This window comes from Somniosus microcephalus, chromosome 2, assembly GCF_052327205.1.
Source record: "Somniosus microcephalus isolate GS21.2 chromosome 2, FLI_Smic_1.0, whole genome shotgun sequence".
Lineage (NCBI taxonomy): Eukaryota > Metazoa > Chordata > Chondrichthyes > Squaliformes > Somniosidae > Somniosus > Somniosus microcephalus.
The window spans coordinates 211,009,216-211,297,573 of record NC_140988.1 but is presented as its reverse complement, the minus strand read 5'-3'; the positions used below and the strand labels follow the sequence as shown (position 1 = coordinate 211,297,573).

Here is a 288,358-nt window from a genome sequence, read left to right as displayed (position 1 = left end):
GTGCATGCGCAGTACCATATCCAGGATTATTTAAAAAAAACAGAAACGGATGTGCTAGTCACTATTAAAAGATAAAAGTAAAATTTTCCACCTGGGATTGAGTCGCCAACACAACAGTAAATCCTATGGTGCTTTTTAAAAAATATTCGTTCATGTGATGTGGGTGTCGCTGGCAAGGCTAGCATTTATTGCCCATCCCTAGTTGCCCTTGAGAAGGTGGTGGTGGTGAGCCACCTTCTTGAACAACTGCAGTCCGTGTAGTGAAGGTACTCCCACAATTTAATTGGGTACCACTAGATTTGGAGCATTCTAACAGAAAAATGGTAACTCTATGATACATGTCTGCACAGTTAACTGAAAACTTAACCTACAAAAATGAATATATTCAAACTGCTACAGAATAAATGGGTTCACAGTGACAGTACAGGAAACTCTTTCATATCCGGCACCGATGGGACCGGGATGGTGCCGGTTGATTAAAAATTCCGGATAACGGAGAGGTATATCTACCGAGGCTATTTTTAAAAATAAAAAAAATGAAGAAATGTGCAGTATAATTGGCTATTCACCTACAGAATGTTGTGTTAAATGGATTGAAGAGACTACCGGCAACGCAGGAGAGTCAGATTCCTGTTATAGAGGTGTTCGGATCGGAAGAGACTACCGCAGTGCCAAGTAGCCGAATAGTGGCAGTTTGGAGAACTACCCCCACTGACGAACTCGGCCACCGCAGGAGACTTGGACTCGGACTCGGCAACATTTCTGGTTATTGAGGTGTTGTTTTCGGAGTATGAATTTTGCCGGTTATTAGAGAATTCTGGAAATTTAGGTGCCGTTTAAACGAGAGTTTCCTGTAATATATTTATTTAAATTATGGAACATCACTGGGATGTGCAAGAGCACTTTGGATGTTTGGCATTCTCAGACTATGAACTGTGATACGGTAGAATAAGTTGTAGTCTACTGTCACTTTTCAAGATGATACAGACAAAGGCCTAGAAATTGGGTGGTTTATCGCCACCCGTTACCGCCATAATCGGGTGACAAAAATGGTGGCCGCCACTCTTCCGCCAGCTGGCGGCGGGTCCCGTGGCAGCCACCATTTTCAAATGGCCTGCAACACTGTCTATAGCAGCGATCATGAAAATCATTGAAATGAAGCAGATTGTGGCATAAGTGAGTGTGCTGCACTCACTTGACACCCGATCTGCGAATTTGGACTTCGACTGTCAACTTACCAGCATGCCTTAAGTACACCAAGCTGAGCAAGTGTTCACAAGCAGGAAGGAGGTTCCAGCAGTGATATTTAAAGGGATCATCAGCAATCACCTGCACCTGACATGTTTGTTCAGTTTGACTGGTTCTGTGCAACTTTCTGCAACTCCAGCAGCTTTATAAACTTCTTGCAAGGTTCTAAGGTAACAGGGAGTGTTGTTGCAAGTGGAGAACGCCTTCATTCTTATTTAAAGGCTTCTGCTCACAACACTTACTCACAGTCATAAGGGCTCTACTGGCAGTCCCCCTCGCGCGAGAGGGAGCAGAGGCAGCGAAGACGAGAAGATGCGCGCAGAGGGAGGAGGAGGGGCAGGAGGCCTTACCCATCTGAGGCCTTCCGAGAGCACTTCTCTTATATCCATTTATTAAGCGAGGAGCAGTGTATTAGGAGGCTATGCTTCACCAAAGGTGGTGGTCACAGAACTTGGGAACATAAGAACAGGAGTAGGCCGTTGAGCCTGTTCTGCCATTCAATGAGATCATGGCTGATCTGTGACCTAACTCCATAACCTTTGGCCCATATCCCTTAATATCTTTGGTTAACAAAAAGCTATCGAGCTCCGATTTAAAATTAACAATTGATCCAGCATCAATTGCCGTTTGCGGAAGAGAGTTCCAAACTTCTAACACCTTTAATTTCACTCCTGGAAGGTCTGGCGCTAATTTTTCGACTATGCCCTTCTAGTCCTAGAATCCCCAACCAGCGGAAATAATTTCTCTCTCTCTACCCTATCTGTTCCCCTTAATGTCTTGAAAACTTCGATCAGCTCAGCCCTTAACCTTCTAAATTCTAGGGAGTACAACACTAATTTGTGTAATCTCTCCTCGTAACTTAACCCTTGAAGTCCGGGTATTATTCTGGTAAACCTACGCTGCTCTCCCTCCAAGGCCAATATACCCTTCCTACGGTGTGGTGCCCAGAACTGCTCACTGTACGCCAGGTGTGATCTAACCAGGGCTTTGTATAGCTGCAGCATAACTTCTACCCCCTTGTATTCTAGTCCTCTAGATATAAAGGCCAGCATTCCATTAGCCTTTTTGATTATTTTCTATACTTGTTCATGACATTTTAATGATTATGTACCTGGACCTCCCCAAGTCTCTTTGGACCTCCACTGTTTTTAGCTTTTCACCCTTTAGGAAGTACCCTGTTCTGTCCTTTTTAGGTCCAATGTGGATGACCTCACATTTGCCTACATTGAAATCCATTTGCCACAGTTTTGCCCATTCACTTAATCTGTCGATCTCCCTTTGTAATTTTATGCTTCCATCTACACTGCCGACAATTCCACCTATCTTTGTGTCATCGGCAAATTTGGATATATGACTTTTTATGCCATCATCGAAGTAGTTAATAAATACTGTGAATAGTTGAGGCCCCAACACAGATCGCTGTGGGACACCACTAGTCACATCCTGCCAATTTGAGTACCTACCCATTATGCCTACTCTGTCTCCTGCCGCTCAGCCAATTTCCTAACCAGGTCAATAATTTGCCCTCAATTCCATGAGTTTCTACCTTCGTTAACAGTCTCTTATGTGGGAGTTTATCAAATGCATTCTGGAAGTCCATATAAATAACATCCATAGACATTCCTCTGTCCACTACTTTAGTCACCTCCTCAAAAAATTCAATCAGGTTCGTCAGGCATGACCTACCTTTCACAAATCCATGCTGGCTCCCTCTGATCAACTGAAAATTTGAGGTGTGCAGTCACTCTATCCTTAATTATAGACTCTAGTAATTTCCTGACAACAGATGTTAGGTTAACTGGTCTACAATTCCCTGGTTTCCCTCTCTTGCCATTCTTAAAAAGCAGAGTGACATGCACAATTTACCAATCTGAAGGAACAGTTCCTGAAGCGAGAGAACTTTGTAAGATTATAGTTAGGGTATCTGCAATATGCTCACGTACTTCCTTTAACCCCTGGGATGGAAACCATCTGGTCCTGGAGATTTGTCACTCTTAAGTGCCATTATTTTATTCATTACTGTTACTTTACTTACGTTAATTTTACCTGTTTCAATATTAGTTTCCTTGGGATGTCTTCCTCTACTGTAAATACTGACACAGTAATTAACCAACATGTCCGACATGTCGCCATTTCCTTATTATCATTGACAATATTATTGCTTTCAGTTTTTAATGGGCTAACATTGCTCCTGACTAGCCTTTTTTTCCTAACATAATTGTAAAAATTCTTTGTGTTGGTTTTGATATCCCTTGCAAGTTTCTTCCATACTCCCTTTTTGTAGCTCTTAATATCTATTTTGTGACCCTTTGCTGTTCTTTGTATCTTTCCCATTTGTCAGAATCTGTGCTATTTTTTGCATTTTTATATGCTTTTTCTTTTAGTTTTATGCTGTCCCTTACCTCTTTAGTCACCCATGGCATTTCTTTTTAGCAAGTAGAGCTCTTGCCCCTCAGGGGTATAAACTGGTTCTGTATCACCGTAAATTCTTTTTTGAACACCTCCCACTGATCTTCTGCCGTTTTACCCATTAACAGATTTGTGCAGTTTACTGTGGGCAGTCTCTGTCTCTTCCCGTTGCAGTCGGCCTTACCCAAATCTAGAATCTTAGTAGCTGTTTTGCATTTCTCCCTTTCAAACACAACGTTGAACTTGATGATGTTATGATCGCTATTGGATAAATGTTCTTGCACAATTAGGTTGTTAACTAAATCTGGCTCATTACTAAATCTAATATGGCATGCCCCTATGTTACCTCTAGGACATATTGTTGTAGAAAACTATCCCGGACACACTCAAGGTGGTGGTCATAGAACTCTGTCACCTCTTGCAACCAGACCTGCAGCCTGAGAGCAGGGTGAACACAGCTTTCCCAGTGGCAGTCAAGGTACCGTGGCTCTCGATTTCTTCGCCAGTGGATCCTTCCAGTCTGCAGCTGGAGACATAGCTAACATCTCACAGTTCGCCATCCTTTGGTGCATCCGGGAGGTCACTGAGGCTCTCTACGCTAGGAGAAGGGACTACGATGTCTTCTCTCTGAGCAGAGACAAGCAGGATGAGCGCGCATGTGGCTTTGCCAGAATCCTGAGATCTTCCGTAACCGCAAAAGAAACCACTCACTGGGCTGCTGCGACATCCTGCAAGCCCATATCGACCATAGTAAACTTAGCCACGATGGCAGCAGTCTGAGCTTGGATGCCCCCAAGTAGAGACTGCATGGGAGCAGTCTGCAGTTCTGCTGCATCACTGAGACTTCGGGTCGCTTCTGCCTGTGCTGCAATGGCAGCCACGACATCGCCCATCACACGCACCATCACGTGTGGGTCGACACGGTCTCTTCGGGAGTCTTCCATCATTTCCAACATGGAAATCCTGGGCTCCATGCTCTGCGCAGAGCCCCGTGCAATGTTGGAGGCGGACTCCTCCACGCTCCTTGTAATTGCCAAGAGGCTCTCTGGCAGGCTTGCCATTGCACCTAGCAATTCGGTGTGCATGCCCTTCTTCTGAAGGCCACCCCATCGAGGTCCTTATTTGAGTCCTGTGCAGCAGGACTCGAGCACAAACCTGCCCTCCGGGGAGCTGGTCCCCGAACTACCCTTTTCCCCCTGGCCTTGCTCCAGCACACTCATGCCTGGTGCCTCACCCTGTGCAGATCCCGCTACTACACTAGTGTCTAAAGTACACATAGTGCCAGTTTCTGAGCTGGTGTCTGCGAGTGACAGATGCAGTGACACAGTGTCGCCTTCTCCACCCTTGTTCTCGTGCATTACCTCGGGTCAGGTTGCTCCAGTGCTTGTTGATTATCTGAAAGCAGAAACACAGGAGTTGCGTTATGGTGAGGGGAGGAGGTGGGGGAAGCAAGATATGCATGCATACAGCATTAGTAACTTGAAAGTGAGAAGAGATTGTGGGCCGAGGGGGAAGTGGGATGTGAGAAGAAGGATTAGGAATGACTATACCGTTGTTGTCCCCAAGAGGTTCAACCTTGCCAGTTGCCTCGGTCTCTACGATCTGCCGCCCAATTATGTTCAGAACACCGTCCACCAGCTGGCTGAAATCGTGGATGTTAGCCTGCCCCCCCATGGGGTTATGTGCGACCATGGGCTGCAAGAGGAAGAGAAATGTGTGTGAGTATGGGTTGATGTGCCTGCCATAGTTGAATAGCTGTCAGTGTGTGCAAGGTGTGAGATGTGGGTGTGAATGTTGCAGCAATGGTAAGGTTGTGAGAGTGAAGTGAAGCTTTGATTGTGAGGTGTGAATGGTGATAGGTAGAGATTGTTGGTAGGTGAATGCTGGGGTTGTGGTGCATTGAGCAGTGTGTGAGGCTTGTGGTGCAGATGGTGGGATATGGCATTTGATGAAGCCTTCACTCACCTTGACCACTCGTGAGGTCATTAAACTTCTTTTGGCACTGGATGGCCGACCTTGGCACCACAGTGCTCACCATCACATGGGCAGCTATCTTCTGCCACGGCCTTCGGGAGGTGTGTGGCGAGGGTTCCTTCCTGTGGGAAGCGGACAGCCCGCCTTCGCTCCATGGCCACAACCATTGTCTCTAGAGCTGCACTAGAAAATCTCCAGGTTCTCTCCCTTTGAGGACGCGCGACCATAGCTTTGCAGTTTCTTCTCCTTCTTCCAGTTCCAACTGGCTTGACAATGAGGTGTTGTAACAGCAATGCTCCTCCCCTTTAAGTGCTGAATAAAGCCTTGCCACACATGACTGAGAATTAGACTGGCCCCGATATTGGTCCACCTGTTCAGCAGTAAGCCAATGAACAGTTTTAGCACTGAAATCAAGACTATAATCATGTTAATGAGGAGTGAGCACGCATTTTGCATGCTACCTAGACCATTTTGAGGTGGTGCAGCTTAACATTGTTAAGCCTGAACACTGCCCATTTCGTGGCTATATCCAATTTCTAGGCCAAGATCTTCTGAGATATGTAATTTAAATTATGTAAAGATGTTACTTCTTGTAGTCAACTCTGGCCAATGGATAGTGCAATTCCAAGGAATTATAGGACATGGAACCGGGCCTGTGATTAAACCTCTCAAAGAGTTCCTGCTCTCAATCATTCACCTGAGGGGATTCTGTGCAGAATTCAAATATCTCCCATGTGGAAGAAGGAAAAACAGAAAAAGAGGGAAGATCCTCTTGGTCATTCTCATATAGTTCCCAGCAAAAAATTATATAGTAATAAAGGGAGGATTGGGAAGAGGACTTCAGCTCACTCTCTTGACTGAGGAAGCCATGAAGCACAGAAAGCGAAGGAATAGGAGAAATAATGTAAAATTAAAATGAACGTCTGCTTTATAGACAGTTGGAAGGTATCTTGATAATCAAAAAGCATGTATTATAAAAATAAGAATTCTATCAAATTTATAATGGGGAGGGGGGGAAAAGCAGAAGATTCAAATAGACTTGTAAAATGTGTGGATTAGAAAGTAAGGAAAAAAGTAATTGACAGTGTCAAAAGAAAGACTCACTGAACTGCAAGAAAACCAGACAAATCCTTGTAAATATTTTGAAAAGTAAAAATTGTAAATGTTTTGAAAAGGAATAAAATGCAGGGCTGCGGGGGTAGAGCAGGGGAGTGGGATTAATTGGATAGCCCTTTCAAAGAACCAGCACAGGCACGACGGGACGAATGGCTGTCTTCTGCGCTGTATGATTCTATGGGCTAGAAATTCATTATAGCCCAGGAATGGGCGTTGTCATTAGAAAAGTTGGAGAATTAGCGCCAGACGCTAATGCTTTAGACGGCGCGCAAAATTCGTGCTCACTGCTCAAAGAAATGATTGGAGTCCTTATTCAAGTCTTAAAGCCCAAGCTCATTGGCATTACACTCAAAGGGTGGGGTCGTTCGGCCCTACTGCCTGCCTCTCTTCCGCGGCCACGTTCGCGCCCGGGTGGCCCTGGAGATGGAGCACGCAGTGTTCGCCAGCACGCTCGAGGCCTTCTGCGACCGGTGGGCACCGCAGGGACTGGAGTGCATCATCACCTCCGGCAACCAAATTTTAATTTAATTTGTTTAGTTTCATTTAATGTATTTTGTTACGTTACAGTTTATTTGTTTATTGTGTGCATCAAAAGAGTACACTCAAAAGGTGGACCAATATCAGGTGCAGTCTAATCGCAAGTCATGATTGCCACAGGTTTTTCCAGTACTTAAAGGGGAGGTTCATTGATACTGCAGACCCTCATTCTCAGCATTGTTGGCTGTGGAGCTGCCTCTGCAAGCAGCAGCAGGACAAGCAGAAGGAGCCGGAGGACTGAAGCAGCTGTACTCATGGCAGATCCACGCCCCAGGGAGAGAGCCCACAGATTCTGCGATCAAGCTTTGGAGGCATTGGTGTTTGCTGTGGAGAGACGGAGGGTGGTGCTCTACCTGGCAAGTGGTAGGAGGCCCTCGCCGCAAGTCTTCCGCACCATTTGGAGGGAGGTAGCGCAGCATGTCTCAGGTAGCACTGTGGTCCCCAGGACCCCCACACAGCGCAGGAAGTAATTTAACAACCTCACTCGAGTGGTCAGGGTGAGTGAATGCTTCAACAAATGCTACATACCACCATCTGAACCACAGTCTTCACACACTGCCCAAGCAGCACACCCCCAGCACTCACCCACCAACAAGCTCTGCCTACCAACACTCACACCCACATCTCACACCTTGCACACAATGAAAGCTATTCAAGTATGGCAGGCACATCACCCAAACACATTGCTCCTCACACACCCTTTCCTTTCTCTTGCAGGCCAAGGTGGCTCACAACAGGAGGGAGCAGAAGCGCACAGGTGGGGGACAAGCCGACACTCAACCATTGTCCGCGCTGGAGAATAGAGTACTGGAGATTATTGGGCACCGTGGCCACCGGCGACGTTAATACATAAGAACATAAGAAATAGGAGCAGGAGTAGGCCAATCGGCCCCTCGAGCCTGCTCCGCCATTCAATAAGATCATGGCTGATCTGATCCTAACCGCCAATCTACTATCACAGAACCATCTCCTGAATCTAACAGAATTAGACACACGTAATAGGAGCAGGATCAGGCTACGCGGCCCCTGGGCCCGCTCCGCTACCCACAGGGCCATGTCCGATCCGAACCTAGACTCATGTCCAAATTCCTGCCCGCTCCCCGTAACCCTTAATTCCCTTTACTTCTAGGAAACTGTCTATTTCTGTTCTAAATTTATGTAATGATGTAGCTTCTACAGCTTTTTGGGGCAGCATATTCCATGGACCTACCACCCTCTGAGTGAAATAGTTCCTCCTCATCTCAGTTTTGAAAGAGCAGCCCCTTATTCTAAGACTATGCCCCCTAGTTCTAGTTTCACCCATCATCGGGAACATCCTCCCCGCATCCACCCGATCCAACACCTTCACAATCTTATATGTTTCAATAAGATCGCCTCTCATTCTTCTGAACTCCAATGAGTAGAGTCCCAATCTACTCAACCTCTCTTCATATGTCCATCCCCTCATCCCCGGGATTAACCGAGTGAACCTTCTTTGTACTGACTCGAGAGCAAGTATGTCTTTTCTTAAGTATGGACACCAAAACTGTATGCAGTATTCCAGGTGCGGTCTCACCAATACCTTGTACAACTGAAGCAATACCTCCCTATTTTTATATTCTATCCCCCTAGCAATGAAAGCCAACATTCCATTGGCCTTCTTAATCACTTGCTGCACCTGCATACTAACCTTTTGAGTTTCGTACACCAGGACCCCCAGATCCCTTTGTACTTCAGTACTTTCCAGTTTCTTGCCATTAAGATAATAGCTTGCTCTACGATTTTTCCTGCCAAAGTGCATAACCTCACACTTTCCAGTATTGTATTCCATCTGCCAAATCTCTGCCCACTTACTTAGCCTGTCTATGTCCCCTTGCAGGTTTTTTATGTCCTCCTCACTCACTACTTTCCCTCCCATCTTAGTATCATCTGCAAACTTTGATATGTTACACTCGGTTCCCTCCTCCAAATCGTTAATATAGATTGTAAAGAGTTGGGGACCCAGCACCGACCCCTGCGGAACACCACTAGTTACTGATTGCCATTCTGAGAATGAACCATTTATCCCAACTCTCTGCCTTCTGTTAGATAGCCAATCCTCTATCCATGCCAGAATATTACCCCCAATCCCGTGATTTTTTATCTTAAGCAATAATCTTTTGTGTGGCACCTTGTCAAATGCCTTTTGGAAGTCTAAATACACTATGTCCACTGGTTCCCCTTTATCCACCCTATATGTTACTTCCTCAAAGAACTCCAGCAAATTTGTCAAACATGACTTCCCCTTCATAAAACCATGCTGACTTGGTCCTATTAAATGATGATTATCCAAATGTCCTGTTACTGTCTCCTTAATAATGGACTCCAAAATTTTACCTACCACAGATGTTAGGCTAACCGGTCTATAGTTTCCAGCCTTCTGTCTACTGCCCTTTTTAAAAAAGGGTGTTACATTAGCAGTTTTCCAGTCTGCCGGGACCTTTGCTGAGTCCAGGGAGTTTTGGAAAATTATTACCAATGCATCCACAATCCCTACCGCCACTTCCCTCAAGACCCTAGGATGTAAGCCATCAGGTCCAGGTGATTTATCCGCCTTGAGTCCCATTATTTTACCGAGTACCACTTCCTTAGTGATTTTGATCGTGTTTAGCTCCTCCCCCCCATAGCCCCCTGTTTGTCCAGTGTTGGGATATTCTTAGTGTCTTCTACTGTAAAGACTGATACAAAATATTTATTCAGTGTTTTTGCCATCTCCATATTTCCCACCATTAATTTCCCGGTCTCATCCTCTAAGGGACCAACATTTACTTTAGCCACCCTTTTTCTTTTTATATAACTATAAAAACTCTTACTATCTGTTTTTATATTTTTTGCTAATTTACTTTCATAATCTATCTTCCCTTTCTTAATCAATCTTTTTGTTATATTTTGCTGTCTTTTAAAGTTTTCCCAATCCTCTATCCTCCCACTAGATTTGGCTACCTTATATGCCCTTGTTTTTAGTCAAATACTATCCTTAATTTCTTTACTTAGCCACGGATGGCTGTCTTTTCTTTACACCCTTTTCTTCTCAGTGGAATATATTTTTGGAAGTTGTAAAATAACTCCTTAAATGTACACCACTGATCATGTATCGTCTTACCCTTTAATCTATTTTCCCAATCCACTCTACTCAATTCCGCTCTCATACCTTCATAGTCTCCTTTATTCAAGCTTAGCACGCTTGTTTGAGATCCAACCTTCTCACCCTCTAATTGAATATGGAATTCAACCATGTTATGGTCACTCATTCCAAGGGGATCCTTTACCAGGACATTTTTTATTAATCCTGTCTCGTTACACAGGACCAGATCGAAGGTTGCTTGCCCCCTGGTCGGTTCAGTTACATACTGCTCAAGAAACCCATCCCTAATACACTCAATGAACTCATCCTCAAGGCAGCCCTGCCCAATTTGATTTGTCCAATTAATATGATAGTTAAAATCCCCCATAATTATAGATGTTCCCTTATTACAAGCCTCAACTATTTCCTGATTGATACTCCGTCCAACATAGTTGCAACTGTTCGGAGGCCTATAGACTACGCCCACTAGTGTTTTTTTCCCCTTATTATTCCTTACCTCCACCCAAACTGTTTCATTATCCTGATCTTTTGACCCAATATCATTTCTCTGTATTACAGTGATTCCTTCCTTTATTAACATAGCCACCCCACCTCCCCTTCCTTCCTGCCTGTCCTTCCTGATCGTTAAATAACCTGGTATGTTTAATTCCCAGGCATTGTCATCCTGCAGCCATGTTTCTGTAATGGCCACAAGATCATACCCATATGTAGTTATTTGTGCCATTAACTCGTCTATTTTGTTACGAATGCTACGTGCATTCAGATAGAGAACTTTCAAATATGTTTTGTGACACTTAGTTCCTGCTTTTGCCCTTTTTATTACTTTACCTTTTACTCCATACCTTCTGCCCCTTCCTGACACGCTCTGGTTTTTAATTTCCCCACTGCTACCTAAGTCTATGACCTTCTCTGTTGTCATTTTATTATTTGCTCTCTCGGAACCTCCCCCCCACTAGTTAGTTTAAAGCCCTCTCTACAGCCCTAGTTATATGATCCGCCAGGACTCTAGTCCCAGCACTGGCCAAGTGAAGCCCGTCCCAACGGAACAGCTCCCTCCTGCCCCAGTACTGGTGCCAGTGTCCCAGGAAGCAAAACCCATTTCTCCCACACCAGTCTTTGAGCCACGCATTTAACTCTCTAATTTTATTTGTCCTAGCCAAATTCGCTCGTGGCTCAGGTAATAATCCAGACGTTATTACCCTTGAGGTTCTGTTTTTTAATTTGACCCCTAGCTGCTCATATTCCTTTAACAGAACCGGCTTCCTAGTCCTATCTACGTCGTTTGTACCAACATGGACCACGACAACTGGATCCACCCCCTCCCACTGCAAGTTTCTTTCCAGCCCAGAGGAGATGTCCTTAACCCTGGCACCGGGTGGGCAACACAGCCTTCGGGACTCTCGCTCTCGGCTGCAAAGAACTTTATCTATCCCCCTAATAATACTATCCCCTACCACTACAACATTTCTAGTTACTCCACCCTCTTGAATGGCTCCCCGTTCCACGGTGCTGTGGCCAGGTTGCTCATCCTCCCTGCAGTCCCTGCTCCCGTCCCCACAGGGAGTAAGAACCTCAAACCTGCTGGACAAGAGCAAGGGCTGCGGCTCCTCCAGCTCTACCTCCTGGATCCCCGTACCTGCCTCACTCGTAGTCACACCGTCCTGTCCCTGACCATGGGCTACATCTGAATTACTTAACTTCATAGGTGTGACCACCTCCTGATACACAGAGTCCAGGTACTTCTCCCCCTCCCTGATGTGTCGCAGTGTCTGAAACTCAGACTCCAGCTCATCAACACGGAGCTGGAGCTCCTGTAGCAGCAGACACTCGTCACAGACGTAATCACCGTGAGCCTCAATGGCGTTCACCGGCCCCCACATCTCGCAACAGTAACACATCACCTGCTCCATTCTATGTAATTAATTAAATTTTTTATTGTTAGTTATGGACACCCTCTGCCCGATTATAGATGCTAGTATCCCCTTTAATTAATTGGATTTAATTTAAATCAATCCCTCTAGTTACACGAGTTAAATGGTTTACCAACAGTCACTCTGCACCAGAAAGGCCTTATTAACTACAACCCACAGAGTTAAAGTTTGAAAAGAGCACCTAACACCCCACGTACCCTAACTCACACTTACCCAAACTCACAGCACTCTTTGATGACTCGCACTAGGACTGGTCTTTTTATACTGTTTGTTTGTTTACAGCCAAATGAGTCACCCTTGCTGATTGGTTAGAAAACTGGTTTCCACTGCCTGCTGTGCGAATTTACTCCTACTGCAGTGTAACCTTGTTTTATTCTTCTTAAACCAACAGAATCCCAAATATTTAACTTTTCCCCTTTACTTAAACTGCTTAAGTAATCTTATCAAGAATGATTTAAAGAGAAATAACAATTAAAGAACTCTCACACTTACCCAAACTCTCAGCACTCTCTGCTGACTCGCTTGGGGACAACAGCGGTATGTTCATCCCTACTCCTTATTCTCACATCTCACTTCCCCCTCACCACACAAGCGTTTCGCACTTTCCAGCTAATCATGCTTTATGCATGCATTTCTCCCTTCCTGCTCCCCTCCCCTCACCTTAACCCGACTCTTGTGCTTTTATGCTTTCAGATAATGAGCAAGCACCTGAACAGCCTATCCCCGAGTGGGCTGCAGCAAGGCCAGGGGAAAGGGTAGCTCGGGGACCAGCTTTCCGGAAGGGGAGTTTGCGTGCGAGTTCTGCTGCACAGGACTCGGATGAGGACCTTGATGGGGAGGCGTTTAGAAGAAGGGTGATGGGCATGCACACGGAGATGATAGGTGCAATAGCAAGGGTGCCCGAGAGCCTCTTGGCAATGATGAGGAGTGTGGAGTCGTCCGCCCTCAACATTGCACAAGCCTCTGCACACACCATGGAGCCCATCATTTCCAGTCTGCAAAGGATGTCGACTCCCAAAGAGACCATGGCAACCCAGACCTGATGCCACGTGTGATGGGCGATCTGGCAGCTTCCATTGCAGCACAGGCGGAAGCAATACAACGTCTTAGTGCTGTAATGCAGTCTATGCTTGGTGGCATCCAATCTCAGACTGCTCTCATGCAGTCTCAGCTTGATGCCACGCAAGCTCTGACTGCTGCCATCGTGGCTGGGTCTACCACCATCGACCGGGACTTTCACGGTGTCGCAGCAGGCCAGCAATCTGTGCTCCAACAGATTGCTAGGGATGCTGAGGTGCTGCCCCGGGGGAGTGACAGTGGGTCAGGGGAGCAGGAAACTGCTGTCCTCTCTCAGGATGACAGCATTCCTGCTCCCACCACTGCCACTCCACCATTGCCCTTGTTGCTGCCTGTCATCCAGCCAGCCCAGACTCTGCTGCCTATGATGAGGTGGTGCAGTCTACAGCCGGGCCGTCCAGGCCTACATCTGGTCGAGGGCGTCCTGCAAGGCCATCTGAAGTCTCCTGCATGGACACTCAGCCTTCCACCAGCCCTGCTGCAGCCACTTGGCCAACACTTCATAGGAGCACTAGAGTAGGCAAGGGCACAGTAACGAGAGGCACTAAGGGATTGCACAAGGGTGAATAGTTAATATTTTTGTTGTAAATATGTGTTCATTGATTTTTTGATAAATTTATTAATTCAGTTTGGATTCTTTTGTGGTGTGTCTCATTTCAGCTTTGCGCTGTGATATGGCCAGCGACAGGGATGGAATGATGGGGATGTGGTGGGCAATGGGGATCTGGGGTTTAATTCATTCGAGCCTCAGTCTGATGAGGCGATCACGGACTCCTCCCTCGCTCCTGCTCCTCATCTTCCTCTTCTTCCTCCTGCTCTTCCTCGTCCTCCTGACATGGTCCCGCCTTCCCTGGTGGCAAGGGCTGGGCCCTCATGATGGCCAAGTTGTGGAGCATGCCGCAGACCACCATGAAATGGGATACCCACTCAGCCGGGTACCGGAGGGCTCCTCCCGAGCGGTCAGGTTAGCAGAGCCGTTGCTTCAGCAGGCCGATGGTCTGCTCAATGATGTTCCTGGTGGCAGCATGGCTCTCATTCCGAGTGCTGGGCAGGAATGTTGGGGTTGCGGAGGGGAGTCATGAGCCAGGTGGAGAGCGGTTACCCATTGTCTCCGACCAGTCAGCTGTGAGCTTGATGTGGTGGCTGGAAGAGTGCGGGCACAGGATGAAGGCATCGTGGCTGCTGCCAGGATAGCGGGCATTCACATTGAGGATTCACTGTTTGTGGTCGCACACCAACTGGACATTAAGTGAGTGGTAGTCTTTGCGGTTACGGAAGATCTTAGGATTGTTTTGCGGTGCCCGCAAAGCCATGTGGGTGCAGTCAGTGGTGCCCTGCACCATGGGGAATCCCGCTATCCTGGCAAAGCCACATGCACACTTGTCCTGTTTCTCTCTGGTGATGGGGAAGCAAATGTAGTCCCTTCTCCTACTGTAGAGAGCCTCTGACCTCCCGGATGCAGCGATGGATGGCGAACTGCGAGATGTTAGCGTAATCTCCTGTTGCAGACTGGGAGGATTCGCTGGCGAAGAAATTGAGGGCGATGGTGACCTTGACTGCCACTGAGAGCCGTGGTCGCCCTGATCTGAGGCTGGCGGTCTGATTGCAGGAGGTGGCAGAGTTCTGTGACCAACTCCTTGGTGAAGCGGAACCTTGTAATACACTGCTCCTCGCTTAATTGGAGGTAGGAGAAGTGCTATTGGAATATCCTCGGCGGGCAAGGCCACCTGTTGAGAGGCCCTCTGGGCATGTGTTCTGATCTTTCTCACTGTCTCCGCTCCCTCCGCCATAGATCCTGGAGGGCAAGGTCGACTGCCAGTACAGCCCTCATTAATGTAACCAAGTGTAGCAGTTTGATTTTTTTAATGAATAAATGTAGCTACTTTTTCATTCCCACAACACTCTTGATACAAAATAACCTTGAAATTACTGAATGAAATTGTTGGACTATGTGAAACTGACAAGAAAGCACTGAAACTTCACTAACCTGACAGCTGCGACTCATTACTGATGATCCCTTTAAATAACGTCCCTGGAGCCGGCTTCCTGCTGCTTCATGCCAGCTCTCCCTGTCGCTGTTTACTCGGGCACTAAGGAGGGTGGCGACAATCAATTTTGCAGATTGGGCTGTCAATGAGCGTTGCACACTCACTGATGTCACGATCCACCTAGCATTGAGACTCCTGGCGATAACTGTTAGCAGCAACGCTGCGGGAGGGGCAGGATTTGGCGTGTGACGCTGGATTCGCTTCGCCTCGCCCCGGTAATAATGCTCTAGCGCCCCGTTAGCGCCATCTGCTGCTGCTAATGGGACGCTCTAAGGTACCAAATTATTCCCCCATGATTCCAAATGATGATAAATTCTCCTCATTTCTGCTTTGGCGAGGGAAGTAACCTAAAAACATCAAATTGATGATGAATCCTGCAACAGTGCACTGGATACTCCAAAGAAATTCCTTAAGTGGTTAAGATCTAAATTGGAACAAAACCAATCTGCAGAGTATCCAAAAAACTGGAAAATCATCAAAACAGGAAAACAGTATATGGATTTAGGCATTTTTGGCAGGGTCTCCTGTGATTCCTTAGTTGAAACCTAGCAGGAGCTATGAACAGATGTAGCACTAGAATTTTTTTGCACAGATATGCGTTATTTGATTGTTCTGTCCCGATTTGAGCAGGGTCTCAGTTTAGTTCCCAAGAGGTGCTAGTTTTTATCCATACCCGTAGGTCAGGTCAACCATTAAGAATTCTAGCTGAAGAAAATGTTTGTGGGATTTGGGAATGTTATCAAAATACCTTCAAACTGTCAATTTAGAAAAATGCAGTGGGACTCGGAATATAAGGGTTTTAATTTTTAAAATATTTTTTCTCTTTACTCTTCTTGCGACTCCCTGTTGTGTCTCTTATCTGCCTCTGCCGAGATGAAGGGCTAAAGCCTTTCTTTCTAGCCTTTGCTTGTATGGTTCTATAGTCGTCTACTGATAACTATGTGAACTTGACCTGTGCGACTGCCCCAGTCTTTTTAAAATGTTTTTTTCTCCTCCATGTAACTGAGTCCTTTGTCTCTGCTTGGAGGCCTCCTTGCAACAGCATGATTGAGATCAGGAACTCATTGTGCAGTGAATCATGGGCTTGATCTTCTCTCCTACATGCCATGGGGTTACATATCATCCATTTCTCAAAAGTCATTTAAAAACTCAAGCAGAGTGGAAGCAGAGAACAAAACAGAATATACTATTTGATCAAAATAAGATGTTCTCCAAAAGAAATTGGAAAAGCATTTGCTGACTTATTACTGAGCTTAGTTATATTAGTTTGTAAGTTTGTGTACCAAAAAACTATTCTACTTGTGTATCATTTGGCCTATTTGTTTTTTACTGATAATTACAGATAGTGAAAGTGCAGTGATGTGGCTCTTTAAAGAGTTGTTGACCTGAGCAGCTCTGGTTGCTGTGGAAACTGACAGCTTAAGCCTATAGCAGATGAGTTATGTACCCCTACACTTAAAAGACTGTCATTGGTATTGAGATTTTGAAAAGGGCTTGCAATTGATTTTCTCTGTTTTTGGTAGACTTGGATTTTAGCAGTAATCAGCAGTGTCCTGCTTTGGAGAGATCTAAGGAAACTGTAATTGTGGCTTCACCACATTACAGAAAAGATGTGATTGCACTCGAGAAGCTACAGAGGAGATTTAGAAGGATGTTGCCAGGACTGGAGAATTTTAGCTATGAGGAAAGATTAGATAGGCTGGGATATTTTCTTTAAAACAGAGGAGGCTGAGCGGAGATTTAATTGAGGTGTATACAATTATCAGGGGCCTAGTTAGAGTGGATAGGAAGGACCTATTTCCCCTTAGCAGAGAGATCAATAACCGGGGCATAGATTTAAAGTAATTTGCAGGTGGATTAGAGGGGAGTTGAGGAGAACATTTTTCACCCAGAGGGTGGTGGAGGTCTGGAACTCACTGTCTGAAAGGGTGGTAGAGGCAGAAACACTCATCACCATTTAAAAAGTACTTGGATATGCACTTGAGGTGCCGTAACCTACAGGGCTACGGACCAAGTGCTGGAAAGTGGGATCAGGCTGGATAGCTCTTTTTTCGGCTGGCACAGCCACAATGGGCCGAATGGCCTCCTTCTGTGCCGTAAATTTCTATGATTCTTTTCCCCCATTTTTCACATTAGCAATCCTTGTGGCTTCTCTGACTCAGTTTACTAATTTTAATGCCTCATTGTGTTTTCAATGTAGATATATTGTTGCCCACGTGGCTACAGCTCCTTTCTACCTCAATCCATTAGTATACGTGGCTGTACAAACATCTTATAATAAGGAATTGATATACACTTAATCTATAAAATTATCATGTCACACATAGTATTTAATGTTCCAAAACAAAGAATTACTACTTTGAAAATCTGCCTGCGATAGGTCCTACTGTTCCATAAACTCTGATGTCCTTTGCTTGCGAACAGGCTAGGTGGTGCTTCTCTGCTTTTTCAAATAGAATAAATCTTGTGGTGAATGCAGTTAATTAGATGTTGACATGGGAAAGAATGAGGTCTGGCTGGTAATGTACAGGAACTGATAGACAAATGAGCTGTGACTATTGAAGGGACTGTTTTTTGAACTCTGTAGGAAATTCAATTTTTCCGTCAACTGAAGGAAGATTGAATTTGAAAAAGCAATAGTGTATAAGGACTGTTCTAAACTGACTTTTAGAATTTAAGAGACTTGAGTTTTGCAAATGACAGGAGACCAATTGGAAGGGTAATAATTCCTTGAAGTGCAATGGAGGCATTCTTAAACAATTTTTCATGTATACAGTGCACCACATATAATACACCCTTAGCATTCCAAAATTTACTGCATATATTGCACCCACCCCTTTTTCTTTCTCTATGGAACACAAAATACAGGATGACATTAAATCAATGAATATTTTAGAACAGTTTTTCAAACACGATTTACACCATCTGCAAGTTTCTGTAATTGTTACTATAATCTGTTAAATCTACTAACAACAGTGAAATATCAAAGCAGTAAGAAAAAGAATAGCAACACAACCAGCATCTGATGTATCATGACACAGTTAAAGCTAAAGAATTCTTCGTTATCACCCTCTGACTGGAAAAACTCAATCCAGTTATCACAAGAACATTTCTCTGAAAACTTTCTCTGCTCAAATGTTTTCTTCTTCATGTGAAGAATCATGTTGATTGGATTTAGTGACCAATACAGGTGGATGTGGTTCCAGTCTTTATTTCCTAAATGGTGAAAGATTGGGGAATGCAGATGCTCAAAGGGACCTGGGTGTCCTTGTACATGAGTCACTGAAAGTGAATGTGCAGGTGCAGCAAGCCATTAGGAAGGCACATGGTATGCTGGCCTTCATTACAAGAGGATTTGAGTACAGGAGTAAAGAAGTCTTACTCCAGTTATATAGGGCCTTGGTGAGACCACACCTGGAGTACTGTGTACAATTTTGGTCTTACCTAAGGAAGGATATACTTGCCATAGAGGGAGTGCATCGAAGGTTCACGAGATTAATTCCTGGGATGGCAGGACTGTCGTATGAGAAGAGATTGAGTAAACTAGGCCTGTATTCTCTTGAATTCAGAAGAATGAGGGGGGATCTCATTGAAGCATACAAAATTATTACAGGGCTTGATGGGGTGGATGCTGGGAGAATGTTTCCCTTGGCTGGGGAGTCTAGAACCAGGGGCCACAACCTCAGGATAAAGGGTAGGCCATTCAGGACTGAGATGAGAAGAAATTTCTTCACAGAGAGGGTGGCGAATCTTTGGAATTCTCTACCCCAGAGGGCTGTGGAGGCTCAGTCATTGGGTATATTCAAAACAGAAGTCGATAGATTTCGGACTAGTAAGGGCATCAAGGGATATGGCGATAGGGCCGGTGAATGGAGTTGAGGCAGAAGATCAGCCATGATCTCATTGAATGGCCTACTTCTGCTCCTATTTCTTATGTTCTTATTGATCACATCAGGCTCACAGTGACCCACTTGTATACTTACAGCTACAATGGCCTTCCACTTCCAGTGAGTGTATATAGGCCCTCAGACATCAGATTTTCCATAGTTTCTAGACAAGGACATTTAAATGGCATTTTATCTACAATGTGTACTGGTTCATGGAAGATTTTGTGTTTATGATTATGCAAATTAATTTTAGTGGAAACTTGAACTGTAACTTAACCAGTGCAATTTGTGCCCAATCTTCTGATTGTGCCCAAAGCAGAAACTTGCTCCCAATGTGTTTATGCCTCCAAGATTTATGTCTCTCTCTCTCTTGCAACTCTCTACTTTAACCCGTCCAGGTTTCCACCCCTCCCACAGCACACAAATGGCCAAACCAAGATCACGAACGAAATTATCTATGACAGTGGACTATGATGTATTATCCCTCCTCATCATTCTCAAGCTCTCTGCAGACTTCAACACGGCCAATCACTCCTACATCTTTCAATATCTCTTTTCTGTTGTCCAGCTCGATACGAGTGCCCTCACGTAATTCTACCCATACCTATTTAATCAGTTAGCGCATATCTAGCGATGACATCTCCTCTTACCCCTTCGCATCATTACTTTGGACACCTCCAAGGATCCATCCTTGATCCCCTCCTCTCGCCCATCTACATGCTGCCCCTTGACAATATCATCTGCAGATGTGGGGCCAGCTTGCACAAGTGGGCTGTTGACACTCAGCTCCACTTCTCCACTATCTCTCTTGACCCCTTCATTACCTCTGTGCTTTCAGACTCTTGTCTGACATCCAATCTTGAATGAGTTGCAATTTCCTCCAGCTGAACATTGGGAATACTGAAGTCATTGCCTTTGGCCTTGCCACTGACTCCGTCTCCCTTCCTGGCCTCTATCTTAGGCTGAACCAGACTGTTTGCAACCTCGGGATCTTATTCAACCCTGAACTAAGTTTCTAATCCCATACCCTCTGTCACAAAGACAGCTATTTCCACCTCCATAATATTGCCACCCCCTGCTCCTACCTCAGCCCAATTGACACTGAAAGCCTCATTCATGCTTTTGCCACCTCCAGACTCAATTTTGTCTCCCACCCTATAAATTCAACCCATCCTGTATCCTGTCCTATACCAGGTCCTGCTCGACTATCGCCCCCATCCTTGCTGAACCTGCATTGGCTCCTGATGTTTCAAATTTCAAATTCTCTTGTTTTAATTCCCTCCATGACCTTTCCCTTCCCTATCTCTAACTTCCTCCAGCCCTACTAGCCCCCACCTTAAACTCTCCGTTCCTCTGACTCTGGCCTCCAGTGCATCTCCCATCTCTTTGCTCCATCATTGGCAGTTGTACCTACAGTTGCCAGACCCCATACTCTGAAATAATCTCTTTTAAATCCTTCTGTTTCTCAACCTCCCTCTCCTCCTGTAAGACCATCCTTAAAGCACACCTGTTTGACCACGCTTTTGGGCACTCCTCCTAATCTTTCCTCCATTAGTTTGGCGTCTGTTTTTCATTACATTTCTGAACTGCTTTGGAATGTTTTTCCATGTAAAGGGATTATATAAATGCAAATTGCCACTGTTGTTGGAAATTGTGTGTTATTTTTAATGTCAGAGAAATGATAGCACATTTTGTTTGTTTATTGGAGCCATTGGAGTCGTCTCCGGATGAGAGGAGTTAACTCCGCAGGTGGAGATTGTATTTGGTATAACTGGCCCAGTGAAGTGCATTGTAATGCTTGTGGTAGAGGAGTTGAAGCCAAATTTATGACTTGTAATTTTTATTTTCTGAATTTTTGGTTATATTAAAAAAAAGATTATTTTACAGAACTATCATATGCTGACTGTGAACTAGCATGACTGCTGTATGCCATGGAAAGATTTTTTATGACAGTCTGGTTCAGTCACAAAAACTATGAATTAATCAGAAGTGAAATGACAGAGGTGGTCCTGGGATCTGATTGACCTTGGCTCCATAGTTCTGGGATCTGATTGGTTGACGAGACTTTGTAAAATTGCAGTACTATATTCACACAGACAAAAACTTTTAATAATATAGTTTGGTCCTACATCACTGGAAAACTTCAGAGACAATTTTTATGATGGTGATTGAAGTTTTCGGGGAATCTGGTGATTGGACTTAGGGTTGCAAAATTCCGGGAATTTTTAAAAGAGGAAACTTTCCATGGGAATTTTTGGGAATTTATGGGAATTTGGGGAATTTATGGGATTTTGAGTTTTTTTGCACACTGATGGTTTTTGTCTCTGACCCTTATATTATCTTTGTCATCAAAATAGACATACTGTTCCATACAAATAAAAACAGGTTTTCAAAACTTTATTTAGGTTACACTGTAATTTTGAACTTTATTGAACCCCCACAGAAAAGACCCATCTAAAATAAAATAAAAAGAGCGTCAGCTTATTTAGCCTGTAATTTGTCCTTATTTTGTCCCTTTGAGTCTTCTACTCATGAGTCTTCTGAGTCTTCTACTCATCATTGCTCCTCCTGATTCTCTGACTCTGGCTCTGACGTGTCCATTTCCTCCTCTGTGTCACTGTCTAGCTGTGTGGTGGGCACTTCTGTATCTGGCTCAATAAGTTGTAGGTTCGCCCGGATAACCACCAGTTTCTCCACTCTCTTGTTAGTCAGCCTGTTGCGCACCTTTGTATGCGTGTTCCCAAAAAGTGACCAGTTTCGTTCAGAGGCCGCTGATGAAGATGCGATTTGGAGTATCACCGATGCAATGGGTGACGGGGCCTCAGATGCACAAAGTCCCTTCCACCAGGTATGTGCACTGATATGCTTGCATGATTCCCATATCCCGTCCCCATTCCAAAGACCTTGCTTGGTAGAGAACTTTGCCAGACTTCCCAGAACTTTGCCCACGTCCAGATTGAGGTGGCGTGAGAGGGTAGAAATCACACTGTGAGCGCTGTTGATCTGTTCTCCAGAAAGTATTGGTCTCCCAACATGCTTTGGGTCCAGCATGTATGCTGCAGCATGAATCGGCTTGACACAAAATTCTTGACGCGTCTGTATGAATTGAACAATTGCCTTCTCCTCGCTTTGAGCAGCAGAGATGTGGGTAGGGCAATGCTGATTTGTTCTTTTAAATCAGCAAAAAGCCTGAGAACATCTGACAAGACAGCGTCATCTCCTTCAATCTGAGCAGTTGCAGATGCTACTGGTGAGAGTAGTTTAAGGCTCCCAAAACACATCATCCAGCAGTATTTTCTCGATGGTGGTTTCCATATCCCCAGACTGGGATATTGCCATTTCTTGCAGCGACTCCTTACCCTCCAGAAGGCCGTTGTACATTATGACAACGCCACCCATCTAGTGTTGCTGGGCAGCTTCAGTGTGGTGTTCTTGTTCTTTGTCGTTTGCTTGGAGTTGTAGGTTGCTGCAACTACCTGTTTTCCCCTGACATACTTAACAACTTGCTTGGCTCTCTTGTACAGTGTTTCCATGATTCTCAAACCCATGATGTCCTTGGGGAGCAGGTTGAGCCCATGAGCTGCGCACCCAATAGACATAATATGAGGGTAGGCCTCCTCCACTTGAGCCCAAGCAGTTTTCATATTCGCAGCGTTGTCAGTAACTACTGCAAAGACCTTTTGTGATCCAAGATCGTTGATGACCGCTTTCAGCTCATCAGCAATGTATGTGCCTGTGTGTCTGTCCTTCATGTCTGTGCTCTTGAAGAACACTGGGAGAGGAGTGGAGACAATGTAGTTTATGATGCCCTCCCCTCGTACATATGACCACCCATCTGAGATAACTGCAACACAGTCTTCCTTCTTTATCGTTTCTTTGAGCTTTCCTTGGATTCTGTTATACTCAGCCTCCAGCAAATAAGTAGACAAAGCATGTCTGGTGGGAGGACAGTATGCAGGACGAATAACATAAAAAAATCTCTTCCAGTACACATTGGCTGTGAGCATTAGGGGTGAGCCTGTCGCATATACAGGTCCAGCAAGGCACTCATCTGCATTCTTCTGGCTATGGTTATCCATTGTATCAAAGAACCTTCCAAGTGGGCCAGGAGTTGCTGATGATAAGGAGCCTGATGCTGAATGTGAACCATCATCTTCTTGAATGGAAGCAGAGGAACTCTGGGCTGACTGCTGTGAGCATTGAGTGAAGTTGTTGCATTTGGATAAATGCTGCTGCATCTTTGTGGCATTCTTTACATATGGCTTTGTACAGTGTTTGCACATGTACGCAGTCTTTCCATTTTTAATGCCTGGGGTAAAATGCTTCCACACATCCAACAGTAAACATGGCATTGTTCTATGCAGAGAAATAAAGGGCATTCGTCTCTGCGTCAAACTGCGGTCGATCAGCACGATTGCAACAGGGTGAGTAAATTTTTCCTGATCCTGATGTGATGGAAGCATGACCTGTGCATGCACGACGCTAATAGAGGGAGCTAATCGCTCATCCAACCAATCAGGACACATTTGTTCAGTCACACACAAAACTTGTAATTATTAAAACAAGACAAGTAAGAAGATAAACATATATTGATTAAGAAATTCCTTAATAATTAAGATTCCATCTCTGTTAGTAATTTTAAGAGAGGACCTGTGGGGGAAAAAAATGATCGAAATACAAAAAAAAACAATATTATGCTAGCATGTGCTTTTTTGGGCAAAATTCCCAAGCTAAACTTCCCGTGGAAAATTTCCAGAAATTTACCAGAAACTTTCCACCCCTTCGCAACCCTGATTGGACTTTAGGGGAATCAAGGGATATGGGGAACGGGAGGGAAAGTGAAGTTGGGGTCGAAGATCAGCCATGATCTTATTGAATGGTGGAGCAGGCTCGAGGGGCTGTATGGCCTAATCCTGCTCCTAATTCTTATGTTCTGTAGTACTGTTCCATAACTTCTTTGGGAGTCATAAAAAATTATATTAAAGGGAAGTGTGTGTTATATAGAGGATATTTAATGTAATTCCTGTTATGAGTGACTCGTAAAGAGAATCTTTTGCTGTATAGAGATTGTTTTATTTTTAATGCATTTGTACCAAAGAATCTCAGTAAATCAGTAAGTGTAAAAAAATGAATGCAAAATATTAGCCAGAAAAAGAATTTTGTGCAGAGGTTAGTTTGAATATAACATAGACATTCTTGGGAAAGAATGGTACGATTGATTGATTGCTTAAGGGATTAAAAAAAATAATGTCCTCATTTTGAGTCTGAAGAATAACTATCAACAGAAGGTCAGAATGCGAATTGGTGGTTTTATGCAGTGTCTGATGTTTGCCCGACTTTACGTGGGCTGAAAGTGACTGAAAATCATGACTTGCTGTTTGAATGATTTGAGCAAATGCAACTTATCGGGAGTGAATTTTTTGAAAGCTATGTGTATGCTGTGATAAGTAGAATAATGATTTATTCAGGAAAGACTAATTTTACAGTTCAACGTTCTCAACTTCCTATGTGACTAAGATTAATATAAGACTGCACTAGAAATGACCGAGTCTGGTTGGGCTCTGTATAAAATCTATAAATTAATTAACTAGTAATACTTGTATTGGTAGCAAATTAGATTGATTCATCCTAACAATGTTGCGACATGTGCAGTGGTAAACCTAGACTTCCATCGTGTGTGTGTGTGTGTGTGTGTGTGTGTGTGTGTGTGTGTGTCACTGAAATGCTCCCAGTACATTGAAATTAACGGGTAGCACTGTAACGATAATGATATCACCACTTACTTGTGTCCAAGGTGTTGCCGCTCAAACACTGCTGATTATAACCAGATTTAAAAACAATATTATAAAACAGACCCAAACAGATAATAAAACACATGTAATCACCGAAAAGGCATACCATATTTTCCAACTAACTGTAAGTAAAGCTGCAGGAAATTCACTAGTAATATATTAAGGCCTAGAAATTCAGTAGCGCCCCGTTTGGGGCGCCAGCCTCACCAGGGCGCTAAAAGTAGCACCCCGGAAGCATTCGCGGCCGCCCGCCAGACATTCAGTTGGAGCGCCCCAAAGGGAAGCGCGGCGCTACTGGAGGCACCCCGCATCCCTCTTGGGGCGCTGCAACTGAATATCGTGCCGCAGCGCCACATGCTGCGGCACGTCGCGCTGCGGTACTGCAGGCCTTCCTCCCCTACTTAAAGGGGAGGGGCCTTGTTCAGTGCGATCTGGGGCCCAGCTGGGCCCCCGAGGATCGTGAGTGCCGGCAAAAGAGCCCGGCACCGAGGAGAAGTGCCGGGCTCTTGGAACGCAGCTGGCACTCTGCGGGGTGGGGGGGGGGAGTTCAAGAGGCCGGGGACGGCAGCGCAGAGAGATGCTGGCAGGCGGCCAGCAACAAAAATGGCCGCCCCGCACCTCCTTTAATTTGCGCCTCCACCGCCGCAGGTAGGCCCCCCTGAACCAGTCGCACATAGCGTCCGGCGTTAAATCAGGGGGCGCTTCTAAATATCGTGGCCGGGGCGTCAGTGGGGCGCTGCGCACACCGATGACGTCATCGGTAGCGGTGCAGCGCTAACGGCTAGCGCCACCACTAGCGTCCCGCTGAATTTAGCGGGAGGCCTGGCCAGTGGCTTGCGACCCACTTAGCGCCCTCTTAAGGCGCTAACGGGTGGCGCAGCCAAATGAATTTCTAGGCCTAAAAGTCTTGCGTATGTACGTACCTCCTATAACACCTTTCCTGTCATGCATACCTCTGTCATGCTTTTTTTGTCATGACATTTCTGTCACGTTTCGCCACCCGAGTGTATTCCTATTGATTTTACTTCTGATTCAATCCAAGACACTTGAGCCTGGAATATTGGCCCACTTCCCAGCACGAGTTTTCGCCGTGATCCGGTCTAAAAATGGCGGCCGCCACTCTAGCATCCTTCTCTGGTGCGGGACTCAGCAGCTGCCATTTTGGTGATAGCTGTGCTGGCCCTGGACATGTAAATTGAGAGGTTGACATTGCACACCGACTTAACGCCTCAGCAGTCTTTGACCTTAGCGCTGAGTTCAGCGCTGGGTCCTAAGCTCGCCATGAAAACCCAGCGTTCAGCAGACTGACAGAGATGCTGTCAGCACCTCTTAAAGAGACACGCACATCTTTCAGGTAAGTTTGCGTTTAAGCTTATGCACTGGATTTTTTTGAAGTAGTGGCTTGGTGCAATACATGTTAAAAAAAATTTTATAAGTGTGCAGGGAGTGCTAATGGATGCTTACAAGGCCTCAGATGGTAAAGGAAGGCCTCCGAGAAGACCTCCCGTCCCCTCCCCTCTCCCCTCCTCATGTCTCATCCTTCTTGGTCAACCACTGGCTGGGCAGGCTGTATTTCTTGGGTGTGTGAAATGAGGAATGGAAGGAGTGCCTCGCGATTGGTACAGATTGTTGGTAGGTGAGTCATGGGGTGGGGAGAAGTCGTGCATTGAGAAGTGTGTAAGGCTAGTGATGCAGTTGGTAGGAGATGACTTTTGAGGATGCATTCACAGACCTTAGCCACTGGTCTGATGTCATGAAGCTTCTTTGCACAATGGAGCCAGGGGGTGTGGGCGACACTGCTGGCTGTAATGGCCTCGGTGATGTGGTCCCACATCGTTCTTTCTGGGGGGGGCTCCTGGCACATAACTGGAATGCTGCGTGTGAGACCCTGGGTACCCCTTCCCTGCCTTACTGAGCCATTTGTGTTAGTGCTGAAGCACTTTTCCCAATTTTGAGGTGTGGAAGGAAATTCAGCATTAAGAGCAAAAGACTCCCATTTGGGAATTCTTTTTACTTTTTTTTTCAGAAGGCAGTTGAGCTGTAAGGGCTAAAAACTGCATAAATTTACATCATTTTTATTTTTAGCATTTCAGAAGGCATTGCCCTTTTAAGAAAATGACACTGCATTGCCCTTTTAAGATTCCACAATACTTTGTGAAATCATAGCCTCTCTTTCAGAGGCTGTTGAAGCAGCAATGCTGCTTCTGGTGCCACATTGGGGCTTGCTGCCGGGATGAATGCCATGAGGACGGTGTTATACTCTGTGTTTAGCGCTGGGCTAATGATAATTAGTCCCCAGCACCAATTTTTCAGTCCTGCTAGCACCACCATTTTTGGTGGCCGTCAACCCCCAGCTGCAATGGCACGGGCCACTTTTATGGCAGCCATGAATTTCTAGGCCTAGGCCTCCAACTTAGGTGGTGTTGCAGTCACCCACCTAAGGCTTTTACATCCTCCAGAAAAAAAATTATACCTTCATTAAAATTACTTTAAACATAACTTTTGCTTTAATGGGGTCCCTCCCTGCCTGTTCCAAGTACATACAAACATACGAATTAGGAGCAGGAGTAGGCCACTCGGCCCTTCGAGCCTGCTCCGCCATTCAATAAGATCATGGCTGATCTAATTACTCCACATTCCCGCCTACCCCCCGATAACTTTTCACCCCCTTGCTTACCAAGAATCTATCTACCTTCACCTTAAAAATATTCAACGACTCTGCTTCCACCGCCCTCTGAGGAAGAGAGTTCCAAAGACTCACGACCCTCTGTGAGAAAAAAATTCTCCTCATCTCTGTCTTAAATGGGCGACCCCTTATTTTTAAAGTGTGACCCTTAGTTCTAGATTCTCCCACAAGAGGAAACATCCTCTCCACATCCACCCTGTCCAGACCCCTCAGGATCTTATATGTTTCAATCAAGTCACCTCTTATTCTTCTAAACTCCAGCAGATACAAGCCCAGCCTGTCCAACCTTTCCTCATAAGACAACCCGCCCATTCCAGGTATTAGTCTAGTAAACCTTCTCGGAACTGCTTCCAATGCATTTACATCCTTCCTTAAATAAGGAGACCAATACTGTACACAGTACTCCAGATGTGGTCTCAGCAATGCCCTGTATAACTGAAGCATAACCTCCCTACTTTTGTATTCAATTCCCCTTGCAATAAACAATAACATTCTATTAGCTTTCCTAATTACTTGCTGTACCTGCATAGTAACCTTTTGTGATTCATGCACTAGGACACCCAGATCCCTCTGCATCTCAGAGCTCGGCAATCTCTCACCATTTAGATAATATGCTTCTTTTTTTATTCTTCCTGCCAAAATGGACAACTTCACATTTTCCCACATTATACTCCATTTGCCAGATCTTTGCCCACTCACTTAACTTATCTATATCCCTTTGTAGCCTCCTTATGTCTTCACAATTTACTTTCCTACCTATCTTTGTGTCATCAGCAAATTTAGCAACCATACCTTCGGTCCCTTCATCCAAGTCATTTATATAAATTGTAAAACGTTGAGGCCCCAGCACTGATCCCTGTGACACGCCACTCGTTACATCTTGCCAATCAGAAAATGACCCATTTATGCCTACTCTCTGTTTCCTGTTAGCTAGCCAATCTTCTATCCATGCCAATATGTTGCCCCCTAAACCATGAGCTTTTATTTTCCGCAATAACCTTTGTACTGCTGGTGTCCCTGTTGCTAACTTTCACTGCACTCACTTCTTCCTACTACCGTCAGTTCCCCATGCCTCTTTCCAGTGCCTTTCTTCACTATTATTCCCCCTCTCATGTCCTCTGTACTCTTTGCCAGTTTCCCACCACTAAAATGTGAAACAGTTCTTTGCTTTTTAAAGCACTTCTTGCACTAATATTGTATTTGTTGACTATACAGCAAGTAACCAAAGGGTCAGTGGTCAGTGCTGGAAAACAGGCTTTGGGAGATAGTGGTAGGGAGAAGATGGGAAAGAGGGCTGAGGGAAAGGCGAGGAAGAGATGGGGATCGGACTAGAAGGGTGGGAGAAAGGCAGAGGGGAAGCAATGGGGCAAAGAAGGTAGGAAGAGAGGAAGAAGTAGGATGATCCAAGGAGTAGGGGTGTGGAGAGGGTGGGCTGATGGAAGGCTGATAGCTTCCAATGCCATCCATCCCTGTCCCTCAATATATTACTTTGCCCAAGACCTCCTCCTTCCCCAGTCTCTTGTACTCACCCATTCCTGTCTCCCCTTCAACCTCTCACTCCTGCTGTTGCCATTATCTACCTGCCGCAATCACCACTTCTCACTACCAGCTACCCAACACTTTGGTGAGTGTTCCAGGTGAAGCAATAAAATTAATGGTGGGATAATCTGGAGCCTGACAGCAGTTGGTGGGAACATGAGGCTGGGTGGCTTGAAGATGTAGTAATGCCTTACCTGGCTTTGTTAATGCTGCCAGGCCCCTGGATCCCTGTTCCCACATGCTGCTGGAGTAACTGATAGACCTACATAGGATATACAACATAGAAACAGGCCATTCGGCCCAACCAGTCCACGCCAGCATTTATGCTCCACTCGCGCCTCCTCCCGTCTTTCCTCATCTAACTATCAGCATAACCCTCTATTCCCTTCTCCTTCATATGCTTATCTAGCCTCCCCTTAAATGCATCTATACTATTCGCTTCAAACACTCCCTGTTGTAGCGAGTTCCACATCCTCACCACTCTCTGGGTAAAGAAGTTTCTTCTGAGTTCCCTATTTGATTTCTTGGTGGCCTCTAGTTTTGCTCTTCCCCACAAGTGGAAACACTCTCTGTATCTACTCTATCAAAACCTTTCATAATTTTAAAGACCTCTATTAGGTCACCCCTCAGCCTTCTCTTTTCAAGAGAAAAGAGACCCAGCCTGTTCATCCTTTCCTGATGGGTATAACCTCACATTTCTAGTATCATAGGAACAGGAGTAGACCATTTAGCCCCTCGAGCCTGTTCCGCCATTCAATGAGATCATGGCTGACCTGCGACCTAACTCCACATATCCGCCTTTGGCCCATATCACTTAATACCTTTGGTTAACAAAAATCTATCAATCTCAAGTTTAAAATTAACAACTGATCTAGCATCAATTGCCGTTTGTGGGTGAGAGTTCCAAACTTCTACCACTCTGTGTGTAGAAGTGTTTCCTAATTTCACTCCTGAAAGGTCTGGCTCTAATTTTCAGACTATGCCCCTAGTCCTAGAATCCCCAACCAGTGGAAATAGTTTCGCTCTATCTACCCTATCTGTTCCCCTTAATATCCTGAAAACTTCGATCAAATCACCCCTTAACCTTCTATATTCCAGGGAATACAATCCTAATTTGTGTAATTGCTCCTCGTAATTTAACCTCTGGAATCCTGGTATCATTCTGGTAAACCTACACTGCGCTCCCTCCAAGGCCAGTATATCCTTCCTAAGGTGTGGTGCCCCGAACTGCTCACAGTGCTCCAGGTGTGGTCTAACCGGGGCTTTGTATAGCTGCAGCATAACTTCAACCCCTTGTATTCTAGTCCTCGAGATATAAAGGCCAGTATTCCATTAGCTTTTTTGATTATTTTCTGTACCTGTTCATGGCATTTTAATGATCTATGTACCTGGACCTCCCAGTCTCTTTGGCCCTCCACTGTTTTTAGCTTTTCACCATTTAGAAAGTACCCTGTTCTATCCTTTTTAGGTCCAAAGTGGATGACCTCACATTTGTCTACATTGAAATCCATTTGCCACAGTTTTGCCCATTCACTTAATCTATCAATATCCCTTTGTAATTTTATGCTTTCATCTACGCTGCCTACAGTGTCTCCTATCTTTGTGTCATCGGCAAATTTGGATATGTGGCTTTCTATCACATCATCTGAGTCGTTAATAAATACAGTGAATAGTTGAGGCCCCAACACAGATTCCTGCGGGACACCACTAGTCACACCCTGCCAATTAGAGCACCTGCCCTCTCCAGTACCAGTAGACCAATGTGGAAAACTGCCCAAGTATGTCCTGTCCACAAAAAGCAGGACAAATCCAACCCGGCCAATTACCGCCTCATCAGTCTACTCTCAATCTTCAGCAAAGTGATGGAAGGTGTCGACAGTGCTATCAAGCGGCACTTACTCACCAAAAACTTGCTCACTGATGCCCAGTTTGGGTTCCGCCAAGACCACTCAGCTCCCAACCTCATTACAGCCTTGGTCCAAACATGGACAAAGGAGCTGAATTCCAGAGGTGAGGTGAGAGTGTCTGCCCTTGACATCAAGGCTGCACCTGACCAAGTGTGGCATCAAGGAGCCCTAGTAAAACTGAAGTCAATGGGAATCGGGGGGAAAATTCTCCACTGGCTGGAGTCATACCTAGCACAAAGGAAGATGGTTGTGGCGGTTGAAGGTCGATCATCACAGCCCCAGGACATCGCTGCAGGAGCTCCTCAGGGCAGTGTCCTAGGCCAAACCATCTTCAGCTGCTTCATCAATTACCTTCCCTCCAACATAAGGTCAGAAATGGGGATGTTCGCTGATGACTGCACAGTGTTCAGCGCCATTCACAACTCCTCAGATAATGAAGCAGTCCATGCCCGCATACAACAAGACCTGGACGACGTTCAGGCTTGGGCTGATAAGTGGCAGGTAACATTCGCGCCACAGAAGTGCCAGGCAATGACTATCTCCAACAAGCGAGAGTCTAACCACCTCCCCTTGACATTCAACGGTATTATCATCGCCGAATCCCCCAACATCAACATCCTGGGGGTCACCATTGACCAGAAACTTAACTGGACCAGCCAAATAAATACTGTGGCAACAAGAGCAGGTCAGAGGCTAGGTATTCTGCAGCGAATGTCTCACCTCCTGACTCCCCAACGCCTATCCACCATCTACAAGGCACAAGTAAGGAGTGTGATGGAATATTCTCCACTTTCCTGGATGAGTGCAGCTCAACAACACTCAAGAAGCTCGATACCATCCAGGACAAAGCAGCCCGCTTGATTGGCACCCCATCCACCATATTAAACATTCACTCCCTCTACCACCGGCGTACCGTGGCTGCAGTGTGTACCATCTACAAGATGCACTGCAGCAACTCGCCAAGGTTTCTTCGGCAGCACCTCCCAAACCCGCGACCTCTTCCACCTAGAAGGACAAGGGCAGCAGGTGCATGGGAACACCATCATCTCCAAATTCCCCTCCAAGTCACACACCCTCCTGACTTAGAAATTTATCGCCGATCCTTCATCGTTGCTGGGTCAAAATCCTGGAACTCCCTCCCTAACAGCACTGTGGGAGTACCTTCACCACACGGATTGCAGCGGTTCAAGAAGGCGGCTCACCATTACCTTCTCAGGGGCAATTAGGGATGGGCAATAAATGCTGGCCTTGCCAGTGACACCTACATCCCATAAACGAATAAAAAAAAATGTAACCATTCCCTGCCTCCACTTTCTTGAATCCCAGGGCCGCCTTCCTAATGCTGCCAAGATTCCTCTTCTCCATCTTTGCCACAGCCCAGGCACCCCTCCTGTTGCTGACCGACCCTGGGGCTCTGCTCCCAATGCAGCCACAACTCAAAATCCTATCCCAGTGCTGCCAAGCCCAGGAACTCATCAGTGAGCCAAATCCCATATTCCAACCCCCAGTTCTGCTAAAGCCCAGATTCCACCTCCCCCTTGCAGTACTGCCAAACTCTAAACCCACCCTGCCCCCACTTCTTTCCAAACTCCCAAGTGAAGGGAACTAGCTATCCTTCACCTCCATTCCACCCCACTCCCAGATGCTTGTAACTTTTTTCAACTCACCATTCCCTCCTACCAACTCTCACTGCCCACGCCCTCTGCCCCGAGCACCTGTACCAGCCTGAGGGGGGTGGTGGGAACTGCCTTTTGTCACTTCTGCTGCCTCCCTCATGCTGAGCACCCATTCTTTTCTCCCATTGCTGGCCTGCCATTGAGAAACTCCTAATCGCTTCACTTTGGTCAGCAGAACCCCGCAACCACTTCCAGGATTCTTTCCACGTACTTCCACACCCAGCAACCCTCTCCCAATGCTTCCATACCCCACCACTGCTATCCTAGTGTTGTCTGCCCTCCACCCCCTACCAATTGCTCTCACATCCCAGGACCCCTCTTCCGCACTCCAAGACTGCACCCAGCGCTCCAATACCCCACTCCTACCAGGCACAGATATTCTCTTTACCGTACTCCCAAAGACAAGGACTACCCTTCCTGGTGTGCCAACATCATGCAACCTTCTGCTTCCCTCCTGTTACTCGTCAGACCCCAGCACCACCTTCCCAATACTACTAATTCACATGGCCCTTCACTACCCAATATTCCTATACACAGTTCCTGCAACTTATCTCTTACCTACCTGTACCCTGAAACATATTTCCTACCATTTTACTCTGTATTGTGGGCTTTAAAACAAGCTGAGAGATAAATATCACTGATACTCTTAGTCTGTAATAAAAACACAGTTAATCTTGTAGATCAGTGGCCACGATAGTATATTTTACTTCACACTACAAATCATAAAATAGTGTATCCTCCAACTCACCCTGAGCAATACCACAGGAACCACTAGTGAGTGTTTGTGTTTTATTTATATATGTATGTCTGCATGTAAAAAAAGCATCATGTGCTGGTTCTCTTGTAAGAATCAAAATAATTTGTACTTTTGGTGCACGAGAGAGTGGCAGCTGTCAAAATTGGATGACAAAAAGCTTTTGGAGAACCTCCGAAGGCATTTCGACCCATTATCAACCTTTGTCAAGGCTGAAGAAGCAGGGGAACTAAAAAGAGACTGACAAGAGTGAGGAGAAAGGAAATCCAGGGTTACAGGCATGAGACTGCAGATAAATGATGGAGCACCCGACCCCCTTGTTTGGTCACTGAATTGGACGTGGCGTTTGCTACTCCCTATAGGTCAGCATTGCAACATGTCTACAGCAGGTGGAGGCAAGTTTCATGCCACTGGATGTGTCGGTTGTAATTTTTATGTAATTCTATGTGACTCCAAGCAACCTATTTAGTCCTAGCAGACTTTCAAGCTGTGGTGCAGAGCTGTTCATTAGACATACAACATCACAGTGGTCCATTGTATCAACAAGCAAGGTGCAACCATTCTGTGCCAGCAAGCATTGAAGTCATAGTATTGGTAAGAAAGAAAAAAATGTACAACAATATTACACCTTATGTTATCAAAGGTCTTTAAACACTTCACACAGTGAATTACTTTTTGAGTGCAGTTAGCAATGTGCATGGTACAGGGAGCATGAATTATCCTTTTCAATGCAACATATTAGCTGATTTTCCCAAACGCTCAACCTCATAAATAGGATAGTCACTGATAAATGATTCATAACGCAGGATTATCCATTGCTGAATTTGTCTGCTTCTGCAGAAAATCATCAGCTCCTTTACTGATGAATTAGCTTGGCAACTGGACAGCCTGGATAAGAGTTTCCACTAGGTTGTGCTTTTCCAGCGCAATTCACCTGAAATTGGCCAAACCAGCACAAAAGAGCGAGGAATTCCAAGCGCAAGTTACGTCCAGCGCACATCGGGCTTCCGCGATCTTTTGCACTGATTTCAAAAACACCACACTGGAAGCCGGCCCCGCCCACAAAACTGGCCACGCCCCCAGATCGAATTAATCACCATGATGAATTTCCACTAATTCCGCCTGTTTGCAAGCTTTCAAGGAGGCTCTTAAAATTAAGCTTTTTAGATGCAAGGGCACTAATAATAGGCAGCTTTTAAAAGCTTTTAGATATTAAACAATATTTAATTTACTAAGAAACTGACTACTGTACACCAGTGTAAGTAGTAAATGGTTCTGCATCATTTTTTAAAGTCATTTTCAGTTATTCACAGGTGGTGGACTAGACACTGATTAAAAATGCTTATTTTTTTATGGTAAACCCATTTCCTGCAGTACAGGTAGACTATCCTTTATCCGAAAACCTCGGGACCAGCCGTGTTTCGGTTTTAGGAAAATTTCGGATTTCGGAAGGTGCGCGAAAACACTTCGGTTTTCAGAGGTAATTCGGTTTTCGGGAGTGCGGATAAAGGATACACTATCCCTTATCCGAAAGGGTGGGATAAATAACGACTATAAATACTGTAGTTACAGGGATAAATACTGTAGTACAGTTTATTTGTAAGGAAAACATTCAGTAAAACTTCAAACATGTACAGGTACAAACTAAGCTAAATACCTGTACATAAACATGCAATAAAGGTACATTACATCTGGCTTGAGGATCTTGGAGAAGATGGTACATCAGTGTTGTCATCATTGTCATCAGGTTGGAGTTGGACATCTGAAGATGGGCCAGGAACAGGATTCTCAAGTGATGAAGCAGCATTACATCTGGCTTGAGGATCTTGGAGAAGAGGGTACATCAGTGTTGGCATCATTGTCATCAGGTTGGAGTTGGACATCTGAAGATGGGCCAGGAACAGGATTCTCAAGTGATGAAGCAGCATTACATCTGGCTTGAGGATCTTGGAGAAGAGGGTACATCAGTGTTGGCATCATTGTCATCAGGTTGGAGTTGGACATCTGAAGATGGGCCAGGAACAGGATTCTCAAGTGATGAAGCATATTCTTCAGTAAGATGTCGCACAGACATACCACGATCAAGCTTCTGCAATAACTCCACTTTCTGCGATATCGATAATGAGTGATGCTTCCTTCTCTGCTTCTCACTGTTACCCATTGGGGTATCTGCAGCTCTTTTTAGCATTTTCACAAATTGTTAAAAGCCAGCAAATATCTAAGAGAGCTGCAAATATCTAAGAGAGCTGCAAATAGCAGCAAATATCTAAGAGAGCAGCAAATATCACACAGAGCAGCATAACACCTGCGTGGGTCAAGCATCGGCAGCGTCGGGTCATGCTTTGCGCCACTTTCGGCTTTCAGAGGTTTTCTGGTTTCGGATGTGCGGATAAAGGCTGGTACACTATCTCTTATCCGAAATGGGGTGGGGGTCGGCGGGGGTGGGGTACGGCGGGGGGGTCGGTGGGGGTCGGGTTCGGCCGGGGGTTCGGGGGTGGGGGTCGGCGGGGGTCGTGGTCGTGCGCATTTCGGTTTTCAGAAGTCATGCTTTGCTCCACTTTCGGCTTTCAGAGGTTTTCTGGTTTCGGATGTGCGGATAAAGGCTGGTACACTTACGCTGAGCGATTTCGGTTTTCAGAAGTGCGGAAAAATGCTACACTATCCCTTATCCGGCTAGGCCTGTAAGTCGTGCGCCACTCTGGTCATGTCGTGCGCACGACTTACGCTGACCGAAAAAACCTTCGGTTTTTAGAGGGTTTCGGTTTTCGGAAGTCCGGATAAAGGGTAGTCTACCTGTATTAATAAAACTTCACCAGGTTACCACTCTTAAATACATCAAAGAATATTTTTTAATGCTGCCCGATTGCTCTGGTTCATGGAAGATTTTATGTTTATGATTATGCAAATTTTTTGTGCAGAAACTTGAACTATAAAATCAAAAAAACTCTAGCCCAGGGACCTTTTACATGGAGATGGATTCCTTTAATGGTTTTCATTCATTTCTCTTAGTTCCCAGTGTTCCAGAATATACAAGCGCATGGAGTTACAACCGGGCTTTCAATCATATCTTCTAAACCTTCCACTACCTTCAACATTTCTTCTTTGTTGAATATCATGGAATGTTTTCTACATTAAAGGCACTATATAACTGCAAATTGTTGCTGCTATTGTCATTCCGACTTCCACATGGGGATCTTGCTTGCTGATCTCAGCTCAGTTTAGGGAAGAATTCCTGTTTCATGTGCTGTGTCAAGCCCTCCATCCCCTGACCTGAAGGGTCTCCATTTGAAGGCCTTGCTATTGAAGGGGCAAAGGTTTCTGGGCTAGGGCAAAATTAATTCAGTTGTGGATGTTCTTTTCTGGCTTCAAAAGAGGGCCCTTGACTAATAAAGTCTATGCTTTTAAATAGAGGAAATATGAATTCTGGTGCAAGCAGAGTACTTTTGTCCGTAGTCTTATTCTATTCCTTCTAGTGTGGTCCCACACAGACATTTCATCACCAGGATGGAGGGGAAATTGGAAGGCAAATAATTGTCTTGCATTCCCTACTGACTGACACCACAATGACTTTGGCATGGCCTTGGAGTTGGGTCACCTGGTTGCCCTGTGGATGGAGAACCATACATGGGATGGTAGGAAGAAAGGACAAAATACATTTTTTTAAATAGCACCCATATATTATAAAACATCATTCAGCATTAAACTCATAGTTATAAAATATTTGTGGAAGTGCTTTCACTGATGTATATTCCCACCATGCTGTGTAAATAAAACTATAGACTTAATTTCGCTCTGTAAAAGGTATACATTATGTTGGTGGATTATGAGTGTAAGTAACCTCTAAATTGATATAGTGAGATCTTTTTATTAGGCATATTTTCTATATTTACATGCATAACCTGTTAATGTTGTTTCACTATCTTGAAATAATGTTTTGTTATGAAAATGGTTCCTTGGAAAAAAATTGTTCACTAAGGTGCAAAAATGCTTATTAAAGACTTAATTAAATGCGGCAGCAAATTTGTAACCTTTTATTTTCTCAATCTTGCTGTAGATCCAGAGTATAATTTTTAATAAACTCAGATTACTTCATGAGAGAACCATTGTACAGTATGATTGAATACTGCTGTGCTAGGTTATTGTATAATTTAAATGTTTTATTTAAAACATTTATAAGTTTCTTTTTTGTGACTCTGGAATATTGATTGAGTGTAGACTGGTCTTTCATGAGAATTATCCATTAACTGTGATCGTCCTAAGATATTTTGACCTTTTTTGTAAACCATTACGTAAATTCAATTCTTTTCTTAAAATAGATTCCAGAATCTCCCCCCCGCCCCCCCCCCCCCTTATTTTTCACACTTGCTACACTTTAGTAAAATGTCTAGTACTGTTTCATTCAGTAGGTTTCTCTGTGCTAGCAGGAAGGATTTGAACAAAGATGGTCCATGCCAGTTTGATCAGATTTGGTTTCCCCCTCCACCTCTCCTCCTCTTAAAAAATACATATTACCTCTGCACCACTTTCTGTTCAATGGCTTGTCTGACAACTCTAAGGCATTTGGGTTAGTGATGGGAAAGAAGCTGAGCTCCAGGAGAACTGCTCAAGCTACCTGTTCCAGGGCTGAATCAGTTTTGTCTATGTTTGTATGTGCAATATATATTTAAACATATGATTCATTTGGTATTAATTTGAATGTTAATAAAATAATGCAGTACAGACCAGATTTTACTATCTTGATTAGAAATGTTGTAACTGCACAGTGTGGAGTTTGTTGAAGCTTATTTTAATCTTTGAATTTAATTGTATTGTGGCGGAGCCACTAAGGGACTCCAATCAATTGTATATAATTCCCTTTAATAATATGTTAGCTACAGCCTGAGTCTGTATCTTTGTTTTCACTGTTTACATGTACAGAGCGCGATCACTTTAATAGCGCGGGTAAACGCGATGAATTCACGCCGTTCATCACGTGATCTCCCACCGGCGAGAAAAACGTGATGACGTCATGACGTCAGCCACGGGACCGCCCAAGCAGTCCTCGTGGAGCCCCTGGACTGACTAGACCTATATTCGATGCTCTCCTGTAGTTATCCGTTAAACTCTGTTAGTTTTCATTAAACCTCGTTTATTTGATCGCCTGAGTGGACCTCAGTCTTTTGATAGGAACTAGACATTCCTACATTGGTGACCCCGACTTTTGCGAACGGTTTTCGCAGAAGTTACTGAACATGGAAACGAACGGCGTTGCTTTGAAGCTACCACAGTTCTGGGAGCAACAGCCAGCCACGTGGTTCATCCAGGCTGAAGCCCAGTTCGCAATCAGGAACATCGTTGCGGATCAGACCCGTTACTATTACGTGGCCTCTGCCCTCGACAGCGCCACAGCCTGCTTGGTAATCCACCAGAAGATTGCAAGTATGAAACGATAAAGGCGCGGTTGTTACAGGTCTTCGGGCTCACGAAGTCGGAGCGCGCCCACCGGCTGCTCAATATGCCCAGCCTCGGGGACTCCAAGCCGTCCGAGCTCATGAGCCAAATGCTCACGCTCCTGGGCTCCGAACTGGAATGCTTCCTCTTCAGGGAGCTATTCCTCAGCCCAGCTACCAGAGCAAGTTCAGGCTGCCCTAGCCAGGTCGGAAGTCACAGACTGCGCAGAGCTGGCTGCCGAAGCGGATAAGATCTTCGCGGTGACACAGCAGTACTGCGCTGCCACAAGGCGCCCATCCCCCACAGACGCTGCACCAGCCCCATAACCTGCGGGGTTGTGCTTCTACCATGCCCGTTTTGGCGTGAAAGCAAGATGCTGCCGCCCTCCCTGCAGCTTTTCGCTCAAAAAAAACAAAAAAACAGCAGCCACCCTGTCGAAAGAGGACCAGTTATAACGTGCGCCCCGCGGCTGCGATGGCAGTCGGTAATTCGGGAAAACTCCTCTTCATCACCGACTCCCTATCTGGTCGATGTTTCCTCTGCGACACCAGGGCGCAGTGTAGCATCCTACCCGCGTCAAATCTTGACCTACAAGCCGGGGGGCACGGCTTCTCCCTCGAGGCGGCTAATGGCGGGGCCATTCGGATCTTCGGAAGACGGCGGGTCCAGGTGTGCTTCGGCGGCCAGCAGTTTTACTGGGATTTCATCATGGCCAAAGTGTGTCAAGCCATCCTCGGGGCGGATTTTTTGTGCGCCAACGGCCTCCTGGTGGATGTAAGGCACCGCCGGTTAATCAATGCGGCCACTTTTCACTCCATCCCGCGCCACCACGGTAACGCCGTGTCGCGCACTGTCTCCTGTGCATTCCCACCTCCGGATGACTTCACTCGCCTCCTTGGAGATTTCCCAGACCTGACCAGACCCACTTTCTCTTCCACGGCCACGAAACATGGGATCGAACATCACATCACCACTACTGGCTCCCCGGCCTACGCACGGGCCTGGCGCCTCGAACCTGGCAAGCTCGCGGCTGCGAAAGCGGAGTTCGACACGATGGAGCGGCTAGGGATTATTCGCCGGTCGAATAGTCCCTGGTCTTCGCCTCTCCACATTGTTCCGAAGCCTGATGGCGGCCTTGCGGCGACTAACGACGCCACTACTCCTGATCGGTACCCGATCCCTCATATTCAGGATTTCTCTGCCCATTTGGCGGGAAATACCATTTTTTCAAAAGTCGACCTTGTCCATGGCTGCCACCAGGTCCCCGTGCACCCGCAAGATGTCCCGAAAACTGCAGTCATCACCCCGTTTGGATTGAAGAACGCTGCACAGGCTTTCCAGCGCTTGATGGACTCCGTGCTTCGGGACCTCAAGTTTCTATTCGTCTACCTCGACGACATCCTCATCGCCAGCCCTAATAAAGAGGAGCACATCTGCCATTTATGCACCCTCTTTAGACGCCTCAGTCAACACGGCTTGATCATCAACCCGGCCAAGTGCCTGTTCGGCCTGCAGCAGATTGATTTCTTAGGCCATCGCATCACATCAGACGGCGCAATTCCCCTGCAAACGAAGGTGGAGGCAGTTACTTCTTTCCCGCGCCCGCAGACTGTCAAGGCCCTGCAGGAGTTCCTCGGGATGGTAAATTTTTATCACCGGTTCGTCCCTAATGCAGCTCTGCTCATGCAGCCCCTGTACGAGGCCCTCAAGGGCAAGTCCGGCAAGGATCCGATTAGCTGGATGGTCAACATGGACCGGACGTTTGTCGACACAAAAGGCGCCTTAGCCAACGCAACCATGCTGCCGCACCCGCTGCCAGCTGCCAGGTGCCACCATCGCCCTTACCACCGACGCGTCAGACTACGCCATCGGCGCAGTGCAGGAACAGCGGGTGAATGGGACGTGGCAACCGCTGGCGTTTTTCAGCCGTCAACTACGGCGAAACAAACGGAAGTACAGCACGTTCGACCGGGAGTTGCTGGCCCTTTTTCTGGCCATCCGCCATTTCCGGTTCTTGCTAGAGGGACGTCCGTTCACGGCTTTTGTGGACCATAAGTCACTAACGTTCGCTATGGCCAAGACCGCCGAACCATGGTCAGCTCGGCAACAACGTCAGTTGACGTTTATCTCCGAATTCACCACTGACATTCAGCATGTGTCCGGTAAAGACAACCTGGTGGCGGATTGCCTCTCCCGCGCGACCGTTCATGCAGTCCAGCTCGGTTTCGACTATGCCCTCATGACTGCGGATCAAGCCTCTGATCTGGAAGTCCAATCTTACAGAACCAACCCCTCTAGCCTCCAAGCGGCCGACATCAAATTCCATGCCGCGGGCACTACGCTACTCTGCAACGTCTCCATAGGAGATCCTCGCCCTATCGTGCCGGTCGCCTGGCGCCGAAAAGTTTTTGACGCCATACACGGGTTGTCGCACCCTGGCATGAAGGCCTCGCAACGGCTGATGTCGTCCAAATTCGTGTGGCGGGGCATGCACATGGATGTCCGCGACTGGGCCGACACCTGCGTGGTCTGCCAAAAGGCCAAGGTGCAACGTCACGTCAAGGCTCCATTGGCCACTTTTGCTGTTCCGGAACGTAGGTTTGATCATGTGCATGTAGACCTGGTGGGGCCACTTCTGCCTTCGCACGGGTTTACTCATCTTCTTACAATGGTGGACTGCACCACTAGATGGCCTGAGGTGGTTCCTTTGTCATCCACCACTTCCGCAGACGTCGCCAGGGCATTCATCTCCTCTTGGGTCGCCCGTTTCGGGGTACCGGCGGACATCTCGTCTGATCATGGGCCGCAGTTTTCTTTTGAGCTCTGGAACGCTGTGGCTCAGGGGCTCGGCGTCAAGCTACATCGCACCACTGCCTGCCATCCACAGGCGAACGGCCTGCGCGAGCGATTCCACTGGTCTCTCAAAGCCGCACTGCGAGCCAGCCTTCAAGGCGCGGGCTCGGTGGACAGGCTTCCATGGGTCCTTTTGGGTCTTCGTACGGCACCTAAAGAAGATCTTCGATCGTCCTCGGCGGAGCTCATATATGGCCAGCCGCTACACGTACCAGGGGATTTCCTTCCGACTCCCAGCAGCTCATCAGCCACCAGGAGGCAGCCAGAAGTTTCGCTCCAGTGCCTACGTCGCATCACGGCTTGCAGAGCTCCCACGTCCCAGCTGAGCTGAAGAACGCCGACTATGTGTTTATCCGCCACGACGCTCATCGGGATCCGCTCAAACCCCCTTACACTGGCCCTTTCCGCGTGCTAGAGCCGGGAGACAAAACTTTTTCGGTCGATATCGGAGGTAAACCGGACCACATTTCGGTTGACCGGTTGAAGCCAGCACACTTGGACCTTGACCGCCCAGTCGAGATCGCACAACTGCTGAAACGTGGCCGACCGCCCACAGTCGCCGTGCCAGATCAAACGCAACCGCCCGCCAGCTTGCCCGCTGTCCATCAGCTTCCACTTCAAGGCTACAGAAGTCGCTCTGACAGGCTTGTCAGGCCTCCTTGCCGTTTTACTTTTGCTGTTAAAGACAATTCTGGGGGGGCACATGTGGCGGAGCCACTAAGGGACTCCGATCAATTGTATATAATTCCCTTTTAATAATATGTTAGCTACAGCCTGAGTCTGTATCTTTGTTTTCACTGTTTACATGTACAGAGCGCGATGACATCACGCCGTTCATCACATGATCCCCCACCGGCGGGAAAAACGTGATGACGTCATGACGTCAGCCACGGGACCGCCCAAGCAGTCTTCGTGGAGCCCCTGAACTGACTAGACCTATATTCGATGTTTTCCTGTAGTTATCCGTTAAACTCTGTTAGTTTTCATTAAACCTCGTTTATTTGATCGCCTGAGTGGACCTCAGTCTTTTGATAGGAACTAGACATTCCTACAGTATCTCTTTTTTGAAGGAATTCACGTAGCAATTGTCTGTCACACAATCCAGCACTTTTCATCTGAAATGTTCTTTATTTTTTCTCAGAAATTTTAATTTGAGTCCAATATATGAAAATGCCAACAATATCGCCTCAAAGGAAATTAAATATTGATGGATTAAATTTCCTCTGGTAGTTCACTGGTTAATATATTTGAGTAAAATTCCTATTTAAACACAGTCCTTAACTCATTTAAATTAGTCAGTGTTAAACACTGTTACCAGAGGAAATGAAACCCGTAGAGGTTTTGTAGCTTATAAGTTATTTTTCTATTGCTGACTTTGTAAACTGATACCTAGCGCTTTTCTCATCCCATTCCTTTAGGTTCTCTTTGCAATCTTGTTTAAAAAAAAAAATCAATCTGTAAATTATGAAATTTAATGTTTATAATCACACTACATCAAGGTTACATCCTATTTAAATTTTATATTAATTGATCTTGTTAGCTTGATGCACTTTATTTATTTATATTTTTCTTTTCATCTAATCTCCTGATTTTTTTTTTTACCCCAATTTCAAATTCGAAGGACATTGAATATTGTTCTGTAATGTGCATTTCCTCTTTTTAGTAAGATTAAAGCCATGAAATTCCAGCTGTAATGGCCAGTTTGAAGCAAAAGTTTTCGCTCGCTTCAAATCTGCACAGAGTCAGTATATGAGCTGGTGCCTGCGAGTGTCAAATTGAGTGACGGTGTCTCTTCTTCAGCAATCTTCTCTTCCACCACTGGCTGGACAGCTTGGAAGTCTTGGGTATCTGAAAGGAGAAAGGCACAAGGGTAGGGTTGTGGTGAGGGGAGGAGAGGTGGGAAAAGCAAGATGTCCATACTTACATCTGTATTTTGCGAGTGAGAACATATTGTGGGATGAGGGGGAACTTGGATGTGAGAAGGAGGCTTAAGTATGAGCATACTGTCATCTTGAATGTTTTCAATGTTGCTGCTCACCAAATCCTCAGTGACGGCCCCTCCATATCTGCAGCACTGTCTCCTCCATGAGGGTGAGGACATGTAGCCTAGCCCATCTCCTGCCGGTTCGCTGTTGCTCTCTCCTGTTATGAGCCATCTTGGCCTTCAAGAGAAAGGGAAGTGTGTCAGTGAGTGTGATGCAATGTGTTTGGGTGATATGCCTGTCATGGTTGAATAGCTGAAAGTGTGTGCATTGTGAGAGATGTGGATGTAAGGCTTGCAGCAGTGATGAGTGTGTGAGGGCGAGGTGAATCTAGGAATGTGAGGTGTGCCTTGTGTTTGGTAGAGATTGTTGGGAGGTGAGTGATGAGGGTGTGGTGCATTGAGCAGTGTGTGAGGCTAGTGGTGTAGTTGGTAGGAGACGGCTTTTGAAGATGCATTCACTGACATTGACCACTTGTCTGAGGTCATTAAACTTCTTTCGGCACTGGAGCCACGTCCTGGGGGCGATACTGCTGGCAGTGACCGCTTCGGCGACCTGGTCCCACATCGTTCTTGCACTGTTTCTGGAGGGTCTCCTGGCCCCCTGTTTGGTAGAGGACCTCTCTTCGCATGTTCACCTCCTGCACAAAGGCCTCGAGTGCTGCGTCTGAGAACCTGGGTGCCCTTTCCCTGGCCTGTTAAGCCATTTTGGATTCTACTGCAGCAGTTTTACAATTTTTGATAATGACAAAGCAGCTCACCTTTCAGAGGTGCAGACTGGCTTAAGAGGCGCAGGCTAACTTTACATGAAGCTAGCCTCGCATGAACTTCAGCCCCCTGCTGAGCGCACAGCCAGTCATCAGCGCGCTCAGCGCTGGGCTGTGCTCTGCTGTCATTATAATTAGCTGGCAGCATGAAGTTTACCTGCTGCCTGCACTCCTTTCAACGATCCCCACGGCCATTTTTGGGCCTTTTTGAATTTTTCCAACCTAAGACTGCTTTTTCTGGCCACAAACTTCAAGTTTAAAATCACTTGGAGTTCAGGCTGAAAAATTAGCATTCCCAATCCATCAGTTTTAGCCTTGGGGGCAAAAAATTAATTTTCCAAAATCTTTAATGCGTTTCTATTGTTTTATAACTTCAAAAGCAAGTGAAATATGTTTTATTTTAGGAGAAAATCTGCTTCAGCTGTAGCACATACTTTAAAGTGTATCTCTAAAGCCACTTTTTCAGAAACATAACTTCCTTGGAATCCAATTTTCACCAGTCTTTTTATTCATTATAATAGGTAAATATTTTTGATTTTGTTTAGTTTTAATGTGTTGGGAGCCATCTATAGCTATGTTTTGAAAATTCTAGCCAAGATTTTGTGCCTCGGTGGTAACCTGGAATGAAGTTGGTGGGGCAGATATTGGGCCAAAAATTTGTCCCACAACTGATCTGGGCAAATTTTTCATTCAGACTAATTTGAGTAATTTTGGCAGGCTCCCGCTAGGATTCCCATGTATATTGGCAAACCTGTATCAGGGAGGGAGGGAAATTAATCTATAGAATTTCAGGACCACCCAGCTGAGTATCATCAGCAAACTTGGATATATTACATTTGGCCTCCTCATCCAAATCATTGATGTAGATTGTGATGGCGGGGGAGTCCAGAACCAGGGGTCACAGTCTAAGGATAAGGAGTAAGCCATTTAGGACTGAGATGAGGAGGAATTTCTTCACCCAGAGAGTGGTGAACCTGTGGAATTCTCTACCACAGAAGGCAGTTGAGGCCAATTCATTAAATATATTCAAGAAGAAGTTAGATATATTTCTTAAGGCTAAAGGGATCGAGGGATATGGGGAGAAAGCAGGGACAGGGTACTGAATTTGGATGATCCTCATGGCGGAACAGGCTCGAGGGGCCGAATGGTCTACTCCTGCTCCTATCTTCTATGTATCTATGTGAATAGCTGAGGCCCAGGCACTGATCCTTGCGGTACCCCACTAGTTACAGCCTACCAACCCGAAAATGACCTGTTTATTCCTACTCTCTGTTTTCTGTCTGTTAACCAATCTCCATCATGTTAACCCTCCCCTGTGACTTGCAGTATAGCTTTTCTTTTGGGATCTGGAGCAGCAGCAAATCTAGTGAGAATGCATACAAAAAATTAACTTGTAAAATTATATGTATATGCAACTGGTAAAAATATTGGCTGTCTTCATTTCTTCAGCCTTCACATGTTGCAGAAATTTTCATCACCCCTCGAGTTGTTTGCATGTGATCAAAGAAAGGAATGTGCTTAATAAACTTAATGGTTTTCTAATTCAGGCTTTCTTGTGTCATCTGCCACTAGCAGTTACTAGTACATTTACGTATAATAGTGTGGCAATAAATGACTAAACATACAAGTGCTAAAACCTGAACATTTTCATAGGCTCCATCCATTCAAAACCTGCACTTGTCACACTAAACTTTCTCAATTTGTGGACTTTACTTTGCAGATCTTAGATTATTTACAAATTATAACAGTTGGTAAATTATCAGTTATTTGACATAAGGAGACATACTGCCAAATTAATTAATGGAATCAACAAAAATCAATTGATTTAAAGATGGGTTTTTTAAATTGTGCATGTTGTCAGTGAATGGTTTCCTCTGTCCAATTTTCATCTTGCTGGAGCAAGGCCACAGCTGGAGTACTGTGTGCAGTTTTGGGCTTCACACTATACGCAGGATGTTAGGCAGTAGAGAGGGTACAGTATAGATTCATTAAAATGCTGCCTGGTATAAGGCAACACAAATACGAAGAAAGACTTGGAAAATTGGGGCAGTTTTCATTAGAACAGAGGAGATTATGGCGGCGGACCTGGGTGAAGCAGCGGCGGAGCTAATTTAAAACGAGGTGGCAGACCAGGTAGGCCCCACAGCGGCGGCGGACCTGGGTGAAGCGGCGGCGGAGCTAATTTAAACCAAGGCGGCAGACCAGGTAGGTTTACCAATCTCAGCGGGAGAGCGAGAAGTAAAAAGTAATCGAAGTGTGACGTCACCAGAAAGCAGGTAAGTGATTGGTTAGTGAGTATTTCTCTCTCCTTTTTTCCAAACTTAAACTCTGTGGTTTATAGTTTCTAAGCTCTCTGTGGTGTAGCGGGGACTGTTGGTAAAAAAGAGCCCTTGAATATATCACTTAATTATAGTGTAATTGGTGGTATTGATTTGAATTAATTTAAGTTGAATTAATTAAAGGGTAAGTCATGGCAGGAGAGCACGGCCCCGTGGTATGCTCCTCCTACGCTATGTGGGAAATCAGGGACACTTCCTGTGTCCCTGACGACCATGTGTGCAGGAAGTGTATCCAGCTGCAGCTACTGGCAGACCGCATTGCGGCGCTGGAGCTGCGAATGGTTACATACTGGAGCATTCGCGAGGCTGAGGACGTCGTGGATATCACGTTTAATCAGTTGGTCACACCGCAGGTAAAGGTTGCACAGGCAGAAAGGGAATGGGTGACCACCAGGCAGAGTAGTAGGTGCAGGCAGGTAGTGCAGGAGTCCCCTGTGGTCATCCCCCTCTCAAACAGATATACCACTTTGGATACTGTTGAGGGGGAGGGCTTATCAAGGGAAGGCAGCAGCAGCCAACTTCCTGGCACCAGGGGTGGTTCTGCTGCACAGGACGGGAGGAAAAAGAGGGGTAGAGCTATAGTAATAGGGGATTCTATTGTAAGGGGAATAGATAGGCGTTTCTGCGGCCGCAAACAAGACTCCAGGATGGTGTGTTGCCTCCCTGGTGCAAGGGTCAAGGATGTCTCAGAGCGGCTGCAGAACATTTTGGAAGGGGAGGGTGAACAGCCAGTTGTCGTGGTGCATATAGGTACCAACGATATAGGTAAAAAACGGGATGAGGTCCTAAAAGCTGAATATAGGGAGTTAGGAGGTAAATTTAAAAATAGGATCTCAAAGGTAGTAATCTCAGGATTGCTACCAGTGCCACGTGCTAGTCAGAGTAGAACTAGAAGGATATTTCAGATGAGTACGTGGCTAGAGGAATGGTGCAAGGGGGAGGGATTCAAATTCCTGGGACATTGGAACTGATTCTGGGGGAGGTGGGACCAGTACAAACCGGACGGTTTACACCTGGGCAGGACCGGGACCGATGTCCATGGGGGAGTGTTTGCTAGTGCTCTGGGGGAGGGTTTAAACTAAAATGGCAGGGGGTTGGGAACCTGAGCAGGGAGACAGAGGAAAGGGAAACAAGGATAAAAGCAAAAGACAGGAAGGAGAAAAACAAAGTGGCAGTCAGAGAAATCAACGGTTTAAATCAAACATGGCCACAGTAAATAATAATTCTAAAAGGTCTAAGAGCGTTAAAAAAACAAGCCTGAAGGCTTTGGCCTAGAAATTCAGTGGGCCTTGCGCCTAAAGAGGTCTTTTGCGCCGGCGGGGTGGTAGCGCGGAAATTGAGTGCAGCGGTATTGGCGGCGGTAGCCGTTAGCACTGCGCCGGGACCGATGACGTCATCGGTGTGCGCGGTGGCCCGTAACGCCCCGAAACCGCGCCGATCCCCATATTTATTTGCGCCCGCCTCCTCCGAAGCGGGCGCAAACAGCGAACAGAAAACGGGGCCGTCCTGCTGCCATAGTGGGGCGCTTTAAAGCTGAAGGTGCGGCCGGCCGCTTTTTCGGCGGCCGCCTGCCCGCACCTCCTTCCCCGGCCTCCTCCACCCCCCCCGCCCCCGCGGCAATGCCGGCTGGTTTCCGTGGAGTCCTGCACTTCTCCGTTGTGCCGGGCTCTTTTGCCGGCACTCGCGATCGGGGCTCCGGCCGTTGCAGGCACCTCCCCCTTAAGAGAAGGAGGAGGCCTGCAGTACCGCAGCCTGCCGCACCGCCTCGGGTGGCGCTGCGGCAACTAGCGCGCCGATATTCAGTTGCAGCGCCCCAAACGGAGGCGGGCACACCCTGGTATTGCGCCCGCTTCCGAATTGGGGCGCAGAAGACGAATATACGGCGTGCGCTAATGCCTCCCCGGCCAGCGCTAACTTTTGTGCGCGAGCGAGCTGCCCGCGCCCAAGTGAATTTCTAGGCCTTTGTGTCTTAATGCGAGGAGCATTCGTAATAAAGTGGATGAATTAGCTGCGCAAATAGAGGTAAATGAATATGATATAATTGGGATTACGGAAACATGGCTCCTGGGTGGCCAAGGCTGGGAACTCAACATCCAGGGGTATTCAATATTCAGGAAAGATAGGCAAAAAGGAAAGGGAGGTGGGGTAGCATTGCTGGTTAAAGAGGGGACTAACACAATTGTAAGGAAGGATATTAGCTCTGATGATGTGGAATCTGTATGGGTATAACAGAAATACCAAGGGGCAGAAACGTTAATGGGAGTGGTTTATAGACCTCCAAAGAGTAATGTGGAGGTTGGGGATGGCATTAAAAGGGAAATTAGAGACTCGTGCAATAAGGGCACAGCAGTTATCATGGGTGACTTTAATCTACATATAGATTGGACTAACCAAATTAGTAACAATACTGTGGAGGAGGAATTCCTGGAGTGTATACGGGATGGTTTCCTGGACCAATATGTCGAGGAACCAACTAGAGATCAGGCCATCTTAGAACTGGGTATTATGTATTGAGAAAGGATTAATTAGCAATCTTGTTGTGCGAGGCCCCTTGGGTCGGAGCGATCATAATATGATAGAATTCTTCATTAAGATGGAGAGTGAAGTAGTTGACTCAGAGACCAGGGTCCTGAATTTAAATAAAGGAAACTACGATGGTATGAGGCGCGAGTTGGCTAGGATAGATTGGGGAACGTTACTTAAAGGGCTGACGGTGGATAGGCAATGGCAAACATTTAAAGATCGTATAGATGAACTACAGAATTTGTTCATCCCAGTTTGGCATAAAAATAAAAAAGGTGACTCAACCGTGGCTAACGAGGGAAATTAGGGATAGCGTAAGATCCAAGGAGAGGACATATAAATTGGCCAGAAAAAGCAGTAAACCTGAGGATTGGGAGCAGTTTAGGATTCAACAAAGGAGGACAAAGGGATTAATTAAGAAAGGGAAAATAGAATATGAGAGTAAGCTTGCAGGGAACATAAAAACTGACTGTAAAAGCTTTTATAGGTATGTGAAGAGAAAAAGATTGGTGAAGTCAAGCGTAGGTCCCTTGCAGTCAGAATCAGGGGAATTTATAATGGGGAACAAAGAAATGGCAGACCAATTAAATACATACTTTGGTTCTGTCTTCACAAAGGAGGACACAAATAACCTCCCAGAGATGTCGGGAACATATGGTCTAATGAGAGGGAGGAACTGAAAGAAATCAGTATTTGTAGGAAAATGGTGTTGAGGAAATTGATGGGATTGAAGGCCGATAAATCCCCAGGGCCTGATAATCTACATCGTAGGGTACTTAAGGAAGTGGCCCTAGAAATAGTAGATGCATTGCTGATCATCTTCCAAAATTCTATAGACTCTGGAACAGTACCCATGGATTGGAGGGTAGCTAATGTTACCCCACTATTCAAGAAAGGCGGTAGAGAGAAAACGGGGAATTACAGACCGGTAAGCCTGACATCAGTAGTGGGGAAAATGCTAGAGTCCATTATAAAAGATGTAAAAGCAGAGCACTTGAAAAACAGTGACAGGATCGGACAAAGTCAACATGGATTTACAAAAGGTAAATCGTGCTTGACTAATCTACTGGAATTTTTTGAGGATGTAACTGGTAAAATAGATAAGGGAGAACCAGTGGATGTGGTGTATTTGGTCTTTCAGAAGGCCTTCGATAAGGTCCCGCATAAGAGATTAGCGTGTAAAGTTAAGGCACATGGGATTGGGGGCAAGGTATTGACTTGGATAGAGAACTGGTTGGCAGACAGAAAGCAAAGAGTTGGAATAAACGGGTCTTTTTCCGAGTGGCAGGCAGTGACTAGTGGGGTAATATCTCCAAGTTTGCAGACGCCACACAGCTGGGTGGGCGTGTGTGCTGTGAGGAGGAAGCAGAGAAACTCCAGTATGATTTGGACAGGCTTGGTGATTGGGCAGAAGCATGACAGATGCAATATAACGTGGATAAATGCGAGGTTATCCACTTTGGTGTCAAAAACAGGAAGGCAGATTATTATCTGAATGGCAATAGATTGGGAGAAGGGGAAGTGCAACGAGACCTGGGTGTCCTTGTGCACCAGTCGCTGAAGGTAAGCATGCAGGTGCAGCAGGTGGTTAAGAAGGCAAATGGTATGTTGGCCTTCGTAGCGAGAGGGTTTGAGTACAGGAACAAGGATGTCTTGCTGCAGTTGTACAGGGCCTTGGTGAGACCACACCTTGGGTATTGTGTGCAGTTTTGGTCACCTTATCTGAGGAAGGATGTTCTTGCCATAGAGGGAGTGCAGCGAAGATTCATGAGGCTGATGCCTGGGATGGCAGGAATGATGTATGAGGAGAGATTGGGTTGATTGGGCTTATTCTCACTGGAGTTTAGAAGAATGAGAGGGGATCTCATTGAAACGTATAAAATTCTAACAGGACTAGACAGACTAGATGCAGGAAGGATGTTACCGATGGCAGGGGAGTCCAGAACCAGTGGTCACAGTCTAAGGATAAGGGGTAAGCCATTTAGGACAGAGATGAGGAGGAATTTCTTCACCCAGAGAGTGGTGAACCTGTGGAATTCTCTACCACAGAAGGCAGTGGAGGCCAATTCATTAAATATATTCAAGAAGGAGTTGGATATATTTCTTAAGGCTAAAGGGATCAAGGGATATGGGGAGAAAGCAGGGACGGGGTACTGAATTTGAATGATCAGCCATGATCTCATTGAATGGCGGAGCAGGCTCGAGGGGCCGAATGGCCTACTCCTGCTCCTATCTTCTATGTTTCTATTTGATAGAGGTGTTTTAAAATAATGAAAAGATGGGACAAGATAGATTAAACCAACAACTTTGTATGTATATATAGCGCCTTTAACGTAGTAAAACGTCCCAAGGAGCTTCACAGGAGCGTTATAAAACAAAATTTGACACCGAACCACATAAGGAGAAATTAGGGCAGATGACCAAAAGCTTAGTCAAAAGGGTAGGTTTTAAGGAGCGTCTTAAAAGAGGAAAGAAGTGGAGAGGTTTAGGGAGGGAATTCTAGAGCTTAGGGCCTTGGCAGCTGAAGGCACGGCCACCAATGGCGGAGCGATTAAAATCGGGGGTGCTGACGAGAGCAGAATTGGAGGAGCGCAGAGATCGCTCAGGTTGTGGGACTGGAGGAGATTACAACGATAGGGTGCGGCGAGGCCATTTGAAAACAAGGATGAGAATTTTAAAATCGAGGTATTGCTTAACCAGGAGCCAATGTAGGTGAGTGAGCACAGGGGTGATGGGTGAACAGGACTTAGGACACAGGCAGCAGAGTTTTGGATGACCTCAAGTTTACAGAGGGTGGAACGTGGGAGGCCAGCTAGGAGCGCGTTGGAATAACCGACTGTTTCCAGCAGTTGGGGGACCTGGAACAAAGGGATATGGATATAAGATTAAATGTAAGGTTTTGGACCGAGAGGTTTTTTTTATACAGAGGATTGTGATATGTGCTACCAGAGTTAGTGATTGAAGCAGAGACCATGTCAACATTTAAGAATAGGTTAGTTAGGTCATTCAAGTAAAAGGGAATAAAAGGATTTGGGACAGGGCAGGCACTTGGGATTAGAGCTACTGCTTGTGTGGAAGATTGGTGGGGTTGAATGGCCTGTTTCTGTGTCATAATTTCTATGTAATAAGACCCTAAGATCCTTGCATGCAATGTTGTATTTAAATTTTTTTAAATTGCAGTCATAGACATTAAGGAATGTTTTTTTTTTAAACATTTCAACCTGAAGCATAATGATAAATATAATTAAATAGTAGCATTGTAAGATTCGAAATTTTCAGTAATTTAATCACGCAAGAAAACAGGGTTAATAAGACAGTTTTATTGACCAAAAGAAGCTTGTACAGAAAAACCTTTGATAAAAAGGGCATACAAAATGGCCGCCGGACCTCGTGATCAGTTTCTGGGACCATTTGATTTCTGTTACTGCAAGCCAGACAGGCTTGTGGATTGAGGACAGTAAGCCCGCGAAAGCCAGCATCGGGAAAACGAAACTCAGGGAACTGAGCATACATATTAATTGGATTCTAAGTACAGGACAGTTTCAGGTAACAGGATGGGGCCCATCAAGAAATGGGCAGACATTTGAATGAACACTTAAACCCATTTACTGTACAAAGGAAAAACCGTTTAACAGCCATCAAGGGCAATCTCCAGACCGATCAATATACGAACTGAGTTACGGTGACAAAGTAAAAGACATTATCGGCCAGGAAGGCCAGTTAAGCTATCACCGGCTCCCGTTGTAAGACAAAGCGCCCCTGCAGAGATTTCTGCCCGCCAAAAATATTACAAAGACAGGACTATGATTTGGCGGGAGATAAGACTGTCCCAAAAAGGTATAACTGTGGATTGAAAAGTCCATCAGTACGCTTCGCTTCAGATTCACGCTTCGGGAACATGCTTCTTCTACCTCGGTAGCTTCGAAATTCGATCAGGACGTTTTCTTCTTTCGAGGACGTTTCGGGACGGACTCTTCGGTTAAGGCAACGTGGTCGGTGTTCGGCCAGGCAAGGCTCGGCCACGACGGGAAGACGACGAGGGTGGCCCGGGTACTGTTGTCGGGAGATCATCGACGACCCAGGCCGAAGGAGAAGACACCCTCAGGAAAACCGACGATCCAGGCCGGAGATAAAAGGACACTCCGGGTCTAGCCCTCCAGGGCCTCAACATACCATTCGACCAGGAACTTCCCATGTGCAGTTCTACAACATCGCATCGGTGACTGAGTCTTCCATGGGCATCCAGTTCTTAAAGTCACGTCGGTTACGGATTCAGCCATGACGAGCGCTCATCGAGACTGTATCTGCTGCTCCATCGCCTGAGAGAAAACCAAACTGCGCCAGAAGTTTCCAAATCCACGTGACGACGGAAAGCTGTGCCAAAAGGCTGCGAACCCCCTTTTTGCGAATCTGAAAGTGGTGAGCATGATTCCGAGTTCCTCAAGTTGAAACTTAGTTTAGGTCTAGGGGAGGGGGTTAAGGGAAATCGTAATGTGTTTCCCCTTTTACGACGTGCCGTGTGTTCCCCATTTCCATAGAGTTACGTTTATAGATATGTGCATGATTGTAGTTATTTTAATCTGTGCTTATGACATGTATTTTATAATGTTGCAAACTGTTTTATAATAAAAGCCTCCATTTCGTGCTATTCAACCTGGTCTATTGAGTCTTTCTCTGCACTACAGTTCCCTGCACCTAAGTCCAAGGTCTAGAACCGTAGGGAAGAGTGGGTCGAACCACTCAAGGGTAATTATTGCACGAAGCCTGGTAGGTGACCAGAACGAGCAAGAGAAACCCCCTACAGCATTAAACTTGATTTACCTTATAACCAGCATGTGTTGTACTTTTTGTCTATTTATTGTGTACTGTGTGACCTGCGAAACTGTGTTGGACGAGGCTGATTATAATACTAACCAAAGAAGCATTCCTGCTAATGGGCAGTTTTGTTCAAAGGATCTGATTTGGGTTTCCCCTTATGAAAACTGGCCATTAGCTATAAGTTAGAGACTTTCAGATGCTATTGTGCATTATCTGCGCTTTTTCTTATAAAAGGGTGTAAATTGATTCAAAATTGGAAAACTAGGTACAGTCTCTAGCTGCACACATTCTGAGTGGAATGGCAAATTAAGGCCACTGTAGTGTATCAAAATCAAATCAAATCAACTTTTATTGTCATTGTTAGTGCACAAGTGCAGTACAACGAAATGTAGGCTTGCGGCTCCCAAGAGTGTACATTTATGCTTGTACAGCTCCTTACTACATTTAGGTATTGTTGCCTAGGCTTTCTGCCACACTTCTGATGATTGTCAGTAGATCTGGGATGGGCAGAGGCAGAAAGCTACGCTGGGATGCGCTTTGCTGCTTGCCCACCACCCCCATTTTCTGGGGGTGGATCATGTCGGGAAATGTGGTGGGCTGATGTTAATTTGGTGAAGATCAGCGAAACGCAGCCTCTGCCGAGTTTTGCCCACGTTTACCCAGTTTGACTGCTGGACATGTTTGCACCCGCCCCCGTACCCAGCATTCAAAGATCAGCAGAGGATACCTCGGGCCTTCAAAAGAAGAGGGTCTTGTATGAACATGCTTGGAGGAAAGTCGTGTACAGATCCCATTAGCAAATGCAAACATTTTGAGGAGAAGGTTATCTCTTTCAGGCAGCTCAGCAGCTGCCTCTTACTCCTGCTGCCGCAAGTCTCCTCTCTGCCACAGATGCACCCCAATTGGAAAACCTGAGCTTTTTCTTATTGCAGTTATTAAAATATCCTCTAATAGAAAATTTAAGATGACATCCTGAAGACCTAAATCTGTAGCATTTTCTTTGTCAGATTTGTGGTTTATTTTTCCCTTGAAGTAATCTTGTGTTTCAGACACTTTCTACTGCCAGAAGTTCAATTTCAGATCCATTTGGTTTTTGGTGCATAGATTATTGGAAATATAAGATGGCCTAGATTTGAATCAATGGTAATTTCAAAGAAACATCCTGAAAGAAGATCTATAATCAAGGTTTTTTGGCTACCATATCTTATGTCAAAGATGACAAGAAGCCTCCCAGAGCGTAGCATCATAGGATTTTACAGAACAGAAAGATGCCTTTCAACGTACCGTGTCTCCGCCAGTTCTCTGAAAAAACTATCCACTCAGTCCCAGTTCCCTGTTTTTTCCCCATATGCTTTAAAAAATATTCTTTTCAAATATCTATCCACTTCCCTGTTAAAGGTTATTCTGCTTCCATCAGTTTTTGTTAGGGCATTAACAACACTCGGCATACAAATATTTTCCTAACCTCTCCCCTTGTTCTTTCGGTAATGAACTTAAATTTATCCTACAACAACACAAAAGCAAAATACCGCGGATGCTGGAAATCTGAAATAAAAACAGAAAATGCTGGAAATACTCAGCAGGTCAGGTATCATCTGTGCCGAGAGAAACAGAGTTAATGTATCAAGTCGATGGTCATCGACCTGAAACGTTAACTTTAAATTTATTCCTTCTAAGTACCAACTGATCGACCAGTGAAAATGGTGCTTCCCTATTTACCTCATCAAAACTCCTCACAATTTTGCATAACTCCATCAGATGATCTCTTCACAATCTATTATTTTACCTTACACCAACTTCCTAAATATGCTGCCATATTCCCTTTAATACCATGGGGGAAATTTTATCAACTAGGCTCCTTATCCAATGCCTTTTAAATAGCCCCGATTCCCTGACACAACTTGGGGCTCGGTGGCTTTTCCACTTTCATTCCCACCAAAATCAGTCCGATATATTTCTCAGTGAGATTATTATTGAGCATCAAAATGTAACTCAGCATAAAAATAGTACATTACTTTTAATTTTATCATGAATGACATAGAGACAGGAGTTGGCCATTCATCCCCTCTAGCTTATTCATCCCTTCTATTAGATCATGGTTGATCTGTACCTCAACTCCAATGACCTGTCTTTGATACATATCCTTTGATATCCTTAACTAACAATTTATTATCTCAGTTTCAGAAAGTTGAATTGACCCAGAACCAAAGGTTTTTTTGGGGAGATATTTCCAGATTTCCACTAGCCTTTGTGTGAAAAAATGCTTCCTGATTTCACTCCTAACTGGCCCCATTGTTCTGGATTTCCCCCACCAGAGGAAATATCTCTGTATCTATCCTATCAAATCCGTTTATCACTTTAAATACCTGAATTAGATCACCCCTCAACTTTCTAAGCTCAAGGGAATACATGCTATGTTTATGCAACCTGTCCTCATAATTTAACCCTTTAAGTCCTGGTATTATTCTAGTGAATCTGCGCTGTATGTACTCCCTCCAAGGCCAATACATCCTTCCTGAAGTGCGGTGCCCAGAACTGTATGCAGTACTCCAGATGGGGTCTGACCAAGTCTCTACAAGTGAAGCATCACTTTCTCCCCTTTTTTATTCCAACCCCCTTGAGATAGAGGCCAACATTCCATTAGCCTTTTTGATTCCTTTTTGTACCTGTGCATGAGCTTTTAGCGATTTCATAGAATAGTACAGCACAGAAGGAGGCCTATCGAGTTTGCCGGCTTTTTTGAAGAGCAATCCAGTTAGTCCCACTCCCCCCGCTCTTTCCCCATATCCCTGCATTTTTTTCTCCTTCAAGTATGTATCCAATTATTTTTTGAAGGCTACTATTGAATCTAAATCCACCACCCGATCAGGCAGTGAATTCCAAATCCTAAGCATTCATTGCGTAAAGAAGTTTTTCCTCATGTCGCCTCTGGTTCTTTTGCCAATCACCTTAACTCTGTGCCCTCTCGTTATCGACCCTTCAGCCATTGGAAACAGTTTCTCTTTATTTACTCTATCTAAACCTTACATGATTTTAAACACCTCTATCAAATCTCCTCTTAGCCTTCACTGCTCCAAGGAGAACAACCCCACAGCCAGATAGCGTTCCGAATAGCAAGTGTACATGGACACCTAAATCCCTTTGCTCCTCCACAGCTCCTAGTCACTCATCATTAAGAAAATATTCCAATTTTATCCTTCTCGGATCCAGATTGGATGACCTCACATTGAACTCCATCTGCCATAGTTTTGCGCACTCACTTAGTCTGTCTATGACCCTTTGTAACTTCCGGCTCCCATCTACACAACTTGCTACTAACTTAGTGTCATCTGCAAACTTGGATATACCACCCCCAATTTCTTCATCCAAATCATTGATGTATACGACCCTAAGGCAGCAAAAGTAACGATGAAAGTGATGTGAAATATATTCATGGTAACTTATAAATTATATTGCTTATTGAATTTTCATGGGGTATACATTTCTAGTGTATAATGCTACAAGTGAAGAATGTGCTAAAATTTAACTTTGATTCATAAGATGAACATATTTATAGTGAAAATTGGGCTTAATCCGGCACGAGACACTCTTAACTCCTCCTGGCCCAAAAGGAGCGCTGTAAAAGGCACTTGCCTTCTTGAGCCGGGAGCTTCCGTCTCCCTATTGCTGCCGGGTTTCCTGAGCCCTGGGAAACCCAATGTGGCAACTATTAAATTTAAATCAGGCTCCCAATTGAACTGTCGGAGCCTGCTTTCGATATGTTAATGAAGTATCGCGCCTCTCGATGGCGGGACACTTCCACGCCACCAAACCCGTTTCTGTAAAAACAATGGGTGTGCACACGGCAGGTTGGGAATGTGTTCCCCACTTTTAATATGTAACCCTCCCCCCCCCCCCCCCCCCCCCGCCCCCAACATCCGTCGTGGGTGGGGTTAATATCGAGGTCAGAATAACTGATTATCTGTGTGTTTACTTAATCTCCAATCTTGCTAATTTTCTTCCCATTCCCCCCCCCCACCCCGAAGGCATTGACTCCTTAGAATATAGTTCTCCCAGTGCCCTCCAGTACCTCTCCTAAGTGACCATTATTTACGTGTAATCTTAAGAATAAGTGCCAACAGACTATTCAACCTTCAAAGAGCATCTGAGCAAGCCAGATCCACCCCCCTGAAGTTTATGTAGACACAGTTCTATAACCCTGGCCAACTTCTGCTCCCTAGCCTATGTAGACTGTGGTCAATTGTAATGGCTTTACCACTACCCCTGCTAATATCAGCTCACTCAGCACAAACAGGGATTGAAACTGGGACTTTCCTGATCTGTATGGTTTAGTTACTAACTGGATTAACTTGCTGAGCCATTCTGTTCCATTCAGCCCTAATATTAACCAAATACTTATCAAATTGACTTTTTCTCTACTAATTTTCCAGCATTTTACATACAGTCACATATTTTGTAAAGCCATTGGAAAATGTCTTTCTCCTTGCTTGTGGATGAATATATTGGCATACTGGGTTTGTTGGCATCGCTGCACATAGCTTTGGAGCAATGCACATTTGGGCAATGCAGGGTCAGGGCAGGTTGCTCAGGCATAATTCTGTGAGTTCAGCTCCTTCTTTAAGGAGTTGATAGACGAAGGATAAGTATATTTGATGGGAATCTGTTCCATATACCTGCTGCTGTTTTAAGGGGGTGGGGGAAGGAGTTTTCTAATTTTTTTGTTGCTTAAAAAAAAAATCTAAACAAAATGGTACAATTGTAAAGAGGATGTAGGAACAGAGAGACCCAGGGCTCACATACAAATCTTTGATGGTGGCAGGACAAGTTGATGAAACTTTTTTTTAAAAAAGCATATGGGATCCTTGATTTTGTGCTCAACCTTTATGAATCACTGGTTAGGCCTCAGCTAGAGTAGTGTGTCCAATTCTGGACACCACACTGCAAAAGGCCTTGCAGAGGGTGCAGAGGAAATTTACCAGGATGATACCAGGGATGGAGAGACCAGTTATGTGGAGAGACTAGAAAAGCTGGAATTGTTCTCCTTGGAGCAGAGAAGACTAATGGGAGATTTGATAGAGGTGTTCAAAATTATAAAGGGTTTTAATAGGATAAATAAAGAGAAACTGTTTCCAGTGGCAGAAGGGTTGGTAACCAGAGGACACGGACTTTAGATAATTGGCAAAAGAACCAGTGGGAGACGACGAGAATTTTTGTTGTGATCTGGAATGCATTGTCTGAAAGAGTGGTGGAAGCAGATTCATTAGTAACTGTTCAAAGGGAGTTGGATAAATACTTGAAATAGAAAAATTGGCAGAGCTATTTGGAGAGAGCAGGGAATGGGACTAATTGGATAGCTCTTTCAGAGAGCCAGCACAGGCACGAATGGTCTCCTTCTGTGCTAGAGGATTCTATGTTTCTGTGACTGAGACTTGCCAATTTTCTTCTTTTGTGCTCTGGTTCTGTAATCGATTTAAGTTAACAGCTACTTTATCCACGCTGTTCGGGTCTCCTAGCAATCTCTTGATTATTAATAAATAATCATCATAGAAGTCCTCTACTGTTACCAGTTGGCTTCCTGTTGTGTTAGATATTGGAAAAATCAGAATATCATTGAGAAATAAAGGTAAAGCAGATAGGTTTGGGCTGATTGCAAATGTTTAAAAGTTACTTAATCATACAAGTTTCTAAAAAGGCGAAAGACTAGCTTTGGAAGTAGCTAAGATAAATTGGTATATTTCTGTTGCATTTGATGCCTTTTGGTCACTTTAATTCTGGTAGTGGTATGAATTTATCTTGCCATTTTTCAGGTACTTGGTTACTGCAGGACCTTGGCAGTTAATAGCACCCAAGTTATCGTCACTTAAGGTTGTAAATCACTCTAAAGTAATCTTACAATTCTGTGAGATTTCATGTGAAACCTTCTGTTTTTCAGAATGACTGAAGTGATTGATTGCCTTGGTTCTGGATGCATTTTCACACATTCAGCCGTAGGAAATTAAATACTTCAATGTCGGTAAGTGATCTTAATTTTCTCTAATATTTTTGCACATTTAACAGTATTATTGCAAATTTTGTAAGGGGAATTGTTTATGATTGCATGTAGAAATGCAGTTTTATTGCAGTGGAAGTATCTGAAAATCAAGCTTGGCAAAATCTAAACATTTTTGAAGAGTAGAAATGAGTATCCAATTTGTCCTTTCTAAAATTATGAACAGTTTTGAAAGGATAAACAGTGAATCATAGAATCATGTTCTATCCACTGTTGGTGAATCGCTAAAACAGCAACAACAACTTGCATTTAACACAGTAAAATGTCTCACAGTGCTTCACGGGAGCGTTATCAAACAAACTTTGACACAGAGCCACATAAGGAGATATTAGGGCAGATGACCAAAAGCTTGGTCAAAGCGGTAGATTTTAAGGAGCGTCTTAAAGAAGGAAAGAGAGGCAGAGAGGTTTAGGGAGGGAATTCCAGAGCTTAGGGTCTCGGCAGCTGAAGGCACAGCCACCAATGGTGGAGCAATTAAAATCAGGGGTGTGCAAGAGGCCAGAATTAGAGGAGCGCAGAGATCTCAGAGGGTTATCGGGCTGGAGGAAGTTAGAGAGATAGGGATGGGCGAGGCCATGGAGGGATTTGAAAACAAGGATGAGAATTTTTTAATCGAGGCGTTGCTTAACCGGGAGCCAATGTAGGTCAGCGAGCACAGGGGCGATGGGTGAACAGGACTTGGTGCGAGTTAGAAGATGAGGAGATTTTGAAACAAAGAGCAAGGTGCATCAAATAATGGGCGGAAATTCTTAGACCCCGGACACCTGCCTCTACCATTGGCTTCCATCAACTACCAGAGATCCAGCCAACAGGAAATTCAAAATTCACCACCTTGGCATATGCCCCACGCCCCAGAGCTTCCCTCATTTGAGCTTACCGCTGACTCTGATATGGGCAGCAGAGTTTTGGATGAGCTTAAGTTTATGGAGGGTGGAAGATGGGAGGCCGGCGACAAGTGCATTGGAATAGTCAAGTCTAGAGGTAACAAAGGCATGGATGAGGGTTTCAGCAGCAGAGGAGCCGGGGCGGAGTCGGGCGATGTTACGGAGGCGGAAATAGGCAGTCTTAGTGATGGCGCAGATATGTGGTCGGAAGCTCATCTCGGGGTCAAATACGATACCAAGGTTGTGAACAGTCAGGCTCAGCCTCAGACAGTTACCATAAGGAGGCATAGACTTGTGATTATCACTAGAAGACTGAAATTAGAAGAATGTTTCCGCCAAGGGTTTTAAGAACATGGAATGCTTTACTACAAGTGGCTGTTAAAGCAGAGACTATAACATAATTTAACAAATTGGACAGTTATTTGAAAAGGAGGAGTATAAATGGATACGGGGAAAGGGCAGAGAAAATGAATTAAGTTGATGGCTTCAGTTGACGAGCTAGCATTGGCACAGGTGCAATGGACTGAATAGCCTCCAGCTGTGTTGGAATTTCTATGATTCTAGTATAAGTTGCCATAAAAGCTACACAATACCCCAGAAAAAAAAATTTAAGCTTCAGCCTGAATTATGAAGGACCAGAAGCACCGGTTCCAGTGGCAGTCAAAATATATCAAGTTACAGTGAAATAATGGATAGTTTTGGAACTGGGTTGAGATTGTCCAAATGTAGCCAACAGAATGGAGATTTTTATCCCATCAGTATGAGCTGATTTCAAACCCAAATAAAAAAGCATTGTGCTAATCTACTGCACACCTCAGTCCATTTGGTGTTCCAGTTCTTAACACCTTGACATGTTTATTCCAGGGTGATTTTTTCATTCTGATTAAGAGAACCACAGCAGATGTTCAGTTTATGCTCCCACTTAATGGTGCTGCTGAAGTATGCTCTCCACTATTTCATCATTTGTTGGTAGTGATCTGAGACCAGACACCCCACCATGAGAACACTATGATGTTTCTTCCCTTTGAAAATTTTCTAAACCATTACCATCACGCATACAATTGATCATTCTGTAATCGATTGCCTCTACTTTTTGGCCTTTTAAAATTTAAATACCCCTCTTCTCCGCACATAGCAACACTGGATGCCAGGAACAGACATCTCTTGCGCCCAGCATTGCTTTGGTGAAAATAATGTAAAATACGTTGGATGACATATTTCCATCATTTGTGTACTATTACAATACAGCTACCAATGTACTTGGTGAAAAAAGTGCAGCAACTTGACAGAATCCACCACTGGGGCCCATTTCTCACCCCTGTTACAACTAGTTAGCAATGCGAAAATGGTGCAAAATCTAGACTTTAATTCTAATATGTTCAATAGTTCTGCAGACTGGAGCCAATATTTCATAGATTTTTCTGTATTTTTCAGTCAGGTCAGTGGATCACCACCTGATAAAGAAAAATGTGAGTAGCTGCTTACTACAAAAGCCAATCAAAGATGCATGGTGTAGTACTTCAGACAACTGAAACGCTCCAAATTTAACAACAAACTCCTTTAATGCTTCATTTCTGGCCCTCTAATAGCTAAGGTAGGACATATATTTCAATGTATTCGAGAAAATAAAATAATGTTTTTTTACTTTATTACTAAACAATTTTATTATATAGTACTTTACTTTGAAATGCTTTGATTTGTTTAATTAAACACTTAAGCTTAAAAGAGGCACAAAAAGCTGAGATGTTAATTTTGCTGTGTATGTTGCAGTAAGCTGCCAAGGAGAATATTTAAAGGGTTAATGTAATAAAGAGAAGGGAATGCAAATGGAAAAGATTGTGATAGGCTGCTACGTGCAAGTTGCTCTTTCATTCATTTGTGGCTCAGAGGAAGGGGAGTGGTGGTGTTCAGCTTTCAAAAAGGGTTTAATGAATGCTGTCAGTGTGTTGGAAAGCAGCTGGTCAGGGTGTAGAGATGAGGGCAATGAAAAGTGCATTGATTGTCGTAGAGTAGGTTGATTAAGAGTTGCGCTTGATTGAAGACACGGGCTCGTCCCTGCCTCCTCTTCACATTATCTTCATCATCTTTGTCATTAGTTGACATTCTGATGAAGATTTAAGAGGATTTTATTTCAATGTGAAAGCAATCTTGTTTCAGTCAGCCAGAAGCAGGAATCTAGAAAGCATATCTATTTAGACTGGGCTGTGCTATATACTGCGCTGCCTTACGGTGCAGCACAGCCTGCTCTGTTGCCTTGACAATTGCTTAGGTGAACAGAGAATGTCTGTTTCTCGCAAAGAATTTGATGTGAAGCAGATTTTACGCATCCGGTGGCGGTGGTTTGGTCATCCTGCATCCCCTCCTGCCACATCCAACGACAGTCGACGGGGAGATTTTTGGAACAAAGAGCAAGCTGCATCAAATAATGGGAGGAAATTCTTAGACCCTGGGCACCTGCCTCTACCATTGGCTTCCATCAACTACCAGAGCTCCAGCCAACAGGAAATTCAAAATTCACCACCTTGGCATGTGCCCCACGCCCCAGATCTTCCCTCATTTGAGTTTACCGTTGAGAACTGTGAGGGTGCACGTTGGCATGACAAGCATGAAGCTGAGGATGAAGGGAGTGAAGAAGAAAATGAAACAGACAGCAGTTCCTGCAGGTTAGGAATCAGAGTTTGAAAAAAGGCAATGGCAATACTACTAATTTATTGTTTTATTGTTTTCACCCCATTATTCTGGCAACCTGTAAAATGCCTCTTTTGATATCTACGTTCTGTTTGCAATATATAACAGTTTAAAATTTGAGCTGATCCTGAAGAAATTCATAGACTATATGACATTTTTATGGTATTATATTAAACTGTTTGGAAAATATGAACTTTTTATAATGTGCAAATAAAACTCAGGGTTAAAGGTTTGATAAATTGTCTGGTAAATGAATGATAGTTGGCTGTAAATGATGTAAACTATGTGTATAGCACAGGGTAAGTAGTCTATTACTTGAAACTGAGAGATTCCAATGCAGCAAAAGATATGATGGTCCTTTTTACAATCTATAGAATATTAACAGCCCAATATGCGTGTCAGGTGAAACCTATTACTCAGAAAACTCTCCGCATAACCACAATACAGTACACACACAGTGCAGATCTGAAAAACATCATTGCACAATTTTTATATAAATGAAATAAAAAATTTTACCAAAATAAATTTAAATGAACCCAAATTTCATTTGCATTAACTTCTTAATGCTACATTTTCCCCCTTGTATTACAGCTACTGTCTCATTAAAGTTCTCTGGTTCTAATTTTATAAAAAAATTACATCTGATTTGAAAAGTTATCCTGCAAGTGCCTATAATACCCATGTGTGTTTTTTTTACATTAAATACAAATATTTGTAAAATTAAGAAAAAAAAGTCCTTTTTTAAATCTTGAGACGTATTAAAAAATTTGGTTTTATCCACCTTAATGCTTGTTGATGTATAGTGTGTATAATATTTTTGTATTGAATAAAAATGTAATGTGTTCTTTTGAAAGAAAATCTGATTTGTCAAATAAAAGCGGCTAAGTTACAGAGGAGGTTTAATATAGCAACCCAGTAACCACCGAGTGTAATATTTCAGGCTCTGTAATCAGGTTTGCATTGGTCATTCATTGTACAGTACTATAGATTTTTCATAGTATTAAAATGATGTTCTCTTGTTTTGGAGAGAAAAGGAGCTATAAATACACAGCATAATTATGATCAGTGCTCTGTACAAGCGTCACAATTATGTTGTTACTATGTTGCTGTTTTTGGAACACTTTTTTCAATATGATTAATGTCATTGCTGTGTTGATGAACAGCTTCATCAACAACTTTATCAGAGTTGCAATGTCCCTTTAGTAGTTAATGTATTTTAAAATTTAAAATTGTTCAGTATACATGGAGGCATTATTTACATGGGAAAGGCTTCAGATGTAAAACAAAGTTTTTCTGTATTTAGTACTTAACAGTGTACTAACTATTGAATAAATCTTGTACATAGTATTCCTTGATACTGGTTTATAGTAGATGAAGATGGTTGGAATAGTGTATTTGGTAAAATATTACAAACCAGGTACACCAGTACAGAACATGTCATGACAAGCTCAATCCTAATAGCACAGCACTGCATGTAAAACCTATTTGTCCTGTTTTTTTTAATTTTAGACTTTGTTTCTGTAAATCCTAAATATTTAGCAGTTGCATTACGATATACTTAGCACAAGATTTAAAGATAACAATATTCAGATATATTCGCCAAAAATATTGATAGTAGATGAATAATTGACCGTGCAAAATGTCATTGGTCCAAAGTAAGTCTTTGCCATGACTGCTGTGTTTCAGGCACTGATTTATGCCTATTTTCTGACCCATAAGGGTGTTTGGCACAGCAATTTATTAAAGTTGATGAATCCATAACTAAAACATATATGTATTGATTTGTTCTAAATGGAAATCAGATTTCCCCACCCTGCAGTTATTGTTTTTAGATCTTTTGTATAAAATATGTAAATGTACTTTTTTTTTGTAGCCAACTTGATCTTTAAGTCATGCTCTGAAGTCCTCTCGGGTGAAGTGCTGTCTGATGAGTGATGGTAGTTTGTGTGTTGTGTTTAGCAGTACAGTATTGTGGACAGTCAGAGAAACAGGTCAGGATCAGGTCTGCAGGGGAATGTTAGCATTTCCATACTAGTGCGAATCTAAGATTGTCCTTGTGAAATAGCATTTTTTAGGGAAAAGGTAATTTACCAGAATGCTTAGCTTGTGGTTATGCTCGACAGGCCAGTTTTTAAAAAAAACTACATTTTGCTATGCCTAGTAAAATATGCCACTTTGTGAAATAGACAAAATCAATTAACTTTCTTCGAACATATGTTCTTTGTTACAACTATGGGGAAGAGCAAATCTGGATTTTCTGAGTGCATCAGCTGTCCTTTTGGTTTCTGCTGCTAACCTCGTCCAAATTGAAAGATAGACTCTTGTCACGGATATTGGAGGCCACTGTGGGGCAATTATAGGATAGTATATAAGTGCACTGCATCAGTTATGGTCAAGGTTCAGGACTGTTGAATATTGACTGAGAATGCATTACTGTAACTTTATATTTTACATGTCATAATATCAATTTTAATTACAGGAGTTTTTTGATGGACTTAAATTTCTTTAAAACTTTTTATATATAATAAAAGAAAAGGGAATTGTGTGTCGGGTGAGGAAGTACTTTCAATGCAAATGACCTCTATCCTCCGTACAAATTAGAAGGAAAAGTTGATTTTAAATGTCTCCTTTTTATCCTTGAGAATTTTGATTTTTAGAAGTGAATTTTTCTACGGAGCGGTTTCGCTGTCAGCAGGATCGTGATGGAACTTCCACCTGCCACCCCACCCCCGCCGTGACCCAAACCCACCCTATTATCTATGTAGGTGGGCTCCTGGCAGTACCTCCGGTACCAAGAGGCAGCCCAGCACTGCCCGGAAGCAATGGGACACCTGCTACAGCACTAGAAGAGAAGGGAGCCATGATTAAAGGGGCAGAAATTCTAATACAGGCCCTCCATGAGCCAATTGGCCAGGAAGCGGTAGTGAGGGCCTTATGGGAGGGAGACGAGCCTATTACTGGGCCCTGTCCCTCCAAAAGGCTTTCTGACACTGCCCCGGGATATGCTGCCAACTCCCTCCTGGCAGCCCTTGGGAGTGGCAGTGGCAGTGGTAGTAGGGAGGGAAATTGGGCAGGGACTTGGGCCCTGCCATCACTTACATGTGATGGGGCGGTCTTGACTTGGTCAGTCTACTTCGCTGCAGAAGAGGAAAGGAGGTAAATCTAGGTCGGTGTTACGTCTCGCTGCCTGATTTTTCATCATTTTTATCGGCTTTACTGGCTGAAATCACTGGTAAGTCCAGCTCTTAATGTCCTTGCAGGTCCCAGAGACCCATGATTTTGTGCCTAACCTGTCGGAGCTGCTGCAAGCTATGGGACCTGGCTAGAGAAAGAGCGTCCAGCTAAAGAGGGTCTATCCATTCGCAACTCCTCAGATAATGAAGCCGTCCCTGTCCGCATGCAGCAAGACCTGGACAACATTCAGGCTTGGGCTGATAAGTGGCAAGTAACATTCGGGCCACACAAGTGCCACATAATGACTATCTCCAACAAGAGAGAGTCTGACCATCGCCGAATCCCCCAATATCAACACCCTGGGGGTCACCATTGACCAGAAACTTAATTAGGGATGGGCAATAAATGCTGGCCTTGCCAGTGACGCCCACATACCAGGAACGAATAAAAAAATCCTCGTCCTGGCTACCAATTAAAAGGTAGCCCATATCAAAACATTTATTTCTAATACTGACTGAGCATTACTATTGAGTACAATTTGACCAGTAGAAATGCTTATTATGAGCAGTATTTTCTTTTTTAATGTTTGTACCAAAACTGGGTTTTGTAAGTGTTTATTTAAAATACCAGTACGTACTTTACAAAATGCTTTTGGTAACACAAGTATTAGAAAGATTGCATCATACCTATTGATCAATCTAAGTCAAAATATAGTTGAACAAGCAAGCAATCTCTTTGAACGTTGCTTTTTCTCCCATAGAGCAAATAACTTAATTGTCCATACTTGCATTATTTCCAGATAATTGTCTCCTGTTGGTCAGTGAAGCAATTAACTTTCTTTGTGTTTGAGAGTTCATTGATCTATTCCACATCTATGGACCTGTGCACTTCAGAATTATTTTATTTTCACACCTTTAGAATTCGGCCTTGTCACTGGACTATGCATTAGTGCTCCATGATTCTTAGCCCTGACTATGAGCACAGACTATGAGATGGAAGGAAACTTCAAGTCACACTGGCCCGTTCTTGTGCACATCCTAGCAGCCAACTCGAATATTAGTGGGAGAGGTTAATTGATGGAGCCTGACAAAAGAAGATCTAAAGGTAGGGGAAGAGAGTTAGAATTATTAAATGAATGTATTGAGACATTTGGACAGACCTTGCCTCCTCGGAGAATGTTCTATAGTTTGACAACAGTACACCATAAACAGAATCTCACCACTTGTAACCCCTGTGACTGTATCAGTTGTATGTGCCTTTATGCCTCTTCTATTGTATCTTCTTGTGTATTCTAACGGGTGATACAGAAACAGGCTACCTCCTTTCTTCTTTTCCCACCACTGATGGACATGGTTTTCCAATTTTTGTAGGCTAACTTTCAGTCCTCCATGGATGATGATAATGGATCTGATCTCCTAGCCAAGGAATGCGCTCAATTAGATCCAAAGGCCTGGGCTTTCCATTTGGCACCATGCAAAGTGAGGTAGACGGGGACTTCTGTGTGCCCCTGAGATGCCCCTGATGCCAGCCAGCTGCCAATCATAAGAATTTTTAGGAAAAGACCATTAGGTCACACAAACCCATCCCTTTTTTAGGAATAAATCCCACCTAATGGCCTTATCATTGTATATGCCTTGTCTGCAGAAATTCACTAATTATCTCGTAAATTCATTTATGTTGTCCGTTTCATGTCATAATAGAAGCGAATGTTATAGTTCAGAAACAAACCATTCGGCCCATCCAGTCTGTGCCAGTGTTTTATCCACATGAGCCACTTAGTCTAATCTCACTCTCATTGGTTCCCATATAATTTCATATTTTTTCAAGCAATTATCTAATTCACTTTTATAAGAATTTATGGACTCTGCTTCAACAACGGTTGATGACGGAGAATCTAAAGGATTTTTTTTCTAACTTACCCTTTAATTTTTTTTATTTTAGTCATCCTGCAGTCTTTCACAATCTTTGTCATAATTTGCAATGCCCTCAATTTGGTAAATTTCAATATTGTACCCTCAATTCCTGAATCAAGATCATTTATAAGAACATAAGAAATAGGAGCAGGAATAGGCCACTTGGCCCCTTGAGCCTGCTCCGCCATTCAGTAAGATCATGGCTGATCTAGGGCTCAAAGCCACTTCCCTGCCAGCTCCACCTTAAATGTATTTAATGACCCAGCCTCCACGGCTCTCTGGGGCAGAGAATTCCACAGATTTACAATCCTCTGAGAGAAGAAATTCCTCCTCATCTCAGTTCTAAAAGGACGACCCTTTATTCTGAGACTGTGCCCCCGAGTTCTAGATTTCCCCACGAGGGGAAACACCCTCTCTGCATATACCTTGTCAAGCCCCCTCAGTATCTTATCTGTTTCAATAAGATCACCTCTCATTCTTCTAAATTCCAATGAGTATAGGCCCAACCTGCTCAACCTTTCTTCATAAGTCAACCCCCTTATCTCAGGAATCAACCTAGTGAATCGTCTCTGAACTGCCTCCAATGCAAGTATATCCTTCCTTAAATAAAGAGACCAAAACTGTACGCAGTACTCAAGGTGTGGTCTCACCCATACCCTGTACAGTTGTAGCAGGACTTCCCTGCTTTTATATTCCAACCCCCTTGCAATAAAGCCCAACATTGCATTTGCCTTTTTGATTAATTGCTGCACCAACTTTTTGTGTTTCATGCACAAGGACCCTCAGGTCCCTCTGAACTGTAGCATTTTGTAATCTCCATTTAAATAATAATTTGCTTTTTTATTTTTCCTGTCAAAGTGGATAACCTCGCACTTTCCCACATTATACTCCATCTGCCAAATGTTTGCCCACTCACTTAGCCTGTCTATATCCCTTTGCAGATTCTTTAGCCTCGATTTTCATTGGGCAGTGAGGCGGGCGGGGGTTTAATATCGCAAAACCTGGGGGTCGGGACCCCCCCCCCCGCCGCCTGGTTTCCGCCTCCACGCCATTTTAACCTAGGTGTGTCTGATTGACCCGAATCAGTCCCGCCTGCAACAGGCGGGACTGGTCTTTAGGGCCCTTAAACAGCAGTAATTGGCCATCATAATCCCATTTTAACAGGCCCTTGCCTGTTTAACCCTTTTCCCACATAAAACACGCCTGGTGGGGATGATGCCTGTGAAACCTGGCGTGAACACTATTGGCTTGCTGACTATCAGTTGCAGGTCCAACATTAAAGAGGATATTTGATCAGTCATCATTTGCAGGTGGCAGGACTTTGTTGTCTCAGGTCTGGGGCAACTTTTACCAGGCCTAGCCACACCTGTGGAAAGTTGGAGCCTCCCACACATCTCCAGTGTGACCTCCTGGGAAACCCCTCTCGCCACCCTCACTCAGCGCTTCCTCAGAGGAGGCATATACCAGAAGCATGGGAGCCATTTACTTCCATCCCTTCTGGGCATTAGATGAGCTCGAACACCAGCTGCGGCACCAGCAGAACCAGGAACAACAGCAGCAGCAACAGGAGCACCAGGCTGCTGCTCACCCACCTGAAGCTGCACAGGCCAGAAGGGGCCAGCGCTTGGAAGTGGCTTGAGAGCACCTTGCTGCACATCAGGGGGCCATGGGGACCCGTATCTGCACTGGCAGTCCTACTCGGAAGGACTTCCATGAAGGTCTGGTTTTGTTCAATAGATGCCCATCGCTCCTCAAGTGATGTCATTCTATTATGAACACTCACCATGTTTTCCATACCCTGGCGACTTATCTCCTCCATGGAGGTTGCCATCCTTTCCATGGTGATGCGTTCATGCGCCAATGACTCCACAAAGGCTCTGCTCATGTTCGCTATGGACTCCTCCATTCGCTCCACACTCACATCGACCCTGGAGACAAAACCTGCCAGAGACTCCTGCATCTGTTCCTGGAGTTCCAGCCCCGCTGATCTTATGGATGGACCCAGAGGCAGAGGGTCGACATGCAGCTGAGCCGAGCTGGCAGAGTCCTGCGCCCTCCGACTAACACTCTCCACTGCTGTCCCTGTCTCCACAATCTGCTGATGCTCACTTATGAGCTGTGATACACCAGGTGACAACACTACTCTATGTCCCGAAGTTCCCACTGAGGTGTGAGTGTCTGCGTTGGTGCTGGGTGCGCTGAATTCTGCTGACGCGCCCTCGGAGGTTGCAGATTCCTCTGAGGAGTCTGGAAGCTCAGGCTCTTCCTCCTGGACAGTGGGGACGGGGGCTCTCAATGGTCCTGTGGGGGAGTGAAGGAAAGAGTTAGAGATGCGAGGTTAAGGTTACTTGCATATTGCAGATGATCATAGGTCCATCTGTTATAGCTTCAGAATCATTATCAGCAACTCATGCAATGTCAATGAGAGAGATGGAAAACTATTCTGTCACCAGCTTGCTGTGCTGCACCCGTCTGTCCGTCCCCCACTTGCGCCTCATCCTCCAGTCCTACGATCTCCAGGATCGCCTCCTCCCAGGGGGTGAGGTGGGCTACTGATGGTAGCCCTCCTCCTGTCCTCACTTGTTCTCTTTTATTGTGAGCTCTCTTTTCCTGCACTGCAACCACGTTCTTCGTGTGAGCCCCAAGGAGTTGATTTGACCTGCCACCTGTAGCCACACAGCCTTGGTCTGACTGGGAGGCCTCTTCCTCTCTGAAGAAGGGAACAGGACCTCCCTGTGGGCCCTAGCACCATCCAGTAATGCCTGGAGTGAAGCCTCATCAAATTTGGGGGCAGATCTGGCCCTCCCACTGACCGTTGCTCCTGCAGGCTCCTGTTCCATCTTAATAGTGAAGTTTGGGAGCCTGCAGAGGAAGCAAGGCTTGCTGTGGACCTTAGAAGCAGCAGCAATGATGATGTCATATTCTGCGACTTTCTGACTGGAAATACTCAATTGCCAAGGCTTCCCACACGCTGGAAATCAGTTGGCCAATTGAGTTAAAATTGCATCAGTCTCACAGACCCATTTAGAATCGTGTGGGAATCACTAAATTCGGGGAACCCGCCAATTCCCCGCACCTGAGTTAAAATCGACCCCTTTGAGTCCTCTGCACAACTTGCTTTCCCACCCATCTTTGTATCATCTGCAAACCTGGCTACATGACACGGTCCCTTCATCCAAGTCATTAATGTAGATTATAAATAACTGAGGCCCCAGCACCCGATCCCTGTGGCACCCCACTAGTTACAGTTTGCCAACCGGAAAATGATCCACTTATCCCGACTCTCTGCTTTCTGTTAGTTAGCCAATTCTCTATCCATGCTAATGTATTACCCCCAACTCTGTGAGCTCTTATCTTGTGCAGTAACCTTTTATGTGGCACCTTATCAAATGCCTTCTGGAAATCCAAATACTCCACATCCACTGGCTCACCCTTATCCACCCTGCTTCTTACATCCTCAAAGAACTCCAGCAAATTTGTTAAACATGATTTATGCCTCACAAGTACCCATGTGGAACACCTTTCAATTCTAAGATGCTTCCTTTTATCCTTATTCTTTGCTTTTTGCCCTCCAACTTTCTCTGTTGCTACATTTCCTTAATTCCATGTGTCATTATCTTTGCCAGAAGTCTCTTGTGTTGTAGATTATCAGTGGTAGAGCTAATCCCCATTAGGGATCATGACCTTCCCCTATCACTTTGACGTCAGCCAGCCAAAGTGGCAGTGGACAACATCATCGTCCCTGGATGGGTTCAACTGTGGAGTGTAACGTTGATTAAAAGGAGAGCAAAAGGTCGAAGGAGTCTGACAGGGACTCTTGGAGCTTTGGAAAGGAGAAGGTGGTAGTTTTGGTATCAAAAATGCAGGAGTTGGTACGAACCAAAAGAGGAGAGGATTCCGGCTGATGTAATAGATGGCAGGTGAAGTAGCAATCGGAAGGCCAGTCCCTCATTGCTCTAATACTGAAAGAAAGAAAGACTTGTATTTATATAGCGCCTTTCACGACCACCGGACGTCTCAAAGCGCTTTACAGCCAATGAAGTACTTTGGAAGTGTAGTCACTGTTGTAATGTAGGAAAACATTACTGACTAGAAATGTGCTGAGAGTGGCTCCTGAGGTTGCAGAAATGACCTGCAAACTCTAGAAACCTAAATCTGTGCATAGAATGGAGTCATCAACAGCCTTTCCCTTAGACAACTAATGAGGTGTAAGGTGTATGCAATTTATCTGCTATTCCCAGCTGTCAATTAATGCCCTCACACAATTTCCACTGAACTTCCGCCTTCCCTTCACAGGCGAGGTTCCCGAGTTGTGTACTTCCCGTGCTCATGCCGTTAAATTCAGAAGCTGCAGTTAAAAAGCCTGGTAAGAGTCTGATAAGCATTTAATGAGTTTAATTAGGTCGCCCGCCTCTCCCGATCGGGTCCATAGTGCACTGTTAAAGGCGAGAGGTGGCTGGATGATGGCTAATTCCTGACGCGCTGCCTATTTGCACTATTTTTACAGCTGTCCCGCCTCCACACCTGCACGTACGGCAATGGGAAAGTTCTGACCTTTGACTGAGAAATAACATTTTAAATGATAAAAATGTATTTTATAAACTTTATGGATGGTGTCAGTCAATCATAGAGCAAATTGCACTTGCCATGTGAAGGGTGTAGGCTTGATGGATTCCATATTATTTCTTGTCCCATACTTTACTGGGGCATTGTGTGCTCCTAACTCTCATCGGGAAGTGCAAGTCAGATTATTTGGGCTGCAATGTTGTATTATCTCCAACCCATGCTCCCTTTGCTGCTGGGAAGGGAGCTTTTATGTCCTTAAACTGCCATAGCAACCATTTGAGTAAGTGGGGACTTATGATGGGAAGTATTTTTCTTAGAAAATGGGGTCTGCCACCATTGTGTAGTGCTCTGGCAATGCCCCAGAGGTGCTGCGGGTAAATGAACTCCTGTCTACAGTATGGGATTATTTCCTAAACTGGGAGTTCCTGCTCCTGGCCCTGGATGGCGACCCAGCATATCAGTGGTGTTTGGGACACTGAGAAAGGTGAGGTGCACCAGTCTCCACAAGGGCACATGTAGGCTCCACCAGTGGGGTCCAGGCCTGTAAAAGGATTTTTTTAAATCCTGGATCAGTGACGGGGACCGATGAGAGGTGCTTTGAACCACACCCCACAGGCACGTGTCAGTTTCCAGCTGGAAACCAAAGAAGTATCCCAAATGGCACTTGCACCTGCCTGTACCATGGAAATGAGGTGCCCTCCAATTGACTGCACCAACTCTGCTAGGGAGTCACCATTGTTAGGGACTGGGGGTGTGATTCCAGCCCAAGCAGTGTGGAATTTCTGGGGCACTGAAGGGTGTGGATAAACACAGTTTAGCAGTTTAAATACGCAATTCCCTGAAAGTGAGTGCCGGTAGACAGAGCCATTAAAAAGGCTAAAAGTATTTTGGGTTTTATAATTAGGAAGATAGAGTAGAAGAGTAAAAGTAATGATGAATTTTTTACATAACATTTGTTAGGCCACTGTTTGAGTCCTGTGTGCAGTTTCGGGTGCCCCATTATTGAAGCCATAGAGAGCATACAGTATATTCACCAGGGTGATGCCAGGGACAGGAAACTATAGTTATCATTAGAGACTTGATATGCTGGGATTATTTCCACTGGAGCAGAGAAGGCAAAAAAATTTAATAGTGGTTTTTTTAAATATATGAAAAGTAGTGCAAAGTGAAAGAGTAACTTTGCTCAGATTGGGGAATCCGTGATGAGGTTTCTTCAATTTACCATTATTACTGAGAGTGAGTAGAGAGGTTAGGAGAAATTTCTTTACGCAGAAGGCTATTTGAGCATGGAATGCTTTACCACAGGGAGTGGTTGAGACAGAGACTATTGCCTCTTTTAAGGGAACATTGGATCAATATTTGAAGCAGAGGAAGATACATGGCCAAGAGAGTACGACAATGGCATTAGTTTTGGATTACTCCAGCAAAGAGTCAAAACAGTCACAATGGGCCAAATGGCTTCTTTCTGTGCTGTATAGGACATGGCCTCTGTGTAAATAGTAGCTTATTTACTTGGACTATGGTTATATTCATTTTTGTGTGCTTTCTCTGTACAGTTGCCCAAAGCGGGGGCTTGACTGTTGATTTTCACTCGGAGTATGATAAACTTGGATTACTTTGAATGAAGATGCACCTTCTTAATGGGACCATTTCCCTTGTACCTGTATTCAATCTTTACAGTATTCCTAAATTCGACTGCTCAGTAGTTTGTGTGATGGGACCTCATCTTCTGATTTATTAATTTTTCTCTCTCCCTAGAGGTAAACCTCCAATTGGCCCCATCCCTATTGTGGCATGAAGCGATTCGGAACTTGCCTTGCAATCATGCCTGTATCTTTAACTCCATGCTACAGCACACTGCAGTAGCAATGTGCTGTACCACATTCTCTCTACCTCATTCTGAAGAAATTTTTAAATGTGGGTAAGGATCCCATCAACAATAAATTGCGCTTATGAAGCACCTCGAACACACCTGCCTTCAATTTTAATTCCATTTCTTTAAACAGAATGTTAAAAGCGTTACCATGCCAATTTCAGAGCTCTTAGCATTTTACCTTGCTGTGATGTGAGTCATATAGGTCATCCTGTACCTCCTTGCAGGATAATGTCAGTACTTAACAATCTTAGCTTTTGGAGTATTTTTAATATAAAAGCCATGGCTAGAGCATTTAGAACATTGCATGAATATTAAATCGATTCTAGCATGTGGTGTTGGTAAGAAGGTATTGCAGGAGGTGAAATGTGCTAATGGATTTTTCTTATATTATTGTGCTGTGTCTTAGTGGTGCGGGGTTTTCTTTTAGGGAATAATGGTTAGGCGCGAGGGCATTTTCAACCAGCACTAGCATATGAAATGTAAGCAGAATATATTCTGGCAGAAATTAATCCTTTCACTGGCACGTTATTGCATCTTCTCTAAATGAATTGCAAACAAATATAATTTTATATTTAAAACTGACTGTACCAAAATTTAGAGCAAATAGAATGTGTTGTCATAATAAGAAATTTCCAGTGACACAAAAGGATGCTGAATGTCCAGTAATTGACCTCTCTTGATAAGGTAGCAATTATTAACTGTGTTGCATTGCACTCAGTGATTATTGCAAACACAGTCAAATCTGTGAAAATAATGGGAGTCCTTTATGTGGTCCGTTGCCCATTGGCTCCATTTTCTATGTTCAGTGCCAAAGACACTGAGGGCTCGAAATTCGGCTCCGTAATGTCCGATATTTCGGTGCTATGGGTGCCGTTTTGTGATGAAAATGGCGTTCGCGCCGCATGCGCACACTTCTGGTATGTACCACGCTGGACGCCATCTTGGTGAGGACGGTCGGGCGGGTGTTCGGAGCGTGCGCCGGAAGTATGTTGTTGAGTGAGCAGATCGTGATGTCAATCAGCATGCAACGCTGATTTGACGCCAGCGTTGCCATTTTCATTCTCAACACTGGAGCTAATGCCCTGTCTTAATCTCGCACAGCTGAACATGCGTTCAGCAGCAGCAAGGACCCCCCCACCAGCGATATTTAAAGGGATCAGCAACCACTCTCAGGTTAGTTGCTAATTAATTTCTACTGGCTCTGTGTACGTTTGTGGAAGTGTTTGGAGCTTTCTAGAGTTGTTTAAAGTTGGCGAGGTGACGGAGTGGTGCTGAAAGTGGAAAAGACCTTGGTTCTGATTTCAAGAGTTCTGGTCAGACTACTTGCTCTCAGTCATGGGTGCTCTAGTTGTCATCCCCATGGCCTGCAGCATGAAAGGGAGATGGAGCAGAGGCAGCAAGGAAGAAGACAAGCTGCTCGCAGAGGGAATAGGAGGGGGAGAAGGGCTCTCAGCAAGAGGCCTTACCCACCTAGGGTCTTTCAAGAGCAATTCTCTGTGGCCGTGGCCCTGACTTCTTCGTTGGGACACTACCAGGCTGGAGTAGGCAACATCTGTAACATTTCCCAGTTCGCCATCCATTGCTGCATAAGAGGTGACAGACGCCAGGAGATGGGAGTTCATTGTCTTCTCTCTGACCAGAGAGAAACAGGCGGAGCACGCATGTGGCTTTGCCAGGATAGCAGGCTTCCCCATGGTGCAGGGTGCCATCGACTGCACGCACGTGGCTTTGTGGGCGCTGCACCTAAATGCTGAGATGTACCGCAACCGTAAAGGTTACGGCTTGTTGAATGTGCAGTTGGTGTGCAACCATGCTCAGCACACCATGATGGTGAAATCCTGGTATCTTAGCAGCAGCCATGATGCTTTTATTCTGTGCCAGTCCACTGTTCCCTCAGTCTTTGAGCCACCATGACAAACCAGAAGGTGGCTACTGGGCGACGAGGGCTATCCGCTGACAACCTGGTTCAGGACTCCGCTGCGCAACCCACGCATATAATGAAAGCCATGCTGCCACATGGAATCTGATAGAGCAGACCATTGGCATCCTTATACAACGCTTCCGCTGCCTGGACCACTCGGAGCCCTGCAGTACTCACCAGAGCGCGTCTCAAGATTCGTCATGGTCTGCATGCTCTACAACCTCGCCATCACGAAGGCACAGCCCTATCTGCCCAGGCTGACCGACTCATCTGACTGTGGTACCAATGAACGCAACCCCCAATTCCCCATTCAACAATAGTCCCACACCTTATCTTCCCTCTGTTAGTGACCATCACAGCGTCCTCTTGGCCACAATGTTGAAATAAAAGCCACCACAACAGAAACATTCTAATGCAACTTTGTATATCAATCCATCCAATATTACATAACAAAGTCAGCTAATCACCTTTATGCATTCCCTTAGTGCCTGTCTTCAGTGTGCCTTTGCCTGTCCGAAAGCTCCTCCAAAGTGCTACCCCAGCGGCTGCAGCATGGCTAATGGAAGGCTGCTGACTTTTAGTGGGGGAGACTCCAGATGGTCTTGCAGGATGACCTTGAGCAGCTTTGGGCCTAGAAGGCCCGGCTGGGGACTATACCACCTCAGAATGGGCGGCAGCAGTCTGGACTGGCTGACGAGCAACAGCAAGGGCACTGGCGGAGTGGCAGTGGTGCGAGGACGAATGCTGCCATCCTGAGAGAGGACAGCAGGTTCATAAGAACATAAGACGTAGAAGCAGGAGTAGGTCATTTGGCCCCTCGAGCCTGCTCCGCCATTCAATAAGATCATGGCTGATCTGACCTTGGCCTCAACTTCACTTCCCTGCCCGGTCCCCATAACCCTTGACTCCCTTATCATTCAAAAATCTGTCTTATCTCCACCTTAAATATATTCAATGACCCAGCCTCCACAGCTCTCTGGGGAAGAGAATTCCAAAGATTCATGACTCTCTGAGAAGAAATTCCTCCTCGTTTCCGATTTAAAAGGGTTTGCCCTAATTATGAAATTATGTCCCCTAGTTTAGATTCCCCCACGAAGGGAAACATCCTCTCTGCATCTACCCTGTCAAGTCCCTTCATAATCTTAGATGTTTCAATAAGATCCCCTCTCATTCTTCTAAACTCCAATGAGTACAGGCCCAACCTGCTCAACCTTTCTTCATAAGACAACCCCTTCATCTCTGGAATCAACCTTGTGAACCTTCTCTGAACTGCCTCCAATGCAAGTATATCCTTCCTTAAATAAGGAGACCAAATCTGTACGCAGTACTCCAGGTGTGGTCTCACCAATACCCTGTACAGTTGTAACAGGACTTCCCTACTTTTATACTCCATTCCCTTTGCAATAAAGGCCAACATTACATTTGCCTTCCTAATTACTTGCTGTACCTACATGCTAACTTTTTGTGATTCATGTACAAGGACACCCAGATCCCTCTGTACCTCAGCATTTTGTAATCTCTCCCCATTTAAATAATAATTTGCTTTTATATTTTTCCTACCAAAGTGGATAACCTCGCATTTTCCCACATGAAACTCCATCTGCCAGATTTTTGCCCACTCACTCAGCCTATCTATATCTCTTTGGAGATTCTTTGCATCCTCCACACAATTTGCTTTGCCATCTATCTTTGTATCATCAGCAAATTTGGCTACATTACACTCAGACCCTTCATCCAAGTCATTAATATAGATTGTAAATAGTTGAGGCCCCTGCACTGATTCCTGCAGCACCCCACTAGTTACAGTTTGCCAACCTGAAAATGATCCATTTATCTCTGTTTTCTGTTAGCTAGTCTATCCTCCATCCATGCTAATATATTACCCCCAACCCCGTGAGCTCTTATCTTGTGTAGTAACCTTTTATGTGGCACCTTATCGAATGCCTTCTGGAAATCCAAATACACGATATCTACTGGTTCCCCTTTATCCATGCTGCTTGTTACATCCTCAAAGAACTCCAGCAAATTTGTCAAACATGATTTCTGTTTCATAAAACCATGCTGACTCTGCTTGACTATTATGATTTTCTAAATGTCCTGCTATCACTTCCTTAATGATGGACTCCAACAATTTCCCAATGACAGATGCCAGGCTAACTGGTCGATAGTTGCCTGCTTTCTGTCTCCCTCCTTTCTTAAATAGGGGCGTTACATTTGCGGTTTTCCAGTCCACTGGGACCTCTCAAGAATCCAGGGAATTTTGGTAGATTACAACCATTGCATCCAATATCTCTGCAGCCACCTCTTTTAAGACTCTAGGATGCAGGCCATCGGGTCCAGGGGACTTGTCCACCTTCTTTTAGTCCCATTAATTTGCCTAGTACTTTCTCTCTAGTGATAGTGATTGTTTTAAGTTCCTCCCCACCCCAATAGCCCCTTGATTATCCATTATTGGGATGCTTTTAGTGTCTTCTACCGTGAAGACCGATACAAAATATTTGTTCAAAGTCTCCGCCATTTCCCTGTTTCCCATTATTAATTCCCCAGACTCATCCTCTAGGGGACCAACGTTTACTTTAGCTACTCTCTTCCTTTTTATATACCTGTAGAAGTTCTTACTGTCTGATTTTATATTTCTTGCTAGCTTACTCTCATAAGCTATCTTCTCTCGTTTTATCATTTTTTTAGTCGTTCTTTGCTAGTTTTAAAAAATTTCCCAATCCTCTGGCCTTTCACTATTCGTCGCAACATTGTATGCTTTTGTTTTCAATTTGATACCATCCTTTACTTCCTTAGTTAGCCACGGATGGTTGATCCTTCTCTTAGAGTCTTTCTTTCTCACTGGAATATATCTTTGCTGAGAGTTATGAAATATCTCCTTAAATGTTTGCCACTGCTTTTCTATATTCTTACCCTGTAATATATTTTCCCAGTCCACTTTAACCAAGTCTGCCTTCATACCTTTGTAATTACCTTTGTTTAAGCTCAGGACACTAGTTTGAGACCTAGCTTTCTCACCCTCAATCTGAATTTGAAATTCTACCATGCTGTGATCACTCTTCCCAAGAGGATCCTTCACTTTGAGATCATTAATTAATCCAGCCTCGTTACACATTACCAGATCTAAAATAGTCTTCTCACTTGTTAGTTCCACAACATATTGTTCCAAGAAACCATCCCGTATACACTCTCTAAGAACTCTTCCTCAAGTCTACCTTTGCCAATTTGCTTTGTCCAATCAATATGAAGATTAAAATCTCCCATGATTACAGCCGTACCTTTCTTACAAGCCTCTATTATTTCTTGATTTATTCTCTGTCCTACAGTGTGGTTACTGTTTGGGGGCCTGTAGACCACTCCCACCAGTGACTTTTTTCACTTATTACTTCTTATCTCCACCCAAACTGATTCTCTGTCTTGATCTTCTAGGCCAATATCATTTCTCATTACTGCACTGATTTCATCCCTTATTAACAGAGCTACACCACCTCCTTTCCCTTTCTGCCTATCCTTACGAAATGGCAAATACCCCATAATATTCAGTTCCTAGCCTTGGTCACCTTGCAACCACATTTTTAATTTTGTCTTTTTACCATTTTTCCCTACTCTGACCCCTCTTTCTAATGCACTCTTATGTGTATACGCTCTGATCCTTCTTGTCACACTCTGGTTATCATTACCCCTATCGCTACCCTGCACTTTTGCCTTCTAATTTTTCTTGACTTTTTTAATTTCTGCTCAGCGTATCGCTCCCCGCCACTATTTAGTTTAAAGCCCTATTTACTCGTGCTCCATGGAGCCACTGCCACTCACCCAGGGTGACGCCTCAGCAATCCTAGTAATCTGCTGGAGGACAGATTGCTGGACTGCTGTGACACCCTGCAAGCCCCTTTCTGTAATGTATGTACCTTTTAAGGGGAGAACTACTTTTTACAGCTCCTGTATACTGTAGTACCGGCAGTGACCACACCTGTATATAAACCCTGAGTAGTGATCTGTACAGTTAGTACTAGAGTAACCCTCATTCAGTAAACACCTGTTGATCGTTCCCTGCAGTCTTTTGTCTGATTATTGAAGGACACAACATTAAGATACACGGATCTAACATTGGCGACGACGCAGATTCGAACCTATTATGTCCGTGTATAATTGAGACACGGACTGCAGGAGTTGATTGTCTCCATTCAGTAAAGACTTGTTATAATCGGGAAACTGAAACTACAGAAGGTTGCTAGCGCCTTTTATACAGGGGTGGTCACTGCCGGTACTGCAGCCTGAGACCAGTTATTCCCTTAAAGGTACATACACAACAATTCCTCCCCTTTTAGATAAACAGTACATAACATTCATTTAACAACTAAATGATAACTAATTACAATCTCAATTACGGTTGCTAGATACATTGGTTAAGTTTAAGCAATTATAAGTTCAGTCTTTGAGGAGGCTTCCTGATTCTGTCTGGATAACGCCTCTTTGGGGTATCAGGTTCTTCTGGCAAGGTTGAGTCGGGATCAATGTCGTTGTTTGGTTCATCTTCCAATATCACCGATTCTGCGGTAGATGCAATTGGTACGTCGGTTTCATCGCCAGGTGTATCAGATCGTGGTGTGGAGTTGACGTTTTCCAGTGACTCTAGAATCTGGTCAACATGGCGTCTTACAATGCTCTCTCGAACGTCCACGGTATACATGAGAGGTCCTTGCCGTGTACAAATCGTTCCTGGCTGCCATTTCTCTGTGCGGTAGTCCCGGGCCAAAACTGGTTGACCTATCTTAAAACTCCTGGTCGGCCTTTCATTCATATTCTGAAACTGCCTGTTCTCCACATCTCTTCGGACGTTTGGCTTAACCAAATCCAAGCGGCACCGTAGCCTTCGATTGAAGAACATCATGGCTGGAGCTTGGTTGGTAACCGCATGTGTCGCATTCCGGTAGGCAAACAAGAAGTTGTCCACCTTGTGTTGTAGGGGTATATCTTCATTACACATTGCCTTGATAGTCTTCTTGAATGTTTGAACAAACCTCTCGGCCAATCCATTAGTGGCTGGATGATATGGGGCAGATGTGTAATGCTTAACACCATTGTTCTTTAAGAACCTCCGGAACTCTTCAGACACAAACTGTGGTCCATTGTCAGAGCAAATCTGTTCAGGCAGCCCATTCCTGGCGAATATGGTTCGTAAGACTGTGATAGTTTTTTCTGTGGTGGTTGAGGACATTTTTATTACCCCTAGCCACTTTGAATGTGCATCCACCGCAATTAAAAACATCGAGTCCATGAAGGGACCAGCAAAATCAATGTGCACCCTTTGCCATGGAGATGAGGGCCACTCCCATGGATGTAGAGGGGCTTGTGGTGGAGCGTTTTGGACCTTCTGGCATCCTGTACAGCTCTTGCACATCTCTTCGATTTCTCTATCGATTCCCAGCCACCACACAAACGCTCTGGCTAAGTTCTTCATTTTTACCCCTCCCAGATGACCCTCATGAAGCTCATTGAGCACTCTATCCTTCAATTTGGGTGGAATTACTACTCTGGATCCACACATCAAGGTTCCTCTGCACACTGACAGCTGTTCTCTTCTTGGCGAGAATGCTGGCAGCAGTGGTTCGCCATGTGCTGGCCATCTCTTCACCGTTCAATCATAGACCCGGGATAGTGTCGGGTCATTTCGTGTTTCCTTTTCTATGTTTGCATTCGTCACGGGGAGACATTCGACTATGGTCGAGTGGAATATCTCCATTGGATCCACTGCAACTTCTTCTTCCACCGTCGGCAACGGTAGGCGCGACAATCCATCAGCATTCCCATGCTGTTTAGTTCCTTTGTACTCGATGTCATATTGGTGTGCCCCTAGGAAAAGGGACCACCTCTGTAGCCGTTGTGCTGTCATTATCGGTACACCCTTCTGAGGGTTGAAAATGGAGACAAGAGGTTGATGATCAGTTAGCAGAGTAAATTTTTGACCGTGCAGGTAGTGATTGAACTTCTTCACCCCCCACACTAGGCTGAGGGCCTCTGTCAATCTGGGCGTAGTTACGCTCGGCTGAAGTTAACGAGCGTGACGCAAAGCTATCGGCCTCTCTAAACCATCAAGGAATTTATGTGACAGTACCGCCCCAATGCCGTAGGGAGACGCATCACACGCCAGTCTTATCGGCAGTGATGGGTTGTAGTGAGCCAATACTTCTCTTGAAGTGATTAAGTCCTTACTCTTCTGAAAGGCCCGCTTACAGTCATTGCTCCATTTCCATGCTACTCCCGTTCGTAGTAGGGCGTTCAGTGGGTGCAGAATTGTGGACAAATTCGGTAAAAACTTATGGTAGTAATTCACCAATCCGAGGAATGACCTCAGTTGCGACACATTTTCAGGCGCTGGGGCCTTAACAACCGCTTCAATTTTGCCAGGGAACTTATGTAACCCCTCTTCATCAATCACGTGGCCACAATACGATATCTGTTTCTTAAAAAACTTGCACTTGGGGCGGTTGGCTCGTAGCCCATGTTCCCGTAGTCTAGTGAGCACCTGTTCTAGGTTGTTAAGGTGTTCACTGTCATCTTCACCTGTCACAAGGATGTCGTCCAAGTAACACGGAGTCCCCGGAATCCCTTGCAGGACTTGTTCCATTGCTCTTTGCCATATCGCCGGAGCTGACGCCACTCCGAATACCAATCGATGATACTGGTAAAGACCTTTGTGAGTGTTTATCGTGAGATACTTCCTAGAGGATTTTTCAACCTCCATCTGCAAATACGCTTGTGCTAGGTCAATTTTTGTAAAACGCTTCCCTCCAGATAGTGAGGCGAAGATGTCTTCTATCCTTGGAAGAGGATATTGTACTGTGTGAAGGACTGGGTTCACCGTCACCTTGAAGTCCCCACAGATGCGAACCTTCCTTGGCTCCTCAGACTTATTGTTTAACGTTTTCTTCATGACAGGAACGATGGGTGTCGCCCACTCGCTCCAGTCTACCTTAGAAAACACGCCTGCATTCTCCAGATTCTCCAGCTCTGCCTCGACGGCTGGGCGAATTGCATATGGTACCGGTCTTGCTTTGAAAAACTTGGGAATTGCATTCTCTTCAATTTTTATCGAGGTGGTTCCGCCTTTAAGCGTGCCCAGTTCTTGTTGAAATACTTCTTTGGCGTTAGCTAAGATTGTTGACAATCGTCCAGGGGTGACGTCTTCATCTTTTTTACCGTCCACCGTCATTGCATGAATGGAGTGCCAATCTAAGCTTATCTTCCTGATCCATTCACGTCCCAATAACGGTGGTCCACCATTTTGCAGTATGTAGAGATACAATTTCCGTATTTTCTTGCCGTTGTATTCGACAGGCACCCTTATTTTTCCTCTGGGGTATACTTTTTGCCCCGTATACGTCGTCAAGACGATGGATGTCTCTCTCAAGGGTATGTGTGAGAATAGCCGCTCGTAGTCTCGTCGATTCATGACGGTTAGCGCTGATCCTGTATCCAATTCCATTTTAACTTGGGACCCTGCTATCGTGAGGGTGACCCAAATGGTTCGGTGATCCTCTTTTGCGATTACATTGTGAAGTTTGAGACAGCTTAGTCTCTTGTTCCCGGATTCACTATCGCTCATCTGGTCTTCGGAACTACTGTCCGTCATCTTTTGTACTTTCCTGTACGGTTCCTTAGTAGCCTTTTTGTTGTCGTTGGTCTTCTTCCCAGACCTGCAAACTCGTGCAATGTGTCCCATCTTTCCGCATTGCCTGCATATTTTGTCCTTGGACCAGCAGTCCTTCTGGTCATGGTTAGTTCTGCCGCAGCGATAACATTTTGCAAATCCCCATGTCATTTCGTGGGTGCCGTATTCCTGTGGCTTTTGTTGTATTTCCGCAGCTCCCCTGGCTGCTGCTTCGTACGATACTGCCACGCTGAAAGCCTTATCTAGCGTCAGCTCTTTCTCTGAGAGTAACTTCTTCTGTGTTCCTTCACTCAGGAGTCCACAGACAAATTTGTCCCGTAGGGTATCTGCCAGTCCTGCTCCAAACTGGCAGTGCTTTGATAGCTTGCGTAGTTCCGTAAGGTACTCAGCATTGCTCTCATCTTTATGCTGAGTTCTCCTGTGGAATTTAAATCTTTCTGCTATCAGCAGCTGTGCAGGTTTAGGTGTTCCTGTAGGACGGCAACAATTTCGTTAAGACTCTTCGCCTTCGGTTTGGCTGGAGTAATCAGGTCCCGCAATAGGCCGTACGTTCTTGCGCCCATTAAGTTTAGCAGTACCGATGCCTTTTTCTCATCGGCTATTTCGTTTGCCTCGCAATATACCTCGACTCTTTCCAAATACGTGGTCCAGTCCTCTATTGCATTATCAAAGGCAGTGATACAGCCAGTCTTTGGCATCTTGAAAATCTAAAATGGCGCCTCCCGCACTTTGCCTTCCTCCCTGATTTAACAAAATGGCGCCTCCCGCGCTTTGCCTCTTCCCCGCTGTTGCTAGCGCTGCTTTCCGCGGTTTCCGTTGCAACCTGCAGCTCCTCGCGGTTTTCTGCGCGTTTAATATTTATTTTAAAACATTTTTTTTATTATTTTCCCGTCGTGGAACAACCCTGTGGGACTCTTGCCTCCCTCGTCTAGGGTCCGTACGCTGCCCAGCTTCGTAACACCGGCCGCGCCCTGTGTGCTCCACCCTTTCTCTCCTCTTCCCGACAACGCTGCTCGGCCCCGCTGCAAGCCACCCGCTCGAGTTCTCGACCGCCGCAGCCCAGGAAGGATCAGTGTACTATCTGCCACCAGCCCGATGAGCTGAAGCACCGTCAACAGGAACCAGGCCCCGCTCTCGACAGCTTCTCCTGTAATCTTCAACTCCGCTGACTCAGGGGCGGATGCCCACGGTCGACGCCCATTTCTACTGCTTCTTTCTTCCTTCTGGCCTCGACCTCTGCTCACTTCGCTTCAGGAACAGATCCCATGAGGTGGTGCAGACTGTAGGTAAGTTCGTATCTGCTCGTCGCCAATATTATGTCCGTGTATAATTGAGACACGGACTGCAGGAGTTGATTGTCTCCAGTCAGTAAAGACTTGTTATAATCGGGAAACTGATACTACAGAAGGTTGCTAGCGCCTTTTATACAGGGGTGGTCACTGCCGGTACTGCAGTCTGAGACCAGTTATTCCCTTAAAGGTACATACACAACAGAACCTACCTGCAACTCTGCATCACCTCCCAGGGATTCGCTCCTGGAGAACAGTGGAAGGAGGTCGAGTCCAGAAGCACGGGCGTCGACCACGGGCAACCGCCCAGTCATCCAGCGGAGATTTGAGCATCGCAGGGGAGGCTGTCGAGAGCCAGGCTTGGCATTCCAGTCATGGTGGTCCAGCGAAACGGGCTGGCAACAGGTACTGCACAGACCCTTCCCGGACAGCGGCGGCTAGAGCCCGACCGAGCGGCACAGAAAAAGGCCGAGCAGCGTCGACGGGGGAGAGAGAGAGGGCAGAGCGCACAGGGCGCAGCCGGTGTTCAGGACCGAGCGGCGTCAACGGGGAGAGAGATGAGAGAGAGGGAGCAGAGCGCAGCCGGTGTTCAAGGGCCGAGCAGCGTCAACGGGGGAGAGGCGCGCAGGAAAACGCGAGGCGCTGCCATTGCCACAAGGACCGCAGAGAGCGGCATTGGCAGCAGCAGCGCACGAAACCCACAGGGCGTCGCCATTTGCCACGAGGACTGCCGAGAGCGGCGTTGGCAGCAGCGCCGGAGACGCCATTTTAAGCCGCAGCGGGGAAGAAAGGAAAGCACGGGAGACACCATTTTAAGCCGCAGCGGGGAAGAAAGGAAAGCGCGGGAGACGCCTTTTTAAGCCAGTCTAACCACACCCAAAAATGCCAAAGAGTGGCAGTATCACAGCGTTCGACAATGAAGTCGAAGATTGGACGACATATGTCGAACGCATAGAAGTATGCTGCAAGGCGAATGAAGTGCCAGATGACAAGAAAGCGCTGGTATTGTTGAATTCAATGGGTGCAAAAACGTATGGCTTACTACGAAACCTAGTAACCCCAGAGAAGCCAATAGAAAAGGATTTTGAAAACATAGTGTCAATCCTACAGGACCACTTAAACCCCACACCGCTGCTGATAGCAGAAAGATTTAAGTTTCACAAAAGGAACCAGCATAAAGATGAAAGTAATGCTGAGTATTTAACGGAACTGCGCAAGCTATCGAAACACTGCCAGTTTGGAACGGGACTAGCAGATACTTTAAGGGACAAGTTTGTGTGTGGGCTTCAAAGTGAAGGAACCATAAACAGCTTCTATCAGAAAAGGATCTTACGCTGGACAAGGCTTTCAGCATTGCAGTATCACACGATGCAGCCGCACGGGGCGCTGCAGAGATACAACGGAGACGGCAAGAATATGGCACAAATGAAATGTCATACGGAACAGTGAAGTGCTATCGCTGCGGCAGAACAACACACGACCATAATGATTGCTGGTTCAAGGACAAAGTGTGCAGACAGTGTGGAAAAGTAGGACACATAGCAAGAGTCTGCAGGTCGGGAAAGAAAACCAGCAGCAAGAAATCTCCACAGGAGAAGTACAAGAAGGTACATAAGGTGACGGAGAGTAGTTCAGGCGAACAGAACAGTGATACAGACTCCGGAAGCAAGGAGCTGGGTTGTCTGAAACTACATAATGTGATCAAAATGGAGGATCACCAAACTATCTGGGTCACGCTCAAGATAGCAGGAGTCCAAGTGAAAATGGAATTGGACACAGGATCAGCCCTAACAGTCATAAACCGAAGGGACTACAAGCGGCTATTCTCACATATACCCTTGAGAGATACAAAGATTGTCCTGAAGACGTACACGGGGCAAAAAGTCTACCCCAAAGGAAAAATAAGGGTGAACGTTATATATAACGACAAGGAAACACCAAAAATGGACCTATATGTATTGCCAGATGGAGGACCACCACTACTAGGACGTGAATGGATCCGGAAGATACAGCTAGATTGGCATTCCATACAAGCACTGACTGTAGATGCTAAAAAGGATGACTACGTCACACCTGGACGACTGTCAAAAATGCTAACTGACACACAAGAAGTGTTCCAGCAGGGACTCGGAACACTAAAAGGCATAACAGCGACGATCAAAATAGAGGAAAATGCAAGCCCAAAGTTTTTTAAGGCCACACCGGTACCTTATGCGATCCGCCCAGCCGTCGAAGCAGAGCTGGAAGGTTTGGAATGTTCAGGAGTACTGTCCAAAGTGGACTGGAGCGAGTGGGCTACACCCATCGTTCCTGTAATGAAGAGGTCATTGAGTAATACGCCTGGGGAACCAAAGAAGATTCGCATCTGTGGGGACTTTAAGGTGACAGCGAACCCAGTCCTTCACACTGTACAATATCCGCTTCCGTGGATTGAAGATTTTTTCGCCTCACTATCTGGAGGGAAACGCTTCACTAAGATTGATCTGGCCCAGGCGTACCTGCAAATGGAGGTAGAAGAAGCCTCGAAACAGTACCTCACGATCAACACTCATGAAGGTCTCTACCAATACAACCGGCTGGTGTTCGGGGTAGCATCAGCTCCGGCTATTTGGCAAAGGGCAATGGAACAAGTCCTGCGAGGGATTCCAGGGACCCAGTGTTATTTGGACGACATCCTGGTCATGGGCGAAAATGACAGTGATCACCTCGCCAACCTGGAGCAGGTGCTCACTAGATTGAAGGAATATGGGCTCCGAGCTAATCGCCACAAATGCGAGTTTTTCCAGAAGCAGATGTCATATTGTGGCCACGTTATTGATAACGAGGGGTTACATAAGTCCCCTGAAAAGATTGAGGCAGTAGTCAAGGCTCCAGCACCGGAAAATGTGTCACAACTGAGGTCGTTCCTCGGGCTGGTGAACTACTACCATAAGTTCTTGCTGAATTTGTCTACAGTACTACACCCACTGAACACCCTACTGCAAACGGGGGTACCATGGAAGTGGAGTGACGAATGTAAACGAGCTTTCCAGAAGAGCAAAGCATTGATCACATCAAAAGAGGTGTTGGCTCATTTCAACCCAGCACTACCAATTTGGTTGGCGTGTGATGCATCACCCTATGGCATTGGAGCGGTGCTGTCGCACAAATTCCCGGACGGCTCGGAGAGGCCAGTAGCCTTTGCGTCTCGGTCACTAACCTCAGCCGAGCGTAACTACGCCCAGATTGACAGGGAGGCCCTCAGCCTAGTGTGGGGAGTGAAAAAGTTCAATCACTATCTGCACGGGCAGAAGTTCACCTTGCTGACTGACCACCAACCACTTGTCTCCATCTTTAATCCAAAGAAGAGCGTTCCGGTGATGACTGCGCAACGGCTACAAAGATGGTCCCTTTTTCTAGGGACGCACCAATATGAAATCGAGTATAAGGGCACGAAACAGCATGGAAACACTGATGGGCTATCACACCTGCCACTGCCTACTGCGGAGGAAGCACCAGCAGTGGATCCTGTCGAAATATTTCATTCGACTATAATTGAATGCTTGCCAGTAACTAACGCTGGTATAGAGAAGGAGACCCAAAATGACCCAACGCTGTCTCGGGTATATGATTTGACGGTGAAGGGATGGCCAGCACATGGCGACTCACTGTTGCCAGCATTCTCATCCAGAAGAGAACAGCTGTCAGTATGCCAGGGGACCTTGATGTGTGAATCCCGAGTGGTAATTCCACCCAAGTTAAGGGAGAGAGTGCTCAATGAGCTTCACGAAGGTCATCTGGGAGGGGTGAAAATGAAAAGCCTTGCTAGGGCTTATGTGTGGTGGCCGGGGATCGATCAGCAAATCGAGGACTTGACAAAGAGCTGCTCAGGATGCCAGAAGGTCCAAAATGCACCACCACATGCCCCTCTCCACCCATGGGAGTGGCCCTCATCTCCATGGCAACGGGTGCATATTGATTTTGCTGGTCCATTCATGGACTCAATGTTTTTAATAACCGTGGATGTGCACTCAAAATGGCCTGAGGTGATCAAAATGTCCTCCACCACCACAGAGAAAACTATTGCAGTCCTACAGACCATTTTTGCCAGGAACGGCTTGCCAGAGCAGATTTGCTCTGATAACGGACCACAGTTTGTGTCCGAAGAGTTTCGAAGATTTATGAAAATGAGTGGGTAAGGCATTACACATCCGCCCCGTATCATCCAGCCACAAATGGATTGGCTGAGAGGTTCATACAAACCTTTAAAAAAGCAGTAAAGGCCATGTGCGATGACAACATTCCACTGCAGCATAAGGTGGACAATTTCCTGTTAGCCTACAGAAATGCGACACATGCAGTCACCAACCAGGCCCCGGCCATGATGTTCTTTAACCGAAGGTTGAGATCTCGTCTGGATTTGCTCAGACCAAATGTACGAAGAGATGTTGAGAGTAAGCAATTCCAGCACATCAATGAGAAACCGACAAGGAGCTTCAATGTAGGGCAACCAGTCTTGGCCCGCGACTACCGAACAGAGAAATGGCAACCAGGAACGATATGCACACGGCAGGGGCCACTAATGTACACAGTGGATGTTGGGGAGAACATTGTGAGACACCATGCTGACCAGATCCTAGAGTCATAGGAACGAGTCAACCCCATGTCTCGGCCATACGTACCTGGTGAGGAACCCGACGTACAGGTCGCATCTCCCTCAGAAACAGTAGCATCGGAAGCTGATGAACCAACCGACGACAGGGGGCCAGAATCGCCTCCGCACCAAGAGTAAGACACTCGGGAAAGGCGCTATCCAGAAAGGATCAGGAAGCCTCCCCAAAGACTGAATTTATAAATAGACTATTTTCAGCTAATGTTGCATGTTAAAAGTGTTAATTGTAATTAGTTTGATATTTAATTGTTAAATGAGTGTTATGGTACTGTTAATCTAAAAGGGGAGGAATTGTAATGTCTGTACCTTTAAGGGGAGAACTACTTTTTACAGCTCCTGTATACTGTAGTACCGGCAGTGACCACACCTGTATATAAACCCTGAGTAGTGATCTGTACAGTTAATTCTAGAGTAACCCTCATTCAGTAAACACCTGTTGATCGTTCCCTGCAGTCTTTTGTCTGATTATTGAAGGACACAACATTAAGATACACGGATCTAACACTTTCCACAATGGTAAACGCAGCCACGATGGCAGCAGTCTGAGCTTGCATGACAGAAGTCTGAGCTTCCAGTACAGCACTCAGACGTTGGGTCGCTTCTGCTTGTGCTGCAATCGAAGCTGAGACATCATGGTTGGGTCCAGAAGTGCACTGATGGACTTGCCCATCACTTCCATGCTGGAAATCGTGGGCTCCAAGCTCTGCACAAAGCCCTGTGCAAGATTGGTGGTGGTGGACTCCTCCATGCACCTTGACATTGCACTCAGGCTTTCTGGCAGGCCTGCCAATGCCCCAAGAATTTCATTGTGCATACCCATCAGCGTTCTTCTGTCGGCCATCCCTTCGAAGTCTTCCTCTGAGTTCTCTGCAGCAGAACTTTTGTGCGACCTTGCCCTCCGGGGAGCTGGCACCTGCGCTATCCTTTCCCCTTGCCTTGGCTGCAGGTTACTTGTGCCCGGTGTCTCTCCACATGCAGATCCCGCCTGTAACCTATCCTCTAAATTATACGGAGTGTCAGTATCTGAGCTGTTGGCTGTGAATGTGAAATTGAGTGGTGGTGCTGTGACTTCATCAGCAGTGCCTTGATGTTCTTCTATTTCGTTTTTCTCTATCCATGTCTGACCAGGTGTCAGTTCTTGCATATCTGAAGGGAGAAAGGCACAAGGGTAGGGTTGTGGTGATGCGAGGGGGGGAAAGCAAGAGTTGCATGCTTACACCATGTGCAGCTTGTAAATTAGAAGAGATTGTGGGATGAGGGGGAAGTGGCATGTAATAAGGAGGATTAGCTATGAGGACAGCAGCATCTTGTATTATTTCAGCCCCATGGGCTCAGCAATGCCCCTCCCAATAATGGCCAGCACCATCTCCTCCATGGGGGTCAGGTTATGCAGGTGTGCCTGTTCCCTGCTAGTTAGGACCTGCTGCTGCCAGATGTGAGCCCCTTTTTCCTGCAAGAGAAAGGGAAGTGTGTCAGTGAGTGTTGTGCAATGTGTTTGGGTGATATGCCTGTCATGGTTGAATAGCTGACAGTATGTGCAAGCTGTGAGATGTGGGTGTGAGGCTTGCAGCAGTGGTAAATGTGTGAGGATGAGGTGAAGCTATGAATGTGAGGTATGAGCCATGTTTGGTAGAGATTGTTGGTGGATGAATGATGGGGATATGGTGCATTGAGCAGTGTGTGAGGCTTGTGGTGCAGATGGTGGGATATGGCATTTGAAGATGCATTCACTGACCTTGACCACTTGTGTGAGGTCATTAAACTTCTTCCTGCACTGTCCGCATCCTATATTACTGGCATTCACCACAACGGCTATTTGCTCCATTGGATTTTACACATTTGCCTGGAGGGCCTCCTGGCCACCTGTGGAAACTAGACCTCTCTCCTCATGTTGACCCCCTGCACCAAGGTCTCCAGTGCTGCATCAAGAACCTTACATAAGAACATAAGAAATAGGAGCAGGAATAGACCACTTGGCCCCTCGAGCCTGCTCTGCCATTCAATAAGATCATGGCTGATCTAGGGCTCAAAGCCACTTCCCCGCCCACTCCCCATAACCCTTCACTCCCTTATCTTGCAAAAATCTGTCTATCTCCAACTTAAGTGTATTTAATGACCCAGCCTCTACAGCTCTCTGGGGCAGAGATTCCACAGATTTACGCCCTCTGAGAGAAGAAATTCCTCCTCATCTCAATTCTAAAAGGGCGACTCTTTATTCTAAAACTGTGCCCCCGAGTTCTAGATTTCCCCACGAGGGGAAACATCCTCTCTGCATCTACCTTGTCGAGCCCCCTCGGTATCTTATATGTTTCAATAAGATCACCTCTCATTCTTCTAAATTCCAATGAGTATAGGCCCAGCCTGCTCAACCTTTCCTCATAAGTCAACCCCCTCATCTCTGGAATTAACCTAGTGAATCGCCTCTGAACTGCCTCCAATGCAAGTATATCCTTCCTTAAATAAAGAGACCAAAACTGTATGCAGTACTTGAGGTGTGGTCTCACCAATAACCTGTACAGTTGTAGCAGGACTTCCCTGCTTTTATACTCCAACCCCCTTGAAATAAAGGCCAACATTCTATTTGCCTTTTTGATCACTTGCTGTAGCTGCATGCTAACTTTTTGTGTTTCATACACAAGGACCCCCAGGTCCCTCTGAACTGTAGCATTTTGTAATCTCTCTCCATTTAAATAATAATTTGCTTTTTTATTTTTCCTGCCAAAGTGTATAACCTCGCACTTTCCCACATTATACTCCATCTGCCAAATGTTTGCCCACTCACTTAGCCTGTCTATAGCCCTTTGCAGATTTTTTGAGTCCTCTGCACCTTGGTGCACACTCTCCCCTGTTGTGACATTATTGGTGTTTTTTCCTCCTCTCACTCTCTTTGCCACCCAATTGAATGAGCTGCTGCAGGGAGAATGCACCTCCCCTTTAAGAGGTGCAGCCTGCCTTTAAGAAGTGCAGGCTAGCTTTAATTGGTGCTAGCCTCGCACGATCTTGGGCCCCCTGCTGAGCATTCAGCCACTCTGCAGCGTGTTCAGTGCTGGGCTGAATGCCACAATCATGCTATTCAGCAGGCAGCATGAGGTTAGCTTGTTGCCGACATTCCTTTAAACGGACACGAGGTCATTGCGATCCTCATACCCGTTTTCGGGGGCAACCAAGTTTTTAGCCCTGAGCATCTTGTGTAGAAGACCCCTTCAGTATTTTGGAGATTACATTCTCAAAGTGGAATGCCATTTATTCACTGTTGCTTACAATGCATTTGCTGCTGGTTTGGTTGTGGCCTGGTTTATGCAATTTTGTAGCTCTCTGTTTTTCATCCTGTAACTTGTTGGCTGCTGCAATTTAAATTGTCACAACCACAACCACAATCCTGGAGATGGGCCTCCTGTTAAATTTACCTTTCTATTGGCAGGCTTTGGAAGAGGAAGAGAAAGAGCTCAGGAGGCATGAGAGTGATCTTATGCTACAATCCGTGTCTGTAGACCTATACAGACACATCTGCGAAGATCTGCCTTCACCGCCTATGTTCCACTAGGGAGGCAGTCACAGAGATATGCAATGTGCTATTTCCTTGAGCCAGTCCTTCAGACAAGTTTCAAGGCAGGGACAACTCTGCCAGTTGTCATCAAGATAACCATAACCTTGAACTTTTACATTACTGGATCTTTTCAAACAACAGCAGAGGATATAAGCCAAATTTTTCAAGCAGCAGTGCACTAATACATAAAGCAGGTGACCGATGTCTTGATTGCCAGGGCTAACTCCTTCATTATGTTTCACATTAAAAACAGCTAGAACAACAAAAGAACACTGAAATTTGTTTGTCACAGGTTTCTCCAGAGTGCAGGCCATTGTTGATAGCACATATGGTCATATGGGCGCCATCCCCTTCTCAATCCACAGCTTTCGTGAGCAGAAAGGAGTTCTATTCCATTAATGTACAACTGACCTATGACAAAATTGTCTGTGAGAATGCCTGACGGCAATTATGACGACTTTATTTTACAACAAATTATGGTGCCATAATTATTCAAAATAGTAGCAGACAGGACAAATGATTCCTCTGAACTAAGAATATCATTTCCAGCCCTGGCTCATGACCGCCTATTTTTGGGACATAGAAGGCCAGCACAGCAATGTAATGAGGGAAAAACTGAAAACGCACAGCAGGTCAATCGGCATCTGTCGAGAGAACAAATGGATTAATGCTTTGGTTGTGGCTAGGGTTGCGAAGGGGTGGAAAGTTTCCGGAAATTTTCCACGGGAAGTTTTGCTTGGGAATTTTGCCCAAAAAAGCACATGCTAGCATAATATTGTTTTTTTTTGTATTTCGATCATTTTTTTTCACAGGCCCCCTCTTAAAATTACTAACAGAGATGGAATCTTAATTATTAAGGAATTTCTTAATCAATATATGTTTATCTTCTTACTTGGCTTGTTTTAATAATTACAAGTTTTGTGTGTGACTGTGAACAAATGTGTCCTGATTGGTTGGATGAGTGGATGAGCGATTAGCTCTCTCTATTGGTGATGTAGCGTCGTGCGTGCACAGGTCATGCTTCCATCACATGGAGCATCAGGAAAAATTTACTCACCCTGTTGCAATCATGCTGATTGACCGCAGTTCGACACAGAGACGAATGCCCTTTATTTCTCTGCATAGAACAATGCCACGTTTACCGTTGGATGTGTGGAAGCATTTTACCCCAGGCATTAAAGATGGAAAGACTGTGTGCATGTGCAAACACTGTACAAAGCCATATGTAAAGAATGCCACAAAGATGCAGCCGCGTTTATCCAAATGCAACAACTTCACTCAAAGCTCACAGCAGTCAACCCAGAGTTCTTCTGCTTCCATTCAAGAAGATGATGGTTCACATTCAGCATCAGGCTCCTTATCATCAGCAACTCCTGGCCCACTTGGAAGGTTCTTTGATACAATGGATAACCATAGCCAGAAGAATGCAGATGAGTGCCTTGCTGGACCTGTATATGCGACAGGCTCACCCCTAATGCTCACAGCCAATGTGTACTGGAAGAGATTTTTCAATGTTATTCGTCCTGCATACTGTCCTCCCACCAGACATGCTTTGTCTACTTATTTGCTGGAGGCTGAGTATAACAGAATCCAAGGAAAGCTCAAAGAAACGATAAAGAAGGAAGACTGTGTTGCAGTTATCTCAGATGGGTGGTCATATGTACGAGGGGAGGGCATCATAAACTACATTGTCTCCACTCCTCTCCCAGTGTTCTTCAAGAGCACAGACATGAAGGACAGACACACAGGCACATACATTGCTGATGAGCTGAAAGCGGTCATCAACGATCTTGGATCACAAAAGGTCTTTGCAGTTAGTTACTGACAATGCTGCGAATATGAAGGCTGCTTGGGCTCAAGTGGAGGAGGCCTACCCTCATATTACGTCTATTGGATGCGCAGCTCATGGGCTCAACCTGCTCCTCAAGGACAGCATGGTTTTGAGAACCATGGAAACACTGTACAAGAGAGCCAAGCAAGATGTTAAGTATGTCAGGGGAAAACAGGTAGTTGCAGCAACCTACAACTCCAAGCAAATGAACAAGAACACCACACTGAAGCTGCCCAGCAACACTAGATGGGGTGGTGTTGTCATAATGCACAACAGCCTTCTGGAGGGTAAGGAGTCACTGCAAGAAATGGCAATATCCCAGTCTGGGGATATGGAAACCACCATCGAGAAAATACTGCTGGATGATGTGTTTTGGGAGAGCCTTAAACTACTCTCACCAGTAGCATCTGCAACTGCTCAGATTGAAGGAGATGACGCTGTCTTGTCAGATGTTCTCAGGCTTTTTGCTGATTTAAAAGAACAAATCAGCAATGTCCTACCCACATCCCAGCTGCTCAAAGCAGAGGAGAAGGCAATTGTTCAATTCATACAGACGCGTCAAGAATTTTGTGTCAAGCCGATTCATGCTGCAGCATACATGCTGGACCCAAAGCATGTTGGGTGACCAATACTTTCTGGAGAACAGATCAGCAGCGCTTACAGTGTGATTTCTACCCTCTCACGCCACCTCAATCTGGACGTGGGCAAAGTTCTGGGAAGTCTGGCAAAGTTCTCTACCAAGCAAGGTCTTTGGAATGGGGACAGGATATGGGAATCATGCAAGCATATCAGTGCACATACCTGGTGGAAGGGACTTTGTGCATCTGAGGCCCTGTCACCTATTGCATCGGTGATACTCCAAATCCCACCTTCATCAGCGGCCTCTGAACGAAACTGGTCACTTTTTGGGAATACGCATACAAAGGTGCGCAACAGGCTGACTAACAAGAGAGTGGAGAAACTGGTGGCTATCCGGGCGAACCTACAACTTATTGAGCCAGATACAGAAGTGTCCACCACACAGCTAGACAGTGATACAGAGGAGGAAATGGACATGTCCAAGCCAGAGTCAGAGAATCAGGAGGAGCAATGATGAGTAGAAGACTCAGAAGACTCATGAGTAGAAGACTCAAAGGGACAAAATAAGGACAAATTACAGGCTAAATAAGCTGATGCTCTTTTTATTTTATTTTAGATGGGTCTTTTTTGTGGGGGTTCAATAAAGTTCAAAATTATAACCTAAATAAAGTTTTGAAAGCCTGTTTTTATTTGTATGGAACAGTCTGTCTATTTTGATGACAAAGATAATGTAAGGGTCAGAGACAAAAACCATCAGTGTGCAAAAAAACTATAAATTCCCATGGAAAGTTTCCTCTTTTAAAAATTCCCAGAATTTTTCAACCCTAGTTGTGGCCCTTAAATCAAAAGTGCCAATAAGGTCATCTATTAAAAGTGGACAAAGTGTGGGTCCACTTACTGTGGCAATCTTCATAAATCCAGGAAATGGCTTTCTCATCTGCTCCTACCACCTATAGACATGGGAGGTCGCTTTGACTAACTCAGCCACCTCCAATCAGGCATTTCGAACAATGCTCCTGATCAGAAGGTGCTCCTCCACTCCAATAAGGCAACTCTCCTTTGCAGCACCTTCTGCAATAATACCCCACAGTAACATTCTCAAAAGGAGAAGTCCTGCTCTTGTCCCTTCCTTACTGCCTTCCTGAACTACTATCAGAAAGACTTTAGATTTGGAATTGTGCAACCCTGCTTTAACTAAGTAATAGCTCGTTAAGAGCTGCGAACTCCCTAGATAGCTCATCCTATGCAACATAATGGTCTTACTGCCTTTGCGAAGGGACTGCATAATTGTTCTAATGTACAACACAAATTTGAAAGAAAATGTGCATCTTTGATAGTATCTGATATGGATAATTAGATGTGTGCTTTTGATGGTGTCTGGCAAGCATAATTAACTTTTGTAAGACCCATGCATTTTGAGTAGACATTTCACCGTCGCTGTCTATCTCTAATTAACATAATTCAATGTGACTGTAATCTTGTTAATTACAATGGGATTAAAAACTCAAACATTTTTTTAAGCTATTTCACTTCCAGTTTAAGATGTTACAGAACATATTATTGAGCCATTTTCTGCTAGACTGTTCTCCTTGTTGCAGACCTGACAATTGTCTTAAACATTTGAAGGAATAGAGTTAACAACAAAGTAACATTCTGGAAAGTTTAGTTATTTAAAATAATGGTACAGTATATTTATTTACATCATAAAAAGTTGGAATATAGTTAATAATTGCATGCTTTCAGGAAGTACAATTGTGATTTTTCACTGTTTGTAGCTATTGATGAAGAAAATGACAGTGCAGTGTTAAAGAAATTAAGTAGGTCAGAGTAATTCTGTTGTGGCTAAAAGATGAAAAACAGAACCCTCTGTGAATGATCTTGCTTACAGTTTCTATCTTTTTATAATTGCAGGCTATAGTGGTATTAATTATCTAGCTTCTTCACAGCAGGACTTCAAACAGCAGCCAGACCCTGTCCTCGTGCCATACTATGGATCCTTCTGCCCCTGAAGAGTGTTTTCAGGCGTTAAACCATGCAGAACAGACCTTCAAGAAGATGGAGAACTACCTTCGACACAAGCAGCTGTGTGATGTAGTGCTACTGGCCGGTGACCGGAGAATTCCAGCTCACAGGTGAATGGGAAATGTGCCAACACTTTTTTTTCCTGTAATTTAAATCAATGTCCTGGCTGTTTATCAGAAAGTCAATATTAGACTCTAATCACTAGAATGTGCAGTACTATAAACACTGTCCCTTTCAATCTTCTTGTAATCTATGGCACTCTACATAACAGTTAGTGTTTGTTGAGGAAATATAACATGGAGGCTATTGTAAAAATTCTGTGAAATTCCTTTGGGAATTAAAAGTCATTAATGATGTTTAAAAGGAGGATATGATTTTGGTGACAACTTTTATTGAATACACTTTTTTTCCACAAACAGACCAAGTAACCAGTTTCACTTTTTGGAAAATAGCATTTTTTTTCTCATTTTGGTAAAATTCCCTCAATACAAATAGAACTTTGTGACCATATCCTTTTTTAAAAACTCAGGTCTTTTGTTCTTACTTTCCTCAGTATATAATAGATATATTTTATTTGGTCGCTGATGTGAGTGGAAAGGTCATTCCGCATATATTTAAAAAATAACATTTTATACTTGCACTTTTTCTTTCACATTGGTGACCAAAGGAAAAAATGTCTGAAAATCTCTTTAATGCTGTATACTGAATGACACGGTACATTTCCTAAGATGAAAGGCATTACAGCAGATGGACCTATGTAGCTGAAAATCATAAAGGTTAGTAAGAGCAAATTTCTTCTTGTGTCCCCAGGTTGGTTCTCTCTTCAGTTTCAGACTACTTTGCTGCAATGTTCACAAACGACGTAAGGGAGGCTAAACAAGAAGAAATAAAGATCGAAGGCGTTGACTCAAATGCATTGTGGGCATTAGTTCAATATGCATATACAGGTGAATACAAACTAATCAACTACTAGATAAAGTATAGGATGCATCATGTCTAACAGTTTTGTCAAACTCCAAGAATGTATTCTGGAGAAATTTGCAAATTACACATTCTGGGTAAAATAATTCTCTCTGTTAATTTTGTTTGAACAAAAAGCAATTTTACATAACAAATTTAGTATTGGTGGTCTTACATCTTTGCACTAGACAAATTAAATGATGGCCTTTTTTCAGTAAGCTAAACAGAAATTCTCTTTTTGTGAAATGAAATCAGGAAAAGGAATTCAAAGGAGTATGTTAGTAAACAAGATGGCACTGAAAATTCTCGGGGCCCAATTCCAGCAATTACTCCAGAATCGCACCTGGTGGAGACCTACATCACTGACGATGCCAGAGTAGGTGTAGTTAGGGGAGGTCCTTTCATTTGCATATGGTAGCCTACAGGTTATGGTACTAGACTAGCAACCCAGTCGTCATGAGTTTAAATCCCGCCATAACAAGTTGTGAAATTAATTCAATAAATCTGGTCATTTGTGGGCTCACACCACAATATGACTGTGAAAGCTGCCAAATTGATGTAAAAACCCAACTAATATCATTCAGGAAAAGGAACCTGCCTGTGGGCAATAAATATTTCCTTGCCAGTATCACCACATCCCAAGAGCAAATATTTTTTGAAAAATCATGGTGGGTTCCACTGCCACTATGTGCCTCCCCTGCCACTTTGTATGGGTGCTGATAAAAGAAACTTTTTAAACATTTCTGCCTACAGAGTCTTCAGAGGTCCTCCAAGGTGGCCCCACAAACCCCATTGAGCCATTTAGGAGGTCAATATGCCACTTTCTTCTCGGTATACAGGTGTCTAAAGATTCACCAGGCGTCTGAGAGACCCAGGATGCGGGAACTCTCACCATAGGAAGGCCCCGCCCATTCACTTTTTGCATCCATGCTCTTTTTTGAGGTAAGCTCTGCCCCAAGCAGGGCAATTGGAAACTCCTGTACGAGGTTGTGACCCAGAGTAGCCAGCCTAGCTTGTGGCCCATGCTGGAAGGGCTAAGAGTTTTCCTAGATGAATCTTCATTTATCTCTGTCCTCCAAGGGTGTCATTCAACAATGCAGACCATACTTCATTTGGGAGGCCTCAGTGGCATTCTCCATAGGAGACTTGAAATCTGCTCCACGGAGAATGCTGTATGTCAGTTTCCTTTGGAAAAAGAGCTGTTGTCCTACTTATGAAACTGAGCAGTACCAGGCTTTACCAAAGTGACTAACAACTCTTTTTAAAAAAAAAAAAAAGGAAACAAATACGGTTAGAAAGAAAGAAATCTAGCATCTGTGCAAGGTCTCCATCGACTTGCTGCCCCCTCCCATCCAAGAATAAATGTGACTGGTGATTCACAATGTGAACTGGCAGGGTGGAATAGCTCTGTTGATTAGGAAGGATCCTATTACTGTATCTGAATGCCTTTCCCCTCCACTGAAGTTAAGCTAACTGGATTGAAGTCTTCAATGTTCATGCTTTTGCTCCTTCCATTAGCTGTTTTCCAATCCATTTGGCTCTAAGTATTGTGAAAGATTTCTGGCAACAGGTTTCCTGTTTCCTCCTTAATATAAATGTATATCTTTCTCATTTTAATTTAATGTCATCACTAATATTTCCTCTGATTAACTGAAGCAATTTATACAATTAGATGACTTGGCGACTTGTATTCATACTGCGCCTACCACTAAGTTGAAACTGGTACTTCAGGATTAAGGCAGTATTGATACCAACTCACAAATTCTGATGTAGATTTAACACTGTAGTAAATGTTTTAAATTAAATAGATTAAAAAACACACCAGCTGAGACAGTTTTTGGGAGGAGAAACAAATCCAAGATGCGGAGTATGATTAGTTGCATGGTGTAGTCCAGTAGCACTATAATTCAGCTTCACATCCAGGCCTTGTCATTCCTGACACAGTAGGACCAATAGGAATTGAGTTGTTCTCTTTAACTTTGAACAGAATTTGCTATAAAAAATGAGTGCACAACATTCTGATGTATATGAAATCAAAATGCATTAACTCTGATAATTTGATCCCAAGTTGTTAAGGTGTGAAATGTGTTCAGTAACCTTTCTTTGTATCAAATTCGGTTAGTGCATTATTCTGAATGAAAATTAAAAAGGAATGCAAGTTAATGTTCAGAGGGAGGAACTAATTTCTTTGTCACAACTGGCATCAGTCAAGCTGTGTACTGCATGAATATATTAGGATTAGTGAACCCTACAGGAAAAGAGTGCCACTGTAACATTTGAACTCTGAAGGACGAACAGCCAATTTAGAAAAGGCTGTCAAATCTGCATATATGAAATAGATTTGAAAATATGGTATGGAAGGAGAAAAGCTGGCACTGGAGACAGAAGTGAGAAAAACAACCTCTGATTAGAGGACAGATCTATATTGTAGGGTAAGTAAACTTTCGCTTGCACTTTACAATCAGTATTGCAGCAATGTTTGATAATTTACCATGATATCTGTGCTAAGTGTCTCACTTTATTTTGTTCAATGATCTAGAAAGGTGGTACTCTGGGTCAGGGTCATCTCAGCCTTAGGAGGACTGGATGCAGATCCTGGAACAGCCACAGAAAGGCCTTCAGGTGACAGAATGGCACTGAATGGGGACATCCAGAAACAGCTCACAGATGAGTAGATTGACGAGAGAGCCAGCCTGCCCAGTTCAGTTGCATAATATATAGTACATAGAATTACACAGAATGTACAGCACAGAAACTGGCCATTTGGCCCAACTGGTCCATACCAGTATTTATGCTCCACACGTGCCTTCTGCCACCCCTCTTCATCTAACCCTATCAGCATAATTGTGCATTATGCACCTGGGTGAATCAGCCTTCATACTGGTGTGGATATTGTCAATAGCTGATGAAGCAAGGTGCATGCCCTCCACTGGGAGGCTCTGGAATAGTGGTGAGAGTGTTGAGGGGCCAGCATCTGCTGTCTCTTGTGGCTGATGTATCGCCTGCCCTATTGTTACCTTCAAATTTGTACAGTGTATCTTGGGGAAGCCCTTGCTGTTTGCTAGCATTGCATAGATTTTGGTTTCTATCTGGCATCCCTTCAGCAGCTCATGCTGGTCCCTCTACTGTATCTTGTCACTGTCCTCTGAGGTGATAATTGCCTTCGGGTTAGATTCATAAGAACATAGGAAATGGGAGCAGAAGTAAGCTATACGGCTCCTTGAGCCTGCTCCGGCATTCAATAAGATCATGGCTGATTTTCGACCTCAACTCCACTTTCTCACCCAATCTCCATATCCCTTGATTCCCTTAGAGTCCAAAAATCTATTGATCTCAGCCTTGAATATACTCAACAACTGAGTATCTACAGCCCTCTGGGGTAGAGAATTCGAAAGATTCACAACGCTCTGAGTGAAGAAATTTCTCCTCATCTCAGTCCTAAATGACCAACCCCTTATCCTGAGACTATGCCCCCTAGTTCTAGACTCTCCAGCCAGGGGAAACAGCCAAACTCACCAGACCAGGAGGAAGAGAACTCATCTGTGGTGACAAGGCAACAACGTTGGATCCACTCCTTTAAACTACCCAAGCACTGGAAATATAGAAAGAAAGGTGCAGACACGGAATAACTTTTACAGCGCAACTTTAGCTGAGAATATGGACAAAGAACGTTTTTATGTTACTTTATAAACTGTTATTAGCAAACTGATTAAAAGGGCACTATAAACAGTGCTTTCACGCTTTTTTGATTGTATGGGATAATTGGTCAACAAGACGATTTCACACTTACTGGATAGTTCAGATTGTGAGGAGAAACCATCCCCCTAATCTAAAAGCTTGAAATATTCGGCCCTTTTTTGTTGTGATGTGCACTATTGTTTATTGTAACTGTTTTCCTTTTTCCAAGTCATAAATTTACAACAATCCTGTGTACTTTATGGAATCTTAGAAGCTTTGCTATTGTCTTAGAAGCCATGTTGACTTTCTGGGAATAATTCTGCACTCCTAGCCAGGAAGCCATGTTCACAAGGATTGCGCATCGTAAATTGGGTTACAGCATTCTAGCCCCAGTTCTCTGACTCACGTTGCTACTCACTGGGTAATACCAGGTTACAAAATCAGTCCTTAGAGGGAATCATGGTGTGAACCTTTGTGTATTCGTGTATGGTTGGAAGAACAGATTTTGTACCAATACAAAAGACCTTCTGTTTAAGGAATTGTTTGACCAGAATAAACAGTTCAGCTTCCAAAAAATGTGGTCATTTTTGAACTTCAACTTTGCACTCCATTTTTCACTCTTTACTGCCACCAGCATACAACGTCGCCTGATTTGGTATTAACTTAATGTCATTGGTAAATTAAGATCATGAGTATTGGAATGTGCACTGTTCCTAATGGAGCAGTAAGTGATTGCATCTACAACAATGCAATTATCTTAGCCCCTTGCACTACCTAAGTAATTCTGTAAAAGGCAGGTAGGTAATACACAATTCTGTGTTGGTCAACAATTTGGATATCAAGACTTTTTTTAAATCGACATCAACAATGGTTGCAAAACTAATTTCTGCTAGCAGTGCAATGGAGAACTCATGCGCTCAATGAGGCTTGCTCCTTCAGCATTAACCATTGATGCCTGTTTGGGATCTTCAACTGCATCAAATGTAGCTGCTCCCTCTGCTGGTGGGATGAACTTACAGTGCCAAAAGCAGTTGACAATGGATTCAGCTTTCAGCTCCTCCTATAATGTGGATTGTTTGAAGAATATCCGATGAAAATGGCACCCCAGTATTATGCGCAGCAATCAATTTTCAGAAAATATTTCTTGAAGGGTTGTGAAAAATTAATCATTTGATTTCCTTTACAGCCTACTCTCATTAATCAAGACAAAAACCATCACCAAAACATTTGTTTAGATTAACAGGGACTGTCAGTTTTACAAGTTGAAAATAGACAACCCAATACAGTACAAAGATTTTTTAAATTGTAAATGAATTAAAACCCATTCCAGTACCTGTATAATGTGTCACTGGAAGGAACCATTGCTTCTTTTCTCCTAAGATTGTTTTCTTTTACTTCCCCCACTGGGACCAAAGCATAGCCATGAGCTGACGGAGTAAGGAAGCCAGGAAGATTGATCAGGAGCTAGATATGGTAGCAAACAAAGAGAATTGGACATAATGGTGACAAGAAGGAGCAATGCAGAGAGAGTATTTGGGACCAGGATAAAGTGGCAATAAAGGGTGTTAAGTCTGTGTGTTATAGTGAGAATTACTACACAGACCACAAGAGTAAATTCAACAGGTCTTTACTGGTTGGAGGTCGGACTATACTGAATACAATATTATTACACTGTGCTTATATACCGGTGTGGTCACCACCGGTATTACGCATACAGCAGCCAAAGAAAGTAGTACCTTTCTTAAGGTGGACCAGGCTTAAGTTCTCTTAAGGTGGAACAGGTTACATACACCACAATCCTCCCTTTTTAGCTTAACAGTCATATCCCCAAAAAAACATAACATATATACATATATAACTTCAGGTATAACAGTTCAAAGGTTCAGTCTCTCAGGAGGCTTTCTGATTCGGCTTGGATAACGCCTTCCAGTGGTCTCTGATTCTTGTAGTTGAGGTGCCTCCTCTAGTTGGTTGCCAATGTATTGGGTGTCATCATCATCAAGTACATTCTCGGCCGAGGTAGATGCTTCAGGTTCATGAACGTCTTCCACAGCTGTCTCTGTCACAACCATGGGTTCGACCCTTGCTCTCGACTCTACCAGTTGATCCGCATGACGCCTTATCACATTATGACCAATATCTACGGTGTACATCAGAGGTCCTTGTCTGGCCTGGATTGTTCCGGACTGCCATTTTTCGTTTCCATAGCCCCTTGCCATCACTGGTTGCCCTACGTCGAAAGTTCGAGTGGTCTTGCTGTTAATATGCTGAAACTGTTTGTTTTCCACTTCCCTCCGCACATTTGGTTTTAACAAGTCCAACTTGGACCGCAACCTCCTGTTATAAAACATCATAGCAGGACTTTGGTTAGTCACGGCATGATCGGCGTTTCTATATGACATCAGGAACTTATCGACCTTGTGTTGCAGCGGAATCTGATCATCATTCATGGCCTTAATAGCCTTTTTGAATGTCTGGACAAATCTTTCAGCCAACCCGCTTGTCGCCGGATGATATGGGGCAGAGGTATAATGTTTAGCTCCATTCTTCTTTAAGAATTGTTGGAATTCTTCCGATACAAACTGTGGTCCGTTGTCCGAACAGATCTGTTCTGGCAATCCGTTCCTTGCGAATATTGTTCTTAACACCGCAATTGTCTTTTCTGAAGTAGTGGTATTCATCTTGATGACTTCTGGCCATTTGGAATGTGCGTCCACCGCGATTAGGAACATGGAGTCCATGAATGGACCAGCAAAGTCAATGTGTACGCGTTGCCATGGGGCTGAAGGCCATTCCCATGGGTGTAGCGGTGCTATCGGAGGTGCATTTTGCACTTTTTGACACCCAGCGCAGCTTTTCGTTAACTCCTCAATCTGTTGGTCAATACCCGGCCACCATACGTAAGCCCTAGCAAGACTTTTCATTTTAACTGCCCCCAGATGACCTTCATGTAGTTCTTTTAAAACTCTTTCCCTTAACTTGGGAGGAATAATCACTCTTGTCCCGTACATCAAAGTACCATGGCAGACGGACAGCTGGTCTCGCCTTGCCGAGAATGCCGGTAACAGAGGATCACCCCGTGTTGGCCATCCTTTCACTGTCACCTCGTAGACTCTGGACAGTGTCGGGTCGTTCCTGGTTTCTCTTTCAATACTTGCATTGGTGACAGGTAAACACTCGATAATGGTCGAATGAAATAACTCAACAGGGTCAACTTTCGTCGTGTCTTCATCTTCAGGTGTGGCAGGCGCGACAGGCCATCAGCATTGCCATGCTGTTTCGTACCTTTGAATTCTATCTGATATTGATGTGCCCCTAAGAAAAGAGACCATCTCTGGAGACGCTGTGCTGTCATCACCGAAACACCCTTCTTAGGGTTAAAAATGGACACCAACGGTTGATGGTCCGTCAGAAGTGTGAATTTTTGGCCCTGTAGGTAATGATTAAACTTCTTCACTCCCCATACAATGCTAAGGGCCTCCCTATCGATCTGCGCATAGTTGCGCTCAGCGGAGGTCAATGATCTGGATGCAAACGCGACTGGCCTTTCCGTGCCATTTGGCAATTTATGTGAGAGTACTGCCCCAATACCATATGGAGAAGCATCACAAGCCAACCGAATAGGCAGTGTCGGGTTGAAGTGAGCCAACACTTCCTCTGAGGTGATCAATTCTTTGCTTTTGCGAAATGCCTTCTTACAGTTTTCGCCCCAGTCCCATGGTACCCCTTTCTGTAAAAGAGCGTTCAACGGATGCAGTACCGTGGATAGATTTGGCAGAAATTTATGGTAATAGTTAATTAATCCTAGAAACGACCTCAACTGAGAGACATTCTCCGGAGCGGGAGCCTTTACAACTGCCTCTATCTTGTCAGGAAACTTATGAAGCCCCTCCCGGTCAATGACATGACCACAGTACGAGATCCGCTTCTGGAAGAACTCACATTTCTGCCGATTTACTCTAAGTCCATACTCTTTCAGTCTGTTGAGCACCAGTTCCAAGTTAGCGAGATGTTGTTCATCACCATCACCTGTGATCAGAATGTCGTCCAGGTAACATTGTGTGCCTGGAATTCCCTGTAATACCTGCTCCATGGCCCTCTGCCAAATTGCTGGAGCCGATGCCACTCCAAAAACCAGCCTATTGTACCGGTACAACCCTCGATGCGTGTTGATCGTGAGGTATTGGCGTGACTCTTCTTCAACCTCCATCTGCAAGTACGCCTGCTCCAGGTCTATCTTGGTGAAGTGTTTCCCGCCAGACAGTGAAGCGAAAATATCCTCAATCCGTGGAAGCGGATACTGCACCGTGTGAAGCACCGGATTAACGGTGATTTTGAAATCTCCACAGATGCGAACCTTCCCTGGATCTCCTGGCTTATTGTTCGCAGGACGTTTCATAACGGGAACAATGGGCGTAGCCCACTCACTCCAATCTACTTTAGACAGTACACCTGAACGTTCTAGTGCTTCCAGCTCCGCTTCAACCGCAGGTCGTATTGCATAAGGTACCGGTCTGGCTTTAAAAAATTTTGGCTGTGCATGTTCATCAATCTTGATGTTTGCCGTAATTCCTCTCAGTGTTCCCAGTCCCGGCTGGAACACCTCTTTAGCCTCATCCAATATTCTGGACAATCGTTTAGGTCTGACAGCTGTTTCCCCGGAATCTACCGTTAGTGCTTTCAAGGAGTGCCAGTCCATATTCATTTTCCTAATCCACTCCCGTCCTAGTAGTGGTGGACCTCCTTCAGGTAGCACATATAAGTCCATTACTTGGCTTCCTTCGCCCTTGTGGACCACTTCTACCTCTATTTTTCCGATGGGGTACACTCTTTGCCCCGTGTACGTTTTCAATATAATCTCCGTATCCTGTAAGGGAATATGTTGGAATAACCTTCTGTAATCTTTCTTATTCATGACCGTCAATGCCGATCCAGTGTCCAATTCCATTTTTACTTGGACTCCTGCTATCTGAAGAGTGACCCAAATTGTCTGGAGGTCTGTATCCTTACCAACGTTGTGTATTCTTAAGCTATCCAGTTCATTACTGCTAGCGTCTGAATCTGACTTCTGTTCGGTCAAACTGTTCTTTGTCACCTTGTGTACCTTTGCATATTTTCCTTGCGGTGACTTTTTGTTGCTGGTCTTCTTTCCTGACCGGCATACTTTAGCTATGTGGCCAAGCCTGCCACACGTTCTGCATTCTTGGTTTTTAAACCAACACTGGTTCTGATCGTGCGTTGTCTTTCCACAACGATAACATTTGACAGAACTCAAACCCAATTTGTTTGTACCGAGTTCCGGTGGCCGTAGCTGCATTACTGCCGTGCCTCTCGCTGCGGCCTCGTGTGCTGCTGCCATAGTGACCGCCTTCTCGAGAGACAGCTCATTCTCCTCGAGCAGTCGCCTTTGTGTATCCTGTTTAAATAAACCACACACAAATCTACCTCGAAGTGCCTCTGTCAGTCCCGTTCCAAACTGACAATATTTTGCTAGCTTACGTAATTCCATCAAATATTCAGCATTGCTTTCATTTTGCAGCTGTCTTCTATCGTAAAATTTAAATCGTTCCGCTAGCATCAGCGGCGTGGGGTTAAGATGATTTTTTAGGACAGTAACAATCTGTTCGAACGTCTTATCCGCCGGTTCATCTGGTGATAACAGGTGTTTCAATTGCCCGTATGTCTTCGCACCCATTAAGTTTAGTAATGTTAGTGCTTTATCTGCCTCAGGAATTTTATTTGCCTTACAATAGTTTTGTATGCGTTCTACATACATAGCCCAGTCTTCTATATCACTGTCGAAGGCATTAATGTTCCCATGTTTAGGCATCGTAGCAATTTACCGTATTTTTAATGTTATCTAAGATGGCGGCTTCCCGCTCTTGCCGTCGTCCTCCGCCCACAAAATGGCGGTTTTCCCGCGCTTGGCGGTCTTCACCCGTCCCCCGACGCTGTCTCCGCGTCACCGCGGCTCTCGCGCCTTCAGTTTCCCCAGACGCTGCGCCTTTAGCCCGAATGCGGCCCTTATCTCCGGTCGCGATCGATGTCCCGCGCTGCGCCTCTCGCTCAAAAGCGGCCCGGCCCTTATCTCTGGTCGCGATTGACCTCACCGCCCTTATTCCTCCGTCTTCCCAGCCCCGTCTGTACAGCCAACGCGGTTGACTTTCTGTCGCGTCGCTGCCCGGCTTACCCACCACGAGGTAGTAGAAGAAGCTGACAGTCGCTGATGGAGGCTTCGAGGTCAGGATGTCTTCTGCACTCCGGTTGCTCGATGCCTGCCGCTCGACGTGTCTTCCCGTAGGTGATGAGGGTGGAAATCTCTCTTCGACGTCCTGCCTGTGGACGAAGTCGCCGTGGAAATTACTGCAGCAGGGTAAGAATCGAACTCGTCGCCACTGTTAAGTCTGTGTGTTATAGTGAGAATTACTACACAGACCACAAGAGTAAATTCAACAGGTCTTTACTGGTTGGAGGTCAGACTATACTGAATACAATATTATTACACTGTGCTTATATACCGGTGTGGTCACGTATACAGCAGCCAAAGAAAGTAATACCTTTCTTAAGGTGGACCAGGCTTAAGTTCTCTTAAGGTGGAACAGGTTACATACACCACAAAGGAAACAACACACAGCAGAGAGCAGAGGGAATGAGGTGACTAGAGACATACTGGATAGCTTGTTGAGGGAGAAAGACAGCTAATGAGAGTGACAGAATGCAAGCTCAGGTATTGTCTGTAGGAAAAAAGGGGACACTAACTGAAGGAGCATGGTGGCCGGGGAATCTCTTTTGTTTTCATTTAGATAAAATTACATTTCCGAAAACATCATAAACAGATTAAAGTTATATAAAGAGATAGCATGAACAATTGCTAACTAAACAGACAAATTACATTAGGATTTAAAATAGCCTTGATTAAAAAAAGGCATTTCCCCACCTACACCTCAATATGTATTAGTAAACATTTTCAGACAATTCCCTCCCACCTTTTACCATGGTACATACATTATTGATCTTTTCAAACCTGGAAGAAATCATCCTGCATACTGTTTATCTACAGTGGGCTGTTTACTGGAAAACATGCAGTTGCTTTTTTAGTATCTTTACTTGACTGCAGCTGTGAATTTTAAGGTGTCAAGATATTCCATACTAGGAAGAAATCAAACCGAAGAGGCCACGACTAAGAAAAATGTCATAAATTTTGCATTGCATGTGCCAAAATAATTAATTTTAATAGAGTAACAAAAACATTTGGAGGTTTATGCTTTCTAAAGGAAAGTTATTTCAAATACTCAAAACGCAAGTTTTTTAAAAATTAAAGCAAGAAAATTGCAGAATTTGTTTTTTCTTTTAGGCCGCCTGGAATTAAAAGAAGACAATATTGAGTGCCTGCTGTCCACAGCCTGCCTATTACAACTCTCACAGGTTGTGGAGGCGTGCTGTGGATTCCTGATGAAGCAACTTCACCCTTCCAACTGCCTTGGAATTCGTTCGTTCGCAGATGCACAGGGCTGCACTGACCTGCATAAAGTGGCTCACAACTACACCATGGTATGTATCAAGGAGGGATGGCAACTTCACAGTTCATTAGTATGGATTTAGTGCATCATGTTTTAATGAAGGAGCCATCTGTAAAAATCATTTTGGAATGTGTTAATCCTTGGGCAATTTACAAGTGAGTGTAGATAAATGAAGCAGACAACAGTGCTTTGACACAATATAGTACTAGTTTTATAATATAACTAGATATTTCTACAGTTTTAAATTAACTACTATAAATACTGATATTTATAAAATTATACCAAAATGTTGGTATAATTACAAAATGGGAAATTCTAAACTGTGACGTATTGAGTAGTAATTCTGTCAGCAAGACCTTTTGTAAACCTACCTTTGATATTTGTACCTGCTTATTAAGAGGGCATTGAACAAACGAACTGCCTAGTCTCATCCATATCTGTTGTGCAGAACCTATAGACTGGTCAATAATAGGATCTAGTTTTTAATCTATGAGGATTATTTATATCCCAAATTATTTTCATAAAATTGTCAGCATCCAAATAGCTGCCAATTGGATCCTTGTTTAATTATGTGATGCTGCATTCACACCTAAATTGTACATAATTCAGAAAACTATTGATAGTGTGGTGCCACTGTAAATGAACAATGCCTTCAACACAGAGTTGAATGCTTTCATGCAGTGAGCGGGCTATGTAAAAATCATAAGTAGAAATGTATTTTTAGCAAACCATTTCCACAACTAATTCTGACGAAAGGTCATCGACCTGAAACGTTAACTCTGTTTCTCTCTCCACCGATGCTGCCTGGCCTGCTGAGTTTTTCCAGCGTTTCCTGTTGTTATTTTGGATTTCCAGCATCCGCAGTATTTTGCTATCCACAACTAATTACCCTTGTCAGATGGGCACCTCTTGGAGCCTCTCCTTGTTGTTATTTAGTTCCCAATGGTGATCTGAAATTATGTTTATTGGTAATCTTTAATATGTAGTCAGAACTATTCCTTTTGAGCTGCAGTTGCTATGGAAACTGCTTGGAACTAGCTATTCAGGTTCATTTAAATCGCATTAATCTCTCAATAATTAAATGGATTTATTGGGATTCTATACTATAGTATGTAGTATTTCTTTCAATTAAATTAAAAGGAAAATAAATGTCTATTGGCAGTACTTTGTATTAAAAGTGTTTCCCCAAATATAAATATATATAATTAGAAATATAATTTTTTATCATAATTTTCTGGAATATTTAGCCTTTACGTTAAACTTAATATTCAGGACTCCTTCAATTCAAAGCCACTCTGTCATTTCACTATTGGAGACTAGCTCCTAAATTCTGAAATGACTCCATTCATCTTGCTGGGGACCAAGACACCAGATCGACCTGGGAGCCATTTGACTCCAGGAAAACATGCTACTGGTTGGGATGCTGCATACTCAGCTGGTAGTTTGTTCTGCTTCAGTCAAGTGGCTCTGGATCAATTCCTGAATCCAGTTAAATAAAAAATTCTGATTATCCCAGCAGGGCACTAGTTTATAACTGTAGACCTCCCAACATGTGTATGCAATGAAGAATCCAACAGAAAATACTTGACATTCCATGATGAACGCATTTGACCTCATGAGCTCCTAGATGTTTTACAAAATGCCTGTTTAGGCCTGAAATAGTCACAGCTATTTCAAGATCCCCTTTAAAGGAGTCCTCCCTCTAACCAGGTGAGAAGTAGTTTCACTGCAACATGATTCATAGAAACTACAGTACAGGTGGAGACCATTCGGCCCATTGCTGCCTCTGTAACTGGAGCTATTTACTCGAAGTTCCCTGCCCTTTCCCCATATCCAGGTAAACCTGTTGGGAAGTCCGTGATGTAAGTTTAAAAAAACAACTTTTCCTAAGTGGCTCCTGGAGGAGAAACTCCTGGTGCTCCAGGCCCTACAAGCAAAGTCCAGGCCCTTGTTGCACCAGGCTTCCCCTGCCCCCCTCTATAGCTGCGAAACCCCCAGAACAGCCCCGTCCTGGACTCACTTGCTCTCAGTGGCCTTCTTCCAATGCCAGGGGAGTGGCCTCCGTGCTGCCCGATTTTTGTTCCTCGCTAGCTGCTGCTTTCCGTCGTAAACAGCCAAGCAGCTGATCGGTGGGATTCAACTCCCACTCCTGCGTGGATTTGCTGTCCGCTCCCACCAGCTTCCCACCGAAAGTTAAAAGCCTCTGAATTGATAAAGCGTTACCTGTTCTTGTGATCCTTTAGATGGAAAAATGTATTCCAACTTCCTCCATTCTTCTTCCAGTGATAATCCTGAGTCTGTGCACCCTTGTTCCCGATTCGCCAATTAATGGAAACAATGGCCTGGAATTTGCGGTTGTAATGATGGTGAACTGCCAGCGTTCATTGTCATTACTGTGTAAAACTGACAGCAACATCTGGCGTCCGCACATGCACAGTTAAATGCGGAAATCCGGAGTTTGCTGTTAGTGACATCATGCTCCGCCACAGGATGCGCTATTTCAGTTTTCGCAGATGCAGTCAACACAGAATGAGTGATTTGACGTGAACTTCAACTTTTTATGCACTATTCTTGCTGTAAAAACCATTGAAAAAGTTAAGCCTTGTTGAATGAGGTGTAACTCTGTTTTTAACGGTGTACTAAGTCATAATTACTGCTGAACAACCTCTCTGGCCCTGAAAAACTAATTTTACAAGTGTGGAGTGTCATTCACTCCATTCCATGATAAAAATTCCATAGATTTTTAAAATAATTTTTTTTAATAGTTTTTAATATTTCAGCTTCTACCTTTAGGTGTAGGTACCAATCTTTATTTCTCTCACTGTAAAATAATGAAAAAGTGAATGATAATCAGTACTTTTTACTTTCTGGTTTGCGATCTGTGAGAATTCTTTAATCTGATTGACTGCTTAGCCTGCTTGATGACTTCACTGTTCCTGGACGTCACAGATCCCCTATCGATGACACCAGATTGAATCTGACGTCAGAATACGGGAAATCGACGCCACAGTGCCCACTGAAGGAAAATAATTTGCAGGGCTATGGGGAAAGGGCTGGGGAGTGGAACTAGCTGAAGTGCTCTCTCAGACAGCCAGCACGGGCTCGACAGGCCAAATGGCCTCCTTCTGTGCTGCAACCATTCTATGATTCTAAATCTTTGTGGGCAGCATTCTTCGGGGTCAGCGGCAAGCGCTGTCCCTTCACCGCTAACCGCAAAATCAGGTCCATTCTCTTTCTGGTTAACCTCTCAAAACCTTCATAGTTTTGAAAACATTATAATTTTGAAAACTTCTATTAGGTGGCACTGAACCTATTCTATCTCGGTTTTTAAATTTCATGTTCCTACCACCCTGTTTGCGCCTAAAAACGGTAGCAGGCCCAAAATTGCATGGGAAACTGATGCACCAACTTACCACTTACCTGCCCATGCCAATTTGGGAGCAGACCACGATCCTGGTGGCTGGAGCTGCCTCCAAAAATGGGCAGAAACCTCATGAATGAATGCAAATCTCAAATTACATAGGCCCCTCGCTGCCATTTTCATCACTGCCCACCAGTTCCTGCCCATGACGACGCGATCAGGTGGGTGGAGCTCACACCTCGCCCATCAGCTGATTAATTCAGAGTCAACTACATAGTGAGGTACTGGAGTTGCATGTAGGCTAGACAGAGTGAGATGGCAGTTGTCTTTATCTGAAGGACAATGGTGAATCAGTTGGGTTTTTATGACAATCTAGCAACTTTCAGAAGGCCTTCGATAAGGTCCCACACAAGAGGTTGGTGAACAAAATTAGGGCACATGGAATTGGGGGTAATATACTAGCATGGATTGAGAATTGGTTAACTGACAGAAAACAAAGTAGGGATAAATGGGTCTTTTTCAGGGTGGCAGGCTGTGACTAGTGGGGTACCACAAGGATCGGTGGTTGGGCCCCAGCTATTCATAATCTATATCAATGATTTGGATGAGGGGACTAAATGTAATATTTCCAAATTTGCTGATGATACAAAGCTAGGTGGCAGTGTCAGTTGTGAAGAGGATATGAAGAGGCTTCAAGGGGATCTCGACAGGCTCAGTGAGTGGGCAAGAACATGGCAGATGGAATATAATGTGGATAAATGTGAAGTTATCCACTTTGGTAGAAAAAACAGAAAGGTAGAGTATTTCCTAAATGGTGAAAGATTGAAGAATGCAGATGCTCAACGGGACATGAGTCACTGAAAGTAAATGCGCAGGTGCAGCAAGCCATTAGGAAGGCAAATGGTATGCTGGCCTTCATTACAAGAGGATTTGAGTACAGGAGTAAAGAAGTCTTACTCCAATTATATGGGGCCCTGGTGAGACCACACCTGTGTACAATTTTGGTCTCCTTACCGAAGGAAGGATATACTTGCCATAGAGGGAGTGCAACGAAGTTCACGAGATTGATTCCTGGGATGGCGGGACTGTCGCATGAGAAGAGATTGAGTAAACTAGGCCTGTATTCTCTTGAATTCAGAAGAATGAGAGGGGATCTCATTGAAGCATACAAAATTATTACAGGGCTTGATGGGGTGGATGCTGGGAGAATGTTTCCCTTGGCTGGGGAGCCTAGAACCAGGGGCCACAGCCTCAGGATGAAGGGTAGGCCATTCAGGACTGAGATGAGAAGAAATTTCTTCACACAGAGGGTGGTGAATCTTTGGAATTCTCTACCCCAGAGGGCTGTGGAGGCTCAGTCATTGGGTATATTCAAAACAGAAGTAGATAGATTTCTGACTAGTAAGGGCATCAAGGGATATGGCGATAAGGCCGGTGAATGGAGTTGAGGCAGAAGATCAGCCATGATCTCATTGAATAGCGGAGCAGGCTCCTATTTCTTATGTTCTTATGATCATTTGCTGGTGTCAGCCCGCAAATGATCAGATTTAAAAAAAAATCAATTTCACAACTCGCCATGCTGGGATTGAACTCTCAACCTCCAGGTTGCTAGTCTAATTCCAAACCACTATTTATGTGTCTCTGTGCCTAAATTTTCTCTTCATCGCCTACCTTGTTTACTGTGAAATCCAAAATGCATTCTAAGATTTTATTGTGATTCAAAAGAGTCATAAACAATTGCTATATGTTCCTCGTGTTCAAAAGAACTGGTGCTGAAATATAAAGATTGAATTCCTTTTGTATGCCAAATAAGATAAGAATATAGTACTTCATTTGTGTCAGATTCAATTTACCAGCTGAATTCTCCTATCGAAAAACATAATACTTTTCCACCACTGACTAATCTTAGTGATCACAGCTGCATTAAAAAGCCGTCATGCATCTGGCCACAGTCCCATTACAGACTCGCTCAAACGTACGGGGGGAGAAATTCGGTACCTTAGCACCTCCAGTTAGCGCCTGATGGGGGCGCTAACGGGGCGCTGAGGCAGTAGCACCGTGGTGAGGCGAATCCAGCGCCGCACGCCAAATTTGGACACCCCGTAGCACCGCCGCTACGAGTTACCGCCGGGGACTTCAGCGCCAGGCAGATCGTGAAGTCAGTGGCGCCCAATCTGCCAGATTGAGTATCGCACCCTGCCTTAGCGCCTCGCCCTGACAGAGACGGGGAGAGGAGGTGTGAAGCAGTCAGTAGCCGGCTCCAGGGGTGCTACTTACAGGGATCATGAGTAATGAGTCACAGCTCTCAGGTTAGTGCTGTTTCACTGCTTCCTTGTCAATTTGACATTGTGCAACAGTTTAAATCAGTCATTTAAAGGTTGTTTAGCCTCCAGAGTGTTGTTGCTACTAAAAATTAGTTACATTTACTCACAAAATACCAAAGTGCTGCACTTCCTTACATTAATGGGGGCTGTACTGGCAGTCGACCTCACCCTCCAGGATCTGTTGCAGGGGGAGCGCAGGCAGTGAGAAAGATTGGAACATGTGGCCAGAGGGAGGAAGAGGGCCATCAGGGCTCTCAGCAGGAGGCCTTACCCTCCGAAGGTCTTCTGACAGTAATTCTCCTACCTCCAATTAAGCTAGAAGCAGTGTCTTAGAAGGAGGTGGTCATAGAACACTGCCACCTCCTGCAGCCAGACCTGGAGCCTCAGATCCGGACAAGGACGGCTCTCTGTGGCAGTCAAGATCACCGTCGCCTTCAATTTCTTCACCAGCGAATCCTTCCAGTCTGCAACAGGAGATATAGGTAACATCTCGCAGTTCGCTGTCCATTGCTGCATCCGGGAGGTCGCAGAGGCTCTCTACAGTAGGAGAAGGGACTACATTTCCTTCCCCATCACCAGAGAAAAGCAGGACGAGCATGCATGTGGCTTTGCCAGGATAGCGGGATTCCCCATGGTGCAGGGCGCCATTGGCTACACCCACGAGGCTTTGCGGGCACCACATAACAATCCGTAACCACAAAGGCTACCACTCACTTAATGTCCAGTTGGTATGCGACCACAAACAGCGAATCCTCAATGTGAATGCCCGCTATCCTGGCAGCAGCCACGATGCCTTCATCCTGTGCCAGACCAGTGTTCTAGCACTCTTCCAGCCACCACATCAAGCTCGTGGCTGGCTGGTCAGAGACAAGGGCTGTCCGCTCTCCACCTGGCTCATGACTCCCCTCCGCAACCCCAACACTCCTGCACAGCACTCATATAATGAGAGCCATGCTGCCACCAGTAACATCATTGAGCAGACCATTGTGGTGCTCAGGCAACGATTCTGCTGCCTTGACCACTCTGGAGGAGCCATCCAGTACTTGCCGGAGCGGGTGTCCCATTTCGTCGTGGTGTGCTGTATGCTCCACAATCTGGCCACCGTGAAGGCCCAGCCCTTGCCAGCAGGGATTGCGGGACCACCTCAGGACGGGGAGGAGGAGGAGGATGACGAGGAAGACGACAAGGAGGTGGAGGAGGAGGAACAGGAGCGAGGGAGGAGACAGCCGCTCAATCGGCCTTCTGGAAGGGCGGTCTGTGACCGCCTCATCAGACTGCGGTTCCAGTAAATTCAACCCCAGATCCCTGTTGCTCACCACCTCGCCATCATTCCGTCCCTGTCATAGGCCATATCACAGCTGAAATGAGAGATGGTACAAAATTATCTGAAGTGAATCAATAAATTTATCAATAATAAGTGAACACATCTTTACAACAACAATATTTACAATTCACCCTTGTGTAATCCCTTAATGCCTCTCGTTACTGTGCCCTTGCCTACTCTAGTGCTCCTACGAAGTGTTGGCCCAGTGGCTGCAGCAGGGCTGGTGGAAGGCAGCTGAGTGTCCATGTAGGAGACTTCAGATGGCCTTGCAGGACACCTTCGATCAGCTTTGGACCTGGAAGGCCCGGCTGTAGACTGCATCACCTCAGCATGGGCGGCAGCAGTCTGGGCTGGCTGGATGACTGCCAGTGACCAGGGCAATGGCAGAGTGCCAGTGATGGGAGCAGGAATGCTGTCATCCTGAGAGAGGACAGCAGCTTCCTGCTCCACTGACCCACTGCCACTCTCCCGGCGCAGCACCTCAGCATCCCTAGCAATCTGTTGCAGCACAGATTGCTGGCCTGCTGCGACATCGTGAAATCCCCAGTCGATGGTGGTAGACCCAGCCACGATGGCAGCAGTCAAGCTTGCGTGGTATCAAGCTGAGACTGCATGAGAGCAGTCTGAGATTGAATGGCACCAACCATAGACTGCAGTACAGCACTAAGACGTTGCGTCGCTTCCGCCTGTGCTGCAATGGAAGCTGCCAGATTGCCCATCACACACAGCATCGAGTCTGGGTCGCCACGGTCTCTCTGGGAGTCTACCATCCTTTCCAGACTGGAAATGATGGGCTCCATGGTCTGCGGAGAGCCTTGTGCAATGTTGGAGGCGGACTCTTCCATGCTCCTTACCATTGCCGACAGGCTCTCGGGCACCCTTGCCATTGCACCCATGATCTCCATGTGCATGCCCATCACCCTTCTTCTAAAGGCCTTCCCATCTGAGTCCTGTGCAGCAGAACTCGCCCTCCAGGGAGATGGCCCCGAGCTACCCTTTCCCCTGGTCTTGCTGCAGCCCGCTCATTCCCGGTGCATCACCCTGTGTAGATCCCACTACTATACTAGCCTCTAAAGAACACGTAGTGCCAGTATCTGAGTTGGTGCCTGTGGGTGAGACATGCAGTGGCACGGTGTGTTCTACCACCTCCTCTTCTCCCGCCTCGCTCTCATCGGTGCCCTCGGACAGGCTGCTCTGGTCCTTGCTCATTATCTCAAAGCATAAAGGCACAAGAGACGGGTTAAGGTGAGGGGAGGGTGGCAGGAAGGGAGAAATGCATGCATACAGCATGATCAGCTGGAAAGTGCAAAAGTCTTGTGGGGTGAGGGGGAAGTGGGATGTGAGGAGAAGGAGTAGGGATGAACATACCATTGTTCCCAAGGGGGTCAACGTCGACAGTGGCCACGGCGCTCTCCACCTGGCGCCCAATGATCTCCAGCACTCTATTTTCCAGTGCAGACAGCGGTTGGTTATCGGCTTGCCCCCCGCCTGTGTGCTCCTGCTCCCTCCTGTTGTGAGCCACCTTGGCCTGCAAGAGAAAGGAGAGTGTCGAGCAATGTGTTTGGGTAAAGTGCCTGCCATAGTTGAATAGCTGTCATTGTGTGCAAGGTGTGAGATGTGGGTGTGAGTGTTGGTAGGTAGCAATTATTGGTGAGTGAGTGCTGGAGGTGTGGTGCTTCGCCCAGTGTGTGCAGACTGTGGTTCAGACGGTGATATGTAGCATTTGTTGAGGCATTGACTCACCCTGGCCACGCGAGTGAGGTTGTTAAATTTCTTCCTGCACTGTGTATGGGTCCTGGGGACCACAGTGCTGCCTGAGACATGATGGGCAACCTTCCTCCACATGGCACGGAAGACTTGCTACGAGGGCCTCCTGCCACTTGCCAGGTAGAGCACCGCCCTCCGTCTCCCCACAGCAGACGCCAACTCCTCCAATGCTTGGTCCGAAAATCTGTGGGCTGTCTCCCTGGGGCATGGATCTGCCATCATAAAACCTGCTTGAGTCGTCCGGCTCCTTGGGCTTGGCCTGTTCCTGTTTGCTGACACAGGTTTACAGGCAGCAATGCTGAGAATGAGGTTCTGCAGCATGAATGAACCTCCCCTTTAAGAACTGGAAAGAGCCTGTGGCAATGATGACTTGCGATTGGACTGCGCCTGATATTAGTGCTTTGAGTGTAACACCACTGAGCTAGGCTGTTAGCGCTTGATTTAGCGCTCCCATCCTTTCTTTGAGCGATGACTGAATTTTGCATGCAGCGAGATTCATTAGCACCTGGCGCTAAATCTCAAACTTTTCCAATGTTAGCGCCCATTCCTGGGCTATAATGAATTTCTCCCCCACGGGGTTTGATTCAGTCATTCACTGTGATGACTACAACCTCAAACAGCAAAAGATTGATGGATATGCAAAAGCTGCAGTAATTCTCAAATAAATGGGGGAGACAGAATAGTATTTCATCACTTTCTCTGTTTCTCAGTTGTCACTGATTTACTGGTATACTGTTTATCCTAAACAAAAGGAGAGTTGCTTCGGCTTGCAGCCAAAGAAATAATGGGGGCGATTTTCAACTGCGGGCCACCCATTCCCCACCTGTACAATGGGTGGTCAGCAGTTGACAATCTAGGGGCATGGGTATGGGTGGGCGGCGGGGAGACCTTGGTTACTCCACTGATGCCCATGGGTGCCTCAATCCAATTTTCAGGTGGGCCTGTAAATAGGCGAGCAGCACGCCCGCCTGTTTACAGCAAGAGACTAATTAAATATGCAAATTATGTCCTACACCTGTTTTGGGCAGAAGTCAAAGAACAACCCCAATACTGTATATCTATTCTTATTGGTTATCAGTATACAAAAAAGATGCTGGTTCTGCACAATAATTTAGATATTCTGTCCTTTTGGGCAGTGGTGTCGCACAGTATTTATGTGATGAATAGGCACAATATATTGAAGTATATTCCTCTTCATAACTTTTTAAAAAAACAAAATAATAAAATAAAATATGAACTCTTTGAGGAATAGTACAGAAGACTTGCTAGTTTGTAATATTCATATCTCTTTATAGGATTTTAATTATAAAATTAAAAGTATAAAGTTTTTTGAACAGTCTCAAGTTGTCACTTGGTTGTGAATTTTCCACGTGTCAAAGTGATGGATATCAGTACTGGGGAAATTAATAGGTTCCACCCACTGTCAGCATCAAGCATTAGTTGGTGAAGAACAGCATAAGCTAGATGTAAGGTAATACTTTCTCTACATCATCATTAGGTATTTTTACCCTGCCTTAAGTGTCAGAAGACCATTTGCAACTGCATACAATAGATATTTCTGTTCACCATGACAAGTATCCTCATATCCTGTGAATGATGCCACTAACTAGTGTCAAGTTCCGGCAGTCTTTTGCTGTTGGCTCATGCCTAGTAGAAATTGATTGAAAGATTTGAGATTACTTAATTCTTTTATTTTCAAAAAATAAACTTTTCCTATAATAAATGATCAGTAGTATATGTACAAAAGCAAAATACTGGGGATGCTGGACATCTGAAATAAGAACAGAAAATGCTGGAAATACTCAGCAAGTCAGGCCTATTACCATCTCCTTTAGCTTTGTACAATCATCCCTTTTGCCATTTAATCTCTCCTGCCTTCCACCCTATCACAGACCTTCCCTTTTGTTCTTTCCTCTCCCCCTTTCCCTGCCTCTACACTTGTTTAAAACCTGTTACATCTCTAACTTATTCCAGTTCTGACGAAAGCTCATCGACCTGAAACATTAACTCTGTTTCTCTCTCCACAGATGCTGCCTGACCTGCTGAGTATTTCCAGCATTTTCTGATTTTATATCAGTAGTATGTCTCCGTCATACATGTTTTCTCCTTTAAAACTGCTGGTAGATGAGGCCTGAGACCAGACATTTTGGCCCTCAAATTGCAAAGCTATTCTGGTGGACTCCCACTCTATGTCCAGCAGGAGTCCACCAGAACCGCAATCTTGGCCATTTTCCGGCAGTGCAAGGTAGTTTACAGGAAGGCCTTGTGGGATCGAAGCCTCTACCTACCCACATGGCCAGTGTCATAAGGGGATGGAGTGAGGGTTGGGAGACTCCAAAAATCAGGAATTCCCATTCCTAGGCCCTCAGTCAGGACCCACCACTCATTTGGCACAGGCATGTCTGGTCTTGCAGATTACTCTTCCAGGGAGACTCAATTCATGATGGCACACCTGAGACTACTAATATATTACTTTAGCAAATTTAGGATTATATGGGAATTCATAGAATGGACTTCACATTTAATGTCTGAGATTAGAGATACCAGTAAAACCACAGAGCATTGCATTGTTTCCTGTTCTGTTTGAATAACCACACATAAACTGTAGTAGGTAGATTTAATGTGATGTGTCATTTGTAATTAATCAGATGACTTTGATGATACGTGTTTAGGAAAGATGTATAGTGCTCAAAATCTTAATTAGTATATATCATGTTAAAGAAAAACAGCTTCTTGTCAATCTCTTAAAATGTTTCTTTGCTTTTAATTATTAGTCTTTATGGGGCCAAAAATCCTCAGTTCCTCTGGTGCACTCCCACCATAAGTCCCAGCAGAAGTACAGTGGGAGGGTTGTGAAGTACGCTGGAACCTCGAAGCACCATCTCTCAGTCTGTGCTGGGAGCTCTCTCAGGGCCTTGTAATGGGTGGAGCCTCTGCCTACCTCTTACATGACCAGTGATGTGGAATAGGCGGGAACTCCCTAGGCTGGGAGTTTCCACGACCTCGGCTTCTCGAAGGCCTGACAACTTTGGAGGCTGGTATGTCTAGAAGGGCCACCTTAGGGGTCCAGGCCTGGATACCTAAAGAAGGAAGAGGATCGCAAGGTAATTTTGGTCGCCTTACAAAGGGGGACTGTCAGAACAGTATATTTTATCTCCTGGGTGGGGTGGGGGTGGCAGGGGGAAGGGGCAGGAGGCTGCAGCACGCCAAACTCCAACCTGGCTCTATACGATTCTGTTTGCAGCTTCTCAGGGCTGCCAGTCGCCCAGAATATGTCCCTAGCGTCACGGGTACTGGCATGCAATCACATTGCTCTGGTCCAGTGGGGTCAGTAGTGATGTCTTACACTATAGGCCTTGGTATGTCACCTTGGTTTCTCAAGTAAAAAAAAACCTAAAGAAACATTTGTTTCGCTTTAACAGGAAAGCACCTGTTCAAAATGGGCATTTTCAGCTAGCCCAAATACACAATCAGCTAATTGTGTATACATGTAGTTTACATAAGGTAACTCATTGCGTGAACTACTTTCAATAAATTCCAAGTCTGCTGATTTTGTGGTTCTGTGATAAATGAACCATATAAGTTGCAGGGTCATTTTTGTGATTCCACCATGTACAGTCGATAAGTTACATATGTACATCAACTACTCACTTGTATTTTCAGGTAATAAAATATGGCAGAAGACATGATCTGTTTACAAATTTTATTAGTTTTATATGCAATAACCTCTGCATTTCACAATTTTCTTTTTGTGAGAAGCACTATGAATTGTATATTTGTTTTTAATCCCTTTGTAAAATACTTAGTTAACCTGCTGGGGAGAAATACAAGGTGATGTTTCTTCTTTTGTTCTAGGAGCACTTCATGGATGTGATAAGGAATCAGGAGTTTCTGCTACTGCCAGCAAACGAGATAGTTAAACTGTTGGCCAGTGATGACATGAATATACCAAATGAAGAAACCATATTGAATGCACTGCTTAGCTGGGTTCGGCACGATACAGATAAAAGACAGAAAGAACTTAGCAAACTGCTGGCTTACATCAGACTTCCTCTGCTCTGTCCTCAGGTAAATTATATTCTTTTTAAATGTTGTTTAGTTGATTCCATTGAATCATTAAAGGGGCACTATCTTCATCAACAGTATTTGGCAACCTTTCATTTCAGAAAGAATAAAAGCCACCAGTGTTTTCAACATGACACTATCCGCAAGTGATGTGGTGCTTCATTTTATTTTGACTTATGTCATTGAATCTGTGGGGCTGATTTTCATCTTGAGAACACCCCATGTGTGCTACTTTAAGGGGCATTCTAGCCCATATTGCTGAGTCTCTGCCTCTTTTGCATATAATGCACATTTCTGACAGGCCAGGGGGTGGAGGGTGAAGAAAGCCCCTACATGAAACACGGTGGAGTTTTATTATAATATTCAAGTGAGACAAGAGTGACAGCACCTCCCTCATCTTTTCCCAGTCTTTATGCCAGGTCCACACCACCTCCAAATTATTATGCCCACATAAATGGGTGTCCAGCATTGCTAAGCACTGAGCTGTAAACACAAGTAAATTTAAAGGGCTAGTGAGAAGATAGTGAATCAAATGGATTGACTCATGAAATTTGAGTTCTATTAGCAATCTTGGCAAGGTTAGTGTATGTTCTTAACCATTTAACACTGGCTTACACCAACAGAAGAAAATCAACTACTGTGTTGCCAATTTTTTTTTTTTACATACATTTTATTTGATAGGCATGGTATCTGTTACAGTGGTTTAGTTGTTCAATGATTAAGCTTCTTTCTTGTCTCATAAAAGTAAATAATTGCGGACTGGATTAGTTCCTATCTCTTGCTTTTCCAGACGGTAGTGATTCATACTGAGTACAGTTTTACAGGCCCTTAGAGCCGAACACTGCCTTTCCCAAGTTGCCATTCTTCATGTGTGACAGTAAACACTAAGGGGTCGATTTTCGTGGAGCCATCAGGCGGGGTTTCAGGTGTGTGGGGGGGGGGGAAATCCCAAATTTGGGGGTCCCGACACCATCCCGCCTAAAACCCCGCTCCACGCAACTTTCAGAGGCGGCGGGTACCCGCCCCACAATGGGACCCGCCGACCCCAGGCGGGAAGGGATTAGTGCCAATTAACTGCCTGTTAACAGGTAGTTAACAGGCAGTTTTTAGCCTAATCCCTATTTTGAGAGGTTTCGTGTGGGTTTCCCGACGGCTCCAAACCACACCAGGTTAGAGCAGGCGGGCCGTCGGGTTGAAGGAGTTGGAGGGGTCGCGATGTCGGCGCTCAGGTGAGTGATGGGTGCATGAGTGCAAAGGTAAGTGTGTTTGGTGTGTCTAAAGTGTGTAAAGAACTTTTACTTACCTGTACTTACCTTAACAGCCTTTCTTCCTGTAGGCATCGGGAGCACATCACTCAGCCGGCACTTAAAGCTGAATGGCTGCGATCTGTGAAAAGTGACAGCCTTCAGCTTTGAGTGCTGCTGAGAGTTCTAACTGAGTCTGTGCAGAAGGACTCATGTTAGAACTCAGACTGTCAGTGTTTCACAGCTTGAAACAGCTGTGAAACACTGATATTTCATCTGTCAAGAACTCTTGACAGATGAAATTGCAGTCTGTGACGTCACCTGTTGCCGGGTGGCCCTTAATTGGCCTGCTGAGCCCGCTGGGCGGGCTCAACAAGGTCAATCAAGGGAAAATCGCGCGGATTGGCCGGACGTCGATGTAGGCGGGTCAAAAACCCGAAAGTTGTAGCCCCGCCTTCTTCCCGACAGCTTCGGGAAAATCAACCCCTAAGTGTCCGTAGGCTATTTGATCAAAGTAGCTTCACAGTTTAGCCTGATCCTGTCCACACAAATACTGCAATAGACATCTGTTCACCCTGTTTCATGTTATAACATTCTTGTTTTATACTTTTTCACATGAATTATTAGCTAGACTGTGTATTGGAAATTTAACCCAGTTTCTGTTTGAAACATTGAGAAGATTTATTTTGTCTTTGTGTGTGGACGAAGTGAGACAAATACACAAACATTGTCTCAAAAATATTTGCTAGAAAGAAAGAAAAACTTGCATTTATATAGCGCCTTTCACTACCTCAGAATGTCCCAAAGCGCTTTACAGCCAATAAAGTACTTTTGAAGTGGAGTCACTGTTGTAATGTAGGAAACGCAGCTGCCAATTGCAGACAGCAAGCTCCCACAATCAGCAATGTGACAATGACCAGATAATCTGTTTTTGTTATGTTGATTGAGGCATAAATATTGGCCTGGACACCGGGGATAACCCCCCTGCTCTTCTTCGAAATAGTGCCATGGGACCTTTTAGGTCCACCTGAGAGAGCAGACAGGGCCTCGTTTTAACGTCTCATCCAAAAGACGGCACCTCCGACAGTGCAGCACTTCCTCAGCACTGTACTGGAGTATCAGCCTAGCTTTAGGGAAAGGCAGCTCGCCTCTGATATTGCCATAAACAAAACCTAATCTGTTCAATGTTGTCTGGCTACTGCCTCAGATTTGTGAAAAAATAATTTAGGCAAGTTTGGCACTGAGGGGAAATGGAACTCATAATCTGTGATTGCCAATAACATTAAGGGGATGTCAAGATAGTAGAAGTTCCAAAAGGCTTTTGGGCCTAAATTCTTCAGTGCCCCAAACCGGGTGTGATTCCGGTGGCATGCAGTAATGGTGCACTGGAATGGAGAGGCCCAAGGGCCGAAGTAAATTCATCCTTGGGCCTCATCATCAATATAAATCAAGTGATCCATGAGCGCTAATCAGGCGCCCCGACAGCTCGCCTGTTGGGGCCTTAAAAATTTCTGCCCTGCACTGAGGCCCAGAGGTAAGTCCGGGTAAGGGGGTGGGTGGTGGTGAGTTGGAAGGCGGGGCGAGGGCAGGCCGCCAGCATCCTGCTGCTGCTTTGTGGAGTCAAGAGGAGCACTCTTGTTCCTTCCGACTCCACAGAAAACAAAATTTTGGAAGTTTTGGGGTCTATTTTTGAGCATCCTCCAGTGGTCCCTTTAAGGACCTTCAGCAGTGGCCGAACTCCTGTGCTGATCGGGTGCGGGCCTATTTACAGCTAAATTGGTTATCGTTGAGTCCATTTTAGGCTCATTTAAACAGATGCAATGATGTCATATTAAGGCCTTTGTTTTTTAGCTTGACGTAGTAAACATATCTGCAGGCAGTGATGGGAATGCTATCCACATCCACATGCAGCTGTTTTGACATTGAGAGGTGAAAGCCTGATTGGGTGGTGGCTTTTCACTGGTTACCACCATTTATTTCCACATCATGTGGTAAGACAAAATTCAATTGGAGCAGAAGGATTCAAAGACCTAAGATTTTGGAACACATTCGAACATAATCAGCAACAACAACAACTTGCATTTATATAGTGCCTTTAATGTAGTAAAACATCCCAAGGCGCTTCACCAGAGCGTTATCAAACAAAATTTGACGCCGAACCGCATAAGAGGATATTAGGGCTGATGACTTGGCTTGGTCAAAGAGGTAGGTTTTAAGGAGCGTCTTAAAGGAGGAAAGAGAAGTAGAAAGGCAGAGAGGTTTAGGGAGGGAATTCCAGAGCTTAGGACCTAGGCAGATGAAGGCACGGCCGCCAATAGTAGAGCGATTAAAATCGGGAATGCTCAAGAGGCCAGAATTGGAGCGCAGGGATCTCTCGGAATTGTACGGCTGGAGGAGATTACAAAGATAGGGAGGGGCGAGGCCATAGAGGGTTTTGAAAACAAAAATGAGAATTTTAAAACCGAGGCATTACTTAACTGGGAGCCAATGTAGGTCAGCCCGCCCAGCGCATTACCCGGCCCAATTAGATGGAGCGGGTCTGGTGCTGTCATTAATGACGCGTTTTAAGCCAGGATCCAGAAAGGGACCCTGGCCACATTACATTTTAAGTTTAATCTAACAGTAGGTGTTGAATCTTTACTGTACAATAATATAATAAAAGTTATATATGATTGACAAAGAAATATTTTAATTATCATTAAGTAATATGACTATCTACAAATACGATCAAGAACATAATTAAAAAAGTACATTAATTGGGAAGTTATTGGTGCTTTAGTCACAAATCTATAGACTTTTGTATCAGTAACTGGTACAAATAAAAGATGTGTGTGTGTATATAGGTAATACATAAAATTAAGCCAATTTTAAATGTAATTGTAAAGGAGTGAATTTACAATCTTATGCAAGTTCAGCGGAAGAGCTGCGGAAACCCTGACAAACAGTGTAAGTGGTGCTTACAGTGTGTTTCTGGGATTTCTGCAGCTCTTCCATTGAAGTTAACAATGGACAAGTGAGAGAACGTCCGCAGAAATTCACCCTAAAGTCTCAGACTGAAAAATTTAATTAGTCACATTCAGGGTCTGAAAGCAAATTGGACCAATGGAATGAGTGATGAGAATGAAATTGTTACGGTTGATGACTTGATTTAACATGTAACTGGACAATCACAGTATACTGTGAGAAAAACCTGACCAGAAACAACACAAAAATTTATTTAAATGGTATATGTAATTTTTTATAGTGCAGATCAATTCACTGCAATTACTGTTCAGTTGGAAGGCAACAGCCGAAAATGACCAGTAAAAAATTAACATTTACCAGTAGCTTTTCAAGTAGAACAGAATCTCCATCAATCTGTTAGCTGATGTACTCAACATGTTTTTATTTTGGTTTGTTTTCCATGCTGTCAAGTAATCAGCTGGAGCAATGGCCACGGAACTCATGCCTCAGGTTGATAGACATGGTTCCCGAGCGGTGTGAATCCTTGGGCCATGCAGGGAAATTTACAAAGTAGGGGGGAAAAGGCTCTTAAGTGCCTGTAAAGTACCTCATAATGATTTCAATTGGTTCCCCGCCACTGCAGGTCGGGTCGGTTCCCTGACCCGCTGTCAAAAAATACAACTTTCCCACCCGACCTGCCACCAATTGCACCTGCTACCACCACGGAAAATTCAGCCCACAGTTGCCAGGGAGAGGAATGGAATTTGTTTTGTGGACCGAAGACAATGGCTTTGGTCTTCCCGATATTTAAGTGGAGGCAATTTCTGCTCATCCAGTGCCGGATGTCGGACAACCAGTCTGACAATTTAGAGACAGTGGAGGGGTTGAGAGAGGTTGGAGGAGAAGTAGAGCTGGGTATCGTCAGCATACATATGGAAACTGACTCTGTGTCGTCGGATGATGTCGCCAAGGGGCAGCATGTTGACGAGAAATAGGAGGGGACCAAGGATAGACCCTTGGGGGACACCAGAGGTAACAGTGCGGGAGCAGGAAGGGAAGCCATTGCAGGTGATTCTCTGGCTATGATTAGATAGATAAGAATGGAGCCAGGCGAGTGCAGCCCCACCCAGCTAGACGACAGTGGAGAGGTGTTGGAGGATGGAGTGGTCAACCGTGACAAAGGCTGCAGACAGGTCGAGTAGGACGAGGAGGGATAGTTTACCTTTGTCAGTAACAAAGGATGTCATTTGTGACTTTGGTAAGAGCCGTTTCAGTACTGTGGTAGGGGCGGAAACCTGATTGGAGGGATTCAAACAAGGGGTTCCAGGAAAGGTGAACACCGACTTGGGAGGCAACAACACATTCAAGGACTTTGGAGAGGAAGGGGAAGTTGGCGATGGGGCGATAGTTTGCAAGGACGATGGGATCAAGGGTTGGTTTTGTGAGGAGAGGGGTGATGACGGCAGATTTGAAGGAGTGGGGGACAGTACCCGAGGAGAGAGAACCATTAACAATGGCCCAGAAATTCGGGTCTCCACGGGTGAGTACGCACAGGGTACTCACCCGTAAACCCAATGGAAGTGCCGGTTTCCTGCATGCACTGCGCATGCGCGGGAAACCGGCACTTCCGTTCCCCTGAAAGCAGGGGTTCAGAGGTCACACGCGTGCGCGGGAGAGGCTGCGCGGGAGAGGCTGCGCGTGCGCATCGAACTTACTTTTTTTTCCAGGTTTTCCCGGGAGGGTAAGTCTGCAGAAGTTACACATTTAAAAAGCAGGCGTAAGGCCTGCTTTTTACAAGGTAAGTGGTGAATTAATTAAAATTAAAACATTTTTCCACAGGTTTATTATTTTTAAATACTTAAAAGAAAGGTAAGTTTATTTTTAGCCCCGTTAGAAAATAAAATTATTTTTTTCAAAAATTTAAATTATTGTTTAAAATAGTTATTTCATGTAATTTATCATTTATTTAAAAAATGTGATTTAAAAAAAAAAAATTTATTTGAAGATTTAGTGATGTTTTGGGCCCCGTAGTATTTCTAAGTTTTGATAGCTCTTCCTGTCAAACTTATGAATGGAGCATTCCCTGCTCCGATTGGCTCCCCATGGTCCACGTGATCCCAGGGGACGCATCGAACTAACTGCGCCCTTGGGATACGCAAGTACTGCGCGCCGGCAGTTGGAGCAGGCCCAGGATCGGAATTCCACGGGGGCCCACAGCACAACGGCCGGAGCGCAAGGTAAGTGCAGGTCGGGGGCTTACACCAGCGGGAAGCCCCCGACCCGAATTTCTGGGCCATTGTCAGCTAACATGGGAGCCAGGAAGGGAAGTTGGGTGGTCAGTAGTTTAGTGGGAATAAGCATTAGAGAGCAGGAGGTGGGTCTCATCGACAAGATGAGCTTTGAGAGGTCATATGGGGAGATAGGAGAGAAACTAGAGAAATATGCAAATTCAGGTTTAGGGCAGGTGGGAACCTGAGAGGAAGTTAGGCCCAGTGGGCTAGGGGAAGGGAGGGAAGTAGCAGAGACAGCTGAATGGATGTTCTCGATCTTTATAACAAAAAAGTCCATGAGCCCCTCAGATTTATTGTTGGAGGTGAGGGAGGAGGAGGCAGGCGAGGGTGGTTTGAGAAGATGGTTTCTGGTGGAAAAGAGAAGCTGGGTGTTATCTTTGCCTTCCTGGATCATCTTAGAATAGTGGGCAGTTTTAGCGAGAGAGCAGGACCCGATAATGCTTTATGTGATCCAGTCATATCTGGTGATGGATGGTTAAACCAGTTGTCCGCCAAAACGTTCAAATCTGCGTCCCTTGGACTAAGAGAGTGCAGATGAGGGGTATACCAGAGGGAACGACTAGAGTGAGAGAGTGTAATGGTTTTAATGGGGACAAGGGCATCAAAGGTGGTGGAGAGGGTGTGATTTAGCAAATCAGTAGCTGCAGAAATGTCCTGAAGAATTGTAGGCCAAAGGCTGTATAGTTGGGAATGTGAAAGTGCAGTGGTAAGGGACTTGAGGGAGAGTTTTTTTCCAGGGGCAGACACAGAAAGAAGTAGGGTTGGGAGGGGGAATAGGGGTAGAGAGGGATATAAGGAAATGATCAGATTGCTTTATCAGTGCTAGGTACGGTGGGAGTAGCGAGGCCACATGAGATGACAAGATCGAGGGGGTGGCCGTATATATGGGTAGGAGAGTTTATATGGAGGGAGAGATTAGGGAAGGAAAGGAAGGTGGTGAACTCAGTGGAGAGAGAACAAGAAGAGTTGAGGTGGAGGTTGAAATCACCGAGGATGGGAAGTCACTCAGTGCAGAGGGAGGAAAGCAGAGAAGATATCTGTGAGAAACTCCGTGTGATACTTGGGTGGGTGATACAGCACAAGGATTTTAAAAGAGAGACATGAGATACTCAAAGGAGGAGAATTTGTCAGAGGAGTAGGGAGACCGACCAAGATGCGATTTAGAGATATGTGCTACACCACTACCACGGCAGTTTGAGCGGGACAAATGGTGGAAAGTATAGCCAGGCGGGGAAGCATCATTAAGGGGAAAGGTATAATCACCCCTCAACCATGCCTTCATCAAGGCCATGATGTCAATGTGATCATCCACAATGAGCTCATTGATAGCAAGGCTTTTATTCACAAGTGAACGTACATTTTGAAGGGAAATGCGGAGATGGGCGATGATAGCCGATCTACTGGCAGAGTCCAAAGGGTCAGAACTGGGAGTGACTGGAAGAAGGTTGGCAAGATTAACCCCCAGCAGGTGTGCAGGGTGGGAAGCGTGCAGAGAAAATAGGATGAGACAATTGGAGTTTCTACTCGTTAGGCAGCGATGAGTGCCTCGGTGGACCTTTCAGAGGATGCCGAGGGAGACATCAGGAGAGTATCAAAGACGATGAGTACTGAAGAATTGGGGTTTGTGAGAGTAGAGTATCTAAAGAAATGAGGCATGATGTCGGAAGGGGTAAAGAGAAAGAAAGGAAAAAGGGAGAGAAAAGAGGAAATAGAATGATGGGCTCGGGTCCAGAGCAGCAGCCAAAACACGCATGTGAATGGACACTGGGAAACAAAGTTACATCGACGTGGTTACATGATAATTTGAGAGCACAGGGAGCAGAGAGGAGACACCATGTTAGAAAAACTAGATTTAATGTCAGAGGTCTGAGAAAGTTAATGGTTGGGTGAATCAGTGACGAAATGATGTCCAGGTGCCAAGACAGGTGAGTGAGACCAGAGGGTATTTGACGGGCAGAGCATTGAGGTGTGAATTTACAATCATTTAAATGTTTCCTGTGGCAATATGAGAACCATTAAAACCCCAATTTTTCCAAATGGCGATAAGTCAGCCTCTCGTGCCTGTGGATGGGCCTCCCAGGAATCACTGATTGATAAATCTGAAAGTCGCAGTAATGAATTTTTGCAACTGTCAAACTGAGAATCAGCATCGTTATAGGGAAAACAAGATTGATAGTTTCCTAAATAATTTTGGAGTAATTATAAATTAATTTAAAGATCAGAACTTGAATGAATGAAAAATGTATTAATTCTCTAGCTGTCAGTGTCGATAGATGAGAAGCCGCCGTTCGAAACACTGTTGCTCCAACTGCCGGTAAAATAAGGCTCTTGGGTGATTTGATAGAGATTTGATTCTCCAGCGAGTCCTGGAAATAGTGAATCTTTTGATCTCAGCCCAGATTTCTAAAGGCAATTTGATTCGATATAAATTGATTTGGGATGCCGAGTCCAATTTCTTATGAATAAGAATTCATATTATTGAGCCATTGAAACCTAAGGTAACGTCGGGTCTTCCCCAGTAACAAAGTTGATTACTACTTTTGATCATTTTTATGTTTTCCCCATATACACAACTATACATCAGATAAATTATGATACGTTCTGATAGACTTTTTTTGATTAGTTAATCGCTATTACTCTCTCGTGAGCCAGGATTAGTAATTTAATTATTAATTTCCTCCGACCAATGCCGTATTTAAACCAGTCATTACTGCAGTGATTTCCCCTGGACCTGATGGCCTACATCATGGGGTTTTAAAAGAGGTGGCTACAGCGATAGTGGATGCATTGGTTTTGATCTTCCAGAATTCCGTAGATTCTAGGATGGTCCCCGTGGATTGGAAGGTAGCAAATGTAACCCCACTATTCAAGAAAGGAGGGAGAGAGGAAACCTGGAACTACAGACCAGTTAGCCTGACATTAGTAGTAGAGAAAATGCTAGAATCTATTATTGGGGACGTGGTAACAGGGCACTTAGAAAATCATAATACGATTGGGGAGAGTCAACACGGATTTATGAAAGGGAAATCGTGTTTGACAAACTGTTGAGAGTTTTTTGAGGTTGTAACTAGCAGAGTACATAAGGGGGAACCAATGAACGTAGTGTATTTGGATTTTCACAAAGCATTCGATAAGATGCCACTCAAGAGGTTATTACACAAAATTAGGGCTCCTGGGATTGGGGGTAATATATTACCATGGATTGAGGATTGGTTAATGGACAGAAAACAGAGAGTAGGAATAAACCGATAATTTTCGGGTTGGCAGGCTGTAACTAGTGGGTACCGCAAGGATCAGTGCTTGGGCCTCAGCTATTTACAATCTATATTAATGCCTTAGATGAGGAGACCGAGTGTAATGTATCCAGGTTTGTTGACGATATAAAGCTGGGTGGAAAAGTAAGTTGTGAGGAGGACACAAAGGGGCTGCAAAGGGATATAGACAGGTTAAGAGAGTGGGCAAGAACATGGCAGATGGAATATAATCTGGAGAAATGTCAAGTTATCCACTTTGGTAGGAAAAATAGGAAAGCAGAATATTTTTTAAATGGTGAGAGATTGGGAAATGCTGCTATTCAGAGGGACCTGGGTGTCCTTGTACATGAATCAAAGAAAGTTAACATGCAGGTACAGCAAGCCATTAGGAAAGCAAATGGTATGTTAGCCTTTATTACAAAGGGATTGGAGTACAAGCGTAAAGAAGTCTTACTGTAATTTTATAGGGCCTTGGTAAGACCACACCTGGAGTACTATATACAGTTTTGGTCTCGTTACCCAAGGAAGGATATACGGCACCTAAATATCTGTCATTCTCTATTAACCGGCAAAATGCATACTCCGAAAACAACACCTCAATAACCGGAAATGTTGCCGAGTCCAAGTCCAAGTCTCCCGTGGTGGCCGAGTTAGTCAGCGGGGGTAGTTCTCCAAACTGCCACTACTCGGCTTCTTGGCGCTGTCGGAAGTCCGAACACCTCAATAACAGGAGTCTGACTCTCCCGCGTTGCCGGCCGACTCTTCCAATCTGCCATTTTTCTGTGTGTCTCCCGCGTTGCCGGTCGTCTCTTCCGATCTGCCATTTTTCTGTGTGTCTCCCGCGTTGCCGGTCGTCTCTTCCGATCTGCCATTTTTAATTAAAGAGTTATGGATTACCCTCAACTGGCAGTACTGTACTTAATCAAGCACCTTCCACCATCCATTTAACACAACATTCTGTAGGTGAGTACCCAATTATACTGCACATTTCTTGATTTTTTTATTTTTGTTTGTTAAAAATAGCCTCGATAGATAACCCTCTCCGTCATCTGGAATTTTTAATCAACCGGCACCATCCCAGTCCCATTGGTGCCGGATACCAAAGAGTTTCCTGTACTTGTCTGGATGGAATGCAACAAAGATTCACTGGACTTATTCTTGGGATGGGGGGGTTTGTCCAACAAGAAGAGATTGAGTAGACTCTGCCTATATTCCTGAGAGTTTAGAGGATTGAGAGATGATCTCATTAAAACGTATAAAATTTTTAAGGGGCTTGACAGGGTTGATGCTGGGAGGATGTTTCCCCTGACTGAGGAGTCCAGAACTAGGGGTCACAGTCTCAAAATAAGGGGTCGACCATTTAGGACTGAGATGAGAAGAAACTTCTTCACTCAAAGGGTTGTGAATCTTTGGAATTCTCTACCCCAGAGGGCAGTAAATGCTCAGTGATTGAGTATATTCAAGATAGAATTTTTAATAATAAGGGAACCAAGGGATATGGGGATAGTGCAGGAAGGTGGAGTTGAGGTAGAAGATTTGCCATGATCTTATTGAATGGCAGAGTAGGCTCGAAGGGCCGAATGGGTCTATTTCTTATGTTCTACAATAGTGTGCAAGTTTAGCATTATATTTTGTTCTGCTATTTCTCTTTTGCTTCTGTGTTTATTTAATTCTTGTAATAAATTTGACTAGTAGTTTAGTCTGAACTATTTGATCTTACTTGGTGGGAATCCTGTGCAACGTCCCTTGTGAATTATCTCAGCAATTGTGAATCCTGAGGAATGCTAAACCGATTCACTCCATGGACAAGTTCATAAGTTGCTGATCATGGGCAGCATGGAATAAAAACAGAAAATGCTGGAAATACTCAGCAGGTCAGGCAGCATGTGTGGAGAGGGAAACAGAGTTAACGTTTCAGGTCGATGACCTTTCGTCAGAACCGCGAAAGGTTATCGACCTGAAACATTAACTCTATTTCTCTCTCCACAGATGCTGCCTGACCTGCTGAGTATTTCCAGCATTTTCTGTTTTTATTTCAGATTTCCATCATTTACAGCACTTTTCTTTTTTTATAGGCAACTTGGATCTGCCTATGGAAACTGCTTTGTTTTGAGCACAGATAAAAGTGGGTTGGGGGATAAACCCTAATTGTAAATGCTTACTTTCCAGCAGGATTTTATTGGGTCAAGAGTAGGAACTCGGGTTGATTTTTATTAACCTTCTCTTAGCCTGGGGACACTGAAGCTAATTGTAGTAGGCCCACTGCTGCCCCAGGTAAGATCACTAACTTAGAATAGACAGGTGATAGAAAAGAATCTTGCTTTTTTATTTATAGCTAGACGTTTAGTGGGAAGGACTAACTACTGCCAAAACTGGTTCATCAGACTAATCAGGCCACACAAGAGAGATAACACAGAATTCTGATAAAGAAGAGAACTTGCATTTCTATAAATTCTTATCAGATTCTCAGGACATCCTAAAATATTTTACTCCCAATAGATTACTTTTGAAGTGCAGTTACTGTTGTTTTGTAGATACACACAGTAGTCAGTTCTCACACAACAGGGTCTCACAAACAGAAAATGAATGATTCATAGAATGGTTACAGCACAGAAGAAGGACATTCGGCCCTTCGAGCCCGTGCCGACTCTCGGCTAGTCCCACTCCCCTGCCCTTTCCCCATAGCCCTGCAGAGATTGGTAGATAATCTGGTTATTTTTGCTGGTGGTGTTTGAGGTTGGAACGTTAGCCAGGACACAGAGCGAACTCACTGCTCTTCTTCAAATAGTGCCATAGGATCTTTTATGTCCACCTGATCAGGCAGATGGGGCCTCAGTTCACTATCTCAGCTGACAATGCAACACACTCTCAGTTCTACATTGAGGTATCAGTCTAAATTATGGGGTTGAATTTCCACAGGGATTCTCCCTCTTGTTTGCTGTAAATTCGGCGGAGTTTTTCCGGGGTTTCCACTGAGGAGGAAGTCGGTGGGGGCAAAAAAGTGGAGTAATTGATTTATAATGGCAAAGTGGAGACATGTGGGCAACACTGTACCCTTTAATGCTGTAGAGTAGGGGGTTCTGCTACAGAAAGTGCACCAAAGGAGGGTAGCTCTTTTTGAGGCTCAATGCCACCGTCAAGTAAAAGCACAGGCAAAAAATACATCAAAGAAAGCAGCAACTGAATACATGCAGTCACCTAGCTCTCTTGCATCTGACCTTGCCAATGAGGAATAAGTTTAGAAAGGTCAAGTGGAGGTGCCTGAGCTTTCTCTTTGAAATGCTCATTGCTCGGCATTTATGTGCCGCAAACGTTACTTGCCACATATCAGCCCAAGCCATGAATGTTGTCCATGTCCTGCTGCAGTCTGGCATGGGCTGTTTCTTTATCAGAGGAGCTGTACGTTCTGGATCTTAAGTGAACAGCCCCACTCCTTACCTTATGAACGAGGGTTGATCATTAATGAAGCAGCTAAAGATGGTTGGGCCAAGGACATTGCCCTGAGGAACTCCTGTAACTTTGTCCTGGGGCTGTGATGATTGGCCTCCGACAATCATAACCACCTTCAATAACTGAAGGGTTTTCCCCTTGACCCTTCCCCATTGACCCCATTTTGCCTGGGCTTCTTGGTGCCATACTTGGTTGAATATTTCCTTGATATAGAGGACAGCTATTCTTATCCCTCCTATGGCATTCAGCTTCTTTCCATGTCAGGATCAAGGTGATGGTGAAGTCTGAAGCTGAGTGGCTCTGGCAGAACCCACACTGAGGCCGTGATTTTGGCAGCTGTGGTGAGTCTGGTGCGGCCGGAGCAAACAGCGGCCACAAACCCGACACCCGTCTTCATCCCGCCTCCTCCAAGTGATTTTGCCCAGATTGAGCTTGTTGTGCCCGCCCTGCGAGGTTCCCGGCCAATTAAAAGGAAACGGGTCTGATGACATCATTGGATGACGCATCATCAGACGGTTTCCTTAAAGGGACCATGTCCACATTCATTTTGACAGTTGTGCTGTCAGTGTTCTGAAGCATTGAGGTGCTGCAAACACTGACAAGCGCTGCACAAAGGTGCAAGGCTGCACGCAGGCTCTCGCATGACTCCCTCCATATGCTATGGAGGGAGTCACAGCACGCAGGGAGGTTCTCTTCCCTTCCAATGGGCAGAAGACACCTCCCCAGGACACTAACGCAGCCTGGTTGCGCATTGCACAGGAGGGTACAAGCAGGGATGTCGTCAGGAGGACCAGCCTGTAGTGTATGTGCCTTTAAGAGCCCCATGTGTGCTGTAATGCCGGTAATGGCCACTCAGGCTATATAAGCCTGTATATTGTGTTATATCCGTTAGTTCCCCTCCAGACTTTGCTTAGTAAACACCTATGAAACCTACTCCTGTCTTCACTGTCTCTATCAACACACAGACACAACAGTGGCGACAAAGTGGAAACGGACTTACCTGCAATTCGGCAGCACCTCAAGGACATCGATTCCTCTGGTGTCCAGAAGAATCAAGAAAGTGGAAAAAGCTGTGGTTTCACCAGCTGGCCAAGCTGGTGGCAGGAAAGGCGCTAATCCTCCCTGGGCGTCAGGCTGGGGCTCCAGTGGCTGGTTTTACAGCTGGGCCAAGCAGCGAAAGCAGAGGCAAGCAGTAACAGATGGGGAGGGAGCACTCGGGAGACGGCCGGCGCTGCAAACAGGTCGGCGTTCAGACCTAGAGAGAAAGTCCGGCGGGAACAACTGTAAATAAATAAATAAAAAAAGAACGGAAACCGCGGGAAACAGCGTTGTCATCGGCAGCAGCGGCGGGAAAGCGCGGGAAGCGCCATATCTTCTCTGCAGAAAAGAAAGAAAAGCGCGGGAAGCGCCATATCTTTTCTAAGATGCCTAAGTCTGGCAATATTGATGCTTTTGATAGCGAGATAGAGGATTGGACCACATATGTGGAAAGAGTGGAGGTATATTGCACTGCAAATGGAATAGAAGATGAAAAAAAAGCTTCAGTACTGCTGAATCTAATGGGCACAAAGACATACGGGCTGTTACAAAATTTAATCACTCCAGCCAAACCAAAGGACAAGGATTTTAAAGAAATTGTTGATACCCTACAGGAGCACTTAAACCCAACACCGCTGCTGATAGCGGAACGATTCAAATTCTTCAAGAGAAATCAACACAAGAATGAAAGTAACGCTGATTACCTCACCAAATTAAGAAAGCTATCAAAACACTGCCAATTCGGGGCTGGACTAGCAGATTATCTTCGAGACAAATTCGTCTGCGGTCTCTTAAGTGAAGGAACACAGAAAAGGCTGCTTTCTGAAAAAGATTTAACACTGGACAAGGCTTTCAGTATGGCTGTATCATACGAAGCAGCCACAAGAGGAGCTGCAGAAATACAACAAAGGACACAGGACTTCGGCACCCATGAAATGACACAGGGTTTCGAGAGATGTTATCGCTGCGGCAGATCCACCCATGACCAGAGGGACTGCTGGTTCAAGGACAAAGCATGCAGGCAATGCGGAAAGATTGGACACATTGCACAGGTATGCCGATCTGGACAAAATAAATCACAGACAGGAAAAAAAAAATCAATAAAGAAAAGTACAGAAAGGTACAAATGATGACGGACAGTAGCTCCGAAGACCAGAAGAGCGATAGCGACTCCGAAAACAAGAGACTAAGCTGTCTCAAATTACATAATGTACTTGCCAAAGATGATTACCAGACCATTTGGGTTACCCTCACGATAGCAAGGTCCCCAGTTAAAATGGAGCTAGATACAGGATCAGCTCTGACCGTCATAAATCGACGGGATTACGAGAGGCTATTTCTGCATATACCTTTAAAAGACACATCCATTATCTTAAAAACATATACGGGGCAGAAAGTATACCCCAAAGGAAAAATAAGCATGCCTGTTGTATACAACGGCAAGGAAATACAAAAGTTGTATTTATACATTCTACAAGATGGTGGCCCACCGCTGTTAGGACGTGAATGGATCAGGAAAATACATTTAGACTGGCACTCTATTCAGGCACTGACGGTGACCAGTAAGAAAAAAAACGATGATGGCGTCATACCTGAACAATTAAAAGACATCTTGGCCAACGCCAAAGAAGTGTTTCAAGAGAAACTAGGAACCTTGAAAGGCATCACCGCCTCAATAAAAGTGGAAGATGCAGCAATTCCCAAGTTTTTTAAAGCAAGACCGGTGCCATACGCAATTCGTCCAGCAGTCGAGGCAGAGCTGGAGAATTTGGAAAATGCAGGCGTATTATCCAAAATAGATTGGAGCGAGTGGGCAACACCCATCGTTCCAGTCATGAAGAAAGCATTGAATAATGATAAATCTGAAGAACAGAGAAAAATTCGCATCTGTGGAGACTTCAAGGTGACGTTAAACCCGGTCCTTCACACGGTACAGTATCCTCTTCCGAGGATAGAAGATATTTTCGCCTCACTATCCGGAGGTAAACGTTTCACCAAAATTGACTTGGCACAGGCATATCTACAGATGGAGGTTGAAGAGGCCTCTAAAAAATATCTCACGATAAATACACACAAAGGTCTGTACCAGTACAATCGACTGGTTTTCGGAGTAGCATCCGCTCCAGCTATCTGGCAAAGAGCTATGGAGCAAGTCCTCCAAGGGATTCCGGGTACTCAATGCTACCTAGACGACATCCTTGTAACAGGAGAAAACGACAACGAGCACCTTGCCAATTTGGAGCAGGTGCTCACTAGGCTGAGAGAACGGGGCCTACGAGCAAATCGCCCCAAGTGCGAATTTTTCCAAAATCAAATATCATATTGTGGCCACATAATTAATAAGGAAGGGTTGCATAAGTCACCTGAAAAAATTGAAGCGGTCATAAAAGCCCCAGCACCTGAAAATGTTTCACAATTAAGGTCGTTCCTGGGATTAATAAATTACTATCATAAATTTTTACCGAACTTATCAATCTTCTACACCCTCTTAATGAACTGCTACAAACAGGAGTAATTTGGAAATGGAGCGAAGACTGTAAACGTGCCTTCCATAAATGCAAAGACTTAATCACATCCAAAGAAGATTTGGCTCATTGCAACCCATCACTGCCAATCAGACTGGCGTGCGATGCATCCCCTTACGGCATAGGAGCAGTATTATCGCATAAATTCCCTGATGGCTCGGAACGGCCGATAGCTTTTGCGTCACGCTCATTGAACTCAGCTGAGCATAACTATGCCCAAATCGACAGGGAAGCACTCAGCCTGGTATGGGGAGTGAAGAAATTCAACCATTACCTACACGGACAAAAATTTAACTTGTTGACTGACCATCAACCCCTCATCTCCATATTCAACTCTAAAAAGGGTGTTCCCATTATGACAGCGCAAAGGCTACAGAGGTGGTCCCTTTTTCTAGGGGCACACCAATGCAACATAGAATACAAAGGATCAAAACAGCATGGGAATGCTGACGGTTTATCGCGCCTACCGTTGCCAACGGTAGAAGAGGCACCTACAGTAGACCCAGTGGAGATGTTCCACTCAACCATAGTGGAATGTCTACCAGTAACAAATTCTGCCATTGAAAAGGAAACGAGAAATGACCCGACTCTCTCACGAGTCTACGACTTAACGGTGAAGGGAAGGGCAGCACATGGCGAACCACTGTTGCCAGCATTCTCGCAAAGAAGAGAACAGCTGTCAGTATGCCGAGGAACCTTGATGTGTGGATCCAGAGTGGTGATTCTACCCAAACTCCAGGATAAAGTGCTAAAGGAGCTTCACAAGGGGCATCTGAGTGGAGTGAAAATGAAGAACCTAGCCAGAGCGTTTGTATGGTGGCCAGGTATCGATGGAGACATAGAAGAAATGACCAAGAGCTGCCTAGGATGCCAGAAGGTCCAAAACGCTCCACCCCAAGCCCCTCTACATCCATGGGAGTGGCCCTCATCTCCCTGGCAAAGGGTACACATCAACTTTGCTGGTCCATTTATGGACTCAATGTTCTTAATCGCGGTTGATGCACACTCCAAGTGGCCGGAGGTAATAAAGATGTCCTCCACCACCACGGAAAAAACCATCACAGTATTAAGGACCATATTTGCCAGAAATGGGCTGCCGGAACAGATCTGTTCTGATAATGGACCGCAATTTGTGTCCGAAGAATTCAGGAAGTTCTTAAAAAACAATGGGGTTAAGCACTACACGTCCGCCCCATACCATCCTGCCACCAATGGATTGGCTGAAAGGTTTGTCCAGACCTTCAAGAAGGCCATAAAGGCCATGGGTAATGAAGACATAAAACTTCAGCACAAGGTGGATAACTTCTTGTTCGCATACAGGAATGCAACACATATGGTTACCAACCAAACTCCCGCCATGATGTTCTTCAATAGAAGCCTAAGATGCCGGCTGGATTTGATCAAGCTCAACATCAGAAGGGATGTGGAGAACCGGCAATTTCAAGGCATGAATGAAAGGCCAACTAGAACCTTCCAGATAGGTCAACAAGTTTTGGCCCGGGACTACCGTACCGAGAAATGGCAGCCTGGAACTATCTGCACACGACAAGGACCGCTGATGTATACCGTGGACATCGGAGAAAGCATAATAAGGCGCCATGCTGACCAAATCATAGAGTCATCCGAAAAGGGACAACCTACACCACAACTCTATACGCCTAACGATGAAGTAGAGATACCCATATTTACCTCGATCCGGTGATACTGGAACCCGATGAACCCGACACTGGCATTCAAGCCGAATCAGCCTTGCCAAAAGAACCTACTACACCACCGAGGCGTTATCCGGACCGAGTCAGGAAGCCTCCAGAGAGACTGACTTATAATTAATTAACTGCAGCAATGTGTATATTATTTTTCTTATAACATGTAATTAATAATTACTTAAAATATTATGTACTGGTTAGCTAAAAGGGGAGGAATTGTAGTGTATGTGCCTTTAAGAGCCCCATGTGTACTGTAATGCCGGTAATGGCCACTCTGGCTATATAAGCCTGTATATTGTGTTATATCCGTTAGATCCCCTCCAGACTTTGCTTAGTAAACACCTATGAAACCTACTCCTGTCTTCAGTGTCTCTATCAACACACAGACACAACACAGCCTGCAGTGACGCCAACCTTTCAATGATCTCCAGTAGATCACGAAACGTTACTGCCAAGCCACACTCAACCTCATCTTGCTGTGCCACTCATCACATCCCCATCACACTGCCTTCCCTACCCTACTCCTGCACATCCTTACTCACACCAACTTACCTTGCACCTCCACCCATCCCTATCTACATTATCACTTCCCCATCTCAGTAGCCACCCCTCATACTCACCCTCATCCTAGTGCAATCATACCAAGGGTAGGCACTTGGGTGTTTTATGCAATGTTCATGTAAATTTTCTGTTAATGTGTTGACAAACATTGAAATCTATATTTTCACCACTTTACCTTATTGGAAGGATCTGTACTCACCTTTGGAAGTGTCTTAGTGAGTTCCAGTGAATTTTGAGACATAACTTCCCCTCCCCCCCACAATTGTGATGAGTGTGAAAGGAATGGCTTGGACATTGTAAGGATGCTTTATGGTGCTGGTGTGGGGTGGTGTCAACCTTGCGCATCATGTGGCAGCCAGGGTGTACAGCGTCAAGTGAAGTAAATCTGGCCATGGTGAGGGCATCGCTGGCCTCCCGGGCAGTAATGTTGTCGGGTGCTGATGCCCTGTGTCCTGTGCAGCATCAGGTGATTGCAGAGAATGTTGTTGTTGGTAATGTTGGTGTGCCTGGTGATGTTGGTGTTGGGGCTGATCATGGAGGGATTCAAAGGACCAAGGTGAGATTTTTTCAAGTGCACCGATGTTGCTGGAATAGATGACAGAAGCAATCTGTCAATGGTGAGAGAGCTTGCTCCAAGGAGGTGACAGTGGATAGAGAGTTTACTCCAAACACACTCAAATTGCATACAGCTCAAAAGTGTCTTCCAAGTCCTGAAGGCTCAAGCTTCTGACATTGGAAAGTGAACAGCTGTGAAATGGTATCGTTCATACCACTTTTGCAGCTGTCTCCTATTCACAGCAATGGGGAGACAGAGAACCCAACCTACTTACCTGACGTGATTTTGACAGTGGACCCGCCTCCAAACCCGCACTGAGCGCTGGCAAAATTCAACCCATAGTAGTTAATGCATCTTGCAAATCCCAGTTCATAGTACTGGTTTTAAGTTGGAGAAAATTTGTTTTCGAATAGATATAAATAGCCTATCTAAGTTGTCCAGTTAGCATAATTTGTCTATATTATCTCCAATAGAATAGTGGTTCTACTATTCAAGTTTTCTGAAGATTAATCTGATTCATAGGAATCCTTGTTCTTGACAATGGTAAACTCTTCAGCCAGTCTAGCTACAGGCCAGCTTCGTGATGTCATTTTTTAAAATATCTGGCCAAGAGCTGAAAATTTGGAAAAGAGCAGGAAATTGCATGTCTGTTAGCATCTGATAAGAAGCCCCATTAAAAACATTGGCCCGTATTTTCCGATCGGAGGCTTCCTGCGTGCTGAGGCCTCTGATCTGGAAAAAATCTTCGCCCTTACCTGAGGGCTCTGGAAATTCGGACATTTCTGCTTCTGGGCCTCTGCTCTACGAAATACGCAGGGCCCAGGTATCCCAGGGGCGCAGGCGGTTCGCAAGCGTCCCTGGGATCACGTGGGCCATGGGGAACCAATGAAAGAAGGGAATCCCCCTTCATACTTTTGACAGGTCTCTCAGCTTAGACCCGTCAAAAGTATGAATGGGAATCACTCAAAAAACACATCAAAACATTAAATACATTTTTTTTAAATCACATTTTTAAAATTAGTTAAAATTACATTAAATTAAATATTTTAAACAAAAATTTTATTTTTTGAAAAAAGTTTTTTATGGGGCTAAAAATAAACTTACCTTTTTTTTAAGGTATTTTTAAATTATAAATGAGTGGGGTTTTTACTTTTTAAAACTCTTATGCTGGTAAAAGCAGGCCTTATGCCTGCTTTTACCAGGCGTAAGATTTTTAAGGGATTTCAGCGGGCAGAGGTTCTGCAGAAAGCAGAACTCTCCACCCGCAGAGACCTTTCTCCCGGGCAGGCGGAGGATCTGTCAAGAGAATTCGCTTTGCATGCCTGAAACCAGTACTTGCAAGGTCCCTACGGGTGTGTACACAGCTCATACACACCCATAGGGATCAGAAAATACGGGAACTTGGCTTTCTCTTTGATGCGCCACTCTTTTACTGGACCTTAGTCGAATAATTAATTGTTTGTCTTTCCAAAGACCTGAATGTGCCATAGCCGTAATTCCTGGGGAAGCCCAAGAACACTCCAGACATGCCCCTTGGCAGGGGGTGACGGAAGATCTGCCCATTCCTCCCTCTAGACCGGAATGTAAAAGGGCAGTGTAAACGGTGTGGAATTGTGGCTTAACCCCAAATTCCTGACAACCTCCCTTCCACCCTCTCTAACCCAAAGAATCTTGGGACGCAGTATCTATCCATATTACTGATCAGAGAGTGCTTGATGCTGACACTCGGTGCCTGAAATGGAAAGTGTTCCACTCCCAGACATACTGCATTACAGTGCTCAGCAATTGAAATTTACAGAAAACTTTTTTTGCTGATGTATGACAAAAACCATGCTGCTTCAGTTATCACAGAGCATTCAATACTTGAAGTGAGAATGACAAAATGATAGGTTAGTTGTTGCTAAACTTCAGCTTGACAGCTTGGCAGATAATTAAAGCTCTGAATGCAACCTTTGTGTCAACTAGTTTCATTTATTCCAAAATTAATCCCTGAGGTTTTCCTAAATGTGACAGTAATCAACTGCATAACAAGCAGAAGCAACAGCTTTTGGTTTAGCATATTGCATATTTCAGCAGGCTGAGGATTAAACAAATCAGTTTAAAGGAATGCCCAAGACAAATGGCACTTTGGCTGTGCATGTGAAATAGTTTAACAGACTCTGTCTTAATTTTGTTTTTTTGCATGCATGTAGTCAAGGTCATGGTTGAAGAAAGAATATTTGACTATTTTTTGCATCCACTGATGCATCGTATAGAATGACATAAAATCACTGTACCTCGAATCTACACCGCAAAAACATGCTATTCGGCCCAACTGGTCTATGCCACTGTTTAAACTCCACAAGCCTCCTCCCACTCTGATTACCTCTTCCAACCCTGCCCCATACCCCACTATTTCCTTCTCCCTCTTGTATGCGATCAAGCACTATATATCATGGAAATGATTTATGCTTGGTAAAAAAAAATCAAAAAGGACAGGGGTTAAATTCCGCTTTAATAAAAACAGGAGAAAGCCTGTTTTAATCTAAGTAACAAAATTGGATTCTGAAAAAATGCACTTTTCAAAGCCACATGTTCCTGCAGTTTTGTAAGTAGGCTGTTTTCCTGTTTCTCATTACACGGTTTTGATTAAAAGAGGAATTACATCTTGCCCCTTCTTAATGCAGTAATCCAGCATTCAAACTGCTGCTATTGATTGTAGCAGAGCTGTTCCATTTTATATTCCTGTGAGATTTCACTCAAAACAAACATGATTCTGTGCTCAACTGCAGCCCCCTAACTTGGGGGGGAAAGTGTTATTTTATTTTTATTCTAGTAAACTGGGATCAAATCATGGAAGTAACTAATGGATGAACCAGCAAATGGGAGGGGCATTGCCATTGCCAGATGTCCATGCACATTGAAATTGTCCCAACATTTTTGAGTTTCATGGGATTTCAGTTCATATCAAGTCCAAACTTTGGATTTTATTTTACCGACACCAGTGGCCATGTTCATTGTCATTTCTTTTCAAGTAGGTTGTAATGTCTCAGCAAAATGGCTCAGCAGAGATGCAGAAGCCACTGTTTTAGAAGACACACAGAGTGCAGGCATCAGTCAAAATCTAGAACTTCATCTTTTTCCAAAAGCTATTTGCCATCATTGAATAAACAATTGAGACTTTGGGAAGAATCTGCATTGAGTTTAACTCATTTCCTTAAGCAACAGTGTATCTGGAAAACTTCGACAACATTGACACAGCGAATATCCGCAATTAGAAAGTAACGTCTCAGCAGAATAGCCAAACAGAGATACAGATGTCACTGTTTAAGAAAGGATAGTAGGAATTCGGTGGAGGAGGAAGGCAGTTTCTCACGTCCAATTCAAAAGGAGGAGTGAAGCCACAGAACCCGAGAACTCTAAGTTAAGTATCTAAATATCTAATATTTAGGTTCTTTGTTTTTAGTATCTCAGTGGTTCTTGTTAAACTTGAGGAAATAATTTTGTCTTTTTTCTCTCTAAGTTAGAGCAGTGGGTTAAATTAAGTTAGGTTTAGTTAGAAGTCTAATAAATAGAAGCATGGCAGGGCACCTTAGCCCTGTCAAATGCACATCCTGTGCCATGTGGAAAATCCAGGATGCTTCTCGTGCCTGGACAACCACATATGCAGGAAGTGTCGTCAGCTGGAGGAGCTCTAGCTCCAGGTTTCAGAGCTTGAGTAGCGGCTGGCATCACTTCAATGCATCCGCAAGGCAGAGAGCTACATGGACAGCATGTTCAGGAGGTGGTCACCCCCGCAGCTTAAGAGTTGCAGGTAGCTGGGGAATGGGTGACCGCCAAACAGATGAGGACCAGGCAGGTAGTGCAGGAGTCCCCTGAGTGCAGCTCGCTCTCTGACTGGTACTGGTGAGGATGATGGTTCCTCTGGGGAGTACGGCAGGAGCCGGATGGGTTTTAAAAAATTTGTTCATGGAATTTGGGCGTGCTGGCAAGGCCAGCATTTATTACCCATCCCTAATTGCCCTTGAGAAGGTGGTGGTGAGCTGCCTTCTTGAACCACTGCAGTCAGTGTGGTGAACGTACTCCCACAGTGCTGTTAGGGAGGGAGTTCCAGGATTTTGACCCAGCGACGATGAAGGATCGGCGATATATTTCTAAGTCAGGATGGTGTGCGACTTGGAGGGGAACTTGGAGGTGGTGGTGTTCCCATGCACCTGCTGCCCTTGTCCTTCTAGGTGGAAGAGGTCGCGGGTTTGTGAGGTGCTGCCGAAGAAGCCTTGGCAAGTTGCTGCAGTGCATCTTGTAGATGGTACACACTGCAGCCACGGTACGCCGGTGGTGGAGGGAGTGAATATTTAAGGTGGTGGATGGGGTGCCAATCAAGCATGTTACTTTGGATGGTGTAGAGCTTCTTGAGTGTTGTTGGAGCTGCACTCATCCAGGTAAGTGGAGAGCATTCCATCACACTCCTTACTTATGCCTTGTAGATGGTGGAAAGGCTTTGAGGAGTCAGGAGGTGAGACACTCGCTGCAGAATACCTAGCCTCTGACCTGCTCTTGTTGCCACAGTATTTATGTGGCTGGTCCAGTTAAATTTATGGTCAATGGTGACCCCCAGGATGTTGATGGTGGGGGATTCGGCGATGCTAATGCTGTTGAATGTCAAGGGGTGGTGGTTAGACTCCTGCTTGTTGGAGTTAGTCATTGCCTGGCACTTGTGTGGCGCGAATGTTATCTGCAGCTTATCAGCCCAAGCCTGAACGTCATCCAGGTCTTGTTGCATGCGGGCATGGACTGCTTCATTATCTGAGGAGTTGTGAATGGCACTGAACACTGCGCAGTCATCAGCAAACATCCCCATTTCTGACCTTATGTTGGAGGGAAGTTCATTGATGAAGCAGCTGAAGATGGTTGGGCCTAGGACACTGCCCTGAGGAACTCCTGCAGCGATGTCCTGGGGCTGTGATGATTGACCTCCAACCACCACAAACATGCACCTCAACAGGGCCAGAACCAATATCCTCACGGGGGGTGGGGTTGGGAGTTGCTAGTGCTGTTGAGGGGTGTTTAAACTAGCTTGGCAGGGGGATGGAAACCTGAGCATAGATTCAGAAAGGAGAGAAGAAAAGCTGGAAATGAAAGGCAGAAAATTAGTAAGTGAGTTTGGAAGGCAGAGGAAACAAAGGCTAGAAAAGAGACAACAATGGGGTTTGGCAGTACTTAATGGTGTATATACATCAATGCAAGGAGTTTAGTGAATAAGGCAGGTGAGCTGAGGGGACAGATAGACACATGGAAGTATGATATTGTAGGAGTGCTTGAACTCCTAACGAAAGTACTGAGACTGAAACTAGCAGTTAACCAAATGTGGTTTAATGCACTAGTAAAAGTTACAAACAAAAACGCAGGAGAAACTCTATACAGGTCTGTACACCAACTGGTTCCACGAGGACTGAGGGGGAACGCCTCTCCCCTCTGACGTCATCACGTTTCCTGCCGTTGGGAACGTCACGTGACCTGCGTGATGACGTCATCGCGCTGGATCGCCATTTTACCGAACCCGCGCTGTTTATACAGAGCAAACACTTAAAGGTAACAAGCCCCTGTTAAAGGCAATTATGTACATTACTGCAAGAGTCTCTTGGTGGCTTTGCCACATACGCCCCCCCAGAATTGTCTTTAATAAGGAAAGTCAATCGTAGAGGAGGTCGGACAAGCCTGTTTGAACGACTCCTAAATTCCCGGAATCGCCGATCGCCATCGTGGCCGCGGGGCACGCCCCGGAGTCGGTGTTCTTGACGCGCAGTTGCTTGTTCGGTGTTTTGGGCACGAAACTGCAAGGCGGACGGCAGCTTCTGGCCTTCACGCCAAACCGAGCGTGGTAATAACAGAAACCGGTTGTTGGAGGCGTCGAGGCACGGCCCTTTGGGGCGGGGCGTCTCGCGACGGCGCAGTATTTGTTGTCGGACCGCATATATTTTATCCGCCTCTTCGGCGAGCGCTATGCAATCCCCGGCGTCCGACCTGGCGAGGGCCGCCTGCACCTGTTCGGGCAGTTGACTGAGGAACAGTTCGTGGAACAGGAAACATTGCGGTTCAGACCCCAGGAGTGTGAGCATCTGGCTCATCAACTCCGAAGGTTTGGAGTCTCCTAACCCGGGCAGCGTGAGTAGGCGGCGTGCGTGCTCTGCCTTCGTAAGGCCGAATACCTGCATTAACCGTGCCTTAATGGCAACATACTTGTCGGTGGCCGGGGGGTTCTCCAGTAGGCTGATGATCCTCGACGCTGTCGAGTGCGGCGACCACGTAAAGATAACGGGTCTGATCCTGCACGAAGTTGCGGAGCTTGAACTGCGCCTCCGCTTGTACGAACCAGGAGGCCGCCTGTTGTTCCCAAAATTGGGGGAGCTTCAAAGCCACTGCGTTGGCTTCCAACCTAAAAAAGGGTATCAGGACTGCCAAAAGGAAACAGACACTGCGGATAGAGGATCATTTCCACAACAACTCGGACCCCCGGCGCATGTGGCAAGGCATCCAGTCCATCACTGACTACAAGAGCAAAAACACCAGCCTCCCGGTTAGCGATGCCTCCCTTCCGGAGGAGCTTAACAACTTCTACGCTCGCTTCGACAGGGACAACAGGGAGCCGGCTACCAAAGCCTTGCCACCCCCGGAAGACCAGGTGCTCACTCTGTCGACCTCCGACGTAAGGGGTATTCTACGTGGAGTGAACACACGAAAGGCTGCTGGACCGGATAGCATCCCTGGACGGGTACTCAAGGAATGTGCTGATCAGCTGGCTGATGTCTTCACCGCCATCTTCAATCTGTCATTGGCCCAGGCAGTAGTCCCTACATGCTTCAAGACCGCTACCATTATTCCTGTGCCAAAACAAACGGCTGTGACGTGCCTGAACGACTATCGACCTGTCGCACTCACACCCATCATAATGAAGTGTTTCAAGAGACTGGTCCTGGCTCACATCAAAGCCAGTGTTCCCGCCTCTCTTGACCAACACCAGTTTACCTATCGTGCAAACAGATCAACGGAGGACGCAATCACAACTGCTCTACACTCTGCACTGAATCACTTAGATGGTAAAGAGACCTACATCAGAATGCTGTTCATAGACTACAGCTCAGCATTCAACACTATCGTCCCCAACAAGCTGGCCACCAAACTCCAAACTCTTGGCCTGAACACTTCCCTCTGCAACTGGACCCTGGACTTCCTAACAAACAGACCCCAGTCTGTCAAATTAGGTAACCACACTTCCCCCACCCCCCCCCCCCACCCTGACCCTGAACACGGGGCCCCCACAAGGATGTGTGCTGAGCCCCCTCCTCTACTCCCTCTTCACCCACGACTCTGTGGCTGTTCATGGTTCCAACACCATCATCAAGTTTGCGGATGATACCACGGTAGTAGGCCAGATCACCAACAACGATGAGTCAGCCTACAGGGAGGAGGTCCAGCATCTCGTGAAGTGGTGCGCCGATAACAATCTGGCCCTTAACATCAAGAAAACCAAAGAAATCATTGTGGACTTCAGGAAGTCTAAAGGCGGAAGTCACACCCCCATTCACATCAATGGGGCTGTGGTGGAAAGGGTGGACAGCTTTAAGTTCCTCGGAGTCCACATCACGGAAGACCTCTCCTGGTCCCTCAATACCTCCTCTCTGGTGAAGAAGGCCCAGCAGCGCCTATATTTCCTAAGGAGGCTGAAGGGATGTAACCTGTCACCCCTGATCCTCTCTAACTTTTACCGCTGCACAATAGAGAGCATCCTGACGAACTGTATCACAGTATGGTATGGCAGCTGTAGCCTCTCCCCTCTGACGTCATCACATTTCCCGCCATTGGGAACGTCACGTGACCTGCGTGATGACGTCATCGCGCTGGATCGCCACTTTACCGAACCCGCGCTGTTTATACAGAGCAAACACTTAAAGGTAACAAGCCCCTGTTAAAGGCAATTATATACATTACTGCAAGAGTCTCTTGGTGGCTTTGCCACAATATCACAGCTATTACTGAAACATGGCATAAAGAAGAGCAGGAATGGCAGCTCAACATTCCTGGTTTACAGGGTTTTCAGACGAGATAGAGAGGGGGATAAAAAAGGAATATTGGTTAAAGAAACAATTACAGCTGTGAGGAGGGATGATATGTTAAAAGGATCATCGAATAAGGCCATATGGGTTGAACTGAAGAACAAAAAAGGGGCAATCACACTGCTGGGAGTGTACTATAGACCCGCAAATAGTTGGAGTGAGATAGAAAAGCAAATATGTAGGCAAATGTCCGAGAAGTGCAAAAACAATAGGGCAGTAATAGTGGGGGATTTCAACTACCCTAATATTAACTGGGATAGAATCAGTGTAAAAAGTATAGAAGGTGCAGAATTCTTAAAATGCATTCAGGAGAACTTTTTTAGCCAGTACGTAGCAAGCCCAACAAGAGAGGGGATGGTTCTGGACTTGGTTTTTAGGGAATGAAGCTGGGCAGGTGGAAGGGCTATCAGTGGGAGAGCATTTTGGTGGTAGTGATCATAATTCAGTTAGATTTAGTTATGGAAAAGGACAAGGATAGACCAGGAGTAAAAGTTCTCAATTGGGGAAAAGCCAATTTTACTAAGCTAAGACATGATTTAGCAAAAATGAACTGGAAACAGCCGTGGGAGAGCAGTGGGAGGTATTCAAGGAGGAGATAGTGAGAGTTCAGAGCAAATATGTTCCCACAAAGAAAAAGGGTGGGACTAACAAATCTAGAGCCCCCTGGATGTCAAGGGGCCTACTGGGTAGGATAAGGCAAAGAAGCTTATGTCAGATACCAAGAGCTAAATATTGCAGGAAGCCTAGAGGAGTATAGAAAGTACAGGGGTGACATTAAAAAGGAAATTAGGAAAGCAAAGAGAGGGCACAAACAAATATTGGCCAGTAAAATCCAGAAAAACCCAAAGATGTATTATAAATACATAAAGAACAAGAGGATAACTGAAGAAAGAGTAGGGCCTATGAGACCAAAAAGGTAAATTTTGTGTTGAGGTGGAAGACGTGGGTATGGTTATTAATGAATACTTTGCGTCTGTCTTCACAAAAGAGAGGGATGATGCAGACATTATAGTTGAGGAGGAGTGTGAAATAGTAGATGAGATAAACATAGTGAGAGAGAAAATATTAAGGGGTTTAGCATCTTTGAAAGTAGATAAATCACCAGGCCTGGATGAAATGTATCCCAGGCTGTTAAGAGAAACAAGGGACCAAGTAGTGGAGGCTCTAATCATCATTTTCCAAACCTTTCTAGCTACAGATATGGTTCTGGAGGACTGCTAACGATGTACCGTTGTTTAAAAAGGGAGCATGGGATAGACTTAAGTAATTACAGGACAGCCAACCTAACCTCGGTGGTGGGCAAATTATTGGAAAAAATTCTGAGGAAGAGTATAAATCGTCATTTAGAAAGGCACATTGAGGACAGTCAGCATGGATTTGTTAAGGGAAGGTCGTCTCTGACTAACTTGATAGAATTTTTTGAGGAACTAACGAGGAGGGTCGATGAGGGTACCCGTTTGATGTAGTCTACATAGATTTTAGCAACCTTTTGACTAGGTCCCACATGGCAGACTGGTCAGAAAAGTAAAAGCCCATGGGATCCAAGGGAAAGTGGCAATTCCAAAATTGGCTCAGTGGCAGGAAGCAAAAGGAAACGGTCGACGGGTGTTTTTGTGACTGGAAGGCTGTTTCCAATGGGGTTGCGCAGGGTTCAGTACTAGGTCCCTTGCTTTTTGTGGTATATATCAGTGATTTAGACTTCAATGTAGGGGGCATGATTAAGACGTTTGAAGGTGATACAAAAACAGGCCGTGTCGTTGATAGTGAGGCAGAAAGCTTTAGATTGCAGGAAGGTATCAATGGACTGGTCAGGTGGGCAGAAAAGAGGCAAATGGAATTCAATCTGGAGAAGTGTGAGGTAATGTATTTGGGGAGGGCTAACAAAGCAAGGGAATACACAATAAATGGTAGGATACTGAGAAGTGTAGAGGAACAGAGGGATCTTGGATTGCATGTCCACAGATTCCTGAAGGTAGCAGAACAGGTGGTTAAGAAGGCATATGGGATACATAGGGCCCGATTTTGTGGATTGTGTGGGAAATGGTTGGATTCCCCCGAATGTGGGGTTCTGACCCACAAAAAAATGTGTCAGCCAGCTCCACGCAATTTTCCCTCAAGTGGCAATTAATTTCCAGCGTGTGGGCAGCCTTGCTAATTGTCCATTTCCAGTCAGGAAGCCCCACCGACCAATCCAGGTTCCAGGAGAGAGCTGGTGCAGTCGGGAGAGCAGGAGGCCAGTAACTGCTGGGGCAGTCGGGAGAGCAGGAGGCCAGTAACTGGTGAGTTTAAAAGCTCACCTTTCGCGGGCTTTTTCTTTCACAGCTGGTGCAGTCAGGAGAGCAGGAGGCCAGTAACTCTTATATAAGTGGAGCTGTTGCTAAACCCGAAACACTACAGTGTAGTGTCTCCCACCCTTCCACCTCCTCTAACCTTTTCGGGGTTAGGGGAAGTTGAAAAGGTAGGTTCAATTTATTTTATTTCAGGAGCCTAACCTAGGTGGAAAAGGTTCCAGGACAGGAGGCGGCAGTGAAAATACAACACCAGAAAACAGGTAGGTGACTGGTTGGTGAGTACTTTCACAAACTTATTCTAAGTAGAATTCAATAATTAAGCTAAATCGTAGTAAATAAAAGGGTCTTGTAAGGGTTAAGTCATGGAAGGGCAGCTCAGACCCGTGTCATGCTCCTCCTGTGCCATGTGGGAAATCAGGGACACTGTCCCTGACAACTATGTGTGCAGGAAGTGTGTCCAGCTGCAGCTCCTAGCGGACCGCATGGCGGCGCTGGAGCTGCGAATGGACTCACTCTGGAGCATACGCGATGCTGAGGATCTTGTGGATAGCACATTCAGTGAGTTGGTCACACCGCAGGTAAAGGCTAGCTCAGACAGTAAATGGGTGACCAAAAGGCAGGGTAAAGGCAGGAAGGTAGTGCAGGAGTCACCTGCGGTCATCTCCCTCCAAAACAGGTTTACCGTTTTGGGTACTGTTGGGGGAGATGACTTATCAGGGGAAGGCACCAGCAGCCAGGTTCAGGGCACCATGACTGGCTCTGCTGCACAGAAGGGCGGGAAAAAGAGGGATAGGGCTATAGTGATAGGGGATTCAATTGTAAGGGGGATAGACAGGAGTTTCTGTGGCCGAGACCGAGACTCCAAGATGGTATGTTGCCTCCCTGGTGCAAGGGTCAAGGATGTCTCGGAGCGGGTGCAGAGCATTCTGAAGGGGGAGGGGGATCAGCCAGTTGTCGTGGTACATGTAGGTACCAACGATGTAGGTAAAAAGAGGGAGGAGGTCCTACAAGCTGAATTTAGGGAGTTAGGAGCTAAATTGAAAAGTAGGACCTCAAAGGTAGTAATCTCTGGATTGCTACCAGTGCCACGAGCTAATAAGTTTAGAGAGAGTAAGATAGATAAGCTAAATACGTGGCTTGAGCAGTGGTGCAAGGGAGAGGGATTTAAATTCTTGAGGCATTGGAACCAGTTCTTGGGGAGGAGTGACCTGTACCAAGGGGACGGTCTACACCTGAACTGTGAGGGAGCCGATGTCCTCGGGGTAATATTTTCTAGGGCGGTTCGGGAGGATTTAAACTAATTTGGCAGGGGGATGGGAACCTAGGTAGTGGAAAAGAGGGAAGTCATATGAAGTCAGAAATAGATGGTAGAAAGGTGAGAAGCAATAAGCAAAGGAGAGAAACACAAAGGGCCAAACTAATTCATAATGAGAGTGTGAAAAAAGCAAGCCTGAAGGCTTTGTATCTTAATGCTAGAAGCATTAGGAACAAGGTGGATGAATTAGTTGTGGAAATAGAGGTAAACAAGTATGATTTGATTGGGATTACAGAAACGTGGCTGCAGGGTGGGCAAGGCTGGGAACTTAACATCCAGGGATATACAATATTTAGGAAGGATCGGCAAAAAGGTAGGGGAGGTGGGGTAGCATTGCTGGTAAAGGAGGGGATTAATGCAATGGAAAGGAAGGATATTAACTCGGATGAAACGGAATCTGTATGGGTAGAAATGAGAAATAGCAAGGGGAGGAAAACGTTAGTGGGTGTGATATATAGGCCTCCAAATAGTAATATGGAGGTGAGGGAAGGCATAAAAAGGGAAATTAGAGAAGCGTGCGATAAGAGCACAGCTGTCATCATGGGTGACTTTAATTTACATATTGATTGGACTACCCAAACTAGTAAAAATTCTGAGGAGGAGGAATTCCTGGAATGTTTTCGGGACGGTTATCTGGACCAATATGTCGAGGAGCCGACTCGAGATCAGGCCATTTTAGACTGGGTATTGTGCAATGAGAAGGGACTTATCAGCAATCTTCTTGTACGAGGCCCCTTGGGTCAGAGCGATCATAATATGATCGAGCTCTCAGTCGAGATGGAGAGTGAGGAAATTGAATCAGAGACTAAGGTCCAGAACTTAAATAAAGGGAATTACGAGGGTATGAGACGGGAATTGGGTAAGATTGATTGGGTGGTGTTTCTGGGGGGATTGACAGTGGATAGACAATGGCAAGCATTCAAAGATAGAATGGAAGAATTCCAGAACATGTTTATACCGGTTTGGCACAAAAATAAACCTAAAAAGGTGACTCAACCGTGGATAACGAGGGAAATTAGGGACAGCATAAAATCAAAAAAAAGGGCATATCAACTGGCAAAAAAAAGCACCAGACCGGAAGATTGGGGGCAGTACAAGATACAGCAAAAGAGGACAAAGGGATTAATCAGGAAGGGGAAAATAGAATACGAAAGTAAACTTGCAGCAAACATAAAGACAGACTGCAAAAGCTTTTATCGGTATATCAGGAGGAAAAGACTGGTAAAATCCCAAGTCGGTCCCTTGCAGTCCGATTCGGGAGAATATATAATGGAGAATAAGGAAATGGCAGACCAATTAAACTCATACTTTGGTTCTGTATTCACAAAGGAGGACACAAATAACCTCCCAGGAATATCGGCAAACATAGGGACTAATGAGAGGGAGGAGCTGACAGAAATTAGTATCTCTAGGGATATGGTGCTGGGTAAGTTGAGGGGACTGAAGGCCGACAAATCCCCGGGGCCTGATAAACTACATCCTAGGGTACTTAAGGAGGTGGCCCTGGAGATAGCAGATGCTCTAAGGATCATCTTCCGGAACTCCATTGACTCGGGAACAGTACCCGTGGATTGGAGGGTAGCTAATGTTACCCCAATATTTAAAAAGGGGGGTAGAGAGAAAGCAGGGAATTATAGACCAGTAAGCCTTACATCGGTTGTGGGCAGAATGCTAGAGTCCATTATTAAGGATAAAATAGCGGAGCACTTGACAAATGGGGAAAGGATCGGACAGAGTCAACATGGATTTACAAAGGGTAAATCGTGTTTGACTAATCTGCTGGAATTTTTTGAGGAAGTAACTGGTAAAATAGATGGGGGAGAGCCAGTGGATGTGGTGTACCTTGACTTCCAGAAAGCCTTCGATAAGGTTCCACACAAAAGATTATCATGCAAAATTAAGGCTCATGGGATTGGGGGCAAAGTATTAACGTGGATAGAGAACTGGCTGGCGGATAGAAAACAGAGAGTTGGAATAAACGGCTCGTTTTCGGAGTGGCAGGCAGTGACCAGCGGGGTGCCGCAAGGATCTGTCCTGGGACCCCAGCTGTTCACAATATATATAAATGATCTGGATCAGGGAATTGGATGCAATATTTCCAAATTCGCTGACGACACTAAACTAGGAGGAGGGGTGGGCTCTGATGAGGATGTCAGGAGGCTACAGTGCGATTTGGACAGGTTGGGGGAATGGGCGGATACGTGGCAGATGCACTATAATGTGGATAAATGCGAGGTTATCCACTTTGGGGGTAAAAACAGGAGGGTAGATTATTATCTAAATGGCAATAGATTGGGAGATGGGGAAGTGCAGAGGGACCTGGGTGTTCTTGTGCACCAGTCACTGAAGGAGAGCATGCAGGTGCAACAGGCGATTAAGAAGGCAAATGGTATGTTGGCCTTCATATCAAGGGGGTTCGAGTATAGGAATAGGGATACCTTACTACAGCTGTACAAGGTGCTGGTGAGACCGCATCTGGAGTATTGTGTACAGTTTTGGTCGCCCCATCTGCGGAAGGATGTTCTTGCCATGGAAAGCGTGCAACGGCGATTCACCAGGCTGATACCTGGAATGGCGGGAATGACCTACGAAGAGAGATTAAATAGTTTGGGCTTGTACTCACTGGAGTTTAGAAGATTGAGAGGGGATCTCATCGAAACATATAAAATTATGGCAGGCCTGGACAGGCTGAATTCAGAGAGAATGTTTCCAATGGCCGGGGAGCACAGAACCAGGGGCCACAGTCTAAAAATAGCGGGCAAATCATTTAAAACAGAGATGAGGAAGAATTTCTTCACTCAAAGAGTGGTGAGCCTGTGGAATTCCCTGCCACAGAGGGCTGCGAAGGCTAATTCAATAAATATTTTCAAGAGAGAATTGGATATATTTCTGAAGGCTAAGGGGATTAAGGGTTACGGAGAAAAGGCGGGGACGGGGTACTGAACTGGTAAGATCAGCTATGATCTCAGACGAAGATCAGCCATGATCTCATTGAATGGCGGAGCAGGCTCGAAGGGCCGAATGGCCTACTCCTGTTCCTATCTCTATGTTTCTATGTTTCTATGTCATCATTCGTGGTGCTTTCAAGGTCCATAGCAAGCACTGCATCCTCTGTTGGCTTCCAAACGAACCATACAGGATGGCAGAGGAGCCTGCAGCAGCTGTGGCCAGTGCCAGACCCCGAGCTGCCTCCAAATTCGACGAAGCTTCACTGCAGGCATTATTGGATGGGGTTAGGGCCCACAGGGAGGTCCTCTTCCCTAGGTCAGGCAGGAAGAGGCCTCCCACTGAGACCAAGGCTGCATGGATGCAGGTGTCAGCAGATGTCAACTCGAATGTGCATGTAACCTTGGCATCACATCTCTAACTCCTTCCTCTACTCCCCCACAGGACCATCCAGAGCCCCCGTCCCCACTGTGGAGGAGGAAGAGGCTGTGCAGCCAGACTCCTCAGAGGAAGCTCCAACCTCTGAGGGTGCAGCGTCAGCAGAAGTAAGCGCACCCAGCACCAGCGCAGACACTCACACTTCGGGGGGACCTTCGGGACATAGAGTAGTGTTGTCACCTGGTGTTTCATAGCTCACAAGTGAGCCTCAGCAGATTCTGGAGACAGGGACAGCAGTGGAGAGTCCTCGTCGGAGGGCGCAGGACTCTGCCAGCTCAGCTCAGCTGCGCTGCATGTCGACCGTCTGCCTCTGGGTCCATCCGCAAGAGAAGAGGTGATGGATCTCCATGCACAGATGCAGGAGTCTCTGGAAGGTTTTGTCTCCAGGGTCGCTGCGAGTGTGGAGCGAATGGAGGAGTCCATAGCGACCATGAGCAGAGCCTTTGTGGAGTCATTGGCGCAGGAACGCATCACCCTGGAAAGGTTGGCAACCTCCATGGAGGAGATAACTCGCCAGGGTACGGAAAACATGGTGAGTGCTCATAAGAGAATGACATCTCTTGAGGAGCGTTGGCCATCTATTGAACAGAGAAACCAGACCTTCATGGAAGTCCTTCTGAGTAGGACTGCCAGTGCAGATATGGGTCCCCATGGCCCCCTGAAGCGCAGCAAGGTGCTCTCAAGCCACTTCCAAGCGCTGGCCCCTTCTGGCCTGTGCAGCTTCAGGTGAGTGAGCAGCAGCCTGGTGCTCCTGGTGCTCATCCTGCTGTTCCTGGTTCTGCTGCTGCCGCCTCTGCTGCTGGAGATCCTCTAATGGCAAGAAGGGAAGGAAAAAAAGGCGTCCCATGCTTCTGGTAGATGCCTCCGCTGAGGAAGCGCTGAGTGAGGGTGGCGAGAGGGGCTTCCCAGGAGATCACATTGGAGAAGTGTGTGAGGCTCCAACCTTCCACAGCTGTGCCTAAGCCTTGAAGAAGTAGCCCCAAGCCTGCAGCAACAAGGTCCTTCACCACACAAATGCTGCCCCTTTAAATCGCAGCTTTCCCGAATGACCTGCAGCTGAGAGCAAGCAAGCCGGCAAGCTTCACGCCAGGTTTCATCAGCGGGGTTCCCCGCAGGCGTGTTTAGTGTGGGGAACCCCTGAAAATCGCAAGGGCACCCTAAAATGGCATTAAACATGCCAATAATTGGTGATCAGGGTCCCGACGGCCAGTCCCGCCAGTGGCGGGCGGGACTGATTCGTGTCGCGGAGAAACGGCGGTCCGAAATTCGGACGGGGCGGGGAATCAGGCGGCGGTGGGGGGTCGCCACCCCCTATTTCAGCGATTTTCAGCTCCCGCCTGCCCGAAAACCCGCCCGACGGCTGGCAGAAAATCGGGGCCATAGAGTCCTAGGGGGAAAAATTCAGTATCACCCCGTTTGGAGCGCCATTATCGGCCGTGCGCAAAGTTTCGCGCCTGGCGCTAATTATCGCCTCCGACAGCAAACTTGGCTTTTATCGCCCCTGGAGGTGGTTGGAGCGCTAAATCAGGCGCTTCACACCTTTCTTAAAGCGCAAAGGCCAAGGAGCGAGGCGCTACCTCAGAGCGCTGGCGAAGCAAGGAAGGGCAAATCAAAATGAACCTGCAAAGTGCTGCTCAGTACTCAAAACTCCTTCACACAGTGTTGAATCTCTCCAGAAGTCTCTCTCTCTCTCTCAGAATGCGTGGTGCAAAAATGTCACAGACAAAAAAAGGCAGGAAGCGGTCGCCTTTAAATAGCGCTCCCCCAGTCCCTTTCTGACAGCAAAACGCTCCCCTTAACCTGTCGTTGCTAGCGGCAGGCGGTAAGGCAGGGGGCGCCACTCAATATCCGGTCCGGGGTGCTAACGGGGCGTTGCGCACTTGACTGACGTCACAATCTGCCAGCGCAGGAGATCGTGGCGGTAGTGTTTAGCGCCACCGCAAAATGTCTAGTTAATTTCGTGAGCGGCGCAAACATCGCCGCGCCCGGGCGCTAGTTGCTTTGCGCCACAATTGCCGCCCTCTTAAGGCACTAACGGGAGTTAGAATTTTTCCCCCCTAGAGTCATAGATTTATACAGCACAGAAAGAGGCCCTTCTGCCCATCGTGTCCACGCCGGCCATCAAGCCCTATCTATTCTAATCCCATTTTCCAGCACTTGGTCCGTAGCCTTGTATGCTATGGCATTTCAAGTGCTCATCTAAATGCTTCTTGAATGTTGTGAGGGTTCCTGCCTCTACCACCCTTTCAGGCAGTGAGTTCCAGATTCCAACCACCCTCTGGGTGAAAAAGGTTTTCCTCAAATCCCCTCTAAACCTCCTGCCCCTTACCTTGAAACTATGCCCCCTGGTTATTGACCCCTCTACTAAGGGGAAAAGTTCCTTTCTATCCTATCTATGCCCCTCATAATTTTGTACACTTCAATCAGGTCCACCCTCAGCCTTCTCTGCTCTAAGGAAAACAACCCCAGCCTGTCCAGTCTCTCTTCATAGCTGAAGCGCACCAGCCCAGGTAACATCCTGGTGAATCTCCTCTGCACCCTCTCCAATGCAATCACATCCTTTCTATAGTGAGGTGACCAGAACTGCACCCAGTATTCCAGCTGTGGCCTAACTATCGTTTTGTACAGCTCCATCATAACCTCCCTGCCCTTGCCTTCATTAGCCGAGGCATAGAATATAAGTATCCCATATGCCTTTTTAACCACCTTATCTACCTGTCCTGCTGCCTTCAGGGATCTATGTACATGCACACCAAGGTCCCTCTGATCCTCTGTCCTTCCTAGGATCCTACCATTCATTGTGTATTCCCTTGTTAGTCCTCCCAAAATGCATCACCTCACACTTTTCAGGGTTAAATTCAATTTGCCACTGTTCTGCCCATCTAACCAACCCGTCTATATCGTCCTGTAGCCTGAGGCTTCCCTCCTCGCTATTTGCGCCACCACCAATTTTCGTGTCATCTGCGAATTTACTGATCATACCTCCTACATTCATATCTAAATCATTAATGTACACTTCAAACAGCAAAGGAGCCAGCACCAATCCTTGCCGATACTTACCTTTATTAGCCGAGGCATAGAATATAAGAGCAGGGAGGTTATGCTTGAACTGTACAAAGCACTAGTTAGGCCACAGCTAGAATATTGCGTACAGTTCTGGTCACCACATTACAGGAAAGATGTGATTGCACTGGAGAGGGTACAGAGGAAATTTATGAGGATGTTGCCAGGACTGGAGAATTTTAGCTATGAGGAAAGATTGGATAGGCTGGGGTTGCTTTCATTGGAGCAGAAGAGGCTAAGGGGAGACTTAATTGAGGTGTATAAAATTATGACGGGTCCAGATAGAGTGGATATGAAGGACTTACTTTCCTTAGCAGAGAGATCAATAACCAGTAATTGGTAGAAGGATTAGAGGGGAGTTGAGGAGAACCTTTTTCACCCAGAGGGTGGTGGGGGTCTGGAACTCACTGCCTGAAAGGGTGGTAAAGGCAGAAACACTCATCACATTTAAAAAGCACTTGACTATGCACTTGAAGTGTCATAACCTACAAGGCTACGGACCAAGAGCTGGAAAGTAAGATTAGGCCGACACAGACACGATGGGCCGAATGACCTCCTTCTGTGTTGTAAATTTCTATTATTTCTATGAAAACAAACATACACAGAAAATGTCACCTTTAGCCAACAATCTGGATTATAACATTGGCATGTAGTGGCTGGAACTACATTTGGGCAATCAATTCTTCCGATCAAGATTTTCCTTTTCATATGCCTGGAGCTATTGCATTGCCTGGGCACTGTGCTAGGAGGAGCATATGCCCGTAAGGGAGCCCACCCTATTTTTGATCCCTTTAAATTAATTTCTTCACCTAATATCCTTGAGTGGCAACTACCTGGGCCGGGAGATTTTTGTGGCTACAATTTGATCAGTTTATCCATTACAGTTTTTCTGTTTATACTAACACTTGTATATTTCTCCCTGTCCCTAATCTCTAGCTTTCCCTATACCTCTGGTATCATATTCGCCTTTTCCATTGTGAAGATTGAAGCAAAATATTAATTTAGTAGTTATACCATGTGCTTCTCCTCTACTATTGTGCTATCTGAATCTCATTTAATGGGTCCACCTCTTATTTTAGCACTCTCTTTAATGTACCTTTAAATATTATTACAAATGCTTGACACCATCTGCAAGTTTTCTTTTTACATACTCCCTCTTTACCCTCCATATTATTTTCTTGATCTTTTGTTACTTTTTTGTGATCCTTCCAGTCCTCATTCTTGCCACTTTGGTTTTCTTTGCATAAGCCTTCTCCTTTTATTTAATTTGATCCTAACCATTCTTGTGGGCCATGGTTGTATCACTCCAAAATTACCTGCCTTGCAATTCAAGTTATGCTTGTTTTGTAATCCACTAATTACCTTCTGAAATTGATTTAGCTTTTGGTCCATAAATGACTGACTAACAGTTTCATTCACCCTGTTATAGTCAAATTTATTCTTCAGCTCTTCATAGTTAATTTTGTTCACATCCAAAACCTTGACACTGAATTGAATCATATTGTGGTCACTATTCCAAAGATACTCCCCTTCTACCAAGTTGCTGTTTTTGATTCATTATCCTAGTTAATTTGAGTATCTCTGACCTCTTGTTGAGTTAAATAGAATAGAATAATAATAATACAGCACAGAAGGAGGCCAAGGCATAAATATTTCCAAAGTTATCAAATATATTTAATACATCTGTTCTTTCTTTTCTTCTTGTGCAGTTACTCCTCTCCAATCAATATGGAAATTAAAATTTTCCATTTGTACCACATGCTTCTTTTCTCCCAGATCTCCATATACAAACATTCTTCAGTTAAATCATCACAGTCAGGTCTGTAAAATATTCCCCCCAGTGTTTTGCATCTTTTCTTGTTTCCTAATTCTTTAGCAAGTAACCCTGCCGATTACACAGATTCCATCAAAGGAAGGTCATTCAGTATAATTTACAGTCCCTCCCATGATTTTCAATTCCTTGCTTTGCATTGCCTATACCATTTGAGGTTGCTAAATGAGGCCCTTGGAGTCATCTCTCAGTCAGAGGCTGCTGATATCAACCACAAATGCGTGAGTGTAACATTGCAGTATTTACCACCTTTTGGAGTAGACGGGAACATAGATTGTATTCCACATGGTTTGCACTCCGTTATACTTTAAGGAATAATTGTTTGTCTTGTGGCATGCTAACCCATTCACACCATGCATAAGGATGCAGATTTTGCTTCATAGTCAACTCAGTCTGCTTATGGAAACTTCCTGTTGCTGTGCATGTAAGTTACATATGTCCTTTATTAATACTGCCCATCCCTTTCCTTTCCTATTTTCCCTAACCTTACTGAAAATACTACATTCTGGTAAATTTAGCTGCAATTCTTCCTCGAGCTGCAACCGAGCATCTGTAGTTGCAACCACATCATACCCCTTGAGCTGGGTTGCTAGTTCCTCTATTTTATGTGTAATAGCCCAGCATTAGTATAAAGGTTCCTTGTTCAGTTGACCGTGTTCTCCCTCTCTGGTCTCCCATCTGCTGGTCATTTGCCTCTGTTAATTTGCCTCCTTTCTTAACTTCTGTTAAACTTCCCACCTCCAGTGCCCCATTTTTATTCTTTCCCTTCCATGCTATCTGTTTTACACTCTTTATTCTCAGCTCTCCCCTGTTGTATTGTACACTATTCTGAAGTGACCTTGTATTTCCTAGTACGTACCACTTTAAGCAGAGATCTGGAAAGGCTTCCAAATCCTTGTGCTTCATTATTTCTCACAAGTTACTTCTCAGTGAAAAAAAATCAGTGTTTCAGTATGAAGCCAGAAAGACTTTTTCCATCTATCAACAAGTTATTTTTACTTTGATACATATAGAGAGTGGTCTTTGTGTGGGGAGAAGCCAAAACTGAACATGTCTAGTGCTTTTGATCATTTATCTGCAAGAATAATTGGGAGACAAAGTTAATAGATCCATGTTCTTTAGATCCTGTTGTAAATCTGAGGTGAGGATCTTTTTCCTAATGACTTAGGGTTATATTTTCATCTTTTTCAACACATATTTCTAAAGTAATTAACAGAAGCACACACTAAAACTCTGTAGGGCATGACCACTGTGTATATTTGATTTATTACACCCATGATGAGAAGTGACAAAAATCATCCATCACACTTCACCCTGTTCTTTGGATCCATGAAGGCAGATTTAGAATTCTGCTTGAAGATTTCCTTTAATTTTCATTTATTTTTAGAAATCCATCACTTTGACATTCCCCACTATAGTGCTTTCTGTGACGGATCAGGCTTTTATACTATATGCATTGATCTGGTTCATTAACTGCTGGAAGCTTTGGGAATGGTCCACTGGCCACTGCCAATTTCAGCCATCCATTAAAGATTAATTCATGTTGGGAAAGTAAAACTAATGTATACTTTAAAAGAAAGCTAAGTTTCGGTTTATCCTCTCTAATTACAAAGAATAACCCTACCACTGGCTTCAGGACTGAATTTCATTATTTTAAAGACATCAAATAAAAGTTCTTGGTTTGGTTATTTACAATATTCTAAAAATATCAACTTAGTTCATTTTAGATTTTGCTGTAATTTCAGGGAGAAACCATCTGGGGAAAAAGTGACCAAGTATAGCAGAGCCACAATGTTTCATAAATATTACGAGAGAGACATGAAAAGGAAGATCTGATAATATGCGTTTATGATCCAAATCCTTACTAGTTGTACAAACTGGATACGGTCTTCCTCACTTAATACAGCTTATATGGTGCTTAACATTCATCTGTAGAACCTTGGAAAGCGATGAATTCTTTTTACATTCAGTTGGTTTCATATTTAAAGTGTAATACTGTATATCTATCATCTCAAGTGATTAAATAGGTTGAGAGAATTTGCATCGTTATCTGCAAATAATTATTAGGGAACACAAGTGTTATGGAACACACATGTAAAATGCAGAAATCCACCAGAATCTGAAACAGAAAAGATGGGTTCACTTTTCATATAAAAAAAATCTTTCAAAAATGTTAACCAGTATTTTTTAATTTCAAATACTGATATACTTGCTCTGTTTTCAGAATTTTCTGTTATGCTGGTGCAAGGACTGAAAGTCCAAGGAGATTCAGGGGGGAATTTTAACATGGGTGAGCGGGTGGGAGTGAGGGGTTAAATGGGCAAAAAATCGAAGCGTGTCAGGAAGCTGGCTCCAACTCGCCGACTTCCAGGTTTTACTGAGGCAGGACAGGGGGCGGGCAGCCAACCCGCTCCCAGGAGGCGGGTTGGCATTTTAAATATGTTAATGAGGCTGGAAGCCTCTGATTTAAACTGCTTTGCCGGTTTTACTGTGGCCGGCCGGGTTTCCCAGGCCTCAGGAAACCCGGTAGCTGCAGCGAGGTGAGGACACCCTCACGGAGCACTCCTTGTGGGCTAGGAGGAACAGGAGTGCTTCCTCCTGGCCCTCTAAGGTCCCCTACCATACAAACCCCTGCCTCCCCCACCCCTGGGATCGGACCCCTCCCCGCCCCGGTGTCAGGGATCGGACGGATCCTTCCCCCAGGGTCGGGGATCAGACCCTCCTTTGCATTGCACCAACCCAACCCTGCCCCAAGGGGTCAGGGATCGGACTCCCCACCTCCCCAATGTCGGGGATCGGGCCTACCTCATCCTGTGGCCTTCTCCAGGGCGCTCCCTGCCCGACCGAAAGCCAAGCCTGTCAGCCAGGCTAACCGCCGGTTGGGGAACCTGCCACTGACAGAAGATGAGTTAAATCTCCACAGCTTGCTAGGAAATCCAGACTTCTGGGTTTTCCCACGCGCTACTGGACACCCCCCCCCCCCTGCTCCCAGCGTGTTGGGAAGTAAAAATTCCCCTCTCAGAGTCTAATAAATGTAATTCTCTTTCATTCATTTAATATCCACTTGCAAGTAGGATATTGCCATTAACCCACAGAGCAAAATCAGCTGGGACATTGGTCTTTAAATAATTTATGTTCCCACTGGTCAGCTCAGAAACAATCGCCCTTTCAGGACATGGAAGGATACACCCCTTGCCAAGGAGATTAGCAACATCCACAAAATCAAAGCCCACGGATCTTGGCTGCCCTTCCATTCTCTGGTGGACACCCAATTATGACATCCCCTCCCTCCCAGAAGGATACTGCAGTGGAACGAGCGCATCAGATAACTTCACAAAGAGTGACATTCAGTTTCTTCAGATGCATGAAAATGAGCAAATCACTCCAATTTGTGACTTCCCCTTCAAACTACAGGAGAGTACGTTTTTGGTATTGGCAAGCGACTCTTTGGCTGTGATTTCGCCTACCGAGGTGGGTCCGGTGCGGCCGGGGTCGGTGGCGGGGTGCGACCCCACTGCTGGCTGCATCCCGCACTGTGAAAAGATTTTACGATGATTGGGCTTGTAGTGCCCGCCCAGCGCGTTTCCCCGCCAATTGATGGAAGCGGGTCTGATGCCGGTTTCCTTAAAGGGACCATGCGCAAATTGATTTTGACAGTTCCTACTGTCAGTGTTCTACAGCATTGAGGTGCTGCAAACACTGACAAGCACTGCACAGAGGTGCACGGCTGCACTCAGGCTCTCCCATGAATCCCTCCATATGCTTATGGAGGGAGTCACAGCACGCAGGGAGGTCCTCTTCCCTTCCAATGGGCGGAAGAGACCTCCCCAGGAGATCAACACAGCCTGGTTGCACGTTGCACAGGAGGACACAAGCAGGGATGTTGTTAGGAGGACCAGGCTGCAGTGGCGCAAACCTTTCAATAAACCCAGTAGATCACGAAACTTTACTGCAAAGCCACACTCAACCTCATCCTGCTGTGCCTCTCATCACATCCCCATCACTCTGCCTTCCTTACCCTACTTCTGCACATCCTTACTCACACCAACTTTCCTTGCACCTTCACCCATCCCTCTCTATCTACATTATCACTTCCCCATCTCACTAGCCACCCCTCTCACTCACCCTCATCCTAGTCCAATTATACCAACTAACAACACACAAGGGTAGGTTCTTGGGTGCTTTAGCCAATGTTCATGAGAAGTTTCTGTTAATCTGCTGTCGAACATTGAAATCTTTATTTTGAACACTTTGGGCTCGAATTTCCAAGCCCCGTGGAGGCGGGTTTGGAGGCGGGAGTGGTGGGAAAATTGCAGAATCAGGGGGCAGGAACCCATCCCGCCTCCAACCCACCTCCGTGCCAATGTCCCAGGAGGCGGGTATCCGACCTGTGCTGGGAACCGTCTCCCCGAGGCAGGGAGGGGATTAGTGCCAATTAACTGCCTGTTAACAGGTAGTTAACGGGCAGTTTTTTGTCTAATCCCTATTTTTAGCCCTGAAGTGTGGGCTTCCTGACGGCTCCGAACCACGCCAAGTTAGCGAGGCGGACCGTCGGTCTGAAGGGGTTGGAGGGGTCGAGATGTCCGTTGTGCAGGTGAGTGATAGGTGCATGTGTGCAGAGGTAAGTGTGCAGAGGTAAGTGTAAAGTGTTTTAATAAGTTTTACTTACCTTTACTTTCTCCTGCAGGCTTCCTTCCTTCAGTTCTCAGGAGTCCCTCAGCTCACCAGCACAGAAAGCAGAATGGCCGCTGAACTGTCAAAAGCTGCAGCCTCTGCTTTCTGGTCTGGAGAGCTCTCTAACTGAGTCTGAGTAGAAGGACTCAAGTTAGAAGACAGATTGTCAGTGTTGGACAGCTTCACAGAGCTGTCAAATGCTGATTTGTCATCTGTCAAAAGCTCTTGACAGATGAAATGTCAATCACTGACGTCACCAGTAACCAGATGTCCCTTAATTGGCCTGCTGAGCCCGCTGGGCGGGCTTAACAAGGTCAATCAAGGGAAAATAGCGTGGGTTGGCCACAAGTCGATGGATGCTTTATGGTGTTGGTGTGGGGTGGTGCCAACCTGGTGCATTATGTGGCAGTCAGGGTGTATAGCGTCAAGTGAAGTAAATCTGGCTATGGTGAGGCCATCGCTGGCCTCCCGGGCAGCAATGTTGTCGGGTGCCCTGTGTCCTGTGCAGCATCAGTTGATTGTGGAGAAGGTTGGTGTTGTTGTTGGTGCTGCTGGTGTGCCTGGTTCTGCTGGTATTGGAGCTGATCATGGTGGGATTCTGAGGACCAAGGTGAGAGAGTGTAAACCATACCCATTCTGATGTAATAGATGGCAGGTGAAGGTGAGATGATAAAAACAAATCTGTCAGTGTTGAGAGAGGTTGTTCCAATGAGGTGGCACGGATAGAGTTGGCTCCAAACACTTGCAAGCTGCATAAAGCTCAATCTGTCTTCCAAATGCAGTAAGCAGCAGTTTCTGAGCTTGGAAAGTGAACAGCTGTGAGATGGGAGCTTTTATACAACTTTTGCAGCTGTCAGGTAATCAGATAATTCAATGCTGAATCCACTCACGACATGCTGAGCTGACGTGATACCCAAGCAGCGGGGAAGCCGTGCGGGAACACATATTGAAAGGTAAGCTTAAAATACTATTTAAGTGCCTCTTAACAATCTCGCTAATGATCTAAATTGCCTCGCTTGGTGTCAGGTCTGTTCAGCGATGAAAGACCCCAACATCTGGGAGACTTGCGTGGAGGCAGTTTCCCTACCCGCTGTCAAAAAACATTTTTTCTCACCCGACCCGCCACCAAACGCACCCGCTGACCCCCCACTACCGGCAGCGTGGGAGAGTCTGGCTCCTGTTATTGAGGTGTTCGGACATCCGACAACGCCAAGAAGCCGAGTAGTGGCAGTTTGGAGAACTACCCCCACTGACTAACTCGGCCACCGCAGGAGACTTGGACTTGGACTCGGCAACATTTCCGGTTATTGAGGTGTTGTTTTCGGAGTATGAATTTTGCTGGTTAATAGAGAATTATGGATATTTAGGTGCCGTTTAAACGAGAGTTTCCTGTAAAATCTCTGTAGTCCAAATTAATGTAAAATAATAACCAAGGACTGTATCTTTTTACAGAAGGAAATGTTGGGGAAATTGAAGAAATTGTGGTTTTGTAACTGTGCAAATTATTTACCTCCCCAACAAGTTTAAGTTGAACAAATGTTGTTCATATTTTTAGTTCATACTGGACGTTTGTTTGAATTTGAATTGTTCCTACTAGTTTCTTGCAGACATGGAGAACAATATGCTGTTTAGGGATGATATTGAATGCCAAAAACTTATCATGGAAGCAATGAAATATCACCTGCTACCAGAGCGACGAAACATGATGCAGAGTCCTCGCACTAAACCTAGGAAGTCTACCGTAGGTGTTCTGTTTGCAGTTGGAGGAATGGATGCAACGAAAGGTACTGAGTATTAAATAATCTTGAACTCATGTAAGATCATTTAAATTTTAATTTGGTGATGACACCACCTGTCCAATATTGTAGATTTTTTTTTAACCTATGTTCTGATGCAGGTGAAGCAGTTTATAGTGGTCGGTTCATAGTTCACACTCCAGCTGTGCCTGAGACATCTCATGCTTGTAAACTTATCTGGGTTGTGTGTATGTTGTTTCTGTATTCTCCCTTCTCAAGTGAATTCATAGAGGTTAGGATTGGAGAGAATTATCAGTCGTGTTCTGGTCTTGTACAGTGCACCTGAGGACTGCAAAGATGTTGCCCATCTTTTTCCTCATTCTCTAAAATTGGTTAGAGGACCTTTCTGAGTTTCTTTCATTTGGGTAGAGCAGCTGACATAATGTTCCATATAATCCTATAGTCCTGATAACATTTGGGTAACATTTGTTCCCAGGCATTTGAGCCTGATGATTGTTTAAAGCAACGGGAAGTCAAGATAAAACTTGCAAATCCATTTGGGTTGGAAGTTGGGGAATAGTGGATACTTGTTAAGTAATATAATGAAGAAAGCATTGCGTGGAGTGGAGTTCCCAGGGATTAGTGTTGGTATTCTACAGATTCTGATTTATATTAATGACTTAAATTCGGAAGCTAAAGCAAATTGGTCAAATTTGCAGATGATATTGAACTAGGAGGAGGCTAGCTGAAGTTGAAGAGATTGCCAAGGACCTAAAACTGAGTTGGATGAAAGTTGTATTTGGATGGATTAGTGGCAAATGAAGTTCTGTATTGATGAGTATTGCATGTAGGGAGAAAAAAACTTGACAGAAGTCCATAGATAATGATGAAATAGCTACTGGTAATGTTGAAAGAATTCCTAAGAGTACTGGTGGACTCATTCCTTTTATTTGTCCAGTCACTGCAAAACAACAATCAGCAAAGCAACTAGAATACTGAATTAAATTGCCAAATCAGTAGAATACAAGTTGGAGATGATATGCTAAAACTGTATAGACTTCTGGTCAAACTGTACCTTTGTCCACTTCTGCTCACTGAAACATAGAGAAGACATTTAAGCTCTTGAAACACGTGCAGAAAAGAGCCACATGGCTGATTTTTAGCATCAGAGAACGGAGTTCTGAGGAAGGACTGGAAAAACTTGAGCTTTCAATTTTGAAAAGAGACAAAAACAATGGGGCCGTATAGAGGTATATAACAGTAAACATTATGGAAAAAGTATATCTAGAACACTATTTGAAGTTAAACCTTGACATTGAGACAAAGGAAACAGGTTCAAACTGGCAAAAAGCAAATGGATTGATGTAAGAGTTCTTCACACAAACAACAGTCCTGTTGATTAGAAGCCAGGACTGGAGGTTGTCTGAACCAATTGGCCAGACATCACTTTCTCCTTCTTGGTTGTATGTGAACATGAGGCAGAAAAGTTTAAACTGAGTTGTTAGTTTCTGAGAGTCACTGTTACAGGTGTGTTTAATTAGGGGTTTTTTTCCTGTGAAAAATCAATATATAGTAAGTTTTTAAAGACTTTTAATTTTCCTCAAAGGAACCTTTTGGGATATGCCCAGTTGTTAAAGAAAAGAAAGACATGCATTTATATAGCACCTTTCAGGACATCCTAAATTGCTTTACAGCCAATGAAGCACTTTTGAAGTGTAGTCACTGTTGTAATGTAGGAAACGTGGCAGCCAAGTTGCGCACAGCAAGCTCCCACAAACAGCAATGTGATAATGGCCAGATAATCTGTTTTTGTTATGTTGATTGAGGGATAAGTATTGGCCAGGACACCAAAGATAACTCCCCTGCTCCTTCAAAATAGTGCCATGGGATCTTTTACACCCACCTGTGAGAGCAGACAGGTTCTCAGTTTAACGTCTCATCCAAAAGACCAGACCTCTGACAGTGCAGCACTCCCTCAGTACTGCACTGGAATGTCAGCCTAGGTTTTTGTGCTCGAGTCTCTGGAGTGGGACTTGAACCCACTTCTGACTCAGAGGCGAGAATGCTACTCACTTTGTGTTATTTGTTTTATTTTCTTCAAGACTCATTGCAGCTGCTTTGTTGAGAATGGAGTGAATGCATTAACTGGTTTAATTTAGGCAGAGCTGTCACTGCATTTGCAGAATCATCAGAGTTTGGAAATAAAATGGGGGAGTAGGATCTCTTCTTAGGCAGTCCCTCGGAATCGACGATGACTTGCTTCCACACTAAAAATCAGTTCTCAGGTGACTGATGAGTCCAATGCGGGACCTACAGGCCCCGATTTTCCCGAAGGTGCGGGGAATTGTCGGGTTCCGACCCGAATCTAAATGGGTCAGCCAGCTGCACGCAATTTTCCCTCAATTGGCCAATTAATTTCCAGCGTGTGGGCACCCTTGCTAAGTGTCCATTTCCAGTCAGAAAGCCCCACAGTATGATGTCATCATTCGTGGTGCTTTTAAAGTCTCCAGCAAGCTTCTCAACCTCTGCAAGCTTCCCAACCAGTCGTACAGAATGGCAGAGGAGCCTGCACCAGCTGCTGGCAGAGGCCGAGCTGCCGCCAAATTTGATGAGACCTCATTGCAGACATTGGTGGATGGGGTTAGGGCCCACAGGGAGGTCCTCTTCCCTAGCTCAGGGAGGAAGAGGCCTCCCAAAGAGACCAGGGCTGCCTGGATGAAGGTGGTTGCAGAGGTCAACTCTCTGGGAGTCACCCGTCGGACCTGGATGCAGTGCAGGAAGCGATTCCATGACCTTCACCGTACAGGAAAAGTAAGTATGAAGTTTCCAACACCCTCAACCTGATCCCCATTGCCTTTCCCCAACAGCACTCAGCTTCAGCAATCACTTCCTCCACATCCCACTTCACAGTCACATCCATGCACCCTTACCCATTCCCCCTCTCTCTATGCTCACATTCACATAACTATTCCACCATGCAGCCCTCACACTGCCTCTCACTCTGATGCTTGGAACACAACTGACAACACACAGGGAGGGCCCTTGGTCTTGCAGCCTCACACCATCTTTGTCTCCTAAGTATCTATGCTATGCAATCTCTACACTCACTCCTGCACTCTCACTCAAACTCCACTTGTCTCCCTCATTGCAGGAAAAGAGAGCTCACAATAGGAGAGAGCGAGTGAGGACTGGAGGAGGACCACCCTCAATCGCCCACCTAACCCCCTGGGAGGAAGCAGTGATGGAGATTGCTGGGGCTCACGTGGCTGCGGAAGCTGGGGCAGGAGAGACAGGAGCAAGCCCGCAAGCTGGTGACAGAATAGTTTCCCATTTCTCTCATTGACATAGCATGAGTCGCTGATATGATTCTGAAGCTACATCATTTGGACTTATGAGCATCTGCCAAATCCAATGTGCAAGTAGCCTTGGCATCACATCTCTAACTCTTTCCTTTACTCCCCCACAGGACCATCCGGAGCCTCTGTCGCCACTGCCGAGGAGGAAGAGGCTTTGCAGCCAGACTCCTCAGAGGAAGCTCCAGCCTCTGAGGGCGCAGCGTCAGCAGAAGTAAGCGCACCCAGCACCAGTGCAGACACTCACACCTCGGGGGGGGCCTTCGGGACATAGAGTAGTGTTGTCACCTGGTGTTTCACAGCTCACAAGTGAGCATCAGCAGATTGTGGAGACATTGACAGCAGTGGAGAGTCCTCGTCGGAGGGCGCAGGCCTCTGCCAGCTCAGCTCAGCTGCATGTCGACCCTATGCCTCTGGGTCCATCCACAAGAGAGGAGGTGATGGATCTCCATGCACAGATGCACGAGTCTCTGGCAGGTTTTGTCTCCAGGGTCGCTGCGAGTGTGGAGCAAATGGAGGAGTCCATGGCGAGCATGAGCACAGGCTTATTGGAGTCATTGGTGCATGAAAGCATCACCACAGAAAGGATGGCTACTTCCGTGGTAAGGCTGGCTACCGCCAAGGAGAGGAGGGCTGCAGCCGAGGAGAGGAGGGCTGGCTACCACCAAGGAGAGGAGGGCTGCAGCCGAGGAGAGGAGGGCTGCAGCCGAGGCGAGGAGGGCTGCAGCCGAGGAGAGGAGGGCTGCAGCCGAGGAGAGGAGGGCTACGGCCATGGAGGAGCTTAGTCGCCAGGGTATCGAAAACATGGTGAGTGCTCAGAATAGAATGACATCTCTTGAGGAGCGATGGGCATCTATTGAGCACCGAAACCAGACCTTCATGGAAGAGCCTCTGAGCAGGACTTCCAGTGCAGAGACAGGTCCCCATGGCCCCCCTGATGTGCAGAAAGGTGCTCTCCAGCCACTTGCAGGCGCTGAGGGGGAGCTGACCCATGAGAGGGAGGTTGTTGGCACACCTCAAGGAAGTGGGGGCTCCTCTCCACGCGCTCACACTTCAATGCCACTTCAGAGCCCCGCCGGAGTCCACACCCAAGTGAGATAGGAGTCTCAACCCCTGCACAGCCGCAGGAGCAGCAGACTGCTGGCGAGCCCTCACAGGCTCGCCACCCCAGAGGACGCCCGCCAAAGGTGTCGAGACAGGAGTAGCAGGAAAGTGAGCAAGGGGCCTCCACATCTGCTGAAGCCACAGGGGTACCACTACGTAGGAGCATGCGTAAGAGAAAAATAAAGCACCACTAATCACAAGGGTAGTCACTTGGGTGAAAAGTCTTGTATATAGCTTTAATGCCATCAGTTTCCTGTACATAAAAAATCTGGTGGCAACTGCTGCAGTTGTGGCGTCTGTCATTTGGCGAATGGGAATATCACATTGAGGCCTTAGGATTACTTGCAGATGTCAACAAGCTGCTCAAATAGGTGGAAATGCGCAGGCATGGGCCACTGTCCATGGTCAGTTAAGAAGCAGTGAGGCTACAGTGTTTGATGTACCAGGCTACGCAAATCTGGCCAGGATGAGTGCGTTCCTTCCATTCTGCCCAGCAATGTTCTCGCGCACTGCTGCCGCTGGTTGATGGGCCTCTGCAGGATGCTCGTTTCCGTCCTCCTCCTCCTCAGCATCATCCTCATCCGAGGCAGCTCTGTGAGGAGCCTCTTGGTCCTGCAGAATCGGCAAGCCACGATGCTGTGCCATGTTAAGCACACAGCATACCAGGACGATTTTGGAGACCCTGGCTGATGAGTACTGTAGGGCTCCACCTGATCTATCGAGGCATCTGAAGCGCATCTTTAGCAATCCGATGGCTTGCTCGATAATGCATCTGGTGGAAATGTGGCTGGAGTTGTAGCGCTCCTCAGCTTCGTTGGCTGGCCTCCTCAATGGTCAAGACCACGGGATATCCCTTGTCTCCAAGTAGCCATCCCTGAAGTTCGTTTGGCGGACTGAATAGCGGAGGCACAGTAGACTGGCGCAGTATGAAGGAGTCATGGCAGCTGCCAGGGTACTTGGCACAAACATGCAAAATCACCTTCTTGTGGTCACACACCAGCTGAACGTTAAGGGAGTGGAAGCCCTTGCGGTGGACAAAAACTCCTGGATTGCGGTGGGGTGCCCTAAGGGCCACATGTGTGCAGTCAATGACGCCCTGCACCCTTGGAAAGTCTGCCAGCTGAGCTAATCCAAGCACTCGCGCCCTCACACTTGCGCGATCCCGGGTGAAATGGATGTGATTGTGCGCGAGGGCAAAGAGGACATCGGTGACCTGTTTGATGCAAGTGTGTGCGGCCGCCTGGGAGATGCTGCTGATCCCTGGAAGAAACCTGAGGCATAAAAGTTGAGTGCGGTGGTGACTTTGATGGCCACTGGTAAGGAGTGTCGACCTGGTGCTCTGGGCTCCAGGTCTTGCTGCAGCATTGCGCAGATGTCAGTCACTACCTCTCGCGAAAGTCGGAGCCGCCTTTGGCACTGCTGCTCAGTCATGTTGAGGTAGCTCACCCTGTGTCTGTAGACCCTGTTTTGGGGGTATCTCCTGCGCCGACGGCCTTCCATGTGCTGGCCCCTTCTGGCCTGTGCTGCCTCAGGTGGCTGAGTCGCAGCCTGTCGCTCCTGCTGTTGCTGGTGCTGCTGTTGCTGGTGCTGCTGTTGCTGGTGCTGCTGTTGCTGGTGCTGCTGTTGCTGTGCTGCTGTTGCTGGTGCTGCTGTTGCTGGTGCTGCTGTTGCTGGTGCTGCTGTTGCTGGTGCTGCTGTTGTTGCTGGATCTGCTCCAGCCTCTTCTGCTGTTGGAGATCCTCTAATGCCAAGAAGGGAAGGAACAAAAGGCCTCCCATGCTTCTGGCAGATGCCTCTGTTGAGGAAGCACTGAGTGAGGGTGGTGAGAGGGGCTTCCCAGGAGCTCACACTGGAGAAGTGTGTGAGGCTCCAACCTTCCACAGCTGTGCCTAAGCCTTCAACAAGTTGCCCCAAGCCTTGAGCAACAAGGTCCTGCAGCCTACAAATGCTGGCTGATTAAATCTCTTCAGTCCTGATTGACCTGCAGCTGAATGTAAGCAAGCCAACATTGTTCACGCCAGGTTTCACCAGCGGTGTTCCCACCAGGCGTGGTTTACATGCGGAACGGCTGAAAATTGCAAGGGCCCCTTAAAATTCGATTACAGCTGCCAATTATTGATCATTAGGCTCCCGAAGACCAGTCCCGCCGGCTGCGGGCGGGACTGATTCGGGTCGCGCTGAAACACCGGGGCGAAATTCGAGCGGGGGGGGTAATTGGGCGGGGGGGGTCGCAACCCCATATTTCTGTGATTTTTCAGCCCCCACCCACCTGAAACCCCGCCCGACGGCTCCAGGAAAATCGGGGCCAGAGTCTCTCACAGGTGGGGCAGACGCTGGTTGAAGGGGCGGGTGGGTGGGGTGCTTGGGTTGACGTGCGCTCCGTTCGCTGTTTGCGCTTGGCTTCCACTTGCTCTTGGCGAAGAGACTCGAGGTGTTCGGCGCCTTCCCGGATGCTTCTCCTCCACTTGGGCCAGGGATTCCCAGGTGTCGCTGGGGATGTTGCACTTTTTCAAGGAGGCTTTGAGGGTGTCCTTGAAGCGTTTCCTCTGCCCACCTGGGGCTCTCTTGCCATGTCGGAGCTCCGAGTAGAGCACTTGTTTTGGGAGTCTCGTATCGGGCATGCGGACGATGTGGCCCGTCCATCGGAGCTGATCGAGCGTGGTCAAAGCTTCGATGCTGGGGATGTTGGCCTGAGCGAGAACACTGACGTTGGTGCACCTACCCTGCCAATGGATTTGCGGGATCTTGCGGAGGCAGCATTGGTGGTACCTCTCCAGTGCTTTGAGGTGCCTGCTGTACGTGGTCCATGTCTCTGAAGCATACAGGAGGGCGGGTATCACTGCTGCTCTGTAGACCATGAGCTTGGGTGCTGGGTTTGATGTCCTGGTCTTCAAACGCTCTCTTCCTCAGGCGACCGAAGGCTGCACTGGCACACTGAAGGCAGTGTTGGACTTCGTCATCGACATCTGCCCTTGTTGACAGTAGGCTCCCGAGGTATGGAAAGTGGTCCATGTTGTTCAAGGCCTCGTCATGGATTTTGATAATCGGAGAGCAGTATTGTGTGGCGGGGGCAGGTTGGTGGAGTACCTTTGTCTTACGGATGTTTAGTGTAAGGCCCATGCGCTCGTACGCTTCGGTGAAGGTGCTGACGATGGTTTGGCGTTCGGCCTCAGAGTGTGCGCAGACGCAAGCGTCATCTGCATACTGTAATTCGAGTAGGATATCATGATGATGAAATTCTTTAAATTTATGCTCAGAACTGCAGAAGTCACCAAAGGCTGGAAATGTAACAAATCAATGTGTAAAAAAAAAAAAAATCAAAGCTTTCTCGGGTGGGGGATCATGCACTTAGTCTTCTTTAGAAAATATGTATCATATTTGCCTTCAATGCCCACATACCCGTTTTGGAATTTCTAGATTTAACACTGCTGCAAACTGCGCCTTTGTGTACTGCAATAAAATGATCACGGTCATAAATGCATACCTGCAGCTTAAGTCACCACAAGCCTATGTAGCACTACACTTTTCGTCTAGTTCCTTGTTTTCATGTGTCATGAGGCTTCCCAACCCCAGACTGGAGTACCTCAAGGATCCAGCTTTGGCCCTTTCTCCTCCTCACCTGCATGTTGCCCCTTGGTGACATCACCTGCCAACAGGAGATCAGCTTCCAGTCGTACACTGATGACACCCATCTTGATCTCTTCACCTCTTCCCTCAACTCCTTAACTGCCTTTGTGCTGCCAGACTGCGTGTCCAACATTCAGGGGTTGATTTTAACTCGGAGCTGCACTTTGGAGCCTTTTGGATGAGACATTAAACCGAGGCCCTAATTGACCTCTCAGATTGGCATAAAAGATCCCAAGGCACTATTTGAAGAAGAGATGGAGAGTTCACCCGGTGTCCTGGCCAATGCTTGTCCCTCAACCAACACTACTAAAACTAGCACCAATTTCTCCCCCAATAAGTCTGGTATGACCACACCTGCAGTGCTGTGTATGATTCTGGTTGCTGTAAAGATATCCAGGCATTGGAGTTATTACAGAAAAGGGCAAACAAATTGATAGCTTACAAGATATCTGAGGTGAGATCAGAGAGACTGGGATTGTTTACTTTGGAGAAGAGAAGACTTAGGTCGGGTATTATTCAAGATTCTGAACAAAATGGATAAATTGATCCCCAATAATGGCCCAGAAATTCGGGTCGGGGGTTTCCCGCGGGTGCAAGCCCCCGATCTGCACTTACCTAGCGCGCCAGCCGTTGAGCTCTGGGCCCGTGTGGAATTGCAATCCCGGGCCTGGTCCAGTTGCCAGCGCGCAGTGCTTGCGTATCCCAGGGACGCAGTTAGTTCGATGTGGGCCATGGCGAGCCAATCGGAGCAGGGAATGCTCCATTCATATGTCTGACAGGAAGTGCTGTCAAACTTAGAAATACTACGGGCCCCTTCTTCTTACAAAACATCATTAATCTTCAAATACATTTTTTTTTAATCACATTTTTTAAATAAACTATAAATTACATGAAATAACTATTTTAAACAATAATTTAAATTTTTGAAAAAAATAATTTTATTTTCGAACGGGGCTAAAAATAAACTTACCTTGCTTTAAAGTATTTAAAAATAACAAACCTGTGGGAAAATGTTTTAATTTTAATTAATTCACCACTTACAAGAAACTTTTGTTTAACCGGAGTAAGTTTTTTTTACTTCTCGTTGCTTTTTTTTTCCAGTCAGGCTCTGCAAGGTCTAGCTGAAGCTGTTGCTTGGCTGCAGAGATGCTTTTAAGCTGCGGCCGACTGTTTTGAAGCTGTTGCAGGGTTTGTTGATTCACATGGAGCTCAAAAGCTCCGTATGTTTTAACATTAGTGCTGGTTTCTGTGGCAGTTTTGATGGTACGGCACCAGCTCGGTCCTGTCAGTGCCAGATACCAGAAATTTTCCTGTACCTTGTACGCCTGCTTTTTACATTTCTAACTTCTGCAGACTTACCTTCCCGGGAAAACCTGTTTTAAAAAAAAAAGCGAAGTTCGATGTGCACGCGCAGCCTCCCCCGCGCACGCGTTCGACCTCTGAACCCCTTCGTTCAGGGGAACGGAAGTGCCGGTTTCCCGCGCATGCGCAGTGCATGCAGAAAACCGGCACTTCCATTGGGCCTACGGGTGAGTACCCCGTGCGTACTCACCCGTGGAGACCCGAATTTCTGGGCCAATATGTTCCAGTCCAAGGGAAAAGAGCTCAAGCTTAGAAGAGGGAATTTAGCTATTTTAAGCAGAGTGGTGAACACATGGAATGGATTACCCACGAAGGCATTGGAGGCAGATACTGTGGTAAAATCTAAAGTAGAATTGGATAGATATTTGAGGGGGGGGGGTTGCTTTGAAAGGTATTAGTTTTTGGGAGCATCTAAATGGACTGCAGCACCTCTTCTGGTCCTGTACTTTTCTGTGATCCTAAATATTGGTGAGAATTGATCAGGTAGCTAGGGCGAAGGTACCAAAACAAAATTGTGTGCTACGGAGCTAACATTTACCCCGTTCTTTTTAAATTACACAGAACAGTACAATAAAATCCTATTTTCAGTTTAATCCTATTTTTGAAAGAAATTTTAAAGTGCATTATTATTACTTTTGACTTTTGATTTCTGTGGGCATTACAGCTTTAAATTAAAATGGGAATTTCCACAATTGTGTGACTAACCTCCTTTAAACCCTAAAGAGGCTGTTTTCAATAATTTTGTGCATTAATTTTGATTCTGTTTGTTCGGATTGTTGTACAGGTGCCACAAGCATTGAAAAATACGACCTTCGTTCCAATACTTGGACACATGTAGCAAATATGAATGGGAGACGGCTACAGTTTGGTGTGGCAGTGCTGGATGACAAACTTTATGTTGTGGGTGGTAGAGATGGACTGAAGACATTAAATACAGTAGAGTGCTACAATCCAAAAACTAAAACCTGGAGTGTAATGCCTCCTATGTCTACACATAGACATGGCCTTGGTAAGTGGCACCAGTCATAGAATACACAAAAGGTTCCAAACGCAATTAGAGGCTGCACAGTAATCTAGCAGTCTGGATAACTCTGCTGTCATTCCTATTCAGTTATCTCCCATGTGCAAAAACCTTGTGTTAGCTTGAGGGAAAGAAAACTCAACAGGGATAACCAATGGTGACGTAAGGTACATCTCAAATTGGCTGATACAGAATACTATTAATGTGATTCAACTAAAGAAGAACGATACAGAGACAAAAATAGGAATATAGAAAGAGAAAATTATTTCATTGAAACTTGTCAAAACAGCTATGTGTCAGCACGAGTTTAGATGTAACAATAGTTTACATTGACGCGTAATTTGCGGTCAGCGGGGAAGCAAAGGTGTTCGCCGCTGGCCCCGAAGTAAGTTTCCCACAAAGATCTCGCAATCTCTGTGGCGAGAAGTTCGGGTTTTACGACTTAATTGAAATCCACGCAAATTTTTTTTAATTCATTCATGGGACGAGGGCATTGCTGGCAAGACCAGCATTTATTGCCCATTCCTAATTACCCTTGAGAAAGTGGTGGTGAGCTGCCTTCTTGAACTGCTGCAGTCCGTGTGGTGAAGGTACTCCCACAGTGCTGTTGGGGAGGGAGTTCCAGGATTTTGACCCAGTGACAATGAAGGAACGGCGATATATTTCCAAGTCGGGATGGTGTGTAATTTGGAGGGGAATTTGTAGCTGGTGGTTTTTCCCATGAGCCTGCGGCCCTTGTCCTTCTAGGTGGTAGAGGTCGCGGGTTAGGGAGGTGCTGCCGAAGAAGCCTTGACGAGTTGCTGCAGTGCATCTTGTAGGTGGTGTACACTGCAGCCATGGTACGCTGGTGGTGGAGGGAGTGAATGTTTAAGGTGGCGGATGGGGTGCCAATCAAGCGGGCTGCTTTGTCCTGGATGGTGTCGAGCTTCTTGAGTGTTGTTGGAGCTGCAGTCATCCAGGCAAGTGGAGAGTATTCCATCACACTCCTGACTTGTGCCTTGTAGATGATGGAAAGGCTTTGGGGAGTAAGGAGATGAGACACTCTCCACAGAATACCCAGCCTCTGTTGCTCTTCTCGCCACAGTATTTATGTGGCTGGTCCAGTTAAGTTTCTGGTCAATGGTTACCCCCCAGGATGTTGATGGTGGGGGATTCGGCGATGGTAATGCCGTTGAATGTCAAGGGGCGGTGGTTGGACTTTTGCTTGTTGGAGATAGTCATTGCCTGGCATTTGTGTGGCACGAACGTTACTTGCCACTTATCAGCCCAAGCCTGAATGTCGTCCAGGTCTTGTTGCATGAGGGCATGGGCTGCTTCATTTTCTGAGGAGTTGCTAATAGAACTGAACACTGTGCAGTCATCAGCGAATATCCCCACTTCTGGCCTTATGATGGAGGGAAGGTCATTGATGAAGCAGCTGAAGATGGTTGGGCCAAGGACACTGCCCTGAGGAACTCCTGCAGCGATGTCCTGGAGCTGAAATGATTGACCTGCAACAACCACAATCATCTTCCTTTGTGCTAGGTATGACTCCAGTCAGTGGAGAGTTTTCCCCCTGATTCCCATTGGCTTCAATTTTACTAGGGCTCGGTCAAATGCTGCCTTGATGTCAAGGGCAGTCACTCTCACCTCACCTCTAGAATTCAGCTCCTTTGTCCATGTTTAGACCAAGAGTGGTCTTGGCGGAACCCAAACTGAGCATCAGTGGGAAGGTTGTTGGTGAGTAAGTGCCGCTTGATAGCACTGTCGACGACACCTTCCATCACTTTGCTGGTGATTGAGAGTAGACTGGTGGGGCAGTAATTGGCCGGATTTGGCTTTTTTTGGACAGGACATACCTGAGCAGTTTCCCACATCGTTGGGTAGATGCCAGTGTTGTAGCTGTACTGGAACAGCTTGGCTAGTTCTGGAGCACATCTTCAGCATGACAGCCGGGATGTTGTCGGGGCCCATAGCCTTTGCTGTATCCAGTGTGCTCAGCCTTTTCTTGATATCATGTGGAGTGAATTGAATTGGCTGAAGACTGGCTTCTGTGATGATGGAGAACTCAGGAGGGGGCCGATATGGATCATCCACTCGGCACTTCTGGCTAAAGATGGTTGCAAACACTTCAGCCTTGTCTTTGCGCTCACGTTCTGGGCTCTGCCATCATTGAGGATGAGGATATTCATGGAGCCCCCTCCTCCCGTTAGTTGTTTAATTGTCCATCGCCATTCACGACTGGATGTGGCAAGACTGCAGAGCTTTGATCTGATCCGTTGATTGTGGGATCACTTAGCTCTGTCCATAGCATGCTGTTTCCACTGTTTAGCGTGCACGTAGTCCTGTGTTGCAGTTTTCCCAGGTTGGCACCTCATTTTTTGGTACGCCTGGTACAGCTCCTGGCATGCTCTTCTGCACTCCTCATTGAACCAAGGTTGGTCCCCTGGCTTGATGGTAATGCTGGAGTGAGGGATATGCCGGACCATGAGGTTACACATTGTGGTGGAATACAGTTCTGCTGCTGCTGATGGCCCACAGCGCCCTATGGATGCCCAGTTTTGAGCTGCTAGATCTGTTCTGAATCTATCCCATTTAGCACAACACGATGGAGGGTGTCCTCGGTGTGAAGACGGGACTTCGTCTCCACAGTGACTGTGCGGTGGTCACTGCTACCAATGCTGTCATGGACAGATGCATCTGCGACAGGTAGGTTGGTGAGGATGAGGTCAATTATGTTTTTCCTCGCGTTGGCTCTCTCACCACCTGCCACAGGCCCAGTCTGGCAGCTGTGCCCTTCAGGATTCGGCCAGCTTGATCAGCCATGGTGCTACCGAGCCACTCTTGGTGATGGACATTGAAGTCCCCACCCAGAGTACATTCTGTGACCTTGCTACCCTCAGTGCTTCTTCCAAGTGATGTTCTACATGGAGGAGTACTGATTCATCAGCTGAGGGAGGGCAGTAGGTGGTAATCAGCAGGAGGTTTCCTTGCCCATGCTTGACCTGAAGCCATGAGACATCTTATATATATTAATGATGATCTAGACAAGGGAACTAGATGTAATATCTCCAGATTTGCAGACGACACAAAGCTGGGTGGGCGTGTGTGCTGTGAGGAGGACGCGGAGAAACTACAGGATGATTTGGACAGGTTGGGTGATTGGGCAGAAGCATGGCAGATGCAATATAACGTGGATAAATGCGAGGTTATCCACTTTGGTGGCAAAAACAGGAAGGCAGATTATTATCTAAATGGCAATAGATTGGGAGAAGGGGAAGTGCAATGAGACCTGGGTGTCCTTGTGCACCAGTCGCTGAAGGTAAGCATGCAGGTGCAGCAGGCGGTTAAGAAGGCAAAAGGTATGTTGGCCTTTGTAGTGAGAGGGTTTGAGTACAGGAACAAGGATGTCTTGCAGCAGTTGTACAGGGCCTTGGTGAGACCACATCTTTAATATTGTGTGCAGTTTTGGTCACCTTATCTGAGGAAGGATGTTCTTGCCATGGAAGGAGTTCAGCGAAGATTCACCAGGCTGATACCTGGGATGGCAGGAATGACGTATGAGTTGAGATTGGGACGATTGGGCTTGTACTCGCTGGAGTTTAGAAGAATGAGAGGGGATCTCATTGAAACTTATAAAATTCTGACAGGACTGGACAGACTAATTGCAGGAAGGATGTTCCCGATGGTCGGGGAGTCCAGAACCAGGGGTCACAGTCTAAGGATAAGGGGTAGGCCATTTAGGACAGAAATGAGGAGGAATTTCTTCACCCAGAGAGTGGTGAACCTGTGGAATTCTCTACCACAGAAGGCAGTAGAGGCCAATACATTAAATATATTCAAGAAGGAGTTGGATATATTTCTTAAGGCTAAAGGGATCAAGGGGTATGGGGAAAAAGCAGGGACCAGGTACTGAATTTGGATGATCAGCCATGATCGCATTGAATGGTGGAGCAGGCTCGAGGGGCCGAATGGCCTACTCCTGCTCCTATCTTCTATGTTTCTATGGGGTCCGGAGTCAATGTTGAAGACTCCCAGGGTCACTCCCTCCCAACTGTGTACCACTGTACCCGCCACCTCTGGTGGGTCTGTCCTGTCAGTGGGACAGGACATACCCAGGGATGGTGATGGAGGAGTCTAGGACATTGGCCAGTTAATGGGGGATTCCTAGCGAAGAGCTGCTGTGACGTCAACAAGCTATCTAAGCAGCCAATCAAAACACAGAATTCGCAGACAGTGAACCAAGAAGTGGGTAAGCTGCTTTGATTCTAACTTTTTAAAAATGTTAGAGAGAGCAAAACAAAGATTGGGGTTCTCACATGGGGAAAAGGCAAACCTGAAATAAAGATGAACAATTAAAAAAAAAAAAAGCAAATGAAATTTAATTTTTTTAAATCTCTTACAAATTTCAATTTTTATTAAAATGGATAAATTTGACACTCCACAAAATTAATATTATTTTTTCAGGGCCATAACCTTTGTTTAGCAGTCAATACGATGTTATAACTTCAGTTACACCTAATCCAAAAGGGTCTAACTTTTAGTAGGGTATTTAACAGCGGTATTACTGTGGAAGAGCTGAAGTTTCCATGATTTGACAGATTACACCGATTGCTGGCTGTGGGGGTGAGGTGGGCACAGCACAGCCTGTGGAGGAACAGTGAATGACAGACCGCAACTTCAGGATTTCCACATTAGGCTGTGTGTGAGCTAAATCCTGAAGTTGCGGTCAGTTTCAAAGGCAAATTGATGGCGCATGCTGCAAGTTCACCGTCATCAGGACCACAAATTCCAGGCCACTATATGGTTGCTAATTTCTAATATTCTCATTAGAGTGACTCATGTTCCTGAGCACCATGTACAAATAATAGTATTTAAACAGTCACAGTTACTCTTTTAGTGCTGTTGAATTATTGTTAATATTACTTTTATTTTTACCATCATGGCCTGTGTCGACTACTTGAATTTCCAGTGACGTATATACCTGTCTTATGACCTCTGAGACTTGATCAGCCTGCAGTCAGTCAAATAAGTAGGTAAAAGCAGGTGTATTCTAAATGTTGATAACATTAAAAAAAAATTGAACAAGCAGAATGATTAAGTAGCTCGTAACATTTGTTTTAAATGAAGCCCTGTTGTGACATAGTTGTTAATCCTTTATCTGCTGAATGTTCTGTGCAGATTGACAAACAATTACAAGATTACTATCGTATAAGCTCTGCAAAGGGGATTTTCTGCAAAGTTCCACCTCATTTTTCTAAAATAAAATTAGAAATGCACAGTCGAAAGTCCCTTATTCAGTTTTTGAAACTGTAATATTTATGTTGAAATCTATCTTCAATACAAAAGGCATAAATTTAGTAGAGTAGCCGTTGATGCAAAAACTTTTGGGGGAGAAATTCTGTATCGGCCTGTTTGGGGCGCCATTAGCGACCGTGCGCAAAGTTTAGCGCCTGGTGCTAATTATCGCCTCCGACGGCAAACTGGGCTTTTATCGCCCCTGGAGGTGATTGGAGCGCTAAATCAGGCGCTACACACCTCTCTTAAGGCACTAAGGCCGAGGAGCGAGGCGCTACCTCAGAGGGCGGGCACAGCGCAGGTGCTGTCAGTTAGCGATGGAACACAGACATACTGGCGCCGGCCAGTTCTTAAAGGGGAGGTCTGACGAAAGGTCATCGACCTGAAATGTTAACTCTGTTTCTCTGTTCACAGATGCTGCTTGACCTGCTGAGTTTCTCCAGCATTTTTTTGTTTTTATCTTAAAGGGGAGGGTTGATTTTGCACTCCATCCACATCCTGCTCATTGCAGCCTTGAATCTCGGCCTGGAGAGACCTGTACATCAAATCTGCTGGAAAGAACAATGGAGAGACCCAGGGAAAGAGCTGAGAGTGCAGCCCCCACAGTCTCTTCTAAATAGATACAAGGAAGGGCAAATCAAAATGAACCTGCAAAGTGCTGCTCAGTATGCAAAACTCCTTCACACAGTGTTGAATCTCTCCAGAAGTGTCTCTCTCTCTCTCTTAGAATGCGTGGTGCAAAAATGTCACCAACAAAAAAAGGCAGGAAGCGGTCACCTTTAAATAGCGCTCCCCCAGTCCCTTCCTGACTGCAAAACACTCCCCTCAACCTGTCGTTGCTAGCGGCAGGCGGTAAGGCAGGTGGCGCCACTCAATATCCGGTCCAGGGCGCTACCGGGGCGTTGCGCACTCGACTGACTTCACGATCTGCCGGCGCAGGAGATCTTGGCAGTAGTGTTTAGCGCCGCCGCAAAATGTCTAGTTAATTTCGCAAGCGGCGCAAACATCGCCGCGCCTGGGCGCTAGTTGCTTTGCGCCCCATTAGCGCCCTCTTAAGGCGCTAACGGGAGGCGCAAACAACTGAATTTTTTCCCCATTGAATTTAAGGTCAGGTATAATGTGAATTATTTAATAGCATTGATACTTACTGTGCAGAAGGGGAATGCCAGTCCTGAGGATTGCATGCCCACCTTTAGCATTAGAACAAGGGCTCCTGTGTCTTTTTTGCACTAAAAGTGCACTCTGAGAAAAGGCTTGATCGAAAAAGCAAGCTGCTGTTATTTTTTTTTTAAATTACCATCGATGAACAACAATTTGGGCCTTTTAATTTTGTTTTGTGTCCAGGATCCAACGATGCAACAGAGGGTAAAATGGATATCAGCAGAGAGGAAATGTTTTGTTCCTGCTGCTATATGATTTGAATGGAGTTAACTCCTTAAAAGCTACCTCTTTGACTAAGCTGTCCTAATATCTCCTTATGTGGTTCTGTGTCAAATTTTGTTTGATAACGCTCCTGTGCAGCACCTTGGGACTTTTTGCTACATTAAAGGCGCTATATAAATGCAAGTTGTTGTTGTTGCAACTGCTGCTGGAAGGAAATGAAAGGTTATGGTGTGGCAGTACCACCGGTTGTCCCTTACATAAAGATACACATAATTCCCTTTAACTTGCCTTACTGTATGTTTAACTTACCTTTTGGGGCCGTTCCCCTTTAACTTACCTGTTGGGGCCATTGCCCCTTTAAGAGGCGACCTAACGCGCTGACGTCACGCATCACGTGACGCACGCGCGCCGGCCGCCGGCCCGACTCGGTCTTCCAAGACGGCCGCCGGCACAGCCCGGCCTACCGCGACTTCGGCCTCAACAGCCAGCCGACGGGAGCGACGCAATCTTCCGCGGCAAGCACCAGCACAGCCCGGCCTCGCAACCTCGGCCTCAACGGCCAGCCTCCGTACCGGGAGACGCGCTGATGCAACAACGCGGCCACGTGACGCCCCAAGCGCGGGCAAACGCGACGACGCGATCACGTGACGCCCAAGGCGCGGGAACACACAGCAGAGCGTGATGACGTCATCACGCTCCCCACAGGACTGCGAACTCAGTCCTCGTGGAGTCCCCACTGGGACAAGACCTACACCACGGTGCTCCTACAGTCAGCCATCTTACCTGATGTAATTAGTCTGTTCCTGTAAATAAACAACTTGTTAATAGTTCGTCGAAGTCAAACTCTTATTTAGTGGCGATCTACACGAACCGCTACAATGGTATCTATCAAGAATGCAATGGTCATAAGATAGAGTAAATGCTATTTTTAGCACTCATCGTCACTGGGAATGGGAGCAAGGGAAGCTCCTTGGGAAAAGGAGCTCTTAAATTGCCATACTTTATTTTCTTTGCAATGTGTACTTACACTCAAAATTTTGTAGCTTTCAAAGAGAAATGAAATTCTACAGTCTGATGCAAATATTCTGCTTGTTTATAGGTGTGGAAGTACTGGAGGGTCCTATGTATGCTGTAGGTGGACATGATGGTTGGAGCTATCTAAATACAGTTGAGCGATGGGACCCCCAGGCTCGGCAGTGGAACTTTGTTGCCAGTATGTCAGTGCCACGAAGTACAGTTGGTGTAGCAGTACTTAATGGAAAGTAAGAAGAAATTGTTGATGTACTTTATTCTTCATCATTACTGTGTAAGTGTAGGGAATTAACACTAATGATCCATTTGTCAGTGTTAGTTATTTACAGAGTTTTCTAAAGAACAAATCCACAACCTGCTATGTTTAAAGTGGTGTGTTCATCATTACTCTTTTACTATAATCCTCTCAAATAGATGTTTGAATTTTAACATTTACCCAACAAAAGCTAAGATTGTGTAATTTATTCTGTTTGTTCACTTGATTTACTTTTTTGGTTTACCTTTCTTAGATTTAATTTGCTATTTAAATTGCTTTGAAGAGGATATTTGCATAGATCTGGTAGCTTTGTACTGGTTCAGAATTGTTTGAAAAGCCCCCGCACAAGTACCCTTTCACCCACAGCCCTGAAAAATAACATTTTTCCTTCTCAAAAATTGCTGCTCCACCTTCCTATTCTCGTCATCTACGTCAGTTCTAAAACACTTTGGCCTAAAAATTGGGTGCAACCTAGATGTAGCACATGCCGAATGCGCCTGAGGAAACCGGTGGCAGGACCACGGGAAATTGGTCCACCGGCCTCATTTGTTTATTGTAGGCAAGCTGTAGGCACCAGACCATATCTGTGGACTTCACACCTGTTTGCTAATGACTATAAAGACCGTTACAACAGCCTACTCTGGGTCCAGGGCAGAGCTTTGCTTTCTCCAGCAAGGATACTTGCATCCACCTTGGTACATGGGGTTGGCAAATCACCACTGTCCCCAACTGTGATGCGCACACTCGGAGGTCGAACTCCAGACCACATTAACACCTTCACCGAAGCGTACGAGAGCATGAGCCTTAAATTAAACATCCGTAAACCAAAGGTCCTCTAACAACCTGCCTCCACCACACAGTACTGCCCCCGATTATCAAAATCCATGACAGGGCCTTGGACAACGTGGACCACTTTCCATACCTCGGGAGCCTACTGTCAACAAGGGCAGACATCGATGACGAAGTCCAACACCACCTTCAGTGTGCCAGTGCAGCCTTCGGTCACCTGAGGAAGAGAGTGTTTGAAGACCAGGACCTCAAACCTGGCACCAAGCTCGTGGTCTACAGAGCAGTAGTAATACCCGCCCTCCTGTATGCCTCAGAGACATGGACCATGTACAGCAGGCACCTCAAAGCGCTGGAGAGGTACCACCAACACTGCCTCAACAAGATCCTGCAAATCCATTGGCAGGATAGGCGCACCAACGTCAGTGTTCTCACTCAGGCCAACATCCCCAACATCGAAGCTTTGACCACGCTCGATCAGCTCCGATGGATGGGTCACGTCGTCCGCATGCCCGATACGAGACTCCCAAAACAAGCGCTCTACTCGGAGCTCCGACACAGCAAGAGAGCCCCAGGTGGGCAAAGGAAACACTTCAAGGACACTCTCAAAGCCTCCTTGAAAAAGTGCAACATCCCCACCGACACCTGGGAATCCTTGGCCCAAGACCGTACAAAGTGGAGGAGAAGGATCCGGGAAGACGCCAAACACCTCGAGTCTCTTCGCCGGGTGCAAGCGAAAGCCAAGCGCAAACAGCGGCAGGAGCGCACGTCAACCCAAGCACCCCACCCACCCGCCCCTTCAACCACCGTCTGCCCCACCTGTGACAGAGACTGTAGGTCCCGCATTGGACTCATCAGTCACCTGAGAACTCATTTTTAACGTGGAATCAAGTCATCTTCGGTTCCGAGGGACTGCCTAAGAAGAAGAAGATATGGCTCATTCCCAGCTAGCACTGTAAAATCAGCGAATGTACTGACCGCATGTGTATTAAACAGGTACTTGATGCATCAGATCAGCATGGCCAGCCGTATCATCTTTCCCACTGAATAGCATGACACTGTTGCCCAAAGTCACCACAAAGAATAAAGTTGGTCACTGATAACTGCAATGTCCTTAACCTGAAGTCCAACCTTCCCACACTATCCCCATAACCCTTGGTTCCCCTAGTATCCAAAAATCTATCGATCTCTGTCTTGAATATACTCAATGACTGAGCAGCCACAGTCCTCAGAGGTAGAGAATTCCAAAGATTCACAACCCTTTGAGTGAAGAAATTTCTCCTTATTTCAGTCCTAAATGGCCAGCCCCTTATTATGAGACTGACACCTAGTTCTGGACTCCCCAGCCAGGGGAAACATCCTCCTAGCATCTACCCTGTCATGCCCCTTAAGAATTTTATACGTTTCAATGAGATCACCTCTCATTCTTCTAAACTCTAGGCCTAGTGTACTCAACCTCTCCTCATAGGACAACCCCCCATCCCAGGAATCAGTCCAGTGAACCTTTGTTGCATATCCTTAGGTAAGGAGACCAAACTGTACACAGTGCTCCAGGTGTGGTCTCACTAAGGCCCTATATAATTGCAGCAAGACTTCTTTACGCTTATATTCCAATCCTTTTGTAATAAAGTCTAACATAGCATTTGCTTTCCTTATTGCTTGCTGTACCTGCATGTTAACTTTTTTGATTTGTGTACAAGGTCACCCAAGTCCCTCTGAATACCAACATTTCCCAATCTCTCACCATTAAAAAAATACTCTGATTTTCTATTTTTCCTACCAAAGTGGATAACTTCACATTTCTCCACATTATATTCCATCTGCCATGTTCTTACCCACTCACTTAACCTGTGTGTATCCCTTGCAGCCTCTTTGTGTCCTCCTCACAACTTACTTTCTCACCTAGCTTTATATCGTCAGCAAACCTGGATACATTGCACTCAGTCCCCTCATCTAAGTCATTGATATAGACTGTAAATAGCTGAGGCCCAAGCACTGATCCTTGCGGCAGCCCACTAGTTACAGCCTGCCAACCCGAAAATAACCCGTTTATTCCTACTCTCTGTTTTCTATCCGTTGACCAATCCTCAATCCATATTACCCCCAATCCCATGAGCCCTAATGTTATGTAATAACCTCTTGGCATCTTATCGAATGCCTTCTGAAAATCCAAATACACTACATCCACTCATTCCTCCTTATCTACCCTGCTAGTTACCACCTCAAAAAAACTCTTAACAGATTTGTCACACAATTTCATGTTCATAAATCTGTGTTGACTCTGCCCAATCATATTATCATTTTCTAAGTGCCCTGTTACCATGTCCCTAATAATGGATTCCAGCATTTTCCCTACTGCTGATGTCAGGCTAACTGGGCTATAGTTCCCTGTTTTCCCTCTCACTCTTTTCTTGAATAGCGGGGTTACATTTGCTACTTTCCAATTCACGGGGTTTGCAGCAGCATGTCCTCTTTGCAAGCCATCGAATAGGGGATTGGAGGATGCGTCACTCCACCACTTGCCTACTGACTCCATTTTGTGCTTCTGCATTGGGTTTGCTGACATTTTGTTCTTGGTTGTTACTTCCTCCCGCCTGTGAAGGATTTGTGGAAGCTGAAAACTTTTTGAGAGAATTTTTGAGCCTTTAAAAAGTCTCCAGCATTTTTTATCTCCATATGATTTAGTGGCTGAATACCTTTAAGGCCTGCATGCTTACAATATCCTGCGGAACCTTTTTCTTGCTCCCTGCATAAGCCTCAAGGTAAGCGGGGAGCAAGTGATAATGATATTGGCTGCTGCATTTCCTACCTTACAACAGTGACTACACTTTATAAGTACTTCAGTGGCTGTAAAGTGCTTTGGGACGTTCTACAGTCGTGAAAGGCGCTAAATAAATGCAAGCCTTTCTTTTTATCGTATGCTGGGCTTGCAGCATTCAACAAGGTCGGCTGGCAGGTGGATTGACCTCACATGGCAGTCCTAATTACATTTTAACTGGGTTCACTAAATTGGCCCTCATAAGTGCAGGTGTACCATTAGAAATTTATAACAAATCAATATGAGTATATGACATTTTAAGTTATCTAAACCAGCAGCCTGAGACATTGAGTCAGCACGCGCAAGTAATGGATAATCATTCCAGAGTTTATGGCTGTATTCTTGATTATGGTATGAACAATAGAATATATTAGATAATTTTACAAGATTGCATTCCAGGTGCTTTCAATAGACAGAAAATTGCAGGGAGTGCACAACCAATTTTCCAATATGCACTCCTGATGGTAAGGCTACATGCTCGGAATGCGATTTTGCAAAATTACTCCATATCCATTAAGCAAAAGCATATGATAGGTTTCATATCTGGGAACATTACATTTCATTTTAATGTTTTTTTAGACTGTATGCTGTTGGAGGTCGAGATGGAAGTTCTTGCCTTAAGTCTGTAGAATGCTTTGATCCCCACACCAACAAATGGACCTCCTGTGCACAGATGTCTAAAAGACGGGGAGGCGTGGGAGTTGCCACCTGGAATGGTTTCTTGTATGCCATTGGAGGGCATGATGCACCAGCATCTAACCTCACTTCGAGGCTGTCTGACTGTGTGGAGAGGTAAATGTAACTACTGTATTATTTATCTTTGGAGGCTGATGAAACATTTTTCAACCACTGCCTGCAAAAAATGCGTGTCATGATCGTATGTTAAACACCATATTGTGGCGGAGCCACTAATGGACTCCAATCAATTGTATATAATTCCCTTTAATAATATGTTGGTTGCAGCCTGAGTCTGTATCTTTGTTTTCACTGTTTACATGTACAGAGCGCGATCACTTTAATAGCGCGGGCAAACGCGATGACATCACGCCGTTCATCACGTGATCCCCCACTGGCAGGAAAAACGTCATGACATCATGACGTCAGCCACGGGACCGCCCTAGCAGTCCTCATGGAGCCTCCGAACTGACTAGACCTATATTCGATATTCTCCTGTAATTATCCGTTAAACTCTGTTAGTTTTCATTAAACCTCGTTTATTTGATCGCCTGAGTGGACCTCAGTCTTTTGATAGGAACTAGACATTCCTACATTGGTGACCCCGACTTTTGCGAACGGTTTTCGCAGAAGTTACCGAACATGGAATCGAACGTCATTGCTTTAAAGCTACCACAGTTCTGGGAGCAACAGCCAGCCACGTGGTTCATCCAGGCTGAAGCCCAGTTCGCCATCAGGAACATCGTTGCGGATCAGACCCGTTACTATCACGTGGCCCTCGACAGCGCCACAGCCTCGCGGATCGTTGGCCTGCTTGGTAATCCACCAAAAGACCGCAAGTATGATACGATAAAGGCGCGGTTGTTACAGGTCTTCGGGCTCACGAAGTCGGAGCGCGCCCGCCGGCTGCTCAATCTGCCCGGCCTCGGGGACTCCAGCCGTCCAAGCTCATGAGCCAAATGCTCACGCTCCTGGGCTCCGAACCGGAATGCTTCCTCTTCAGGGAGCTATTCCTCAGCCAGCTACCGGAGCAAGTTCAAGCTGCCCTAGCCAGGTCAGAAGTCACCGACTGCGCAGAGCTGGCTGCCGAAGCGGACAAGATCTTCGGTGACACAGCAGTGCTGCGCTGCCGCGAGGCGCCCATCCCCCATGGACGCCGCTCCAGCCCCTCAACCTGCGGGGTTGTGCTTCTACCACGCCCGTTTTGGCGCGAAAGCAAGATGCTACCGCCCTCCCTGCAGCTTTTTGCTCAAAAAAAAACAAAACAGCAGCCACCCTGTCGAAGGAGGACCGGTTATAACGAGCGCCCCGCGGCTGCGATGGCAATCGGTAATTCGGGAAAACTTCTCTTCATCAACGATTCCCTATCTGGCCGACGTTTCCTTTGCGACACCGGGGCGCAGTGTAGCATCCTACCCGCGTCCAATCTTGATCTACAAGTTGGGGGGCACGGCCCCTCCCTCCAGGCGGCTAATGGTGGGGCCATTCGGACCTTCGGAAGCCAGCGGGTCCAGGTGTGCTTCGGCGGCCAGCGGTTTTACTGGGATTTCATCACGGCCAAAGTCTCTCAAGCCATCCTCGGGGTGGATTTTTAGTGCACCAACAGCCTCCTGGTGGATGTACGGCACCGCCGGTTGATCAATGCGGCCACTTTTCACTCCATCCCGTGCTACCGCGGTAACACCGTGGCGCGCACTGTCTCCTGCGCGTCCCCACCTCCGGATGACTTTACTCGCCTCCTTGGAGATTTCCCAGACCTGACCAGACCTACTTTCTCTTCCACGGCCACGAAACATGGTGTCGAACATCACATCACCACTACTAGCTCCCCGATCTACGCACGGGCCCGGCGCCTCGAACCTGGCAAGCTCGCGGCTACGAAAGCAGAGTTCGACACGATGGAGCGGCTAGGGATTATTCGCCGGTCGAATAGTCCCTGGTCTTCGCCTCTCAACATTGTTCCGAAACCCGGCGGCGGATGGCGGCCTTGCGGCGACTACCGATGCCTGAACGACGCCACTACTCCTGATCGGTACCCAAACCCTCATATTCAGGATTTCTCTGCACATTTGGCGGGAAATACCATTTTTTCAAAAGTCGACCTTGTCCGTGGCTACCACCAGGTCCCCGTACACCCGCAAGATGTCCCGAAAACTGCAGTCATCACCCCATTCGGCCTGTTTGAAGTTCTGCGGATGCCATTTGGATTGAAGAACGCTGCACAAGCTTTCCAGCGCTTGATGGACTCCATGCTTCGGGACCTCAAGTTTCTATTCGTCTACCTCGACGACATCCTCATCGCCAGCCCTAATAAAGAGGAGCTCATCTGCCATTTTCGCACCCACTTTAGACGCCTCAGTCAACACGGCTTGATCATCAACCCGGCCAAGTGCCAGTTCGGCCTGCAGCGGATTGATTTTTTAGGCCATCGCATCACGTCAGACGGCGCAATTCCCCTGCAAACGAAGGTGGAGGCAGTTACTTCGTTCCCGCGCCCGCAGTCCATCAAGGCCCTGCAGGAGTTCCTCGGGATGGTAAATTTTTATCACCGGTTCGTCCCTAATGCAGCTCTGCTCATGCAGCCCCTGTACGAGGCCCTCAAGGGCAAGTCCAGCAAGGATCCGATCAGCTGGACGGTCGAAATGGACCGGGCGTTCGTCGACACAAAAGGCGCTTTAGCCAACGCAACCATGCTGGCACACCCGCTGCCAGGTGCCACCATCACCCTTACCACCGACGCATCAGACTACGCCATTGGCGCCGTGCAGGAACAGTGGGTGCATGGGACGTGGCAACTGCTGGCGTTTTTCAGCCGTCAACTGCGGCGAAACGAACGAAAGTACAGCACGTTTGACAGGGAGTTGTTGGCCCTTTTTCTGGCCATCCGCCATTTCCGGTTCTTGCTAGAAGGACGTCCGTTCACGGCTTTTGTGGACCATAAGCCACTAACGTTCGCTATGGCCAAGACCGCCGAACCGTGGTCAGCTCGGCAACGTCAGCTGACGTTTATCTCAGAATTCACCACTGACATTCAGCATGTGTCCGGTAAGGACAACCTGGTGGCGGATTGCCTTTCCCGCGCGACCGTTCATGCAGTCCAGCTCAGCATCGACTATGCCCTCATGGCTGTGGATCAAGCCTCGGATCCAGAGGTCCAATCTTACAGAACCAACCCCTCTAGCCTCCAAGCAGCTGACGTCAAATTCCATGCCGCGGGCACTACGCTACTCTGCGACGTCTCCGTAGGAGATCCTCGCCCTATCGTGCCGGTCGCCTGGCGTCGAAAAGTTTTTGCCGCCATACACTGGTTGTCGCACCCTGGCATGAAGGCCTCGCAACGGTTGATGTCGTCCAAATTCGTGTGGCGGGGCATGCATATGGATGTTCGCGACTGGGCCAACACCTGCGTGGTCTGCCAAAAGGCCAAGGTGCAGCGTCATGTTAAGGCTCCATTGGCCACTTTCGCCGTTCCGGAACGTCGGTTTGATCATGTGCATGTGGACTTGGTGCGGCCACTTCCGCCTTCGCATGGGTTTACTCATCTTCTTACAATGGTGGACCGCACAATTCGATGGCCGGAGGCGGTTCCTCTGTCTTCCACCACTTCCGCAGACGTCGCCAGGGCATTCATTTCCTCTTGGGTCGCCCGCTTCGGGGTACCGGCAGACATCTCGTCCAATCATGGGCCGCAGTTCCCTTCGGAGCTCTGGAACGCTGTGGCTCAGGGGTTCGGCATCAAGCTACATCGCACCACTGCCTACCACCCTCAGGCGAACGGCCTGTGCGAACGATTCCACAGGTCGCTCAAAGCCGCACTGCGAGCCAGCCTTCAAGGCGCGGGCTGGGTGGACAGGCTTCCATGGGTCCTTTTGGGTCTTCGTACGGCACCTAAAGAAGATCTTCAATCGTCCTCGGCGGAGCTCGTGTATGGCCAGCCGCTACGCGTACCAGGGGATTTCCTTCCGTCTCCAACAGAGCCATGGTCCGCGTTGCAGCAGCTCATCAGCCACCAGGAGGCAGCCAGAAGTTTCGCTCCAGTGCCTACGTCGCATCACGGCTTGCAGAGCTCCCACGTCCCCGCTGAGCTGAAGAACGACGACTATGTGTTTATCCGCCACAACGCTCATCGGGACCCGCTCAAACCCCCTTACACTGGTACTTTCCGTGTGATAGAGCCGGGAGACAAATCTTTTTCGGTCGATGTTGGAGGTAAACCGGACCACATTTCGGTTGACCGGTTGAAGCCTGCTCACTTGGACCTTGACCGCCCAGTCGAGATCGCACAACCGCCGAAACGTGGCTTACCGCCCACAGTTGCCGTGCCAGATCAAAAGCAACCGCCCGCCAGCTCGCCCGCCGTCCATCAGCTTCCACTTCAAGGCTACAGAAGTCGATCTGACAGGCTTGTCAGGCCTCCTTGCCGTTTCACTTTTGCTATTAAAGACAATTCTGGGGGGGGCGCATGTGGCGGAGCCACTAAGGGACTCCAATCAATTGTATATAATTCCCTTTAATAATATGTTGGCTGCAGCCTGAGTCTGTATCTTTGTTTTCACTGTTTACATGTACAGAGCGCGATCACTTTAATAGCGCGGGCAAACGCGATGACGTCATGCCGTTCATCACGTGATCCCCCACCGGCGGGAAAAACGTGATGACGTGATGACGTCAGCCATGGGACCGCCCTAGCAGTCCTCGTGGAGCCTCCGAACTGACTAGACCTATATTCGATGTTCTCCTGTAATTATCCGTTAAACTCTGTTAGTTTTCATTAAACCTCGTTTATTTGATCGCCTGAGTGGACCTCAGTCTTTTGATAGGAACTAGACATTCCTACAATATACCGAAAAGATTAAACCTTTGTAGTTTTGGATAATTTCAACACCTACATTAAAAAAGATCACTATAGCCAGTAGCTACGAGGCTAATCTTGGACTCTCCAGTAAGATACCATGGTTCAAAATTCAACCTGGACCAGCCTTCACACTTGTGCTTTCCCTAGATTCAGGGGTGGGTTGTCTGGTAGAGGAAGGGAAACCTGCTTTGGGGATAAATGTGCTTTTAAATTGACAATGAACTGGCATAGGCTGAGTATTTGTGAAGATATGTGCAATCAAGTCCCGCCTCCCAAACAAGGATAATGTAACTGGATCTGGATAATTAACTTGGCAAGAGATTTATGAAAATATGATTTGGCTAAGATGATTTAGCTAAAAATATGAATTATTTGGTAAAAATTGTCAATAGGTGAAAGTGGTTACTGATCTAAAAGGCAGAATTTTGCAAAATAAAACACCATACGCTGACAAAATTAAACTTGAATGGACACTGAAAAATCACTAGTGACAGAGATAGATTCAAACTTTGGAATTGATTCTACAAATTTGAATTGTTCTAGTATATACTGTATATTTATATTTAGCAGAGTGAATCAGGTCAGCTATTACCATGGGTTAAATGCAGTGCAGAATTTTCCCATTATAATGCTAATGTTGAGTTTATTTCAACCTTAATAGGGCATGTTATTGAGTCATAACGTGTTTGATTTTCTAACTGTACCTTTTGAAAATAGGCATACTTGAAACCATCCATGTTCATACATATTTAAATGTTGGGCCGTATTTTGCGACCCCCATGGGTGCGTACGAGGTGTGTACGTGCCTGTAGGGGCCGCACAAGTTCCCGGTTTAGGCATGTGAAGCGCATGCGCTGAAACCCGGTACTTGTGATCTGTCAAGAATTTTCCGCATCCGCTATTTGCACAACTTCCGCCTGCTGAATGCCTGTCAAATTCTTACGCCTGGTAACAAACCTGTGAAAAACTCCTAGTTACCAAGTACAAGGAGCTGAGTGCAACAGGAAAGATAATAACATTAAGATTTATTTGTAACCCCCTGAAAATAAGACTTGGGTCTGTCCATTTACAATCACTAATAAGAATTAGCATATTCAAATTCATACATTCATTGTTGAATGCTCCGTTGTTTGTCCTAGCTGAAGTTCAGTATTATGTTAAGGTTATTACTACATTGTAAAAATCAAACAAACAAAACTTTTGAGTGACTATCAGCATTTCATTTTTAATTTATAAGGCATGTGCATACATATCGTGGGGGATTTGGGGGAAAGTGAGGTTTTTTTAAGTTGTAATTTGTAGTCCGGTCTGGGAGACAGCATTCATGCTTTAAATATTTATATGTTTCAAAAGTGCTGCCACAGACTGATTCCTTTGCCTTGTGTTATGAAGTAGATATTAATAGAAATGAATTTACATATATGTGAGTAGGGAGTTAACAGCGGGTGTATGCCTATAACGTTGGAGATGGTTTTGCAGAGATTGCACAATTCAAGCCTGAAAGCTTTTTTCATTATTTAATAGTTGTTGATCATTACTTTTCTACCAGAAATGATTTCTCAGATATATGGGTAAAATTCTGAAGACTTCACTCCTAGTGCTGAGTCTTGCCTGACAGGAACGTGGATCAGAGAATTGGGTGCAAAGGTTAGCATGCCTGATTTGCAGCATTTCAAATTTTCCAACCATTAAAATTAATGACCGGAAAATCAGGAGTGCCACAAATTGGGCATGCTGACCTCTAATTTGTGCTCCTGCCAAACGAGATTCTATTCTTCTAACAGAGTCTTGGAAAATTGACCTTATAGTCTCAAAGCCAGTTAATGCTGCATACCGCTGACTTTTTTTTACATCTAAGATATTATACTGATTGCATGTTTTAGGCCAATCTCCAATTTTATATAATTCTAATGGGAAAATAATGATGCAGCCTAGCAGTAACAATATGGGCGTAGGACTCAGAAAGTCAGACGGGTTGTCAGGTAAGTCGGCTGACCACATTTCTAACTTAGATATATACTTAAAAAGGAAACATTTGCAGAGGAGTGGGACTAATTGAATCAGTTCTTTCAAAGAGCCAGTACAGGCATGATGGGCCTAATGGCCTCCTTCTGTGGTGTATGATTCTATAATAACAAATTGAATCTACACTTGGCAAGAGAGCAAGCTGGAGCTCATTACACAAGTGGAGCATTCCGCATTTAGGAAGGGGTAATGGGAAGGGAAGAACTGACTTTGCTCTTATTTACATTCTAATGATGTATCTCGCCAGGATTGGCTTTGGACTGTGGATGGGGAACAATGAAGGAATTTTATTTTTGGTGGAAATCATTACTTGAATTATGATCATTACATGTTAAAATGCACTTTATTTACATTATGGCTGTATTGCTAAAACTTCTTACCTGGAACTCAGTTTCTTCTACTTAGTAGTTAAAAAGAAAAAAAAGACTAGCATTTATAGAGCACCTTTCATGACCACCATGCGACCCAAAGTGCTTTACAGCCAATGAAGTACTTTTGGAGTGGAGTCATTGTTGTAATGTAGGAAATGCGACAGCCAAATTGCACACAGCAAGCTCCCACAAACAGCAATGTGATATTAACCAGATAATCTGTTTTTGTTATGTTGATTGAGGGATAAATATTGGCCAGGACACCGGGGATAATCCCCCTGCTCTTCTTTGAAATAGTGCCATGGGATCTTTTACATCCACCTGAAAGAGCAGACTGGGCCTCGGTTTAACGTCTCATCCTAAAGACGGCACCTTGGACAGTGCAGCATTCCCTCAGCACTGCACTGGAGTGTCAGCCTAGATGTTTGTGCTCACGTCTCTGAAGTGGGAGTGTGAACCCACAACCTTTGACTCAGAGGCAAGGGTGCTACCCACTGAGCCACGGCTGGCAAAAACAAAGGTTTAGCCACCACTTGCCGAATCAGGATTGCTGGAGTGTGCATTAAGCTGTGGGAAATCTATAACTGGCCTGTTCTAACTCTAGTACAAATTTGTCAGGTCTTCCAATGTACCCAGCAACCACCAGGGTGAAATTTGTGAGTCACATGGCCACCTTAAATGCTGCACCTAACATCAGAAAGAAAGAAAACTTCCATTTATATCGCATCTTTTGTAACTATAATTATTTTCCATCAGGTAATGTTTCCACAAAGGCAGAATTTTGTTTTACTTAGCAACAAAAATACATTTGCTCCACCTTTTGGGATGGGAGTATATACTGCCTCAAAACAAACTACTGCCATGCTCCATCCACCCCCCACCATCCCCAACCGGAAAATGTTATTGATGGTGCACGGCTACAAAGCTACTGTCGTAGCAACACCACCGCTATTTTGTTGAAATTCGGATGAAGGGCTCTACTGCAGCCATTGTTTTCCAGTTATGGAGAAATGGTGTATCTAGGACACATTCAATTGACATTAGCGTATCAATCTCCTCTCTATTTGATAGCAACCAAACTTCTGACATATTAATCGACTTTCACCTGCCAGTAGGAAAATGCTTATTTCTGTACTTTGCAGAGACAGCTCAGTCATAGCTTTGAGTGTTCTGGAACCAGTGATAAGAAATTCAAATCAATTATCTAATACAGACAAATATACAGTTTGTCATAAGTACTTTTAAGTTGCACTCAACTGTCCTCTTCTTTTCCAAGTTTAGGTGGAAATTGGAAGGTTCATGTTTTTGTAGTAACCTTTCTCATTAGCTAAATTCCAAAGCACTTCAGTTTGTGTTTTCTTAAACAAGTGTAACCCAGTTGCTACAGGGCCGATTTTAACATCGTGGGGGCGGGGAGTCAAAGCAGGCAGCAAATAATTTTAACTCCCCAAGTCCGATTTGCATGCCCTGACTAGATAAATGAATTTAAACATTGTAGTTAACACTCGTGGACTTCATGTGAGTATAGTTTGTAAATGTGAGCATACCGCTGTGTCTGCAGCACTGTTCCAAAAATGTTAAATATTTGGACCTGATTAGGAAACCTGGCTGTGCTTGCTTGCAGATATGACCCTAAAACTGATACTTGGACAGCAGTAGCACCAATGAGCATAAGCAGAGATGCAGTTGGTGTTTGCTTACTTGGTGATAGACTGTATGCAGTTGGAGGATATGATGGACAATCGTATCTAAACACCGTGGAGGCCTATGATCCTCAAACTAATGAGTGGATGCAGGTAAGAGTAACTGCGTAGCAATTTATACTGTTTTTTCCTTTGAAACTTTTTGTTCTAATCCTCTCTATATAATACTAACCTTCTATTTATAAAAGATATAAAACCCTAAACAAAATGTGCTATTATTCGTAATTTCATTTATTAAGCCTACATGTTCCTTTTTATATTGTAGATAAATAAGGATACAGCCTGTTGAAAAAGCTAATTTATTCCAACTCCTCCACTTGTCATAAAACATAACCAATAAAGCTTTTTCAACGAGTTGTATAAATGTAGTATCATTATCCCAGCTCACAAAGCAAAAATCTGCAAATGCTGGAGATCTGAAATATGGACAGAAAATGCAGGAAACACTCAACAGGCCAGTCAACATCTGTGGGAGACAACAGACAGGATAATGTTCAAGGGTCACACCTTAAGCATTAACTTCTTTGTTCCCTCCATAGATGCTGACTGACCTGCTGAAAGTCAATAAATTGATGTGAATATACTAAAAACACAGTGGTCAATAGCCTGATGAGAATATTCATCAAGGGTAGCAGATGGATCTTTAATCCCTTCATTTAACACTGTGTCAAAGAACCATCTGGGATTTACCAACCAGTCTGTACCTGAGATAATTATGCATAAATGTGGTTTGCCAAACTGTCTTAAACCAACCAGTTTGGATTAATTCATGACTTTATTGTCTGACTTCTTCTTCGTTAATTGTCAAGAAAGGGTTAATTCATTCACTCAGTAGCTTGCGCAGATCCTGATGGGAGGTCAGTAGTGTAGGGTAGGAGTGGATAGCACCTCTACAGACAGGAAGAATGGTGTTAACCTTCTGAGACATCAGAGTGGTGAACCTCTGTCTGTAGAGGTGCTATCCATTCCTCCTTGATCCTCTGCTGCTGGGTAAATTCACCTTCTATGCTGGTAGCTGTATCTAGACTTAGCTGTCTTGAATGTCACCTCCCTTGTATATCTAAGTGACACATATTTGCCAGTATCTGGCTGGAATAGTCATGCAATCTTAACTTCTGTAACCTTTCTCTCTCTGTCAGCGATGCACTTTCTGATTTTACCGAGATATCCTTCACATGTACTAGACAAAGAATTCCTACACCTTCTACAAAAACTACTGCAAGAACTAAGCTAACAATTGAGGACTGAGGATCTTAATGTCAAAAACTCCCATCTTGTATATCCTTAATTTCCAAGAAATCTCCTCCGTTCTAGTGACTCTCTGAGTGACGCATGTGTTAGAAGAGATCAACCCTTTCAGTGTCAATCACCACATACGGCTCTGTTGATACCCCAAATCATTGATCTCTAAATCAACGACACGCACCAGTACCTTGACATGCCAGATCGTTTGTATGCTCCCTAGTGTCTCTGGTCTTCGCTCACAAAGGGTCTTGCACAAGTCCACTTAAGGCAAGATATCATTATGCCCCCCTTTTATGAGCAGTCTCCAGGCCTGTGGTCATGCTGGGTTGTCTTCTATCCCTGGTAAATAATGTTTTGTTTGGATAAGTCTTCATGGTTTAAGTAGCATTAGTCCTTTTCCCAGCATTCAGTCTGACTGCTGTCTCCATTTTGAGGACACATTTAAGACAATTCGTAGGGCATTTCTCCTACACTACTGCGTGGTTTTGTTGTGATACTACATTGGCTGTGGGACCACTTTCATTCAAAGCAAAATATTCTCCATTTCTTTGTGTTCATATTCTAATTGTTCAAAAATAATGCTGTTGTAAAAAATATAAAACAAACATGTAACTGAAGAGGATTGAAAGCAAGAATTATACTAAAAAATGCCAAATTGTTAACTTGTTTTATTTGCTGTACATCCATTTTTATTTTCAGAAAGTTAAATATATGTTTGTTTTTTTTACAGGTTGCACCACTGTGCCTTGGAAGGGCTGGAGCATGCGTGGTCACTGTTAGACTCTGATTTTTTTTAATTTTGTATTAGAACCATTATATATGTCCATTTAGAAGTAAACTTAAAATGACATCCCCTCAGCTTTACTACAAAATAAAAGAAAACTGAAAGATCTATCAAATGTTAACTAGCCCAAAAATTATTAGGACCCTAAATGTCTATTATTAGACATTTCTTTTGATTCTTGGGGTATAAAATCCCAAGATGCAATTGGCATGCTCGTTTTAAAAGCACCAAAACTGAGGATCACAAACAATGGGTGAGGTTGTAGTTTAAAAAAACAAAGACTTCTATACACTGACGGTTCTCCTTATTGCCTTCCTAAAATAGAGCCAAAACATCGTGCACTCGAACTTTATTTTGAAATACCTGCCAGCTCTCTCTGAGTTCTGTTCTGATTTCTTTTCTATATGTTAAAGGTTCACTGCTCAAAATTTTTGTTAAGGAGAAATGAATTTGTGCAGAAGAACTGAGCCTGTTTAAGGGATCCAGAAGATAGGGTGTAATTTTCGCAATAATGATGTTTCAGCTTTTAAGCTATGTGATTTTAATCTACTTCCCCACCTTCGACCGCTCCCCCCACCCATTGGCACTATTTCTATTTGTAGGTTCCGTTCTCTGACCAGTTTCTGATGATAGTGCATCCCGTACAAACTCTAGAATTTTTAGTTTATTTTTTTTTAAAATAATGTGGGTTTCATTTCCATTAGTCTGAATAGGCCATGTGACATAACCATGGATGGAAACAGTAAATTTATAAGCCTAATAATATGTGGACCAAGCATACATTATAAAGGTAATTATTCCACTTTTGTACTTCCAGTGGAGAGCAGCACACATCAGGAGCTCAGATTGGACTAGTGGGTGCAAGATGATGCAACTATTGTGCAGCCAGCCTCATTTTCATCCATTAATTTTACCGGACTGAAAATAAGGCGGGCTGCACCAGGTATTCTAACGTGTACTCCCAGCAAGCACTGCTGTGTGCCGGGAGCACAAAAGTGGAAAATTATCCTTCATATGTTATGTTTGATTGTACCTTTGTCTTAATAGAAACTTGGCGTTAGTTGTTGTTTGCTTTTATAGTGACCAAATTCTAAACACACTTTCTCAATTTTTTTGTTTTTAAACCAAACTGCCTTCATTAAAAATGAAGTATGTAAATGCAGGTACATTTTTAAGATGCAGGAGAGTTTAATATATAGAAGACTGTAAAAATTTGTTTTGTTTGCACAACCTATTAACGTGTATATTGTAACATTCCACATTTTCTGCTCCTTCATGCTACAAAATATTTTCAGTTTGCACATTTTATGTTCTAAGGCAAGCCATTAACTGACCAAATGCAGATTACACTCTTAACGTTGTGATTGTTTCAACTCCAGAAAATCTCTGAAAAACTGCCTGTTGTAACAACCATGAGGTGTAATTCATGTTTTACTTAATCGAAATCTGCAGTTTTCCTTTGTCTTTAGGGTTATGGTTTTTGTTCTTGTTGTAAAAGAGTCTATTTGCTTTCATGTATTATCAGATCTTGATAGCACAGACTTGTGGACTAGCAAGCTCATTCCTATCAAGCAATCATTGATTTTATACAGTACGCTCCTTTTAAGATGCAATTGGATAGCTGGTGATTCTGCAATAGTTGTGAGTTTGATTTGGACATTGTTTGACTGACCAAAATGGGTGAAAAAGCAAACAAATTAAGCAGATTCCAGATTTCCTCTATTCCATGACTCCTTTTAATTCATGGGTTTTCAATGACTCCCAGCAGGCATGAGTTAAAAGGAATATGCTATAATCGTGGCCATAATGGCCTGACTACCAATTCTTTTACTCACACGCAGATTTGGTTTTGTGTCCAGTTTGATTTTAAGTAGTTTGATCGTATTATATTTGAAATTGTTTTACTTTGATAGAGATGCCTGGTTTAAGAAAGTCTGTACAGTTTACTTCTTGTGCCTTGATCAGAACTGGTCACTTTGTTCATATTAATTTTCCTTAAAATTAAACTGTATATTTTTGGGTTACTTATTATACCTGACGCTTACTAATTACCATTTACAGTGAACACTGAATTATGCAATATTGAAGATGATGATTTAACTTGAGGAATCATTTACTGATGTATGTAATTTTGGTGAATAGTGCAGTGATCTAGGTACTCTTCACATGCATTTATGACAAGGTTTCATACTTCTAATTTATTATCATTTACAATAATTGGTTCATTGCTGGTTCTGCTTAATTTCAGTTTGGATACCCAGTAAACTCCCAGGATCATTTTTGGACAATCTATTTAAGATTAAACCTGAAATTGTGAACCACTTTGCCTCTTCAAAAAAAAAAGCTAGCTTCTCCCAGCCCTGTTTTTTTATTTAGCTTCCTATTGCTCCCTAAAAAAATACAGACATGCTAAGTGACAAAGACACATCATGTAGTCATGCATAATAGTTCTTGTTCTTTGAAATCCTGCACTTTTTAATAGTGATAAATAGTATTTATCTGAAGCCAGGTTTCCCATATTTTCTTTACAATTATTAATTTTCACTCAAGCCCGTTTATTTTATGTTTGCACCATTCTTCAATAAGTAAATATCTGTCTTGTTATCATAAAGATTTATCATATACAGAATGGACCAGATGACTATTTGACAAGGAAGATTATTTTGTAATGCAGAGAATTAACAATTGAAATGTTAACGTAGAGGATCCATGTAGGAAAGTGGTAGAATATAGAAAGTAAAGCATCAAGGGTTGCCCACCAGTCAGTAGAGATGAGGTGGTTTGAGAATGGTTACTGCTGTGGTCTGTCAGAGGTCAGCATTGTTTCAGAACTTAATTTATATTTAGCTCCCTAATGACACCCAAATGAAGATTAGGTAGAGGGAAGGAACATTTCAAAAGATAATTATTGAGGGTGAGAATAACCAGGATAAACACGAAGAAAGATAAATTAGTCTAGGAGAGGAGTTAACTTGAGAGGATAAAAAGCCAGAGAGTAGGCATGTGTCGAGGAGTATCAGCTTGGCTTTTGTATCCCACTCTTGAACACATAATCTAGGCTGACATTCCAGTGCACTACTGAGGGTGGTTGCACTGTCAGGTTGCTGTCCTTTGGATAATATATTAAACCAATGCCTGTCTGTCTGTCCCAATAGTTCAAGTGGCATACCCATGGCACTATTGTAAAATGAGCAGGGAGTTCTCCCAGTGTCCAGATAAACATTCCTCTCACAACTAACATCACCAAAAAAAGATGAATTGATAATTCATCTCATTGATGTTTTTGGGATCTTGCTTTATGCAAAATACCGCTGTGTTTGACCACATATCAATAGTCTCTACACTTCAGAGTAATTCACTGTATGTGACTGTGACATTCAGGATTTGTAAACCACAACGCATGCACCACTGCTGTAAAAGCAATCTGTTATCAAAATTGAACTCTTATCCTTCATCTTTGATTGTTATGTTGATATACACAGTTCCTTCAGCTTGTTGATTTAAAATTGTGAACAAGCTTTTGATTCTCTATGGCCAACCAATCTGTTTCAAAGTATAGGAAAAACATGCTGCAATTTGATATTCTACTGCTTACGGCATCTGTCGCACCAGAATATTATGCGATTACAGCATCAGAACGGTTGTTGTTTGGATACCCATTTTGTAAAACTCAGATCCCTAATAATTTTGGGAAGAGAAAGTATATAATGTATAAAATGAGTGTGTATGGTAGCATGTATTCTGGACAGTAATATTTTATGTGTCTAAAGTATACTAAATATTAACATGTCTTTTAATTATATTAATGTCTAATCTAATGTTAGACTGATATTTATTGCCATTGTGTTATGATTCATACATAATTCCAAGAAGCTCTGTTGTATAAGTGCAGTTATTTATCTCGCATCTTTAATTGTCCATCTCACAGCAATCTTACATTTGTGTAGCACTTCTCAGCCACAGTAAGATAATTGAAGATAACTGTCATCTGAAAGCATGTTATATTGCACTATTTTAAAACCTGTCTCACCTTGAAGGATTTCTGCTTAACTGGACATAGTCTGTAGAACTATTCGCAACCTCGCGGTGCTATTTAACCCTGAGCTGAGCATCTGACCCCATATCCTCTCCATCACCAAGACCAGCTACTTTCACCTCCATAATATCACCTGTCTCCGCCCCGGATTAGTTCATCTGCTGCTGAAACCCTCATCCATGCCTTGGTTACCTCCAGACTTGACTCCAACTCTCTGCTGGCCAGTCTCCCAGCCTTCGTAAACTTGAGCTTATCCAAAACTCTGCTGCCCGTATCCTAATTCACACCAAGTCCCGTTCACCCATCGCCCCTGTGCTTGCTGACCTACATTGGCTCCCTGTCCAACAATGCTTCGATTTTAAAATTCTCATCCTTGTGTTCAAGTCCCTCCATGGCCTCACCCCTTCCTGGTTTTGTAACCTCCTCCAGTTCTATAATCCTCCGAGATCTCTGCGCTCCTCCAATTCTGGCCTCTCGCGCATACCCAATTTTCATCGTTCCACCATTAGTGGCCATGCCTTCAGCTGCCAAGGCCCTAAGCTCTCGAATTCCCTCCTTAAACCTTTCCGGCTATCCATTGCTCTCTCCTTAAAACCTACCTCTTTCACCAAGATTTTGGACACGTGTCCTAATATCTTTATGTGGCTCGGTGTCAAAGTTTGCCTGATAACGCACCTGTGAAGTGCCTTGGGACGTTTTTATTACATTAAAGGCGCTATAGAGATGCAAGTTGTTGTTGTAGAATACCAATCAAGATTCCACATCAGTTGTTTAAAAATGATTTTATGATGACACTTATGTTTTAGCAAGTTAAATTGATAAATTATGGAAGCTATCATATATATGCAATAAAAATTAATGAGAGTCATATATCTCTCCTTGGACTTTAGGAGTTTTTCCAGAAATAATTATTGACAAAGCAGATCACAAAAACAAGGGGCACATTTTTTGGTATTCAGTTCTTCTGGACCAGTGGTACAGAAACTGGGTGTGCTCCACTGGTTGGCGCATGAGGCTTGTCCAGATGTAGCACTGTGAGGGGCTGGGAGAACTGGAGTCCGCACTCTGAATTTAACTTGAATGATGCTGATGGCTGGGGTTGTTATCACTACAACAAGTCCTTCCCCTCAGGAGAGTCACAAAGGTGTTCATTTTTTTCTCTCTCAGGGTTTCACTGTCCATTTATGCCTCTTCAAACTTCTGACTAAACACAACCAGTGCTGTTCTACCTGCTCCCCCAACCCCCACTGTTCTTTGGACCTATTGTCCAGTAGCCTGCTGCCACTCATCCTTAGGGCTCCTTGTCCAGCAACTGGCCTCATTGGCCAGGAGTCTGGCTTCTTATCCAGCAGTTTGCTTCCTTCTCCCTTCTTCACTGCAGTCACCACACATGGAAGCACAAATGCTGTAGGGATATTCAAGCAAGAAGGTAAACAGAAGAGTAAGAAAGGAGAGAAAAAGGGAAATTGAGAGAGAAACAGAAGTAAAGGAAGATTGGGCGAGATCAAGAGAAGTGAAGAAGGAGTGGGATTGAGAAAAAGACAAGTATAGGAGAAGTGGGAGAAAGCAAGTGAAGGCAGAGTGGGAGAGAGAGCACGAAATAGGTGGCCATGAGCAAGAGAAACAGAAGCAAAGCAGTGCCAGAGCTTTGAGCTTAGATTTGCCACTGGAGTTGCACTGGAATGTAGTGGAACCTTTTTCAGGGGTCACTCACCCAGTTTCCAGTTCACCCTCACTGCTTCTGGCAATTGCTATATTTTAATGTTGAAGGTTTACAGTGAGGTGGATGAGAAATTACCACGACCACTGTATCTCATAGAATTTCCATTTCTTGTAGTGTGATTATGTAGAGTTTGTTCAGTGGAATGTGACGGGGGGGCAACTGAAATTTGGGAGAAAGGTTTGGTGTATGGCAGAAAATAACCATAATAGTAGAAAAAAAGTATAGACTTAAGCAGTGAAGAAGAAAATTGTAAGATGGGCTTGATTGCTATGACAGTCACAAGAAATTTTATATTAAGGATATTAAATCTGCCTAAAAGAGCATTAAGTGTTCTCCTGCTGTAGTTTTTTTCATTGTTCCATGCCTATTGATAAATATGAGATTAATAAAAAGACTGTTTGAAGATAAATAACTGCACACTTTAAAAATAAATGTAATGTACTGAGTACTGTATGCACTTGTTTGAAACTTATACACAGTTTAACAATTATTTTTAGGAACATTCCAGTTTTGTCAACTGTAAATCCAAATTGTATTGAGTTTCCATTCTTACTATAATGTATATCTAATATTGGTATGAAGCAATTTCTGAATAATGGGTGGTACTTATGGTAAAATGCCTGTGTTATGGTGTGATATTTGTGGAACATCTTGCAGAAGCGACCTTTTTTTCTATTCTTTATTTATTTGAACAATGTAGGTGCTGAAAACTGCAAGTTAGTATGTTAAAACCGATCTATATTAATGATGAGACAATACCTGATGGTCCTCTATAGTATATGGTGTTGAATGTATTATGAGCTCTGGTCATGCAGTATCCAAAGCTGCATATGGAACTTTGTATTCATTGTCATCCTGTGATGAATTGCTTAATTAAAACATGTAACACATAATTACTGTTACCTTCAGCTTTGCTTCTGTAGGGGAGGATGGTACGTTAGAAATCTGTCCCCTTTAGAAGATAATTGCATGGTCTGCCTAAAGATCTAGGGCCAGCTATTTAACATATTAAGCATTACATGTTACTTATTCAATTAAAAGCTTTATTTTAAAAAATGCCAAAACAATGTTAGAAAATAATACTGCAACATTTTTTGCTTTCATTAATGAGTACATTTTAATCAACTACAGTACTGATGCAAAATCAGTGAAACAATTATTTAGGTCAGGAGAGCAGCCTACCACATTAGCTTCTGCATTTCTCAAATAAATTCTTAAAATTTACTTTATTGTTTACTTTACAGTTGAGTATCCTTCCAGTATATAGTGGCAAATGTGTGGAGAAAAAAACTAAATTTTACAAAAGGCAAGAAGATTTTTACAGTTTGGGAATTTGTTCATTTTGTAAACGACATCCTTGAACACATGAATGCAATTCTGAATACTTTGGTATTTTTGTTTCCTTGTACTGCTTCCATATTGGACTTATCCAACTGTTGATTATTCACCCAGCTTTTTTTAAACAATTTGCATTAACCATTGTACCTTAATTACTTTCCTGTGGCATTTTATGGAGAGCATGTGACTGCCAGCTTCAGGACAAGCATAAGAGCAACCTCAGGAAGGGCTGTACAGATACATGTTCTTTAACTGTTCTGTCCATTCTGTGGAATTTTATCTTCAACATTTATGTTTAAAGGATCTGAATAAAATGTGATTGTTGTTTTAAAAAAAAGTTTGAACATTTATTTTAAGCTTCTAATATTGCAGTTGTTTGGGGTCCTCCACCTCATTAGTTATTTATTGTACTGTAGTAGGAAATCACAAGGAGCTGAATATTTAACTGTTTGTGTGGGGTCTCATTGGCTCTGGCACTAAGAAGCTAGGAGACAGACTGGTGCAACAACTATATATTTTAGCATTTAAAATTAGGTGACAAATTCACAACATTTTTAACATCTTCCTACATTTTCTTCAGGCCACCAACCTAGGAAAACACACTTTAAGATCATAGCAACAGTTGATTAATTTAACGTTCTCTTTTATTCATTCACTGCACGCAAATAGTAAACAAAGTTGTACAAAAAATTAGGAGATGGGGCTTTGAGAACCTTCCAACTGGGTTTAAATGCAGCAGTGTCAAAATAGTTAATGCCCTCAGCAAACCAATGCTTAGTGAAAACATACAGGGTGGAAAATTGGCTCGGACCCACTTTGGGGCGCTAACTTCGCCGGGGCACTATTTTTAGCACCCTGAAAATGTTAGCGCCCCCCGCACCCGAAGTTCGATGGTAGCGCCCCAAGCAGGATGCGGGGCACTACTGGAAGTGCTCCCCCTCCTTGGGCCGCTCCCATTGAATATCGTGGCTCTACGTGCAGCAGCAACACGCGCATAGGCACATAGCACCGTGGTACTGCAAGCCTCCCTCCCCTGATTAAAGGGGCGGGGCCTAGCGCAGCGCGGCCCTGCTGGGCCACCGGGGAACGAGGTGCTGGCAAAAGAGCCCAGCACTCGAGAGGAGTGTCGGACTGACGGATCACGGCCGGCACCCCGCAGGAGGAGGCTAGAGGGGGCAGGTGCTGGCAGGCGGCCCAAAAAATATGGCCGCCCGGCACCTGCCCTTTAATTATCGCCGCCCCGGCCACAAAAGTGCCACCTTGACCCTGTCAGACATAGTGTCGAGCGGTAGGTCAGGGGGTGCAAGTCAAGTTTGCGGCCGGGGCACTGCGCGTGGCGATGATGTCCTCGCCGGAGGCACGGCGCTACCACCGCCACTAACCTCCCGCTGAATTTCACAGGAGGCGTTAGTGGCACTGCACCTGGGCATTAGTGCCCCGAGGTGCTAACGGGGCACAAAGCAACTAACAGGAGGCACAAAGGAACCAAATTTCCCCCCCATGTCTACATATTGGTCCAAGCAATAGCCAGCCCATGAGTAACACTTTTTTTTCTCAGGGAACAACACAAGGACATGCATCCAATACCAAATTTGTTACTCTAGTTACAGTTTACTTGAAAGGCGGTAATTTTGTGCGGTAAAGCTCCGGGTGCAGATCTTTGCTCAAAGCAAGTGTAGCAGTGGAGATATGGCTACAACATTGTAGACCTGGCCATCTGGTGCATGCTTACTCACTCTGGAAAAATCTCCACCCCTGCCCCAGGCTTGTTCTCAAATGAAATGAACAATACTGAAGATTTTTCACTCCATCTTGTAAAAAGTGTAGTGCACTGTGCAAAACTTCAGCGCCACGATCTTCTCGGACAAACGAAACTCAGAAACTGCCTTCTGCAACAACAAAAAAGGGATGTGGTTTGAGAACTGTCCTATCTACAGGCCAAACATGATGAACTGGGTGTAGTTAACAGACCCTCCATGTTGAGGGGAGGTGGATTGATGCTTTGGGTAAGGAGCCTTCAGCATAACACAGCTCGAACTCTTTCCTCTTTCTCCCACCATGCAAAGGGGCTGGATTATAATTTGTTTTCCAGTTCTGAGGAAGAGTCTACAGCTAAAACATTAACCTGTCTTTTCTCTTTATAGGTGCTGACAGACTCGCTGTGTATTTTTGTTTGATTTCAGCTCATTCAATTGCCTGCAAGCAGAATTTTTCTCCAGAACCACGTTATGGGGCAATAGTTATACCCACTGCTTTGATTTGAAGCTGCAACTGAGCCAAATGAATATGAGAAAAGGTGTCCCTCACACCACTGAAGAAATCAGGCATGCATAGTTACATTCAAAAGCATGAAGCTGGTTCTGCAGAAGCCATCCATGGTCTTTAGGACAAGATCCAACTGTGAGGTTTGCTTGCAGGACCCCTGTGCCTTTACTCACAAGAGAATCTTGCACTTCATTCTTAATAATATCGACCAAAATGCTTTTATATAAAAAAAACAGCAATGATCAAAATTGCAATTATGATCAGGTGAAATTAGATTTTCTAATTAACTGTATGGCTTATTTTTAAATAAGCTTGAAAGTATTTTTTTGTTGTTAATTTTTGTGATCATTAAGATGAGGGATGTTAATACTGGGAAATGGAACTCTTCCCATTTCAAGTAGCCAGTGTTAGTATCAAGCACCCCTAGGTCAGGTATAGCACAGCCATAGGCAGATTGAAGCTCCCTCTACTTTGCCCCAAGAACATGCTTTGGTCCCAACTCCAGAAGAGCATCCCTTATTTCACACCTCTGAGCAAGATTGTCATTTAAGGAATATCTTGTGCTGTAGTTCTGAATGTTCATTGGAAATGCCCAAACTCATTTCTCGTTTATTTTGTTTCTAAATAATTATCAATTCAATCTAATTCAGCAGCCAAACCTCATTTGGACTGTCTGATAGATAGAATCATTATTATGTTTCTCACTATATCACATATTGTCTGGAAAATGGGAACAAATTGCATGTGGGCAGGAACATGCAGCTGCTGTCTGCTCAATCCACCCGCATGCAGAATGTCAGTGGTTTTAATGTTGTTCATAGGGTCAAAATATTAGTGTTTCTGCAACTAAAAGACCAAAGTAAAGAATGTACTTTCTTCAAAAACAGCAGTATGCTTTCATTTGGGCCTTTTGAGACAACCTATGGCTGTTTATACAACCCATTTGAATTTTCAGCCTTATTTACACTTTTTGGGGGTAAATTGGATAAGCCCCAAAAAACAGGCGTGGGGATCACGGTTGGCAATTAACACGCTCCCGTTCATTGTGCTGCAGGTAGCACGTTAAATTGATGCTGCCTGCTGATTTCCATGATTCTTTCGTGCAGCCAGCGCTACTGGTGTTGTTCATTGGCTGCATGTATCAGCAGGGGGCCCAATATCGCGGGTGGCTATTGCTGCTTAAAAGCAGCCTGCACCTCTTAAAGGGGAGGTGCATTGTGCCGGCATGAAGTGGTGGGAGTCCTTTGTAAACTGAATATGTGCTGCAATATATTGAAGAATGGCTGAACATGCAAGCGAGTGAGCACCAAAGTTTTCTGATAATGTGCTGGAGGTCTAGGTTCAAGAGGTGGATAAGAAGTGGGGTAGGGGGCAGGAGGCCCTCCAGACTTGCTCAGGAGGCAGTGGGAATAAGTAGCGGTGGAGGTCATTGCCAGATATAGCTCCAAGAACATGGATGCAGTGCAGGTAGAAGTTTAATGATCTGACATGAGTTATCAAGGTGCATTAACAAATGGCATATCCTACCAACTGCACCACTAGCTTCATCAACTGCTCAATTCAGTACACCCCATCACCCTCCTACCTCACCTTCACACACTTGCCACTGTTGCAAGCCTTACACTCAGCTCTCACACAATGGCAGCTATTCAACCATAAAAGCCACATCACACAAACATATTGCTGGACACTCACTGACAGACTTCCCTCTTGCAGGAGAAGGTGGTACATAACAAGAGGCAGCAGCCAAAAACTGGAAGAGGACAAGCGCGCCTGCACATTTTAACCCCCATGGAGGACAGCGCTGGCCATCATGGGAAGGGACATCCTTGAGGCTGTGGCCAATGGCAGCGCTGATGGGATCAATTGATGAGGGTCTCTGCATACCTAATCCTCCTTCACAACCTTGGTGTCACATTTAACCCATTTGAGATGAGCTTCCGAGCCCATATCTGCACCACGCATATTTCCACCTCCATAACATTGCCCGATTCTGCCCCTGCCTCAGCTGATCTGCTGCTCAAACCCTCATCCATGCATTTTTTTACCTCTAGACTTGACTATTCCAATGCACTCCTGGCCGCCTTCCCACATTCTACCCTCCGTAAACTTAAGGTCATCCAAAACTCCGCTGCCCATGTCCTAACTCACACCAAGTCCCGTTCACCCATCACCCCTGTGCTCAATGACCTACATTGGCTTCCAGTTAAGCAATGCCTTGATTTTAAAATTCTCATCCTTGTTTTCAAATCCCTCCATGGTCTTGCCCCTCCCTAGTTCTGTAACCTCCTCCAACCCTACAACCTTCCGAGATATCTGTGCTCCTCCAATTCTGGCCTCTTGAGTGTCCCCGATTTTAATCGCACCACCATTGGTGGCCGTGCCTTCACCTGCAAAGACCCTAAGGTCTGATATTCCCTTCCTAAACCTCTCAGCCACTCCACCTCTCTTTCCTCCTTTAAAACTCTTCTTAAAACCTACCTCTTTGCCCTAATATCTCCTTATATGTCTCGGAGTCCAATATTTTTTGATAACGCTCCTGGGAAGCACCTTGGGATGTTTTACTATGTTAAAAGGGGCTATGCAAATGCAAGTTATTGTTGTTGTCTCTTCCCACTACTGACTCATCCCACAATCTCTTCTGACTGAGAAGCTGCAGAGGGTGTAAGCATGCACTTCTTACTTACTCCTCTTCTCTCCCCTCACCGCAACCCAACCCTTGTCACTTTTTCATTTTTTTAGGGCATGCACAAGGGTGATTAGTTTCATTTTGTGTGTATTGTTTAATGAGTGAACTGATAAATTTGAATTTGCATTTAGTGGTGGTTTTTATTGCTGTGTTGTCAGAAAGAGGACGATGTGATGGTCAGTGATAGAGGAAAGGTAAGGAACGTGGGACTGTTGGTGAATGGAGAGGTGCAGTTAAGGTTACTTGTATCGCACATGAATAATCTGATCACGTGGGGCTGAATTTTTATTCAGAAGTCGGGAAGGAGGCGGGACTACAACTTTCGGGTTGAAGTCCCGCCTCCATCGAGACGCGGCCAATCCACACGATTTTCACTTGATTGACCTTGTTGACCCCGCCTAGCGGGCTCAGCAGGCCAATTAAGGGCCACCCGGCAACAGGTGACGTCACAGACTGAAATTTCATCTGTCAAGACGTGTTGACAGATGAAATATCAGTGTTTCACAGCTGTTTGAAGCTGTCAAATACTGACAGTCTTACTTCTAACCTGAGTCCTTCTACACAGACTCGGTTAGAAATCTTGCTGGCACTGAAAGCTGCAGGCTGTCACTTTTGACAGCTCGTGGCCATTCTGCTTTCTGAATGATGGACTCCCGAAACCTAGAGGAATGAAGGCTGTAAAGGTAAGTACAGGTAATTTAAACTTCTTTACACACTTTAGACACACCAAACACACTTAGATGAGAAATGGGAGGGGGGGTGGTCAAGGATGGATCCTTGAGGGACTCCCAAGGTAAGAGTGCAGGAGTGGGAAGAGAAGCCATTGCTGGACAAGGGCATCAACAGTGAGGGTGTAAGTCCAGATTGGTAGCTGCAGAAATATTGTTCAAAGACTGAAAATTACCATTTTGTTTATCTGGGTTGGGAAAATCTGATTTTATGCTGCAAAAAATTATGCTAAGATAATGTTAAAAAAAATTTAAAACTCAGTAACAACATGGACTACTTCAGTGTATCCTGCTTATAGCAAATGCTTATTTACTATGGGAAAAGTACATTGGCAAAAACAGGAAAGCATTTAAGACCAAAAATGTGAAAAAAATCAGGCCGGAGAAAAATCTCCAAGCATTTAAAAATAATATCAACATATTAATTGGGTAAAGGTTTGAAAACAGGTACTTCATCAGTCTGTAAAACTGGCAAAAGTTTGTTATCTACCTATGCTACCTGTAATTGTAGTGATAAAGTTTGTTATCTACCTATGCTACCTGTAATTGTAGTGATAAAGTTTGTTATCTACCTATGCTACCTGTAATTGTAGTGATAAAAGTTTGTTGTCTTGGTCTGTCTTGATTTTGCCCAACAGCTGGTGAATAGCTGTTGAAAGATCATCAATATAATTTATTTCCACGAATTGGCAAATTTCTTTAAGGCACTTGTAGACTCCTTCAAGTATTGGTGGTGGTGGATAGACAGCTGACGTCTTGGCGGGGGGTGTTCAGAGTGTTCAAACATCTCGCAAAATGTTTTTCTTTTTATTGGATTACTCCTTTCGAAACAGCGTGCCTTAGATCACTTGATAGCACACCGAAACAACAGATGTTCTTCCAGAGCTAGTCAGTTCCACAATTCAACCAGTGAAAACCAATTTTTGGGGTTTATGTTTCTAAAGGTGCACTGGGAGCTACAGCAAAAGGTAGTGAAGTTATTGCTAGACGATTGAAGAGCTTGAGTGTAATGATATGCAGTAACATGTCATTCTAGAATGGTACACTAGGTGTAGCTGTATGTTTTAGTAGTGGGCTACATCTATATGGGTTATCTTGTTTAACACGAGGCACTGGTCGTGGGAGTCAACATGGCTACTGTATACAAGTCAACATGGCTGAATAAATGACTAGCACAAGCTAGCTGTTCATAATAAAAACGTCTATTTATTTATGAACATAACATGGTACCAGGAGTGGTAATATCTGCTGAGTATTGCGAAACACGACATGGAGAATTTGAAGCCACCGGAGGGTTTGAAACTCACGGGGAATGTCGACTGCAATTGGCGGACTTTCAAACAACAATTCGAACTCTACATTGCCGCCATCGGGTTCGGTACGAAGCCAGACACAAGGAAAATAGCGTTGCTGCTCACGGTTGCAGGCCCGCAGGCGATAGAGGTATTTAATACGTTTGTATTTGATCAAGAGGAGGACAGAGAAAAAGTGGACGACGTGCTAAAGAAGTTTGATACACATTGTTCTCCCAAAAAGAACGAGACCTATGAGAGGTACATGTTCCATTCCCGGACACAGCAGCAAAATGAGACTTTTGATAGCTTTGTGACCGATCTGAAACTGAAAGCACAGACATGTAATTTCTCTGAACTGAAATCATCCATGATTCATGACCAGACTGTGTTTGGTATTCATGATAAAAAGGTCAGGGAACATCTGTTGAGAGAAACCGAACTGACATTGGAGGATGCTGTGAAAATATGCCATGCCAGTGAGCTAGCTCAGCAGCACGCAAAGACTTTCAATGAAATTAATAATGGTGCGACTGTAGTGAGTGACAGTGCAGCTGTCGGTGCTGTGTCCTGCAAGGGGAAGAAACGTGGGCAGAACAGGAATGCAAAGCAATCAGAGGATGGAACTTTCAATTGTAAACGCTGAGGTTACCAGCACCAGTCAAGACAATGCCCAGCGTTTGGGAAAATGTGCACAAAATGTAATGGAAAGAATCACTTTGCCAAACAATGCTTTTCAAAAGTAAAAACAAAGAAAGAACATAAAGTTAATGCAGTAAAAGAGGACACTGATTTAAGTGAGACATTTTTTGTAGGAATGGTGTCATGTGACAATATAGAAAAGGATACAGAAAATGTGCAGCCCTCAGGAATGGACAATGCTGAACATAAAGTTAATGCAGTAAAAGAGGACAAATGGATGATGCCACTGCAGGTAAATGGAGCATTAGTTACATTGAAACTAGACACTGGGGCAAAAGCAAACTTAATCAGTATGAGTGACATTAAAAATATGAAAGAAAAGCCCAAAATACAGAAAAAGTCAGTACTACTGAAGAACTATAATGGACAGAAAATAGATAGCTTAGGTGTATGCAGACTTAAAGTGACAGTCAAAGACAAAGTGCATCATCTCATGTTTTCTGTTGTGGCTGAAGGACTTGATTCACTACTAGGTGACAAAGCTTGTGAGGACTTAGAACTGGTCAAGAGAGTCTACTGTATAAACTGTGCCATAAGCAGACCAGATGACTAAATGGATTCTGTAGTGAGTAATTTCCAGGATGTATTCAAAGGATTTGGAGTTCTACCATTCACTTACAAGATCCAGCTAAAGGAGGATGCTCAGCCAGTGGTACATGCTCCATGGAGAGTTCCAGCACCCCTGCATGACCGGCTCAAGAAAGAACTGGACAGAATGACCACACTAGGAGTCATCAGGAAAGTCGAAGAGCCAACAGACTGGGTTAACTCCATGGTATGTGTAAGGAAAAAGAACAATGATCTAAGAGTACGCATGGATCCAAAGGACTTAAATGCAAACATAAAACGTGAACACTACCAGATTCCCAAGCGAGAAGAAATCACCAGTGAAATGTCAGGTGCCAGATACTTCACAAAGCTCGATGCCTCACAAGGATTTTGGCAACTAAAACTGGATGAAGAGAGCACCAAATACTGTACCTTCAACACACCATTTGGCAGGTATTGTTTCCTCAGAATGCCTTTTGGGATAATATCTGCATCTGAAATCTTTCATAGAGTGATGGAACACATAATTGAAGGTCTGGAAGGAGTTCGGGTCTATGTTGATGACATCATCATCTGGGGCTCCACACTGAAAGAACACAATGAGAGACTGACTAAAGTGCTACAGAGCATATGCCGGAATGGACTGAAGCTCAACAAAGCCAAGTGTAAGTTTGGCGTCCAAGAAGTCACTTTCCTCGGAGATAATCTATCTGGTAAAGGAATAGAGCCAGATATGGAAAAAGTAAATGCCATACTCAACATGCCCCGACCCACTGACAAAAAAGGAGTGTTACACATCATGGGGATGATAAACTTCATTGGAAAGTTCATTCCTAACTTGTCAGCCAAGACAGCCTGTCTGCGAGACCTGCTACATAAAACAAATGAGTTTGCATGGACAGAAAGACATGACCAAGAGTGGATGAACCTCAAAACAGTGCTGACAACCACACCTGTACTCACCTTCTTTGACCCAACAAAGAGAATCAAAGTGTCAACGGATGCACCAAAAGATGGCCTCGGCGCGGTCTTGCTACAAGCAGAGGGTGAAGATTGGAAGCCTGTTGCCTATGCCTCCAGGTCTATGACTGATTCTGAGTGTCGATACACCCAGATTGAAAAGGAATGTCTAGGCTTGGTAGTTGGACTAGAAAAGTTCCATGGCGACATATATGGACTTCCCACCTTCACAGTTGAGACAGACCACTGCCCACTGGTTGCCATCGTTAAAAAAAACCTGAATGAGATGTCTCCAAGGATTCAACGACTCATGATGAAGCTGCAAAGATATGACTTTGAACTGATCTACACACCAGGCAAACACATAGTGTTAGCAGATGCATTATCCCGAGCACCCACAATGAGTCATGTGAGCTCTACTGAGGAAAACATGGATGTTCATGTGAGTATGGTCACTGCTGCGCTGCCCGTGTCAGACACAAAATCAAAGCAAATAGCAGAAGAAACAGTAAAAGATACAGTGTTACAAACAGTAATAGAGAACATTCATCATGGTTGGCCAAAAGGTTCCTGTCCAAAGTACTATCACATCAGGTCAGAGTTGAGTGTCGCAAGTGGACTATTACTAAGACAGAACAGAATAGTCATTCCACAGGCTTTACGTCGAGACATGCTCAAAAGGATTCATGAGGGACACCTCGGAATTGAAAAATGCAAAAGGAGAGCAAGAGACACTGTTTATTGGCCTGGCATAAATAAGGACATTGAGAACATGATAGGCAAATGTGAGACATGTCAGAAACACCAAAACAAACAAGCAAAGGAACCAATGATAGTAGCTGACTTACCAACAGCACCATGGCAAAAGGTTGGTATGGACCTTTTTCATTTGAATGGTAAATGTAGTGTATGTAACCTGTACCACCTTAAGAGGATACTTTAAGGTGATGGACTACTTTTTGATGGCTCCTGTACATTGTAGTACCGGTGGTGACCACACCGGTATATAAACCCTGCGGAGCAAAGTGTATCTCAGTTCAGCCCTGACCCTCAATCACTAAAGACCTGTTTACTTACTTCTGTAGTCTGTGTCCTGTTATTCAGTATAACTGCAATTGAAAACACAGACTCAACAGTGGCGACGAGTCTGATCTTACCTAGCGGCAGTTTTGCATCAAAGGAAGCTTCGTCCTCAGAAACGGGCGTCGAAAAAGGGCATCCGCCCTCAACATCCTGCATCGCACAGGAGGCCATCTGAAACCCGGGTTGGTTTGCTGGCCATGAAGTCAAGCATCAGTGAGCATCCCTTCTACGACAGCGGCGGGTAAGCCCGATCGAGCGGCACCGGGGGGAAGTCGGCTGAGTTGTCAGTGGGAGAAGGGGAGGGAAAACAATGAAAAGGGCGGAGAACACGACCGCAGCCGGGGTCAGGGGCCAGACTGCAATCGGGCAGAGACGCGCAGCAGCCAGAAAAGCGTTTATGGCCACAAGAACCGCGGGAGCGGCGGGGGAACAAGAGCAGTAACGCAGGGGAAAATAAAGGACCGCTGGGAGGCGTGGACGGCAACAGCGCGGGAATCACCATTTTAAGTCGGCGGGGGAAGAAGACAAGCGCGGGAAAAGCCGCCATCTTGAAAAAAAATAATAATAATATCCAAAGGGGAAGGAGAAACTCAGCAAGGATGCCAAAAACGGGTAACATCACTGCTTTTGATAATGATGTGGAAGATTGGGCCACTTATGTGGAACGCATCAAAGTTTACTGTACAACGAATGAGGTACCGGATGATAAGAAAGCACTAACCCTATTAAACTCAATGGGTGCGAAGATGTACGGGTTATTAAGGAACCTTGTAACACCAGACAAACCGGTAGTGAAGAATTTCGCGGATATTGTTACTATCCTGCAGGAGCATTTAAACCCCACGCCGCTGCTGATAGCGGAACGATTTAAATTCTACAAAAGAATTCAACTTAAAGAAGAAAGCAACGCTGAATTCCTAACACAACTGCGCAAGTTATCAAAGTACTGCCAGTTCGGAACAGGACTAGCAGACGCACTGAGAGATAAGTTTGTGTGTGGGCTCCTAAAGGAAGGAACCCAGAAGCGACTGCTAGAGGAAAAGGACCTTACGCTGGACAAAGCTTTCAGCATTGCAGCATCCCACGAGGCAGCAGCATGGGGCGCTGCAGAGATACAGCAAAGGCCATTGGAATTCAGCACCAATGAAATGGCATTGGGCACAGTGAAGTGCTATCGTTGTGGAAGGACAACGCATGACCAGAACCAGTGCTGGTTCAAAGATAAAGAATGCAGGCAATGTGGCAAACTTGGTCACATAGCGAGAGTATGCCGGTCCAGAAAGAAGACCAGCAGCAAAAAGTCACCGCAGGAGAAGTACAAAAAGTACACAAGGTGACAGAGAACAGTTCAGATGAACAGAAGACGGATTCAGACTCCAGCAGTAAGCAACTGGGTTGTCTGAAAATACATAATGTGGGTAACACAGCAGACCACCAAACTATCTGGGTCATGCTTCGGATAGCAGGAGTCCAAGTGAAGATGGAATTGGACACTGGGTCGGCATTAACGGTCATGAATAAGCAAGATTACAAAAGGTTATTCTCGCACATTCCCCTGAGGGATACGGAGATTGTATTGAAAACATACACGGGGCAAATAGTATACCCCAAAGGAGAGATAAAAGTAAACGTGGTCTACAATGGTAAAGAAAGTCAGAAAATGGACTTGAATGTGTTACCTAATGGAGGTCCGCCACTACTGGGATGGGAATGGATCCGAAGAATAAATGTGGACTGGCATTCCATACAAGCACTGACTGTAGATGCCTGTAAGGAGGACGACGTCAAACCTAAACGACTGTCCAAAATCTTAGACGATGCTAAGGAGGTGTTCCAACAGGGACTTGGAACACTGAAAGGAATTACGGCAACCATCAAGGTTGAAGAACATGCAAACCCAAAATTTTTCAAAGCCAGACCGGTGCCTTATGCAATACGACCTGCTGTGGAAGCAGAGCTGGAAGGGCTAGAACGTTCAGGGGTGCTGTCCAAGGTGGACTGGAGCGAATGGGCTACACCCATTGTTCCTGTCATGAAGCGTTCGTTGAGCAACAAGCCGGGGGAACCTGGGAAGGTACGCATGTGTGGCGATTTCAAGATCACTGTTAATCCGGTTCTTCACACGGTGCAATATCCGCTTCCGCGGATTGAAGATATCTTCGCTTCGCTGTCTGGCGGGAAACACTTCACTAAGATAGACCTGGCGCAGGCGTACCTACAGATGGAAGTTGATGAAGCGTCACGTCAGTATCACGATCAACACGCATAAGGGCTTATATCGGTATAATAGACTGGTTTTTGGAGTTACATCGGCTCCAGCGATTTGGCAAAGGGCCATGGAGCAGGTATTGCAGGAAATTCCAGGCACACAATGCTACCTGGATGACATCCTGATTACAGGAGATAACGATAAGGATCACCTCGCAAATTTGGAGCAGGTGCTCGACAGATTGAAAGAATATGGGCTCAGAGTTAATCGCCAGAAATGCGAGTTCTTTCAAAAGCGAATCTCGTAATGCGGCCACGTCATTGACCGGGAGGGGCTCCATAAGTCACCTGACAAGATCGAAGCTGTTGTAAAAGCTCCTGCACCGGAAAATGTATCCCAGTTGAGGTCGTTCCTCGGGTTGGTTAACTATTACCACAAGTTTCTTCCAAATTTATCCACGGTGTTACACCCGCTAAACACTCTTTTGCAAATGGGAATACCGTGGAAGTGGAGCGATGATTGTAAGCGGGCTTTTCAAAAGAGCAAGGCACTGATCACCTCTAAGGAAGTGTTGGCTCACTTTAACCCAACGCTGCCTATTCGCTTAGCTTGTGATGCTTCTCCATATGGTATCGGGGCAGTGCTCTCACATAAGTTTCCAGGTGGCTTGGAAAGGCCAGTCGCTTTCGCATCCAGATCATTGACCTCCGCTGAGCGCAACTATGCTCAGATAGATAGGGAGGCTCTCAGCCTCGTGTGGGGAGTTAAGAAATTTAACCATTACCTGCAAGGCCAAAAGTTTATGCTGCTGACAGATCACCAGCTGTTGGTTTCCATTTTCAACCCTAAGAAGGGTGTTACGGTAATGACGGCGCAGAGGCTTCAGAGATGGTCCCTTTTCCTAGGGGCACATCAATATGATATTGAATTCAAAGATACAAAGCAACATGGTAATGCTGATGGGCTGTTGCGCCTGCCACTACCTACAGCGGAAGAGGCACCGGCAGTTGACCCTGTCGAGATATTTCACTCGACCATCATCGAATGCTTACCAGTCACCAATGCGGATATTGAGAGAGAGACCCGAAATGACCTGACACTGTCTCGGGTCTACGACTTGACAATGAAGGGATGGCCAGCACATGGCGAACCACTGTTACCAGCATTCTCAGCCAGACGAAAACAGCTGTCCGTATGTCATGGAACATTGATGTATGGAACAAGGGTGATTATTCCTCCGAAATTAAGAGAGAGAGTTCTGAAAGAATTGCACGAAGGTCATCTGGGGGGAGTCAAGATGAAAAGCCTTGCTAGGGCTTATGTGTGGTGGCCAGGTATCGACAAACAAATAGAGGATCTGACTAAAAGCTGCTCAGGGTGCCAAAAAGTTCAAAATGCACCTCCAATTGCACCGCTGCATCCGTGGGAATGGCCTTCAACCCCACGGCAACGTGTGCATATCGACTTTGCAGGTCCATTCATGGATTCCATGTTTTTGATAGCAGTAGACGCACATTCTAAATGGCCAGAAGTGATTAAGATGTCGACCACTACCTCTGAGAAGACGATCGCAGTTCTAAGAACCATATTTGCAAGGAATGGGTTGCCGGAGCAAATATGTTCAGACAACGGACCACAGTTCGTGTCAGAAGAATTCCAGAAATTCATGAAAAAGAATGGGGTGAAACACTATACATCTGCCCCATATCATCCGGCTACAAATGGGTTGGCCGAGAGATTTGTACAAACGTTCAAAAAGGCGATAAAGGCCATGAGCGAAGACCATATTCCACTACAACACAAGTTGGACAATTTCCTGATGGCGTATCGAAACGCCACGCATGCAGTGACAAATCAAAGCCCTGCCATAATGTTCTATAACAGAAGGTTGCGGTCCCGGTTGGATTTGTTAAAACCCAATGTGCGAAGGGAAGTCGAAAACAAGCAATTCCAGCATGTAAATAACAAGGCCACTCGTAGTTTCGAAATAGGACACCCAGTGTTGGCCAGGGACTATAGGGATGATAAATGGCAACCTGGAACAATTCATGCACGACAAGGACCCTTGATGTATACGGTAGACGTTGGAGAGAACGTAATACGACATCATGCTGACCAACTTGTGGAATCGAGAACAAGGGTCGACCCCATGTCTACGGCAGAGACACCAGTTGAAGAACTTATTGAGCCTGTAGCATCTACCTCAGACTACTGGCAACCTATTGCATATGCATCGCGCTCAATGACAGACGCGGAGACGCGATATGCTCAAATAGAAAAGGAGCTGCTCAGCATCACATACGCCTGTGAAAGATTTCACCAGTTTGTGGCAGGACAAGCAATCAGTGTAGAGACTGACCATAAGCCCTTGATTGCATTGTTCCAAAAGCCACTAAATAGCTGTCCACTTAGAATACAAAGAATGATGATTAGGCTGCAACGCTATACACTGAATGTTGCGTACACACCGGGTAAGCTTATGTATACAGCAGACACGTTGTCCAGAGCTGTTGACCCAAGTGAGCCCGCAAACACCACAATGGATGAAAAAGTGAACGCCTACGTGGACATGAAGGTGAAGGATTAAAGAGCAGGACCTCAAGGGTTGTAATCTCTGGATTACTCCCAGTGCCACGTGCTAGTAAGTATAGAAATAGGAAGATAGAACAGATGAATGCGTGGCTAAAGGGATGGTGCAGGGGGGAGGGCTTTAGTTTCCTGGATCACTGGGTCTGCTTCTGGGAAAGGTGGGACTTGTACAAGTCGGACGGTTTACACCTGAACCAGAGGGGAACCAATATCCTTGCGGGGAGGTTTGCTAGCACTGCTGGGGGGGGTTTAAACTAACTTGGCAGGGGGATGGGGTACAGAGTGGAGCTATAGTAGGGGGTGATTTACAGCCAAATACAGAGGGAAAAACAAGTCAGCTGGGAAGGCAAAGCAAATATGTGAAGGCAAAAGAGAATATGGCAGGGCTGGAAGGCATTTATTTTAATGCAAGGAGTCTTGCAAATAAGGTGGATGAACTGAAGTTGTTGTTGAACACATGGGAGTACGATATTGTTGCTATCACGGAGACATGGTTGAGGGAGGGTCAGGACTGGCAGCTCAATATTCCGGGGTATAGAATCTTCAGGCGAGACAGAGGGGGGTGTAAAAGGGGAGGGGGTGTTGCAATATTAATTAAGGAGTCAATTACTGCTGTAAGGAGGGATGATATATTAGCGGGTTCCTCTAATGAGGCCATATGGGTAGAACTTAAAAACAAAAAGGGGGCAAGCACTTTGCTGGGAGTGTACTATAGGCCCCCAAACAGTCAGGGGGAGATAGAGGAACAGATATGTAGGCAAATCTCAGAAAAGTGCGAAAATAATAGGGTAATAATAGTGGGGGATTTCAACTTCCCCAATATAAATTGGGATAGTCAGAGTGTGAAAGGCTTAGAGGGTGCAGAATTCTTAAAGTGCATCCAGGAGAGCTTTTTGAGCCAACATGTAGAAAGTCCTACAAGAGAGGGGGCGGTACTGGACCTAATTCTGGGGAATGTAGCCGGGCAAGTGGTGGAAGTGTCAGTAGGAGAGCATTTTGGCGACGGTGACCACAATTCGGTGAGATTTAAGGTGGTCATGGAAAAAGACAAAGACGGCCCGGAAATAAGGGTTCTAAATTGGGGGAAGGCCGATTTTAATATGATAAGGCAGGATCTGGCCAAATTGGACTGGGAGCAGCTACTTATAGGAAAATCCGCATCAAAACAGTGGGAGACTTTCAGAAGGGAAATAGAGAGAGTACAACGCCAACATGTTCCTGTAAAGGTCAAGGGTGGGACCAACAAGCAAAGGGGGAACCTTGGATGACAAGGGATATACAAAAATGCATTAGAAATAAAAGGGGGGCTTTTGGCAGTTACAAAAGACTAAAGACGGAAGAAGCCCTAGAGGAGTATAAAAAATGCAGGGGCATACTTAAAAAAGAAATTAGGAGGGCGAGGAGGGGCCATGAAATAACACTGGCGAGCAAAATAAAGGAAAATCCTAAGATGTTTTATAAGTATATTAAGGGCAAGAGGATAACCAGGGAAAGGGTAGGGCCCATTAGGGACCAAAGTGGCAATCTGTGTGTAGAGCCAGATGATGTAGGCGGGGTTTTAAATGAATTTTTTGCATCTGTGTTCACTATGGAGAAAGACGATGCAGACATAGAAATCGGGCAAGGGGGCTGTGACATACTTGAACATATTAGCATCGAGAGGGAGGAGGTGCTAGCGGTTTTAGCAGGCCAAAAAGTGGATAAATCCCCAGGCCCAGACGAGATGTATCCCAGGCTGCTGTGGGAGGCAAGGGAGGAGATTGCAGGGGCTCTGACACAAATTTTCAGAACCTCTCTGGCCACAGGGGATGTACCAGAGGACTGGAGAACAGCTAACGTAGTACCATTATTCAAGAAGGGTAGCAGGGATAAACCAGGGAATTACAGGCCAGTGAGCCTAACATCTGTGGTAGGGAAATTATTGGAAAAAATTCTGAGGGACAAAATTAGTCTCCACTTGGAGAGGCAAGGATTAATCGGGGATAGTCAGCATGGCTTTGTCAAGGGTAAATCATGTCTGACAAATCTGATTGAATTTTTCGAGGGGGTGACTAGGGGGGTGGATGAGGGAAATGCTGTGGATGTGGTTTACATGGACTTCAGTAAAGCTTTTGACAAAGTCCCGCATAGGAGACTGGTCAAGAAGGTAAGAGCCCATGGGATCCAGGGTGCCTTGGCGCGTTGGATCCTAAACTGGCTGAGTGGCAGGAGGCAGAGGGTGATGGTCGAAGGTTGCTTTTGTGACTGGAAGCCTGTGTCCAGTGGGGTACCTCAGGGATCGGTGCTGGGTCCCTTGTTGTTTGTGATCTACATAAATGATTTGGATGAGAATGTAAAAGGTATGATCAGTAAGTTCGCAGATGACACGAAAATTGGTGGGGTGGTAAATTGTGAGGAGGAAAGCCTCAGGCTACAGGACGATATAAACGGGTTGGTCAGATGGGCGGAAAAGTGGCAAATGGAATTTAACCCTGAAAAGTGCGAGGTGATGCATTTTGGACGGACAAATAAGGCAAGGGAATACACAATGAGTGGTAGGACCCTAGGAAGTACAGAGTGTCAGAGGGACCTTGGTGTACATGTACATAGATCCCTGAAGGCAGCGGAACAGGTAGATAAGGTGGTTAAAAAGGCATATGGGATACTTGCCTTCATTAGCCGAGGCATAGAATATAAGAGCAGGGAGGTTATGATGGAACTGTACAAAACGCTGGTGAGGCCACAGCTGGAGTACTGTGTGCAGTTCTGGTCGCCTCACTATAGGAAGGATGTGATTGCTTTGGAGAGGGTGCAGAGAAGATTCACCAGGATGTTACCTGGGATGGAGCGCCTCAGCTATGAAGAGAGGCTGGACAGGCTGGGGTTGTTTTCCTTGGAGCAAAGAAGGCTGAGGGGGGACCTGATTGAGGTGTACAAAATGATGAGGGGCATAGATAGGGTAGACAAAGAGGAACTTTTCCCCTTAGTAGGGGGGTCAATAACAAGGGGGCATAGATTCAGGGTAAGGGGCAGGAGATTTAGAGGGGATTTGAGGAGGAACTTTTTCACCCAGAGGGTGGTTGGAAGGTGGAACTCAATGCCTGAAAGGGTGGTAGAGGCAGGAACCCTCACAACATTCAAGAAGCATTTGGATGAGCACTTGAAATGCCATTGCATACAAGGCTATGGACCAAATGCTGGAAAATGGGATTAGACTGGACAGGGATGGATGGGCGGCGCAGACACGATGGGCCGAAGGGCCTCTTTCTGTGCTGTAAAACTCTATGACTCTATGACTCTATGACAAGTGCACTACCCATAGCAGATGCAAAAATGGAGCTCATAAAGACTGAGACAAACAAAGATGAAACAATGAGACGACTGAGGAAAAGCATCTTGGATGGATGGCCCAACATGAAACAAAACTGCTCACCTGACATGGCAGAGTACTGGAACTGCAGGGCGGAACTATCAGTGGTCGAAGACATCATCTACAAAGGAAGTAAAATAGTTATCCCAAAGAGTCTGAGAAAAGAGATGCTAAAAAGGATCCATGGAGGACATCTAGGAATCGAAAAGTGTAAGAAAGAGCACGAGAGGTGATGTACTGGCCACGAATCAACCAAGATGTGACAAATGAGGTGTCAAACTGCACAATATGCCTGAAATATCGAGCAAGCAATCCGGTAGAACCACTAAAGCCACACCCAGCACCAGACAGACCTTACCAGAAGGTAGGCGCTGACCTATTCGTATGTCAAGGGAAGGACTATCTTGTAGTCACAGACTATTACTCCCTGTATCCAAAGGTTAGTAGACTGTACACCACCACTGCAGATGCTGTGATAAGATGTATGAAAGCCATATTCTCCAGACATGGCGTGGCAAGCGAGGTCTTCACAGACAACGGACCTCAGTTTTACAATGCAAGTTTCCGACACTTTGCCAAAGAGTGGGACTTTGTCCACACAACGTCAAGTCCTCACTTTCCACAGTCCAATGGACTAGTGGAAAAATCGGTCCAGACAGTGAAAAGACTGATGTACAAGGCAAAAGACAGTGGAACTGACTTCTACCAGAGCATGCTTGTATACCGCACAACGCCGCTCGAGTGTGGTATGTCACCAGCCCAACTCCTTATGGGACGTATGCTAAGGTCAAACCTACCCATCCCGGAGAACCTCCTGAAAACAAAAGAGGGGGAGAAAGTGAGGAAGTTCAAAGAACAACAGAAAGAAAAGCAAAAGTACTACTATGACAGAGGAACACAAAACCTACCTGAACTCCACACTGGTGACCAAGTAAGGTTCAAAGACAAAACAAACATATGGACTCAGAAGGGAACTGTCCTGAGTGAAGTTCAACCAAGATCATACACCATTCAGACAGATGAGGGTGCTGTTCTGCGAAGAAATCGTCGAGATCTTCTCATGGGACCAGCCACAGCAAGTCAAAAGACTGATACTGTTGAACAACCTGATCACACAGCAGGTCAAAAGACTGATACTGTTGAACAACCTGATCACACAGCTGAGAAACCATCATCTGAGGCAACAACTCAGATTCAAGGACAATCAATCAGAAAATCCTCAAGACACGTGAAGCCTCCTGAGAGACTCATTGAGCAAATTTAAGGACTATTGTTATAGAAGGAAGTAATGTTATCTTATTCTTTCTTCAAGTTCTAGTGTATTTACATATTTCATGTGAACACACAAAGCAAGGTTAAAAAACCTTGATAATGATAATGTTAATGTAAGTTCATTAAGTGTTACAGTTAAAATGCAGATTAATACAAAGAAAACATGTTGTTAGTTAAAAGTAAAATACTTTTGTTTTAAGAAAGGGAGATGTAATGATATCAGCAAATAGTGATGGTATTTGCCTGTTTGATTATGATGCCTTACCAGCATGTTTGCCTGATTGATTACTTATGCCTGACCAGCAGAGGGCATGTGAAAGAGGCAGTTTAGTTTGGTTTTAGTTTTGCTTTTAGATGGATTTCTAGCATGGTGTCTCCTGTAATGCTGTTTAACTGAGTTGAACAAACCTTAGATAAAAAGACATCTCTTTCATGAATGTGTCGTCATTGAACCCACATACAAATCAATACACTTAGCGCCCCACTTCTCCTCCTCCTAAGGCGCTAGCAACTGAATTTCTAGGCCTTTGTGTTTAGTATCTCAGTGGTTCTTTTTAAACTTGAAGAAATAATTTTGTCTTTTTTCTCTAAATTAGGGTAGTGGGTTAAAGTAAGAAGTTTAGTTAGTAGTCTAATAAATAGAGGTATGGCAGGGCACCTTAGTCCTGCCAAATGCACATCCTGTGCCATATGGGAAGTCCAGGATGCTTCTTGTGTCCTGGACAACCACACGTGCAGGAGGTATCATCAGCTGGACGAGTTCGAGCTCCAGGTTTTGGAGCTTGAGCAGCAGCTGGCGCCACTGCAGTGCATCCACGAGGCTGAGAGCTACATGGATAGCACGTTTCGGGAGGTGGTCACCCCGCTGCTTAAGAGTTTGCAGGCAGAGAGGGAATGGGTGACTGCCAGACAGACCAGGCAGGTAGTGCAGGAGTCCCCTGAGTGCATCTCGCTCTCTAATCAGTATTTGAATACTGGTGAGGGCGATGGTTCCTCTGGGGAGTACAGCCAGAGCCAAGGCCATGGCACCATGGTTGGCTCAGCAGTTCAGGGGGGAAGGAGGAAGGTCAGAAAAGCAATAGTGATAGGGGATTCAATAGTTAGGGGAACAGACAGGCGTTTCTGCAGCCGCAGACGTGACTCCAGGATGGTATGTTGCCTCCTTGGTGCCAGGGTCAACGATGTCACTGAGTGACTGCAGGACATTCTGAGGGGAGGGTGAACAGCCAGAGGTCGTGGTCCATATAGGTACGAATGACATAGGTGGAAAGAGGGATGAGGTTCTGAAGGCACCTGAGGTGTATAAAATTATGAGGGGCCTAGATAGAGTGGATAAGAAGGACCTATTTCCCTTATCAGAGAGGTCAATAACCAGGGGGCATAAATTTAAAGTAACTGGTAGAAGAATTAGAGGAGAGTTGAGGAGAACATTTTTCACCCAGTGGGTGGTGGGGGTCTGGAACTCACTGCCTGAAAGGGTGGTAGAGGCAGAAACCCCCATCACATTTAAAAAGTAACTGCTGTAACCTACTAGGCTATGGACCAAGAGCTGGAAAGTGGGATAAGCCTGGATAGCTCTTTTTCAGCCGGCACAGACACGATGGGCCGAATGGCGGCCTCCTGTGCCGTAAATTTGTATGATTCTACAAGCGACACATAACCGGCGCTTGGACTTCGCGCTTTAGAGATTTTACATAGAATTACATTACATAGACTTTACAGCACAGAAACAGGGCATTCGGCCCAACTGGTTTATGCACCATTCAAGCCTCTTCCCATCCCTCTTCATATAACCCTATCAGCATATCCTTCTAATCCTTTCTCCCTCATGTGTTTATCTTATTGTCCAAAAAGACTGTTAGTTCTTTTAATTTGCTTTCTTTGAATTGTTAGATAATAGAATTTTAACCTAAAAAAATGGGTGGGCTGGGGCCGTGTGGAAAGTTAAAGTGTTAAAAATATGAATCCTGACCAGAAGCCGCCTCCGACCCACCCACCTCCGGTTTTAACAGCAGCAGGACAGGGGGCGGAGAGCCAACCCGCTCCCAGGAGGCGAGTCATCTATTTAAATATTATAATGATGAGGCTGGAAGCCTCTGCTTTAACCTCAATTTTGAATTTAACTTTAGCTGGTCGGGTTTTGCAGGCCTCGTGAAACCTGCCAGCTAATGCAAGGTGAGGACTGCTGGATCCAGGAGGTAAGGGCCTTTACACTTACCTCCTGAATCCAGTGACCCTGCCTAACCCACCCCCGACGATGCAGTCCAAAGATGTGCGGGTTAGGTTGATTGGCTATGATAAATTGACCCTTAGTGTTAGGGGGATTAAATACGTGGGGTTACGGGGATAGGGTGGGATATGTGTTGATGTAGGGGTTACGGGGATCGGGTGGGATATGTGTCGGTGCAGGCTCGATGGGCCGAAATGGCCTCTATCTGCACTGTGATTTCTGTGATTCTGTGATTCTGTGATTGGTGACACCCAACCCCCCCACACACAAGGCCTCCGATCCCCCCAACTAGGCGTTCCCCCACCCCCAACCTGCTCCTCCGGCCCCCGATCGTTGTCGACCCCCCCCTCACCCCCGCTGCTCCTCCGGCCCTCCCACTGCTCCTCTGGCCGCCAATCATTACCTAACCGCCACCTCCCCCCACCGCTCCTCCGGCCCCTGATCCTCACCCGACTCTCCCCCCATGCTGGTCCCTGCCCCCAATCCTCTTTAGACCCTCCACCATGCTCCTCCAGCTGCCACCCCCCGGCCCCTACACAATCCCTGCTTCCCTCCTCTCTGCGGCCTAGTGCCTACCCGCCTGGAGCCAGCCAGCCTCTCAATCTGGCTAGCTGCGGGTGATAAACAGAGGTTTCCCATGAACATCAGGCCAAGCATTAAATTCGGCAGGGCCTGCGGGAAACCTGTTCTCCCAGGTTTCCCGACCGCTTCGGAGCACCCCCCCCCCCCCCGTCCCCCTACCCCGCTCCCAACCCGCCTTCCCCATTAAAATTCAGCCCAATGTTTCTCATTGAACTTTATTGTGAAATTCCTGTTTGAAGTAGTTTTGTTTGATCTAGCAAGCTCATATCTAAGCAACCCCCCACCCCATCCCCGAACAAAAAATCCTACCTATGCCATTGGCAAGCAGTCTTCATCCTCATCATTCTGCTCCACTTCAAAATCATTCTTACTAACAATCACAGATTAACAGATGTCAACTTCACTCACATATTCAACAGTGCTAACTTTTCCATGTGATCCACTTAGTCAAATGTTTGAGCAGTCATTTTCTACATTTTCCACCATACCAGTAGTTTCGCTACCGGTACAAAGACCTAGGAATTGGAAAAGGCACGAAAAAGGGCACTGTAAAGGGCCATGCTATGTGTCTGAGCCCGTTGAAAGTGGTCCAGGCAGCACGCAAAATTCATGCTGCCTGCTCATTATAATGATTGCAGTGTTGAGGCTGCCGCGGAACACGAATGGAGGCCGAACCGGTCTGAGGAACACATAGCTTTTTATTACATTCTCTTGAGAGATGGCTGCCCCAGCTCTTCTCTCTGCTAAACCCGAAAACCGAATGAGGGCGACGCCCGCGCTTTTGTGTACACACTGAGGGCGACGCCTGCTCCTTTGTCATGCCTTAAAGGCAGCATGCTTCTTAAAGGCAAGGTGCCCGATTTATTGTCCACGGACGGAAAAGTGGATTGCGCCCGTTTAGGTGGCAATCCACCACACAGCTCCCCCCAGAATCCACTTAGGAGGTGTGGACGAGATGGTGCGGCGGTCTGATGGGCCGGCCGGAGCGGCTCTTGTAGGACGCCGGTGGACGTGGAACGGCCGGGCGTGGAGCAGCCGGGTGTACTGGCTTGAGGGCAGGTCGGCCGCGTGTCGGTGGACGAGCTACTGGGACCTGCTCACCGGGCTCCGAGTGTGCTGGCTTGAGTCGGTCAACCGACACTTTTTCAGTCCTGTCGCCCACTTGTAGGGCGAAAAATTTGTCCCCAGCCTGAAGCACTTTGTAGGGCCCGTCGTACGGGGGTTGAAGGGGTCCGCAGTGGGCGTCATGCCAGACGAAAATGAACCGTGCCTGGTGCAGTCTTAGCGGGACGTGTGAGGTGGATTCGCCGTGCCGGGCAATGGGCACTGGGGCGAACTGTAGCGCCAGTGAGGCGAAGTCGTGGCATTGCTGGTCGGCTGACCAGGGTGTCATGGCGGTGGGCAGGAACTCGCCGGGTACGCGCAGCGGCTGGCCGTACACGAGCTCTGCTGCCGATGCGTGGAGGTCTTCTTTAACCGCGGAGCGCAGGCCGAGGAGGACCCACGGGAGTCGGTCGGTCCAGGCGCCGTCCTGGAGGCTGGCTCGAAGAGATGCCTTCAAGGATCTGTGGAACCGCTCACACAGTCCGTTGGCTTGGGGGTGGTACGCTGTGGTGCGGTGAATGGTCACCCCGAGATTGCGTGCGATGGCGGTCCAGAGTTCAGAGGTAAATTGCGGACCTCTGTCCGACGTCATGTCGGAGGGGACGCCGAACCGTGTGACCCAGGTGCTGACGAAGGCTCTGGCGATGTCGGCGGTGGTGGTAGAGGTCAGTGGAATTGCCTCGGGCCAGTGCGTGGTGCGGTCGACGATCGTCAGCAAGTGCGTGTGGCCTTGCGACAGCGGCAGGGGCCCGACGATGTCCACGTGGATGTGGTCGAATCTACGTGAAGGGACGGTGAACTCCTCGAGGGGTGCTTTCGTGTGTTGCTGCACCTTGGCCCGTTGGCAGGCTAGGCAGGAGTTGGCCCAAGTACGCACATCCTTGCAAAGGCCGCGCCAGACAAAGCAGTTGGCTACCAATTTGATGGATGCGCGGGCGCCGGGGTGGGAGAGGTTGTGGAGAATCTCGAATACCCGGCGGCGCTGGGACGACGGGCCGAGGTTGAGATAGGGATATGTCGCACTTGACTGCGGTCGGGCCGCAGGTGACATCGGCCAGGCGTAGCCCTGGTAGGTTGGTAGGTGCGGAGAGCAGATCAGGGTCCGTGAGCTGGTCTGCTGCGAGTTGAGCGTAGTGAACTGCCAGGTGTGCGGCGTGGATGGCGGGGCGGGAGAGGCAGTCGGCTACCACGTTGTCTCGGCCGGAGACGTGTTGGATGTCCGTGGTGAACTCGGACACTGCCGCGAGCTGGCGCTGCTGCCTGGCGGACCAGGGGTCGGTTGTCTTTGCCATTGCGAATGTCAGGGGTTTGTGGTCGACAAACGCAGTAAAGGGGTGGCCCTCCAGCAAAAACCGAAAATGGCGGACCGCCAGGTACAGCGCGAGGAGCTCGCGGTTGAAGGTGCTGTACTTGACCTCCGGGGGGCGTAGTTGGCGGCTGAAGAAGGCAAGTGGTTGCCAGGCGCCGTCAACCCACTGCTCGTACACGGCGCTGACCACGTGGTCGGAGGCGTCCGTGGTGAGCGCTGCTCTGGCATTGGGCCGTGGGTGCGCGAGCAAGGTGGCGTCGGCGAGCGCGGTCTTGGTGGAGTTGAAGGTGGCTGATACGTCTGCCGTCCATTCGACCGCCATCTTGCCGCTTCTGCCCCAGAGGGCTTCATACAGGGGCCTCATGAGGGACGCCGCTTTGGGGATGAAGCGGTTGTAGAAATTCACCATCCCGAGGAAGTCCTGGAGTCCTTTGATGGTGGTGGGGCGGGGAAATTGCTGGACGGCCTGCACCTTGGTGGGCAGGGGAATGGCCCCAGCATGGGTGATGTGGTGGCCGAGGAAGTCGATCTTGTCCAGGCCGAACTGGCACTTGGCTGGGCTGAGGATGAGCCCGTGGTCACTGAGGTGTCCGAACAGGATGTGAAGGTGTTCGAGGGGTTCCTGCTTGGAGGAACTGGCTACCAGGATGTCATCCAGGTAGACGAACAGGAACTTCAGGTCCCAAAGGACCGAGTCCATGAGCCGTTGGAATGCCTGGGCCGTGTTTTTGAGGCCAAAGGGCATCCGCAGGAACTCGAAAAGCCCGAAGGGGGTGATTACGGCCGTCTTGGGGACGTCCGCGGGGTGGACGGGGACTTGGTGGTAGCCGCACACCAGGTCGACTTTGGAAAAAACTGAGCGGCTGGCCAGTCTAGCTGAGAAGTCCTGAATGTGCAGCACGGGGTACCGATCAGGGGTGGTGGCGTCGTTGAGGCGGCGGTAATCCCCGCAGGGGCGCCAACCCCCGCCTGGTTTGGGGGCGATGTGGAGTGGGGAGGCCCAGGGACTGTTGGAGCGGCGGATGATGCCGAGCTGTTCCATAGTGGCAAACTCGGTCCGCGCGATCTCCAGTTTGGCCGGGTCCAGCCTGCGGGCGTGGGCATACACTGGGGGGCCTGTGGTGGGGATGAAGTGTTCCACCCCGTGTTTGGCGACCTCCGCGGAGAAGGTCGGGTTGGTGAGGGCCGGGAATTCGGCCAGGAGTGCCGAGTAGTCATCCGTGGCCCGGGCGTGGCACTGTGACGCCATGTCGGTGGGTTGACGGGGGGCCATGGCGCCCAGGATGGGGGACATGGTGTTCATGTCCACGAGGCGGTGTCGAGGGATGTTTACCAGTAGGCCGTGGGCGCACAGGAAATCTGCGCCGATGAGAGGGGAGAGTACCTTGGCAGTGATGAACTCCCATCGGTAGCGGCGACCAGCGAGGTTGAGGGTGACTGTGCGGGTGCCGTACGTCCGGATGTCCGAGCCATTAGCGGCAGCCAGCGCCTGTCCTCGTTCGCCCTTTTGGATATCGAGGGCAGAGGCCGGGATGATGCTGTGCTGAGCTCCAGTGTCGCACAGGAACCGGCGGCCGGTTTTGTCATCTGTGATATACAGCAGGGAGCCCGCGTGGCCCACGGCCATCGCGGGGGCTGGTACGGGGGCGGACTTGAAGGAGCAGGGAGGTGTGCACCGTTGTGCCCTGGCGCCGAACCGTGCGTGGTAGTAACAGTAGCCCGGGTTTGTGGGGCGCAAAGGCCCCGTGGGCCCCGTGGCTGGGCCTTGTGGCCGCATGGTGGCCGGTGAGGGGCGCGCCCAGGCTGTGGCTGCCAGGTCCGGAGCGACGTCGCGGCTGGAGTGAGCGGACAGCAGCTTGTCGGCCTCGTCGGCCAGGGCTTCTAGGTCCGTGAGGCCGGACGCCACGATCGCTGGGCGGATGCTGGGAGGTAGCTGGCTGATGAACAGCGTGCGGAAGAGGGACCCGAGTGGGCTCTCATCGGTGAGTGAGAGCATGTGGGAGAGGAGGTCTGACGGTGAGGCGTCACCGAGGCCTGGAAGGTCGAGGAGGCGGCAGTTTCGCTGGTATGTCGAGGTCGTAAATTTTATAAGGAGCGCGGCCTTAAGATGTGCATACTTGCCCTCCTCTGGTGAGTTCTGCAGCGCTATCCAGACCTTCGTGACTGTGGAGCTACCGAGTGATGCGACGAGGTAGTCATACTTCGTCCCATCTGTGGTGATGTGTCGCAGCCGGAATCGGGACTCAGCTTGGAGGAACCAGGCTTCGGGCTGGTTTTCCCAAAACTCCGGCAGTTTCACAGAAACTGCGTTCGTGTCCGCCATTGCAGTGCTCGGAATACGTTCTGTGCGTCGGGGTCACTAATGTTGAGGCTGCCGCGGAACACGAATGGAGGCCGAACCGATCTGAGGAACACATAGCTTTTTATTACATTCTCTTGAGAGATGGCTGCCCCAGCTCTTCTCTCTGCTAAACCCGAAAACCGAATGAGGGCGACGCCCGCGCTTTTGTGTACACACTGAGGGCGACGCCCGCTCCTTTGTCATGCCTTAAAGGCAGCATGCTTCTTAAAGGCAAGGTGCCCGATTTATTGTCCACGGACGGAAAAGTGGATTGCGCCCGTTTAGGTGGCGATCCGCCACAGCAGTGCTGATCTCAGCGCTAAACATGCTGCTGATTGGCTTAGCCCACAACAGGTGAGCCAATATTGGGTGCAGTCTAATGGCCAGTAATGTTTGGCCTCGGCTCTCTGCACTACTTAAAAGGGAGGTAATTTGTTGCAGCATCACCTCATTGTCACTCTGGCTAAAGACATGGCTGAGCAACCCAGAGAGAGAGCAAGATGATTTTTGGATGCTGCACTCGAGGCCTTTGTAGTGTATGTACCTTTAAGAGAGAACTACTTTTACAGCTCCTGCATACTGTAGTACCGGCAGTGACCACACCTGTATATAAGCCTTGAGCATGCCTCTGTACTGTTAGTCTTTAGACTACCCTCCTCCAGTAAACACCTGTTGATTGTTAAGTTACAGCCTCCGTCTAGTTATTGGAAAAACATCATACTTTAAGAATCACGGATTCAACAGCCTTGGTAGTGGCAGTTCAAAGAAGGCGGGATTACTTTTCTTCAGGGTGGCAGGAAGCCATCCAAAGCTACTAGTAGAAGTCTCTGGCAGGAGATAGCTACCTCCGTCATGGCCACCAGTGTGGTTCCAAGGACCTGGATCCAATACTGAAAGAAGTTTAATGACCTTGCACGGCAGGTCAAGGTGAGTGAAGGCTTCAGCAAATGCCACATACCACCATCTGCACCACGAGCCTCACACACTGCTCAATGCACCACACCCCCATCACTCCCCTACCAGTAATCTCTACCTCTCGCCACTCACACCTCACAATCATAGCCTCACTTCACCCTCACAACTTTACCACTGCTGCAACACTCACATCCACATCTCACACCTTGCACACACTAAAAGCTATTCAACTATGGCAGGCACATCACCCTGTAAGTTCTTAATGATCTCTGAGTTCTTGGACAAAACACCAATAGGCAGCAGCCGGTATGTTTGAGCAATAGATCAAGATTTATTAAGCTTACGGCATAATATACTTAACAACAGGCGATACTTTAACGTGTAGCTCGCAGCCCTTGGTCTCTGTAACCTCTCAGACACAGGTGACATCATCGTCAGTCTGTTCCTATGTCTTCGCAGTATATCTGTGTGAGTGTACTTTGAGTATCGAGGTTTTAGCTCTTTTCTTATCAAAAGTTTGTTTGGCCAGTGTCCATATATGGTCTTTAACAAAATCATTTTTTTTAATTGGTTCTAATGGTTAAAATACCATTGTCACTCAAATTAAGGTTAGCACCCTGACTCCTCCTGGCTCAGTAATTCGCCAACACCTCTACCCTGCTCTTGTTATCTTGTTCATATGCCCTTCACCTCATTGGAATTTACCTTATCTCTTTCATTTCTAGCTTCAAGCAGTACAAGGCCTTTCTATACCAGGGCCCATGTCAGCGCTGTCTCACTCGTCTTGAGGTATTCAGACTATCTCACTTCAATCTACCAGATGGATACCTTAACTCCCATGATCTCTCTCATTTTATGTCCCTTATACTAATTATCTTTTAAATATCTTTGCAATTAGTTTCGTGAAGTGAACTCTAATTCCTAATTAGCATTATAATATGTTATTTAACAATTTAACCTTCACTCGCAGCCTGTGGCTGTTTGTTATCAGAGCTTAGTCAAAACTGCTTTTGACTGTCCTTGCAGCTGCATTTTGAACAAGCCTCGATATTTCCATGCCCACAGGGAATTATGGGTAAGATTAGTTGGTCAATGGCTGCAATTAAGTTTATACATATATGATTCTCATCTACTAAGTGTTGTGTCCATCAGTAGTAAGACACAAGACTGCAGGAGAACGGTACAACAGGTGTTTACTCAACGTGGCTCACTCTGGAACTGAACTGTACAGTGGCATAGTGGTTAGCACTGTTGCCTCACAGCGCCAGGGACCCGGGTTTGAATCCGGCCTCGGGCGACTGTCTGTGTGGAGTTTGCACATTCTCCCCGTGTTTGCGTGGGTTTCCTCCGGGTGCTCCGGTTTCCTCCCACAGTCCAAAGATGTGCGGGTTAGGTTGATTGGCGATGATAAAATTGACCCTTAGTGTTAGGGGGATTAAATACGTGGGGTTACGGGGATCGGGTGGGATATGTGTCGGTGCAGGCTCGATGGGCCGAAATGGCCTCTATCTGCACTGTGGGGTTTCTGTGATTTCTGTGATTACTACTCAGTGCTATATACAGGTGTGGTCACTGTCGGTACTACAGTATACATGAGCTGTAAAATGTAGTTCCCCCCTTAAAGGTATATACATTACAATTCCTCCCCTTTTAGATTAACAGTACCATAACACTCATTTAACAATTAAATATCAAACTAATTACAATTAACACTTTTAACATGCAACGTTAGCTGAAAATAGTCCATTTATATATTCAGTCTTTGGGGAGGCTTCCTGATCCTTTCTGGATAGCGCCTTTTCCGAGTGTCTCGCTCTTGGTGCGGAGGCGATTCTGGCACCCTGTCGTCAGTAGGGTCATCAGCTTCCGATGCTACTGTTTCTGGGGTAGATGCGGCCTGTACGTCGGGTTCCTCACCAGGTACGTATGGGCGAGGCATGGGGTTGACTTGTTCCTGTGACTCTAGGATCTGGTCAGCATGGCGTCTCACGATGTTCTCCCCAACGTCCACTGTGTACATTAGTGGGCCCTGCCGTGTGCATATCGTTCCTGGCTGCCATTTTTCTGTTCGGCAGTCGCGGGCCAAGACTGGTTGCCCTACATTGAAGCTCCTTGTTGGCTTCTCATGGATGTGCTGGAATTGCTTACTCTCAACATTTCTTCGTACGTTTGGTCTGAGCAAATCCAGGTGAGATCTTAACCTTCGGTTAAAGAACATCATGGCCAGGGCCTGGTTGGTGACTGCATGTGTCGCATTCCGGTAGGCGAACAGGAAATTGTCCACCTTATGCTGCAGCGGAATGTTGTCATTGTACATAGCCTTTATTGCCTTCTTAAAGGTTTGTACGAACTTCTCAGCCAATCCATTTGTGGCTGGATGATATGGGGCGGATGTGTAATGCCTTACGCCATTCTTCTTCATAAACCTCCGAAACTCTTCGGACACAAACTGTGGTCCGTTATCGGAGCAAATCTGTTCTGGCAAGCCGTTCCTGGCAAAAATGGTCCGTAGGACTGCAATAGTTTTCGCCGTGGTGGTGGAGGACATTTTGATGACCTCAGGCCATTTCGAGTGCGCATCCATGGCTATTAAAAACATTGAGTCCATGAATGGACCAGCAAAATCAATATGCACCCGTTGCCATGGAGATGAGGGCCACTCCCATGGGTGTAGAGGGGCATGTGGTGGTGCATTTTGGACTTTCTGGCATCCTGAGCAGCTCTTGGTCAGGTCCTCGATTTGTTTATCGATTCCCAGCCACCACACAAGCCCTGGCAAGGCTTTTCATTTTTACCCCTCCCAGATGACCCTCATGAAGCTCATTGAGCACTCTATCCCTTAACTTGGGTGGAATTACCACTCGGGATCCACACATCAAGGTCCCCCGGCACACTGACAGCTGTTCTCTTCTTGTCGAGAATGCTGGCAACAGTGAGTCGCCATGTGCTGGCCATCCCTTCACCGTCAAATCATATACCCGAGACAGTGTCGGGTCATTTCGGGTCTCCTGTTCTATACGAGCGTTAGTTACCGGTAGGTATTCAACTATAGTCGAATGAAATATTTCGACAGGATCCACTGCTGGTGCTTCCTCCGCAGTAGGCAGTGGCAGGCGTGATAGCCCATCAGCATTTCCATGCTGTTTCGTGCACTTATATTCAATCTCATAGTGGTGCGCCCCTAGAAAGAGTGACCATCTTTGTAGTCGTTGCGCAGTCATCACCGGAACGCCCTTCTTCAGATTAAAATTGGAGACAAGAGGCTGGTGGTCAGTCAGCAAGGTGAATTTCTGCCCGTGCAGATAGTGATTGAACTTTTTCACTCCCCACACTAGGCTGAGGGCCTCCCTGTCAATCTGGGCGTAGTTACGCCCGGCTGAGGTTAGTGATCGTGACGCAAAGGCTATTGGCCTCTCTGAGCCGTCCGAGAATTTGTGCGACAGCACCGCTCCAATGCCGTAGGGTGACGCATCACACGCCAACCGAATTGGTAGTGCTGGGTTGAAATGGGCCAATACCTCTTTCAATGAGATTAGTGTTTTGCTCTTCTGGAAAGCTCGTTTACATTCGTCACTCCACTTCCATGGCACCCCAGTTTGCAGTAGGGTGTTCAGTGGGTGTAGTATTGTAGACAGATTTGGCAAGAACTTATGGTAGTAGTTTACCAGCCCGAGGAACGACCTCAGTTGTGACACATTTTCCGGTGCTGGAGCCTTGACTACTGCCTCAATCTTTTCTGGGGACTTATGTAACCCCTCTTTATCAATAACGTGGCACAATACGAGATCTGTTTTTTAAAAAGCTCGCATTTGGGGCGGTTAGCTCGGAGCCCATATTCCTTCAATCTATTGAGCACCTGCTCCAGGTTGGCGAGGTGATCACTGTCATTTTCGCCCGTGACCAGGATGTTGTCCAAATAACACTGGGTCCCTGGGATCCCTTGCAGGACTTGTTCCATTGCCCTTTGCCAAATAGCCGGAGCTGATGCTACCCCAAATACCAGCCGGTTGTATTGGTAGAGACGTTTATGGGTGTTGATTGTGAGGTATTTTTTTGATGCTTCTTCTACCTCCATTGGCAGATACGCCTGGGCCAGATCAATCTTAGTGAAACGTTTCCCTCTAGATAGCGAGGTGAAAATATCTTCAATCCGCGGAAGTGGATATTGCACGGTGTGAAGGACTGGGTTCACTGTTGCCTTAAAGTCCCCACAGATGCAAACCTTCCTTGGTTCCCCAGGCATGCTGCTCAACGACTTTTTCATCACAGGGACGATGGGTGTAGCCCACTCGCTCCAGTCTACCTTGGACAGTACTCCTGAACGTTCCAAACTCTCCAGCTCTGCTTCGACGGCTGGGCGGATCGCATAAGGTCTGGCCTTAAAAAATTTTGGGCTTGCGTTTTCTTCGATTTTAATTGTTGCTGTCATGCCTTTTAGTGTTCCGGGTCCTTGCTGGAACACTTCTTGCGCGTCGGTTAGGATCTTTGACAGTCGCCCAGGTGTGACGTCGTCATCCTTTTTGGCAGCCACAGTCACTGCTTGTATGGAATGCCAATCCAGCTGTATCTTCCGGATCCATTCACGTCCCAGTAATGGTGGTCCTCCATCTTGCAATACATACAGGTCTAGTTTTGGTGTTTCCTTACCGTTATATATAACGGTCACCCTTATTTTTCCTTTGGGGTAGACTTTTTGCCCCGTGTACGTCTTCAAAATAATTTTTGTGTTTCTCAAGGGTATGTGTGAGAATAGCCGCTCGTAGTCCCGTCGGTTTATGACTGTTAGGGCTGATCCTGTGTCCAATTCCATTTTTACCTGGACTCCTGCTATCTTGAGAGTGACCCAAATGGTTCGGTGATCCTCCGTTTTGATCACATTATGTAGTTTCAGACAACTCAGCTCCCTGCTTTCGGAGTCGGTATCACTCTTTTGTTTGCCTGAACTATTCTCCGTCACCTTATGTACCTTCTTGTACTTTTCTTTTGGAGATTTCTTATTGCTGGTTTTCATTCCTGACCTGCAGACTCGTGCTATGTGTCCTACTTTTCCACACTGTCTGCACACTTTGTCTTTGAACCAGCAATCATTGTGGTCGTGTGTTGTTCTGCCGCAGCAATAGCACTTCTCTGTTCCAAATGACATTTCATTTGTGCCATATTCTTGTGGTCTCTGTTGTATCTCTGCAGCGCCCCGTGCTGCTGCTTCATATGATACCCCAATGCTGAAAGCCTTTTCCAGCGTAAGGTCCTTTTCAGATAAAAGCCGTTTCTGGGTTCCTTCACTTTGAAGCCCACACACAAACTTGTCCCTTAAGGTATCTGCCAGTCCCGTTCCAAACTGGCAGTGTTTCGATAGTTTGCGCAGTTCTGTTAAATATTCAACATTGCTTTCATCCTTATGCTGGTTCCGTTTGTGAAACTTGAATCTTTCTGCTATCAGCAGCGGTGTGGGGTTTAAATGTTCCTGTAGTATCGTCACTATGTCTCCAAAACTCTCTTCCACTGGCTTCGCTGGGGTTACTGGATTTCGTAATAAGCCATACGTCTTTGCACCCATTAAATTTAACAATACCGGCGCTTTCTTGTCATCTGACACCTCATTTGCCTTGCAGTATACCTCTATTCGTTCGACATATGTAGTCCAATCTTCGACTTCATTGTCAAATGCGGTGATACTGCCACTCTTCGGCATTTTGGGTGTGGTTTAAAATGGCTTCTCCCGCGCTTTCCTTCCTCCCCCGCTGCTGCCAACGCCGCTCTTGGCGGTCCTCGTGACAATGGCGGCACCCTGTAGGTTTCGCACGCTTCTCCTGCGCTGCTGCCAACGCCGCTCTCGGCAGTCCTCGTGGCAATGGCGGCGCCTCACGGGTTTCTGCGCGTCTCTCTCCCTCTCCTCGATGCTGCTCGGCCCCTGAACACCGGCTGCGCCCTGTGCGCTCTGCCCTCTTTCTCTCTCTCTCTCCCGTCGACGCTGCTCAGCCCTTTGCTGTGCCGCTCAGTCGGGCTCTAGCCCGCCGCTGTCCGGGAAGGGTCTGCGCACTAGCTGTTGCCAGCCCGTTTCGCTGGACCACCGTGACTGGAAAGCCAAGCCTGGCTCTCAACAGCCTCCCCCGCAATTCTCGAGTCTCTGCTGGATGACTGGGCGCTTGCCCGTGGTCGACGCCCGTGTCTCTGGCCTTGACCTCCAGTCTACTGGTCTCCAGGAACGAATCCCTGGGAGGTGATGCAGAGTTGCAGGTAGGATCGAATTTGCCTCGTCGCCAATGTTGTGTCCGTCAGTAGTAAGACATAAGACTGCAGGAGAACAGTACAACAGGTGTTTACTCAACGTGGCTCACTCTGGAACTGAACTGTACAGATTACTACTCCGTGCTATATACAGGTGTGGTCACTGCCGGTACTACAGTATACATGAGCTGTAAAAAGTAGTTCCCCCCTTAAAGGTATATACATTACACTAAGGACCTCTAAATACCAGTCTTTCGTACAACTCAAACACATTGCACTACACTCACTGACACACTTCTCTTGCAGTCAAAGGTGACTCATAACCACCAGGCACAACAGCAGACGGGAGGCAGCCAAGCCACTGTCCAGACCCTCAGCCACCTGGAGGAGTCCATGCTCAACATCATTGGAGGGTCAGTGACTGAAGCCGTGGCAACGGGAGAAGTTGAAGCCTTTGCTGATAATGACGGTATGGTCATTCCTAATCCTCCTTCTCACATCCCACTTCCCCACTCATCCCACAATCTCTTCTCACTTACAAGCTGCTGATGGTGTATACATGGATATCTTGCTTTCCCCCCATCCCCTCACCACAACACAGCCCTTGTGCTTTTCTGCTTTCAGATACCCAAGAACTGCTAGCAGGTTAGCCTGTCCCTCATGTTGTGGAGGAGAGTGACGAAGACACTTGCAGACACCAGCTCAGAAACTGGCACAACGTGGAATGTAGAGGGTAGTACAGAGGTGGGATCTGCACATGATGAGGCACCGGGCACGAGTGGGCTGCAGCAAAGCCAGGGGTAAGGGTAGCTGGGGCCAGCTCCCCGGAGGCCGAGTTCACGCACGAGTTCTGCTGCTCACAACTCAGATGATGACCTCGATGAGGCAGCTTTCAGAAGAAGGGTGATAGGCATGCACACAGAAATGCTAAGTGCAATGGCAAGCCTGCCAGAGAGCCTCTTGTCAATGTCAAGGAGCATGGAGGAGTCCAGATCCAACATTGGACGGGGCTTTGCACAGAGCTTGGGGCCCATGATTTACAGAATGGAAATGATGGACAACTACGGGATTGATTTTATCGACCCAGCCATGATGCTGTGTGTGATGGGCGATGTGCGGCTTCCATTGCAGCACAGGCGGAAGTGACCCAACGTCTCAGTGCTGCAGTGGAAGCGCAGCCTGCTCTCCTGCAGGCTCAGCTTGCTGCCAAGGGATGGTATGATGGGGATGTGGTGAGCAACGGGGATCCGGGGTTTCATTCACTGGAATCAGGGTCTGATGAGGCCTTCATGGGCAGCCCGTCCGGAACAGGGATCCTGCTGCCTGCCTCCTCCCTTCCTCCTCGTCCGCTTCCTCTTCCTCCTCCTCCTCCTGAGGTGGTCCCACAATCCCTGGTGGCAAGCGCTGCGCCCTCATGAAGGCCAAGTTGTGAAGCATGCAGCAGACCACCACGAAATGGGACACCCGTGAGTACTGGAAGGCTCCTCCCAAGTGGTTAAGGCAGCGGAACCGTTGCTTCAGCACCCCAATAGTCTGCTCGATGGTGCTCCTGGTGGCAGCATGGCTCTCATTATATTAATGCTGGGCACGAATGTTGGGGTTGTGGAGGGGAGTCATCAGCCAGGTGTAGAGCGGATAGCCCTTGTCTCCAAGCAGCCACCCTCGGGTTTGGCATGGTGGCTGGAAGATTACTGGCACACCGGACTGACACAGGATGAAGGCATCATGACTGCTGCCAGGATACCGGGCATTCACCATCATGTTGCACTGGGCATGGTCGCACAACAACTGCACATTAAGTGAGTGGTAGCCTTTGCGGTTATGGAACATCTCAGGATTGTTATGCGGTGCCCACAAAGCCACATGGTTGCAGTCGATGGCACCCTGCATCATGGGGGAACCCGCTATCCTGGCAAAGCCATATACGTGCTCTTCCTGCTTCTCTCTGTTCAGAGAAAAGACAACGTAGTTGACATAAGAAAGCTACTAGGCACTTGGTCTAAGTATTAAACAAGGCTTTAATCAACTGTTTTTCAACATGGAGGTCTAGTTGTGTCCTTCACTAGTTCCTGTTAAAGAATGTCCTGAGCAAGCTGGGCCCATGCCCGAGTATTTATACTCTCCCTGGACCGCACCACCAGCAGGCCGCCCAGTATCATTTCATAAGTCATTTCCACATGAATGACAAGATTCATGTCAGTAGTCCCTTCTCCTGGGGTAGAGAGCCTCTGTGACCTTCTGGATGCAGCGATGGACGGCGAACTGCAAGGTATTAGCTATGTCTCCTGCTGCAGACTGGAAGGATCTGCTGGCAAATAAATTGAAGGTCACGGTGACCTTGAGGGCTACTGGGTTCGTCATGCTCTGAGGCTGCAGGTCTGGTTGCAGGAGGTAGCAGAGTTCTGTGACCACCTCCTTGGTGAAATGGAGCCTCCTAATACACTGTTCCTCGGTAAGAGAAGTGCTCTCAGAAGACTCTTGTTGGGTAAGGCCTCCTGTTGAGATCCCTCCTGGCCCTCCTCGTCCTCCCTCTGCAAGCATCTTCTCTTCTTTGCTGCCTCCGCTCCCTCTCCTGAAGATACTCGAGTGCTAGGAGGACTGCAAGTATAACCCCATCACTGTGAGCAAGTGATATGAGCAGGAGCCTTTAAATGAGAATGAAGGTGTTCTCCACTTGCACCAACACTGCCTGTCACCTCAGGAAATTGCAACAGCTTTAGAAAGCTGCAAGATTTGCAGAAAGTTACACAGAGCCAGTCAAACTGAAAAGCCATGTCAAGTTGTTTATGATGATCCATTTAAATAGCGCTGCTAGAGGTGCTTTCCTGATTAACACAGGCCATTAACTGGAGCGGCGACAGAGAAAATGGCAGATCGGGCGTCAAGTGAGCGTTGCACACTCACTGACGTCACGATCTGCCTAATCTAAATATCTGCAGCAAGCGCAGGAATCGCCGTGGGGCCCGCCAGAAGCGGGCAGAAGTGAGGCAGACACCATGTTTCCTTCAAAACCGGCCTTAACGGCCAGCACTGCACTCCAGAATTTCTAGGCCAAAGTGTCCTTTTGCAAAACAGTTTTGTGCTGTTACAAATTTTACTGCACTCTAAGCAGCATGATCAGTTATGATCATGGGCACTCACTTCCATCATTTATTGCACATAAAATTAAATCCACTATGCCACTCCTGTAATGCTGGTTCAAGTTTATAAATTGCACCTTGATCAATAACAAGGCTGTATCAGTAATGTTGTGTTTGGAGGCAGAAAATTAGTTTGGTATTTCTTAAGGTAAGCCATGAATGTGCTGTGCCGTTATGCAAAGCTATTGCAATTTTTCAACAGCTGCTCCTGCAATCATCATTGATCCCCACTAGCCACTCAAAAAAATAGCTGAAGTCATCCAAGCACATTCTACCTTCCTTCCTTGCTGCATATTCATCAGAAGATGAGACTAGAACACTTAAGAGCTATACCAGATAGAACACTCGGGCATAGAAATTCGAGTAGGCCGGAACCTGCCGTAACAGCACCGGCCAAGGCTATTGGCTGCCCGCACAGACAGCGCAGGCAATGCCGATATTTTGGTGCTAGCTGCTAATTTACATCAGTGGTGCGGAGAATCTGTGGTGCAACGTGCTCTTTCTGGTGCTAAGCTCAGCAGGAGGCCGAAGGTCGCGTCTGATACTGCTTGGATTTAAGGAGAACGAGGAACAAACGAGTTAACCTGTAGCCCATGTACAGAACAGTTGCCATATTTATTACAGCAATTTACCTGCCACCCACTCACCAATCAATGTTACAGTATTGCATTCAGCTTTTATGGAGAAAGCTCTTGTCGTTTAAAGCACATCAAAGTGACACAAGCAAAGCTCCGGATCCTACCTATGGAAGTAATCTTTTAAATCAGCTCAGGCTCCGGCTCGCAAGATTTCTACAGATGGAAAAAGGGTTCGGCAACTTGTTTATTCATTTGTGGGGAGTCTGTGGTTTGATCGTACTTTGGGTTTTATGGGATCGGAGGAGGGTGTGGGTGTAAAACAGGGCAAATTAATTATTTTGTTTGTATTGTAGTCTGTACCTCTCATTGCATGGAAGAAGGCATTCAGTGTCGTTCCCTGTGGACGCTGTAGCTAAAAGGAAACACTGTTCATTTTTTTTTGCCGTTGAGTCAAGATGGCCCATTTAATGCTTTCAAGGACTCTCCTCTATCACGTTACCCACACATCTCATTCTAAATGAATAGAGACTAAGCAAAGCTATTTATTTTAAACACTTGTTTAAATTTTCATGAATCAGGAAGAAAAAGATATAGGACAGGAACGATCAAATCCAGCACATTGTAGTTTTTGAAACCGTTACACTGTAATCATAATTTCATTGATATGCTGTGGTCGCTTTAGTCACTGGCTTTGGAGAGTCTGACAGCTGATGGCTTTTTACTCTTCCATGGTGAGGAGGGAGTGCTCATAACTGATAACTTAAAGAATTTGAATTCACACTTCAAATTTCATAGATTGAAACACTGAACATCAATAGATGATTCCTAATCCAAACTCTTAAGTCACTCAGAAGTAATCACTTTCAATATTCTGCATCTTCCCATTTGTTACAGATTCAGTATTACAATCTCAGGCAGGGCAGTTTCAAATAAGCAAACCATCGAAAAAAAATTAAACTTTACCTACAAATCCCAAGGTTTGCTATCAAGACCTAGGTTTGCGATTAATATAAACACTACATTAGCTACATGGAGATAATTATATCTTTACTTTCTAGCTGTCTTACATTTGTCTCTTGAAGCGTCCCCAGGGAATTGCTGTTTACGATGGTAAAGCGCTGTCATCAGCTGTACGCACGGGCGTGCTTTGGAGAGGGCGGTAAGAGGAGCGGCGATCTCCAAAATGGATGAGCGGGTGTCAATTCGGCGCTGCACACCGATTAATGTCATGCTCCGACTAATTGTAATACTTTTGGTGAGCGCAGGCAATGACAGCACTGCTGCACTTTTTTCCCAAAACGGGCCTTAACGGCCAGCGCTAACACTTCCAATTTCTAGGCCTGAGTGTTCTATCTGGTATAGTTCATAAAAATGTTCCAATCTCATCTTCAGATGTATATGCAGCAAGGAAGGAAGTCAGAATGTGTGTTGCTAAAATTTAGTTGATATTGATAGATTAATTTTGACTTCACAGAACAGCATGTTTCCTTGCTCTTGCCAATGATCAACTTAGTCTGCACCCATCATGTTGGCACTCCAGGATACAAATGGGCTCCTTTGAATTCTTTCCTCTAACTGCAGTGTTGCCTTTAAAGGTGAGTGTTCTATCCGGTATAGCTCTTAAAAGTGTTCCAGTCTGATATATATGCAGCAAGGAAGGAAGGCAGAATGTGTGTTGGTCAAAATAAAACCGCTACCTTATCAGCATTTGTCTTTTCTCCATGAGTTCCTTTGAATATAATGCTGTGCTTTTGCTGCCTATATGTGTTTTTTGTCAGTGTTTGCTGACAAAAATAAGCGCACACCAGGCCCTTTCATCTCCATGATGCTCTTCCCTTCTCTGTGCTACACTGTCTGCCTTACACCCCCACCACCTCCCCACCTCCCCACCCTCCTGGCCCTATCCTATCTGAGCTTGGCTGCTAATGCGCCAGTAAGAGACCTGTCTCTCCTTAATACCATTCCCAGTGCTAATGTCAGTGATCATGGCCATTCCATAAAGTATATGGGTAGTTTCTCAAGAGCAGAGTGTTAAAGGGATCGAAAGCATGTGAGGAATCCATTTTGTATTAAGCCCTAAGGCCAAAAACCTGCAGAACTTTGCTGACAGTAGCTGTCTTGGCCATTGGCCAGACCCCAAATCTTGTCCCCTCAGTGTCCAAACATACAAACTTCCAGCAGGATTTACTAGATACTGATCAGAACTGGTACTTGAGAGCGCTTACACAAAACGGAAATCGTAAAACTTGTGTTCCCAACAGCCAGACACTAAAATGCAGAACTAAATTTAAACGTGCCTTTGCGATATTTTATTTTTTTAATATGCTTATGAAAAATCCAAAAAAGAGAGTATAGCTTAGGCTGCTGAATCCCTTTCCACCAATGATGAGGTGAAGGCAGTGGGATATACAAAAGGCCAGAATCAGAGGGCCAAAGGGTGCAGGAAAAAAGAAAGACTTGCATTTATATTTCACTACCTCAGGACGTCTCAAAGCGCTTTGCAGCCAATGAAGTACTTTTGAAGTGTAGTCACTATTGTAATGTAGGAAGAAGGAGGAGATGGCAGAATTGGGGTGAGGTGGGGTGGGGTGAGGCCATAGAGTGCTTTGAAGATGAAGATGAGAATTTTAAATTTCATATGTTGGGGGACTGGAAGTGGAAGTGATGACAGGGGTGAAGAGTGAACAGAAATGAGTGTGGGACAGATACAATAGGGAGGGGGTGGCACTCCTCGTGGTTGCCTCTGGTAGGTTTGAAGTTACAGGGGTAGATGCTATGTGAAGGCTGCTAGACATGGCACATGATTAAAGGTCCATTTGATGAATGTTATTATCCTACTTTTTACTCTCTTTTAAGTGTGCTTGAGGTCAAATGTTGCTTCCATTGCACGGATACAAAGCAAGCAGTTAGACAACTTGTTGTGTCTTATAGACCACATGCTTGGTAAACACATGTCCAAACAAAGATTTGCTAAATGACTAACTAGTGGAGTGAATTTGGTATTATTTAGCAGGAGCATTAAGGATCATTCTATAATGACCATGGCCCGGATTTTGCGGGGCCGATGACAGTGTACGCCTCCGACCACAAATTCAGGGCCTATATTTTTGTTAACCTAAATGCAGCTACCTTGGAAAGTATTTGAAAATCCCGGTTGGTTAAACAGAGCAGATTGGTGTATTACCCCCATGCCAACACAGAATGGCGGGGCTCAAATTCAATACACTGTTCTGCTACACTCCAATAGAGATCATAGAATCACAGAAATTTGCAGCACAGAATGAGGCCATTCGGCCCATCGTGTCTGTGCCAGCCAAAAAAGAGCTATCCAGCCTAATCCCATTTTCCAGCTCTTGGTCCATAGCCCTCTAGGTTACAGCATTTCAACTGCATATCCAAGTACCTTTTAAATGTGATTAGGGTTTCAGCCTCTACCACCCTTTCAGGCAGTGAGTTCCAGACCCCCACCACCCTCTGGGTGAAAAAAATTCTCAACTCCCCTTTATCCTTCTACCAATTACTTTAAATCTATGCCCCCTGGTTAGTGATCTCTCTGCTAGGGGAATAAGTCCCTGCATTATCCCCATACCCCTTGATCCCTTTAGCCTTAAGAAATATATCCAACTCCTTCTTGAATATATTTAATGAATTGGCCTCTACTGCCTTCTGTGGTAGAGAATTCCACAGGTTCACCACTCTCTGGGTGAAGAAATTCCTCCTCATTTCTGTCCTAAATGGCTTACCCCTTATCCTTAGACTGTGACCCCTGGTTCTGGACTCCCCGACCATCGGGAACATCCTTCCTGCATCTAGTCTGTCCAGTCCTGTCAGAATTTTATAAGTTTCAATGAAATCCCCTCTCATTCTTCTAAACTCCAGCGAGTACAAGCCCAATCGTCCCAATCTCTCTTCATACGTCATTCCTGCCATCCCAGGTATCAGCCTGGTGAATCTTCGCTGAACTCCTTCCATGGCAAGAACATCCTTCCTCAGATAAGGCGACCAAAACTGCACACTATACTCAAGGTGTGGTCTGTACAACTGCAGCAAGACATCCTTGTTCCTGTACTCAAACCCTCTTGCTATGAAGGCCAACATACCATTTGCCTTCTTAACCGCCTGCTGCACCTGCATGCTTACTTTCAGCGACTGGTGCACAAGGACACTCAGGTCTCGTTGCACTTCCCCTTCTCCCAATCTATTGCCATTCAGATAATCTGCCTTCCTGTTTTTGCCACCAAAGTGGATAACCTCACATTTATCCACGTTATATTGCATTTGCCATGATTTTGCCCAATCACCCAACCTGTCCAAATCATCCTGGAGTTTCTCGGCATCCTCCTCACAGCACACACGCCCACCCAGCTTTGTGTCATCTGCAAATTTGCAGATATTACATCTAGTTCCCTTGTCTAGATCATTAATATATATTGTGAATAGCTGGGGTCCAAGGACCGATCCCTGCGGTACCCCACTAGTCACTGCCTGCCATGCGGAAAAAGACCCGTTTATTCTAACTCTTTGCTTTCTGTCTGCCAACCAGTTCTCTATCCAAGTCAATACTTTGCCCCCAATCCCGAGTGCCTTAACTTTACACGCTAATCTCTTATGCGGGACCTTATCAAAAGCCTTCTGAAAGTCCAAATACACCACATCTGTAGTGTATGTACCTTTAAGACAGAACTACTTTTACAGCTCCTGTATACTGTAGTACCGGCAGTGACCACACCTGTATATAAGCCTTGCGCATGCCTCTGTACCCCCAGTCTTGAGACTACCCTCCTCCAGTAAATACCTGTTGATTGTTAAGTTACAGCATCCGTGTGGTTATTGAAAAACATCATACTCTCAGAATCACGGATCTAACAACAACCACTGGTTCTCCCTTATCTATTCTACCAGTTACATCCTCAAAAAATTCAAGTAGATTAGTCAAGCACGATTTACCTTTTGTGAAGCCATGTTGACTTTGTCCGATCCTGTCACTGTTTTCCAAGTGCTCTGCTATTACATCTTTTATAATGGACTCTAGCATTTTCCCCACTACCGATGTCAGGCTTACCGGTCTGTAATTCCCCGTTTTCTCTCTCCCACCTTTTTTGAATAGTGGGGTAACATTAGCTACCCTCCAATCCATGGGTACTGTTCCAGATTCCATCGAATGTTGGAAGATGATCAGCAATGCATCTACTATTTCTAGGGCCACTTCCTTAAGTACCCTAGGGTGTAGATTATCAGGCCCTGGGGATTTATCAGCCTTCAATCCCATCAATTTCCCTAACACCATTTCCCTACAAATACTGATTTCTTTCAGTTCCTCCCTTTCATCAGACCCTATGTTCCCCGACATCTCTGGGAAGTTATTTGTGTCCTCCTTTGTGAAGACAGAACCAAAATATGTATTTAATTGGTCTGCCATTTCTTTGTTCCCCATTATAAATTCCCCTGATTCTGACTGCAAGGGACCTACACTTGACTTCACCAATCTTTTTCTCTTCACATATCTATAAAAGCTTTTACAGTCAGTTTTTATGTTCCCTGCAAGCTTACTCTCATATTCAATTTTCCCCTTCTTAATTAATCCCTTTGTCCTCCTTTGTGGAATCCTAAACTGCTCCCAATCCTCAGGTTTACTGCTTTTTCTGGCCAATTTATATGTCCTCTCCTTGAATCTTATGCTATCCCTAATTTCCCTTGTTGCCGTGGTTGAGTCACCTTTTTTGTTTTATTTTTATGCCAAACTGGGATGAACAAATTCTGTAGTTCATCCATGTGGTCTTTGAATGTTTGCCATTGCCTATCCACCATCAACCCTTTGAGTGACATTCCCCAATCAATCCTACCCAACTCGCGCCTCAGGCCATCATAGTTTCCTTTATTTAAATTCAGGACCCTAGTCTCTGAGTCAACTATTTCATTCTCCATCTTAATGAAGAATTCGATCATATTATGATCGCTCTGACCCAAGGAGCCTCGTACAACAAGATTGCTAATTAATCCTTTCTCGTTACATAATACAAATGCTTCCCAGTTTCCAGTGTAAGACTGGCAGTTGCAGAGCCTGAGAACAGGTCATCAGCCATCAGAAATGTATGGTCTGGTGAGACCAGAAAGAAGAGCAAACAGGAAATGTTGGAGAGTAATATATCCTAAAAAAACTACAAATTGGAGTGATCTCCATAATGTCAGTAAAACATTGTTCAGATTTGTTAGTCAAGAAACTGCTAAATTTCTGGAGGTCAGTTCTTAAGGCAAGAGTTTATTCTAACAAAATGTTTCCATCCTTCACTTTCAATTCTCTGCTCAGTTATAACACTTTGCTATCTGGTGAATGAATTCTAAGAACAAGAAAAAACACATGAGAAGGGTAATCTTTCCATTGAGCTCCCTCCCAGCCATGCAATTTGGATAAATTTCAGACCTATAAATAAATCAATTTAGTTGGTTAAACGTTGTAAAATTTTCTAGTCAAAGAGAAGCCTAGTATATGCGTAGTGTATGAAAGCATGAAGTGAAGAGTCAGAAGGGTAATGCCATTAATTTCACTATCAAAACATTTTAAAGGCATGATGTTCCTGTAATTCTTCTCCCCGCTCCCCCTGTTCCCATTGGAACATAGGAGCAGGAGTAGGCCATTTAGCCCCTCGAGCATGTTCTGCCATTCAATGAGATTATGGCTGTTCTGTGACCTAACTCCATGTATCTGCCTTTGCCCCATATCCCTTAATACCTTTGGTTAACAAAAATCTATCAAATCTCAGATTTTAAATTAACAATTTCTCTAACAATGGCATCTGGGGCTTGATTCCTTTGTGCATTAAAGACATTTTGTTTGAGGAATGATGAAGGTCATGTAAAGTATGTTATGTTACATTTAACTTTTGAACCACTTGCTTCCTAGCATCTTCCAAAGGAGATGGGCAGTTTTCCAAATTGGTCCTGCCAGAAGCATGCATTCAGAAAGTAGGCCCTGAGGTCCACAAAGAAATATGGCAACATGGAGGCTCATTTGGGTGGTACCCTTAACATGGCATAGTGCAGTGACCGAATGATCAAAAAGTGCCACATTCTCTCACTGCACATGTACAATGCCTTTTCTCATAAAATGTCAAGTCATCCAAATTGGAGCTAAAGTTCAAATTTATTTTAATCTACCCAATGTGGATTGAGGTAGATTTTATATTTGATTGGAGCTCAGTGGTACTCACTTCATGTACTCTTTTCATTATTGTAAAAGCCAGAATCCTAACCGCCCTCAGTCTTTTCTCTGAAAATAATCCCAGATGACTAACCCTGCTTTAAATAGACAGTGATCTAAATCCAGCAATCACATTTATTGTTCTTTGTGCCCACTCTAATATCACAAGCATTATATTTTCAGGAGAAAAGATCAAAAGTAAGTTATTTCATTACATTTTTCAGTGAACCAGCAAAATGCAAGACATTAAATAAGCTTTCAGGCACCAGTAAACCGGGATGTATCCATATATTACAATATACTTGCAAATTTATGAATCCAAAGATTTGTTATTCTATGTAAAGATGTTTGAATCCCCTTAATAGGATTAGTAGGTGAAAGAGTTTTTAATATCTGGTTAAATATGGCTTTGAGGTTATAAGGGTAAGTACAGACACAAACAATCAAAATTCGCTTTTACGCTGACGCTCATTTAATTTGGATTCTGGGATACCAGCATCCATGGGCTGGCTCCCCTAGTTTACACTATTCAATTGTCCCCCCTTATCCTGGTAGCAGAATTGCAAACCATAAAAACTTTGGGTGAATTTGGACTTTGCCAATAGTACAAAATGCGCTCATAGCAAATGGGCAGCCTTCTTTTTTTTACACGGCACCCAATATTCTTTTCCATTGAAGTCATTTTCTTTACTGTAAGAGTCATGAAAGTTTAAGAAAGAAAATACTTTAAAATATTGGTTAAATAGTATAATACAGTTAATTTACCTGACTGACTTATTGTATTGAGAAACCCCCTATTTTCTTGTTCCAATAGTATAGTCTGAGATACCCCCTTTATTCTTGCTACAATGGTACAGTCCTTAAGATTGTCACATGGTATCCAGCCATTTTACAGTTCAAGCTGCACGAGGCTGGAGAGGAGGTAAAGGCTTTTGAGGGCTGGAGCAATACAGTTTTTGACCATGTTCGTTTAAACGTATTTTGCTTTGTAATTCTGTTTGTAAGGTGTTACAGTAAACAGTTTAAAGACAAAGTTACGTTTTGGAACGTTTTATTTCGACACGCGTCTACTCGTTGTTAAAATCCTCAGCTCAATGGCTGCATGTTTGGAAATTACGAAGCGCGACTACATTAGTCAAAAACTAGCTCCCTAAGAAGGAAAGGACGGAATTGTCGGCGAACGTATACATGAATGGTCACGGAGCCAGACGACAATATAAGAAAGCAAAGGTACAGTGACTGTTACTTTCCTTGTTCATTCTATTGAGAAGCTAAATAAGAGCTGCGGGTAAAATGGCCGAGGCCTTACGGAGCCGTGAGGAGCTTCCCCCAGCCAGAAGGATTGTTGGCCAAAAGAGTGAAGTAAAGCTTACCCCAAAGGCAATGGAAGAGAAGTTACATAGAAGAATAGGTGCAAGGAGGGCTAAATTAGCTCAGATAACTGGAAAAATGAAGATAATTGATTGTCTCATGGAAGATAATGCTAATATTAAGAAAGCTGAAGACATAATGCATTATGATTTCTCCAAGTTGCATGAAGAATTTAATGTACTCAATGAAGATGTATTAGCACTTCTGTCTGAAGAAGAGGGAAACGCTGATCAGCACAACTGGTTTGATCTTAAATCATCCAGCATTAAGGACTATGTCAAGGCCACAGAACAGTGGATGTTAAAGATTCATCAAGATGCTGATACAGCAGAGAAAGAGAAAGATGACGATGAAGTCGGACCAGATGATAGCATTTCAGAGACTTCAGCCAGACTGAGCAAAAATCAAAAGGAAGGTAGCTCTGTTTCTGGACACAGGTCAGTCGCTTCTACCACATGCTCATCGCGACGCATGAGAGGAGGTTGGACAGGCAGCGTTGATGGCGCGCGCAGCATCTTTAGTGGAGAAGCAAGCTCTTGAACGGGAACAGGCCCAACTGCATGCCCTGCAGGCCCAACAGGCCCAAGTGCAGGCAAAGAAAGAACAGCTGGAGATTAAAAACAGCTATTGCGGTCTCAGATGCCAAGTTGAGTGTGTATGAAGATTATGAAGGCTCACAGGATGGCATGAATGAATACTGCCAGTCAATGTTGTCACACAGAGTTGGATCCAGGGCACCTTCAAGAGTTAAAAGAGAGTCCGAAGGCCATCTCCTGGCATTACAGCGTGGAAGAGTGGCCTCTCCACTAACAGGAGCATGTGATGCTACCCCAGACATCAGACGGTCTAGACTAGACCCTGCTGATGACCACCAGAGGCCTGAAGACACAGGGAGAAGCCTATACCGAGTGATGCAACGTCAGAACGAAATTACAGAGATGCTTGTAAAACAACAGAATCTGTTTCGACTCCCTCAAAGAGACATACCAGTGTTCCAAGGTGACCCACTCAAGTATAAGCCCTTCATCAGATCCTTCGAACAAGCCATTGACTCCAAAACAGAGAGCAGCAGTGATAAGTTATACTACCTGGGACAGTACACCAGTGGTAAACCACAAGACCTGGTCAGAAGCTGTGAACACATGAGACCGGGCTGAGGATACATAGAAGCCAGGAAGTTGCTGCAGGAGCACTATGGTAATGAGCTGAAGATAGCCACTGCATATATTGAAAAGGCTACCAAGTGGCCACAGATCAGATCGGAGGACGGGGAGGCATTGAACACATATGTTCTTTTTCTCATAGGATGTCGCAACACCATGGAGGATGTTGAATTCATGGAAGAGATGGACAATCCTACGACTATGAGAATCATCATCTCTAAGCTTCCTTACAGGATGAGAGAACAATGGAGAAGAACAGCCTTTGAGATAATGGAGAGATGGAAAAGTAGAGCCAGGTTTGCAGACTTAGTGAATTTCATAGACAAACAGGCTAAAATTGCTAGGGACCCATTGTTTGGAAACATCCAGGATGTCAGCCCGACTACTGATGGAAGAGTGAAAGCCAAGCCTGCTGAATCAAAGACTCTCAGGAAAGGTGGTTCCAGGGGAAGCAGCTTTGCAACTATCGTCACTCAGGCTGGGGAAGAAAGGTCTCAGAACTCATCTCCCAAAAAGAGCAGCACAGTGACGCCTGCTAATGCATTTCAGAAGCCATGTTTATTCTGCCAGAAGAATCATACATTGGATTTCTGCAGTGACATCAAAGCACAGCCACATAAGGACAGAATCGAATTCCTGAAGTACAATGGCCTATGTTTTGGATGTCTCTCTCAGGGGCACCTGAGTAGAAACTGTAAGCAAAGAACAACATGCAGAGAGTGCACTCGGAAACATCCCAGTCTGCTGCATATCCACAAAGAAGAGTGAAGAAAACAATACCGACGAGAAGGTTGTTTCAAGTGCTCTGGTGTCGCTAGAACCAGAGACTTGTGGATTCACTGGGGCTGGTGACAGTGATTGTATTCTTGCCATCGTACCTGTAAAGATCAAGTCTAAGAGGAGTGAGAAGTTTGTGGAGACTTATGCCTTCATGGATCCAGGTAGTTCAGCAACGTTCTGCACAGAATCACTCATGCGACAGCTGAACGTTAGAGGCAGAAGAACAGAAATCCTATTACGCACCATGGGTCATGAGAAGTCAATGCAAAGTTATATCCTGTCAGACTTAGAAGTGTGTGGACTTGAAGAGAAGGACTTCCTAGACCTGCCTAATGTTTTCACACAGAGGGAGATTCCTGTTAAAATAGGAAACTTAGCCCTGCAGAAGGATGTGGAGAGATGGCCTTACCTGGAAAAGGTGCGTCTCCCATATATTGAAGCAGAAATTGGCCTATTAATTGGAACCAATGCCTACAAAACTATGGAGCCATGGCAGGTGATAAACAGCAAGGATGACGGACCCTACACAGTCAGGACAGCCCTTGGATGGGTAGTCAATGGACCGGTAAGGAGAGATGATGGCAACAAGTCGAACAAGGAGCAACGACAAAATGTAACAGTTAATTGTATCTCTATCGCAAGCATTGAAGAGCTGTTGATACAGCAGTTCAACGCAGACTTTTCAGAACGCAGCTGTGAGGAAAAGACAGAGATGTCACAAGAAGACCCTCAGTTCATGGATTTGATGACAAGGTCTACACAGTTCATTGATGGCCACTATCACATTGGTTTGCCACTGAGAAGACAGACCGCGAAGATGCCGAACAATCGCTGCATAGCAGAGCAGCGCGCCATCAGTCTAAAGAGAAAGCTGAACAAGAACCCCGACTTTCACGAAGACTACAAAGGCTTCATGAGAAACATCATAGCGAAAGGCTATGCTGTAAAAGTGCCCGAGGAACAGTTGAACAGAGACGATGGAAGGGTCTGGTACATTCCTCATCATGGTGTGTATCACCCAAAGAAGAAAAAGATCCGTGTAGTGTTTGACTGCGCCGCCTCATTCAGAGGAACTTCACTGAATGACCAGCTGCTTCAAGGTCCTGATCTTACTAATACCCTCATTGGCGTCTTGACTAGGTTTAGACAAGAGCTCGTTGCCATGATGGCAGACATAGAATCAATGTTCTACCAAGTCAGAATCCCTGATGAAGATGCTGATCTTCTGCGTTTCCTTTGGTGGCCAGATGGCGACGTTAGTCAAGCGATGGTGGAATGTAGAATGGCTGTACACTTGTTCGGAGCCACATCATCTCCCAGCTGTGCAAGCTACGCTTTCAGAAAAACTGCAGAAGATGGCAAAGGCAAAGCACCATCAGAGGCCGTGGAGACAATCTTCAGAAACTTTTATGTCGATGACTGTCTGAAGTCCGTGTCAACAGAAGACGATGCCATTGCACTGTCAAGAGACCTTAGAACTCTGTGTTCGAATGGAGGATTCCATCTGACTAAGTGGATAAGCAACAGCAGAGCAGTTCTAGCTTCTATCCCAGAAAAGGAAAGAGCCACTGAAGTCAAAGATCTGGACCTGAGCCACGATGTCCTTCCTATTGAGAGAGCTCTTGGTGTACAATGGTGCATTGAGTCAGACACGTTCAACTTCAGAATAATGGTGAACGAAAGACCATCCACAAGACGAGGGATTCTCTCCGTGGTCAGTTCCACCTACGACCCTCTTGGATTCCTGGCACCACTCATTCTGCCGGTGAAGCTGATCCTACGAGAGCTGTGTAGAGACAAGAGAGGATGGGATGAAGATATCCCAGAAGGTCAAGCTCTGAGATGGCTCAGATGGTTGACAGATTTGCAACAACTTTCTAGCTTCAACGTCAGTAGATGCATCAAGCCTGTGAGTTTTGGAGTTACAAAGACGGCTCAACTACATCATTTCTCGGACGCCAGTGAGGACGGCTATGGCACGACTACTTACCTCTTGCTGACAAATCAACAGGGCCAGAAACATCGTGCCTTCCTCATGGGGAAATCCAGGGTGGCTCCGCTGAAGCAGGTCACCATCCCGAGACTGGAGTTGACGGCAGCGGTTGTTGCAGTTAAAGTTGACCAGGTGATGCGGAAAGAGTTACAGCTCCCATTAGAAGAATCTGTCTTCTGGACGGATAGCACGACGGTGCTGAAGTATATAGAGAATGAGAAGATATGCTTCAAGACCTTCGTAGCAACCAGAATCTCATCCATTAGTGAAGCTACACAACCATCTCAATGGAGGTATGTAAACACCTCATTAAACCCAGCAGATCAAGCCTCACGGGGATTGAAGGCTGAAAACTTCATGAGGAGTGAAACTTGGATACAAGGCCCAAGTTATCTGCTGGAAACAGAGAGATCATGGCCAGAAAGACCAGATATGCCAAGTCAGATTGCTGAAGACGACGTCGAAGTCAAAAGATCAGTCACAGTAAATCTCATAACTACGAAAGTGAACTTTGACACAGTGAACAAGCTTGTTAACCATTTCTCAGGATGGCACCAGTTGAGGAAAGCAGTTGCATGGTTTCTAAGGTTGAAAGAGTTGCTGCTACACCTGAGCGGTAAGAGAAAAGAGTATCGAGCCACTATCCATCAGTCTGAAAGTAACCCTGATAAGCAGAGAATGCTTCTACAGCAATATATGCACCAGCACAAGACCACATTGGGTAAGAATTCATTGACCGTGGAGGATTTGGCCAAGGCTGAGATGGAGATAGTTCGCTTCAGTCAAAGACAAAGATATCCAGAAGAAATCGAAGCTTTACAGCGAAATACTCCAATCAAGAAAGGTAGTCATATCTACAAGCTGGACCCTACACTGCAAGATGGAGTACTGAGGGTGGGAGGGCGACTAAACAAATCTGCTATGCCAGAGGAGGCCAAGCATCCTGCTATCCTTTCTAAGGACCTCCGGGTTGCTACTCTCATTCTTCAGCATATACACCAGAGTATTGGACACAGTGGGAGGAATCACGTGCTTGCGAAACTAAGACAAAGATACTGGATTCCAGGAGCTAATTCTGTAATAAGAAAAATACTCTCTGAATGCATTGTTTGCAGACGGTTACATGCTAGAGCTGGGGAGCAGAAAATGGCAGACCTGCCTGAAGACCGTTTGTTACCAGACAAGCCCCCATTTACAAACGTAGGGGTGGACTATTTCGGGCCTTTCGAGGTAAAGCGAGGACGGAGCCTTGTCAAGAGATATGGTGTGCTTTTCACTTGTTTGACCATCAGAGCAGTTCATATTGAGGTGGCACACACGCTTGACACTGATTCCTGTATTAACGCCCTGCGGCGCTTTGTCTGTAGAGAGGACAGGTGTCCATTATGCGTTCTGATAATGGCACTAATTTTGTCGGAGCGGAGAGAGAACTACGGGAAGCTATTGAAGGTTGGAATCAGCTTAAAATACAGGAAGCCATGATGCAAACAGGAATTAAGTGGATCTTCAATCCACCGGCTGCATCCCACCATGGAGGTGTCTGGGAAAGACAGATACGCACCGTAAGAAAACTACTCAGTTCTGTACTGAAGCTGCAAGTGCTTGATGACGAGGGACTTCAAACCGTTCTGTGTGAGGTTGAAGCCATCATTAATGACCGACCGATAACTAAGACATCAGATGATCCCAATGACCTCGAAGCCCTGACTCCGAACCACCTGTTGTTGTTGAAAACACAGCCAGTCATGCCCCCGGGAGTCTTCAAAAAGGAAGATCTGTATGCCTGTCGGAAGTGGAGGCAAGTTCAGTATATGTCAGACCTTTTCTGGACCAGATGGACAAGAGAATACTTACCTCTGCTACAGGAGCGTCAAAAATGGTCCAAAATAAAGAGGAACTTCATTGTCGGAGACATCGTCTTAATCGTGGATGATTCAGCCCCTAGAAATTCTTGGTTGATGGGAAAAATAATTAAGACCATGCCAGACTCCAGAGGCGTTGTTCGTCGCGTTTGTTTGCAAACCAAGACCAGTACCCTGGAAAGACCGATCACAAAGCTCTGCCTGCTACAAGAAGCAGCGTGAAAGGTTCCTGAACGAAAAAAGTGGACATTTATATTGTAAATATGTTGAACTCATTAGTTTATGACTCTTAAGAATGTTTGAGTAATTGATATGCTTCATGTGCTTAGTCAATTAGGGGCCGGAATGTAAGAGTCATGAAAGTTTAAGAAAGAAAATACTTTAAAATATTGGTTAAATAGTATAATACAGTTAATTTACCTGACTGACTTATTGTATTGAGAAACCCCCTATTTTCTTGTTCCAATAGTATAGTCTGAGATACCCCCTTTATTCTTGCTACAATGGTACAGTCCTTAAGATTGTCACATGGTATCCAGCCATTTTACAGTTCAAGCTGCACGAGGCTGGAGAGAAGGTAAAGGCTTTTGAGGGCTGGAGCAATACAGTTTTTGACCATGTTCGTTTAAACGTGTTTTGCTTTGTAATTCTGTTTGTAAGGTGTTACAGTAAACAGTTTAAAGACAAAGTTACATTTTGGAACGTTTTATTTCGACACGCGTCTACTCGTTGTTAAAAGCCTCAAAGCTCAGTGGCTGCATGTTTGGAAATTACGAAGCGCCACTACATTTACGAAAAACAGCACTACATATGCGGTGAATCTGCCAGTTCTTTATTCTGTCATGAGATAAGAGAGACAGATTTAGTAGCGTAAACTTGGGTAGCTGGCTCACTGACATCAATCTCGCAAAATCTGAATTAAACGAGTGTCAGCACTTGTATTAACGCAGCTTTAAATATTCTGTGCAACACTTTTAGTTCTTGTACTGCTGGGACTCTCAAAATGTCATCTACAGATTGTGGCTTGTCAGCACTGAATGATGTATGTTGCAATGTTATATTGATGACCTGAATCTCACAGTGTTGTTTTCAGGGGTCAGGGAGGACACCTGCTTGAAAGTTATGTGCTTGAAAGTTTTACCTGAAGTTATTCATCTCCCCCGAAAGGAGATGCTAAGTAATTTAAACCAAGGGGCAAAAGTAAATAATTAATTAATTAGAGTATTTAGTTAGATCTCAGGAGATAAAAATAAAATTAACTAAATAGAGGATGCCAACATTAAGGGGATCCTACGTGTATTAAATAAAAATCTGGTATATATACATAATAAATAGGAGGTAAGGGGATACTAAAATAAAGAAGTTAATAAACAAAAACAAGACTAATTAGTTACAAATTAACCTGAAAGTAAGCAAAATCCATCTACTAAATAAAACAGAGTTGAGTACAAGGAACAACTAAAGAAAATTAAGACTGCTATTAGATCAGAAAAAAGGCTAATGGAATAAAGGATTGTAGAGAACTGTGGAAGTAATGGGAAAAGCTTTTGCAGTTATGTGAAGAGTCAGAGAACTATCAAAGTTTGTATTGGGCCATTGAAGGGTGATCAAGGACAGGTTACAAAGGACTCACTGGGTATGGTGGAAATATTAAATGAATACTTTGCATCAGTCTTCACCCTTGAAGATGATGCTCAACTATTAGAATTTAATAATGTTACTAACAAAACTAGTCTTAACATAGATGATCATATTGTTTTAGAAAGAATTAAGAACTTGAAAATAGATAGAGCAGCTGGGCCGGGTGATATCCGCCTGAGCGTCCTCGGGGAGCTGGGGCAAGTGCTTTGCCAGCCCCAAGCCTGTATTTTTAATAGCTCACTGCACTCTGGAATGGTTCCTATAGACTGGGAGGCTAATGTAGTCCCCATCTTTAAAAACAGGTGACTAGACAGACCGAGGTAACTATTGGCCCATTAGTCTAACATCAGAAATAGGAAAGATGCTTGAAGGAATCATTAGGGATGCAATATATGACTACTTGGACAGAGAGGAACATATTAGGGACACCCAACAATGCTTCATAAAAAGGTCATGTCTTATAAATCTAATTGTATTTTTTGAAGAAGTTACAAAGTTGGTGGATGAGGGAAGTCCAGTAGACATCGTCAACTTAGATCTCCAAAAAGCTTTTAATAAGTAATAGCATAAGAGGCCTCTCTATAAGATTGAAGCCTCCGGTAATAGTGGTAATATTACCACTAGCTGGATTCAGAACTGGTTGGCAGGACGTAGGCAAAAAGTAGTTCTGTAAGGATTTGGATCTGTTTGGAGACCAGTCACCAGTGGTGTCCCGCATTTACTATTTTTATTAATGATCTGGATGTAGGTATTGGGGGCACAATCTGCAAATTTGCAGCTGATACCAAGATCTGTGCGAGTGTTAGAACTGTAGATGATGCTCGTCTGTTTCAGGCAGGTCTTAATGTGTTGAAAGATTGGACTCAAGACTGGAAAATGATGTATAACTTAGATAAGTGCAGTGTTATGCATGTGGGCAGGGCAAATGCTCAAGATTCATACACCCTTCATTCAGGAAAAGGCATTAAAGATAGTGGAGATAGAAAGAGATTTGGGCATTCTAGTGCATACATCCTTAAAGGTACATGAGCAATGCCATGTAGCAATAGCTAGAGCAAATAGGGTGTTGGGGTGTATCCATAGGACAATTGAGTACAAGGCGAGTCATACTGTTTTGTTCTTGTACAAGACTTTAGTCAGGCCGCACTTGGAATACTGTGTCCAATTTTCGTCTCCTCACATGGTGGGTGATATGGAGGCTTTGGAAAAGGTGCAGAGGAAGACCACTAGACTAATTCCTAGTCTAAAGCATCTTGGTTATCAAGATAGGCTAAAAGAGTTGGGACTCTATACCTTAGAGAAGTGTAGACTTAGAGGGGATCTGACTGAGGTTTATAAGATAATGAAGGGAATAGATTGTGTTTCAGCTGACAGTTTATTTCAATTAAATAGGTTAGGCAAGACCAGGGGTTACAAATTTAAGATGTATAAGGCTAGATCTAGGTTAGATGTCAGGAGGTGGTTCATTTCCCAGAGAATAGTGAACCTCTGGAACAGGCTGCCATCTCTTGTGGTGGATGCGGACTCACTGAATTCCTTCAAACGAGAGCTGGATTTGTTTCTGGCTGGGGCGGAGATCGCCTCTTACAGAAGGTAGGTACTGCAGGGAATTCAGGGCCAGAGTGATGTGATCTGGATTAGTTTCGATCACTAGATGGGTCAGAGAGGAATTTCCCAGATTTCTTTTCCCAAATTGGCCTGGGTTTTTAATCTTTTTTTGCCTGTCCCAGGAGATCACATGGTGTGGGGTGGAGTGTATAGGTTGTGATACACAAGGTATCGCAATTGTGTGGGACAGGCCTGATGGACCAGATGGTCTTTACCTGTCCATCATTGTTCATAGAAACATAGAAACATAGAAGATAGGAGCAGGAGTAGGCCATTCGGCCCCTCGAGTCTGCTCCGCCATTCAATGCGATCATGGCTGATCATCCAAATTTAGTACCCTGTCCCTGCTTTCTCCCCATATCCCTTGATCCCTTTAGCCTTAAGAAATATATCCAACTCCTTCTTGAATATATTTAATGAATTGGCCTCTACTGCCTTCTGTGGTAGAGAATTTCACAGGTTTACCACTCCCTGGGTGAAGAAATTCCTCCTCATTTCTGTCCTAAATGGCTTACCCCTTATCCTTAGACTGTGACTGTTGTGTATGTACCTTTAAGAGAATAACTGGTCTCAGACTGCAGTACCGGCAGTCACCACCCCTGTATAAAAGGCACTAGCGAGCCTCTGTTTTTCAGTTTTCACTATTGACTTCCACCAGTAAAGACTTGTTTGTTTTCACTCCTGCTGGTCCGTGTCTCAATCATTCACGGACTTAACACTGGCGACGAGTAAGAAACGAACTTACCTGCAACTCGGCAGCACCTCAGACGACGTTGTTGAAGGTCGAAGCCAGAAGAAAGAAAAAAAAAAGAGTCCAAAGAAACTCGAGAAACGGGCGTTGACCGTCAATCATCGGTTTGAAAACTTGCAGGAGAGACTGTCAAGAGCCAGGTTCGGTTCACCAGCCTCTGGTTTCCCAGCTAGTCGGGCTGGTGGCAGGTAGTGCACTGATCCTTCCTGGGCTGCGGCAGGCTAGACCTCGATCGGGTGGCTCTGCAACAGGGCCGGGCAGCGAGTCGGGAAGCAAAGAGAGAGAGAGAGGGTGGAGCACACAGGGCGCGGCCGATGCTTCGAAGCCGGGCAGCGTTCGGACCTAAGAAGAGGGAGGGAAGTGTCCCAGAGGGTCCGCTCCATGACGGGAAAATAATAAAAGAAAAAGAATCAATATTTAACGCGCAAGAAACCGTGGAAAGCAGCGCTAACAACAGCGGGGAAGAAGGCAAAGCGCGGGAGGCGCCATTTTGTTAAATCGGGGAAGAAGGCAAAGCGCGGGAGGCGCCATTTTAGATTTGCAAGATGCTGAAGACTGGCTGTATCACTGCTTTTGATAATACAATAGAGGACTGGACCACGTATGTGGAAAGAGTCGAGGTATATTTCGAGGCAAACGATATAGCGGAGGGGAAAAAGGCATCGATATTGCTAAACTTAATGGGCGCTAGAACGTACGACCTATTGCGGGACCTGATTACTCCAGCCAAACCGAAGGCGAAGAGTTTTAACGAAATTGTTGCTGTCCTACAGGAACACTTAAACACTGCACCGCTGTTGATAGCAGAAAGATTTAAATTCCACAGGAGAACTCAGCACAAAGATGAGAGCAGTGCTGAGTATCTTACGGAACTACGCAAGCTATCAAAGCACTGCCAGTTCGGAGCAGGACTGGCAGATACCCTACAGGACAAATTTGTCTGTGGACTCCTGAGTGAAGGAACACAGAAGAAGTTACTCTCAGAAAAAGAGCTGACGCTAGATAAGGCTTTCAGCGTGGCAGTATCGTATGAAGCAGCAGCCAGGGGAGCTGCAGAAATTCAACAAAAACCACAGGAATACGGCACCCACGAAATGACACGGGGATTTGCAAAATGTTATCGCTGCGGCAGAACTAACCATGACCAGAAGGACTGCTGGTCCAAAGACAAAATATGCAGACAATGCGGGAAGATTGGACACATTGCATGAGTTTGCAGGTCTGGGAAGAAGACCAGCGACAACAAAAAGGCTACTAAGGAACCGTACAAGAAAGTACAAAAGATGACGGACAGTAGTTCCGAAGACCAGATGAGCGATAGTGAATCCGAGAACAGGAGACTAAGCTGTCTCAAACTTCACAATGTAATCGCAAAAGAGGATCACCGAACCATTTGGGTCACCCTCACGATAGCAGGGTCCCAAGTTAAAATGGAATTGGATACAGGATCAGCGCTAACCGTCATGAATCGACGAGACTACGAGCGGCTATTTTCACACATACCCTTGAGAGAGACATCCATCGTCTTGACGACGTATACGGGGCAAAAAGTATACCCCAGAGGAAAAATAAGGGTGCCTGTCGAATACAATGGCAAGAAAATACAGAAATTGTATCTCTACATACTGCCAAATGGTGGACCACCGTTATTGGGACGGGAATGGATCAGGAAGATAAACTTAGATTGGCATTCCATTCAGGCAATGACGGTGGACGGTAAAAAAGATGAAGACGTCACTCCTGGACGATTGTCAGCAATCTTAGCTAACACCAAAGAGGTATTTCAACAAGAACTGGGCACGCTTAAAGGCGTAACCGCCTCGATAAAAATAGAAGAGAATGCAGTTCCCAAGTTTTTCAAAGCAAGACCATATGCAATTCGCCCAGCCGTCGAGGCAGAGCTGGAGAATCTGGAGAAGGCGGGCGTGTTGTCTAAGGTCGACTGGAGCGAGTGGGCGACACCCATCGTTCCTGTCATGAAGAAAACGTTAAGCAATAAGTCCGGAGAGCCAAGGAAGATTTGCATCTGTGGGGATTTCAAGGTGACGGTGAACCCAGTCCTTCACACAGTACAATATCCTCTTCCAAGGATAGAAGACATCTTCGCCTCACTGTCTGGAGGGAAGCGTTTTACAAAAATTGACCTAGCACAAGCATATTTGCAGATGGAGGTTGAAGAGTCCTCTAGGAAGTATCTCACGATAAACACTCACAAAGGTCTTTACCAGTATCATCGATTGGTATTCGGAGTAGCATCGGCTCCGGCGATAAGGCAAAGAGCGATGGAACAAGTCCTGCAAGGGATTCCGGGGACTCAGTGTTACTTGGACGACATCGTTGTGACAGGTGAAGATGACAGTGAACACCTTAACAACCTAGAACAGGTGCTCACTAGACTACGGGAACATGGGCTGCGAGCCAACCGCCCCAAGTGCGAATTTTTTAAGAAACAAATATCGTATTGTGGCCACGTGATTGATGAAGAGGGGTTACATAAGTCCCCTGACAAAATTGAAGCGGTTGTTAAGGCCCCAGCGCCTGAAAATGTGTCGCAACTGAGGTCATTCCTCGGATTGGTGAATTACTATCATAAGTTTTTGCCGAATTTGTCGACAATTCTGCACCCACTGAACGCCCTGCTACGAACGGGGGTAGCGTGGAAATGGAGCGATGATTAAGCGTGCTTTTCAGAAGAGTAAGGACTTAATCACTTCAAGGGAAGTATTGGCTCACTACAACCCAGCACTGCCAATCAGGCTGGCGTGTGATGCGTCTCCTTACGGCATTGGGGCGGTACTGTCACATAAATTCCTTGATGGTTTAGAGAGGCCGATAGCTTTTGCGTCACGCTCGTTAACTTCTGCCGAGCGTAACTACGCCCAGATTGACAGAGAGGCCCTCAGCCTAGTGTGGGGGGTGAAGAAGTTGAATCACTACCTGCACGGTCAAAAATTTACTCTACTAACCGATCATCAACCTCTTGTCTCCATTTTCAACCCTCAGAAGGGCATACCGACAATGACAGCACAACGGCTGCAGAGATGGTCCCTTTTCCTAGGGGCACACCAATATGACATCGAGTACAAAGCAACTAAACAGCATGGAAATGCTGATGGATTGTCACGCCTACCGTTGCTGACAGTGGAAGAAGGAGACCTTGCAGTGGATCCAATGGAGTTATTCCACTCGACCATAGTCGAATGTCTCCCTGTGACGAATGCAAACATAGAAAAGGAAACACGGAATGACCCGACACTATCACGGGTCTATGATTTAACGGTGAAGGGATGGCCAGCACATGGCGAACCACTGCTGCCAGCATTCTCGCCGAGAAGAGAACAGCTGTCAGTGTGCAGAGGAACCTTGATGTGTGGATCCAGAGTAGTAATTCCACCTAAGTTGACGGATAGAGTGCTCAATGAGCTTCATGAGGGTCATCTGGGAGGGGTAAAAATGAAGAACTTAGCCAGAGCGTTTGTGTGGTGGCTGGGAATCGATAGAGAAATCGAAGAGATGACCAAGAGCTGTGCAGGATGCCAGAAGGTCCAAAACGCCCCACCACAAGCTCCTCTGCATCCATGGGAGTGGCCCTCATCTCCATGGCAATGGGTGCACATTGATTTTGCTGGTCCCTTCATGGACTCGATGTTTTTAATTGCGGTGGGTGCACATTCAAAGTGGCCAGAGGTAATAAAAATGTCCTCAACCACCACAGAAAAAACGATCACAGTTTTACGAACCATATTCGCCAGGAATGGGCTGCCTGAACAGATTTGCTCTGACAATGGACCACAGTTTGTGTCTGAAGAGTTCCGGAGGTTCTTAAAGAACAATGGTGTTAAGCATTACACATCTGCCCCATATCATCCAGCCACTAATGGATTGGCCGAGAGGTTTGTCCAAACATTCAAGAAGGCTATCAAGGCAATGTGTAATGAAGATATACCCCTACAACACAAGGTGGACAACTTCTTGTTTGCCTACCGGAATGCGACACATGCGGTTACCAACCAAACTCCAGCCATGATGTTCTTCAATCGAAGACTACGATGCCGCTTGGATTTGGTTAAGCTAAACGTCCGAAGAGATGTGGAGAACAGGCAGTTTCAGAATATGCATGAAAGGCCGACCAGGAGTTTTAAGATAGGTCAACCAGTCTTGGCCCGGGACTACCGCACTGAGAAATGGCAGCCAGGAACGATTTGTACACGACAAGGACCTCTCATGTATACCGTGGACGTTGGGGAGAGCATTGTAAGACGCCATGCTGACCAGATTCTAGAGTCACTGGAAAACGTCAACTCCACACCACGATCTGATACACCTGGTAGTGAAATCGACGTTCCAATTGCAGCTACTGCAGAACCGGTAATATTGGAAGCAGATGAACCAAACAACGACATTGATCCCGACTCAACATTGCCAGAAGAACCTGATACCCCAAAGAGGCGTTATCCAGACAGAATCAGGAAGCCTCCTCAAAGACTGAACTTATAATTGCTTAAACTTAACCAATGTATCTAGCAACAGTAATTGTGATTGTAATTAGTTATCATTTAGTTGTTAAATGAATATTATGTACTGTTTATCTAAAAGGGGAGGAATTGTTGTGTATGTACCTTTAAGAGAATAACTGGTCTCAGACTGCAGTACCGGCAGTCACCACCCCTGTATAAAAGGCGCTAGCGAGCCTCTGTTTTTCAGTTTTCACTATTGACTTCTACCAGTAAAGACTTGTTTGTTTTCATTCCTGCTGGTCCGTGTCTCAATCATTCACAGACTTAACAGTGACCCCTGGTTCTGGACTCCCCGACCATCGGGAACATCCTTCCTGCATCTAGTCTGTCCAGTCCTGTCAGAATTTTATAAGTTTCAATGAGATCCCCTCTCATTCTTCTAAACTCCAGTGAGTACAAGCCCAATCGTCCCAATCTCTCCTCATACGTCATTCCTGCCATCCCAGGTATCAGCCTGGTGAATCTTCGCTGAACTCCTTCCATGGCAAGAACATCCTTCCTCAGATAAGGCGACCAAAACTGCACACAACACTCAAGATGTGGTCTCATCAAGGCCCTGTACAAATGCAGCAAGACATCCTTGTTCCTGTACTCAAACCCTCTCGCTACGAAGGCCAACATACCATTTGCCTTCTTAACCGCCTGCAGCACCTGCATGCTTACCTTCAGCGACTGGTGCACAAGGACACCCAGGTCTCGTTGCACTTCCCCTTTTCCCAATCTATTGCCATTCAGATAATAATCTGCCTTCCTGTTTTTGCCACCAAAGTGGATAACCTCACATTTATCCACGTTATATTGCATCTGTCATGCTTCTGCCCAATCGCCCAACCAGTCCAAATCATCCTGTAGTTTCTCGGCATCCTCCTCACAGCACACAAGCCCACCCAGCTTTGTGTCGTCTGCAAATTTGGAGATATTACATCTAGTTCTCTTGTCTTGATCATTAATATATATTGTGAAAATAGCTGGGGTCCAAGGACCGATCCCTACGGTACCCCACTAGTCACTGCCTGCCATTCGGAAAAAAAACCGTTTATTCCAACTCTTTGCTTTCTGTCTGCCAACCAGTTCTCTATCCAAGTCAATACCTTGCCCCCAATCCCATGTGCCTTAACTTTACACGCTAACCTCTTATGCGGGACCTTATCAAAAGCCTTCTGAAAGTCCAAATACACCACATCCACTGGTTCTCCTGTATCTATTTTACTAGTTACATCGTCAAAAGGTTCCAGTAGATTAGTCAAGCACGATTTACCTTTTGTAAATCCATGTTGACTTTGTCCGATCTGGTCACTGTTTTCCAAGTGCTCTGCTATTACATCTTTTATAATGGACTCTAGCATTTTCCCCACTACCGATGTCAGGCTTACCGGTCTGTAATTCCCCATTTTCTCACTGCCACCTTTTTTGAAAAGTGGGGTAACATTAGCTACCCTCCAATCCATGGGTACTGTTCCAGATTCTATCGAATGTTGGAAGATGATCAGCAATGCATCTACTATTTCTAGGGCCACTTCCTTAAGTACCCTAGGATGTAGATTATCAGGCCCTGGGGATTTATCGGCCTTCAATCCCATCAACTTCCCCAACACCATTTCCCTACAAATACTGATTTCTTTCAGTTCCTCCCTTTCATCACATCCTATGTTCCCCGACATCTCTGGGAGGTTATTTGTGTCCTCCTTTGTGAAGACAGAACCAAAATATGTATTTAATTGGTCTGCCATTTTTTTGTTCCCCATTATAAATTCCCCTGATTCTGACTGCAAGGGACCTACGCTTGACTTCACCAATCTTTTTCTCTTCACATATCTATAAAAGCTTTTACAGTCAGTTTTTATGCTCCCTGCAAGCTTACTCTCATATTCTATTTTCACTTTCTGAATGAATCCCTTTGTCCTCCTTTGTTGAAGTAAAAACTGCTCCCAATCCTCAGGTTTGCTGCTTTTTCTGGCCAATTTATATGTCCTCTCCTTGGATCTTATGCTATCCCTAATTTCCCTTGTTAGCCACAGTTGAGTCACCTTTTTAAAAAAAAAAAAAATTATGCTAAATTGGGATGAACAAATTCTGTAGTTCATCCATGTGGTCTTTGAATGTTTGCTATTGCCTATCCACCGTCAACCATTTGAGTGACATTCCCCAATCAATCCTACCCAACTCGCGCCTCAGACCATCGTAGTTTCCTTTATTTAAATTCAGGACCCTAGTCTCTGAGTCAACTACTTCACTCTCCATCTTAATGAAGAATTCGATCATATTATGATTGCTCCAACCCAAGGGGCCTTGAACAACAAGATTGTTAATTAATCCTTTCCCATTACATAATACCCAGTTGAAGATGGCCTGATCTCTGGTTGGTTCCTCAACATGTTGGTCCAGGAAACCATCCCGTAAACACTCCAGGAATTCCTTCTCCACAGTATTGTTACTAATTTGGTTAGCCCAATCTATATGTAGATTAAAGTCACCCATGATGACTGCTGTGCCCTTATTACATGCTTCTCTAATTTCCCTTTTAATGCCATCCCCAACCTCCACATTACTGTTTGGAGGTCTATATACCACTCCCACTAACGTTTTCTGCCCCTTGGTATTTCTCAGTTCTACCCATTCAGATTCCAGATCATCAGAGCTAATATCCTTCCTTACAATTGTGTTAATCCCTTCTTTAACCAGCAATGCTACCCCACCTCCCTTTCCTTTTTGCCTATCTTTCCTGAATATTGAATACCCCTGGATGTTGAGTTCCCAGCCTTGGCCACCCAGGAGCCATGTTTCCGTAATCCCAATCAAATCATATTCGTTTACCTCTATTTGTGCAGCTAATTCATCCACCTTATTATGAATGCTCCTCGCATTAAGACACAAAGCCTTCAGGCTTGTTTTTTTTAACGCTCTTACACCTATTAGAATTATTATTTACTATGGCCATGTTTGATTTAAACCGTTGCTTTCTCTGACTGCCACTTTTGTTTTTCTCCTTCCTATCTTTTGCTTTTATCCTTGTTTCCCTTTCCTCTCTCCCCTTGCTCAGGTTCCCAACCCCCTGCCATTTTAGTTTAAACCCTCCCCCAGAGCACTAGCAAACACTCCCCCTAGGACATCGGTCCCGGCCCTGCCCAGGTGCAAACCGTCCAGTTTGAACTGGTCCCACCTCCCCCAGAACCGGTTCCAATGTCCCAGGAATTTGAATCCCTCCCCCTCGCTCCATTCCTCTAGCCACGTATTCATCTGAAATAGCCTTCTATTTCTACTCTGACTAGCACGTGGCACTGGTAGCAATCCTGAGATTACTACCTTTGAGGTCCTATTTTTTAATTTACCTCCTAACTCCCTATATTCTGCTTTTAGGACCTCATCCCATTTTTTACCTATATCGTTGGTACCTATATGCACCACGACAACTGGCTGTTCACCCTCCCGTTCAGTACTCAAAGTGGTGTATCTGTTTGAGAGGGGGATGCACTACCTGCCTGTGCTTAGTACTCTGTCTGTTGGTCACCCATTCCCTTTCTGCCTGTCCAACCTTTGCCTGCGGTGTGACCAACTGATTAAACATGCTATTCACGACGTCTTCAGCCTCGCGAATGGTCCAGTATGTATCCAAACGCAATTCCAGTGCCACAATGCGGTCTGCCAGTAGCTGCAGCTGGACACACTTCCTGCACACATAGTTGTCAGGGACACAGGAAGTGTCCCTGAGTTCCCACATAGCGCAGGAGGAGCATACCATGGTACCAGGCTGTCCTGACATGACTTACCCTTTAATTAATTGCATTAAATTAAATCAAATCAATCCCACCAATTACACTACAGTTAAATGGTATATTTAAGGGCCCTGGTTTACAAACAGTCCCCGCTACACCACAGAGACTTTAGAAACTATAAACCACAGAGTTAAAGTTTAAAAAGAGAGAAATACTCACCAACCAATCACTTACCTGCTTTCTGGTGACATCACACTTCGATTACTTTTTACTTCTCTCCCTCTCTCTGAGATTGGTAAACCTACCTGGTCCTCGGGCTCACCTTAAATACTTGCCACCGCCGCCGAGATTCCCCCGCACTGAGGCCTACCTGGTCTCCGCCATGCTTTAAATACTCGCCGCCACCACCGAGATTCCCGCCGCCGCTCCTAGACTCCCGCTGCACTGATGCCTACCTGGTCTCCGCCGTGCTTTAAATACTCGCCGCCGCTGCCGAGATTCCCGCCGCACTGAGGCCTACCTGGTCTCCACCGCGCTTTAAATACTCGCCGCCGCCGCTGAGATTCCCGCCGCACTGAGGCCTACCTGGTCTTTGCCGCCTCTTTTATACCCCGCCGCCGAGATTCCCGCTGCACTGAGGCCTACCTGGTCTCTGCCGCCTCTTTTATACCTCGCCGCCGCTCCGTGATTCCCGCCGCACTGAGGCCTACCTGGTCTCCGCCACTTTAAATACTCGCCGCCACTGCCGCTCCGAGATTCCCGCCGCACTGAGGCCTACCTGGTCTCCGCCACTTTAAATACTCGCCGCCACCGCTCCGAGATTCCCGCCGCACTGAGGCCTACCTGGTCTCTGCCGCCTCTTTTATACCTCGCCGCCGCTCCGAGATTCCCGCCGCACTGAGGCCTACCTGGTCTCCGCCACTTTAAATACTCGCCGCCACTGCCGCTCCGAGATTCCCGCCGCACTGAGGCCTACCTGGTCTCCGCCACTTTAAATACTCGCCGCCACTGCCGCTCCGAGATTCCCGCCGCACTGAGGCCTACCTGGTCTCTGCCGCCTCTTTTATACCTCGCCGCCGCTCCGAGATTCCCGCCGCACTGAGGCCTACCTGGTCTCCGCCGCTTTAAATACTCGCCGCCACTGCCGCTCCGAGATTCCCGCCGCACTGAGGCCTACCTGGTCTCCGCCACTTTAAATACTCGCCGCCGCCGCTCCGAGATTCCCACCGCACTGAGGCCTACCTGGTCTCCGCCACTTTAAATACTCGCCGCCGCCGCTCCGAGATTCCCGCCGCACTGAGGCCTACCTGGTCTCCGCCGCTTTAAATACTCGCCGCCGCCACTCCGAGATTCCCGCCGTTCATATGTTCATAAGTCTTAAATTACTACTAACAAATACATAAATAAAAACTAGAAATGGCAGTGCAGACTGTGTGTCGGGACTGTGATATCTGGGAGTTTGTGGAGAGCAAGACAGTCCAGAATTGCCACATCTGCAGGAAATGTCTCTGCCTCGAGACACTCCAGCTCCGAGTCCTTGAGTTGGAGTGCGAGTCAGAGACACTCCAACACATAAGGGGGGGGAAGGAATTTCTGGGTAGTTTTCTCCAGAGTACAATCACACACAGAGGAAAGCACAGATGCAGGAAGGGAAGAGTGTGAATGTCAGTCAGCAGGGCAGGGGGAACCGAGGGGAAATTGAGGAGGCGGTCCCACAGACACTGGTCCTGTCAAACAGGTACAATTTACTTGATACCTGTGACGATAAGGAGAAAGACTGCAGGGAGGACAGTCACAATGCTGACCTAGGCACCGTGGAGTAGGAGGCTGTCCAAAGGGGATGAGGAGCAGAATAGAAATGTAGTAGTTATAGGGGACCAGTGCCTGCAGCCATGATCAAGAGTCCCAAAGGGTGTGTTGTCTACCTGGTGCCAGGGTAAGGGATATCTCAATGTGGCTGGAAACTGAGGGGGAAGATCCAGTTGTCATGGTCCATGTCGAGACCAATGACATAGGGAAGTAAATGGAAGAGGTTCTGCTGAGGGAGTATCAGCAGTTAGGAGCTAAATTAAAAAGCAGGACCTCAAGGTGGTAATCTCAGGATTATTACCTGAGCCACTGCTAATTTGCAAAGGGACAAATAGGTCAGGAAGATGAACACTGTTAGATCCGTGTATCTTAATGTTGTGTCCTTCAATAATCAGACAAAAGACTGCAGGGAACGATCAACAGGTGTTTACTGAATGAGGGTTACTCTAGAACTATCTGTACAGATCACTACTCAGGGTTTATATAAAGGTGTGGTCACTGCCGGTACTACAGTATACAGAAGCTGTAAAAAGTAGTTCTCCCCTTAAAGGTACATACATTACAATTCCTCCCCTTTTAGATTAACAGTACCATAACACTCATTTAACAATTAAATATCAAACTAATTACAATTAACACTTTTAACATGCAACATTAGCTGAAAATAGTCTATTTATAAATTCAGTCTTTGGGGAGGCTTCCTGATACTTTCTGGATAGCGCCTTTCCCGAGTGTCTTGCTCTTGGTGCGGAGGCGATTCTGGCCCCCTGTCGTCGGTTGGTTCATCAGCTTCCGATGTTACTGTTTCTGAGGTAGATGCGACCTGTACGTCGGATTCCTCACCACGTACGTATGGCCGAGACATGGGGTTGACTCGTTCCTGTGACTCTAGGATCTAGTCAGCATGGCGTCTCACAATGTTCTCCCCAACATCCACTGTGTACATTAGTGGCCCCTGCTGTGTGCATATCGTTCCTGGTTGCCATTTCTCTGTTCGGTAGTCGCGGGCCAAGACTGGTTGCCCTACATTGAAGCTCCTTGTCGGCTTCTCATTGATGTGATGGAATTGCTTACTCTCAACATCTCTTCGTACATTTGGTCTGAGCAAATCCAGACGAGATCTCAACCTTCGGTTAAAGAACATCATGGCCAGGGCCTGGTTGGTGACTGCATGTGTCGCATTTCTGTAGGCCAACAGGAAATTGTCCACCTTATGCTGCAGTGGAATGTTGTCATCGCACATGGCCTTTACTGCTTTTTTAAATGTTTTTACGAACCTCTCAGCCAATCCATTTGTGGCTGGATGATACGGGGCGGATGTGTAATGCCTTACCCCATTCCTTTTCATAAATCTTCGAAACCCTTCGGACACAAACTGTGGTCCGTTATCAGAGCAAATCTGCTCTGGCAAGCCGTTCCTGGCAAAAATGGTCTGTGGGACTGCAATAGTTTTCTCCGTGGTGGTGGAGGACATTTTGATCACCTCAGGCCATTTCGAGTGCGCATCCACGGCTATTAAAAACATTGAGTCCATGAATGGACCAGCAAAATCAATATGCACCCGTTGCCATGGAGATGAGGGCCACTCCCATGGGTGTAGAGGGGCATGTGGTGGTGCATTTTGGACCTTCTGGCATCCTGAGCAGCTCTTTGTCAGGTCCTCGATTTGCTGATCGATCCCCGGCCACCACACACAAGCCCTAGCAAGGCTTTTCATTTTCACCCCTCCCAGATGACCTTCGTGAAGCTCATTGAGCACTCTCTCCCTTAACTTGGGTGGCATTACCATTCGGGATCCACACATCAAGGTCCCCTGGCATACTGACAGCTGTTCTCTTCTGGATGAGAATGCTGGCAATAGTGAGTCGTCAAGTGCTGGCCATCCCTTCACCGTCAAATTATATACCCAAGACAGCGTCGGGTCATTTCGGGTCTCCTTCTCTATACCAGCGTTAGTTACTGGCAAGCATTCAATTATAGTCGAATGAAATATTTCGACAGGATCCACTGCTGGTGCTTCCTCCGCAGTAGGCAGTGGCAGGCGTGATAGCCCATCAGCGTTTCCATGCTGTTTCGTGCCCTTATACTCGATTTCATATTGGTGTGCCCCTAGAATAAGGGACCATCTTTGTAGCCGTTGCGCAGTCATCACCGGAATGCCCTTCTTTGGATTAAAGATGGAGACAAGTGGTTGGTGGTCGGTCAGCAAGGTGAACTTCTGCCCGTGCAGATAGTGATTGAACTTTTTCACTCCACACACTAGGCTGAGGGCCTCCCTGTCAATCTGGGCGTAGTTACGCTCGGCTGAGGTTAGTGACCGAGACGCAAAGGCTACTGGCCTCTCCGAGCCGTCCGGGAATTTGTGCGACAGCACCGCTCCAATGCCATAGGGTGATGCATCACACGCCAACCAAATTGGTAGTGCTGGGTTGAAATGAGCCAACACCTCTTTTGATGTGATCAATGCTTTGCTCTTCTGGAAAGCTCATTTACATTCGTCACTCCACTTCCATGGTACCCCCATTTTCAGTAGTGTGTTCAGTGGGTGTAGTACGGTAGACAAATTCAGCAAGAACTTATGGTAGTAGTTCACCAGCCCGAGGAACGACCTCAGTTGTGACACATTTTCCAGTGCTGGAGCCTTGACTACTGCCTCAATCTTTTCAGGGGACTTATGTAACCCCTCTTTATCAATAACGTGGCCACAATACGAGATCTGCTTCTGGAAAAACTTGCATTTGTGGCGATTAGCTCGGAGCCCATATTCCTTCAATCTAGTGAGCACCTGCTCCAGGTTGGCGAGGTGATCACTGTCATTTTCGCCCGTGACCAGGATGTCGTCCAAATAACACTGGGTCCCTGGAATCCCTTGCAGGACTTGATCCATTGCCCTTTGCCAAATAGCCGGAGCTGATGCTACCCCGAACACCAGCCGGTTGTATTGGTAGAGACCTTTATGAGTGTTGATCGTGAGGTACTGTTTCGAGGCTTCTTCTACCTCCATTTGCAGGTACGCCTGGGCCAGATCAATCTTAGTGAAGCGTTTCCCTCCAGATAGCGAGGCAAAAATATCTTCAATCCGTGGAAGCGGATATTGTACAGTGTGAAGGATTGGGTTCACTGTCACCTTAAAGTCCCCACAGATGCGAACCTTCTTTGGTTCCCCAGGCGTATTACTCAACGACCTCTTCATTACAGGAATGATGGGTGTAGCCCACTCGCTCCAGTCCACTTTGGACAGTACTCCTGAACGTTCCAAACCTTACAGCTCTGTTTCGACGGCTGGGCGGATCGCATAAGGCCTTAAAAAACTTTGGGCTTGCATTTTCCTCTATTTTGATTGTCGCTGTTATGCCTTTTAGTGTTCCGAGTCCCTGCTGGAACACTTCTTGTGCATCAGTTAGCATTTTTGACAGTCGTCCATGTAGTGTATGTACCTTTAAGGGGAGAACTACTTTTTACAGCTCCTGTATACTGTACTACCGGCAGTGACCATACCTGTATATAAACCCTGAGTAGGGATCTGTACGTTTAGTTTTAGAGTAACCCTCATCCAGTAAACACCTGTTGATTGTTCCCTGCAGTCTCGTGCCTAGTTATTGAAGGACACAACATCAAAATACACGGATCTAACATTGGCAACGAGGCAGATTCGAACCTACCTGCAACTCTGCATCACCTCCCAGGGATTCGCTCCTGGAGAACAGTGGAAGAAGGTCGAGTCCAGAGGCACGGGTGTCGACCACGAGCAACCGCCCAGTCATCCAGCGGAGATTTGAGCATCGCAGGGGAGGCTGTTGAGAACTGGGCTTGGTTCTCCAGTCACGGTGGTCCAGCGAAATGGGCTGGCAACAGGTACGGCGCAGACCCTTCCCGGACAGCGGCGGCTAGAGCCGACCAACGGCACAAAAAAGGCCGAGCCGCGTCGACGGGAGAAGAGAGAGGGCAGAGCGCACAAGGCACAGCCGGTGTTCAGGACCGAGCGGCGTCGATGGGAGAAGAGAGAGGGCAGAGCGCACAGGGCGCAGCCGGTGTTCAGGACCGAACGGCGTCGACGGGAGAAGAGAGAGAGGTGCGAAGGTAAACGCGCAGAGCGCAGCCGGTGTTCAAGGGACAAGCAGCGTCAGCGGGGAAGAAAGGGAAACGCGCAGAGCGCAGCCGGTGTTCAAGGGGCGAGCAGCCGCAGCGGAGAAGAAGGGAGAGCGCGGGAAACGCCATTTTGAGCCACAGCGGAGAAGAAGGGAGAGCGCAGGAAAACGCCATTTTGAGCCGCAGCAGAGAAGAAGGGAGAGCATGGGGAAACGCCATTTTGAGCCGCGAGAAGAAGGGAGAGCGCGGGAAAACGCCATTTTGAGCCAGTCTAACCACACCCAGGGATACCGAAGAGTGGCAGTATCACAGCGTTCGACAATGAAGTCGAAGATTGGACGACATATGTCGAACGCATAGAAGTGTACTGCAAGGCGAATGAAGTGCCAGGTGAGAGGAAAGCGCTGGTATTGTTGAATGCAATGGGTGCAAAAACGTATGGCTTACTGCGAAACCTAGTAACCCCAGAGAAGCCAGTGGAAAAGGATTTTGGAAACATAGTGTCAATCCTACAGGGCCACTTAAACCCCACACTGCTGCTGATAGCAGAAAGATTTAAGTTTCACAAAAGGAACCATCATAAAGATGAAAGTAATGCTGAGTATTTAACGGAACTGCGCAAGCTATCGAAACACTGCCAGTTTGGAACGGGACTAGCAGATACTTTAAGGGACAAGTTTGTGTGTGGGCTTCAAAGTGAAGGAACCCAGAAACGGCTTCTATCAGAAAAGGATCTTACGCTGGACAAGGCTTTCAGCATGGCAGTATCACACGAAGCAGCCGCACGGGGCGCTGCAGAGATACAACGGAGACCGCAAGAATATGGCACAAATGAAATGTCATACGGAACAGTGAAGTGCTATCGCTGCGGCAGAACAACACACGACCATAATGATTGCTGGTTCAAGGACAAAGTGTGCAGACAGTGTGGAAAAGTAGGACACATAGCAAGAGTCTGCAGGTCGGGAAAGAAAACCAGCAGCAAGAAATCTCCACAGGAGAAGTACAAGAAGGTACATAAGGTGACGGAGAGTAGTTCAGACGAACAGAAAAGTGATACAGACTCCGGAAGCAAGGAGCTGGGTTGTCTGAAATTACATAAGGTGATCAAAACAGAGGATCACCAAACTATCTGGGTCACGCTCAAGATAGCAGGAGTCCAAGTGAAAATGGAATTGGACACAGGATCAGCCCTAACAGTCATAAACCGAAGGGACTACAAGCGGCTATTCTCACATATACCCTTGAGAGCTACAGAGATTGTCTTGAAGACGTACACGGGGCAAAAAGTCTACCCCAAAGGAAAAATAAGGGTGAACGTTATATATAACGGCAAGGAAACACCAAAAATGGACCTATATGTATTGCCAGATGGAGGACCACCACTACTAGGATGTGAATGGATCCGGAAGATACAGCTAGATTGACATTCCATACAAGCACTGACTGTAGATGCCAAAAAGGATGACGACGTCACACCTGGACGACTGTCAAAAATCCTAACTGACACACAAGAAGTGTTCCAGGAGGGACTCGGAACACTAAATGGCATAACAGCGACGATCAAAATAGAGGAAAATGCAAGCCCAAAGTTTTTTAAGGCCGGACAGGTGCCTTATGCGATCCGCCCAGCCGTCGAAGCAGAGCTGGAAAGTTTGGAACGTTCAGGAGTACTGTCCAAAGTGGACTGGAGCGAGTGGGCCACACCCATCATTCGTGTAATGAAGAGGTCGTTGAGTAATACGCCTGGGGAACCAAAGAAAGTTCGCATCTGTGGGGACTTTAAGGTGACAGTGAACCCAGTCCTTCACACGGTACAATATCCGCTTCCGCGGATTGAAGATATTTTTGCCTCGCTATCTGGAGGGAAACGCTTCACTAAGATTGATCTGGCCCAGGCGTACCTGCAAATGGAGGTAGAAGAAGCCTCGAAACAGTACCTCACGATCAACACTCATAAAGGTCTCTACCAATACAACCGGCTGGTGTTCGGGGTAGCATCAGCTCCGGCTATTTGGCAAAGGGCAATGGATCAAGTCCTGCAAGGGATTCCAGGGACCCAGTGTTATTTGGACGACATCCTGGTCACGGGCAAAAATGACAGTGATCACCTCGCCAACCTGGAGCAGGTGCTCACTGGATTGAAGGAATATTGGCTCCGAGCAAATCGCCACAAATGCGAGTTTTTCCAGAAGCAGATCTCGTATTGTGGCCACGTTATTGATAAAGAGGGGTTACATAAGTCCCCTGAAAAGATTGAGGCAGTAGTCAAGGCTCCAGCACCGGAAAATGGGTCACAACTGAGGTCGTTCCTCGGGCTGGTGAACTACTACCATAAGTCCTTGCCGAATTTGTCTACCGTACTACACCCACTGAACACCCTACTGCAAACGGGGGTACCATGGAAGTGGAATGACGAATGTAAACAAACTTTCCAGAAGTGCAAAGAATTGATCACATCAAAAGAGGTGTTGGCTCATTTCAACCCAGCACTACCAATTCGGTTGGCGTGTGATGCATCACCCTATGGCATTGGAGCGGTGCTCTCGCACAAGTTCCCGGACGGCTCGGAGAGGCCAGTAGCCTTTGCGTCTCGGTCACTAACCTCAGCCTAGCGTAACTACACCCAGATTGACAGGGAGGCCCTCAGCCTAGTGTGGGGAGTGAAACAGTTCAACCACTATCTGCACGGGCAGAAGTTCACCTTGCTGACTGACAACCAACCACTTGTCTCCATCTTTAATCCAAAGAAGGGCGTTCCGGTGATGAGTGTGCAACGGCTACAAAGATGGTCCCTTTTTCTAGGGGCACACCAATATGAAATCGAGTATAAGGGCACGAAACAGCATGGAAACGCTGATGGGCTATCACGCCTGCCACTGCCTACTGCGGAGGAAGCACCAGCAGTGGACCCTGTCGATATATTTCATTCGACTATAATTGAACGCTTGCCAGTAACTAACGCTGATATAGAGAAGGAGACCCGAAATGACCCGACACTGTCTCGGGTATATGACTTGACGGTGAAGGGATGGCCAACACATGGCGACTCAATGTTGCCAGCATTCTCACCCAGAAGAGAACAGCTGTCAGTATGCCAGGGGACCTTGATGTGTGGATCCCGAGTGGTAATTCCACCCAAGTTAAGGGAGAGATTGCTAAATGAGCTTCACGAAAGACATCTGGGAGGGGTGAAAATGAAAAGCCTTGCTAGGGCTTATGTGTGGTGGCCGGGGATCGATCAGCAGATTGACGACCTGACAAAGAGCTGCTCAGGTTGCCAGAAGGTCCAAAATGCACCACCACATGCCCCTCTACACCCATGGGAGTGGCCCTCATCTCCATGGCAACGGGTGCATGTTGATTTTGCTGGCCCATTCATGGACTCAATGTTTTTAATAGCCGTGGATGCGCACTCGAAATGGCCTGAGGTGATCAAAATGTTGTCCACCACCACGACGGAGAAAACTATTGCAGTCCTACGGACCATATTTGCCAGGAAAGGCTTGCCAGAGCAGATTTGCTCTGATAACGGACCACAGTTTGTGTCTGAAGAGTTTCGAAGATTCATGAAAAGGAATGGGGTAAGGCATTACACATCCGCCCCGTATCATCCAGCCACAAATGGATTGGCTGAGAGGTTCGTACAAACCTTTAAGAAAGCAGTAAGGGCCATGTGCGATGACGACATTCCACTGCAGCATAAGGTGGACAATTTCCTGTTAGCCTACAGAAATGCGACACATGCAGTCACCAACCAGACCCCAGACATGATGTTCTTTAACCGAAAGTTGAGATCTCGTCTGGATTTGCTCAGACCAAATGTACGAAGAGATGTTGAGAATAAGCAATTCCAGCACATCAATGAGAAGCCGACAAGAAGCTTCAATGTAGGGCAACCAGTCTTGGCCTGCGACTACCGAACAGAGAAATGGCAACCAGGAACGATATGCACACGGCAGGGGCCACTAATGTACACAGTGGATGTTGGGGAGGACATTGTGAGACGCCATGTCGACCAGATCCTAGAGTCACAGGAACGAGTCAACCCCATGTCTCGCGCACCTGGTGATGAACCCGACATACAGGTAGCATCTACCCCAGAAACAGTAGCATCGGAAGCTGATGAAGCAACTGACGACAGGGGGCCTCCGCACCAAGAGCAAGACACTCAGGAAAGGCGCTATCCAGAAAGGATCAGGAAGCCGCCCCAAAGACTGAATTTATAAACGGACTATGTTCAGTTAATGTGCATGTTAAAAGTGTTAATTGTTAAATGAATGTTATGATACTGTTAATCTAAAAGGGGGGGAATTGTAGTGTATGTACCTTTAAGGGGAGAACTACTTTTTACAGCTCCTGTATACTGCAGTACCGGCAGTGACCACACCTGTATATAAACCCTGAGTGGGGATCTGTACGTTTAGTTTTAGAGTAACCCTCATCCAGTAAACACCTATTGATTGTTCCCTGCAGTCTCATGTCTAGTTATTGAAGGACACACAGCATCAAAATACACGGATCTAACAGTCCAGGTGTGACGTCGTCATCCTTTTTGGCAGCCACAGTCACTGCTTGTATGGAATGCCACTTTAGCTGTATCTTCCGGATCCATTCACGTCCTAGTAGTGGTGGTCCTCCATCTGGCAATACATATAGGTCCATTTTTGGTGTTTCCTTGCCGTTATATATAACGTTCACCCTTATTTTTCCTTTGGGGTAGACTTTTTGCCCCGTGTACGTCTTCAAGACAATCTTTGTATCTCTCAAGGGTATATGTGAGAATAGCCGCTTGTAGTCCCTTCGGTTTATGACTGTTAGGGCTGATCCTGTGTCCAATTCCATTTTCACTTGGACTCCTGCTATCTTGAGCGTGACCCAGATAGTTTGGTGATCCTCCATTTTGATCACATTATGTAGTTTCAGACAACCCAGCTCCTTGCTCCGGAGTCTGTATCACTTTTCTGTTCGTCTGAACTACTCTCCGTCACCTTATGTACCTTCTTGTACTTCTCCTGTGGAGATTTCTTGCTGCTGGTTTTCTTTCCCGACCTGCAGACTCTTGCTATGTGTCCTACTTTTCCACACTGTCTGCACACTTTGTCCTTGAACTAGCAATCATTATGGTCGTGTGTTGTTCTGCCGCAGCGATAGCACTTCACTGTTCCGTATGACGTTTCATTTGTGCCATATTCTTGCGGTCTCCGTTGTATCTCTGCAGCGCCCCGTGTGGCTGCTTCGTGTGATACTGCCATGCTGAAAGCCTTGTCCAGCGTAAGATCCTTTTCTGATAGAAGCCATTTCTGGGTTCCTTCACTTTGAAGCCCACACACAAACTTGTCCCTTAAAGTATCTGCTAGTCCCGTTCCAAACTGGCAGTGTTTCGATAGCTTGCGCAGTTCCGTTAAATACTCAGCATTACTTTCATCTTTATGCTGGTTCCTTTTGTGAAACTTAAATATTTCTGCTATCAGCAGCGGTGTGGGATTTCAGTGGTCCTGTAGGATTGACACTGTGTTTTCAAAATCCTTTTCTACTGGCTTCTCTGGGGTTACTAGGTTTCGTAGTAAGCCATACGTTTTTGCACCCATTGAATTCAACAATACCAGCGCTTTCTTGTCATCTGGCACTTCATTCGCCTTGCAGTATACTTCTATGCGTTCGACATATGTCGTCCAATCTTCGACTTCATTGTTGAACGCTGTGATACTGCCACTCTTCGGCATTTTTGGGTGTGGTTAGACTGGCTTAAAATGGCATCTCCCGCGCTTTCCTTTCTTCCCCGCTGCGGCTTAAAATGGCGTCTCCCGCGCTGCTGCCAACGCCGCTCTCAGCGGTCCTCGTGGCAAATGGCGATGCCCTGTGGGTTTCGTGCGCTGCTCCTGCGCTGCTGCAAATGCTGCTCTCTGCGGTCCTCGTGGCAATGGCAGTGCCTCGCGTTTTCCTGCGCGCCTCTCTCCCCCGTTGACGCTGCTCGGCCCTTGAACACCGGCTGCGCTCTGCTCTTTCTCGTCTCTCTCCCCGTTGACGCTGCTCGGTCCTGAACACCGGCTGCGCCCTGTGCTCTCTGCCCTCTCTCTCTCCCCCGTCGACGCTGCTCGGCCTTTTTCTGTGCCGCTCGGTCGGCTCTAGCCGCCGCTGTCCGGGAAGGGTCCGCGCAGTACCTGTTGCCAGCCCATTTCGCTGGACCACCGTGACTGGAAAGCCAAGCCTGGCTCTCGACAGCCTCCCCTGCGATGCTCAAATCTCCGCTGGATGACTGGGCGGTTGCCCGTGGTCGACGCCCGTGCTTCTGGACTCGATCTCCTTCCACTGTTCTCCAGGAGCGAATCCCTGGGAGGTGATGCAGAGTTGCAGGTAGGTTTGAATCTGTGTCGTCGCCAATGTTAGATCCGTGTATCTTAATGTTGCGTCCTTCAATAATCAGACAAAAGACTGCAGGGAACGATCAACAGGTGTTTACTGAATGAGGGTTACTCTAGAACTAACTGTACAGATCACTACTCAGGGTTTATATACAGGTGTGGTCACTGCCGGTACTACAGTATACAGGAGCTGTAAAAAGTAGTTCTCCCCTTAAAGGTACATACATTACAAACACGTGGCTAAAGGAGTGGTTAAACTTGCATTTATATAGCCCCTTTCACGACTTATGGATGTCCCAAAGCAATTCACAGCCAATTAAGTCCTTTTTTTGGAAGTATAGTCACTGTTGTAATGTAGGGAAACACAGCAGTCAATTTGCACACAGGAAGGTCCCACAAACAGCAATAAGATAAATGACCAGAAAATCTATTTTTTTTTTGGTGCTGTTGGTTCAGGGATGAATGTTGGCCATGACCCCAGGAGAACTCCCTCACTCTTCTTCAAATAGACATTGGATCATCACCCAAGAAGGTAGACAGGGCCTCAGTCTAAACTCTCGTCCAAAAGATAGCAGCTCAGACACTGCAGTGTTCTGTCA

General features: G+C 45.7%; 1 protein-coding gene across 5 annotated transcripts; it reads left to right on the top strand.

The window, feature by feature from the left end:
- The first annotated feature begins 60,329 nt into the window (after positions 1 to 60,329).
- Positions 60,330 to 211,122, top strand: LOC147123198 (kelch-like protein 5). 5 transcript variants are annotated; one of them, XM_085968688.1, is made up of 14 exons: positions 60,330 to 60,408; positions 62,763 to 62,922; positions 68,109 to 68,294; positions 73,400 to 73,469; positions 98,982 to 99,167; positions 99,868 to 100,004; positions 111,050 to 111,246; positions 123,847 to 124,059; positions 169,873 to 170,059; positions 180,242 to 180,466; positions 188,238 to 188,400; positions 192,610 to 192,822; positions 201,581 to 201,752; positions 203,635 to 211,122. In XM_085968688.1, exons 5-14 carry the CDS (start codon positions 99,025 to 99,027, stop codon positions 203,689 to 203,691), a joined length of 1,707 nt encoding a protein of 568 aa, XP_085824814.1. In that variant the 5' UTR covers positions 60,330 to 60,408; positions 62,763 to 62,922; positions 68,109 to 68,294; positions 73,400 to 73,469; positions 98,982 to 99,024; the 3' UTR covers positions 203,692 to 211,122. The 5 variants fall into 5 exon arrangements, with proteins under 5 accessions (XP_085824814.1, XP_085824833.1, XP_085824842.1 ...); XM_085968707.1 differs by lacking the exon at positions 73,400 to 73,469; XM_085968716.1 differs by lacking the exons at positions 68,109 to 68,294; positions 73,400 to 73,469 and having other exon boundaries at positions 98,985 to 99,167.
- Positions 211,123 to 288,358: the final 77,236 nt, after the last annotated feature.

Coding starts and splice junctions, on each gene's coding strand:
- LOC147123198 (XM_085968724.1), top strand. CDS start 63,609: ATGTCTGTTTCTCGCAAAGAATTTGATGTGAAGCAGATTTTACGCATC. Junction 124,060..169,872: donor TTCCTCTGCTCTGTCCTCAG/GTAAATTATATT, acceptor TGTTCCTACTAG/TTTCTTGCAGACATGGAGAA. Junction 170,060..180,241: donor AGGAATGGATGCAACGAAAG/GTACTGAGTATT, acceptor ATTGTTGTACAG/GTGCCACAAGCATTGAAAAA.